General features: G+C 41.8%; 1 protein-coding gene across 3 annotated transcripts; it reads left to right on the top strand.

Annotated features, from left to right (window-relative positions):
- Window positions 1–74,758: 74,758 nt before the first annotated feature.
- On the top strand, window positions 74,759–204,520 carry LOC126273123 (muskelin). 3 transcript variants are annotated; one of them, XM_049976581.1, is made up of 16 exons: window positions 74,759–74,864; window positions 74,972–75,097; window positions 75,309–75,378; window positions 75,463–75,605; window positions 84,118–84,316; window positions 104,012–104,204; window positions 138,523–138,764; window positions 142,649–142,762; window positions 148,746–148,912; window positions 156,193–156,379; window positions 175,464–175,661; window positions 175,985–176,064; window positions 176,174–176,285; window positions 176,382–176,521; window positions 183,417–183,519; window positions 200,192–201,213. In XM_049976581.1, exons 2-16 carry the CDS (start codon window positions 75,012–75,014, stop codon window positions 200,384–200,386), a joined length of 2,229 nt encoding a protein of 742 aa, XP_049832538.1. In that variant the 5' UTR covers window positions 74,759–74,864; window positions 74,972–75,011; the 3' UTR covers window positions 200,387–201,213. The 3 variants fall into 3 exon arrangements, with proteins under 3 accessions (XP_049832538.1, XP_049832537.1, XP_049832535.1); XM_049976580.1 differs by having other exon boundaries at window positions 74,760–74,864; window positions 74,975–75,097; window positions 138,520–138,764; window positions 200,192–204,520; XM_049976578.1 differs by having other exon boundaries at window positions 74,760–74,864; window positions 138,520–138,764; window positions 200,192–204,520.
- Window positions 204,521–253,907: the final 49,387 nt, after the last annotated feature.

Raw genomic sequence — 253,907 nt, 5'->3', positions numbered from 1 at the left:
TTTTAAGTCCAAATGTCTTAACGAAAAATTCAATTCATAACCAAAATTCAAATGGGGCTAGTCATTGCCTTCTTTAATATGTCTAGCTTTGCCATAGGTATTTGATTGTAAGCTTTATAACAATCAAACACAATGAAAACTTTTGCCTCAGCCAGTGAATTTGTGAAATACTGGAAATGTGGCACAGAATACCTCTCTGGAATCGTTCTGATGTTCAGTGCCTGATAGCCACCACACAGATACCATGACCCATTTTTCTTATGCAAAAGTTGTAGAGGTGAGGACCATGGCCTGTTGAATGGCCGCGTGACTCCTTCTTGTACCATGTTGTGGAAGATGGTTTTGGTCTTGCATTGTTGATCAGTCGCTATTCATGATCACATGAGGAAACTGGTTGACCCGGCATTGTCTGGATGCGGTATACTGTTTAGTGTTTGACGATGTCCCTATCCATCACTGGTCATACTGACTCAGAGGGTGAAGAAGTGACTTACTGTTATTGTGTTGTGAGCCGCTCTGTAATTTTTCGAGCAGCTTAAGGTCGGACTGTGCTTCCAAAATAGCAGCCTCAAGAACTTCTTCTCTCTACATAATTCATTGGATTTGCATCCATTTGCTTCAATCTTCTCCTTCATGCTCTGGATGGCCGATTCTAGGTTGCAATGGTAGTGTTCCCACCGTCTCCTGCAGGGTGGCGCATGAAATTTGTTACCATTCTGTTTTTTAATATAAACTTTATTGTCAATACAATCTGAAAGGAACATACACTACAATGAAGAGCCGTCCATGGAGATTTGTTCTAACTCAGCACATGCTCAATATGTCCACCATTTCGTTTCCTAACTTCCTTCAAACGAACACTGAAGTTAGTAATTACCCTATGGCACATGTCTTCCATAATTTCACTGCAAGCTTGAAGAATAAGTCTTCTGAGCACCATTAAATCACGTTTCGGGAAAATTTTTTCCTTTAGGTACCTCCTAAGAAAAAAAGTCACATGGATTGACGTCTGGACTACTGGGGGGGGGGGTCAGTTTTGTCCGTCATTGAAGCGACCTGGAAACCTGAGTGAAATGATCCACACGTCGAAATGCTCAAAGTAAAAATTCCAACACAGTCTTTGCAGTATGCGGCCTTGCTCCATCTTGCATGAAGCACTGCTTGTTGAAGGGCAAGGCAGTAGCAAGAAGCTGTGGAATGAAGCTATTGCGAAGCATGCTCAAATAACACTCACTGTTCACAGTTTCTTCAAAGAAAAAGGGTCCAATAAGTCCTTGACTGGAAATTGCTGCCCATGCTGTAATCCTCGCAGCATAATGTTGTCGTTCATGAAGCACTTGTGGGTTTTCAGTGGCCCAAAAGTGTACATTTTGTTTGTTAACCACACCGTCTAAATGAAAATGCGCCTCGTCTGAAAACCAAATGTTGTTGAGAGTTTCTTCCCTATCCTCCGCCCACTGACCAAACAGTAGTCTCTGCTCCTTGTGTCCTTCAGTGAGCTTCTGTGCACAGGTCATCTTGTATGGGTACATATGAAGGTCACTTTTAAGAATGTGTTGAACGGAGCGTCTGCATATTCCCAGTTGCACTGCTGCATTTCTACGTGATTTCCCCGGACTTCTCTGTACAGCAACAATACCGTTTCAATATTCTCCGGCGAACAAACAGGCTTAGGCCGAGGTCACTTCGATTCCAATACTGTTCCTTCCTGTACAAATTTATCGCACAACCTGTGGATGGTTTTCTCGCAAGGGACCCATTGTGTGTTCAACTGTTGTTGAAAACGCCTCTTTGAGTCACAACAAGACTTTTTGTTTCATGAAAAAGTACCACGATTGCCGATCATTGCTGTATCGTCAGTCTTCCATTGTCAGCCATTGTTGCTCATTAGTCTGTGGCAGTATCATGAATTGCACATCATTTCGTAACTCATTTGTTTTTCCAAGCTCTGCTGGTACTGCTGTAAAGATCCCAGCACAATATGTAATGTGCGTCGTAAATTGTGAAAGAAACAATTGGTAACACATTTCGTGCACCACCCTGTAGGTTAGGCTTGCTGAGATTGTCCACCCTGGGGTAGACACAAGATGTCGTTTGCCCCTTGGCTTCAAGAGTAATACGGCTGTCAGCGGTACGAACAAGACATGCACCACACAAGTCTATGATCAGCACATTTTTTGTAAGGAAACAGGCATCTAGAATGGTTGGTCAATGTTGGTGAGCATAAATGTCCATGCACACTTGGTAGAATGTCCAGTGTCAAAAACAATTGTTTTTAGTCCATATGTTTGTAGTGCAGAGTCACTGGCCACTTTCAAAGGAGCTGCATTGGTGCATTTGGTATTAGGGGAGGCATTAACAGGCAGTGAGCTGACATCCAACTCAATGTTTACTAAAAAATCAGCCCTGTAGAGTGATCAGAAATGAATAATCTTAGTGATACTACTTGTCTGACCATGGTCCACTCATATTGTAGCAACATCCTTAGTCATGTACAGCTCATGTCGCCACCACCAGCCTGCAGAGGTAGGTGCTGCTTATGGTTGCCACGAACTGTCACAGCCAAAACAGAATGTATGAGATGTTTGCATAAGAGCACGGTCCTTTGCACTTTGTAGCTTGAAAACCTAAATGCATTGGAACCAGCGAAACCATGTCTGGTTAGGTTCTTGACATCCGAGTTGTGGTGGGTAGTTAGTTTGTGTTACCAGGCCATCTGCCACTGCACTCCACAGTTGAAACATCTGCAGTTGTTTTGTCAGCCCCTTGATGGCAGGACGGAAAGATTAGAGGTCCTCTGTGATGCCAGCAGTCTTGGTTGGTCACGCTTGTGCAGCTTGGCGATGCTGTGCCAACTGGGTAGGGCATGCTTGCTACTCCTTGCGAACAATGGTGGTTGTGTTGTATGCTCTGTCAGCCACTTGCAGCAACTCACATAATGGCAGACTTTAATGCATAATTGAGGTAACTTTCTGCCAAATGTGTAACAGCAGAGCATCCAAAAGAATGCTGGAATCAGCCACACCCTGTAAGTGTCTCCAAAAGTTGGAAGGTGAACTGTTGCCATGTCTCTTGTGGTAAAGAAGCTGTGTTAATAACTGATATATTGGTTTCTTGCAGCAAGACATTAGCACCATCTTGAGGATGCTGTAGGCTTGCTGTGGAGGAGGATGTAAAAATAATGGCCAGCACCACCGAAGCTCATGTTGATCAAGGTTGCTGACCATCATAAATTTTTCAAATTCATTGTGCATTTGCTGTTGCACAAAAATGTTCCTCATAATACCAAACCAAATATCTGGCGGTTCAAGTATGAATGACAGCACTTGAATTTGTAATTGCGACATAGGTGGGTAATTAAATCTGTCAAGCAGAAAGTTTGTAGCTCATGGGGACCAACACAGCACCTGCACAGGTGATTGAATCATGAGTGTGTTCACATTTGGTTTGATGTCACATTGTCCTGCTGTCTGGTTGTGTGAAACTATGTCCTGTGGCAGAGATATCTGGTAGTATGACCAACACGGGTGATCTTGTGACATCATGGTTGGTATATGTTTGAGGTGGTGAATCGTATGACAGCAGTAACATAGAAGGATTTTGAACAACCTCAATCCCGTTCTTGACATCATGGATTGTACCGTCAGTGGCACATGATAGGTTACGCACAGACAACATGCCAATACCCAAAAATATATTGAAGTGAGTTACAGACTAATAATAATGTGTCCATTACCACACCACTTTAGTTCCAAGGTCACCACTTATGTAGGAGCACGTATGTTACATAAACAACTTTACACAGATAGTGTACAGCAAAAATTCACTTTATTAGCATAACTGATACAAAAGCACATGTGCATCATCAGCAAATGTCAAAAGAAAAAATATAATCAAAGAATATAGTTTTATAAAGATTCACTGCATATGGTGCAATGTTGATTATCAATTGAGTCACTCCCACAATGCTTAGAAAAATTATGTCACAAAAGTCATTTAAACATTGAGAAAGCAATAGCACTAAGAATGATTATTATGCAAAAGTTACTCGACTAGTGGGAAAACAATGAAACAATGCACACTTAAGTCATTATCACACCTAGAATTTCAGTTGAAATGATTCTCAATCCACACTATTCAATGGTTGCATTTTTGTTTCAGTAGACATTTTACTTCACACACCTAAGTGTAAAACTCAACTGACAATTATGACAACATTCTTCCAAACCAAAGTAACAACAATTGATGTTTCCATAAACCTGACAGCAGAGTACAAGTCTCTCAGGGTATCTGTCCTAACCCTTCTGAAATATTAGATGGAAGGTCACTCAAAAAGGTGTCTAATACCTTATGATGGGCTCCCTGGTGTATGACATTATTTGTCTCATTATTCTCTCGCAACACTTATACACTCCTGGAAATTGAAATAAGAACACCGTGAATTTATTGTCCCAGGAAGGGGAAACTTTATTGACACATTCCTGGGGTCAGATACATCACATGATCACACTGACAGAACCACAGGCACATAGACACAGGCAACAGAGCATGCACAATGTCGGCACTAGTACAGTGTATATCCACCTTTCGCAGCAATGCAGGCTGCTATTCTCCCATGGAGACGATCGTAGAGTTGCTGGATGTAGTCCTGTGGAACGGCTTGCCATGCCATTTCCACCTGGCGCCTCAGTTGGACCAGCGTTCGTGCTGGACATGCAGACCGTGTGAGACGACGCTTCATCCAGTCCCAAACATGCTCAATGGGGGACAGATCCGGAGATCTTGCTGGCCAGGGTAGTTGACCTACACCTTCTAGAGCACGTTGGGTGGCACGGGATACATGCGGACGTGCATTGTCGTGTTGGAACAGTAAGTTCCCTTGCCGGTCTAGGAATGGTAGAACGATGGGTTCGATGACGGTTTGGATGTACCGTGCACTATTCAGTGTCCCCTCGACGATCAGCAGAGGTGTACGGCCAGTGTAGGAGATCGCTCCCCACACCATGATGCCGGGTGTTGGCCCTGTGTGCCTCAGTCGTATGCAGTCCTGATTGGGGCGCTCACCTGCACGGCGCCAAACACGCATACGACCATCATTGGCACCAAGGCAGAAGCGACTCTCATCGCTGAAGACGACACGTCTCCATTCGTCCCTCCATTCACGCCTGTCGCGACACCACTGGAGGCGGGCTGCACGATGTTGGGGCATGAGCGGAAGACAGCCTGACGGTGTGCGGGACCGTAGCCCAGCTTCATGGAGACGGTTGCGAATGGTCCTCGCTGATACCCCAGGAGCAACAGTGTCCCTAATTTGCTGGGAAGTGGCGGTGCGGTCCCCTACGGCACTGCGTAGGATCCTACGGTCTTGGCGTGCATCCATGCGTCGCTGCGGTCTGGTCCCAGGTCGACGGGCACGTGCACCTTCCGCCGACCACTGGCGACAACATCGATGTACTGTGGAGACCTCACGCCCCATGTCGGCGGTACGTCCACCCGGCCTCCCGCATGCCCACTATACGCCCTCGCTCAAAGTCCGTCAAGTGCACATACCGTTCACGTCCACGCTGTCGCGGCATGCTACCAGTGTTAAAGACTGCGATGGAGCTCTGTATGCCACGGCAAACTGGCTGACACTGACGGCGGTGGTGCTCAAATGCTGCGCAGCTAGCGCCATTCGACGGCCAACACCGCGGTTCCTGGTGTGTCCGCTGTGCTGTGCATGTGATCATTGCTTGTACAGCCCTCTCGCAGTGTCCGGAGCAAGTATGGTGGGTCTGGGTCTGACACACCGGTGTCAATGTGTTCTTTTTTCCATTTCCAGGAGTGTATTTACATATTAATGTTACATATTCAGTTTGTAAGATTCTCCAACTCATTGTGCTTCTTTGCTAAAGTACTCAACTGGTTGTGGAGAAACCTCGGGCTGTTCTGTGTATTATATGTTTTCAGGAGGCCCTTGTTAACTCATAAAAACACACACACACACACACACACACACACACACACACACACACACACACACACACACACACACACACGCGCGCTTTCTGCTAACTCCAGCATCTTGGGCTGGAATTCCTACCTGGAGTTTCCCTTGTTTGATTTCATGAAACGTCTGTGTGTTTCATAACCTCTCTGCACACTCAGCATAAATTTTTGCTTCATCTATCAAACATAACTTTGCTGTTTGCAGTAACTGATCCTGTGACCATCCTCCAGTCTTAGCTGCTAATTGCAGATCATCCAAGAAAGACATTCTGCCCTCAGTTTACTTTTCAAAAAAGAGAGTTATCAAATAGGCAGTGGGTGGATCTGCTAGACAAGTAAAATTCTATTTGTTCATCCATAGCAGCAAGCTGCCCAAGTAAGTCTGTTTTATCCTCCCTCAAATGTGGTAGATCATTAAGCAATAAGTGCATAGTCTCTTGTCTGATGACACTCAGTGTTTTAGACTCTGCCACTGGTTTAGACTCAAAACCTTAATCTTCGATACACACTAAGTAAAACAGAACAACAGTTACCAATAGCTCATAGAGTATGATACATCAGTTGTGACCAATGTCTCACTGAAGACAATTTGATACTGTGTACTGTCTAGCCACGTGACCACACCTGTAACAAAACAAAGTACTGCCACTGAATCGGTACCCAGTGCAGAACAACCTAGCAATTTACATCATCTCGTGGGTTGGTACTATTGGTCACTGGTATTACCAGAGAACGGAGAAACATCAGCCGATTCTAATGGCTGCACTAAAATTATCCTCAAATCCCAGTGAATCACCCAGTTAGACCCCATGTTATCTACACATGGAGAAAATAAAGTACTTTGTTCACTCTCCCAATGTGTGATGAAACTAAGTGTTGGGATTGTGCATTCGTGCTGCGTGGAGATTATGACTCTGCCAGCACCAGCTGCCAGACAAGGACTTCTATCAGTAAAATGTAGTTTCCCAAGGGTGAGTGGTTGATGCTTGGTTTATAGGGTAAAGGGACTAAACAATATGGTCATCAGTCCCGATGAGTGGGTGCTATGGTATACAGACTGATGTTTGACGAGGGAGGGGGGGCAAGGGAAACACAGCTGGAGGATAAAATACTTTTATTCAATAATGCTACAACATTCGTGGTGCTTTGATGCCGCACACATACCCCATCAGGTGTGTGGCATGGAGGACCCACTGCTGACAGCTGCGGAAGCCAGCTTCCAGTGGCATGGCTGGCTGACATCCATGCTGATAACTGTTTAGCCCACTCAGCAATGCGTGCCCCCGTTTGCACAGTATGACATCATGTGGCAAGTGCCATCAGTGCATATGACTCCAGAATTCTTGTGGAGGCCGTCCTGATCCAAAAGAAGAGCTCACCCCAGTGGGTGAAGATGGTGGGTGCTGGAAGTGCTCACCCCAGTCTTGGTATGTGGGTGGCCACCCCACCACCCCAGACCCAAACCACTGCTTTCCAAGGCAGTGGTGGACTTCGTACTGGGAGCTGGTCTGGTGGAGATGGCAGCCCAGTCCTATTGTAGGCTGCTTGTTGGCCTATAACCTGATGGTTCTGTTGTGGGCCTTGCATTGTGATGGGTGCTGCCAGACTGCTTCTATCTGTGTTAAAATCAACGTGTACACTTTAAAAAAAATGAATATATGAAAGTGATGCACCATCAAGGAATTGTCCAAATGGGATGAAATTCAGCAGATGTGATGTACAGGTACTAACAAATGACTACAATTTCAAAAAGAAAAGAAAGATTGGAAGATTTATTCAAGAGAAAGAGCTTCACAGATTGAGCAAGTAAATAACACTGTCACCCAACATATCATGTGATGTATTTATCTTTTTCTTTTAATTCGGTCAGCATAGTTACTTCTCTTGAAGTAGAGGTCCTGCTAATCAGAGCCTCTGAAATCCCGTGTGTAGCCGAAGAAAGGCTTGACTTCTTCATGTTCTGCAGCTGTTATTGGATTAAAAGAAGATAACTTTCAGCTCATATCACAAAAAGGCATGTTCACTACTTTCTTTTTACAAACATTTATTTCCCTGACTGCGTGTAAGGTCATTAGAGTGACTTGTGAAGTAGTGTAGAACACAACTTTTCAAATGACGTACACCTCAAAGACTCAATGTGACATCCAAGTCTTGTCTTTTGTTTTCAGTCTTGGAGAGAGTAGTTGATTTTTTATGGTCAAGCTGCCACCAGGCCACAGTGCTAAAACTTAAAAGGCCTCGCCCACTGCAGGTGAAGCTGTTCACTCGTCATCAAACCTTGCCATTTCCTCATATTCTGCGTCTCTTTTTTTAATGTCTGACCATACTAAAACAAACACCTACAAACAGTATATGTTATGTGACTTGTTCCCTATTTAATATTATTTTGTCATGATCATCTTTCATTGTACTAGACAAGGAGTGTGAAATGTCATTTGTCTAAATGGAATGTGGCACTTCAATGGTCTGTGGTGCCACTTCGTTTCATAGCAGGACACCTCAAAGCATGACAGTTCGTTGATGATATCCTGCGTCCTGTTTTGTTGCCTGTTATGGCAAGTCATCCCGGGCTTACATTTCGGCCTGATAATGCCTGACCATACACAGTGAGAGTTTCTACTGCTTGTCTTCATGTTTGCCAAACCTCTACCTTGGCTAGCAAGGTCACTGGATAGCCGCCTTTTGTGAACATATGGAGCATTATGGGCAGAGGCCTCCAACCATCTTGGGATTTTGACAATCTAACACTCTAGTTGTACAGAATTTGGCACAATATCCCTCAGGAGGACATCCATCAGCTCCAACAATCAATGCTGAAACAAGTAAATACTTACATAAGAGACCAACGTGTTACTATCTTGCTTAGTGTGTGAAGCTCTTTCTCTTGTGCAAGTCATCCAATTTTTCTGAAATAGTACTCATTTATCTGTCTGTTCATGTACATCACATCAACCAAATTCCATCCCATTCTTCAACCATGTACGAATCGGCACCTCTGTAGCTCAATGATGCAGTATCCCCCTTGGCATGTCCCACAGCTATGCTGCACTTCCGTTTCATTGCCAGGATTGCAAGGCATGGCCTATCCCACCTCAAGGTTGAGTAAACATGCCTGTTGATGAAATTGGCCTGCTAATGTCTCAGTGCCCTTTGGTTGCACATGGCTTTCCAAACAGTTATAGCAGACCTGCTATTTCCATAGTTGTACCTGAAAATTAGCAGCAGCACTAAGTTAATTAAAAAGAAACTGCTTTGCAAATTTCAAGCAAGACCAAGCTGCACACAAGTTCAAATATCAGACTCACAAATAAACAGCCAAGCGTAAACAAGTCTGTTGCAAAGACCCAAAAAACGGGCATGGTGGAAGGTAATGCTGTAGTAGGATTTGCTATATACATGGTGCTATCTTTAGGCTATAGATCCAGCACCTTATCTAGCTCCTTTATTTGTGAACCCATACTGGAGGGGATAAAGTCCAACAAGGAGATAATATAATGTATTTGGGTGTGTTCCCACAAGTAGTTTTACACTATAAAAATTATTGTAACACACTGAGAAAAGTAGTAAGGAAATCAAGAAATATATATGTTAGAGAAGAAATAAACAACTCCAGCAATAAAATGAAATCAATATGGAATGTTGTTAGAAGGTAGACAGGAAAAGTAACCATTGGGTAGGTAGTATTACTACTAAAGAGACTGAGACCATCCTAATCAACAGTACATAAGTAGCTAATGTATTTAACAACCATTTCTTAAGTGTAGGAGGAAAAATTGTTGAGAATAGTTCAAAAGAAAAAGCCAGGCAGTACATAGAAGAATCAGTTTTGAAAATTTTTTAGTAAGATTAAGTTTCACCTAACAACTTCTTGTGAAATAAGAAAATTATAAAATCTGTGAAAAATAAATGTTCTGTTGGAGTAGATGACATCTCTAATAAGATATTAAAACAATGTGGAGCAATTACAGCTGATGTTCTGAGTCACATATGTAATGCATCACTAACTCAAGGTATTTTCCCAGACAGGTTAAAATATACCACTGTCAGGCCTCTCTACAAAAAGAGGGACACCACAGATGTAATTAATTATCAGCCAGTATCCTTGCTTATAGCATTTTAAAAAATCTTTGAGAAAATAATATACTCAAGAGTGGTTAGCCATCTCAACAGTAGTACAATGCTGAGTAAATTACAGTTCAGACTTCAAAAATGCTGTTTCACTGAGACAGCAAAATACAATTTCACTGTCCACATAATAGAGTCTTTAAATAGTAAAATGTCACCAATAGGAATTTTCTGTGACGTGTCCAAAGCATTTGATTGTGTGAATCATGACGACATGTTACAGAAATTACAATTCTATGATATAAATGGAATAGAATACAAGTGGTTTAAGTCATACCTACAGAACAGGAAACGGTTTCTTTATATAGTCAAGTGATTTAAATAAGTTTTCGACTTCATCTAACTGGTGTGAAATTACATCAGGTGTTCCACAGGGTTCAGTCATGGCTCCCCTGCTATTCCTGACATATCTAGAACAAGAACCTGAGCTGACACTGTTTGCTGATGATACAAGCATCATTATTACTCCAGTAAAAGAAAGTCCAATTGAAAATGATACAAATAAGGTCTTTGGAAAAATAATTAATTGGTTTCCTGCAAATGGGCTTGCTCTAAACTTTGAAAAAACACAATACATCCAATTTTCTGCTGCAAAATGTACAGTTCCTTCAATAAATATAACACATCAACTGAAGTCAGTAGACAGGTAGAGCATACTAAGTCTTTAGGTGTACATATAGATGAGAATCTTAATTGGAAAATTCATATTTTGGATCTTCTAAAGTGACTAGGTTTAGCAACTTTTGCAGTCAATTTTTAGGATATAGAAATTATTAAGCTAACATACTTTGCATACTTTCACACTGATGTTACACAGAATAATTTATTTATTTATTTTTATTTATTTAAATGACAAGTTCCGTAGGATCAAATTGAGGAGCAAATCTCCAAGGTCATGGAACGTGTCAGTATATGAATTTACAACATAAAAAGTAATAACAGATAAAAATAAATCTTCATGAACCTGAACGAAAATCAGTCCATAAGTTTAAGCAAACGCTATCAGCAATACAATGAAAATCGGCTTAATTTTTCAAGGAACTCCTCGACAGAATAGAAGGAGTGACCCATGAGGAAACTCTTCAGTTTCACTTTGAAAACACGTGGATTACTGCTAAGATTTTTGAATTCGAGTGGCAGCTTATTGAAAATGGATGCAGCAGTATACTGCACACCTTTTTGCACAAGAGTTAAGGAAGTCTGACCGAAATGGAGGTTTGATTTCTGCCGAGTATTAACCAAGTGAAAGCTGCTTATTGTTGGAAATAAACTAATATTGGTAACAACAAACAACAATAAGGAATATACATATTGCGAGGCCAATGTCAAAATACCCAGACTCGTGAAAAGAGGTCGACAAGAGGTTCGTGAACTCACACCACTTATTGCCCGAACCGCCCGTTTCTGAGCCATAAATATCCTTCTAGAATGGGAAGAGTTACCCCAAAACATAACACCATACAACATAAGTGAATGAAAATAAGCAAAGTAGACTAATTTACTTGTCGAAATATCACTCACTTTCGATACCATTCGAATAGTGAAAATGGTAGTATTAAGTCTTAGAACAAGATCCTGAATGTGGGCTTTCCACGACAGCTTACTATCTATCTGAACACCTAGGAATTTGAACTGTTCAGTTTTACTAATCATATGCCCGTTCTGTGAGATTAAAACGTCAGGTTTTGTTGAATTGTGTATTAGGAACTGTAAAAACAGAGTCTTACTGTGATTTAACGTTAGTTTATTTTCTACAAGCCATGAACTGAGGTCATGTACTGCTCTACTTGAAACCGAGTCAATGTTGCACACAACATCCTTTACTACCAAGCTAGTGTCATCAGCAAACAGAAATATTTTAGAGTTACCCATAATACTAGAGAGCATATCATTTATATAAATAAGGAACAGGAGCGGCGCCAACACTGATCCCTGGGACACCCCCCACTTGACAGTACCCCACTCAGATCCCACATCACAGCCGTTATCAACATTGTGAATAATGACATTTTGCTGCCTGTTGCCAAAGTAAGAGGTGAACCAATTGTGAGCTATTCCCCTTGTTCCATAATGGTCCAACTTCTGGAGCAATATTGTGTGATCAACACAGTCAAATGCCTTTGTTAAATCAAAAAATACTCCAAGCATTCAAAACTTTTTGTTTAGCCCATCTAGTACCTGACAGAGAAAAGAGAACATAGCGTTTTCAGTTGTCAAACGACTTCTAAAGCCAAACTGTACATTTGATAGCAAATCGTGTGATATAAAATGATCAATTAACCTTACATACACAGCCTTTTCGATAACTTTTGCAAACACTGATGGCATAGAAATAGGTCTAAAATTATCTACATTATACCTTTCTCCCTTTTTATAAAGCAGTTTTACTACTGAGTACTTTAATCGCTCAGGAAACTGACCATTCCTAAAGGAAAAATTACAAATATGGCTAATTAATACAGGGCTAACATGTGCAGCACAGTACTTTAATATTCTACTAGACACTCCATCACAACCATGAGAGCCCTTAGTCTTCAGTGATTAGATTATTGTCTCAATCTCCCTCTTGTCTGTATCACAGAGGAGTATTTCAGACGTCAATCTCGGAAAGGCATTTGCTAAGAAATTTATATGATTTCCTGTAGATACTAAATTTTTATTTAATTCACCAGCAATGCTCAGAAAATGGTTGTTAAATACTGTACATATATCTTGCTCCGTACACTGCGAGAGGGCTGTACAAGCAATGATCACACGCACGGCACAGCAGACACACCAGGAACTGCGGTGTTGGCCGTCGAATGGCGCTAGCTGCGCAGCATTTGTGCACCGCCGCCGTCAGTGTCAGCCAGTTTGCCGTGGCATACAGAGCTTCATCGCAGTCTTTAACACTGGTAGCATGCCGCGACAGCGTGGACGTGAACGGTATGTGCACTTGACGGACTTTGAGCGAGGGCGTATAGTGGGCATGCGGGAGGCTGGGTGGACGTACCGCTGAATTGCTCAACATGTGGGGCGTGAGGTCTCCACAGTACATCGATGTTGTCGCCAGTGGTCAGCAGAAGGTGCACGTGCCCGTCGACCTGGGACCGGACCGCAGCGACGCACGCTTGCACGCCAAGACTGTAGGATCCTACGCAGTGCCGTAGGGGACCGCACCGCCACTTCCGAGCAAATTAGGGACACTGTTGCTCCTGGGGTATTGGCGAGGACCATTCGCAACTGTCTCCATGAAGCTGGGCTACGGTCCCGCACACCGTTAGGCCGTCTTCCGCTCACGCCCCAACATCGTGCAGCTCGCCTCCAGTGGTGTCGCGACAGGCGTGAATGGTGGGACGAATGGAGACGTGTCATCTTCAGCGATGAGAGTCGCTTCTGCCTTGGTGCCAATGATGGTCGTATGCGTGTTTGGCGCCGTGCAGGTGAGCGCCCCAATCAGGACTGCATACGACCGAGGCACACAGGGCCAACACCCGGCATCATGGTGTGGGGAGCGATCTCCTACACTGGCCGTACACCTCTGGTGATCGTCGAGGGGACACTGAATAGTGCACGGTACATCCAAACCGTCATCGAACCCATCGTTCTACCATTCCTAGACCGGCAAGGGAACTTACTGTTCCAACATGACAATGCACGTCCGCATGTATCCCGTGCCACCCAACGTGCTCTAGAAGGTGTAGGTCAACTACCCTGGCCAGCAAGATCTCCGGATCTGTCCCCCATTGAGCATGTTTGGGACTGGATGAAGCGTCGTCTCACGTGGTCTGCTCGTCCAGCACGAACGCTGGTCCAACTGAGGCGCCAGGTGGAAATGGCATGGCAAGCCGTTCCACAGCATCTCTACGATCGTCTCCATGGTAGAATAGCAGCCTGCATTGCTGCGAAAGGTGGATATACACTGTACTAGTGCCGACATTGTGCATGCTCTGTTGCCTGTGTCTATGTGCCTGTGGTTCTGTCAGTGTGATCATGTGATGTATCTGACCCCAGGAATGTGTCAATAAAGTTTCCCCTTCCTGGGACAATGAATTCACGGTGTTCTTATTTCAATTTCCAGGAGTGTATTATATCTGCAAACTGGCTTTATATCATCAACCTTGTGCTGCTGACCAGACACTTCCTTCACAACTGACCATATGGCTTTAACTTTATCCTGTGAATTAGCTATTCTATTTGCATACCACATACATTTTGCCTTGCTAATAACGTTTTTAAGCACCTTACAATACTGTTTGTAACGGGCTACTGTAGCTTGATTGTGACTCCTTTTAACATTTTGATATAATTCCCGCTTTGTTCTACATGATATCCTTATCCCACTAGTCGGCCAACCGGGCCATCCATTACTGCTAGTACCCTGTTTAGAATGTTCTAATGGAAAGCAACTCTCAAAGAGAATGAGAAATGTGTTATGGAAAGCATTGTATTTATCATCTATATTATCGGCACTATAAACATCTTGCCACTCTTGTTCCTCGACAAGTCATCCTTTTTCTTGCACAATCATGTACAAAATTGATATTGAAGTCACCACATAGAACTACTTTCTGGCACTTCCTACAAAGTGAATCAAGAACCCTCTCTAACTTAAGCAAAAATGCTCTGAAGTCAGAGTTAGGGGACCTATAAACAAAAGCAATTAGAAGTTTAGTTTCACTAAATTCAACTAATGCTGCACAACTTTCAAATATCTGTTCAGTGCAGTGTCGTGATACGTCTATGGACTCAAATGAAATACTGTTTTTTACGTACAGAGACACTCCCCCACCCCGCAAGGAACTCCTTGAGAAACAGCCAGCTAATCTATAGCCTGCTAAAGGAAGCCTCTGAATTATCAAATTATTTAAGTAGTGCTCTGATTTACCAATAATTTCAGAGTTAACATCTATTATCTCAACACTTACACAAAAAGTATTCACTGCTCAAAAGAAAGTGGTTAGAATAATGTGTGGGGTTCATAGTTGCACGTCTTGTAGACATATTTTTAAAAGATTGGTAATTCTTCCAACAGCCTCACTGTACATTTACACACTAATGAAATTTGTTCTTAACAACATGGGCTAGTTTAAAAACAACAGTGATATTCATGATTATAATAACAGAAAAAAGAAAGACTTACACTACCCTTTACTCAACCTGTCTTTGGCACAGAAAGGGGTAAAATATGCTGCTATAAAATTTTTCGACAAATTACCAGATGTTATAAAATGTCTAACAGACAGCAGTAATAGCTTCAAAAATATATTGAAATCATATCTGCTTGACAACTCCTTCTATACCATAAATGATTTCTTGAATAGGAATAAATAAATATATTAATATAGTATATGCATGTCCTCCCCCCTTCAACCATGGACATTGACGTTGGTGGGGAGGCTTGCGTGCATCAACGATACAGATCGCCGTACCATAGGTGCAACCACAATGGAGGGGTATCTGCCGAGAGGCCAGATAAACGTGTGGTTCCTGAAGAGGGGCAGCAGCCTTTTCAGTAGTTGCAGGGGCAACAGTCTGGATGATTGACTGATCTGGCCTTGCAACATTAACCAAAACGGCCTTGCTGTGCTGGTACTGCGAACGGCTGAAAGCAAGAGGAAACTACAGCCATAATTTTTCCCGAGGGCATGCAGCTATACTGTATGGTTAAATGATGATGATGTCCTCTTGGGTAAAATATTCCGGAGGTAAAATAGTCCCCCATTCGGATCTCCGGGCGGGGACTACTCAAGAGGACATCGTTATCAGGAGAAAGAGAACTGGCATTCTACGGATTGGAGCATGGAATGTCAGATCCCTTAATCGGGCAGGTAGGTTAGAAAATTTAAAAAGGAAAATGGATAGGTTACAGTTAGATATAGTGGGAATTAGTGAAGTTTGGTGACAGGAGGAACAAGACTTTTGGTCAGGAGAATACAGTGTTATAAATACAAAATCAAATAAGGGTAATGCAGGAGTAGGTTTAACAATGAATAAAAAAAATAGGAGTATGGGTAAGCTACTACAAACAGCATAGTGAACGCATTATTGTGACCAAGATAGACACGAAGCCCATGCCTACTACAGTAGTACAAGTTTATATGCCAACTAGCTCTGCAGATGACAAAGAAATCAATGAAATGTATGATGAGATAAAGGAAATTATTCAGGTAGTGAAGGGAGAAGAAAATTTAATAGTCATGGGTGACTGGAATTCGAGAGTAGGGAAAGGGAGAGAAGGAAACATATTAGGTGAATGTGGATTGGGGTTAAGAAATGAAAGAGGAAGCCGCCTGGTAGAATTTTGCGCAGAGCATAACTTAATCATAGCTAACACTTGGTTCAAGAATCATGAAAGAAGGTTGTATACTTGGAAGAACGCTGGAGATACGAGAAGGTATCAGATAGATTATATCATGGTCAGACAGAGATTTAGGAACCAGGTTTTAAATTGTAAGACATTTCCAGGGGCAGATGTGGACTCTGACCACAATCTATTGGTTATGACCTGTAGATTAAATCTGAAGAAACTGCAAAAATGTGGGAAATTAAGGAGATGGGACCTGGATAAACTGAAAGAACCAGAGGTTGTACAAAGTTTCAGGGAGAGCATAAGGGAACAATTGACAGGAATAGGGGAAAGAAATACAGTAGAAGAAGAATGGGTAGCTCTGAGGGATGTAGTAGTGAAGGCAGCAGAGGATCAAATAGGTAAAAAGACGAGGGCTAATAGAAACCCTTGGGTAACAGAAGAAATATTGAATTTAACTGATGAAAGGAGAAAATATAAAAATGCAGTAAATGAAGCAGGCAAAAAGGAAAACAAATATCTCAAAAATGATATCGACAGGAAGTGCAAAATGGCTAAGCAGGGATGGCTAGAGGACAAATGTAAGGATGTAGAGGCTTATCTCACTAGGGGTAAGATAGATACTGCCTACAGGAAAATTAAAGAGACCTTTGGAGAAAGGAGAACCACTTGTATGAATATCAAGAGCTTTGATGGAAACCCAGTTCTAAGCAAAGAAGGGAAAGCAGAAAGGTGGAAGGAGTATGTAGAGTATCTATACAAGGGCGATGTACTTGAGGACAATATTATGGAAATGGAACAGGATGTAGATGAAGATGAAATAGGAGAAGAGTTTGACAGAGCACTGAAGAACCTGAGTCGAAACAAGGTCCCTGGAGTAGAGAACAATCCATTAGAACTACTGACAGCCTTGGGAGAGCCAGTCCTGACAAAACTCTACCATCTGGTGAGCAATGTGTATGAGACAGGTGAAATACCCTCAGACTTCAAGAAGAATATAATAATTCCAATCCCAAAGAAAGCAGGCGTTGACAGATGTGAAAATTACTGAACTATCAGTTTAATAAGTCACAGCTGCAAAATACTAATGCGCATTCTTTACAGACGAATGGAAAAACCGATAGAAGCCGACCTCGGGGAAGATCAGTTTGGATTCCATAGAAATGTTGGAACACGTGAGGCAATACTGACCCTACAACTTATCTTAGAAGAAAGATTAAGGAAAGGCAAATCTACATTCCTAGCATTTGTAGACTTAGAGAACGCTTTTGACAATGTTGACTGGAATACTCTCTTTCAAATTCTGAATGTGGCAGGGGTAAAATACAGGGAGCGAAAAGCTATTTACAATTTGTACAGAAACCAGATGGCAGTTATAAGAGTCGAGGGACATCAAAGGGAAGCAGTGGTTGGGAAGGGGGTGAGACAGGGTTGTAGCTTATCCCTGATGTTATTCAATCTGTATATTGAGCCAGCAATAAAGGAAACAAAAGAAAAGTTCGGGGTAGGCATTAAAATCCATGGAGAAGTAATAAAAACTTTGAGGTTCGCTGATGACATTGTAATTCTGTCAGAGACAGCAAAGGACTTGGAAGAGCAGTTGAATGGAATGGACAGTGTCTTCAAAGGTGTGTATAAGATGAACATCAACAAAAGAAATACGAGGATAATGGAATATAGTCGAATTAAGTCGGGTGATGCTGAGGGAATTAGATTAGGGAATGAGACACTTAAAGTAGTAAAGGAGTTTTCCTATTTGGGGAGCAAAATAACTGATGATGGTCAAAGTAGAGAGGATATAAAAAGTAGACTGGCAATGGCAAGGAAAGCGTTTATGAAGAAGATAAATTTGTTAACGTCGAGTATAGATTTAAATGTCAGGAAGTCGTTTCTGAAAGTATTTGTATGGAGTGTAACGATATATGGAAGTGAAACGTGAACGATAAATAGTTTAGACAAGAAGAGAATAGAAGCTTTCAAAATGTGGTGCTACAGAAGAATGCTGTAGATTAGATGGGGAGATCACATAACTAATGATGAGGTATTGAATAGAATTGGGGAGAAGAGGAGTTTGTGGCACAACTTGAGTAGAAGAAGGGATCGGTTGGTAGGACATGTTCTGAGACATGGAGGGATCACCAATTTAGTATTGGAGGGCAGCGTGGAAGGTAAAAATCGTAGAGGGAGACCAAGAGATGAATACACTAAGCAGATTCAGAAGGATGTAGGCTGCAGTAGGTACTGGGAGATGAAGAAGCTTTCACAGGATAGAGTAGCATGGAGAGCTGCATCAAACCAGTCTCAGGACTGAGGACCACAACAACAACAACAACATATGCATGTTGTGTCATTTAAGGGAATGGGGTAAATAATAGTAATATTAATCTTGTGACACTATACTGTAATGCATATATAATAAAAAAACTTGTATCATATGTACATTTCTTGTGCACTTGACACATTCCATAACAGCTTCAGTACTACGCATTTGTTCAATGGAACATGCAACTAACTAACTTACCATGGATGATACAGGGTTGAATTTGGTGAGTTATGTGGCAACAGAAACAGCTTGGTTTGCACACAGGCTGAACATGCACAGACCATCTTTTGAAACTCTGGATTGATGTCCAGCAAAATATACTTAATACCTGTCTTAGTTAATTATTCATACCATGCCCAATGCAACCACAGAAGCAGCTACTGGGAGATGTGGGGGCAGTGGGATGATCAATTCTCAGTCTTTTGATTTAGTACCTAGCATGAAGGTGTTACACATCTTATCGAGACAATGGTAGAATGTTCATAGAGAAGATTGGGCATTTGTAGGAAGATCCTTTAGCCACTCTCAGTGTATGTAGGTGAGGATCTCGGTAGCTGTGGTCACCTCTTATTTTGATGTCAGAAGAAAATTGTCCAGTAGCAGCATTAAGTTTAAGTCTAGGTGAAATCAGTAAGGTTCTTTAGACTCTGAATCAATATCTGAGCTAATTGGTTGCCTGTTAAATCATCAGTGTTGGAATTTTGCCCTGTGGGGCAATAATTAACTAAATACTGGAAATTTCTTAGATTCATCTTCTTGAACACTTTGCCATTTTCTCTGTCAGACAGGTGCCTGGGCCGAACAGAGTGAAATCCATACCATATAAGGAAACCTTGAATTTTCTCATGCCACAACAGTGGCTAAAGCCTATTTTTCAAGTTTATAATAATTGATTTGGGCAGTTGTTAATGTTTCTCATACCTATGCTATTGTTTGGTATGAGCTAATCTCATTTTTGTGTGAAAAAGCTGCTGCCATGCCATGGTAGTATGGACCTTGTAACACGACAGCCTATGGTAAAGGGAAGTGACACTTTAAGCTGGGTTCACACATGCAACTAATGTGGTGCCACAGCTTGTGGCTTTTTGTAATAGCATTGTGAGTTACCGTTCACACAGGATGCCAAATATTCTCAATAGTTGTACAGTTTTCAGTATGCCACCAGTTAAAATCACATGGGCGAGAATGAATGTTATGGTGCAGGCTATAGCATTTGAGCTGTGACAAGTTACATACAGGGAAGACGAAACCCAAATGTTGGATCCATAAACAGATTTCACACAGAGATAAGTCAGGGACCACAAACACTTTTATAAAAGAAATAACACCCGGAGATGAAAATACTGCCTGCTGTGGCAAACCTACCAACAGCTGGCATCTAAATATTGTCTGCATACATGCCACTCTTCCAAGATTTTAGAATTTTATTGTAGTCATTGATATAGGCATTTTTAATAACTAATTTTTAGTTTACAGCTGGCACATTCCATTTGGGAGCTATTTCCTACGTATAATCCACAATTTATACAATGATTGGTCTCATGAATCATGAAGTTTATACAACTCACTTTTTTGGTTACATATAGTAAGTTGTTGTTGTTGTTGTTGTCTTCAGTCCTGAGACTGGTTTGATGCAGCTCTCCATGCTACTCTATCCTGTGCAAGCTGCTTCATCTCCCAGTACCTACTGCAACCTACATCCTTCTGAATCTGCTTAGTGTACTCATCTCTCGGTCTCCCTCTACGATTTTTACCCTCCACGCTGCCCTCCAATGCTAAATTTGTGATCCCTTGATGCCTCAAAACATGTCCTACCAACCGATCCCTTCTTCTAGTCAAGTTGTGCCACAAACTTCTCTTCTCCCCAATCCTATTCAATACCTCCTCATTAGTTACGTGATCTATCCACCTTATCTTCAGTATTCTTCTGTAGCACCACATTTCGAAAGCTTCTATTCTCTTCTTGTCCAAACTAGTTATCGTCCATGTTTCACTTCCATACATGGCTACACTCCAAACAAATACTTTCAGAAACGACTTCCTGATACATAAATCTATATTCGATGTTAACAAATTTCTCTTCTTCAGAAACGCTTTCCTTGCCATTGCCAGTCTACATTTTATATCCTCTCTACTTCGACCATCATCAGTTATTTTACTTCCTAAATAGCAAAACTCCTTTACTACTTTAAGTGTCTCATTTCCTAATCTAATTCCCTCAGCATCACCCGATTTAATTTGACTACATTCCATTATCCTCGTTTTGCTTTTGTTAATGTTCATCTTATATCCTCCTTTCAAGACACTGTCCATTCCGTTCAACTGCTCTTCCAAGTCCTTTGCCGTCTCTGACAGAATTACAATGTCATCGGCGAACCTCAAAGTTTTTACTTCGTCTCCATGAATTTTAATACCTACTCCAAATTTTTCTTTTGTTTCCTTTACTGCTTGCTCAATATGCAGATTGAATAACATCGGGGAGAGGCTACAACCCTGTCTCACTCCTTTCCCAACCACTGCTTCCCTTTCATGCCCCTCGACTCTTATTACTGCCATCTGGTTTCTGTACAAATTATAAATAGCCTTTCGCTCCCTGTATTTTACCCCTGCCACCTTTAGAATTTGAAAAAGAGTATTCCAGTCAACACTGTCAAAAGCTTTCTCTAAGTCTACAAATGCTAGAAACGTAGGTTTGCCTTTTCTTAATCTCTCTTCTAAGATAAGTCGTAAGGTCAGTATTGCCTCACGTGTTCCAACATTTCTACGGAATCCAAACTGATCCTCCCCGAGGTCTGCATCTACCAGTTTTTCCATTCGTCTGTAAAGAATTCGCGTTAGTATTTTGCAGCCGTGGCTCATTAAACTGATAGTTCGGTAATTTTCACATCTGTCAGCACCTGCTTTCTTTGGGATTGGAATTATTATATTCTTCTTGAAGTCTGAGGGTATTTGGCCTGTCTCATACATCTTGCTCACCAGCTGGTAGAGTTTTGTCATGATTGGCTCTCCCAAGGCCGTCAGTAGTTCTAATGGAATGTTGTCTACTCCGGGGGCCTTGTTTCGACTCAGGTCTTTCAGTGCTCTGTCAAACTCTTCACGCAGTATCGTATCTCCCATTTCGTCTTCATCTACATCCTCTTCTATTTCCATAATATTGTCCTCAAGTACATCGCCCTTGTATAAACCTTCTATATACTCCTTCCACCTTTCTGCCTTCCCTTCTTTGCTTAGAACTGGGCTGCCATCTGAGCTCTTGATATTCATACACGTGGTTCTCTTCTCTCCAAAGGTCTCTTTAATTTTCCTGTAGGCAGTATCTATCTTACCCCTAGTGAGATAAGCTTCTACATCCTTACATTTGTCCTCTAGCCATCCCTGTTTAGCCATTTTGCACTTCCTGTCGATCTCATTTTTGAGACGTTTGTATTCCTTTTTGCCTGCTTCATTTACTGCATTTTTATATTTTCTCCTTCCATCAATTAAATTCAATATTTCTTCTGTTACCCAAGGATTTCTAGCAGCCCTCGTCTTTGTACCTACTTTATCCTCTGCTGCCTTCACTACTACATCCCTCAGAGCTACCCATTCTTCTTCTACTGTATTTCTTTCCCCTATTCCTGTCAATTGTTCCCTTATGCTCTCTCTGAAACTCTGTACAACCTCTGGTTCTTTCAGTTTATCCAGGTCCCATCTCCTTAATTTCCCACATTTTTGCAGTTTCTTCAGTTTTAATCTACAGGTCATAACCAATAGATTGTGGTCAGAGTCCACATCTGCCCCTGGAAATGTCTTACAACTTAAAACCTGGTTCCTAAATCTCTGTTTTACCATTATATAATCTATCTGATACCTTTTAGTATCTCCAGGGTTCTTCCACGTATACAACCTTCTTTCATGATTCTTAAACCAAGTGTTAGCTATGATTAAGTTGTGCTCTGTGCAAAATTCTACTAGGCGGCTTCCTCTTTCATTTCTTAGCTCCAATCCATATTCACCTACTATGTTTCCTTCTCTCCCTTTTCCTACACTCGAATTCCAGTCACCCATTACTATTAAATTTTCGTCTCCCTCCACTATCTGAATAATTTCTTTTATTTCATCGTACATTTCTTCAATTTCTTCATCATCTGCAGAGCTAGTTGGCATATAAACTTGTACTACTGTAGTAGGTGTGGGCTTCGTATCTATCTTGGCCACAATAATGCGTTCACTATGCTGTTTGTAGTAGCTTACCCGCATTCCTATTTTCCTATTCATTATTAAACCTACTCCTGCATTACCCCTATTTGATTTTGTGTTTATAACCCTGTAGTCACCTGACCAGAAGTCTTGTTCCTCCTGCCACCGAACTTCACTAATTCCCACTATATCTAACTTTAACCTATCCATTTCCCTTTTTAAATTTTCTAACCTACCTGCCCGATTAAGGGATCTGACATTCCACGCTCCGATCCGAAGAACGCCAGTTTTCTTTCTCCTGATAACGACATCCTCCTGAGTAGTCCCCGCCCGGAGATCCGAATGGGGGACTATTTTACCTCCGGAATATTTTACCCAAGAGGATGCCATCATCATTTAATCATACAGTAAAGCTGCATGTCCTCGGGAAAAATTACGGCTGTAGTTTCCCCTTGCTTTCAGCCGTTCGCAGTACCAGCACAGCAAGGCCGTTTTGGTTAATGTTGCAAGGCCAGATCAGTCAATCATCCAGACTGTTGCCCCTGCAACTACTGAAAAGGCTGCTGCCCCTCTTCAGGAACCACACGTTTGTCTGGCCTCTCAACAGATACCCCTCCGTTGTGGTTGCACCTACGGTACGGCCATCTGTATCGCTGAGGCACGCAAGCCTCCCCACCAACGGCAAGGTCCATGGTTCATGGGGGGGGATATAGTAAGTATATTTATTTATTCATCCAAAATGTAATGGTTTGCAGATGTTGCCCATGCGCGCGTGCACACACACACACACACACACACACACACACACACACACACACACACACACACACACACACACCTGCAGCAGAAACTCAAATGTAGGTTGCTGTTCTTGTAGCTCCAGAAGCCATGAAAGAGTACCTGTGAACCAGTGTTTCGACGTTTTTCAGTAATAAAATGCAAACACACTGAAATTGAATGAAGTACAGCAGCAATTATGCCATGATAACTGCAACAGAATGCTCTTGTTTTTAAATACTTCCACTAGGTTGCAGTGCTGAAAGAAAAGTGGTGCAAAAAAGTACAACCAAGTTGAACTTTGTGGCATGACAAATGTTACTTCTCTTAAGCTGTGCAACTAAAAAATGGGAGCTCCCAGATGCAACTGCAGTATGCCACTAGCTGAGGTGACACTTTTATTGCAAATTTGAACCCAGCTTTATTGAATTACAGACATGCGACTGTGTACACACATGCGGCGGTTAAGATCGGGTCATATTTGTGTTGACAACTGAAATCAATCTGACAGGAGCAGATGGTGGAGGGCCAGTTTCACACTTTGCTCCATAGATGGGATTGTCTCTGGACTTCCACCAGCTGCTAAAGTAGCTGCTTGACTGGGAAAACCCTTCCGTTGGACAGCAGAATGGCTGCTTGTTTCTCATGGATGCTTTTCACGTCCAGTGCAAAATTAATAAATAATTATCCATATGTGTCACTGAAGAATCAGAAGACTTATCTGAAATGGAAAAGATGGATATTATGTGTGTGAAGACACGCTTTCGATATCAACTTTACTTTATAAATTATTGTAAGTTAAAAGTAGTAAATAATTCCTGAATTGGAAAAGTGAATATCTTGGCAGCACTTTATCAGATTGCTACAAATGAGGTGTCTATGGATGTATCTCATAGAACTGTACAGGACTGTGACAGTAGATTTTCTGAAATTATTCATGTATGTAAATGAGAGGCCAAAAAATGGATTTTGCACATTTAAAAACAACCTTTCTTAGCACATAAATAGAGATACTTTAAAGGAGTTGCAATACTGTAAACTTCAGATATATAGGAACTTATCTAATGTACAGGGTGTACGTAAAGTCCGGGAACACTTTCAATTAGTTGCTGCACAAGAACCAAACACTGTAGAGATATCATACATATGTCATTTTGAAGGGAAACCCTGAAAGATTTTTTTTTCATGTATACTGCTACAGCGTAGTTTTGTAATTCGCCAATAGTCAGTGCTAGTTGCAAACATGGCAAGCTCAGGTGTGGAGTGAGCTTACTGTGTGCTGGAGTTCAACAAAAACAAGTGTGCTACAGCTGTTCAACAGATTTTTAGAACCAAGTACAGTAAGGAGCCACTGGCACAACAAATTCGTTATGACGGGTTGCTTGTGCCTGGCAAAGAGAAGCTGATGTTCCAGTGTGAGTGAAGTGAATGCGGCGCACGTACGAGAGACATTCATAAGGATTCCAAAGAATTTGGTACGTTGTGCATCCCTGAACTTGAAATGGCTGTAATGACAGTGTAGAAGTACTGTGACAGAAGCGGTCTATGAAACCGTTCAAATTTGACCTGCCATATCGATGCATCAGCCATGCTACAGAAGGGGACAGCTTTGTCATGAAATGGCCTCCCCAATCATCAGATCTCACTCCGTGTAACTTTTTTTTTGTGGGGACACATTAAAGATCTGGTGTATGCACTGCCTCTACCATGTGATGTTGCAGAGCTTCGGGAGAGAATACAGAAAGCGACTGCCACAGTCGATAATGCCATGCTGGGATGGGTATGGCAAGAAATTGATTACCGTATTGACATCTGCCCGGTCGCTCATTGTTCGCAAATCGAACATTTGTAAAAAAACTTTCAGAGTTTTTCTTCAAAATGCAATATGTATGATATCTGCACAATGTTTAGTTCTTGTGCAAAAAATAATTGAAAGTGTTTCTGGACTTTATGTACACACTTTTACACCTATAAATCCAAAATTGGAGGAAAACCATAGAAGTTATTGCTTATAAACACACCATGAGAGATAAAAGAAAACTGATAACAGCATAATATTTCTTGGAAAATTTCCATGTGATTTTATGTATCATATGTTTATAAAAAGTTAAAATTAAGAATTTCAGCTATTTTCAATCTCAGCAGTTTAATTGACTTCACTGGTGCTTGACCACGTTTTTCTGGCAAATGTGGAGAGGAGTCTACGCATGGATGCTGTTTGAGGTGGTCAGACTTTGTTAGTCTGTGTTAGGAGAAAGTTTTATATGAGGAACAGTGAAATGGTTGCTAGTTTGCATGTATGAATTATTCTGAGTTCCTATTTTTGGACTTAGATAATTTTCAGCATCTAATGGACTTGTTACTTTTCGTGTTGTGTGTGATACAAGCTGCACTTAAGAGGTTTCAATGTGTATCCATTGTGGAATTTATAATTTTTTTGCATAGCAAACCCTGCCTGCATTTATATTAAATACTTTTGTGGAACGTTGGGTGCATTGCAAAAAAATGGGAGTTGGTGCCCCATAGATGAAACATAGCCAGACTTGTAAATCTAACCACATTTATGGGGGCCATTGATGTGTTTGTGTTGTGTAATGTGTGGGTAAAACTTTTTGTGCAGTAGCATGTGGGGGCTCAGAGTTGGTACAAAACTTGTGAGCCGTTTAGAACTTTCATTTTTGGCAAGTTGATGAGAGAGATTGTATTTTATTTCATCTTCCACACCACATGCACATTCCCACACAACCTGTATGGTCACAACCTGTTGCCTATACCAAATGTTTCTTTGAATTAAATGTGTAGACTGAGGACCGATTTCAGTCAGTCTTACAGCATCAGAAATGCTCCCTACCATTCTGGGAACCATTGAAATTGACATTTTTGTTTCTTCGGCATGTAAGAGTCATTTTGGTCAAAAACTTTCCTTAATAATTGACTTTGCCAAAAAATGACTGTAACACTCTCAGATTTTTAGGTGCAAGTAGTTTGTTGATTCCAGAATGAAATTTTCAGTCTGCAGAGGAGTGTGTGCTGATATGAAACTTCCTGGCAGATTGGCCACCTGCTTAGCTCAGTGGTAAGTACTTGCAGCCCATGCAATGGGCCCGGGTTCAATTCCCGGCCGGGTTGGAGATTTTCTCCGCTTGTGGACTGGGTGTTGAGTTGTCCTCATCATCATTTCATCCTCATCCTCATCACAGCACGCAAGTTGCCTAATATGGTGTCAACTGAAATAAGACTTGCACTTGGCGGATGAACTTCCTGGGTGGGGCCTCCCAGCCAACGATGCCATAAGCTAATTTCATTTCATTTCCTGGCAATTTAAAACTGTGTGCAAAGCCATGTCTCCACAATATCCTTTCTTCCAGGAGTGCTAGTTATGCAAGTTTCACAGGAGAGCTTCTGTAAAGTTTGGAAGGTAGGAGATGAGATACTGGCGGAAGTAAAGCTGTGAGAACAGGTCATGAGTCATGCTTGGGTAGCTCAGTTGGTAGAGCACTTGCCCGCGATAGGCAATGGTACCAAGTTCAAGTGTCAGTCTGGCACACAGTTTTAATCTGCCAGTAAGTTTCTGTTTGTTGATTGCTTCTATATACTGTAATGTCAGTCTCAAACTGCTTTTACTTTGTATATTGTCATGAGCAGTGTGGGGCAGCAGTTGGTGTTGCTGGGTAGTGTGCTACGTCTGTAATGTTTGCAAAATCTTAGTGGTCTGATATATATATATAGCAGCACTCTTATCCAGGAGGCAGTTCTGTGTTGTCTCTACATTGGGATCCATGCCAAGTGTTATACTTCATTGATGACCCAACTTTCAGATCTGGACTTGATTATGGTTATGATCTACTGTTGGTAGTTATGTCAAGTACTTCAAACCATCATCACCACGGTTCCAGTTAGGCAATGACCAGGAACCAGAATACAAGCAGTACATTTTTTCCAAAGTCCGTATATTTATGAGATCAATGGATTCCAAAACAGCAGTAAGTCAGGTGTACACCAGACATCAATCATGTTTTAATGTTTTTTTGGAGACAATGGTCAGGACCCAATGAAATGGCTGAATGAATTCGACTGAGTCACCAAATACAACAGGTGGGGTGAGAAGATGTGTTTGACAAATGTGTACTTTTAAATGGCCAGCACAGCCCAGTAGTGATTAGAGAACAATGAAGAGAAGCTTGATAACTGGGAGAAATTCCAGACTGAGCTGAAGAAAACATTTGGTGACAGTCAACAGCAAGGCTTTAGTGGAATAACAATTAAAGGACAAGGCCCATCATCATGGGGAAATGACACAGCCTTACCTACAGAATGTTTTGGCAATATACCACATTGTCAATGAGAGAAGCTGACAAAATCTCACTCTTGATGAAGGAGTCTCTTATAGCTCTTATCGTAAAGGATGTCACAACAGCAAAAGAATTCGTCAAGTGGTGCCAGCAGACTGAGGAAGTGAAACAGAAAAAGAGTTAGGATCAGCTCCCAAATGTAGTCCCTATGGCAACTGTAGAATACCACCATGACCTCATCTTTCTCATATCATCAGACACTGGTAAATCCAGGATGGAATAATGATAATATTATTTAAAGGATAGATAACAAAAATACTGTTGAACAAGAAACATTTCAGCCTAAAAGGCCTTCATCGGAAGGAGACAAAACACACACATGTGCACGTGTGTACGACCCCCCCCCCCCCCCCCCACACACACACTTATGCAAATGCAACTCATACACACATGACCACAGTGTCTGGTTTGAAGTTTGAACATGAGTGTGACTTGTGTTTCCATGTGAATGTGCGCACTTTTGTGTGTGTGTGTGTGTGTGTGTGTGTGTGTGTGTGTGTGTGTGTGTGTGTGTGTCTGATAATATTATTTAAAGGATAGTTAACTAAAATACTGTCAAACAAGTAACATTTCAGCCTAAAAGGCCTTCATCATAAGGAGACGAAACACACATATGTGCACGCATGTACGCCCCCCCTCCCCCCCCCCCCCCTCACTCACACACACACACTTATGCAAATGCAACTCACACACACAGGACCACACTGTCTGGTTTGATCATATGTGTGTGTGTGTGTGTGTGTGTGTGTGTGTGTGTGTGTGTGTGTGTGTGTGTGTGTGTGTGTGTGTGTGTGTGTGTGTTTGTGTGTTTTTGTCTAATTCTGATGGAGGCCTTTTTGGCCAAAAGCTTACTTGTTTACAGTCTTTTTTATTGTGCCAATCTGCGACTCAGCACTCTGCTTCATCGTGAGTAGCAATCTATCTTTTTCATAATATTATCATGTGTTATGTAGTAAAGGAAGAGATAAGCAGTCAGAAATGTCAGACTGTGCACACAGGAGGTAGCATCCATAAATGGTGACCCTGTACATCAGGAGGTAAAAAGAATGTTGAAGAAGAGGTGTATCAGTCTTTAGCTGAGTCTCCATCAACATCTGAGCATGTCTTGGAGAACAGTGTCTCGCTACTGTCAAACGACAACACAGCATCTGACAATGCAGGTACAACCATCTCCTCCACCAAGTATCAGAAGAACAGAGGCTTGGAAGATGGATGATAGCACTCCAATATGTTTTGTCTACCTCTACATACATACTCCGCTTACCATCATACAGTGCATAGTGGAGGGTACCTTTTACCACTGTCAATCATTTTCTTTCCTATTCCACTGTCAGATGGAGTGAGGGAAAAACGATTGTCCATAAGAGCCCTAATTTATCTTGTGTTTATTGTCCTTATGTGAAATGTACAACGGTGACATGAGAAATGTTCTGCAGTTGGCCTCAAGTGCCATTTCACTAAATTTTCTCAATAGTGTTTCATGAAAAGAATGTTGTCTTCCCTACAGAGAATTCCAACTGAGTTTGCAGAGCATCACTGTAACACTTGCTTGTCGTAGAAACTTTCTGGTAACAAATTTAGCAGTATGTCTCTAAACTGCTCTGATGTCTTTCTTTCATCTGACATGGTGGAGATCCCAAACACTCAAGCAGTACTTAAGAATGGGTCACACTATTGTTCAATATGTTGTCTCCTTTACAGATGAGTCACACTTTCCTAAAAAAAATCTCCCAAAAAACCCTAGTTGACTGTTTGCCTTCCCTACTACCATCCTTATGTGTTTGTTCTATTTCATATTGCTTTGCAACATTATGCCTAGATATTTAATCAACATGATGGTGAAAAGCAGGACACCACTAGCGATGTATCTGAACATTACAGGTGTTTTTCCCCCCTACTTGTACACATTAACTTACATTTTTGTGCATTTAGAACCAGTTACCATTAATCACAACAAATAGAAATTCTGTCTAAGTCATCTTGTTCATCCTACAGTCACTCAATGGCAACACTTTCCCATACACTACACGATCATTAATAAACAGTTGCAGATTGGTGTTCATTCTTATGTCTGATCATTTATGAATACATACGTCAGGGGTCCTATCACACTTTCCTGGGAACTCCTGATGATACAGTTGTCTCTGATGAACACTCACCATCCAGGGCAAGCTACTGGATTATATTATGTAAGAAGTCTTCAAGCTACACACATATCTGGGAACCTTCCATACATTCAGACCTTTATCAACAGTCTGGAGAGGACACTGTGTCAACAGATTTTTAGAAATCTAGGAATTTGGAAACTTCCTGTTGCCCTTCATCTGTAGTTTACAGAGTATCATGTGCGAAAAAGAGCTAGTTGAGTTTCACACAAGTGATGCTTTCTAAATCCCTGCTGATTTGTGAACAGAAGCTATTCTGTATCAAGGGAATTTATTACATTCAGACTCAGAAAATGTTAAAGAATTATGCAGCAAACTGACATTAAGGGTATTGGTCTGTAATTATGTGGTCCCATTCCTTTACCCTTCTTATACACAGCAGTCACCTGCACTTTTTTCTAGTTACTTTGGACTTCACACCGAGTGAGAGATTTATGTTAAATGCGAGCTAAGTAACACACTAGTGCCAAGGTATACTCTCTGTTAGTTAGTTTGTTAGTTACATGTTCCCAACAGCTTGACAAGCTGTCAAATTAATAAGGCATTGGTTATAAGCCAAAATGAGTAGAAAACACAAATTTAAAGATGTTGACATCTCAGTATTTAATGCATAGTTTTCTACTGCAGAACCATAAAAACACTTGAGAATCCCATAGAAGGCTGAAACTAATTGATGAAGAAATAAAATGAACACAGCAAAAGGGGCAAATGCCACCTTCTTTTAACTTCAGAAGTAATCGCCACAATTGTTAGTATGTTTATCCCATTGTGTTTCCCAGGGAACATCTGCAGCACAGTCAAAAGAACCTTGGAAATATGTGGGCCCACCCACATGTTTTGAGAAGTTTTGCTGGGAAGTCCTTTCACATTCTCCATACAGTTTCAATCTCTTCCTGTGTAATATCCAAATTTTGCTTCAGATGAAGATGTGCATGACGGAATACAATCATGGCCCTGTAAACAACTACAAAAAATTTCCATGAAGGCATTGAATATCTCATCTCACAGTAGTATAAATGTATTAACAGCTTTTTTTCTATCTGTCTCATTTTCTTTTGACAGCCCCTTACGATATAAACCTGGCTAAAGAATGTGGCCTTATAGAATTACAGCACTGACAAATGTTACCTATTGTCACAGGCACTGACTCAATGCGGCCTGGGGGGCGGCCTGAGGCCCCTCAAAAATTCGTTTGGGGGGTCTTTGTAAAATCACAAAATTTAATTGGAATTTTATAGTTTCCTTGTTTGAAGATAGTTGCCTTATAAAATACATTCAGTAATGAGTTAAAACAAATAATTATTGCAGTAGTAAGCAGGTTAACTGAAAACGAGTGGTGTGAATCATGATAGTGTTACGATGCTGTGGGCACACGTAGAATTTGTCCCGGTGCGTGAACCTTCAGATAAAGTCTGGCGCCAGCAGGCCAGCACTGCAGCCATGGCAACATCAAAAGGACTGGAGCAGAAACGCCTGGAACCCTCTGCCTCGAGTCACCTTAACACTTCGAGAATATTATGACGCCGCGGCTATATAAAGCCCACCCTGCTGTCGCAGACATTCAGTGCGGATATTTTCATTCAGCACATGGTGCAGATGTGTTTAGTGTTCCAAATTAAGTGTCTAGGGTACTATTTTATATGACTATATTTTATGTGTTTACTTTAGTCTCTTAGTGTACTGTGAATTAAGTTTGCAATGAATAAATTTGTTACCAAAAAGGCATGATCGGAAGTTGTTGATACTGTAAGTCAACCTCCAACAATTATTGTGTCTTTAATTGCTTCATCGTCTACAGGCAAGACCTCTTCACAGCTGAAACATTGACAATCTGGTAACGGAAGATCATTTCAGAAGTCTTGGTTGATCAAATGTAGGTTAGAATATGAAGCATCTACCAAAAACTTTTTTTGCAAAACCTGCGAAGAGGGAAATGCTACAAATCTATTACAATTTTCTTCAAAAAGGGATGCATTTACTTCCATAGGGTTTTCTAACTGGAAAAAGGCTTTGGAAAAATCCTGTCTTCATGAAAATATGTTTACACATAAAGAAGGTGTTCTGAAACTAAATTCTATCACGAACAACATGTGGCCTCCCAATTGAATGAACAGCTAGATAATGATATGAAGAAAGGCCATTTAGCTCTTGAGACAATTTTAACTACCATGCCATTTCTGTTCCAACAAGGACTAGCAATTAGAGGGCACGAAGATGTAATCTAAAAATTTTTGTCAATTGTTGGAACTCCAAAAGAATGACAAACCTGAGTTTAAAGATTAGTTAGGGCATTCATTGTATAAGTGGATGTCCCACAATATTCCAAATGAAATCATTGACCTACTAGGAAAGACTGTGTTGAGAAAGGTATTGGCTTCAGTCAAGAAGACTGAACATTTATCTATTATGGTTGACGAAACAAGTGATTCTTTGATTCATGAACAAGTGTCTTTTTGCATTCGTACTGCCGATGATTCCTTAAGCATTAGCAAAGACTTTATTGGCTTATACGAGATCCCCAACACTGAATCACAAACTCTGTTTAGTATTTTTAAAGACATATTTGTTCGTCTTGAATTGTCAAGGACAGCACTATGATGGTGCATTGAATGTGAGAGGTAAGTTCAAAGGACTAAAAAAAAGTTATTTTTGGATATACATTATGTGCACTACACTGCTCACAGTTTAGACTTGGTAGCTGTAGACAGTCTCCACCATCTTACATCTATGAGGGATATTATGGCTTTAGCCAAGGACTTAATAAACACCAAAGGGAATCCAACAAAAGGATGGGACTTTTCAGAAGCATATGCTGTGAGAGTGACACGGCCATGCTGGTCTACGACCCTTTTGCCTGACTGGATGGACTATGTGAGCTTCTAGCATCTTGAGAATATTGAAAAACTTTGAAGAAATTCTGGAGTTTTTGGAAACATTTTCTGCAGAGGACAAAACAGAGGCAGGTTACAAATGTGCAGGCTACCTTGAGTAAATGTTACAATTCAAGACTTATTTCTTTTTATGTCTTTATTGCCATGCAATGAACCCAGTAGAGGATGTCAATGAAAAAATTCAATGACCTCATTTAAGTGTTGCTGATATGGAAAAAAAATATATGAGGGCTTGATTTATATATTGAATGGAAGGGTTGATAGTTCTGAACGCTTTTGGGAGTTGTGTTTAAAAGAAAAACCTTCACAAGTTGACAATCCTTCACTTCCTCAGAATCAAAGTATACTAAAGAAGTATGAAAACAATGAAGCCAGCTCACCGCACACTTTCAAAACTCCAAATGAATACTACAAAGGTGTTTACATTAGATTTTTACAAAAATACCATACGTGTTTATGTTTTGTTTCTTTTTTTCAAAGCCAAAAAAAGGGTCAGGCTTGTCGAGTTTCCTGGATGTTGAGTTATCGAGAGGTTTTAATGTTGATCAGAGGACTCATAAATGCTTAAAAAACTTCAAAACTCACTATTTCCCATCTAAAATTTAGACCCCCAGTATGACCCCCCCCCCCCCCCCTCCAATATTTTTTATAAGTGAGCAAGCCTGGCTAGTGTTGCTGCAAAATGACATCATTGGACCTTCAGAGAGTCGTTAGTCATCTCCTATTGCCTTTGTAGAGAAGAGTATGGCAGATGGCATTTCTGGAACAGTTACTGATGAATAAAATCACAAAAAAAGAAAAATTAGTACTCAATGCCAAACATTGATGATATCCTAGATTGCCTGAAATGAACAGAGTATTTATCAACTGTGGACATTCAGTCTCCTACTGGCAAATTGAATTTCATGAGGCTGTTTGAGAAAAGACTGCCTTCATAACAACTGACGGCCTCTATGGGTTCAAATCTGAATAAGAGCCCCTTCATCATCAAAGAAATAAAAGTGTTGGGCCACCTAGTTAATTGTGATTCAGTCATCCTGATCATGAGAAAGTAAGAGCAGTCACAGATTTTCCAACTCCTTTGCACATTCATGATGTTAGAAGTTTTCCCAGAATCTGCATGTACTGCTGCAGATTCATAAAGGACTTGTGTAACATGGCATGTGGTCGTGGTCGTTCTCCTGGATGTCCTGGGTCCATATGTGAGCCAACTGTCTTGCTTCTTCAGTCATGGTTATGAGGTGTTTCAGCAGTAATCCTGAGTATCATCCAGTTGCAAAGGGAACAGCATATTCATTGTGGTTCAGTTTGCTATTTTAGAGCAGAGAGAATGTGTGAAGCCTTTGGTATATGTGAATGTCATGACAGACAGTACAGTATCCCAATCTTTCTGTCCAACATCAATATGTATTGAGAGTGTGTCTGCAAACATCTCTGCATCTACATTTACATGATTCTGCAATTCACAATTAAGTGCCTGGCAGAGGGTTCATTGAATCACCATCAAGTTATTTCTCTATTGTTCCACTCTTGAACAGCATGTGGAAAAAAATGAACATGCCAAGCAAGATCGTAAGAGATGGAAAAGAGCTACCGTGTTACAACAACCGAGATAGAAAACTCCTGTGGAAGAAAAGGGAACTTCACAGCAAACATAAACATAGCCAAGGCCTTGCAGGGAAACAAAAATTAAGCAAAGCGAAATGTAGTGTGAGAAGGGATATGTTAGAAGCGTTCAATGAATTTGAAAGTAAAGTTCTATGTACTGACTTGGCAGAAAATCATAAGAAGTTTTGGTCTTATGTCAAAGCGGTAGGTGGAGCAAAACAAAATGTCCAGACACACTGTGACCAAAATGGTACTGAAACAGAGGATGACAGACTAAAGGCTGAAACCTAAATGTCTTTTTCCAAAGCTGCAAAGCTGTTTCACAGAGGAAGACTGCAGTGTAGCTCCTTCTCTAGATTGCCACACAGATGACAAAATGGTAGATATCAAAATAGATGACAGAAGGATAGAAAAACAATTAAAATCACTCAAAAGAGGAAAGGCCACTGCACCTGATGGGATACCAGTTCAATTTTACACAGACTGTGAAAAGGAACTTGCCCCCCTTCTTGCAGCGGTGTACCATAGGTCTTTAGAAGAGCGTAGCATTCCAAAGGATTGGAAAACGGCACAGGTCATCCCCGTTTTCAAGAAGGGACATCAAACAGATGTGCAGAACTATAGACCTATATCTCTAATGAGGATCAGTTGTAGAATTTTGGAACACGTCTTATGTTCAAGTATAATGACTTTTCTGGAGACTAGAAATCTACTCTGTAGGAATCACAGGGGTTCCGAAAAATACGTTCATGTGAAACACAGTTCGTGCTATTCATCCACAAGACTCAGTGGGCCATAAACATGGGTTCCCAGGTAGATGCCGTGTTTCTTGACTTCTGCAAGGCGTTTGATGCAGATCCCCACAGTTGTTTAATGAACAAAGTAAGAGCATATGGTTTACCAGACCAATTGTGTGGTTGGATTGAAGGGTTCCTAGATAACAGAATGCAGCATGTCATTCTCAATGGAGAGAAGTCTTCTGAAGTAAGAGTGATTTCTGATGTGCCACAAAGTAGTGTCGTAGGACCATTGCTATTCACAATATACATAAATGACCTTGTGGATAACATGGGAAGTTCACTGAGGCTTTTTGCAGATGATGCTGTAGTATATCGAGAGGTTGTAACAATGGAAAATTGTACTGAAATGCAGGAGGATCTGCAACGAATTGATGCATGGTGCAGGGAATGGCAATTGGATCTCAATGTAGACAAGTGGAATGTGCTGCAAATACATAGAAAGAAAGATCCTTTATCATTTAGCTGCAATATATCAGGTCAGCAACTGGAAACAGTTAATTCTATAAATTATCTGGGAGTAGGCATTAGGAGTGATTTAAAGTGGAATGATCATATAAAGTTCATTGTCAGTAAAGTAGATAACAGGCTGAGATTCATTGGAAGAATCCTAAGGAAATGCAATCCAAAAGAAAGGAAGTAGGTTACAGTACACTTGTTTGCCCACTGCTTGAATACTGCTCATCGGTGTGGGATCTGTACCAGATAGGGTTGATAGAAGAGATAGAGAAGATCCAACAGAGAGCAGCGCACTCATTACGGGATCATTTAGTAAGCACGAAGGCATTACAGGGATGATAGATAAACTCCAGTGGAAGACTCTGCAAGAGAGACGCTCAGTAGCTTGGTATGGGCTTTTGTTGAAGTTTTGAGAACATACCTTCACCGAGTAGTCAAGCAGTATATTGCTCCCTCCTACATATATCTTGCGAAGAGACCATGAGGATAAAATTAAAGAAATTAGAGCCCACACAGCGGCATACCAACCATCTTTCTTTCCACAAACAATACGAGACTGGACTAGAAGGGACAACCATCATGGGGGCTTGCGGAGTATGGATGTAGATGCCATCTGGATCCTTCCCACCAACACCAGCTTTTCTGAATTACACAGGTGTGAACTCTCCTTGCAATCTATCCTACATTCCTGTAACCCCCCTGGCCTCAACCTTTGTTAGTCATTGTCTTTGCACACAGCCCCTTCCCTGAGACTGCCAGAGACTGTGGTCATGTGTGTGTGTGTGTGTGTGTGTGTGTGTGTGTGTGTGTGTGTGTGTGTGTGTGTGTGTTTGTGTGTTGTCATTTCTGATGAAGGCCTTTTTGGCTGAAAGCTTTTTTGCTGACAGTCTTTTTGTTTTGCCTACCTGGGACTCAGGATCTCCGCTATATGGTGAGTAGTAACTAACCTTTTAATAATATTGTTGTATATATAGATATCCTCCCCCCATGAACCATGGACCTTGCCGTTGGTGGGGAGGCTTGCGTGCCTCAGCGATACAGATGGCCGTACCGTAGGTGCAACCACAACGGAGGGGTATCTGTTGAGAGGCCAGACAAACGTGTGGTTCCTGAAGAGGGGCAGCAGCCTTTTCAGTAGTTGCAGGGGCAACAGTCTGGATGATTGACTGATCTGGCCTTGCAACATTAACCAAAACGGCCTTGCTGTGCTGGTACTGCGAACGGCTGAAAGCAAGGGGAAACTACAGCCGTAATTTTTCCCGAGGACATGCAGCTTTACTGTATGATTAAATGATGATGGCATCCTCTTGGGTAAAATATTCCGGAGGTAAAATAGTCCCCCATTCGGATCTTCAGGCGGGGACTACTCAGGAGGATGTCGTTATCAGGAGAAAGAAAACTGGCATTCTACGGATCGGAGCGTGGAATGTCAGATCCCTTAATCGGGCAGGTAGGTTAGAAAATTTAAAAAGGGAAATGGATAGGTTAAAGTTAGATATAGTGGGAATTAGTGAAGTTCGGTGGCAGGAGGAACAAGACTTCTGGTCAGGTGACTACAGGATTATAAACACAAAATCAAATAGGGGTAATGCAGGAGTAGGTTTAATAATGAATAGGAAAATAGGAATGCGGGTAAGCTACTACAAACAGCATAGTGAACGCATTATTGTGGCCAAGATAGATACGAAGCCCACACCTACTACAGTAGTACAAGTTTATATGCCAACTAGCTCTGCAGATGATGAAGAAATTGAAGAAATGTACGATGAAATAAAAGAAATTATTCAGATAGTGAAGGGAGACGAAAATTTAATAGTAATGGGTGACTGGAATTCGAGTGTAGGAAAAGGGAGAGAAGGAAACATAGTAGGTGAATATGGATTGGGGCTAAGAAATGAAAGAGGAAGCCGCCTAGTAGAATTTTGCACAGAGCACAACTTAATCATAGCTAACACTTGGTTTAAGAATCATGAAAGAAGGTTGTATACATGGAAGAACCCTGGAGATACTAAAAGGTATCAGATGATTATATAATGGTAAGACAGAGATTTAGGAACCGGGTTTTAAGTTGTAAGACATTTCCAGGGGCAGATGTGGACTCTGACCACAATCTATTGGTTATGACCTGTAGATTAAATCTGAAGAAACTGCAAAAATGTGGGAAATTAAGGAGATGGGACCTGGATAAACTGAAAGAACCAGAGGTTGTACAGAGTTTCAGGGAGAGCATAAGGGAACAATTGACAGGAATAGGGGAAAGAAATACAGTAGAAGAAGAATGGGTAGCTCTGAGGGATGTAGTAGTGAAGGCAGCAGAGGATAAAGTAGGTACAAAGACGAGGGCTGCTAGAAATCCTTGGGTAACAGAAGAAATATTGAATTTAATTGATGAAAGGAGAAAATATAAAAATGCAGTAAATGAAGCAGGCAAAAAGGAATACAAACGTCTCAAAAATGAGATCGACAGGAAGTGCAAAATAGCTAAACAGGGATGGCTAGAGGACAAATGTAAGGATGTAGAAGCTTACCTCACTAGGGGTAAGATAGATACTGCCTACAGGAAAATTAAAGATACCTTTGGAGAGAAGAGAACCACGTGTATGAATATCAAGATCTCAGATGGCAGCCCAGTTCTAAGCAAAGAAGGGAAGGCAGAAAGGTGGAAGTAGTATATAGAAGGTTTATACAAGGGCGATGTACTTGAGGACAATATTATGGAAATGAAAGAGGATCTAGATGAAGACGAAATGGGAGATACGATACTGCGTGAAGAGTTTGACAGAGCACTGAAAGACCTGAGTCGAAACAAGGCCTCCGGAGTAGACAACATTCCATTAGAACTACTGACGGCCTTGGGAGAGCCAGTCATGACAAAACTCTACCAGCTGGTGAGCAAGATGTATGAGACAGGCCAAATACCCTCAGACTTCAAGAAGAATATAATAATTCCAATCCCAAAGAAAGCAGGTGCTGACAGATGTGAAAATTACCGAACTATCAGTTTAATAAGCCACAGCTGCAAAATACTAACGCGAATTCTTTACAGACGAATGGAAAAACTGGTAGATGCAGACCTCGGGGAGGATCAGTTTGGATTCCGTCGAAATGTTGGAACATGTGAGGCAATACTGACCTTACGACTTATCTTAGAAGAAAGATTAAGAAAAGGCAAACCTACATTTCTAGCATTTGTAGACTTAGAGAAAGCTTTTGACAATGTTGACTGGAATACTCTTTTTCAAATTCTAAAGGTGGCAGGGGTAAAATACAGGGAGCGAAAGGCTATTTATAATTTGTACAGAAACCAGATGGCAGTCATAAGAGTCGAGGGGCATGAAAGGGAAGCAGTGGTTGGGAAAGGAGTGAGACAGGGTTGTAGCCTCTCCCTGATGTTATTCAATCTGTATATTGAGCAAGCAGTAAAGGAAACAAAAGAAAAATTTGGAGTAGGTATTAAAATTCATGGAGACGTAGTAAAAACTTTGAGGTTCGCCGATGACATTGTAATTCTGTCAGAGACGGCGAAGGACTTGGAAGAGCAGTTGAACGGAATGGACAGTGTCTTGAAAGGAGGATATAAGATGAACATTAACAAAAGCAAAACGAGGATAATGGAATGTAGTCAAATTATATCGGGTGATGCTGAGGGAATTAGATTAGGAAATGAGAAACTTAAAGTAGTAAAGGAGTTTTGCTATTTAGGAAGTAAAATAACTGATGATGGTCGAAGTAGAGAGGATATAAAATGTAGACTGGCAGTGGCAAGGAAAGCGTTTCTGAAGAAGAGAAATTTGTTAACATCGAATATAGATTTATGTATCAGGAAGTCATTTCTGAAAGTATTTGTTTGGAGTGTAGCCATGTATGGAAGTGAAACATGGACGATAACTAGTTTGGACAAGAAGAGAATAGAAGCTTTTGAAATGTGGTGCTACAGAAGAATACTGAAGATAAGGTGGATAGAGCACGTAACTAATGAGGAGGTATTGAATAGGATTGGGGAGAAGAGAAGTTTGTGGCACAACTTGACTAGAAGAAGGGATCGGTTGGTAGGACATGTTTTGAGGCATCAAGGGATCACAAATTTAGCATTGGAGGGCAGCGTGGAGGGTAAAAATCGTAGACGGAGACCGAGAAATGAGTACACTAAGCAGATTCAGAAGGATGTAGGTTGCAGTAGGTACTGGGAGATGAAGCAGCTTGCACAGGATAGAGTAGCATGGAGAGCTGCATCAAACCAGTCTCAGGACTGAAGACAACAACAACAACAACATATAGATATCATATTTAGTAAAACAAATAAAGCCTATGTCTGTCAGAAAATTCATTACAGTATTGTGTTAAAATTTGTAGTTATTTAGTTAAGAACTTTTAGAGATTTGTGGGAACTATGATTCTCATACAGCAAGAATGTGTAGCCTATATCTATCTGAATGTTCATTAGAGTACTATGTAAAAATCTGATGTAAATTAGTCAAGTACTTTTCATGATTTTTGGTAACAACAATAAACAATGACTCATCTTTATGTTGTAATATAATTACAAACATAACATATCTCAAGAATGTTCCAGAAATGTAGGTACTAAATAACAAATAATTTCTGGTGGTTGGGTGGTTGGGTCTGAACTTATGACCTGCAACATGCCAGCCAGTGAAGCTAACCACTATACCACACTGGTAGCACCATGAATTAAGGCAATATTGTGGAGAAATGGGTTAACCGCAAACTGGGGGATTGTTTACAGAATGAATTTTCACTCTGCAGTGTAGTGTGTGCTGATTTCAAGTTTCTTGGTAGATTAAAACTGTGTACCAGACTGGGTCGCATGCTTGGGACCTTTGCCTTTTGCAGGAAAGTGCTCTACCAACTGAGTTACCTAAGCATGACTCACAACCCAACCTCACAGCTCTGCTTCCAACAGTACCTCATCTCTTGCCTTTCAGACATCTTAGTTGTTCCTCCTCATAGCTTACAGGACTGGCACTCCTGGAAGAAATGATGTTATGGAGACATAGTTAAGTCACAGCCTAGGGTATGGTTTACAGATTGAATTTTCACTCTGCAGATAGGTGTGCACTGATTTTAAACAAGCCCTCAGGCTGTGGATAAGCCATGTCCCTATAATATCCTTTCTTTCAATGATGCTAGTTCTGCAAGTTGACTTCTGTGAAGTTTGGAAAAATAGAACACGAAGTATGGCCTAAAGTAGATATGTGATGGCAGGCTGTGAGTCCTGCTTGAATAGCTCAGTCAGTAGAGCCCTTGTCATTGAAAGACAAAGGTTCAGGTTCAAATTCTGGTCTGGCACACAGTTTTAATTTGCCAATGAGTTTAAAATGAGTGCACCCTCTGCTACAGAGTAAAAATTCATTCTGTCAACTATTCTCCAGGCTGTGGTAAGCCTTATCTTTGTGATATATTTTCTTCCAAGAATGCTACACATGCAAATTTTGCAGAACTTCTAAGTTAGGAAGGGAGTCAGAAGAGAACTTGCCAATGAAAGGCAAAGGTCCAAGTTTCGAGTCCCAGTTTTGCATACTGTTCTAATCTGGCAGAAAGTTTTAAATCAGTGCTCACTCCACTGCAGAGTGAAAATTTGTTCTGGAATACCAAGGCACCACATTTACTCAAATGTAAGCCAACTTTTCTTTTGATTTTCAGGGGCCAAAAATGTGTCTGTGGCTTAGATTAAGAGGTAAAGCCTATGGAAATACTGAAAAATGCCACTAGAAGCTGCCATAAGTAATGATTTTGCCACAGAAACAGTTGAGTTAGTGTTCTGAGTACACCTCTTAGCTTGTTCCAGCAATAGAAAAACATTTTCTGTGCCAAAAGTGGCCACTGTTATAAGGTATAAGTTGTGCTGAATTATTCTGTTAGGGGGCAGCAAGAAAAGTGCTAACCTGTGAGTGCAGAAATTATTCTCATTAAAAAACATGAAGTTAAAAATCTCATTCTGGAAACATGAAGCTGCTTGACAGCACATCGGTTTATAATCAGATTGCACACCAAAAATAGTTATCTGCTTTGTCAGATAGGTAATGTTGACCAAACTCCAGCATATTTTGATATTCCAACAGATAATGCGGAAGAAGCCAAAGGGAAACAAAGATGTCGAGATACTGTCTGCAGGTGGTAAAAAGCAGTGCATGTCTGTCTTGCTTGCTTATACAGCTGATGGCCATAAACCGACCATTCATTGTTTTTAAATGTAAGGTGTTCCCTAAGTCTGAGCTATTTCCCAAAAGTGTTATTGTACATGTTAAAAAAAAGTGGAAATTCACATGGGATGTCTTTTAAAGTGGATTAAACTTGTAATATAGCATATCAGTAAAGGGGAAATGGCATCATACACTTGGACATGTAAATTTTAATGATTTAAACACATTGTGTAAACATCAGTTAGCTGATGGTTTGCCAAAAGAATTTATGAAGTGTAAGATTTGTATTGAAAACAAAATGCATAGTTGTTTTTTTTATTTTTTATTTTTTTATTACCAATAAAGCAAAGCAAAAGAAACACTGGAAATTATTCATATTGATTTGAATGCACCTAACTCAACTCATGGCTTGCAGGGGGAAAGATATCTTCTCACTTTTATTGATGATTATAGTAAAGCAGCTGGAGTCTACAATATCAAATCTAAATGTCAAGTTTACTTGCTGATGAAAATAGCTGGTTCACAAGGGTCATGGTGTTAGAGTAGATTAAACGTGTAGGAGAATGTTCTGTTGCCTTGCTAGGTTTGCCAAACATGCTTGTTCTAAATTTGTTACCAGGTCATGCTACTCTAGCTGTAAAGAGAAAATTAGTATACAGTACAGTGGACTTGGCTGTAACTCCAGGAGGGGTGAAATCAATTCAACACCAATTAGATGTTTGTTTAAACAAATGATTGAAGGACAAACTTGAAAATGTGTTTGCACAATGGCTAATAAAATAAGATAGGCAATTAAATTAAGACCTATCGCATATGTTAATCATGCAAGCTTGTTTCAAGTGTGTGATTTGATTGCTCAGTCTTAGAAATACATCCTGAACAAAACTGTCCACCACACATTCTAAAACTAGTGTTTTTCTAATGTGCTTGATGGAACAGAGGATGATGTTCTCTACAAAGAGAATAGTGGCAAGTTAACGAGTGATGATAACTCAGAATCATCTGAATAATGATCAGAAACAGAATGTAGGCCTATACATGTATGACAGTTTGATAAAATTTCTATTTTGTTCTTCCACATTTCATTACTAAGTCATTTTCTTTGTATATATATGTATATAAAGAAACTTCCCACCACCACCTACTCCAGTCCTGTAACCTGGAAGGTGTACACGATCAAAGGCAGAGCCACGTGTGAAAGCACCTATGTGATTTACCAACTGACCTGCCTACACTGTGACGCTTTCTATGTGGGAATGACCAGCAACAAACTGTCCATTCGCATGAATGGACACAGGCAGACAGTGTTTGTTGGTAATGAGGATCACCCTGTGGCTAAACATGACTTGGTGCACGCCCAGCACATCTTGGCACAGTGTTACACCGTCCGGGTTATCGGGATACTTCCCACCAACAGCAACCTATCCGAACTCCGGAGATGGGAACTCGCCCTTCAGTATATCCTCTCTTCTCGTTATCCGCCAGGCCTCAACCTCCGCTAATTTCAAGTTGCCGCCGCACATACCTCACCTGTCTTTCAACAACTTCTTTGCCTCTGTAATTCCGCCTCGACTGACATCTCTGCCTGAACTCTTTGCCTTTACAAATGTCGGCTTGTGTCTGTGTATGTGCGGATGGATGTGTGTGTGTGTGTGTGTGTGTGCGTGCGCGAGTGTACATCTGTCCTTTTTTTCCCCTAAGGGAAGTCTTTCCGCTCCCGGGATTGGAATGACTCCTTACCCTCTCCCTTAAAACCCACTTCCTTTCGTCTTTCCCTCTCCTTCCTGAAGAAGCAACCATCGGTTGCGAAAGCTAGCAATTCTGCATGTGTGTTTGTGTGTTTTGTTCATGTGCCTGTCTGCCGGCGCTTTCCCGCTTGGTAAGTCTTGGAATCTTTGTTTTTAATATATTTTTCCCATGTGGAAGTTTCTTTATATATAATAGAGGGAAACATTCCACGTGGGAAAAATATATCTAAAAACAAAGTTGATGTGACTTGCCGAGCGGGAGCGCTGACGGGTCGGTGGATACACGGGCTGGCACGGGCATGCACGCGGAGTTCGGGCTTCCGCGGCCAACGGTTGCTTCTTCGAGAGGGGGGGGGGGGGGTGATAGGGAGGGACGAGGGGATGTGGGTTTTTTGGGGGGGGGGGGAGGGGGGGGAGTCGTTCCAGTCCCGGGAGCGGAAGGACTTGCCTTGGGGGGAGCGGAGGGACGGGTGTACGCTCGCTTGCGCGTGCATGTCTGTCCGCGCGTGCACGGACACAGGCAGACATTTTCTGCTTGTGTCTGTGTATGTGCAGATGGATGTGTGTGTGTGTGTGTGTGTGTGTGTGTGTGTGTGTGTGTGTGTGTGTGCGCGAGTGTATACCTGTCCTTTTTTCCCCTTAAGGTAAGTCTTTCTGCTCCTGGGATTGGAATGACTCCTTACCCTCTCCCTTAAAACCCACATCCTTTCGTCTTTTGGTTGCGAAAGCTTGAATTTTGCATGTATGTTTGTGTTTGTTTGTGTATCTATCGACGTGCCAGCACTTTTGCTTGGTAAGTCACATCATCTTTCAGTGAGCCTATTTTTCTATGATGAGAAGACATGCTGTGTATGTTTCTTATGTGTGCATTTTTGTGATAGTTATTTGCATCTTTTTGTTCTATTTAGTGTTGCAAATTTGTATTCTTGGTTGACACATTATTGGGGGTTTCTCCCTACCAAGACTCACCTGTGATGTCACCGGTCACAATACACCTGCATGTAGTTCCTAACTACGGCCACGTGTATTATAGGCAGCCATACCCTAACTCATTTGTTGATCGAGTTGGTGGTGCACTGGTTAATACAATGGACTCACATTTAGGAGGACAATGGTTCGAAACCATGTTCAGCCATCCAGATTTAGGATTTCCATTATTTCCCTAAATCGCTCCAGCAAACAGTGGATGGTTTCTTTGAAAGGGCACAGCCCTTTCCTTCCCCATCATTGTCTCTAATGATCTCAATGTCAATAGGACAATAAACCCATTCTTCCTTCCTCCCTTCCTTCATTCCTTATCTTACTTAATTTGTTGAACAACATTGACAGTTGTAGGAGATGTTGCAAGACAAAGAGACAATACTTACAATTCTTACTTTGTATGAATCACTTGTGTTGGAAATGATTTGTATAGACAAATTATACTGTTTAGAATGCTAAAAAAGTAATCTAATAAAGTATCCTGTTTAATCTCTACTAGGGATGATACAAACTAGTGACTTGATTATGCAGAATTGAATTGAATTGTGTTTTTTTCATCTCATGACGTACATTTGCAATCCATTGGTTTTGCATACAGGAGACATATCAAAAATTTATAATACAGTCACAATGATTTTCACATTAATAAATCATAGCACTGCAGTAAAAAATAACACTCTAAAGATATTTCTTGGAATATGCAACACATTGTATCCAGCTCAAATTTCCAGTTTGATCTGCATGATTTCATTTACTGAGTAATAACACTTCAGTGTCAGTACCTCATATAGCTTTCTTTTAAGTGAACCTAAATTCATCTGCTTCAACTTATTCCCTTTTTATTTATTACAAATTTTCATTCCCATGTATTGAGGTCACTGAGCATACAGTCTGAGGTGGTGGGTGGGGACCATAACATTTTCTTTGTTTCTAGTATCATGTGAATGGACAAAATGGTTTCCCTCGAATAATTCATATCTGGTGTACAAAAATATAATAATCTCATATATGTATAAGGATGGCAGAGTTGATATTGTAAGTTTTCTAAATAATGGTCAACATGGTACTTTGTGATTTGCAGTGCACATATTTTGAATGTTTTTTTCTGTTTTTTAGTATCCACACTATGTTTGTTGAGTTACCCCAAAAAACAATACCATACCTAATAATGGATTTGAAGTAACTTGTATATGCTACTTTTCATGTGTGCATGTCAATTGTAGTTGATAACATCTGCGCTGAAAAATTCTAAGCTGCTCAGTTTGTTTGCTAGATATTCAATGTGTGCGTGCCAGCTCAAATTTTTATCTACATTTAAACATAAGAATTTGACTGAGTTAACTTCTTCCATGTCTTGAGTGTTGTGTACAATCTTAATCTTCTCACATTTTGACTGCTCTTCACCCTTTAATAGTGTGATACACTATCAAGTTATAATGTAACATTCTTGGATGAAAACATTGAAAGACAACGTACTTCAAATGGGAAGACTGACATACAACTTGCACACGAGTTGTTATACAGTCTGTTGGGGTCTTATTGACACCAGCTGCCCCAGGTACACTCAGAATATTTTAACAGATATCATGAATTCCCACTGATGACAATGTTTGTGATGTAATAGTAATTTTAAATGTACAACAGGTGAAATTTAATTCAGTGGGGATTATTACAAATGAGTAGTGCTTCCCAAAAATCTCTGAGAGATGGGGTCACACTATACTTTATCCTCATATAATAAGCCACATTTTTAGTGTCTTTTAAAATTACCTATCATCTTTCATTAGTCATTGTGTGTAAATATTGTTAAGTTCACCCTTAAATGGTTTGTTAATTTTTTTTAAAATAAACATCTAATGTCTGTAGAATTGACATCGTCCCTCCTAGGATTACAGCCAAGTCCATTCAATCATATACAAATTTTCTGTTTACAGCTGGAGTAGTATGACTTGCTAACAAATTTAGAACAAACATGTTAGGCAAACCTAGCAAGGCAACAGCACGTTTCCCTACAACTTTAATCTACTCTAACACCATGACCTCTATGAAGCAGCCACTTTCATTAGCAAGTAACCTTGATTTTTAGATCTGATAGTGTAGACTCCAGCTGTTTTACTATAATCATCAATAAAAGTGAGAAGATCTCTATTTATTTATTCTTTGCCCATGGACTCCACCTGAAAATCCAGCTGAGGGTATTGGGTGTGTCATACAATAGGCTATTAACATCAAACTTGATTTCATTATATATAAATGAAACAAATAATTAAATAGAAATAGTCTAAAAGCATACAAAGGCATTACATGTTTCACATTATATATACACACAAATCCAAACAACATGCAGAAATGATAATTTTTAAAGGTACATTTCAGTAATGATATAACATATTTAAACACCATCTTAGTATTCACTCAAACTATATATACATTTCTCTGGGAGATATAGTTTCAAATGATTTTTAAAACATTTTAGGTCTGTTTCTTTTTTAATGATTTTGGGGAGTTTATTAAAAAACCTTTTGCCTGCTTCTTCAGGGGCAGTCATAGACAGTTTTAGATTTCTGTTTATCGTGTAGTAATTTTAATTTCCTCTTTACCGTGTTTGTGTACATCTTGATCTAGGAGGTGTTTATCGCTTGACCTTACCACTATTATGCTTCGGTATATGTACAGTGAATATACTATCATAATATTATAGTGTACAAAAGCTTGCCTACAGGTCTCTTGTGGTGGTATTTTTGCAATGCATCTCACTGCCCTTTCTGAATTGTGAGTATTCTTTTTAAGTTGCCCGCTTGTGCACTTCCCCATGTATGAACTGAATAAGACAAATGTGGGAAGACAACTCCATAATACATTGATCTGAAGACTTTATCATCCACTGTCTTAGCTGTTTTATGCATGATGAAGATCTGTTTCTTTATCTTTTTACACAGTGCATCTACGTGCTTCCCCCATGCCAAATGTTTGTCTATTATAGTTCCTAGAAAGTTTGTGCTGGTTACTTCTTTAATAGTCTTTCCATTTATATTATAATTTTCACTATGCTTGGTCTGAAATACTACATTCATTGTTTTAGACTGATTCATAAACAGGTTGTTTTGTGTTAAATATTTACTTGCATTTTCGATATTCAGGAGTGCTTCCTTTTATCAAGCTTCTCCTTTGTGTCAGCTGTGCAAATGATTGTTGTGTCATCAGCATACATTATAAGTTTCTGATTTATATAGCTACAGAATTCATTTACGTAGAGTATAAATAGTATTAGCCCAAGCACGAACCCTTGCGGCACACCGTGTTTAACTGTTTGCAATTCTGATCTGTAGTTTGTTGTATTTCTCCCACTAATATGTCTGATTTCTGTGCATTGTTTCCTATTTGTAATGTATGATTTAACAATGTCATAGCATTTTCCTCTAATTCCATACTGATATAATTTGATCATTAACTTTGAGTGGTTCACACAAACAAATGCCTTAGATAGGGCCATAAAAATCCCGCAAGTCTTTTGTTGCCTGTCAAGTAAATTAAGAATGTGCTCAATTATATCTGTTGATGCTGTTTTTGTTGACTTCCCTTCTCTGAAACCATGTTGTGATGAATTCAGTATACTGTACTTTGTTATAAAACTTACAATTCTATTCTTTATTATCATTTCATAGATTTTAGCAAATGTTGAGATAAATGATATTCGTCTGTAATTTCCTAATTCATTCCTGTTCCCTTTCTTAAATATTGGCTTCACTTTACTTGCTTTCAGTGAATCTGGAAATATACCTCCTTCTTTTACTTACTTTCAGTGAATCTGGAAATATACCTCCTTCTATCACAGCATTAAGCATGTGTGTCAATGGTTTTAATATACATTCTCTGCATTCCTTTATGAGATGTGATGTGACACCATCCAAGCCAGATGAATGTTTAATTTTAAGTTGTTTTATTAGGTTTGACACTTCTGTATCTGTTGTAGGCATGAAAACCATAGTATGATTTGCATTTGTTTTATTTTGTCTTATTAATTCATCTGCTGCAGTAATATAATATCTGTTAAAAGTATTGGCTATTTCTAGAGTGTTTGCGTTGCTTTTCCCACTCATCAGTGGGCAGATGTCCTCTGTCTCTTCTTTAATGAAAGACCATAAACCTTTTGAGTAGTTCTTTCCCTTATCTATAGGCATCCTGATGAATGATGCTTTAGTTTCTCTGATAAAACTACAGTTTTCTTTCTTTTTTATTTTATACAGTGTGTTGTAGGCCTCAGTATTTTTTTGTTTGGAGAGCTCATAATACACTCTCAGATTATTTCTGGCATGGATTACTTCTCCAGTTACCCAGCTGCTTGTGTCTGTGTATGTGCGGATGGATATGTGTGTGTGTTTGCGAGTGTACACCTGTCCTTTTTTTCCCCTAAGGGAAGTCTTTCCGCTCCCGGGATTGGAATGACTCCTTACCCTCTCCCTTAAAACCCACATCCTTTCATTTTTCCCTCTCCCTCCCTCTTTCCTGACGAAGCAACTGCCAGTTGCGAAAGCTCGTAATTCTGTGTGTGTGTTTGTGTGTTTTGTTCATGTGCCTGTCTGCCAGCGCTTTCCCGCTTGGTAAGTCTTGGAATCTTTGTTTTTAATATATTTTTCCCATGTGGAAGTTTCTTTCTGTTTTATATACTTCATTTTCTTGTTGAGATGTGTGAAATTGCATATACTGAGTTTTCTGAATTTTAGAGTTAGTCCGTTGCACTTAAACCAGTGTAGGATGTCAACGAGTACAGCATTACATTTATTTTCTAGGTCACTGTTAGTTCGACTTTCAAGCAGAATAGTGGTGTCATCGGCAAAAAGAGTAAATTTACACTCGGTGTCTGTGCAAAGTGGGAGATCATTGATGAAGATAAGGAAAAGCAAAGGTCCTAGGATGGACCCCTGAGGCACACCACACTTTAATGTGCCCCAATCAGAAGAAATGGGACTATCATTGGCACCATTAATTATCACCTTCTGTTTTCTGTTTTGCAGATATGATTCTATCCATCTACCAATGCTACCTCGCAAGCCATAAAAATTAGCCTTATGTAAGAGAATGTTGTGGTCCACACAGTCAAAGGTCTTAGACAAGTCACAAAAAATTCCAATAGGTGACATTTTATTATTTATTGACTCTAAAATTTCATTTGTGAGAGAAAAAATAGCCTGCTCAGTTGATCTACCTTTTTGGAATCCAAACTGGTTTCTGTTGAGTATGTTGTGGCTGTTAAGATGTTCTACAATTCTTGTATACATTAGTTTCTCTAATACTTTTGAGAAACTACTTAGTAGTGATATTGGACGGTAGTTAGATAAATTAGTTTTGTCACCCTTCTTGAAAAGTGGTTTCACAACGGCAAGCTTTAATCTCTCTGGGACAACACCTTGCTGGATAGACTCATTAAAAATGTGACACAGGACTTGACATATGTGGTCACTACAATGCTTCAGTATTTTTGGTGAAATGTTGTCAATACCAGTGGAATTTTTATTTTTTAAGGCCTTGATGGTATTTTTAACTTCAGTAATAGTAACTGGGGCAATACAAATTGGGTCATACGTGTTAGGGTTAGCTCTGTGTAATAAATGCGTAGCACCATTTAAGGAACCGTTACAACCTACTTGTTCTGCTGCAGTTATGAAGTGATTGTTGAATATGTTGGAAACTGTTACAGGATTATGAATAACCTCATCCTTTTAGCTTATCTCTGTGGTATTAACATTCTTGTTACTCTTGCCACACTCTCTCTTTATAACATTCCAAACTGCTTTTATTTTGTTCTCAGATTTATCAATTTCAGACTTAATATACAGGCTCTTGGATTTGTTTATCATCCTTTTTAAAATTTTACAATATAACTTATAATGAGACCTTTCAAGGGGATCATTTGATACTCTTAGTGAGGCATGTAACTCCCTCTTAGTCCTGCAAGAAATTTTTATACCTCCAGTAATCCATGGTTTACTGGAAGAAACCTCATTGTTCTTTCTGACAGTTTTTTTTGGGAAAGCCATTTCAAATACAGATATAAATTCATTTAAAAAAAAGGTTAAATTTATCATTAACATCTGATGTGCTGTACACTGGCTCCCAATCTATCTGTGACAAATAGTCGTTAAAGGCAGACACAGTTTCAGTGTTTATACATCTATAGGACCTATAGGTGTGGGTGATTTTATTGCACAAACTGATGTTATTTACTTTCAGAAGTTGTCCATCATGGTCAGACAGGCCATAAATTACTTTGCTCACACTAGCACTGTTGACTCTATTCTTGTCAATGAAAATATTATCTAGAAGGCTCTTGCAATTTTCTGTAACTCTAGTGGGCCAGGTAACCATCGCAGCCAAGTTGTAAGAATTCATTAAGTGGTCCAGGTCAGTTTTGAGGTTGTTATCAGTTAAGAAGTTGACATTAAAGTCACCTACAATTATTAAATTTCTAGTTTTAGAGAACAATTTGGTCAAAAGAGATTCTAACTTATTCATAAAGATGCAAAACTTCCCTGCTGGAGCTCTGTAAATTGCAAGCACAGTAAGTAACATGTCCTTTGCAGAAATTTCAGTCCCGCAAACTTCAAAATGTTGATCTACACAATACTTACTTAGATCTAAAGATTTATAAATGATTTTACTGTCTATATAAATTACAGCACCACCTTTCTCCTTACTTGTTCTGCAGTAATGAGTAGCTAGATCATACCCATCAAGCTGCAGCCCATCAATTCCAACTGTTACATGATGCTCAGTAAGGCATAAAACATGAGGACGGTCAACAGTGTCCATGTCCCCTAAATTTACAGATAAAAACTCTAATTTACTTTTGAGACTTCTGATATTTTGATGAAGAATAATAAGATTCTTATAGCTACCTCTACTGTCCTTCTGCTGGTCTGCTTGTCCATTAACACCGTTTGTCCCCGTTGCACTCAAAACTGTGTTGGATACATTAGGACCTATGTCGCAGCTGGAGATTTGTTCACTAGATGTCGTTGGCGAGGTCGGGTGGGTGCTGGCCATAAAAAATCACTGTTTCTTTTTGGAATTCTTCTTTCTCTCGTAGAAAATCTTTTATCCTTGGAGATACTGCATCGGAATTATTTTCCAGTCCTTGAGGTTCTTTGGGTGGAACTTCATCATATGGTATTAATATGTCATTGGCAGTGACAGGGTGAGACACAGCTATACATCTGTTTCTTGTATTCACATTGGTTCCCTGTCTATCTTGGCATGAATTGGTGTGGCCACTGTGCTGACTGCTTTGTGGATGTTGCCAACTGCTGTGACTGCCTCCTCAATAATGTCTGCCATGTGTCCATGAATCTCTGCCCTGACTGGCAGCCACCACTCTTGAAATGTCAAGGTTTACTACATCTATAACTCATCTGGTCCTGGTAGTAGCTCATGCACATTTTCTTTTTCAGTGGAAAATGCATTGGATTTTACACTTTTATTCCCACCCTTGTCTTTTAAATCCATCATCTGAAGTTTACTTTTAACATAGTTGACTGCCTGATCTTCTTCTTTCAAAACATCAATCATGTCCCCAATGTAACTCAGGCATTCCAGCAAGGTTTTCAACTTGTAGTTTAGCTTCTCCTTTTCCTTCACTTTCACACCTCCCAATTTTAATCCATTCACTATTTTTTAAAGTAAATACTAAAGAATATTGCTGTGTCACTATAGTCTTTTGACATTAGTTTGTCCAACTTGTTTCTGTACATAGTTGTAGTGTCATTGATTCTTTGGAATATGATTCATCAAACATTTTCATTATCTCAAATGCAGTTTTCTTATCACTCACAAATCCTAGTTGCTGATTTGAAGTTGCTCCATATATGCAGTTAGTTCATTGCAGACAGATTTTCTTCATCACAAGCACCTGCCTTGCCCATGCTTGTTTTCACTCTTGAAGCCACTGTACAGCATTTCATTTTCAGACACATTTCCATTCTCCATTTCTTGTTACCATAGACTTCTCCATCAAACACCAGTATCTTAATGTCAGTGATGTCCAATTTCACAAAGCACACTTTATGAATAACAATCTTCTTTTTAGTTCACAACTGATCACTACTTTTCTGAATAACTCTCTTCTTTTTCAGTTTACAACCATGCTCTGCTACCAGGTTAAAATTATTAATTTAGAAAAAGATAAATACAAATATATCTGTCTTTATACAGCAATCACAGTCATGGCATGGATCTAACTAACTATTGTGCAGTAAAAATATAATTCACATTGTTGAGAGATCTATTGATACACTCAATACTATCCATATAAATATACCACATTTCAACAGTCAGAATCCAGCAGAGTTTGGCCTGCATTACCTGTCTGACCCAGAAAATTATTTTTGGTGTGCAGTCTCATTATGAAACACAGAAGTGAGGGGAGAATTCAGCCACTAGCTGGACACCTTCAGTGATCATGGACATTGACCCTATCAGCTCACAACAGCTAGTACAGGTCAGTTGTAGGCAGCTCACTTACATGTTGTGTATGTAATGCAGTACTGTGCTAGGACAGTGTGTGAGGAGAGTGTGTTTATGGCATTTCACACCAATTAAGTGTGGGTGTGTATGCGGATCATGGGTGATAACTCAGTAGTATATCTCTCCACATTCATCTGTGCAGTGCAAGAAATGCTCATGAATGCATAAAATCACTTTCTTTCTTATTTTTGGTATTTTTCTCTTTCTCTTTGCAGTGAACTGAAGTTTTTAATGTGTGTATTGTTCAAGTTAACTGAATTTCAAAAGCTTTTCTATAACATGTGGAATGGCTAAAGTTTGCTGATATATAGATTTTTTGTTGTACAAAGAACCTTTCATCACTTAAATACTTACCTGATTTGGACTATTTTGTTAAAGTAAATAACAAAATGTGGGGTGAAGAATTTTGGGAAATAGGTTTCTGTGTAATTTCTTCCAATGTGGGCTTTCAAATATCATGAATTTTGAAATGGACTGAAATAATATGTAATTGTAATTTTCAATATGATCTTGCACCATAAAGAATTTTGAAAAATGTGTTTCTCTGAAATTTTCTTTCAGTATGGACTTTAATATTTCATAAATATTGAAACTGACTTGAACAAAATGTAATTGTAATCATCAGTTGGATATTGTGGTTTGAAAAATTTGGACAGATGATTTGCTATGTATTTCTCTTTCAGCACAAACTTTTATATTTCACAGATTAGGAAATGATCTGAAATGAAATGTAACTGTAATCTTCAGTTTCATCTTGTGGTGTGAATATTTTTGAAAAATGTCTTGCCACGTATTTATCTTTCAGCCAGGGCTTTCTTATCTTATGAAATTTGAATGGACTTAATTGTAATATGCAATATGATTTTATCAGGTTTGAATAAGTCTATGTCTTTTAAAATTGAATATATTTTTGCTTAAGTCAGAAAATAGTAGGGATGGATGGATGTGGTTTTTTTTAAATTTATTTATTTATTTATTTCTTACACCATGGATCCAACTGTGACAATTTCACATGGATGTAGTGTGTGTCAATTTTTACATTGTCAATGACAAGTACTTGTACACTATGTTTACAGGTAAAGAATATAAAGTTACTTAACCACTACAATGATCCATAACACAATATAATGGAATGAGAATCCTTAGACCTACAGATTACAGGTATAAAACAAAGTAAATTAAACCTGAAAAGGTCATATAACCCAGAATGTTAAATATAAGCAGTTAACACTAAAAGAGTTACATATGTGACAAGAATGTTCAGCGTAATGTTCAATTTATATGATAATACATCTTATTTTAAGGCCGTTTCTCACTGTGTTTCATAAACTCTTCCAAACTGTAAAATGACATGGCTAAAAGAAATTGCCTCAGAAGCTCTTTAAATGTAGATTTGTTGGCAATTTCACATTTGATTTCTGGAGGAAGAGCATTAAATATCTTTATACCAGAGGACTGTACACCCTTCTGCACAATCTTCAAATTTTTACCTTCAGTGTGGAAATCATGTTTCCTCCTTGTGTTATACTGATGGTATTCACTGTTACATTTGTATAAATCAGTGTTTTTACTTATGAAACACATAAGTGAGTAAATATATTGAGAAGTAGTTGTAATAATTCCCAGATTCCGGAATAGGCTTCTGCAGCTGCATCTAGGATCTACACCAGACATCACTCTTACAACACGCTTCTGAGCAATGAATATTTTCTTTGCAAGAGGTTGATTTCCCCAGAAAATAATTCCATATGCCATCAAAGAATGGAAGTAACCATAGTATGCAGCTTTTTTAATGCTTAAGTTTGCACTGTCAGAGATGATTCGCATTGCAAAAACTGAAGAGCTGAGTCTCTTGTAAAGATCTAAAATGTGATGGGACCAGTTTACTCTACAGTCAATCTTCACGCCTAGAAACTTTGTTACTTCCACTCTTTCTATGACCTGTGTGGCATATTTAACAGTCATTTCTTCCTCAGTTTTGGCAGTTGGGGTGAACTGAATATAATTAGTCTTACTAAGGTTAAGTGAAAGACCATTTGCAGTAAACCATTTCATTAATTCTATAAGAATAGTATTAACAGACTCTTGAACATTTTCACATTTAAGACCATTAACCATTATGTTAGTATCATCTGCAAAGATGGTAAAATTGCACTGAATCATTGAAGAATAAGGTAAATCATTTATAAATAACAGGAGCAGTAAAGGACCAAGAATAGAGCCCTGTGGAACTCCACAATTTATGTCTCTCCATTCCGATGAAATCATTCCACCACACAAATTGTCTGACTTATGTAAGACTACTTTCTGTTTCCTCTCTGTCAGGTATGACTGAAGCCAGTTATTTGCTACACCACTTATTCCTAAATGGTCTGCCTTCAGTAACAGTATTTGGTGGTTCACAGTGTCAAAGGCTTTACATAAATCACAAAATAACCCTGTTGTCATCATTTTCTCATTTAGAGATTCCAAAACCTTATCTATAAAAGCATATATTGCTTGTTCAGTTGACAGACCTTTCTGGAAACCAAACTGATGTTTGCTGAGAATATTGAATTTATGTAGGTGTTCTAAAATTCTAGAATACATGAGCTTTTCTAGTACCTTTGAAAACACAGTCAGGAGAGATATTGGTCTGAAATTTTTAACATCAGTTTTCTCCCCTTTCTTAAAGAGAGGCTTCATGATAGCATACTTTAGTCTATCAGGAACAATTCCTTGCTGCAAAGAGGCATTGAAAATATGACACAGTATATTGCTTACAGAAGTTCAACACTGCTTTAACAATTTGCTAGAAATATTGTCTACTCCACAGGAGTTCTTGGTTTTCATGGAGGCAATTGTTCTTTCAATTTCTGATACTGTAACAGGTCTAATATGCATTTGGATGATTTTGTTAGGGAAAGCATTTCGCAAAAAGGTCAGGGTATCATTCACAGAACCCTTGCAGCCTATTTGCTCAGACACTGACAGGAAGTGTTTATTAAATATTTCAGCTATGATCTCAGGATTTTGCACAAGATTCCCTTCATGTTTGATTATGAAGTTTTCTACAGCTCTTTTTTTATTGTTCCCTGTCTCCTTGTTAACTATTTGCCAGACAGTCTTCATTTTATTATTGGAGTTATCAATTTCTTTTACATAATACAGTGCTTTTGATGTCTGAATAACTTTCTTTAGGATTTTACAATACATGTTATAATGGCTGATTAATTCTCTGTCCCTTGACCCTCTGGTTGCAACATAAAGTTCTCTCTTATATTTACATGACACTCTAATACCCTTTGTGATCCATGGCTTCTTTAAGGACGAGGAAATATTGTTCCTAACAAACTTTTTAGGAAAAGCTTCTTCAAAGTGGGATAGGAATTCATTTATGAATATGTTGAACTTTGTATCAACATCATCTACTCTGCGAACTGAATTCCAATCTTCATGCTGCAGCTTATGGTTAAAAAATTCCAGGGTCTCTTTGTTCATAAGTCTGATTGCCTTCCAGGATGGGACTGCTTTCTTGACAGGTCTGTAGTCATGTAGAGTGAGGAGCTGTCCATCATGGTCTGATATGCCATTTACTATTGCAGTGACAGTGAAGTTCCGGTATAAATTTACATCTAAAAATATATTGTCTATCAGAGATTGACAGTCAGGTGTGATCCTAGTAGGAAAGTCAACCACTGATGTAAGATTGTAGGAACTCAACAAATTCTGGAATTCTACTTTGTTGTTGCATTCCATTGCGAAGTTGACATTAAAGTCCCCAAGTAAGATAATGTCATTATTTTTAGAAAATAAGGTTGATAGTAACAATTCTAACTGAACCATAAAGACTGTGAAATTGGTTCCTGGTGCCCTGTACACTGTAACTACTATTAATTTGGAACTGTTTAATGTCACTTCTATTGCACACACTTCAAACTGTTGGTCACTGCAATATTTCCTTACATCTACAGATCTAAAAGTTAAATTATTCTTAATGAAAATTACTACTCCACCTTTTCTCATGCTATCTCTACAGTAGTAGGTGGCAAGGCTATAACTGTCTATATGTAACATTTCAATTCCTTCTGTAATATGGTGTTCTGAGAAACATAAGATCTGAGCATTGTTCATAAAGTTTTTGTTATTTATGTTAACTTCTAATTGATCTAGTTTGCTTCTTATTCCCCTTATGTTTTGATGAAAAATGGAGAAGTTGTTTGGATTATTACCTATTTTGGTGGTTTCTTCTTTCTCGTGCCTGTGGTTAAAAAATCCTTCAGATGAGGAGGACACACAACTTTACGTTTACCTCCTGTTCTCTGTGATGATGTCGATTTTTCTTCAGTAGATGCTTCCTTCTTTACTGAAGATGATGAAACTGTTGACTTGCTTGTTGATTTACCTTGAGCTGATGCTGTCAATTCCCTTGAAGATGATGAAGCTATTGACTTGCTTGCAGGTGGGGATAAGATTGCTGTTGCTGTAGGCTCCAGGGGTTGTACTGCTGTTGCAGCTGGTGTTTCTGCTGGCAGTGATATTTTTGACGAACTGCATGTAGGCAGGTGCACAAGTGGTGTTGCTGTAGGTTCATAGAGTGGAAATGCTGCCTTTTCTTCTTCTGCAGTACATGTAACCATTGAGTTATCTCTGTTTGGTGAAGAAACAGAATCATCTGAGCATCTAGGTACTGAAACTTCTGATCCATTCATTTTCTTCGTTTTTGTTATTAAGCATACTGGCAGAGGGATTACAGCACGACCTTCCACTGTGTTGCAGTTAATAGTATTTAACAATTGTTTGCACATAGCTTCCTTTCCCTGTGTGTTCCTGTGCATACCATGCTTTGTAAAGTGAGCTCTCTCCATGCTGTTCGCGTCAATAAAGGTAGCCTGTGGGAAACTGCAGCAGAGTTTTCTTATTTTCCTGTTGACTTTGTTAATTTCTAGGTTAACACACGAGCTACTTATTAAGTCATGCCTATGTGGAACACTAAGCACGAAAACTTTTATATGTGAGAGTTTTTCCAAAGTTTCTTTGAGTGCTCTTGTTGCATGATGGCTTTCATTACGATAAACATCGTTTGCACCACCTATTATGACACAGACAGAGGAATTTTTTGTTAGCTTTTTACAGTTTTTCACAATCTCGCCAAGAGGTGCACCTGATTTCACAACACTAGTAATTTTGTAGCGAGATTGCATAGCTATCATTATACTGGCTACTCCTTTGGCATGGCTATCTCCTAATATACATATTTCACTTTTATTTGGTACTGGATTGACATTAAGTTTCTTCCCTGTAGATTTACAAGTTAAACTCATTTTTTTGAGGTTGCTGTTTTCATCATTGGCAGACTTAAACATCACACTCGCAGCATTTAATTGTTCAGTAGGCCTGTATAATAACAGCTTGCTGCACTTGTTAGTATTTGCCGAGAATAATGTTAACATAGGTTCGAAACCTACAGGATGCTTCCCATTGACCTACAATCATGAAATTTGGCAAGAAGCAAGGATTCAAATTAGAAGTAAAGGAAAAAATCCGAAAATTGTTAATTTGTAGCTACATAAGATGAAAAAATATTTTTTGTTGTCATTGTTAATCCATCTGTCTGTTTGTCTGTCTATCTGTTAAGACTCTTTTTCTCTGGAATGATTTGGCATTTCTAGTTCAGATTTATGTCACATACTAAAATCTATGGTTCCTTGGCAGTGTAAAAAAATTAAGCTTATAAGTCTGTGTGACGAAAAGATTCAGCCATTTATGTCACATATTTTGATACTCGCAAAATCACTCACCAAAACCTGTGGGATACTTCCTGTTGACCTAGAATCATGAAATTTGGTAAGAAGCATGATTTGATGGTACAAGTAAAAGGAAAGAACTGAAAATTATTTTTAACAATATTTTTTTGTCCTTTTTTATTCATCTGCCTGTCTTTCATGACCCCTTTTTCTTCTGGAACAGGTTGATGTATCGAATTCAAATTTATGTCTCATACTTAAGTCTAAGGTCACTTGCCATTGTAAAAAATTCAAGCTTCTAAGTCAATGCAATCAAAAGATTCATTCATTTATGTCACATATTCTGATACTCACAATTCACTCATCAAAAGATGGAAGTTGACCTGGAAACATGAAATTCAACAAGAATCAAGATTTCATAGTACAAATAAAGAAAAAAAACTTGTTAAATTGCAATTATATCACATAACTGAACATACATTGCATTCATCATGCACATAAAGCATAACAGACAAACATTACTGTGTGCAAACACAAAACGTAAATGGTAGTCTATTTTAGTAAGTAAAGAAAAAAATATTAAATCTTCTCTCTCTATGTATATAACCTGAAGTCTGAAGAACTACTGTAGAGATTTTGATATGGTATTGGAATTCCCAGGACCAATATCTTGCCAGTATTGATATCTGTAACAGGCAAAACTCATTGAAGTTCTTGATTCTCAGGCTGGCTGAGTGTGTGAGTCCTACTCATATTTGGCCACTTTTTTTTCTAATATCCTTGTTTCACATGGACTTTGAAAACAGTTTGTTGGGGGATGTAAGGATACAGATCTTGATCCTATACTGGAAGGGTCTAATCTACTCTTATGCTCTTTTGATACAGTGCAGTGGCATCACTGATGGGGATGCCCTATCATTCTAGAAGGGAAAAATTGGTGCCAGGAGATAATATGAAAGAATGAGTTATTTGAGCCTCCAGGACAGGTCCTGGGAGCTTGTGCTCTGTGCTTCACAGAAAAAAATTGTGAATTAGTTTTGTAACATTGTGGAATATTGTCAGTAGGGCTAGAGCATGCTTATAGTGCAGATCCTGAGTACCCGCACTTCTTGTGCATAAAAGTGAAGTAATATGTGGAAAGATTTTACTGAGAGTTGCACCAAAATTAAAACATGGGTAAAATACGTATGTGTGTGTGAGCAAAGTTAGAATTGTAAAGCTCAGAATTATATTTCACATCCAGGAGAATTTTTACATAATGAAAAGTTGATCATACAGTTGTGAACAAGCAATGGTAAATTCATACAAGTTCATGATAAATGAGTGACTGCAGTGGAAGTATTAATGCAATCTACACCAGTAGGTATGTGTTACTTGAACTTAAAGTGGACTACAAGAAATGTATCATACAAAATTGTTTGCATATGCAAACCTCTTCATTATTAATATAATATTTTGGAAGGAACAGAGTCATAGAACAGTGTTGGCGAATAGGTATGTATGTGTCATAGGCTCACAGTCAGAACTTTTGTTACTGGTGCATGTGTCTTGGGAGTAAGTTTCCCCTCTATAATTGACTGTTTATTAATGTCTGATGCCTAATTCTTCTAACGTGCCAGACTACATCGTTATTAATAAACTATATTCCTCTACAAAAAAATGATAAAATAGAGGAGAGGGCTTACAAGTTGCAATGGAAAAGCTCAGTTTACTTCTCATTATTATTAAAATGTTGTTTTAATGTTAAATTTTATGTGTGCAACTTCAGAATCATCCAAAATTACTCTAACACAATGTTTGGTTTAGCATGTGCACTAACAGGGACAGCAAAATATGGGGGGGGGGGGTGGGGGAGCAGCGTGTACCCTCACAGTGACTTTGTAACACTGCTGCACAGGGTTAACCACAATGCAGCTTGGTTGTTATACAGACTGTACAACACACTTTCACAGAACAGCCTGAAAGTGAAAAATATGTCAAGCTGTATTAACAATATGGATTTCTCTCGATCAGTTTATAATGTAGTTGATAATGACAGGCATTGAAAGATATATTTGTTCATAACCCCTTCCTTACATGACTTGCCCAGTTTTGTATGCTGGCCTGCACCCCACTCTCTGTCTGCTACTGCCATGCAGCAGCCCTACTCAGTCACTGCTGCAGTTCTGTTTATTCTTTGTGTTTTACTTTCTCTATTAATCTACATGTGGAGCAATTTTCTGGGGCTTTGCCATTGAGCCTTTGCTAACAACTCTGAATGAAAACACTCACATTTCAGGAATTCACATGCTCATGACATATTGGTTGTTGTGACAGAGGACTCAAGACTCGGGCTGGTAAGAGAAGCTAGTGTTGTGCTTGTACAGATGCAAAAAAAGGTGTTCAGACAATAAATTAGAAATAACAGCAAATAAGACTACCTACCTGCTGGTCAACCGCAGCCTCCTCCGCTCATGGAGGATTCCTGGTGCGTCACAGTGAGGCATATAAGTATTTGAGCATGCACTTGGATGAGAAGTATAACTTTCATGGAAAATCCAGGATGGAATGTAACAGTATTATGAGAAGGAAAGTTGCTACTCACCATGTAGCAGAGATGCTGAGTTGCAGATAGGCACAAAGCGCGAGCACGCATGCGCGTGCATGCATGCATATGTGTGTCTAGTGTTGACGAAGGTCTTAATGGCCGAAAGCTTTAATTGTGAGAGTCTTTTTGTTGTGCATATCTGTGACTAGGTATAACTTTCACACACATATCTCTCTGATAGATCACAAAGCTGCCAGACATTTGCACAAATTGCCAAAACGGGACACCACTGATTTTAAGATCCAACTGCAACTGCTTCAACTCTATCCTGATGCAGTCCTCACTGCTATTGTAAGATTTGCAGCCAGCATTTGGATACACAATCTGTGATGCAGTCAGTATAAGTCAGTTGTAAGGCATATTCAGACAACTGTGCTGCAGAGGTTCACAGGGGCCTTCAGAAAACACTGGTGGAGACACTGTTAGTCATATGTGGCATTTGTCCAATAGGTATTACTATCAAATACAGAGGTTATCTTGACTGATTTCATAAAGAGAATCTTCCCAAGGTGAGAAAATTTACTGAACAGGAAATAACAACCAAAATAGAGCTAAAATTATGGAAAGTGTGTAACAGGAAAGTAGAGTGGCACAATTCCACAGCTGGACCATACCCTGAATATTTATGTAGGACCAGAATGAAAGACGTTCCTCTAATTATAAAGAAAAGGCAGACATGACTTCGGTAGAGAAGGGAATTAGCTTTTTGAGTTATCTGGCAGCCCCAAAGACATTTAAATCAAAACATCTTGACATGCTTTTTTTTGTATAAATGTCATATAATATAATGCACCATCCCAAATAAAGCAACATAATACATGATGTCATGTCATATAACATGATACATGCCACCATGTCATCAAACATGGCATTTACCATGTTATGGAATATGACACAATGTGTCATTAAAGTTTAGACTGCTTGTAACTCCACTCTGCGATACTTTCTCCATTGTGGGAATGTACAATACTTCCTATTATAGATCATGCACATTCTCATACACTTCCAGTTGTAGATACATCTCATTCTCTAAAGGCACATAAATTTCTATGTCTACATCTACAGCTATACTCTAAAAACCATTGTGAGGTGCATAGCAGAGTTCCACACAATTGAGCAATATTCTAGAACGAGTTGCATGAGTGATGTGTATGCAATCTACTTTGTAGACTGATTGCGCTTCCCCAGTATTCTGCCAATAAACTGAAGTCTACTACCTGCTTTACCCATGACTGAGCCCATGTGATCGTTTCATTTCATTTCTCTACAAAGTGTTACAGCCAGGTATTTGTACTGTAAAATACTGAAGCAAATAATCCACATATTGAAGCCACTTTATTATGAGAAAAAGATAATTGCATTAGGTAAGAAAATAAAAACTGTATGGGATATTATGAAGACAGAGACAGGTGGGGCCAAAAGGAAGAGGAACAGTTAGCTCTAAAAATAAATGAGACTTTGGTAACAGGTACATGTAGTGTTGTAAATGCTTAAACAAGTATTTCATTTCTGTTACTGACAGCTTGGGGTTGCCAGGTTAGGTGAACAGTGCAATGGAGTATCTGAGACCAGTCTTTAAAAAGAACTTCAGCAAAATGGAAATGACACTCACATCTTCCAAAGAAGTAGCATCCATCATAAAATTCTTAAAATCTAAGTATTCCAGTGGGTATGATAATATATCAACAAAGTTAATAAAAGAGTGCTCATGTGAGTTGAGTTCTATCTTAAGTTATTTGTGTAATCAATCTCTTACCAGAGTAACATTTCTGGACTGGCTAAAATATGCTGAAGTAAGCCTCCTTACAAGGAGGAGGATAAAGAGATACCATCAAACTATGGACCAATTTCACAATTGCCGGATTTCTCAAAAATATCTGAAAAGGTTGTGTTCAAGCATCTCCTTAAGCATCTGACTGCAAACAATATATTGTCCAAGTCACAGTTTGGATTTCTGAAGGGTTCCGATATAGAGAAAGCTATTTCCATTTTCAGTGAAAATGTACTTAATTCATTAGATAATAAATTCGGGGCTACTGGCACTTTCTGTGACCTGTCAAAAGCCTTTGACTGTGTGAACCACAGCACTCTCTTAAGTAAATTAGAATATTATGGTGTAACTGGCAATGCTGCAAAATGGTCTGACTCTTTATCTATTTGACAGGAAACAAAGTGCGTCGATGCGAAATACCTGTGCAGTAAGCAGTCAGTCTTCATCTGACTGGGAACTAATTACATGTGGTGTTCCTCAAGGTTCCATCTTGGGTCCACTGCTTTTTCTTGTGTACATTAATGACCTCTTTTGTGTTACATTGCCAGATACCAAGTTTGTTTTGTTAGCAAATGATACAAACATTGCAATAAGTAGTAAGTCAAGCACAGATTTAAAAACAGGTGCTAATCAAATTTTCACTGACATTAATAAGTGTTTTAAAGCTAATTCACAGTCATTAAGCTTTGAGAAGACCCACTATATGCAGTTCAGAACCTGTTAGAGATTTCCTTCCAGCATGAGTACAACATATGAAGACATGCAGATTGAAGAGGTTGACAATGCTAAATTTCTGGGATTACAGCTCAGTAATAAATTCAATTGGGAAGGGCATACCACAGAATTGCTTAAGTGCCTAAACAAGTCTGTATTTGCCGTGAGAATGATGTCAGATGTAGGAGATATAAATATAGATATAAAAAAAGTGCATACTTTTCTTACTTTCAATGTATTATGTCATATGGGATCATTTTCTGGGGCAACTAATCAAACCGAGCAAAAGTTTTTAGGGTGCAAAAGCATGTGATAAGAATCATTTATGGTGTAAATTCAAGAACATCTTGTAGAACACTGTTCAAGGACCTGTGTATTCTAACCACTGCTTCTCAGTATATTTATTCCTTAATGAAATTTGTTGCAAGTAATACATCTCTATTTCCAACCAATAGTTCGATACATGGTATTAATACTAAGAATAAGAACAATCTGCATAAAAACCTAAAATCACTTACCTTGGTCCAAAAAGGGGTCCAATACTCAGGAACACAAATTTTTTATAAACTGACAGTAACCATTAAAAACTTGGTTTCAGATAAATCATGAATTAAACAGAGTTTGAAATACTTTTTGATAGGCAACTCCTTCTACTTCATAGATGAATATCTTAACAGAGACTGTTAAGCCAGCTTAAGTAAAAATATCTGTTAAATTTCAGTTTTGACAACACTTGGCCACAACAGTCAAGATTAAGTATTTTGTGTATGATAAATATATTAATAGTGCATAACAGCGTTTCACACTGACAGTGTGTTAGTTCTGTAAATATTAACTGTTCCAGTTTACTGCATTGTGTTAACCTATTTTGACTATCTCTTGACAAATGATCAGGGTAGTAAGTATTATATTAAAATGTTTTATATTGTACTTCCTGACATGTTCCACACTCATGAGAATCATCTCACTTTTTGGGTCTATGGAACGACAACTGAATCTAATCTAATATAATCTAATCTACAAGTTGGTCAATTCCAACAGTAACTCACCAATATTATAGGCATAGGAATACTATGGTTTTTTTTTTCATTTTGTGAAGTGACAGTTTTACATCTCTGACCATTTAAAACCAGTTTCCAGCCTATGCACCACTTTGAAACCTCCCCAAGATCTGACTGAATATTTATGCAGCTTCTTTCAGACAGTATTTCATTATACCATAGATAACTGCATTCTCTGCAAAAATCAGAGGTTCTAACAGTTTCTAATGACACGAGACAGCATGGTACTGGGGTGCAAGACTCACACTTCTCTCGCAGTTGACTTACATATTGTGTGCAGCCAATCTTCTTCTCGGGTCAAACGGCTCCATCAATCTTCACAAAGTCTTCTTTCTCAAAGACTATAGCTGGTTAAAGGAATTTCAAAATATACTTCTTTTCTACTCTTAAAATGATTCTGTACTCTCAGGATACTTCTTGTTCAACTCTGTTTTATTTTCATCTCCACAATAAAACAACTCCACAAGTTTCACATAATTGTTCAACTCTCACAAGTCAACCCTGTCTTGGACCATTAGATAGTAACAGATACAATTACAATATGTTTGGTTTAATAACCACTACAAAACCAGTTCTTACTTCTAGCAAGTCCTATGCAAGAAAATCAAATGTAAGTGTCTTTAGTTCAACACATAATTCATTTGTCCACAGCAAAAACAGTTATTACACTATCAAGGAGAAAAGCACACTTGCTCCTTATACTGGACATATAGCTTCTATGGCGCGAGGGGCAAACACTTGTCCATGCTGACTGTCCATCACTATTGCAGTATTCTTTCAATACACGTCCATCCTGCACACACAGGAACTGGTGCCGAGGTAGACACAACTCCACTCTCTCACCCTCTTACTTAAAATACGGGTGTTCAAGGTGGTGGAAAGCCAATTGTCTCTAGAACTTATACCGAAATTCTTGAGGCTCTACATATCCCTCCCCTTAGATGAAACACGTGATTACTTATTCCTCCTTTTTTATTTTATTTATTTTTTTTTATTTTATTATTATTAATTTTTTTTTCAGTTTAAGATGTGAATCTTTCAATCCCTGTTGGAGTTAATTCTTTTCAATTCTCTGACAATTCGTGCATACCAAATTTTTGTTTTCTGCCTTTTTCCAATCATAAATTCCAGGTGTATATAACTCATGAATACTCTACTGCTTTGTTCTTATTTCCCATACTACTTTTCCTAACTACATACTTATTCATTACTCATTGTAATCTGGGGGAACTCTGGGTAAAATAAAAGTGTTCCCTTCTTCTGACACTTGTAAATCTTAAACGTAAAAATGCTAGTGCTGCGTAGAATTCAAACCTACCGGACCCATCCCTTTAAATGTGTGACTTCTGTCATGATACTTCCCTTTTTCCCTTTAGCAATAGTACCTATATCTTATATGGGTTGATCCTAGGAGTACCCTTTCTCCTTCCGTTTTGGTAGGTACACCCCTTTCTTGTTTCTATCCTTCTATGGTACAGGTCAATCCCTTTGTTGGTGCCCCTATCCACACAGTGTAGGTCAGCCTTTCATAGGTCTGCCTATATGTTCTTTTTCTCATCCAATAAATGTTGAGTGTACCCTCCGTATCCTTTTTGAGTAGACCTTCTGGTTCATTGCCCTAGCATACATCTTTATGTATACTATTCTTAAATATTCTCTGGTAAAATTACAAATCTACTTTACACCTGAACTCCTCTTTCGAAAACTCCATCTAAGACCCTAGAATGCTCTTTCACTCCTCACTCCTACTATATAAACAGATATCATGTGTACACATAGTAGACTCTGTGTCTAACTGTATTTACGAACTCCCAGTAGATACTATGCCTTTTCCCAAAAGACTAGCATGACTAGCTCCAATTAACTTATCCTTGTTTTATACTTATTGCCCCAGTTCTTCTGCTCCTGTTTCTCTAGGTACATGCATTGATTGTTATTGTACTGTCTTTATATGCATGTAAATATATATGATAGCGATAAAAAAATAACCAGAACCATTACATATCAACAATGTAATATGTGCATCTACTCTGATGTTCATATGTCTGGTTTCTGACGACATGAGACAGTATGGTACTGGGGTGCAAGACTCATGTCTCTCGCAGTTGACTTACCTATTGTGTGCAGCCGATCTTCTTCTCAGGTCAGATGGCTGCATTGATCTTCACAAACTCTTCTTCCCCAAAGACTATGGCTGGTTAAAGGAATTTCAAAATAGACTTCTTTTCTAATCTTGAAATGATTCTTTACTCTCAGGATACTTTTTGTTCAACTCTGTTATATTTTCATCTCCACAAAAAAACAACTTCACAAGATTTACATAATCATTCAACTCTCACAAGTCAACCCCGTATTGGACCATTAGATACTAACAGATACAATTACAATTTGTTTGGTTTAATAACCACTATAAAACTAGTTCTTGCTTCTAGCAAGTCCAACACCAGAAAATCAAATGTAAGTGTCTTTAGTTCAATACATAATTCATTTGTTCACAACAAATACAATGATTACACCATCAAGGAATAAAGCGTGTTTGCTCCTTATACTGGACATACAGCTACTATGGTGTGAGTGGCAAACACTTGTCCATGCTGATCGAACATCACTATTGCTGTATTCTTCCAGTACACATCCATCCTGCACACACAGAAACCAGTGTTGAGGTAGACACATCTCCACTCTCTCACCCCTGTACTTAAAATATTGGGTGTTCGAGACAGTGGAAAGCCAAGTATCTCTAGAACTTACACTGAAATTCTCGAGGCACTTAAAGGTTACTATTAATATTGTCTGCAAGGTCATTAATATACAATATGAACAGCAAGGATCCCAACACACTTCCCTGGGGCACATCCAAAGTTATGTGATGATGACTCCATCCAAAATAACATGCTGTGTCCTCCCTACTAAAAAGTCCTGAACCCAGTTACAAATTTCACTTGGTACCCCATATGATCATACTTTTGACAATAAGTAGAGGTGTGGTACTAAGATAAATGCTTTTTGCAAGTCAAGAAATACTGCACCTACCTGACTGCCTTGAACCTTGTCACACGACAAAAGTGTGAGTTGGATTTTACATGATTGATGTTTTCAAAATCCATGCTGGTTGGCATGGAGGAGGTCTTTGTGTTCAAGAGACCTCATTACATTTGAGCTCGGAATATGTTCTAAGATTCTACAACAAATCAATGCCAAGGATATTAAATGGTAGTTTTGTAGATCGCTTCTACTACACTTCTTGTAGACAGGTGTGTCCTGTGTCTTTTTCTGAGAACTGGGCACAGTTTTTTGTTTCAGGGGACTACAGTAGATTATAGTTAGAAGAGGAGCTAATGCAGCTGCAGCTTCAGTATAGAATCTGAGAGGGATTCCTTTGGGCACTGGAATTTTCTTCAATTTTAACGATTTCAGCTGTTTCTCAACACTACTGACACTAATGCTTATTTCATTCATCTTTTCAGTGATACAAGTATTAAATTAGGGCACTTCTCCTGGGTTCTCCTTTGTTAAGGAACTTTTGAAAATTGAGTTAAGCATTTCACTTTTGCTTTGCTACCCTCAATTCAGGTCCTGTCTTATTCACTGGGGACTGGACATTAACTTTACATATGATCAAAATTTCTTTGGGTTCTGCTAAAAATCACTTGACAATATCCTGTTAGTGTAGTCATTGAAGGCATCATGCATTGCTCTCTTGACAGCCAAAACCATTTCTTTCAGCATCTCTCTGTCTATAGCCCTATGCTTCATTTTATCCCTATTATACAGTAATTTTTGTTTCTAGGCATTGACTGTATACCATGGAGGTTCCCTCACATTATGGACTGTTCTACTGGGTACACATCTATCCAGTACATGGTCAATTATGCTTTTAAACTTGAGCCAGAGTTCTTCTACATGCTCCTGCTCTGTGCTGAAAGTTTCAAGTTCCTCATTGAGAAAGGACACTATTGATTTTTTACTTAGTTTACTGAGCATATAAAGCTTTCTGCTTGTTTTAGTTGTCCATTGTTCTATGGCAGTCATTGATGTCACAACCACGCCATGGTCACTGATACCAGTTTTGATATGGATGTCCTCAAAGAGGTCAGATCTATTTGTTGCTGCTAGATCCCATATATTTCCACCATGAGTGTTCCTAACTATCACTTCTAGTTAGTTTTCAGAGGAGGTATTTAGTAAAGTTTCACATGATGTCTTATCAGGCCCACCACTAAGAAAATTGCAATTTTCTCAATTAATTGCTGCATAATTAGAGCCTCCACTGATGATTGGGGAACTTAGGTACAAGTGAACTGAGGTTTTCTCTAAAGTTTTTGGCTACATCAGGAGTCGAGTCTGGTGGGTGACAGAAGGATCCAATTGTCAATTTTATGCCCACCCCTGATGCTGAGTCTTGCCCAAACAGACTCACATGCAGCCTCAATTTCTATCCCAGTGGATTTGAGTTTTGCTCTATTGTGACAAATACACCACCTCCATTTCCCATTTGCCTATTTTTTCAATATACACTTAAATTTTCCCCCAAAAACTCACTGCTACCAACTTCAGGTTTCAACCAGCTTTCTGTATCTAATATTATGCGAGCTTCACGTCTTTTCATGAGTGCTTCAAACTCAGGCACTTGTTGTGAATGCTTTTGCAGTTTATCATTAGGATTTTAATACTCTCAACTGTGGGAGTCATTTCTTTCGATTTTACACTGAAACTTTTGGATTTTTGACAAATATCATTATCTGGATTGGATAGAGAGTTGCCTAATCCAAAAAGCCCTTGTGTGCATCCCACACACATTCACCTACCTGAGTGGCAGTCTCTGATGTATAGTGTACACCTGACCCATTTAGGAGGACCCTACAGCTCTGAACCTATGACTGTTGTGTCTATTTGTTCTTCCAGCCCTCATCATACATGTACACTACTGGCCATTAAAATGGCCACACCAAGAAGAAATGCAGATGATAAACAGGTATTCATTGGATAAATATATTATATTAGAACTGACATGTGATTACATTTTCACGCAATTTGGGTGCATAGATCCTGAGGAATCAGTACCCATAACAACCACCTCTGGCCATAATAACGGCCTTGATATGCCTGGGCATTGAGTCAAACAGAGCTTGGATGGCGTGTACAGGTACAGCTGCCCATGCAGCTTCAACACGATACCACAGTCAAGAGTAGTGACTGGCGAATTGTGAGGAGCCAGATGCTCAGCCACCATTGACCAGACGTTTTCAATTGGTGAGAGATCTGGAGAATGTGCTGGCCAGGGCAGCAGTCGTACATTTTCTGTATCCAAAAAGGCTCGTACAGGACCTGCAACATGCAGTCATGCATTATCCTGCTGAAATGTAGGGTTTTGCAGGGATCGAATGAAGGGTAGAACAATGGGTCGTAACACATCTGAAATGTAGCGTCCACTGTTCAAAGTGCCATCAATGCGAACAAGAGGTGACTAAGACGTGTAACCAATGGCACCCCGTACCACCACGCTGGGTGATATGCCAGTATGAGGATGATGAATACAAGCTTCCAATGTGCATTCACCGCGATGTCGCCAAACATGGATGCGACCATCATGATGCTGTAAACAGAACCTGACTTCATCTGAAAAACTGACGTTTTGCCATTCGTGCACACAGGTTCATCATTGAGTACACCATCGTAGGCACTCCTGTCTGTGATGCAGCATCAAGGGTAACCACAGCCATGGTCTCTGAGCTGATAGCCCATGCTGCTGCAAATGTCGTCGATCTGTTCGTGCAGATGGTTGTCGTCTTGCAAACGTCTCCATCTGTTGACTCAGGGATCGAGACGTCGCTGCACGATCCGTTACAGCCATGTGGATAAGATGCCTGTCATCTTGACTGCTAGTGATACAAGGCTGTTGGTATCTAGCACGGCATTCCGTATTACCCTCCTGAACCCACCGATTCCATATTCTGCTAACAGTCATTGGATCTCGACCAACGCGAGTAGCAATGTCGCGATACGATAGGCTACAATCCGACCTTTAGCAAAGTTAGAAACATGATGGTACACATTTCTCCTCCTTACACGAGGCATCATGACAACGTTTCACCAGGCAATGCTGGTCAACAGCTGTTTGTGTATGAGAAATTGATTGGAAACTTTCCTCATGTTAACACATTGTAGGTGTCACCACCAGTGCCCGCCTTGTGTGAATGCTGCAAAAAGCTAATCATTTACATAACACAGCATCTTCTTCCTGTCAGTTAAATTTCATGTCTGTAGCACGTCATCTTCATGGTGTAGCAATTTTAATGGCCAGTAGTGTAATAGGGGGTAGGTTTGGGGGAGAAATGGTCCCCTCAGGGGGAAAAAAATCAATCATTGTCCCCCCCCCCCCCCCCCCATCTGCCACCAAGAAATAAAAAAAAAATATGTACTACATTTAGCTCAGCTTTAAACTGTTGTATCTCAACAATGGATGAAGATTGTTGGATAAAAAGAAATAAATTTTACTTTATCAATTTATCAGCCTTTATCAAAGTTTGAACAGAGTCATACAAGTTTAAAGTATAGAAGCGGTGCATTTCAAAATTCTCCCAGAAAAATGTGTTTTTCATGTTTCTGCACATAAAATCTTAATGGTGCACATACAAATGGGCCATTAGCTAAGCAATAATTTCAGCCCAGTTAAAATCATTTACAAAAGGAATTAATTGATTTACACAATTTTCCTGGGTGCCAGCTCCAGTTCACCATTCGAACCTCACTTAATATACTGTAACGAAGCTATAATAAGGCAGATATTCAAATAGACATACAAATGGCCGCTGGTCCATGCTAAACCAAAAACTTTTTACCCCATATTTATTGCTCAAATACAAACCAATAACAATAGTCCCCCCAAAACTGCACTTCTGCTTGAGGCATTTTGAGACATGTTTGTTACAAATCTTCTGTGCTGTAATGATAAAGAAACGTTCAACAAATACAAGTCCATGTTGTGATACTGGTACACCATACTAAATTATACTAGAGTGCTATGTCAATGAAGATCTGTGGACTCAAATACTAAGTGACATTGTTAGCAACAATGAAAAATTACACATGGTGAATGAAGTAGCAAGTAAGATTACTGAGAGGGAACTTAGAAAATATTTAAAATATAAAGCCACAGTATGAGAAAACTCAACTGTGTTTGACAGTACTGAAGTAAATACTTTGAGTGCAGTGCAGTGCAGGATTCACCAACACCAGAATTAATCTCTACACAGAAGACAATCTGAAGCATTGGATATGTGGCTAACAAAGTGGCTGCTATGGCAGAACCAGCAGAATGAATGAGATCTTGCAGGTGACTTATTAGGGCCTCGTACCAAGAGCACGCTGTGGCAGGTAGTGTCCTATCGGTTGACTCCACTGAGACTGCAGGCAGCAGCACTAACTCATCTGTGGCCCCATCTCAGAGCTGATGGGAAGTGGGGTGGGGGTAGTATGGGTTTTCCAGAACTCATGTTCTAGAGATTTAGCATGTTGTCCACAGTAATCAGGGACTCATAGATGTAAGTAATGTTAGCACAGATCTTAGACATAAAATTCCACAACAGGAGTTTCCTGCAACTTCCTTAACCCAGAGGCATCCCAGTGGTTAAGATCAGGAATTGCCAGTAAGCCATCAGCTGTGATGATAGTGTAGATGATTAATAAATGTGGTATCATGGTTTATCAGTTTTAGGTCTTTTTCCTCCTCTTACATTTTACTATAAACCCACCTGACTTTGTATGTGTAGCACTAAGAATCTGCAGCCACATGACTTGTCTGGTCTAGCAGTAATTTTATTTATGGGACACTACATAGACTTGTGTTTAAAATTCACAAGACAATGTTAGGCAACTGAATATGATTACTTACATATAACTTAAATGATTTAAGCAGCAGGTGTCAGGACAGCTCTCAGGAGGCACGAATTTTGTGTGTTCCATATTTAATTTGTGTTTGTAGTGGCAGTAATGGAAGCTGCAAGCTATTGTGCTACCTAGGGCACCAGTAATCAGTATATGTATTAGTGAGAACTGTATCAAAATCGTTACAGTGACTACTGAGATTAGACAGAAAAACCCGGCAAGGCACTACTATTTATAAAATGTATAAAAGAGGAAGAAGTGTATAGAATCCAGTAATAACAGTTTCGTGTCACTCAATGGCATAGCACAAGTCTTTCAATTAAACGCTACTTTATGGCCATAGTGGGCAACATTGATTCAATCCCAGAAGATGTGAGGCAGCACAAAATGTACAAACCCCAGAATGGAAAATGATAATAGGTCACACAGGTGTGGCTATGATGGCTCAGAACAGATGGAGAGCTATTTGCTGTTCCAGGCAGCAGTGAAGACGAAACAGACACTCTGAATCATGAAACAAAAGCCTGTACTGCAAGTTGTACTACTACAGCTAGATGTCAGTGGCATTGTTGGCCTTAATTCATCATCACACAATCAAATAGCATACATAGATCACAGAAAATATCAGCCAGCACTATTTAATTACTTAATGCTTGTAAAACTTGGTGAGTGAACATGTAAATGGTTTACTCAGTAGAGCTACACTACTGAAATCCAAGCTGTGATTTTTTGAGGATATTATTATTGCTTGGGTGAGATGCTAGTCTAGAATACATCACTTGTTCAAAAACTTTGGAAAGTGATGTTAGCACTGAAATAGTTTGGCAATTATTGACATCTCTCCTACCATCTTTCATAATAAGGATTTGACAATGGCATATTTCAACTTCTTCTGAAAAAAATCCCTTAAGTTAGTGATACATTACATATTTGCATTAAGACTGAGCTTATTATATGGGAACAAATCTTTAGTATTCCATTGGAAATCATCAAAAGGGGACGAATTTTTATTTTTCAGAGAATATATAATTTTCTTAATTTTAGAAGAAGTTTGATACATTCATGTAACTGAATTTTATGAGAGTTGCTTTTTCAGCACACTGCTGTGATTTTTCTCATAAAATCTCTGTCCCTATACTTTCGACTTTAATTAACAAATGATTATTAAATATACAGTATTTGCTCACTGTAACTCATCATGTATGGCCTTTCCACTCAGTTCAATAGAGATGCCATCCTGTCTCTCATTTCACTATATTCCATACAGGCTTAAGTCTGTTGTTGGAATTATTGATTTCTTTCATTAAATAACCTTCATAGTAATTGTTGGGAGTTTTTGTACTGTGCTATCTTTGCAGGATCTCTACTTGTTCTTGCCAATAGATACATTTCCCTTTCTCTTTCACAGGATGCTTTGATTACCTTAGTGATCCATGTTTTTTTATATATATATGTTAAGGAACTGACTGAATTTTATGTTACACTTAGTTAATTTTAAATTTCATCCCAGGTTATCTCCTGTAAACTATTATTAAGTACATTTGTTCTGGAGTCATTAATTATTATAGCTGAATTCACTGAGGAGAAGCAAACTGTAGGGCACTATATGTTATGGTATTAGCGAAGTATCGTGACATATAAAGATCGCAATGTATGTTCGTGAGTTTCTGTGCGAGAGATTCGGCCACAGAGAGCTGTATTAACCGACTGTTAAACAAAATTTCAATTCTTTATTTTTAGGGTGCAAATTTGGTTTGTATAGCTTAACACGTCGGCGATGGTCCTCACTGATTCTCATTTACCTCTAGATTCATAGATGTTACGCCCCCTTTGTTTACCGACTGTCTCCTGTTTTACAGCAGAAACAATATTGGCCGCCGCCTTTGTCAACTCTAAAACATGGCGGCCTTTCAATTGGAAAAAGGGAATAGGTTAGCTTATAGTATACATAAGTGCTCCAGTTTTTCATCATCCTATGTACCTGAGTAAGTACAAACTATTCACCCGGCGTTTCTGTATCATGAATGTGAGTACATTAATTGATTCGAGGTGGGGAATTACGGGACCGATAAGGTAGTTAACCTGTAAAGGTATTGATGAATATATATTCCGGAAATTTGCTTTAGTGAAATTACGTACTAACAAATTTAACTTTGTTCTTTTATGGATATACGATTTGAGCAAATTTTGTTTTAGGAATATTCAAGAAGACAAGTCAAGCGATCAGTCATCCCGGTGGTCATCGGACACGAATAATCCGCCGCAGGTAGCAGTTGCATAGTGAAGAATGTGATACTTGTTTTGTTAATTAAGTAACAGCATTGTTGTACAGTTTCTTTCTCCCCTACAGTATCTGACGCTGAAACTCCAACATTTTGCTATCGTGCTATCCATAACATTCGGAAAATATGAGAAGACGCATGTTTGCAATCTCAAAAAATTCAAAGTGTTTGGTGGAGTGACAGACGAAAACATGATCGAACTCTTGGATAGGTATGTATTCGAAGAAATATGCTCGATTTGTAGGTATTTTATTAATCCAGCACATTGCAATTTTGTAATCAAAACCCTAAGTAATATAAAACCTAAAGTAATATAAACACGTACATTATATGGCGCAAGGTTTTTATTAGAGATCTAAAGCAGCTGATTCATAGTACGGGCCGCTTCATATGTATCTATCTCTCATACCTTTACAGCAAACCTGTTACAGTTTGTTTAAACGCTCTGGAGGAGGGCTGTGGGCTCTGCAGTATTTTTTCAGTACAGACCACAGTGGCTCAATATTATTGAAAATTAACTGACTTTTTTAGAGGCCAACCCAGAAGTCTTATTTAGCCTCTTCCTAATCTAACATATTTGTGAGTGGATGTGTTATGTCAGAATGGTGCCTGGGGTTGGACATGTGAACATGCTTGGTTAATGTCACATCTCCTGTATTTGAACAAGCTTACAACCTGAGTTAGACATTGGCTAGTCCTGGCTATTTCTGACTGTGGACACTCTCTCGCGCGCACTTTGGTGCCATGACCTGCATGTAGTTCCCTACGAGTGCTGCTCAATAGTATTATTATTGCTAGCTAGTTGCTAAAGGTTCTCTAGATGCTTATGAAATTAGGTATGGTCTTGTGAGTGCCCTGAGACTGTCAGAAGTTGAATAAATGCCCCAGCCTAACATAAAAACAATTTTATAGTGTCCTAGTTACTTTTTGTTTTAGAGGAGCCATAGAATGTGCAGAAAACCAAAACAGAACCATTTAAATGATTACAGAATATGCACTATGATTAACATTTGGAAGAGTGAATCCAAATTGTGTACTCCTTTAGTATCCTATACACACAAATGTACAGCTGTACACACTTTCCACACCAGTTCTGTCCATTGTTGGTTTTTAGGATCGACAAAAGCGTCCAATCCCAAATGTCGGCTTTGACCCGTGACGTAAAGGTGTTGATGTGTATGACGTCATGACCGTGTGGAGTTTGATTTGTGAGTGTGGCGTGTTTGTAGATGTCGTCGTGTTGGGGTTTGTTGTGCTCTCTGGTGGTATGTTCAGGGTTTTTGTTTGTGTGGTATAATGGGCTGTTTGCTTTTGCTCATTATCCAGAATTGTTAGAGTGTCGGTTGTGTTTGTAGTGGAATTCGTTTCAGTGAGTTAACGATTTTGTGGGAAGGTTAATTTACTGTTGTTCACTGTACATCATGTGATAATTTTAGTAAAATTAATCGGTTGTTGTTTTTGTTCAGGAATGGGTCTGACAGATAAAATTGACATTGCGCAGATCAAGGGAAGTGTTCGATCCTAATGTGTGGCTGTGTGTGTATCGGGAGATGTTTTTGAGCTATGTAGGCCCAAGGGAAGTGTTTGATCCTAATTTATGGGATCGGGAGCTGCTGTTGAGCTATATAGGTCAAGAGAAATGTCCGATTCCAGATTAAAAATTTGTTTAATGTTATTTGGGGAGTTTTGTGTTTTTTTTTTTTTTTTTCTCTTCGTCGTTTTGTATGGGGTTGGGTGTCTTACTTTGTTTATATTTAGTTTTCTCCCACCCAGAAACACCCAATTTCCTGCGCTTGTCCCGTTAGTGTAATTACGCTTTTTGTGAAAAGTATGTGTGTTTGTTTTTCGATGTATTTTCATCCTCGTAATGTGTACGTACCGACTTTATGTGCGCCATATTGGAATCTTGGTTTATGGGCATTTCTGCCATATTTGTGACGTCATGGGTCAAAGCAGATGGGCGGGATCGGACGTTTCCGTATTTCTGGTTTTTATTATATTATGAATGTACACACAGCAGTACACCAGTGTGCCAAGATTAGTAAAGTTGGTGTGGTAAAGTTGTCTGACTCCACTGTTGAGCTATGTTGATTATCATATGTAGTGAATATCTTTGCTGGGTGACGTTAAAATTTTTTAACATTTTCAAAAGTATGAAATCTTGCACTTGAGAATGACACTCATTGATGTTGCAATCATGATGATAGAAAAAAAGATGACAATGCTGAAATAGTACCCGTCATAAACATATGTTGTCGTATGGACTAATGTAAAAATAATCTCATATGGCCAGTTTTTGGTGCTTTTTTTAAATTGTGATTCTCACCATAAAGTTTGGGAAAAGTCAAAATTGGGGTGAGTTTTGGAGGTACTTGTGCAGCAATGTTGTCAGCACTCAAGTTGAGGTATGATGGGAACAAAAAGTGGTGTTTCAGCTGCTGGTTCTATGCAGCAGATGAGAAAACAGTGGACAGATGAAATGTTTCATAAAAAGGGATGTGGGAATATTGCCACACTCATTGACTGGCAACCAAGTTATCATCTTTCAGCCTTACTTAGACCTTGGGCTTTGCTAAGGATTATAATGTCCGTACATAATGAAAAATTCAAATGTTTATTATTACATTGTTTGCACTATCCCATAGTTTAGATAACGTTAAAACAAATGTGTAAGGAAAACTTGCTTCATATTTGTATATAAATAGTAATTACCTTGCAAAGTTGGGCTCAGTATCAGGGCTGCTTAGTTTGTTCCTGTGTAACCTATTGAAAAGAATTTGCCTTTGGCTTGTTACAACCTTGCCTTTGGTGATCAAGTTCTGTACCGACTGAGCTATCTGAACAGGACTCGTGGCCCACCCTCTCAGCCATACTTCTGCCATTACCTTGTCTCCTATGTTCCAAGGCAAAGGCATAGATCCCGGGTTCAGGCCTGGGGCTGGTGTGGTGTAATATGGTGATTCTGAGGAATAATGTGTTCCACTTCTAACCACATAGGCGAGTGAAAGATATTGATGTAAACCAAAAACATTTGTTTAGGTTCTTCTGAAGTGTGGAGCATCCCACTGTGCATGATCTGGTTTGCCATATGCGTAGAGTAATGTAAAGGACAGCAGCTCAGAACATTGACTAGGCGTGCTGCTGAATGCACATCTCCATCTGGTGTGGAGGCCTACTTGTACTTTGACATCATAGTTTGGTGGCACCTTGGAAGTCTCAGAACAAAGGGTACAGGTGACAATGTCAGTGCCTGAACAACTGAAGATCATAAATGAGAACTTCATTCTGTTTTGAAATGTAAAATTGGTAGGAGCTACTAGTTAAGAGACACCTGTTCAGCCACAATTCTGACAGAAGCTTCACGGGGAAACATTGCGTGTAAAATACAGAAAAGTTACCACAAAGCTGTTTGCATCATTTAGTAGCCTGAAAATAACAGAGCTGCTTTTCAGCACTTGCCCACTACAGAAGGTGAAGAAGTAAACACATCAGGGTCCATGGCAGGTCCACTACAGAAAGTAACTTTAAGACCAGTGACTGCAAGATAATTACGTGGTAAAAGTGACTTTAGTGTGCACCATCCCCTTTAGGGTTCTTATAGAACATGTCCGAGAGATGCCCTCGTGGCTGACTTTCTCAGTAAACTTAACCTTTTCTGCTTTAACACAGGGGCTCTCTTGTTCCTATTAGACTCCATGCACACCTATTCCCATTAGGATGTAACCTTCTGCACTGCCCAGTTTGCCATTGTTTTGGGTGGTCTGTTCTCCCTGACACATACTTGAGTGACCATTTCCCATGTGCTATCAGTTTGCTGACTCCTATCTCACCTCCAGGCACACCAAAATGACAGCTTACTAAGGATGACTGAAGGCTTTAGTCCTCCCTGGTGACCTACGACGAACAACATTTTCCCAGTTGTAATGACCAGGGGGAATAACTTACAAACATTATCCTTACCACCACAGTACATTCCATTCCTCACACTTTCTCTTTACTATGCCATGTCCCGGTCCCTTGGTGGACTGAGGCGTGCTTCGGTGCAGTTAGAGTGCGGAGACGTGCTCTCTGTCCTATATTCATTATAAACAGATGCATGCACAGTGTCATTGCATCCTTCGGGATAACAAGAAAGCTAGGTAGATTTCATTCACTAGCTCTTTTAACAGTTCCACTTGCTCTTCCATTATGTGGACCAACCTCCGACGGCTCTCTGGGACCAAGATACATTCCCCAATTTCTGGCCTGACAGTAGCAGATGATGTCATTGTGGACCCCTATTGCTTTCTCAAACACCTTGGGCCGCCATTTTGCTGAGATTTCGAGCTCCTTCCACTATCACCCTGGCATCCTCCCGTGGAAACAATTTTAGGTGACTCGGACAATAACCTTCTGACTCCGAATCATGAGTGCTACAATCCTGCCTTTACTATGAGGGAGCTACATTATGCTCTCACTTCATCCTGATACTCCACCCCAGGCCAGATGCTGTTCACATTTAAATGTTGCAGCACCTTTCTCTTGTGGGCAAGCACTTTCTGCTTAATATGTACAATTGCATCTTGGCATAGTGCATGTTTCCCAGACACTGATGTGAAGCCACTGTCATACCCATACGTAAGCCCAGTAAAGACAGACAGCTTCCTTCTGGGCACAGCTCCATTTCTCTCACCAGCTGTGTTCGCAAGGTGATGGAACATGTGGTTCATGCCCGGCTGGTATGGTGGCTAAAGTCTCGCAATTTACTAACCATTGCACAGTGTGGATTTTGAACATGGCGTACTGCAGTTGACCATCCCGTCACTTTGTCCACCCCTGTCATGAATGGTTTTCTGTGGAAATTGCAGAATGTGGGCATGGTTTTTCAATTTAGAGGAAGCGTAAGACACCTGCTGGAGGATTGGTATCCTCCGTACTCTCTGCACATGGGGCTTTTGTGGCTGCCTACCACATTCCCTTTAGAAATTTTTAAAAGATTGAGTTTTCAAGGTATGTGTGTGTTTCCCTTGGACACCTTTACCAGGAAAATGGTGTGCCTCAGGGTTGCGTCCTGAGCTTCGTCCTGTTTGTCGTCGCCATTAACCTTACAATGGTCTGTCTCCCACCAGGCATCTCCAGTTCCCTTTTTGTTGACAATTTTGCCATCTATTGCAGTTCTCCACAGACTTGCTTCATTGAGCAGCGTCTTCAGCGATGTCTCGATTGTTTTTACTCGTGGAACATTGACAATGGCTTTTGTTTTTCCACTGACGAAACTGTTTATGAATTTCTGGCGGCGCAATTGGTTAATGCTATGTCATCTGCATATGCTACCACTTGAACTTGCTGATTAAGTATTGTTCCTCCTGGGTTTATCAGCATTTGTTGCATCATATTTTCTAAAACTAAATTAAGTAGCGTTGTAGAGATCACAGCCCCCTGTCGTAGCCCCCTCTGTACTTGGATTTCACCAGACAGTTCTTGCTCTATTCTTACTTTACAAACTGTTGCTTTCATTGTCATTTCTGTTAAATTGACCAGTTTTAGTAGGATTCTAAATTCTTTCATGATCTGTATAATTTTCTTCTTGTGTAGGCTGTTGTACACTTGCTTAAAATCAATGTACAACTGATGTAGTTGCTTGTCATACTCATAAAACTTCTCCAGCATTTGTCTTAATAAATATATCTGATCCATCATGGATCTGTTTCTCCTAAATGAAGCCTGATAGTTGCTTCTATCATCCCTCCAAGTCTGGAGGCTAAAATTTTACTAAATATCTTAAATGTTACGTCCAAGAGAGTGATTCCACGATAATTGCTACATTGACTTGTCGCCTTTTTGTATGTAATGGGCAGATAATTTCCATGTTCCAGTCCTTAAGCATTACCTCCTTTATCCATATTTCCTTTATCGATTCATGAACTGCCTCCTCCGCTTTCTTTCGCACCCTTTCTTGGCCTCTGTGCAATCTTCTCCTGCTGCTTCTTTTATTATTATTATTATTATTATTATTATTATTATTATTATTATTATTATTTTTTTTTAAGGCTCTTCATAGTATTCTTCACTTCCTCTAGTTCTGCTACTGCTTCCTCTTCCCGATCCTCTACATCTAACTCTGATTCCAATTTTGAGTGCTGTTCCCTTTCATTCTCAATCACAGTTCCTTCTTCTTTATCCCCTTCTTTCCCATCGAGCAGTTCGGTAAAATATTTTTGCCACCTTTCTATGACTTTGCTTTTATCTTCAATTACATTTCCGCCCTTATCCTTACAGAAAACTGCTCCAGGTTGGAAGCCTTTCTTCAAATCCCTTGTTCTTTCATAGAGCCTTCTGATCTCTTTATTGTCTCCCATTTCGTCCAGTTGCTCTATCCTTCTCCTTTCATGCTGCCTTTTCTTTACCCCACACAGCTTATCTGCTCTTTTCCTCTTTTCTCTGTATTCTTCTACCGCTAACCTCGTATTCCTTTGCAACATTGTTTATCTTGCTTCATTTCTCTCTTGTATTACCATTAAGCATTCCTTGTCGAACCACTTAACCATCCTTTTGTGTTGTTCTCTCCCCAGTATCTCTTCTGCAGCTACACTAATGCCCGTTTTCAACAACTCCCATTTAGTTTCCACATTATCTTCATTTCCTATGTTTCTCCCTTCTTCCGATATCTCTTCTAGTTTCTTCCTATATTCTTCTTATGTTTCCTTCATTTGGAGTCTTTATATATTGTTTCATTCTTATCATATTGCTTTGGTGTCTTACCAAATCTATCTTCTGCCTATATCTAATTCATACTAAGTAGTGGTGTGTGTCTCCATCTGTCCCTCTGCAGCTGCTAATGTCCATAATATCTGATGCATGCCTTTTGTCTATGAGTACATGATCTATTTGGTTTCTTGTGGTTCCATCTGGTGATACACATGCACATTTCTTAATATCTTTCATTGGGTGATAGGTGCTTTGCATTATCATGTTCTTCCCACTGGCGAAGTCTATGTCTGAGCCCATCATCATTACTGTCATTGTGTAGGATTTCCTTTCCTGTTACACTTCTATATACTTCTTCTTTCCCTGTTTTTTTTTTTTTTTTTTTTTTTTTTTCATTTAGGTCTCTAAGTATTATTTTCACATCATGCCTTTGAATTTTACCAATTTCTTTTTCCAATTTGGCATAAAATACAGCCTTTGCATCTTCATCTGCGTCCTCTGTAGGGGCGTAGACATTTACTATTGTAACATTTAAAAAAATTGCCCTCGTCCTTAGAGAACACATTCTGCCACTTACTACCATAAAACCAATTACATTAGCCTTAATAGACTTATGTAGAAGGAAACCAGTGCTATAAAGGCCTGTATCTCCACCAATATAAATAATTGTGTGTTCCCCCTATGCTATCATTCCTTGCCCTTTCCATCTAGTTTCTTGTATTGCTGCTATTTTGACTTGATACTTATCTAGTTCATTCCCAATTTCTTGTATCTTACCAGGCCTCTTGAGTGTCTTCACATTCTAGGTGGCTCTCCGATTATGTAATGTCCACAGTAAGAAGTCTGTTGCAATGGTCTTTATTTGCAGAAGATTTTATGTTTTCTTTTTTTTAGTCGCCACACAATAAAGAGGATGTTCTTTGCAAACATTCACAATGAATATTAATCCTCCAGACTTTAGAATGAGGGATGCCATTTTGTATTTTAGAAATTTTCAAGGGTGCTAGGTCTTGTTCTTAACAATACACATCGCTTCCAGAATGAATTTTCACTCTGCAGCGGAATATGCGTTGATTTGAAACTTCCTGGTGGATTGAAACTGGGTTGTGATGAGATACTGGTGGAAATACAGCTGTGAGGGCAGGTAATAAATCATGCTCGGATAGCTCAGTTTGTAAGAGCACATGCAGCAATAGGTGAAGGTTCCAGGTTTGAGCACAGTGTAGCAAACAGTTTAAATCTGCCAGGAAGTTTCTGTAAGCTTAGCTGATTGCTACATCTGAGATATCTGAAAGCACAAATCCTGAAAGCATCCTATATTTTACAGTGTGTTAGTCACAAGACATGGGAAGCATACAAAATGAGTTTTTTAAGTTTCGGAGATTCATTTTTTTATTATGGTTGCACAGTATGTGTCTCCTCAATGTAGCCTATGAAGAGGGAATTCGGGTGACCACAGAGACATTCAAGTTCTGTCCGTCCCACTCTTATTTTTTTTTTTTCCTGAGGCTGGGAGAACATTATTTTCTATAAGGTTGCATTTCCTCCTTGTATGTCTAGCATATAAAATTTGTTGAATACCCAAGGCACCTTCACACTGTTGCTCTCCCATACAGGGCACAACATTCTAATAACCATTTGACAGCAGCTAAAAGCTTAGCATCAGCAGCATCTGGAGGTGTGGAAAAAAGTGATTGTGGTTACTTTACTTCATAATATTGTCTCACTTATCAAATGATAAACTGTAGTTTCTGCATCAATGAAAATCGTTGTCACACTATTCCTGTGACATTTTATGTTAGCTGGTATTGCAAAGTGACATATTGTAGTAAGTGGTTTTTGAAACTAATTATGCCTTGTGTATAATCTTATATTACTACTCAATTTTAAATGTTGGGTATTTTAGTTCTGCTAGAATATGTTTGATAATTATTTTACAGCGTTTTTAAATGGGTCATTGGACAAAGAATGAATACTGCATCAATATGTGACTATTTTTCTTAAATTTAGTGCAAGGTTTGCTATTTTTGTTTCAGTGGCTTGAAGAATGACAGTTCACCAGAAACATTTCAGTTGCGTCATACTGTGAGAGATCATCCTGTCCCATTTCGTTTCATCAAAATTATGCCACTACAGTCTTGGGGACCTAGCTTCAACTTTAGCATTTGGTTTGTGGAACTATGTGGAATAGATGACTGGGATGTTGTTAAACCTTGCTTGGATTGGTACAATGCAGTAAGTAATCTCTCATTACCTTCCTCTCATTGACCTTTGCAGGAAAAGCAATAATGTTGTGTCTATACAGTAAACCTGTTAACTGATGGTTCAGTTCCTTAGTGGATGTGACCTAAAAACCTGAGTGGTACTTAACAAAATAAATGTTGCAGGAGATAACTAAGTTTCGCATGTTGACAATAAACAGTATTTATGAAATCATTGTTAATCACAATATGAATGTTTCTATATGTCCCATGCACATTCTAGGTAAATTCTTCTACAAAGCATAATAATTGGATAGAGTATTATGCTGTTAGCTTCTAGCTACTCATAAAGAATATGTCCCCCCATCTCCGCTCCGCCCACCTCTGCCCTCCTCTGCCCTCTTACTCAACATAGAGTTAATATATTGTCTTCTGTCTTCTCTGACTGTGTCATGATCTGAAAACATTGAAGTGTAGTGGCTCTACTGAAATGTAGAGTATGTGATATGACTGTACTAGTGGGAGGAACTTGTATTTTCTTGTCATTTTGTCTCAGTAGGTCCTTGTTTAAGATACCACCATCAGTAGTGAATGGTTCAAAGTAACGTTTGAAGACCCATGGTAGTTTCCACAGTCCAGTTTTTGTGTTTTTATGGCTGATGTGTTTATTGCTGTCAAGATCAATTTAGAGGCTTTTTTTATGCCAGTGCATTTTCCTTTAGTTATAATTTTTGTAAATGCCAATTACAGAAGGAATTTTGATGTAATTCATTTCGCTGTGGCCGAGCGGTTCTAGGTGCTTCAGTCTGGATCCGCACTGCTGCTATGGTCGCAGGTTTGAATCCAGCCTCGGGCATAGATGTGTGTTATGTCCTTAGGTTAGTTAGGTTTAAGTAGTTCTAGGTCCAGGGGACTGATAACCTCAGATGTTAAGTCCCATAGTGCTTAGAGCCATTTGAACCATTTTGTAATTCATTCCATGATGCACAAGCAAGTAACACTTTGCAGAATAATGCCAGTGTAGCCATTTTTGCCACTTCCATTGTGTACTGTTTGATATCTCCAGTGCACACATGGAAACATTGTTATGTAATATACTCTTATGTTAGATTTTGCTGGTTTTGGTTTCTCTGTTTAACCTTATCAAACACTGAAAAAAATGGTTCCAAACACACAGTGAATTGGATATTGAAATGAAAATAACGGAGTTTTTGGAAAGGCGTTAATCCTGCTAATCATAGCTTAATGTGTATCATTCGTAATTCTGTAGAGAAAGAGTGGATTCATTGCTGGTAATTCAAAAAGTAACACCACATACATTCTCACATTTGGATACTGTGACCATTAGAGCACGGTATAGGCTAACTGTAAGTTCTTAGTTCTGTAATGGTGCTTAAAGAAACATGAGGCAGCATCTCATGTGTGCTATATATTACTTCCGTGTCTGTGACAATTTTGCTTTGTGTTCTTCACTTTTATCTTTCCCCCTCCTTAAATTTTTGCTTTTATTTATTTACTTCATTTCTTGAATTTTTCCCCTCACTGAAACTGTAAGATAATCACAAACATTATAGTTCAGACTTTGAGAACAGCAGTGAACTGTGCTCAGGTCTCGTTCCTATACTAGAATGGTTTATTCATTAGCCCCTATGATGCAGTAATTGTCTCAAATAATGAAAGCGATAGAGGCAACCCACCACATTGGTAAATGGGTGCACGCATGCGTGCATGTGTGTGCACACATGCACATGCATGTGCAGGTTGCATGCTTGTATGTGTGTGATTACTTACAGCCCCATGGAAGATCATTGTCTGACAGCAATAATTTGAGTCTTCTTTGTATGCCTTGTATACTTCTCGGTGCTTTAACTATTATGAGAGTCATCCTGAAATTAATGCTTCCCATTTATTTTCATTTAATGTCCAAAAGATACTGAGAGCACAATAGTGAAGGGTGCCTACATTTTGGGGCAAGGGGGACCATGCCCCTCCACCCTCCCTCATTCTCAAGTAAAGGAAATAAGATAATGGACTCAGTTGTTTTTCTTTCAAGAAAGTGGTTTAAAGGCCGGTATTATGCAGGTTTTTAACAATGTTGGAACTGGAACTTTTTTTTATTGATATTTAAGTCTCCATTCATCTTCCAAAGTATTAAAAATACTTCCTACGCCCAGGTCTAGCCTCCCCCCTCCCTTTGCAAACTACTGTATGGACATCCATGACAATAGCACAGTTTTATATAAAAGAGTTCAGCTTCATACTGTAATGTTTTCACATACTCAGTATTATTTTTGTTGTGCACTTTCGCCAACAATGAAAATGCACTCGTATAAACATGAACCAGCTGAGGCTAGTCCCCGCCTTACAGCTTTGACCGTAACATTGAATCTGGAAAATATTGAACTCGTAGTCTATCTTCAGAGGTCCAAAGAGATGGACATTTGACGATGCTAAATGAAGACTGTAGGCTGTATGCAGTAGGATAGTCCAGTCAAATTTGATCAGTTCTAACGGCACAGAATTGTTTTGGGATCTTGAGTCACTGTCGCAAGCAGAAGTTTTGTCTTCCTCTGTGGGTTGAGAGGACATTATGTCTTGCAACCTAATCATTGTTGTTGTGAAGTATTGTGAACTGATAGTTGCTTTAGCCTTCCTGTCGTCCAAAAGGATCACACCTTGCCTATCCCAAAATAATGTACGTATCATGATACAAGCAAATAACTCTGTTGTTTTACAAGAAAGGGCTATGTCATTTTACAAGTTACAGAATTCATATGTTGCCACATCATGGACTGTCTTTCGGTTTCTGGCTTGTAGTAGTATGTAGTTATCTCCGAAGATGACGACGATGACGACGACGAAATTGTTGTGTTTGTGTCTTTTATTCATCCAGCAGATCACTACAACTTTCCAGTCAATGATTTTTCTGCACGTCTGTAAGCATCTACATCTACATCCATACTCCGCAAGCCACCTGACGGTGTGTGGTGGAGGGTACCTTGAGTACCTCTATTGGTCCTCCCGTCTATTCCAGTTTCGTATTGTTCATGGAAAGGAGGATTGTTGGTATGCCACTGTGTGGGCTCTAATCTCTCTGATTTTATCCTCATGGTCTCTTCGCGAGATATACGTAGGAGAGAGCAATATACTGCTTGACTCCTCGGTGAAGGTATGTTCTCGAAACCAACAAGCTACTGAGAGTCTCTCCTGCAGAGTCTTCCACTGGAGTTTATCCATCATCTCCTTAACGCTTTCGCAATTACTAAATGATCCTGTAATGAAGCGCGCTGCTCTCCCTTGGATCTTATCTATCTCTTCTATCAACCCTATCTGGTATGGATACAATCAACTTTATATGATCATTCCATTTTAAATCACTCCTAATGCGTACTCCCAGATAATTTATGGAATTAACTGCTTCCAGTTGCTGACCTGCTATATTGTAGCTAAATGATATGGGATCTATCTTTCTATGTATTCGCAGCACATTACACTTGTCTACATTGAGATTCAATTGCCATTCCCTGCACCATGCATCAATTCGCTGCAGATCCTCCTGCATTTCAGTAAAATTTTCCAATGTTACAACCTTTTGATATTCCACATCATCATCCGCAAAAATCCTCAGTGAACTTCCGATGTCATCCACAAGGTCATTTATGTACATTGTGAATAGCAACGGTCCTATGACACTCCCCTGCGGCACACCTGAAATCACTCTTACTTCGGAAGACTTCTCTTCATTGAGAATGACATGCTGCGTTCTGTTATCTAGGAACTCTTCAATCCAATCACACAATTGGTCTGATAGTCCATATGCTCTTACTTTGTTCATTAAACGACTGTGGGGGAACTGTATCGAAGGCCTTGGAGAAGTAAAGAAACACGGCATCTACCCGGGAACCCGTGTCTATGGCCCTCTGAGTCTCGTGGCGAATAGCACGAGCTGGGTTTCACATGATCGTCTTTTTTGAAACCCATGCTGATTCCTACAGAGTAGATTTCTAATTTCCAGAAAAGTCATTATACTCTAACATAATACGTGTTCCAAAATTCTAAAACTGATTGACGTTAGAGATATAAGTCTATAGTTCTGCATATCTGTTCTACATCCCTTCTTGAAAACGAGGATGACCTGTGCCCTTTTCCAATCCTTCAGAACGCTACGCTCTTCTAGAGACCTACCGTACACCGCTGCAAGAAGGGGGGCAAGTTCCTGTGTAAAATAGAACTGTTATCCCATCAGGTCCAGCGGCCTTTGCTCTTTTGAGTGATTTTACTTGTTTCTCTATCCCTCTGTCGTCTATTTTGATATCTACCATTTTGTCATCTGTGCGACAATCTAGAGAAGGAACTACAGTGCAGTCTTCCTCTGTGAAACAGCTTTGGAAAAAGACATTTACTATTTCGGCCTTTAGTCTGTCATCCTCTTTTTCAGTACCATTTTGGTCACAGTGTGTCTGGACATTTTGTTTTGATCCACCTACCGCTTTGACATAAGACCAAAATTTCTTAGGATTTTCTGCCAAGTCAGTACAGAGAACTTTTCTTTCGAATTCATTGAATGTCTGTTGCGTGGCCCTCCTCACATTACGTTTCGCTTTGCATAATTTCTGTTTGTTTGCAAGGCGTTGGCTATGTTTATGATCGCTATGAAGTTCCCTTTGCTTTGGCAGCAGTTTTCTAACTCGGTTGTTGTACCACGGTGGCCCTTTTCCATCTCTTACAATCTTGCTTGGCACATACTCATCTAACGCATATTGTACGATGGTTTTGAACTTTGTCCACTGATTCTCAACACTATTCGTCCTTACCAGTTGTCATTGTTTCTCTATTTCACTCTGTAACTCCTTAGGTAATTTGGCTGACGTATTTTCTATACTAGAAATTTTTTCTGCTTTTGTTTGCATGTCCTCTAATGGTTGTCCATTTGATATTACTAGGTAACTCTTCTCAACTGGTTTTATTATTATTATTTAATCCTTCCCCTTGAGTTTGAAGTGTAGTAATACTACTTTTTAATTCCTCCTTTTAGGTTTTGCACTCTTTAACTCCTCTGTTTGGGTTTTCATAATATTTGGCAATTCTTCTAATTTAGCAAATAAGGCTGCTTAATTTCCCTTCATTTTGCAAGTGGTGATGGATATACGGTAAGAACAACAGTATTCCCGCTAAATAGCACCAAAATATTGTTTCACAATATTAAACACAAAGAAAAGTCATATCTTTAATTCCACACACCAAATGAGCAGGCAAAAAACCTCAGCTTGGGACTTTTTGCAGCTCACCTAATGGACACACAGGCAGCTGTACTGCACCACCAATGTGTCGCATTTAGACAAAGTGATGTCATGATCAACTGCCGTGCAGTTATTGCGTAGTTATCTGACCAGCTGCCACCCTGCAAAGTAAAGCCATACTGCTATAATGTTGGTTGGCTGCTGCAGAGTTGTTCTTGGAGATCACTGCTGCACTTATAGCCTCAGTATCAACATGCTGAAAACTTCCAAATTGTGTACTTAATGTTTCTTGACTAACTTGTTGACAGTTATTTCCACATGTAAATACTACTTCTTGTTCACGTTGTTCTTGTCAAGCTACCTTGTATACTTCTCCTGTTGTGATAATTCACACTTACTTGGTTTTTACCAAAACTCAGAATTACTCCTACTTAAAATTGTAATAATATTGGGTGACAATACAGCGTGTGCGTATCACCAAGCCATGACCCCTTCATTGCAGGTGAAGGTGCTCAGTTGGTGTTGTGAGACACTCGCTTGTGACGCTCCCATTTTGAATGTTAATAATTCCAGCACATGCACTATAAAAATTTTGTACATACTAGCTACCTGAACAACAATTTAACACAAATGCCTTTCACTTGATTGCAAGGAAGAGGTGGGACAACCTGTTACACCACAGCACCAACAGGTTGCTCACATTTTTACTCGCTTAGCTCTGACGTAATGTACTCACAACTGCACAGAACAATGTTCTGACTGCGACTGACGCTTGCAACAAATCGAGGATATTGCACAAGTGCCATTCATGCTCAAATACAGCAGTGTGACCTGCAGGCTTGGCTAGCATCTGCATTTATGTTTGGTGTTCCCTTATTTTTGTCCACCCCCTGTAGCTATAGCACGTTGAACCATTTGCAAGTCATGAATGAAATTAATGGAGCATTGAATATCAATTGCTATTCTGCCTGAGAATAATAAATTTTAAGAAAGCATTTGATCACTTCCAACAAAATCTATAATGGCAGAAACAAAGCATTGATTCAACTCGTACACCAGTGTTAACAGATTCCATTAGACTTCATCACGTTTGTGAGACATTCAAAACTGAAATATGAGTTGCAAGGAAGTTCCAGAAGCTAAAAACATTTTCAGAAACACCAGAGAAGGTTTTGAGATAGTAAAACTGGGAAAATGAAGGGAGTGGGACATACCTGAGCAACCTAAATTTTTGAGATGCTGTTGTACTGTTTAGCAGTGAGTGAGTTAAAGTTCAGCTACAAAATAACTTATTAGAACGAGTTTGAAAGTAGGCCTGAAAATCAACCATAAAAAAAGTAAAAACTCTCATCAATCTGAAGAGTGATTTGTATACCCCACTTGTGTACTAGGCATGGGCCTTCTGGAGATTGTTTACCATTGCATTTACATAGCTGGCTATTGGGGCCTACAGTTTAACGTGGGCTCCAGACTATTGTGCAACTCTGCATTTTTCATACTAGCAATTATTGCCAACGGCGAAAGAAGTGATAAGCAACAAATTGAAATCCTAAGACTGACTGGGGATAGGATCCTGATACCTTTGGATCCATAGTTTGGCCCATCAGCTCTTCTTTTCTTTGTGTTAACAAACACTTCATTGACACTAAATTTTGTTTTCAGAATAGTATTCCTGTAACAGTGTCACACTGAAGAACCAAAGAAACTGGTACACCTGCCTAATAGTGCATAGGGTCCCTGCGAGCATGCAGAAGTGCCAAAACACAACATGGCATGAGCTTTACTTACGTCTGAAGTAGTGCCAGAGAGAATTGACACCATGAATTTTGCTGGGTTGTCCATAAATCCTTAAGAGTACGAGAGGGTGGAGATGTCTTCTGAACAGCATATTGCAAGGCATCCCAGATATGACTCCAGGATGAAATCTTCACTCTGCAGTGGAGTGTACACTGATATTAAACTTCCTGGCAGATTAAAACTGTGTGCCAGACCGAGACTCGAACTCGGGACCTTTGCGGGCAAGTGCTCTACCATCTGAGCTACCCAAGCGCGACTCACGGCCCCTTCTCACAGCTTCAATTCTGCCAGCACCTCACCTCCTACCTTTCGAACTTCACTGAAGCTTTTCTGCGAACCTTGCTCAGATAATAGAGCATTAGTCTGCGAAAGGCAAAGGTCCTGAGTTCGAGTCTGTCAGGCACACAGTTTTAATCTGCCAGGAAGTTTCATCCCAGATATGCTCAATAATGTTCATGCCTGGGGAGTTTGGTGGCCAGCGCAGATATTTAAACTCAGAAGAGTGTTCCTGGAGCCACTCTGTAGCAATTTTGGATGTGTGGGGTGTGTCATTGTCCTCCTGGATTTGCCAGAGTCCATCCGAATGCACAATGGACATGAAAGGATGCATGTGATCAGCCAGGATGCTTACTTATGTGTCACCTGTCCGAGTCATATTTAAACATATCAGAGATCCCACGCCAGACGCCATTACAGAGCCTCCACCAGCTTGAACAGTTGCCTGTTGACATGGAGGATCCATGGATTCATGAGGTTGTCTCCATACCCGTACATGCCCATCCACTCAATACAATTTGAAACGAGATTTGTCCAACCAGGCAACATATTTCCAGTCATCAGCAGTCCAATGTCAGTGTTGATGGGCCCAGGTGAGGTGTAAAGCTGTGTGTTGTGCAGTCATAAAGGGTACACGAGTGGGCTCTCAGCCCCAAAATCCCATATCGATGGTGTTTCGTTGATTTTTTCACACGCTGGCACTTGTTGATGGCATTGAAATCTGCAGCAATATGTAGAAGGGTTACACTTCTGTCACCTTGAACAATTTTCTTCAGTTGTAATTGGTTATTTTCATGTAGAATCTTCTTCTTGCCACTGCGATGTCGGAGATTTGTTGTGTTACTGGATACCTGATATTCACGGTACATTCGTGAAATGGTTATACAAGAAACTTCTCACTTCATCACTGCCTTGGAAATGCTGTGTCTCATCGCTTATGCGCCGACTACAATACCACATTCAAACTCACTTAAATCTTGTAGGCGCAGCTTGTAGCTGCAGTAGCAGTAATCGATCTAACAACTGTGCCACACACTGCTTGTCTTATAAAGGCATTGCTGAGAGCAGTGCCATATGCTGCCTGTTTACATATCTCTGTATTTGAATATGCATCTCTATACCAGTTTCTTTGGCACTTCAGTGCATAAAAAAAACTGTTCATTGTATGACCAAATAAAGATAAATTTCAATGTCATAAATCAAAGAAAAGCCGTTCCAAATGGTACTCTCCTTTTCTAAGTACTTATACATACAATATTATTCCCTCTTGTAAATGCATCACCATATTCTTTTAAACTGACTGTTTAGTCTGTTGCAAAACCATGTTCATTACCTAATTCATTAACTAACCATCAAGGTACGCCTGTACTCAGTTGGTATATGCTGAATAAAATCAAATAAAGTTATGGAATGCACAGTGTTCTTCAGGGTATAATTGTTCCAGTTTCAGAATGTTGTTATGCCTCAATTGCATTAAAGTTTATCTCATTCCTTGCTTATGAAATATTATTTTTAACATTTTACCAGATTTCATAGTGTGATCTTGTCTAGTGTATTCTTTATCAAGTTCAGTGCCCTGTACCTTTTGTGCTTCATTCAGTTTTATATTTCTGCTCTTGTTAGCTGTTCCTCTAATTTGGCTAAACATTTGCTTCCAGTATGCTGCTACTGTTGCATTCTCATGTTTTCAGACATTCACATTAAGAAATGGAACTTTGTTTTGCTCACTTAGCACCTGTAGCATGAGAGTAAAGCTGGATTCTGTCCTTTAGACACCAGTCTGGTTTCTGGCGAAATGGCAACACAATGACTGCTCTTATAAAAGTGACTGATGATTTAAAACAAGCCATGGACAACCAACAGGCTACTATTATATGCTTTTTAGATTTCAGCAAAATGTTTGACTACTGTGGACTTTGACAATTTACTTGCTAAACTCGAAAGCCTAAACTTTTCTTAAAGTGCTGTAGAATGATTCTACTCATACCTCACATTGCACCAGCAATGTTAATGATTGGACCAAAAAGGTCACACTGGAGGAATGTAGTATCATGATTCCAGTATCAGGATTCCCTCAAGGATCAGCATTGGGCCTGCTACTATTCTCATTATATGTTAATGATGTCTCAACTGTTCTCTCCCACTGTAAATACCACTTGTGAGCTGACCATCACCAGCTATATCTAATCCAAACCCAACAAACTTGTGCCCAGCCATGCAGCATGTAAATGCTAATTTACTTGCCTTGTCAGACTGGGCACAGAAATTAGGTTTGAAGCTTAACACACCTAAAACTCAGACAGTCTAACTCACTCATAAGACTCATTACCCTCAATACAGAGAATCATTTTGACTCTTGATTCTAAATGGCACAGAAATAACCTTTTGTTCTTCTGCACTTGGGAATAATTATGGACCACCACCTACATTAGACTGAACACACAATTGCAGTCTGTAAGAAGGTGTCAGTGTCACTTCACTCACTACAGAAATATAAAGAAGTGATTCCTTTTGCTCCTAAAAAGAAGCTTGTAGAGTCACTTATACTCCCTATACTTCACTATGATGATGCTATTCTCCAAGGACTTCATACAAAAGCTCATACAGATTGGAACTGATGATGATTGCTTGTGCATGGTACATTTGTGCATTCATTTTTTATCCCATATCATTCCTGCCTACAATAAATTATCATGGCTACATGCCAATAAGTGTAGAGACTATCATATCCTATGTTTGCTCTATCATCTTCTGAATCATTGCACTCCCTCTTATTTATTGTCAACTTGTACACTACTTTCTGAAGAGCACTGCAGAAACACCCCCCCCCCCCCCCCTCAACACACTAAAATCCGCTCTGTATCAGCACATAACACTGCCATATTCTCTAAATCATTCTTCATATCAGGAACCCGACTTGGGAACGATCTTCCAAAAAATATCAGAGAAACCAAATCCCTTACAAACTTCAAAATACAGATAATGGCCCACATCTTATCACAATATCCATCTATCCCATACTCAAATCTGCAGTTTAGTCTCACAAATTCCTTCTACCACACAACTCCCCCCCCCCCCCCCTCCCCCTCCAGCTTCCTGCCCCATCACCCCTCGACTTGTCAGCAGAGAGCAGAGTTCTGTGTTTGTATGTTATTGTTTCTTATCTTCTACTGTCTTCTCCTTCATCTATGTTCTTTGACTCCTAATAACTCTAATCATAGACTCAAATATACTAAAATAATTTATGTAATTCCTTATGCCATTCACTATTATTATTATTATGAATGTCAATTATTGCTATAATCATTGCTAATATTATTAAGACTATTATAATTGTTAATACTGTTGTTGTTGTTGTTGTTGTTGTCGTCTTCAGTCCCGAGACTGGTCTGATGCAGCTCTCCATGCTACTCTATCCTGTGCAAGCTGCTTCATCTCCCAGTACCTACTGCAACCTACATCCTTCTGAATCTGCTTAGTGTACTCATCTCTCGGTCTCCCTCTACGATTTTTACCCTCCACGCTGCCCTCCAATGCTAAATTTGTGATCCCTTGATGCCTCAAAACATGTCCTACCAACCGATCCCTTCTTCTAGTCAAGTTGCGCCACAAACTTCTCTTCTCCCCAACCCTATTCAGTACCTCCTCATTAGTTACGTGATCTATCCACCTTACCTTCAGTATTCTTCTGTAGCACCAAATTTCGAAAGATTCTATTCTCTTCTTGTCCAAACTAGTTATCGTCCATGTTTCACTTCCATACATGGCTACACTCCAAACAAATACTTTCAGAAACGACTTCCTGATACATAAATATATATTCGATGTTAACAAATTTCTCTTCTTCAGAAACGCTTTCCTTGCCATTGCCAGTCTACATTTTATATCCTCTCTACTTCGACCATCATCAGTTATTTTACTTCCTAAATAGCAAAACTCCTTTACTACTTTAAGTGTCTCATTTCCTAATCTAATTCCCTCAGCATCACCCGATTTAATTTGACTACATTCCATTATCCTTGTTTTGCTTTTGTTGATGTTCATCTTATATCCTCCTCTCAAGACACTGTCCATTCCGTTCAACTGCTCTTCCAAGTCCTTTGCCGTCTCTGACAGAATTACAATGTCATCGGCGTACCTCAAAGTTTTTACTTCGACTCCATGAATTTTAATACCTACTCCAAATTTCTCTTTAGTTTCCTTTATTGCTTGCTCAATATACAGATTGAATAACATCAGGGATAGGCTATAACCCTGTCTCACTCCCTTCCCAACCAGTGCTTCCCTTTCATACTCTTTGACTCTAATAACTGCCATCTGGTTTCTGTACAAATTGTAAATAGCCTTTCGCTCCCTGTATTTTACCCCTGCCACTTTTAGAATTTGAAAAAGAGTATTCCAGTCAACATTGTCAAAAGCTTTCTCTAAATCTTCAAATGCTAGAAACGTAGGTTTGCCTTTTCTTAATCTTTCTTCTAAGATAAGTCGTAAGGTCAGTATTGCCTCACGTGTTCCAACATTTCGACGGAATCCAAACTGATCCTCCCCGAGGTCCGCATCTACCAGTTTTTCCATTCGTCTGTAAAGAATTCGTGTTAGTATTTTGCAGCTGTGACTTATTAAACTGATAGTTCAGTAATTTTCACATCTGTCAGCACCTGCTTTCTCTGGGATTGGAATTATTATATTCTTCTTGAAGTCTGAGGGTATTTCGCCTGTCTCATACATCTTGCTCACCAGCTGGTAGAGTTTTGTCAGGACTGGCTCTCCCAAGGCCGTCAGTAGTTCCAATGGAATGTTGTCTACTCCGGAGGCCTTGTTTCGACTCAGGTCTTTCAGTGCTCTGTCAAACTCTTCACGCAGTATCGTATCTCCCATTTCGTCTTCATCTAGATCCTCTTTCATTTCCATAATATTGTCCTCAAGTACATCGCCCTTGTATAAACCTTCTATATACTCCTTCCACCTTTCTGCCTTCCCTTCTTTGCTTAGAACTGGGTTGCCATCTGAGCTCTTGATGTTCATACACGTGGTTCTCTTCTCCCCAAAGGTATCTTTAATTTTCCTGTAGGCAGTATCTATCTTACCCCTAGTGAGATATGCTTCTACATCCTTACATTTGTCCTCGAGCCATCCCTGTTTAGCCATTTTGCACTTCCTGTCGATCTCATTTTTGAGACGTTTGTATTCCTTTTTGCTTGCTTCGTTTACTGCATTTTTATATTTTCTCCTTTCATCAATTAAATTCAGTATTTCTTCTGTTACCCAAGGATTTCTAGCAGCCCTCGTCTTTTTACCTACTTTGACCTCTGCTGCCGTCACTACTTCATCCCTCAGAGCTACCCATTCTTCTTCTACTGTATTTCTTTCCCCCATTCCTGTCAATTGTTCCCTTATGCTCTCCCTGAAACTCTGAACAACCTCTGGTTCTTTCAGTTTATCCAGGTCCCATCTCCTTAATTTCCCACATTTTTGCAGTTTCTTCAGTTTTAATCTACAGGTCATAGCCAATAGATTGTGGTCAGATTCCACATCTGTCCCTGGAAAATGTCTTACAACTTAAAACCTGGTTCCTAAATTTCTGTCTTACCATTATATAATCTATCTGATACCTTTTAGTATCTCCAGGGTTCTTCCACGTATGCAGCCTTCTTTCATGATTCTTAAACCAAGTGTTAGCTATGATTAAGTTGTGCTCTGTGCAAAATTCTACTAGGCGGCTTCCTCTTTCATTTCTTAGCCCCAATCCATATTCACCTACTATGTTTCCTTCTCTCCCTTTTCCTACACTCGAATTCCAGTCACCCATTACTATTAAATTTTCGTCTCCCTTCACTATCTGAATAATTTCTTTTATTTCATCGTACATTTCTTTAATTTCTTCGTCATCTGCAGAGCTAGTTGGCATATAAACTTGTACTACTGTAGTAGGTGTGGGCTTCGTATCTATCTTGGCCACAATAATGCGTTCACTATGCTGTTTGTAGTAGCTTACCCGTATTCCTATTTTCCTATTCATTATTAAACCTACTCCTGCATTACCTCTATTTGATTTTGTGTTTATAACCCTGTAGTCACCTGACCAGAAGTCTTGTTCCTCCTGCCACCGAAATTCACTAATTCCAACTATATCTAACTTTAACCTATGCATTTCCCTTTTTAAATTTTCTAACCTACCTGCCCGATTAAGGGATCTGACATTCCACGCTCCGATCCGTAGAACGCCAGTTTTCTTTCTCCTGATAACGACATCCTCCTGAGTAGTCCCCGCCCGGAGATCCGAATGGGGGACTATTTTACCTCCAGAATATTTTACCCAAGAGGATGCCATCATCATTTAATCATACAGTAAAGCTGCATGTCCTCGGGAAAAATTACGGCTGTAGTTTCCCCTTGCTTTCAGCCGTTCGCAGTACCAGCACAGCAAGGCTGTTTTGGTTAATGTTGCAAGGCCAGATCAGTCAATCATCCAGACTGTTGCCCCTGCAACTACTGAAAAGGCTGCTGCCCCTCTTCAGGAACCACACGTTTGTCTGGCCTCTCAACAGATACCCCTCCGTTGTGGTTGCACCTACGGTACGGCCATCTGTATCGCTGAGGCACGCAAGCCTCCCCACCAACAGCAAGGTCCATGGTTCATGACTATTATTACTGTGAACTATTTGTGAAATCTTTAATATGAGTTTCTCCTGGTCAGTTTTAAGATACGTCCTTAAGGCCCTAATGGGATCAGGCTAAATAACCAATAAATAAATAAATAAATAAATAAACGTATTAAAAAAAAGATGCTCTGACTTACCAAACAAGAAAGCGCTGGTAGATAGACACAATAAAAAACACACAAATATGAAGCTTTCGCAACCCATGGTTGCTTCATCAGGAAAGAGGGAAGGAGAGGGAAAGACAAAAGGATGTGGGTTTTAAGGTAGAGGGGTAAGGAGTCATTCCAATCCTGGGAGCGGAAAGACCTACCCCCCCCCCCCCCCCCCCCACACACACACACACACGCGCACGCACGCGCACGCACGCGCACACACACACACACACACACACACACACACACACACACACACACACGGATGTGTGTGTATATCTGTCCCTTTTTCTCCCTGAGGTAAATCTTTCCGCTCCCAGAATTGGAATGACTCCTTACCCTCTCCCTTAAAACCCACATCCTTTTATCTTTCCCTCTCCTTCCCTCTATCCTGATGAAGCAACCGTGGGTTGCGAAAGCTTTATATTTGTGTGTGTGTGTTTGTGTGTTTTTTTATTGTTTCTGTCTACCAGTGCTTTCTCGTTTGGTAAGTCACAGCATCTTTTTTTAATATATTTTTTCCCATATGGAATGTTTCTTACTATTACATAAATAAATATAAACAGATACACTCATTTGAGAAAAATTGCAGGTCATCTGGTGTATGTGTGTCTTCATTCTCCTTGTCTATTGAGTCAACCAACAGCTGCACTGAATCATGCAAAGAATGTTTTGTTCATTCTGGTTAGTCAGCTGGGACCTGTCAGCTCTGTCGGCACTGCCATCTGCTTCCATTGTGTACTACCCTATTAGATAACATGTGAATATTCTTCCTGCTGTTTTCAAGCTGACTTTACTGGCATATAGTGAAGGGGTAATTTGCTTGTTTTGTATGTGCACCTTAACACTGCAGTGTGAACAGTTCACGTCCGTTTCATCTCTCAGTGGCTTTTATGTTCTGCTTTCATACATTTTAACATATAACAGAAAAAATCTATTCCAATTTGAATTGTGTGTCTGCAGAAACCATTCTATTTAAAAATTTTTCCTTTTTCTTTCAAGTGGCTATTGTTTGCATTTGTCATTAAAAATACAACTGGGTTTTTATTTGCTCTTCTGTTTTATTTTTAATTGTCAGATGTGGTTCACAGGAATATTTCTGACCTTAGATGTGTAAATTAATTTTCAAATTTGAACTTCCCTGCCATTTTCGCCTCAAATGTTTTGGTGACTATAGACCTGTTATGAACCACGCTAGTTAATAACTGTCCTATATACATGCATGATACATTTTATGATTTGGAAGATATTAATGTTCTTTGGACGGTTCTTGGATGTCCAGCTGGATAAGATTGCCAAATGTCCACGATATTTTGGTGAATAACTATTTCGCCATCATCAGGTGGTGCTGATGCAATGGTTTGTCCACTCACTGCTGCTAGTATTCACCCCTCATTGGTCCAGGTGTTATTCCATGGGACAATGGCACACAGTGTTTCCAGTGGTGGGCGAAGAGGAAGCCATGCTAAGTGGTGGGGTGGGCTGCAATATCTCTTTGGTGGCTATGGCAGAATGACCTCATGTCCACTTGCACTGTTGCTCCTTGATAGAACTTAGTTTTGGTTTCCAAGAATTACTAATTTGACAACCAGTGTCTCTGTTGACAAGGTTGTCTGTTGCGTGATTTTCTATGGTCTGTTTGAAGATGCAGTCCCAGTATTTATTCGTGGAGGCGAACACTTTTGTCTTGTCATAATTCGCTGTGTATCCAGTAATTATGCAATGTTCTGCTAGGGCAGAGTGGTTTTGTTGGCCTAAGCGGGTGTAGCGTTGGTATTCTTTGCATCAATCTTCCACTGTATGAACCGTTTGACCAATATAGGCTATGCCACAGGCACACGGAATTTTCTGTTTGCTCATTTTCTTGATGCCGACATAATCTTTCACCATTCCTAGTAAGTTGTGCATCTTAGCCGGTGGTCGGAATACTGTGTCGAATCTGTGTTGCCTCAGTAGTCTCCCTATTTTGGATGACATATTGCCTGCAAAAGGTAGAAACGCCAGGTCTTTTTTCTCTTCCTCCATTTGTTCTTAATTTTGGTCCTTACTGCACTCGTGTGGTCAGAAGGCCATTTGGATTTGTTGGTTGTCGTATCCATTCTTGCGAAACGCAGTCTCAAGGTGTTTGAGTTCTGTTGATAAGCTCTGTTTGTCAGAGATTGTATATGCTCTGTGTACCAAGTGTTAAGCACTTCATTTAGCTGAGCCAGATGGTGGCAGCTGGAAGCATGTAGGTACAGGTCAGTGTGTAGCCTTGCAGTATGCACTGTGACCTAGCGAGCCATCTGACCTGCACTGCACCAGGACATCAAGAAAGAGTAGTGGTCCACCTTTCTCAATTTCCATATGGAACTGTATGTGTATGTTGTTATGTATGGAATTAAGTTATTGCAGAAATATTTGTAGTTGATCCTTACCATGTGACCATATTAGAAGTGTATCATCCACATATCAGAAGGAACATACAGTTTTCAGTTTGACGGTCTCCAGGACTGTTACTTTGAAACTCTCCATGAATAGGTAGGCTACCGCTGGAGAGAGAGAGAGAGAGAGAGAGAGAGAGAGAGAGAGAGAGAGAGAGAGAGAGGGGGGGGAGGGGGGGTGGGCACAGCCACTCCATCACTTGTTCGTAGTATAGCCCATTGAAGACAAATGCCTGAAAAGCTGTCAGCTCTGCTCCGATTTTCTCACCGATGAAGTTCATAGAATCTTGCAGAGGGACTCGCCATATGCTGGCCTGGGGATACGTCGGTGCCCCTATGTTATTATAAATCAGTTGCATCCCACCTTTGTGCATCTTTGGAAGGCCATATGTCCTCGGTGCTACTGCTCAGTATTGGTGAAGTCTGTTGATGTCCTTATACACAAGCATGCAATTTTTCAGCAAGTTGGAGGTGCTTAGTTGTTTCTTCTTAGTCAGGTCTGTTTTAATGTTCTAATATGCTGGGTCATCTAGTAATTGCAGTATCTTCTGTTCATAGCCACATCTCTCAAGAATGAAAGTAGCATTCTCCTTGTCATCTGGGGAGAATAAGTCTCTCTGCATTTTGTCTGCTCTGGAGATAGTGCATTTGGCCGGTGTTGCTCTCGAAAGAATCCAGCCCATTTCCCTCCTGATTTCTCCAGCCTTGTTGTTGGTAGCCCTCAGATTGTGTGTTTGGCTGAAGGTGTTGTTTCAGTGATTGGGAGAATTGGAGGTGTTGGTGCAAATATATGTAGACGACACATTTGTAATCTAGCCACATGGAAAGGATTAGTTACAAATATTTTTACATCATCTAAATTCCATCCGTAATAATATACAGTTGGCTATGAAAATTGAGAAAGATGGAAAACTACCTTCTCTTGATGTCCTGGTTCAGTGCAGGTCAGATGGTTTGCTAGGTCACAGCGTGTACTGCAAGGCTACACACACTCACCTGCACCTACAAGCTTCCTGCTGCCACCATCTAGCTCAACTAAACAGAGTGCTTAACACCTTAATACACAGAGCATATAAGATCTCAGACAAACAGAACCTATCAACAGAACTCAAACACTTGGAGACTGTGTTCCATAAGAAGGATACGGCAACTGCCAAATCCAAATGGCATCCTGACAATACAAGCACAGTAGGGACCAAGATGAAGAACAAATGGAAGAAAAGAAAAAAAGGCCTGGTGTTTCTACCTTTTGCAGGAAATGTGTCATCAAAATAGGGAGACCATTCAGGCAACACAAGATCGACACACTGTTCCAACCACCAGCCAAGACTCTGACCTTACTAGGAATGGTGAAAGACGATGTTGGCTTAAGAATGCGGCTGTGTACCAAATTCCATGCAGCTGTGGCAAATCCTATATCGGCCAAACAGTGTGTATGGTGGAAGATTGATGCAAAGAACATCAATGTTACACCTGCTTAGGCCAGCCGAGCTGATCTGCTCTTGCGAACATTGCATGAACACAATGTATTGCGACTAGACAAAAGTACTGGCCTCCACAAATAACTACTGAGACTGTATCTTCAAAGAGGCCACAGAAATTTGCGTAACAGACAACCTCATCAAAAGGGACACTGGTTACCAACTCAGCAAGGCCTGGAAACCAATACTAAGCTTTATAAAAGAGCAATGGTGCAAGTGGAAACTCAGCACGCCATTGGCGCATGGAATTGCAGCTTGACCCGCAAGGGATAAATACTAGCGGTAGAGGGTGGACAGACCATTGCCCCAACACTACGTGATGATGGCGAACGGGTATTCGCCAAAATATTGTAGGCATTAGACGGTCGTATCTGGCTGGACACCTGAGACACCTTCAAACAGCATATAGACTGGGAAAGCCTTACATCACATATATATTTATGTTATTGTGTAATTTGTTACTCTAGTTATAAGCTACCAATTTATGGGGTGACGCACATGACTATTTATTGTGTGACTACTACCAAAGGCAGTAATGATAATAGCCAACTGTAATTCCTGATTAATAATATTAGTTGCAGTGAACAGATCAGCTGTACAATTTTAATATGGTGAGGTAAAGCAATCTCTTGTGTTCCTTGTAATAGATGCTGTTGACAAGGCACATTAATGACTGAAAAATATAATTTTGTTTTACAGTACAGCAATACATTTGTCGGAAGCTTTATAATTGTGGTTCTTATTGTCGAGGTTGTAAACAAGTGCACCTCTGTATCTGGTTGTTTGTTAACCCTCGAGTGGGTGCACCTTTGTATAAAGAGCACCAGCTACAAACAACATTGTCTTGTACCATTCCATTGTTGCGTTACAACAGTGAGCCTGTTCCTATTCCTTCATTGTTGCTAAACCAGTGCTAAATTGTGCAGTAAAACATAAAATAAACAGCATGCTATGTGAGAAGAAAATGTACGACCTGGGCAAGAAAAATCGCCGAGATTCTGAGCTAGGAGCACAATCCCACAATGAGGCAGTTGTGTACAAGATAACTAGCAATCTGATAAGCGGTTGGTTGTGGTCTGATGCAACTGCGCTGTTTAATGCTTTGAGTGTGTCGTTACTACAGGGTAAGACCTGTATTCAGCAGCAGAGTGAACCAATATAAGTTTATTTTATTATTTTGTACTAAAACAGTGATTTAGCTCATATAATGAAAGTTTATTTTATTGTTGAAACTTCCTGGCAGATTAAAACTTATTGTTGTTTAATTAAACTAAAATTAAACTTGCTCATTCATGTTTGGTAACATGAAGACAGCTTTTCTTTAATTGTATACAAAGTGCTCCGCACGCCCACTCGTGGTACAAAAATTGGTGCTCCCCCTCGAGGTTTAGTGATTATTAAAACTTTGTCATATTTATCTGCAAGTGTAACAATGCTTGTATTGTCTAACAAAGTGCTATTGACTCATCTTTAGTTACTTTTGTAATCGGTTAAATGTTATGGTAATTAGTTGTACCAATTAGTATCATGTTGTAGATCACAGGAAGGCATTTTAGTGTTAACTTGGCTGCAGCTCTGTGTGGCCCTTTAAAATGTTGTCTGATGATGTGTGAAATGATGTGCACATAAGTTATTTTTGGTTTACATACTTTTATTTTGTTTGTTTACTGTAGTAGTAACACAGCCTAATTTTTACAGTATAAGGAGAGAGAAGTAGTGAGACTGTGTCTGAAACACTTCCGCCAACATAATTATAATGAAGCATTTGAAGCTCTTCAGAGGCACACTGAGATACAATTGGAAGACCCATTGCTTAGCAAGTTACATGAAATTCTAGTTAATAAGGGAGACTACGAGGGCACTGAAGACTTCATGGAACACTCAGTATCTCGTAAGTTTTAAGTTCAGCCTGCCACAATTTTATTTCCTTGAAGCAGTTAAGGAAATAATCAAAATGGAAGATCTTTGCAGTGCTACATTTGTGTAACCTTTTAATTGATTTGAAAGAATTATATAAATTTCTGTTACTTAAAACTACAGAACTATAGGCAGTGTTGAGCCAGAAATGTTCCAATTCTTTTTGGTTGTATCTGTCCTTCGCTACTGTGAATGTTCTATTTTCCCAACTCATCTCAAAATATTCTCCTTCATTTTACTCTCACCTTTTTTTCCCTGTAGGGTTTCATTTTGATGTCAGATGTCCTACCTATCAGTTTATCAATAAGTGTATCCTCTAGCTATTTTGTGTGTTGATGCGGTATATTTAATTCTGTCTCATTTTGTGTAATACCATTTTTTTTATAACTTTGAGTTTCTTTTGCTGCCGTCTGATAAAGCTCAGCTCTACAGTTACATAGGAGGGTAGGATTGATACATGAATTAGTTTCTTTTATAAAGATGTGAAACAATTACTAACAAAGAGATAGAGGGGCTGGCCAGTACTTACCTCAGCTCAGTACAGCCGATAGAAACACAAAAAACAACCGAAAATTTAAGTTCCTAGCTTTCGGAATAAATGTTCCTTCATCAGGGAGGAGAGAGGGGAAAGAAAGGGAGGAAGGGAAAGTGGATTTAATTAAATTAATTAAATTAATTAAATCCACTTTCCCTTCTTCCCTTTCTTTCCCCTCTCTCCTCCCTGATGAAGGAACATTTATTCCGAAAGCTAGGAACTTAAATTAATTAAATCCACTTTCCCTTCTTCCCTTTCTTTCCCCTCTCTCCTCCCTGATGAAGGAACATTTATTCCGAAAGCTAGGAACTTAAATTTTCGGTTGTTTTTTGTGTTTCTATCGGCTGTACTGAGCTGAGGTAAGTACTGGCCAGCCCCTCTATCTCTTTGTTAGTAATTGAATTAGTTTCTTTCACATTCTTTCCTTTTCTCTTCCTTTTTCTTAAGTACACATAGGTAATCTTTTATACAAAATCCCAAGCTTTTTTGCATATTTAGATGTAAATTTCAGTTTAAGACAATTGCTGAGTGGTTAGTTGTTTCATAAGTATGTAAGCGAAGTGTTGGTACTTTCATATGAAAGAGATATGGTCTATTTGATTGACTGCCACTTTTCTTTCATTTGACATTAAAGATTATGCTATAGTCAGCCACAATAATCACAAAGACCTTGTGTTAACAAAAAGTTGTATTGGTGGAATGAATGTTTACACAACTGTTCATTTCATTGCACACAAAATGTTTCCACATAGTTATCTTCAAGGTATTAATGAGAATCTTGATGTTGTCATGGCATAGTACTTGATTCATAAAATTCTGGAAATTTGGCTGTAACCAAATTTTGTGTGCTCCTAATATTTTGACTGTAAATCATTCAGCCATCTTTGAAGTGAAGGTAAAACACTCCCTTCCACCTTATATCTGCAGATAGGATGAACCAGTTGTGTATGAGTACACAGTGGATAACAGTGGAAGAAATACCACATGGCCAGTGGAGACACATGCTGCTAAGACCCCTCTGTAAAGGATGGTGATTCACAAATTATGATCAACTAGGGATAACTATTGTTGTTTATGAGAGTTAACTACTGTCTGTGCTGGATTACACATGTTGTCAAGGTTTAAAAACATCATCTTGATTAACTAAATCATTTATGAAATGTATTTCAATAGCTTCCCTGGAAACTGAATTCGAGAAGTATGAAACATGTTAAAATCAGGACATTCTCATAGTCTACAGCATACGTTGTCTGTCTACAGTGCTCAGCCATGGCAGATGCATCAGGCTGTAGCATGTGGGTAGCCTATAGTGTCAGTGTTCTGTGCAATGCTCAATGGTAGGTAAAATATTTAATACATGAGAAACCATACTGACAGGCAAATTAACACACCACTGTCTCCTATTGAGTCAACTCATCACACAACCAGTGAGTATGGCAGTCTTTGATGCTGACAGAAAAATAACCTTGACTTTATGTTTAGATATCATACATCTTATTTTAGAAGAGGCAGTCTTTATGAATGGTAGGAAGGCACTGAACTTGAATTGTTGTCAGCTTCCTTAGGCGGGACATGCATGTTTGCTTTAAAATGCAGAGCCTTGCAAAGATTCCGTGATGGATGGCTATTATCTTCAAAAACTTTGATATTTGTGTTATTCCTGTAATAGGTCCGTACCAACAGTCATATGTGCTCTGTGGACAAGTGTATTCAGGGCACCATTGGTCTGTGCAGGAAGGTGGCAGTTGTTTGCTTGCTGGTGCAGGTCTGTGTCTTGGGTTGTGAAAGACAAAATGTCCCAGGGTACCGTTGGTTTTACAATAAACTGAGGCATCTGTACTTTTCCATCTCCATGGTAATTTGAGTCTTCCCATGAATGGAATTCAGATGATCGAAAATTTTTTGCAATTTCTCTTCGCTACTGGGCCACACCACCAAAGTGTCATCTAGGTACCTCCAAAAGGTTAGAGAGTTGAAACTTGAAGAATACAATGTATTTTCCTCAAAATCTTTCATAAAAGATTGGCCACCAAGGGAGAAAGAGGCTTGTCGTGTCAACCTCTTCAATTTGTTTGTAAAATTTTGTTATTAAATAAAAAATAATTCAAGGAGAGCCTGTGTTAAGAACAAGGTTATTATCTGCTTGTTAATCTTTTGCAACAGAGAACAAGGTCTCTATATGTGGATATTTAGTGAATAAAAACAGTATGCTAATACTATAGTTACTTTCTACCTCTATAAAACTCAGTAAAACCATTAACCAGTTACCCTACTGCTACTGCTGCTGTTGGTACTACAGAATCTTCCATTTTTATTCATTTATTAGGGTGCATTTAGATTGTAGATGATTGTTTCCACTACTGAGTCCACCCTCGTACTACACCAGTCAGCAGGCTCTGTTGGCAGGATTCCTTAGGTATAATACAGCACTAACAAAAGCAATTCCATGATAAGCTGGAAAGTCTTAGATTTTACACTTACATCATCACTTGCATCAACACCACATAAGTTCTTGAAAAACCATTTAATTCAGTGATTTCTGGCCTCAGTTGTCTTCTCTCCATCTGTTGAGTACACTGTCTAGACTGGCTGGCAGCATGCTGATGTTTGGTTGAATGCCACATGAAGTTTCCTTGGACTTGCTAAATATTGTGGTTGCAGTATCGTCAAAAATGCGCCAGCCTGACTTCTTTCTCAGTGCTGCTTTGGGATCCAGCATCTTTAATGTCTGACGGCCAATACCTGCTGCATTTCATAGAGTGCACAGTCCCACAGGCACAACTATCAAACTGCTTGTCTTTTAACTTTGTACAGATACATACATATGAGCCGTAATCAGTCAGTTATGAGTCCACTCGCCGGATTAAGAAATCTCATTTTTAGTCTCTTCCTGATGTTAGGGAAAAATTAAAATGTTCTTCTGACTTTACCCGAAGTGTCTCATTTATTTTGCCACAGTTATAATATACGATCTCATATTAACTTTTTTGTACCGCCCACAGTTCCGATGTTCTTCATACTTCCATTTTACTCAGAGCTCCCCTTTTACCACTTTCCAAGTCCAACGAAAACAAACATATTCCTGGAATTACTAACAGTACATCAATCGGGGTGGTGCAGTAGGTGCCCTTTAGTAACACTCTTCATTGAGCTCTTCTGACTAAAAACTGACTTCACAAGCTGCAGTCTACAAGCTCAAATGCTCACACTGTATTCTATGACCAATGCTAGTATACATCGCTGGAAACAGAATACACAATCGAGGATTGAGTTCAGTGGTGTGTGCATATTGAGGTGGTGTAGTGTTAATGATTCATTTGTTGAGGTCGTCAGTGATGATGCTCAGAAGACCTGTATGTGTACCCTTTGTTTTGACTCTGCAAGCAGTAACTGTTCTGAGTTTAGAGATGAAGAATGTTTGCAACATTTACTCTAGGGTACAACCATGCGCAACAGATGAGTGCATGGGGTATATGTTACCGTTTCAACAGGGTCACAGTGTGGGCCTGCGGGAAGCTGGATGGACGTATCTATAGAGTGCTGCATATGTTGGGCACAATGTATATGTGGCGTATCATTGCTTTCAACAGTGGTCTGTGGAACATTCCCACACCTGTAGACCAGGCTCTGGATGTCCACGAAGTACACACATATGGCAAGATTGGGGCATTATGCAAGCAGCAGTGGCTGACTAATCATCATTCCAGGACGAAATGTGAGCAAATATTGCACTTGCAGTGTCATTCGGGATCATTGGGAACAGACTGCTTGCAGTAGAAGTAAGGTCTTGTGTACTTCTGGCTACGCTACCATTAACACCACAACACTGCCAAGTGTCGCTACTGGTGTCTCGAAAGAGTTGATTGGAGAGTGGAATGAGAGTAGGTTTTGTCTAGATGTGGATGATGGATGCAGACATGCATGTTATAGACCTGATGAGGTGACCAGTCCAGGAAACTTTTGCCCACAACACATCTGCTCCATCCTGAGCTTTGTGATGTGTGGATCATTAGTTACAACTTGTGGTCCATTTGCTGTTTTTGCAGGGTCAAGTGACCAATTTTCACTATATTGAACAGGATGTTAACACCGTGCTACTGCTATCTCTTCAATAGGAAGATGATGCGCTTTTTCAGCAGGACAGCTCACACTGACATTCGTGGAGTACAACTACTGCCCTGGCCAGCAAGAACATCACATCTCTCACCAGTTGAGCATGTATGGAATATGAAGACATGGCAATTAACTCGTTTTCCAGTGCTTGCAAGAACCACTGTTGAATTACAATAACAGGTGCAAGATGCTACAAACAGCCTGTTGCAAGATGCCATTTGGCTCCCTTATTGTTTCCAAGTAGGGTACACTCCTGCATTACTGCCAGAGTGGTGTACACTATGTATGCATTCAAATGTTTAGGCACCCTTTACTGTGACATATGTTTCTGTTTGTCTGAATTCGTCGTATTCACTTACAAAGATGAACTACCTGTCACCTTTCTTGCCGATACAACGACCTTGTACTTCAGGGTGTTGCAATTCTTTTTCGGGCAGCATAGATTGGTGGTATGTGCTGATTCTATTCAAGGGATGTTGAAATTGCCTACTTGCACTGGTTATAATTTTGTTCATCCCAATTGTATCATTCATGCCTACTTCCTCTATATGATGTGCAAAATTATGATCATCGTCCAAGAATACCCCTAGATATATTGTTACTGCACTAGTTTGAATAGTCACATTGTTCAATTTTCTCTTAGGACTTTTTGCTAGGTTCCTGTCAGCAGAAGTTACTTGGTTTTGAGAGGTTCTAGTGGCAATTTGAAACTGGAGCACTGCACTACATTTGTCTTCTGAAACTGTTATTCCTCTCCTGTGCCAACATCTTCATCTCAGAGTAGCATTTGCAGCCTATGTCATCAATTATTTGCTGGATGTATTCCAATCTCCGTCTTCCTCTACAGTTTTTCCCCTCTATAGCTCTCTCTGGTACAATGGAAGTCATTCTCTGTGTCTTAATAGATGTCCTATAATCCTGTCCCTTCTCCTTGTCAATGTTTTGCTCATATTCTTTTCCTCTTCGATTATGTGCAGAAACTCCTCATACCTTACTGCCTCTGTCCACCTAATTTTCAACATTCATTTGTAGCACCACATATCAGTTACTTCAATCCTATTCTGTTCTGATTTTCCCACAGTCCAAGTTTCAGTACCATACAATGCTATGCTCCAAACATACATTATCAGAAATTTCTTCTTTAAATTAAGGCCTATGTTTGATACTAGTAGACTTCTCTTGGCCAGGAATGCCTTTTTTGCTAGTGCTTGTCTGCTTTTGATGTCCTCCTTGCTCTCTCCGCCATTTCATTTTGCTGCCTAGCTAGTAGAATTCCTTAACTTCATCTACTTCATGCCTATTAATCCTGATGTAAAGTTTCTCGCTGTTCTCATTTCTGCTACTTCTCATTACTTCCATCTTCCTTCAATTTACTCTCAGTCCGTATTCTTTGCTAGTTAGACTGTTCAATCCATTCAGAAGATAATGTAATTATTCACTTTCACTCAGGATAGCAGTCTCATGAGTGAACCGTGTAATTGATTTCCTTTCACCTTGAATTTTGATTCCACTATTGAACCTTTCATTTATTTGCATCATTGCTTCTTCGATATACAGATTGAGCAATAGGGGCGAATCGCAACATCCCTATCTTTCATCCTTTTTAATCTGAGCATTTCGTTCTTGGATGTCCACCCTCATTAATCCCTCTTGGCTCTTTGTATAGTACCCATCTCTCCCTATAGCTTACCTCTATTTTTCTCATAATTCAAACTTCTTGCACAATTTTACATTATTGAATCCTTTTCCTGTTCAACACATCCTGTGAACATGTCTTGATCTTTATCATGTAACTTACTTTTTTGAAAAGACAGAAAAAAATGTTCTGTTAATTTGGAATGAAAACATTTGATTAAAGAAAATCTCTGTTACATTCATTAAAACCCCTGGCTAAATTTCCTCAGGGCTCTGTGGCCAGAAATATCATACGTATTCCAACGTGAAGACATCCATCTTATTGACAATGGATAAAAAAAATAAAAAAAAAAAATAAAAAAACTTTGTTTAATGTTACGTGATAAGCAAATTTAATATAATATTCAAACAATTACTTTTCTCTGCGAGGCTTGATACTCCGGTATAGCTGCCTAAGTACAATGGCAGTGTACACAATTAAAATAATTCCTTTCAATAAAACTGTACCTGTGGCCTAAAATGAAATAGAAATTATTATGAGATGCCATTTTAAATTTACTGGGATTAAATCCTTACAATACTTTTAGAATTAAATAGCTATAAAGAAATTTTTATTAATTTTAACAGCAATGGCGCCACTTCAACTATGCAATTACAAATGGCCAGGGCAACATTTAATTGTTATATAATTAATTAAATAACGGGAACAGGGAAGGTACTTTGTCTACTAACAAAAACACGTAATGCATTAAATACTGACATATATATTTAGCAGAAATTCTAGATACACTACATATAGTAGAAATGCTTCTTTACAGACCATAATCTAAATGCGACATCAGAACCAACCAGGCACAGAAGCGTAAGAAGAGGAGAAGACATACTACGATACAGAGATAATAGTAATTACAATTCTCTGAGCATGTATAGTGGCTCCATTGTAGTCACATATCAATAAAGTGATTTACATTACTTTTTTCAATAAGCAGTGCCTTATCTTCTTGAAGTCTTGCTTGTATTATTAACCCCAATGTCAGAATTGCCTCTCAAAAAGTATTGACTCACAGATAGGCACAACAAAAATACTGTCACAAATAAAGCTTCAGCCATTAAGGCCTTTGTCAACAATAGCACACACACACACACACACACACACACACACACACACACACACACACTAATGCAACTCATACACGACTGCTGCACAGTCAGGCAACTGAAACCACACTCCGAGCAGCAGCACCAGTGCATGATGGGAGTGGCGACTGGGTGGCGGTAAGGGGGTGGCTGGGTCGGGGAGGAGGAGGAATAGTTTGGTGGGGGTGGTGACAGTAAAGTGCTGCAGGTTACATGGAAGGTAGAGAGGTGGGGGCAGGGGAGGGGGGGGGGGGGTAGTGGAACACTACCTTTTCTGACACCCGAGGGATTCCAAACCAACAACCTCCTTCCTAATCATCCTGACCAACTATATCCTCACTCACTGTGTGTGTGTGTGTGTGTGTGTGTGTGTGTGTGTGTGTGTGTGTGTGGGTCGTCTATTGTTGGTCTATTGTTGACGAAGGCTTTAATGGGCAAAAGCTTTATTTGTGACAGTTGTTTTTGTTGTGCCTACCTGCAACTCAGCACGTCCGCTATATGGTGAGTAGCAACTTTGCCTTTCATAATATGTTTCATTCCATCCTGGATTTTCCATTGCTTGACGTCTTCAATTTTCTTTTCCATTCTTTTGTACATTATTCTTGTCAGAAACTTGGATGCATGAGCTGTTAAGCTGATTGTGCAATAATTCTTACACTTGTCAGCTCTTGCTATCTTCAGAATTGTGTGGATGAGATTTTTCTGAAAGGCAGATGGTATGTCGCCAAATTTATAAATTCTACACACAAACACGAATAGCTTTATGTTTGCCTCTTCCCTCAATGATTGTAGAAATTGTGATGGAATGTTATCTATCCCTTTTGTCTTATTTTATCTTAAATCTTCCAAAGTGCTCTTAAATTCTGATTCTAATACTAGATCCCCTATTTCTTCTAAATCAACTACTGTTTCTTCTTCTATCACATCAGAAAATCTTCCCCCTCATAGAGGCCTTCAAAGAACTCTTTCCACCTGTCCACTCTCACCTCTGCATTGAATAGTGAAATTCCCATTGCACTCTTAGTGTTACCACCCTTGCTATGTATTTCACTGAAGATTGTTTTGACTTTCCTATATACTGAGTCAGTCCTTCCGACAATCATTTCTTTTTTGGTTTCTTCACATTTTACCTGCAGCCATTTCGTCTTAGCTTCCCTGCACTTCCTGTTTATTTCATTCCTCAGTGACTTGTATTTCTGTATTCCTGAATTTCCCTGAACAATTTTTGTAATTCCTTGTTCCCTCAATCATCTGAAGTATTTAATCTGTTACCCATGATTTCTTTGCAGATACCTTCTTTGTACGTATGTTTTTCTTTCCAACTTCTGTGATTGCCCTTTTTAGAGATGTCCATTCCTCTTCAACTGTGCTGCCTACTGAGCTATTCCTTATAGGTGTACCTATAGCCTTAGAGAACTGCAAGTGTATCTTGTCATTCCTTAGTGCTTCTGTATCCTACATTCTTTGTGTACTGATTTTTCCTAATTTCTTAAACTTCAGTCTACTCTTCATCACTACTACATTCTGATCTGAGTGTATATCTTCTAGTGGGTACACCTTACAATCCAGTATCTGACTTCAGAATCTTTATCTGACCATGATGCAATCCATCTGAAATCTTCCTCTATCATCCAGCCTTTTCCAATTATACCACCTCCTCTTGTGATTCCTGAAAAAAGTATTCACTATTACTAGTTGAAATTTATTACAGATCTCAATTAGTCTTTCTCCACTCCCATTCCTTGTCCGAAACCCATATTCTCCTGGAACCTTCTCTTCTACTCTTTCCCCTACAACTGCATTCCAGTTCTTCATGACTTAGTTTTCTCCCCCTCTCATATACTGTATTACTCTTTATCCTCGTATAATTTCTGTCTCTTCATCCCCAGCTTGTGACGTCGGAATGTATATCTGAAGTGTTGGTTTGTTTTCGATTCTGATAATAACAACTTTATCAGTGAACTGTTTTCAGTAACAAATTCTCTGTCCTACCTCCCAATTCACAATGAATCCTATTCCCAGTATGCCATTTTCTGCTGCTATTGGTATTACCCTATACTTATATGATGAGAAATCCTTGTCTTTTTTCCATTTCACTTCATTGATCCCTACTATATCTAGACTGAGCCTTTGCCTTTCCCTTTTCAGATTTTCTAGCTTCCCTACCACATTCAAGCTTCTGACATTTCACACCCCGACTCATAGAATGTTATCGATCTTTCTCTGATGATCACCTCTCCCTTGCCAGTCCCCTCCCAGGGATCGAAATGGGGCACTATTCCACAATCTTTTGCCAATGGAGAGATCATCATGACACTTTTTCAGTTACAGGTCACATGTTTTGTGAATACACATTATATGTCTTCAATGTAGTGGTTTCCATTGCCTTCTGCATCATCATGCCGTTGATTATTGCAGATTCGCCTGCCTTTAGGGCCGGTTTCCTACCCCAAGGATAGGAGAGTGCCCTGAACCTCTGTCCACTCCCTTGCTCTCTTTGACAAGGCGATTGGCAGAATGAGGGGTGACCTCTTAAGCCCGGAAGTCTTTGGGTGTTAGTGCTGACTATTAATCAAAATTTAAGTAGTGGTGGGTTTCGAACATGGGACCAAGGATGTTACACCTAGGCCACGGGTGCAGACCAATTTTCCTATGCAAATATGACCATGGAAGCTGCACTTCCATCAAATCTGGCTGAGAAGTTGGCGATGGTGACAATTTACTACAGTATAACCCTGCTTTTATGTTCCCGGAATTAACATTTTTCCACTGTTTACGACATTTTTTATCACTCACATCTAATTTCCTATATCCACTATGTTAATTCACACCCAATTTTGCATCAACATATTTATAATTTTCTCACAATTTACACTGTATGAAAAAATATTTGTGGGATAAAAACTGACATAAAATGGCGCTGGCATGATGTTGGCCATCAAATAGTATTTACAAACATTATCTCGTTAAGTTCTTGAAACCAAGGTGCTCTATTTAGCGGATTTAAACTAAAGCTCTGTATAGAGAAAGTACGGCCAACTTGCCAGAGGCCACCATTTTGGGTCCACTGTGCAGCTGGTGATGCATTGACTTCTGCAGCATACTTAGCCGTGTATATTAAAGAAGTGCACCCAACCATTTAATGCTCTGCTAAAACTGATCAGTGGCTTCAAACAGAACATGTTGGATATTTAGCAACAAAAAATCTTGCCAAATTTAAGATAAATGAGTCGAAAAGCATTTGTTGCGGCAAGCATGAAACAGTTTTCTCCCTGCTATCCTTTATTAATGGTGAAAGCAGAGTCCATGGTTTTTGTTGCAGTATTGCATTTGAACACCTGTTTTCATAATTAGCATTAAATCGGTCGTATCCAATAATCAGCAGGACAAAAGGGAACCAATTTTAGTTCGCAATTACAAGGAAAAAATCCATCGCTAATTTAAAGCTCTATATTAACATACTTCTTGTTCCTGCCGCTCGGTACTACAGAAATTCACCCAATGTCTCTCTTTTTAAGTGAAATAAAGCATTGGGTTCAAATATACTCATCTAATATGGCCAGTGCACTATTGTTTTAATATCCCATAAGCCTCATTAATAGTTTGCAGGTAAACCTCCACAAACTGGTACAATAGTTTACGATTGGACATCTACGAGCAGTAGAAACCTCCCTTCGGAAGGAATTCTGTACAGTTTTCCTCCCATTTCGCCTCCAAACAAGCAGCCAAAAGCACAGCAATGAGTCATTATTCTGCTTAAAATTTCGAAGGTACACAACACTTTAAATGCTTCACACACAACACTGGGGCCCACAATGGCTGCTAATGTAACATGGTGCAGTTTCAGTAAATCCAGGGGTAAAGGATCACCATACTTTCCTTTATAAAGAGCTTTAGATTTAAACAGGTAAACATGAAAACATGTAAAAGTTGGAACAATTCGTACTGTATCTCCTGCTGCTGCCAAACTCTATTCCACATGGTGGCTGATAGGAGTAAATAGGTTCGTACAAATAAAAGTATCACGGCGTCACAACCATTTTTGTGATGTTACACAGAAAAACAACGTGAGTGATAGATTGTAGTGTGTGTGTGTGTGTGTGTGTGTGTGTGTGTGTGTGTGTGTGCGAGAGAGAGAGAGAGAGAGAGAGAGAGAGAGAGAGAGAGAGAGAACACCTCGAAAAGGACGATTACAGTTCAAGGGACACAGAACATTACATATGCAAACACCACACAAAATACTTATGTAAATATTTGCACTTGATATCGAGAAAAATTCTCTAAATCCACTGTGCTAAGCATGTTAAAATGTGTAACTGATGCAGTGTTTCATTATTTAAATAATGAATGACAGCTTCAGGCGTTCTAGAAAGATCAATAATTACGTATGAAATTGAGTCAAACATTTCTGCTTCCCTATTATCAGTTCCCATTATATCACCAGCTTTTATTAGATAATAAATGATTACTAAATAATAAACAAGTTCATGACATTATGTATATGAACATAATAGGCATCAAAATACTAAAGTGTGAAAATGCAATGGCATATCCTATACATAACTTTTACAGCTTAAAATGGTATTTCCCACATTTTACATTTTCCTGTATTTTAGACCATTTTTTTTGAAGTTCTTAGAAAAATGTAACAGTGGGGTTTCACTTCATTAATAATGTGGACTATGGTGGATTTGGACTCTCCACAATTTAATTGTATTTATCTATTGACTGCCTACTGTTCATGACTATCATGTCTCTGCATAATGTGATTGGATAGATAAAAAAATCTACTCGACAAATGGTGGCAGGAGAATATACACACAAAAAGAGTTAACTTATGCAAGAGTGGCTCCTTCTTCTGGCAGAAGAGTTGAAGGGGAAGAAAGAGGGGTGAAAGTAATGCTGGAGAGGTTTAGGGAAAGGGGTACAGTTTGGAAAAGTCACCCAAAACCTAGGTCAAGGGAGACTTACCGGACAGGATGAGAAAGTCTTTCCTTTTCATCCAGCCCAGTAAGTCTCCCCTGACCTGGGGTTCTGGGTGACTTTTAGAAACTGTACCCTTTTCCTAAACATCTCCAGTGCTTTTCCTTTACCCTTCTTTCTTCCCGTTCAACTCTTATGGCAGAAGAAGGAGCCACTTGAAACAGTTCGCCTTCCTTTATTTTTCATTTGTTGTCCTCGGTGTTGATGTACTGTGTTGTGATACTGACTGCTTTAAATGATGTAGCCGACAGGTGGACATTTGCAATTCACAGTTGTTTACTTTCACTTTTCACAATCCTCCATATAGTCATCTAATATGGCCAGTGCACTATTGTTTTAATATCTCATAAGCCTCATTAATAGTTTGCAGGTAAACCTCCACAAACTGGCACAGTAGTTTACGATTGGACATCTACGAGCAGTAGAAACCTAACCACAAAGTTCACAGTTCTTGGGAAGAATAGAAATGTACATATGGAGCACACATTGTTATTGATTTAACACACGGCCTAATTGTGTAACACTTATTTCACAGTTAAGTTGAAGTACTGTTGTTGTTCTCATCAGCACAGGTTTCTCATCTAAAACTCTGCCTTGGACTGACTGTCTCGTGACCAAAAAATCAGGCCCTTATATACCCTCACAATAATAGGTGCTGAAACTTGACATTGTTTGATGTTTAATTTAAAGAAATTACATTTAAAACTTAACTCATTAAATTAACTGAATACATCAAAAAATTCCGTCTTTTTAACAATTTCTTCTACTACGAGTTAGGCCAGATTATTTGTTTAAATCATAAAATTAACAAATAAATATGCAAACAATCCTTTGGACAGAACTGTTAATTACTTTGGAATTAAGGGCTGGCTTTGCTAACATGTTTTCAAATAGAGCCAAACAGTGCTGTAAGAATACTATTAATTCTTACTCCTGATATTTATACTTAGCACAGAATTTATATTTGTTTATACGTCAACTGTAGAATTTAAGTTACGAAACAATTACTGATTTCACCCTACAACAAAAGATACTAACTAGGAATAGTCAAAATAAATTTGAAAATCAGTTGCATACATAAAACTAAGCACAAAATTAGATCTGGTGTTATATGGTATTCTTTGAAACTGAGGGTCAATGTTTCTCTCTTATGAAAATGCTTATTATACTCATGTATGTTAATGGTAATTAATTCAAAAATGAAAAACAAAATCTAATGAGGCAGATGGCAAAACAGCAGTGGAAGTAAAAATATTCCAGCTTGCTTCGTCACACACTGGCTTCAAAAGCTTGCATAAGTTGAACCTTATTGTGTGTGTATTGTCCTTCCATTGCTTGGTGAGTAGGTGGTATTTATCTATCCGATCACATTAGATTTTTAAAAATTGATTATTTTTGTCGTTACAAATCGTGCCTCAGTTACTTAAATTATGACTGATATCAGTTAGTCATGTACTACACTCAGTTGATGTCTGGTGATGTGATTGTTCTAGTGTTGCAGTAACATAACACTGACTTTACTATTCACAACAGTTCTCATTTGGCAAACAAATATAATTAACACAGTCACTGGATAAAGTCCTTAGATCACTGTCCTTGAAGTTTGACAGTCAAATCAATACAAAAATGCCGTCCATAGTAACTAATTGGTGGAGATAACACTATTCATATTCTGATCCTATTACCACAGTGACCTTTATTGAAGTTTCCAAATGTAGATAAACACTGGTACATTTTCTGACTTGTAATTTGTATTGCATCATTTGCCGTACATTTCCCCGACCCACCAGACATAGATCTAATACATTTCACAATTCTTGGCAGACTGACTAAAATAGTTTCCAACCTGCCTCTTATATATACAGAGTGTATACGACCCAGGAGATCCGGGAAAAACCCGGGAATTTTTTCATCCTGGAGAAAACTGGGAAAAATCCGGAAATTTTTTAGAATTCCGGAAATTTTTCATTGTTTTAGTTTTCAGTTAGCTTTTTGTAATTTTGACTGTCAAGAACCAGTATTCTAATGATGGATATTACAGTATCCCTTTTCTGCAGAATAATACTTCAAGTATGCTCACTATTTTTATATACTTGAATTTAGCATATTTCGTGACAGTACTCACTTTTCCGTGGATGTTTATAAGATGATTTTTGACTTTATTGTGTTGGCTTCAGTTGTCTAATGAAAGTACGATTCCATAATGTTTCCTTGGCTGCGGAAATGTCCTGGTTCAATGCGTTTGCCTCATGTTTGGTGCTTCAAACACCATTTTTCTGAATGTGCTTCGTTCTTGATGTTTTTATATAAAAAAGTAGTAGAATAACTCATTTTTGCTGGTCACTTGCAAATTATTATAACGGGGACCTGTACATTGTTCCACTGTCACACAGTGTGTGTTCACTGCCGACTGACTACAGTCAGAGACGACTCCAGTGTCAAAGACGTTTCACACAACACATAAGCTTCCACTTGTAACCAGTCTCTTTAATATTATTCGTCACATCTACTAATATTAATCAATGCGCTGTCACTATCAAACATGTAAGCAAATTAGCATAAAATAAGGCAAATTACAATTCACAAAAATATTCTGACAAAAATATAAGAAAACATTTATAACCTCCCTCATTAGATTTGGTATCGACAGATCCGGTAGAAAATAACACATATCCCAGACCCATTACATACTGCAGCAATAAAACATGAACAAGACAAGAAAAACGAAAATAAAACTTAAGTTTTAAACGAAATGCGTCACATACAACAACAAAACACAGTCTTCATCCGAGCATCTGTCAAAGGCTGTAGGAAGACTGTGCAGTGCTTCAGAACAACAAACTGCCTGTGACGAGATTGACGTCACAACTGTTTGCATTAGATTTGTTTGAGCATTTGCGACTGGGCTTACGTGCATGCGCAGTTAAGTCACATACGAGTAGTAAGTACCTTCTCCCGCTTCTGGCTACGGAAGTCTCTCTTTTAGCTGTATAAGCAGTAGCCGCGAGCAACCGTATGCTGCCCAGAAAAATTTTACTGGTGCGCCCAAGCTGCCAGATTCACGCGAGTGCAACAGGCCCGGATCTAGGGGGCTGGGGCAAACTGGGGTATCTGCCCCTGCAAGCAATTTCAGGAGGAGGTGGGTCGCCAAATTCAAATTCTTGAGGAAAAAAGCTTGTTTCAAAAATCATCTAGCATCTAGTGCTCGTTGGTCTACCAGTTATTCAACGCGTCCCTGTTGGTTTTTGAACACATTCTAAGTTGATTTCTGAATTAATCATCGGGCGGGCATCACCACTATCTAGTGTTGCCTCGGTTCGGAAATATCGTAGATCTGGGACTGATACATAGAACAGTCTGAGTTGTACTGGGGAGGTGGGTGTTTGTTCGTGACCCATGTTTATGTTTAGTGATTTTGCTGTTTCCTCTTTGTTTATTGCTCTCTCGTCAAATGAAAACAAAATGGGTTCCTGTTGCTGGGAGCTATAAAGTTCGTTAAAATACATTCACATAATTACAGTAGTCTAAAGTAAGTTATTAGTTTCAGGTTTTATTTTATTTCCAGCTTTCTGACAGTGAAGCATTAATCGCTTTGCAAAACAATGAAGTAATTTTTGTCGGTTTGCTGAAGAAATTTGGCTTTTATTTATCTTTTGCACTGATGCAGTCTATTTATTTGAAACAAAGTGTTTAATTCAACACTATCGGTTAGTTTCATCTGTTTGGTGCATTTCAAACACACATTTTCATCTTCTAGCCCTTAGGGCATTATGCCATTATAAGAACCAAACATGGGATAACACAGTTCTGGTATTCCAAGAAAATTTACATTCAAGTCTGGGCATGTGAATGTGCACTGTAAGCAAAATTATGCATTTTAGTATGTTTCACGAAATTCGGATGCTCTTGGAATATTCTCTGATGACTTGTTTCTTTCATGACATAATGTAAGATCTTTTAATGTTTTACACTTACGAACATACGGGCTTCCTAAGTCATCGTAGCTGCGCAAGTGCGGTGACACCTGTTATCCAGCACTCTGACAACTGCTGAAACGAACCTATTTCTAACACGTTGCGGGAAAATATTGTGAATATTGTGAATGGTGGTTTTAAAAGGGTTACTTTTGAAGTAAATTTCCTTTTACCCAAGATGAACTATGTGTGAGAATGTATGATGAATTTCTTAAATCGCAGAGTCACTTAAAAATCAACTCTTTGAGGATGACAATGAGAAGAATTTCAAACCCAGATGATCAGACATTTATGTCGTTGTTAAAAATTTTACTGGCATATTTATGTGATGCATCTTAACGTGTAACACGCGCAAAAAAGATCAACATTATACGTGAAAGCTTAGATTCTCTTGCGGCATATTTATCTTAGAGACCAATATTTTATGTGAAAACTTTGCTTTTTATGTAGAAGCCCTATGTATATTAATTTAAAACATTAACTTTTCCTATTTGTGTGGTTGTGCTACTGAACAGTGATGTTGGTACTGGCTGACTACATCACGTGTCCTATGCTCAAATATCCGACGCCATCAGCTGGCGAGGTCACGTGACATGAACTATGACCGCCTTACAAAAGCGGATCACAATCTCGATTTCAGTGCTTTGGAAAGTAACATGTGGTGTTTTGTGGAACTCAAATTTATATTTTTGTATATAGGAAAATATGGAGCATCCATGTTGCTGTATATCACAGATTTTTCCAAAACGTGTGTTTTTCCTCCTAAGTTATGTTTTGTGAAGTCGTGGAAAATCTATGCCTTTGCATAAAGCCATAATGATTCAATTGATTGACAAGTTTCACAGTTTTGAAAGCAAGTACACTGTCACTTAACACGCTCGAGCTCCCTCCCCTCCCCGCCACACTCTCGCGCCCGCTCCCCCACCACCCACCCCCACCCTCTCGCGCCCGCTCCCCCACCACCCACCCCCACCCTCTCGCGCCCGCTCCCCCACCACCCACCCCAACCCTCTCGCGCCCGCTCCCCCACCACCCACCCCCACCCTCTCGCGACCGCTCCCCCACCACCCACCCCCACCCTCTCGCGCCCGCTCCCCCACCACCCACCCCCACCCTCTCGCGCCTGCTCCCCCACCACCCGCAACCACCCTCTCGCGCCTGCTCACCCACCACCCACCCCCACCCTCTCGCGCCCGCTCCCCCACCACCCACCCCCACCCTCTCGCGCCCGCTCCCCCACCACCCACCCCCACCCTCTCGCGCCCGCTCCCCCACCACCCACCACCACCCTCTCGCGCCCGCTCCCCCACCACCCGCAACCACCCTCTCGCGCCCGCTCCCCCACCGCCCGCAACCACCCTCGCGCGCCCTCTCCCCCACCGCCCGCAACCACCCTCTCGCGCCCTCTCCCCCACCGCCCACCACCACCCTCTCGCGCCCTCTCCCCCACCGCCCACCACCACCCTCTCGCGCCCTCTCCCCCACCGCCCACCACCACCCTCTCGCGCCCTCTCCCCCAGCGCCCACCACCACCCTCTCGCGCCCTCTCCCCCACCGCCCACCACCACCCTCTCGCGCCCTCTCCCCCACCGCCCACCACCACCCTCTCGCGCCCTCTCCCCCACCGCCCACCACCACCCTCTCGCGCCCTCTCCCCCACCGCCCACCACCACCCTCTCGCGCCCTCTCCCCCACCGCCCACCACCACCCTCTCGCGACCTCTCCCCCACCGCCCACCACCACCCTCTCGCGACCTCTCCCCCATCGCCCACCACCACCCTCTCGCGCCCTCTCCCCCACCGCCCACCACCACCCTCTGGCGCCCTCTCCCCCACCGCCCACCACCACCCTCTCGCGCCCTCTCCCCCACCGCCCACCACCACCCTCTCGCGCCCTCTCCCCCAGCGCCCACCACCACCCTCTCGCGCCCTCTCCCCCACCGCCCACCACCACCCTCTCGCGCCCTCTCCCCCACTGCCCACCACCACCCTCTCGCGCCCTCTCCCCCACCGCCCACCACCACCCTCTCGCGCCCTCTCCCCCACCGCCCACCACCACCCTCTCGCGCCCTCTCCCCCACCGCCCACCACCACCCTCTCGCGCCCTCTCCCCCACCGCCCACCACCACCCTCTCGCGCCCTCTCCCCCACCGCCCACCACCACCCTCTCGCGCCCTCTCCCCCACCGCCCACCACCACCCTCTCGCGCCACTCCCCCACCGCCCACCACCACCCTCTCGCGCCCTCTCCCCCACCGCCCACCACCACCCTCTGGCGCCCTCTCCCCCACCGCCCACCACCACCCTCTGGCGCCCTCTCCCCCACCGCCCACCACCACCCTCTGGCGCCCTCTCCCCCACCGCCCACCACCACCCTCTGGCGCCCTCTCCCCCACCGCCCACCACCACCCTCTGGCGCCCTCTCCCCCACCGCCCACCACCACCCTCTGGCGCCCTCTCCCCCACCGCCCACCACCACCCTCTGGCGCCCTCTCCCCCACCGCCCACCACCACCCTCTCGCGCCCTCTCCCCCACCGCCCACCACCACCCTCTCGCGCCCTCTCCCCCACCGCCCACCACCACCCTCTCGCGCCCTCTCCCCCACCGCCCACCACCAACCTCTCGCGCCCTCTCCCCCACCGCCCACCACCACCCTCTCGCGCCCTCTCCCCCACCGCCCACCACCACCCTCTCGCGCCCTCTCCCCCACCGCCCACCACCACCCTCTCGCGCCCTCTCCCCCACCGCCCACCACCACCCTCTCGCGCCCTCTCCCCCACCGCCCACCACCACCCTCTGGCGCCCTCTCCCCCACCGCCCACCACCACCCTCAGGCGCCCTCTCCCCCACCGCCCACCACCACCCTCTCGCGCCCTCTCCCCCACCGCCCACCACCACCCTCTCGCGCCCTCTCCCCCAGCGCCCACCACCACCCTCTCGCGCCCTCTCCCCCAGCGCCCACCACCACCCTCTCGCGCCCTCTCCCCCAGCGCCCACCACCACCCTCTCGCGCCCTCTCCCCCAGCGCCCACCACCACCCTCTCGCGCCCTCTCCCCCAGCGCCCACCACCACCCTCTCGCGCCCTCTCCCCCAGCGCCCACCACCACCCTCTCGCGCCCTCTCCCCCAGCGCCCACCACCACCCTCTCGCGCCCTCTCCCCCAGCGCCCACCACCACCCTCTCGCGCCCTCTCCCCCAGCGCCCACCACCACCCTCTCGCGCCCTCTCCCCCAGCGCCCACCACCACCCTCTCGCGCCCTCTCCCCCAGCGCCCACCACCACCCTCTCGCGCCCTCTCCCCCAGCGCCCACCACCACCCTCTCGCGCCCTCTCCCCCAGCGCCCACCACCACCCTCTCGCGCCCTCTCCCCCAGCGCCCACCACCACCCTCTCGCGCCCTCTCCCCCAGCGCCCACCACCACCCTCTCGCGCCCTCTCCCCCAGCGCCCACCACCACCCTCTCGCGCCCTCTCCCCCAGCGCCCACCACCACCCTCTCGCGCCCTCTCCCCCACCGCCCACCACCACCCTCTCGCGGCCTCTCCCCCACCGCCCACCACCACCCTCTCGCGGCCTCTCCCCCACCGCCCACCACCACCCTCTCGCGGCCTCTCCCCCACCGCCCACCACCACCCTCTCGCGGCCTCTCCCCCACCGCCCACCACCACCCTCTCGCGGCCTCTCCCCCACCGCCCACCACCACCCTCTCGCGGCCTCTCCCCCACCGCCCACCACCACCCTCTCGCGGCCTCTCCCACACCGCCCACCACCACCCTCTCGCGCCCTCTCCCCCACCGCCCACCACCACCCTCTCGCGCCCTCTCCCCCACCGCCCACCACCACCCTCTCGCGCCCTCTCCCCCACCGCCCACCACCACCCTCTCGCGCCCTCTCCCCCACCGCCCACCACCACCCTCTCGCGCCCTCTCCCCCACCGCCCACCACCACCCTCTCGCGCCCTCTCCCCCACCGCCCACCACCACCCTCTCGCGCCCTCTCCCCCACCGCCCACCACCACCCTCTCGCGCCCTCTCCCCCACCGCCCACCACCACCCTCTCGCGCCCTCTCCCCCACCGCCCACCACCACCCTCTCGCGCCCTCTCCCCCACCGCCCACCACCACCCTCTCGCGCCCTCTCCCCCACCGCCCACCACCACCCTCTCGCGCCCTCTCCCCCACCGCCCACCACCACCCTCTCGCGCCCTCTCCCCCACCGCCCACCACCACCCTCTCGCGCCCTCTCCCCCACCGCCCACCACCACCCTCTCGCGCCCTCTCCCCCACCGCCCACCACCAACCTCTCGCGCCCGCTCCCCCACCGCCCACCACGAACCTCTGGCGCCCGCTCCCCCACCGCCCACCACCACCCTCTGGCGCCCGCTCCCCCACCGCCCACCACCACCCTCTGGCGCCCGCTCCCCCACCGCCCACCACCACCCTCTGGCGCCCGCTCCCCCACCGCCCACCACCACCCTCTGGCGCCCGCTCCCCCACCGCCCACCACCACCCTCTGGCGCCCGCTCCCCCACCGCCCACCACCACCCTCTGGCGCCCGCTCCCCCACCGCCCACCACCACCCTCTGGCGCCCGTTCCCCCACCGCCCACCACCACCCTCTGGCGCCCGCTCCCCCACCGCCCACCACCACCCTCTCGCGCCCGCTCCCCCACCTCCCACCACCACCCTCTCGCGCCCGCTCCCCCACCGCCCACCACCACCCTCTCGCGCCCGCTCCCCCACTGCCCACCACCACCCTCTCGCGCCCGCTCCCCCACTGCCCACCACCACCCTCTCGCGCCCGCTCCCCCACTGCCCACCACCACCCTCTCGCGCCCGCTCCCCCACTGCCCACCACCACCCTCTCGCGCCCGCTCCCCCACTGCCCACCACCACCCTCTCGCGCCCGCTCCCCCACTGCCCACCACCACCCTCTCGCGCCCGCTCCCCCACTGCCCACCACCACCCTCTCGCGCCCGCTCCCCCACTGCCCACCACCACCCTCTCGCGCCCGCTCCCCCACTGCCCACCACCACCCTCTCGCGCCCGCTCCCCCACTGCCCACCACCACCCTCTGGCGCCCGCTCCCCCACTGCCCACCACCACCCTCTCGCGCCCGCTCCCCCACTGCCCACCACCACCCTCTCGCGCCCGCTCCCCCACTGCCCACCACCACCCTCTCGCGCCCGCTCCCCCACTGCCCACCACCACCCTCTCGCGCCCGCTCCCCCACTGCCCACCACCACCCTCTGGCGCCCGCTCCCCCACTGCCCACCACCACCCTCTGGCGCCCGCTCCCCCACTGCCCACCACCACCCTCTGGCGCCCGCTCCCCCACTGCCCACCACCACCCTCTCGCGCCCGCTCCCCCACTGCCCACCACCACCCTCTCGCGCCCGCTCCCCCACTGCCCACCACCACCCTCTCGCGCCCGCTCCCCCACTGCCCACCACCACCCTCTCGCGCCCGCTCCCCCACTGCCCACCACCACCCTCTGGCGCCCGCTCCCCCACTGCCCACCACCACCCTCTGGCGCCCGCTCCCCCACTGCCCACCACCACCCTCTGGCGCCCGCTCCCCCACTGCCCACCACCACCCTCTGGCGCCCGCTCCCCCACTGCCCACCACCACCCTCTCGCGCCCGCTCCCCCACTGCCCACCACCACCCTCTCGCGCCCGCTCCCCCACTGCCCACCACCACCCTCTCGCGCCCGCTCCCCCACTGCCCACCACCACCCTCTCGCGCCCGCTCCCCCACTGCCCACCACCACCCTCTGGCGCCCGCTCCCCCACTGCCCACCACCACCCTCTGGCGCCCGCTCCCCCACTGCCCACCACCACCCTCTGGCGCCCGCTCCCCCACTGCCCACCACCACCCTCTGGCGCCCGCTCCCCCACTGCCCACCACCACCCTCTGGCGCCCGCTCCCCCACTGCCCACCACCACCCTCTCGCGCCCGCTCCCCCACTGCCCACCACCACCCTCTCGCGCCCGCTCCCCCACTGCCCACCACCACCCTCTGGCGCCCGCTCCCCCACTGCCCACCACCACCCTCTGGCGCCCTCTCCCCCACTGCCCACCACCACCCTCTGGCGCCCTCTCCCCCACTGCCCACCACCACCCTCTGGCGCCCTCTCCCCCACTGCCCACCACCACCCTCTGGCGCCCTCTCCCCCAGCGCCCACCACCACCCTCTCGCGCCCTCTCCCCCAGCGCCCACCACCACCCTCTCGCGCCCTCTCCCCCAGCGCCCACCACCACCCTCTCGCGCCCTCTCCCCCAGCGCCCACCACCACCCTCTCGCGCCCTCTCCCCCAGCGCCCACCACCACCCTCTCGCGCCCTCTCCCCCAGCGCCCACCACCACCCTCTCGCGCCCTCTCCCCCAGCGCCCACCACCACCCTCTCGCGCCCTCTCCCCCAGCGCCCACCACCACCCTCTCGCGCCCTCTCCCCCAGCGCCCACCACCACCCTCTCGCGCCCTCTCCCCCAGCGCCCACCACCACCCTCTCGCGCCCTCTCCCCCACCGCCCACCACCACCCTCTCGCGGCCTCTCCCCCACCGCCCACCACCACCCTCTCGCGGCCTCTCCCCCACCGCCCACCACCACCCTCTCGCGGCCTCTCCCCCACCGCCCACCACCACCCTCTCGCGGCCTCTCCCCCACCGCCCACCACCACCCTCTCGCGGCCTCTCCCCCACCGCCCACCACCACCCTCTCGCGGCCTCTCCCCCACCGCCCACCACCACCCTCTCGCGGCCTCTCCCCCACCGCCCACCACCACCCTCTCGCGGCCTCTCCCCCACCGCCCACCACCACCCTCTCGCGCCCTCTCCCCCACCGCCCACCACCACCCTCTCGCGCCCTCTCCCCCACCGCCCACCACCACCCTCTCGCGCCCTCTCCCCCACCGCCCACCACCACCCTCTCGCGCCCTCTCCCCCACCGCCCACCACCACCCTCTCGCGCCCTCTCCCCCACCGCCCACCACCACCCTCTCGCGCCCTCTCCCCCACCGCCCACCACCACCCTCTCGCGCCCTCTCCCCCACCGCCCACCACCACCCTCTCGCGCCCTCTCCCCCACCGCCCACCACCACCCTCTCGCGCCCTCTCCCCCACCGCCCACCACCACCCTCTCGCGCCCTCTCCCCCACCGCCCACCACCACCCTCTCGCGCCCTCTCCCCCACCGCCCACCACCACCCTCTCGCGCCCTCTCCCCCACCGCCCACCACCACCCTCTCGCGCCCTCTCCCCCACCGCCCACCACCACCCTCTCGCGCCCTCTCCCCCACCGCCCACCACCACCCTCTCGCGCCCTCTCCCCCACCGCCCACCACCAACCTCTCGCGCCCGCTCCCCCACCGCCCACCACGAAACTCTGGCGCCCGCTCCCCCACCGCCCACCACCACCCTCTGGCGCCCGCTCCCCCACCGCCCACCACCACCCTCTGGCGCCCGCTCCCCCACCGCCCACCACCACCCTCTGGCGCCCGCTCCCCCACCGCCCACCACCACCCTCTGGCGCCCGCTCCCCCACCGCCCACCACCACCCTCTGGCGCCCGCTCCCCCACCGCCCACCACCACCCTCTGGCGCCCGCTCCCCCACCGCCCACCACCACCCTCTGGCGCCCGCTCCCCCACCGCCCACCACCACCCTCTGGCGCCCGCTCCCCCACCGCCCACCACCACCCTCTGGCGCCCGCTCCCCCACCGCCCACCACCACCCTCTGGCGCCCGCTCCCCCACCGCCCACCACCACCCTCTGGCGCCCGCTCCCCCACCGCCCACCACCACCCTCTGGCGCCCGCTCCCCCACCGCCCACCACCACCCTCTGGCGCCCGCTCCCCCACCGCCCACCACCACCCTCTGGCGCCCGCTCCCCCACCGCCCACCACCACCCTCTGGCGCCCGCTCCCCCACCGCCCACCACCACCCTCTGGCGCCCGCTCCCCCACCGCCCACCACCACCCTCTCGCGCCCGCTCCCCCACCGCCCACCACCACCCTCTCGCGCCCGCTCCCCCACTGCCCACCACCACCCTCTCGCGCCCGCTCCCCCACTGCCCACCACCACCCTCTCGCGCCCGCTCCCCCACTGCCCACCACCACCCTCTCGCGCCCGCTCCCCCACTGCCCACCACCACCCTCTCGCGCCCGCTCCCCCACTGCCCACCACCACCCTCTCGCGCCCGCTCCCCCACTGCCCACCACCACCCTCTCGCGCCCGCTCCCCCACTGCCCACCACCACCCTCTCGCGCCCGCTCCCCCACTGCCCACCACCACCCTCTCGCGCCCGCTCCCCCACTGCCCACCACCACCCTCTCGCGCCCGCTCCCCCACTGCCCACCACCACCCTCTGGCGCCCGCTCCCCCACTGCCCACCACCACCCTCTGGCGCCCGCTCCCCCACTGCCCACCACCACCCTCTGGCGCCCGCTCCCCCACTGCCCACCACCACCCTCTGGCGCCCGCTCCCCCACTGCCCACCACCACCCTCTCGCGCCCGCTCCCCCACTGCCCACCACCACCCTCTCGCGCCCGCTCCCCCACTGCCCACCACCACCCTCTGGCGCCCGCTCCCCCACTGCCCACCACCACCCTCTGGCGCCCGCTCCCCCACTGCCCACCACCACCCTCTGGCGCCCGCTCCCCCACTGCCCACCACCACCCTCTGGCGCCCGCTCCCCCACTGCCCACCACCACCCTCTGGCGCCCGCTCCCCCACTGCCCACCACCACCCTCTGGCGCCCGCTCCCCCACTGCCCACCACCACCCTCTGGCGCCCGCTCCCCCACTGCCCACCACCACCCTCTGGCGCCCGCTCCCCCACTGCCCACCACCACCCTCTGGCGCCCGCTCCCCCACTGCCCACCACCACCCTCTGGCGCCCGCTCCCCCACTGCCCACCACCACCCTCTGGCGCCCGCTCCCCCACTGCCCACCACCACCCTCTGGCGCCCGCTCCCCCACTGCCCACCACCACCCTCTGGCGCCCGCTCCCCCACTGCCCACCACCACCCTCTGGCGCCCGCTCCCCCACTGCCCACCACCACCCTCTGGCGCCCGCTCCCCCACTGCCCACCACCACCCTCTCGCGCCCGCTCCCCCACTGCCCACCACCACCCTCTGGCGCCCGCTCCCCCACTGCCCACCACCACCCTCTGGCGCCCGCTCCCCCACTGCCCACCACCACCCTCTGGCGCCCGCTCCCCCACTGCCCACCACCACCCTCTGGCGCCCGCTCCCCCACTGCCCACCACCACCCTCTGGCGCCCTCTCCCCCACTGCCCACCACCACCCTCTGGCGCCCTCTCCCCCACTGCCCACCACCACCCTCTGGCGCCCTCTCCCCCAGCGCCCACCACCACCCTCTCGCGCCCTCTCCCCCAGCGCCCACCACCACCCTCTCGCGCCCTCTCCCCCAGCGCCCACCACCACCCTCTCGCGCCCTCTCCCCCAGCGCCCACCACCACCCTCTCGCGCCCTCTCCCCCAGCGCCCACCACCACCCTCTCGCGCCCTCTCCCCCAGCGCCCACCACCACCCTCTCGCGCCCTCTCCCCCAGCGCCCACCACCACCCTCTCGCGCCCTCTCCCCCAGCGCCCACCACCACCCTCTCGCGCCCTCTCCCCCAGCGCCCACCACCACCCTCTGGCGCCCGCTCCCCCACTGCCCACCACCACCCTCTGGCGCCCGCTCCCCCACTGCCCACCACCACCCTCTGGCGCCCGCTCCCCCACTGCCCACCACCACCCTCTGGCGCCCGCTCCCCCACTGCCCACCACCACCCTCTGGCGCCCGCTCCCCCACTGCCCACCACCACCCTCTGGCGCCCGCTCCCCCACTGCCCACCACCACCCTCTGGCGCCCGCTCCCCCACTGCCCACCACCACCCTCTCGCGCCCGCTCCCCCACTGCCCACCACCACCCTCTGGCGCCCGCTCCCCCACTGCCCACCACCGCCCTCTGGCGCCCGCTCCCCCACTGCCCACCACCGCCCTCTGGCGCCCGCTCCCCCACTGCCCACCACCGCCCTCTGGCGCCCGCTCCCCCACTGCCCACCACCGCCCTCTGGCGCCCGCTCCCACACTGCCCACCACCGCCCTCTGGCGCCCGCTCCCCCACTGCCCACCACCGCCCTCTGGCGCCCGCTCCCCCACTGCCCACCACCGCCCTCTGGCGCCCGCTCCCCCACTGCCCACCACCGCCCTCTGGCGCCCGCTCCCCCACTGCCCACCACCGCCCTCTGGCGCCCGCTCCCCCACTGCCCACCACCGCCCTCTGGCGCCCGCTCCCCCACTGCCCACCACCGCCCTCTGGCGCCCGCTCCCCCACTGCCCACCACCGCCCTCTCGCGCCCGCTCCCCCACTGCCCACCACCGCCCTCTCGCGCCCGCTCCCCCACTGCCCACCACCGCCCTCTGGCGCCCGCTCCCCCACTGCCCACCACCGCCCTCTCGCGCCCGCTCCCCCACTGCCCACCACCGCCCTCTCGCGCCCGCTCCCCCACTGCCCACCACCGCCCTCTCGCGCCCGCTCCCCCACTGCCCACCACCGCCCTCTCGCGCCCGCTCCCCCACTGCCCACCACCGCCCTCTCGCGCCCGCTCCCCCACTGCCCACCACCGCCCTCTCGCGCCCGCTCCCCCACTGCCCACCACCGCCCTCTCGCGCCCGCTCCCCCACTGCCCACCACCGCCCTCTCGCGCCCGCTCCCCCACTGCCCACCACCGCCCTCTCGCGCCCGCTCCCCCACTGCCCACCACCGCCCTCTCGCGCCCGCTCCCCCACTGCCCACCACCGCCCTCTCGCGCCCGCTCCCCCACTGCCCACCACCGCCCTCTCGCGCCCGCTCCCCCACTGCCCACCACCGCCCTCTCGCGCCCGCTCCCCCACTGCCCACCACCGCCCTCTCGCGCCCGCTCCCCCACTGCCCACCACCGCCCTCTCGCGCCCGCTCCCCCACTGCCCACCACCGCCCTCTCGCGCCCGCTCCCCCACTGCCCACCACCGCCCTCTCGCGCCCGCTCCCCCACCGCCCACCACCGCCCTCTCGCGCCCGCTCCCCCACCGCCCACCACCGCCCTCTCGCGCCCGCTCCCCCACCGCCCACCACCGCCCTCTCGCGCCCGCTCCCCCACCGCCCACCACCGCCCTCTCGCGCCCGCTCCCCCACCGCCCACCACCGCCCTCTCGCGCCCGCTCCCCCACCGCCCACCACCGCCCTCTCGCGCCCGCTCCCCCACCGCCCACCACCGCCCTCTCGCGCCCGCTCCCCCACCGCCCACCACCGCCCTCTCGCGCCCGCTCCCCCACCGCCCACCACCGCCCTCTCGCGCCCGCTCCCCCACCGCCCACCACCGCCCTCTCGCGCCCGCTCCCCCACCGCCCACCACCGCCCTCTCGCGCCCGCTCCCCCACCGCCCACCACCGCCCTCTCGCGCCCGCTCCCCCACCGCCCACCACCGCCCTCTCGCGCCCGCTCCCCCACCGCCCACCACCGCCCTCTCGCGCCCGCTCCCCCTCTGCCCACCACCGCCCTCTCGCGCCCGCTCCCCCACTGCCCACCACCGCCCTCTCGCGCCCGCTCCCCCACTGCCCACCACCGCCCTCTCGCGCCGGCTCCCCCACTGCCCACCACCGCCCTCTCGCGCCGGCTCCCCCACTGCCCACCACCGCCCTCTCGCGCCGGCTCCCCCACTGCCCACCACCACCCTCTCGCGCCGGCTCCCCCACTGCCCACCACCACCCTCTCGCGCCGGCTCCCCCACTGCCCACCACCACCCTCTCGCGCCGGCTCCCCCACTGCCCACCACCACCCTCTCGCGCCGGCTCCCCCACCGCCCACCAGCACCCTCTCGCGCCCGCTCCCCCACCGCCCACCATCACCTTTGTGCGCCCACTCTCCCCACCAACGCCCCCGCCCTCTCGTGCCCACTCTCCCCTCCCCCGCCCCCGCCCTCTCGTGCCCACTCTCCTCACCCCCACCCCCGCCCTCTCGTGCCCACTCTCCCCTGCCACCACCGTCCCCCTTATTCTCTTGGGGGTCTGTTAGCACTGAGACTGTGATGCTGTGCTTTATATGCTAGTGTGATCATGGACTGTGGTTGCTGGTGGATGTGGCATGCTATAAATGGCTGAAGGGAAATTATTTTGTAGTGAGCTATGGTCAATAGTATCTTGGTTACTATTGAAGGCTATTCTGTGTATAATAATGTATTTTGTTATGCTACTGTGTTTTTTATTTGCACTACAGTGCTATTCCAGCTATACAGCAATCATCAGGTTACCTGTAACAGCATATTTTAAAAATGTTGGTATGTTTGTTGTATGACATGTGAGTTACTTACAGATATGATTTTACATTCGTTTTCTAGTCCTGACTTTATCGTTTATTATACAGCAGGCACGAAAATTGCAAATCATTGACACTATTCAGTGTGTTTGTTACTGCTGTGGGTGCATACTAGTTGATTGGGATGTTATAGTGTGCCTGATGTTCTGTCAGGCTGTACAGTTTAGTGTCCTTGTTTTTAGTGTAAGTTAAAGGGTTTTCTGGTTTTACATAAAATGTAGTGTTTTCCTCATCCCCCTTGGGTGTGTTCTAGTATTAAGCTTACAGGAAAACATCACCTACTTGATCTAGTATTTTAATTTCATGCTACCATCCAACTGTGAGTCTCTCCCTCTTCCATCTAACCAATTCCTGGTCACCTTCTAGGATTTCTTTGTCTCCAACTTGACTTCACCATCCTTCCCAGATCACTTCTTAAGAACCTTTTGGCAGACAAAACGGCAGCCATACATAGCCTTAAAACAGATCATGACTTAATCGTCATACCTGTAGACAAAGGCCACATCATTGTCATTGTAAATTGCAATGACTACCTGGCAGATGGCCTCTGTCAATTGCCTGACTCCTCCACCTGTAAACGTTACCTGAGTGATCCCATCCCAGAAGTTCAAAATTATCTCCAGTCCCTGCTTAAAGCTTTAGGCCCTTCACAGAAACCCTCCCCTCAATCTATTTCCATCGTCACCTTTACAACACTTTGCACATCCACCTTCTACGTGCTCCCCAAAATCCACAAATCCGCAAATTCCAAAAATCCACACAGCCCAATTGTAGCAGGTTATTGTGCTCGCTCCCATTAAAAAAATTTGGCCCTCATTGTCCAACACCTCCAGCCAATCACAGGAATCTAGTGTTCAATGTCAAAGATCTGAAGATCTCTCCCAACATCCTGCAGACTCCAAATCCACTATCTCATTTCTCCTACACCTTACTAACTTTATCCTAACTCACCAGTACTTCTTCTTTGAAGGGAAGTTACACAAACAAATCTGTGACACAGCTACGGACACTCACACAGCATCCTTCTGGCCAACCTTTTCATGAGTCATCTATTGGAGACCTCGTAGCATCCCAAACCCCAAGTCTGATTCAGGTTCAGTGATGATATCTTCGTGATCTGGACTCAGTGCCATGACACCCTGTTGTCATTCCCTCACAACCTCAATACCTTCTCTGCTATTTGCTTCACCTTGTCCTCCTCAAACCAGTGTGTCAGCTTTCCGAACATCGACCTCCACTTCTCTGGTGGTTCCATCCACAACTGTGTCCATGTAAAGGCCACCAGCCATCAAGAGAACCTACATTTCAACGATTACCGTCCCTTACACACAAAAAACCCTCCCGTTCAGCCTAGTCACCATGGGGGGATGGCATATCTGCAGTGATTTACTTGCCCAGTACGCTGAGGTACCAACAAAACCCTTCACAGACAGGCACTGTCCCACACACAGACCTATTCTGCTAGGCAGTTTCCCACATACCCACAATCCTCCATTACCCTAAGAACCATTTACAGAGAAGCGGCCCTTTTGTTATCCAATTCCATCCTGGACTGGAACAACTGAACTGTATCCTTCACCAGGGCTTGATTATCTATGCCTTGCCCTGAAATGAGGGATATCATATCCAAGAGCCTTCCCACCCTTCCAAGAACGATTTTCTATTATCCAACCAACCTCAACAAGGTCCTAATTTATCACTAGGACACTCACAATACCAATCCCTTACAATACCAATCCCTTGCTACAGGGATCACATCCCTTTTGAAGGCACAGGTGCAAGACCTTCCCAATCTGCTCACCCAGCACTTCTTTTCCAGTCCTATCCAATCAGAGACCAGTGCACCTGTGAAAGCAGCCATGTCATATGCCAGCTCTGTTGCAATCATTGCACAGCTGTGTGGTATTACTACCAACCAGTTGTCCACTAGGAAGAATGGCCACAGCAAATCTGTGGCCAAGAGCAGAGTGGGCCACTCTGTGATAAAATGTGCACCTGAACATAACATGCTTGATTTCAGTGGTTGCTTCACAAACCAGACCATCTCCCCTCCCCTCTACCACCATCTTTTCTGAACTCTGCAGTTGGTAGTCATCCTTACAACACATAGCCCACTCCTGAAATCATCCCTACATCAACATACAGTAACCTACTGTACCCACACCCTCCACTCAACAGTTTCCACCCCCCCCCCCCCCCCACCTCTCCCAGTCCTATCAGCTTCCATTCACATACCCTCATCCTCATTGGACACCTTTCTGCTAATGCATCCACCAGTCTTTTTCCCCTGCCATGGCCGTCTCCTTTCGCGCTCCCTGTTTTTACACCCTCCTCCCCTCCCCTGCCCCATCCCCCTCAGCCTATCTGACACTACATCTAGCAGCCTTGTCCTGCCACTTGGTTCTTGCGTGCTCCACCAGTCCACCAGGAAGCACTGATTCCTCTTCCCATGCCCTTACCCTGATATACATCCCACACCTCACTCCAGATTGCTGTTTCTGCTTAATGCAGTACAGTTGCGTTGTGGACAGACAGGCTGGAAATAGTGGTCATGTGTGCATGAGATGTGCTTGCTTGTGTGAATGTCTGGATTTTTTGTTCTTTCTTTTCTGTGGAAGGCTTTGTCTAAAAGGTCAGATTGTAACAGTTTTTTTATTGTACCTGTTGCCAACTCATTGTCTTACCTTTATAATGGGTAGCAATCTGTCCTTTTCATAGTATTGTTGATATTCCAACTTTGAGGTTTTATAGACTTACTTTCAAAATTTTGTGCAATTGTTGAGAAAATTTAAAAAGCCGCTATTATATACTAATTAAGAAGTGTAATCTTATGTCAAAAGTTTAATACAATAAGTCAAGTATTATAGTTAGAAACAGTGTGTTTGTCATGATTCAGTTAACTGACAGCATGCTATCACCCAGTCTTTATTTATCCAGTATTTGAAAATTGGAGCACTTGAGCAACTTCTGCATACTTTATACATAATTTCAAACTGTTTCTGCTTTCATCCTTAATGTCAAATATTTACTGCATTAACTCATTTGTCAAGTAACCATATATTTGGAGATGTTTTTTACGTAGGAGTTTGATTCTTTAAAGAATCACCTGTGTATTGGTTGTCTTCTGGTTGCTGGGACGAGAAAGTACTTTGTAAAGTAGTTTTGGCCTTCTGTTTGTATGACATTAGTTTCTGATACATACAATTATACTCTGATGGGAAGACACACGTCCTTGTAGTCTTGTGGTAAGCATGTTTTACTAATAGTCTTTTTAATATTGGGTGTAACAATACTTCGGCCATAGTGCAGCTTTTAATGTACATGGAGATTTTACATTTATTTTATTGTGGAATAGAAAAGTGTGGCGCCTATTTTAAAGTTTTCAATATTTTTAGACTCCAGCTTAAATGACTTGTTTTTCTGTATTGTATATTTGATGGTTCATCCACGTGTGTGTGTGTGTGTGTGTGTGTGTGTGTGTGTGTGTGTGTGTGTGTGTGTGTAGGGGGGGGGGAGGAGGGAGGAGAGGTGGTGAGTTTGGGGGGGGGGGGGGGTGGAGAGCTGTTTGTGTACAGAGCTCCACCTACAAACTTTCAGGTTGTTCAGTGACACCTTCTGAGTATTTTGGTACAAAAGATGAATGGTCTCCAGTGGATTGTTACAGAGCAGTAATGTAATAATCATTTGTATGATGTTTTATGCATATTACTTTTGTTTCTGTGGGAATACATACACAACAGTGAAAAATCCTGTCGTACACAATTATTCCAACAGAGAAGTATGTTGTTTCTTGTATAAATGCCAATATACAAATGCAAAAGTATTGAGATGTGGTTGCTGTTGTGGGAACAGCTCAAAGTGGCATTCAGTGAATACTTACATGAAGTGCACATCGGCCAACTCTTGGTCAGTAAACTTACCCACCATACAGCTGTGTATCACTGTTAGTGCATAACACACACTGCCAAGAAACAAAACACTAGACAGAACTGAGCAATACTGGATTTAGACCTCTTGATAACAAGTTAAAGGGGCGTTGCTTTGTCAACAACTTATACTGTGACCGAATGGGATCAAGAACCACAGTGCATACCATCAAAATTTGTAACATTGTGCCCTATTTTCATCGCAATACAGTTACAAAGCTTATTTGGAGCAAGAAACCAAATGTATTGCAATAACGCTGTAAAGAGCCCCTGGAGACTGTGGGTCCCTTACACTAAAATACTTGGAAGGTACCCCTGTGCAACCTGTGCCATTTTGTCATAGTAGTACTGATTCACCCTGTACGTTAAAATACATTTTAATCAGTCTTCTTTAATATTTTGAAACAGGTGCTAAAGACTCAGACAGGTACAGACACATGCAGTTCCACACCACCCTGTATAGTTTTCGCAGCTGTCCTTTATTTATGACTACAAACTATTGGCCCTATAGTATTCTGTTTCCTACCAATATTTAATTTGTTAGTTCACTTTGTTATGTAGGATTCTGTTTTCCATCAACATTAAATGTGTTAGTTTGGCCTCCAGTTCCAATGGCACTAACAGAGAATAAAATCCCAAGGTAAAACAGAATTTTTTTGGTGTGTGTGTGTGTGTGTGTGTGTGTGTGTGTGTGTGTGTGTGTGTGTGTGTGTGTCAATTTTGTCAAAGTACGACTATCAATTTTACATCTCAAATAAAGTTTCTTATGTTCTTGTGCATCACAAAGGTTTATTTTATACATTTGTGAAATGCTTAAGTATGTGGTTTTATACCAAGATTATTGGTAATATGTCGAAAGGAAAATTTTGTGTTGGCTACAGGAAATTAAATTCAGATTTTTCAAAGTGAACTTTGTACCTATGAAGTTGAAACTTTCAAAATCATTTCAGTATGTAGTAACTCACATATGTTTTAATAGCATGTGAAAGGCTACATTTTGATTTTCTCTTTTTACTTTGTCTTTAGTGCGTATTGTATTACTGTATAAATAATGGTAGATGTAAAGGTGATACCTCATTGTTAAGTTGAGGCATTGATGGTACATTGTAGTCAGCTGGGACAATGTAGCAGTGGTATATGTGCACGTGTGCATTCTGAAGAAGGCTTTGTCCCAAAGTTCAGCAATGTTTCCAGCCATGGGTATGTGCCCACAATGTATTGTCAACTTTGGCAGATTGTTACCCTCACTCCTTCCATCATTTATATTCCACCAAGGATTTTCTGTTAACATCACTTTGCTAGCCATCCCATGCATTATTTTTACCATTGTATCAGAACAAGGAAAACCATCAGTCCAACATGAATTTGTTATATTAGGTGTAATGTTTGGAACAGTAATGCCAGGGGAAAACCTGTTCATTCGGAAACATAGAAGTTAAGCAACAGACAACTTGTGTGTTGAAAATATGAATTACACAGGGGTCTTCACCTGAAAACTGGAGCTTTTGTTACATTAAAATGTCCCTGCTTGTACGACATCTTGCTGTTTAATCTCCCCAGACATCTTATATACACATAATAATATGTTTTGTGTGTTCTTTGGCAGTTAAATTTACATGTTAATTTAGCAGGTAATCTATTCAGCCACTACATCAAGCAGCAGGAGTACAAACCTGTATGGCAGCCTATACAGCCAGCTGATAGTGAATCTCAACCAGGTATGAGAGGTGGGCATCAAATGTGTATGGATCCTTTCACAGAGACAATATACCTGTTTGGGGGCTGGGATGGAAATCAAGATCTCAGTGACCTTTGGACATATCATGTTCCTTCACGCAAGTGGACATTAATTTCCAAAGACACTGAGGCAGAGGTATGTCTCCACCATTTTTGTGTTTCTGACGTTATTTAAATAAAATCTTATGAGTGTCCTAAAATTTCTATGAAATGCAGCAAATGGGAAATTTAGTAAAACATTTGAGGCATGGGAAGTAAAGTAAAGTTGTCTCGTCTAATATAAAATATAGGACTAACTGGAGTATACACACCATATTTGGACAGAAAGCGCACCTCTCAATGCATTATGCATTTCAGTGTCAATTGCTTAATGATGTCATAACTCTTAATCCACATATCTGACGCAGATTCAGGGACTTCATAATTGCCACTTCTGCCAGTTGTTTCATACTAACCATAAACATGAGTGTCATACAAATAGGACTAAAATTGCATTTAGAAGGAGCAACAGTCAAATGAACCAAATGATGCCTAACCCAGATGCAAAGCTCTGCCACTCCAAAAAGGGAAATATCATTCTCTCTGCACAAACAGTTGGCAGTAAACAAGAATAGAAAATAGACCATTTCTGGAAGATCCACAGTTCACTTTCAAAACTCAGGCTAATACAATTGTTGGTGCTACACAGATACACTTAAAAGTTCTAAGTTCTCACAGTGAGGATTATCAATGTAAAATAGCAAATTTTGAAAATTACTTGAGACTGGAGAATAAGTGAGAGAAATACCTGACAGTATTATGGTAAGGATAGTTGCTACTTTTCATATAGTGGAGATGAGGGGTTGCAGACAGGCACAACAAAAAGGCTATTAAAGACTTGAGCTTTTGGCCAGAAGGCTTTCTTCTGAAACAGACATTGTGCACACACACACATTCACAGAAATGCAGCTCTCACACATGACCACTATCTGTCTTACTGACGGTTGGTTGAAATAGGAGCAATCAGTATCTAATTGTTAATGTTCCCACATTCATAAAATTGGTGTCATTTCATAAACTTCACAACTAGTTATCAGAAAATTTTAAATTAAAATGAGACAGTTTTCATTTGTTATTACCTCACTATATTGGAAGCCAAGAAAAAGTGAACACTGAGTAACTTGATACAGTCAACATTATTTATACATTTACACACATTGTAGTAACAAAATTCTTTCAGTTAACTGACATTTTTGTTGCTCATCATTTGAGGAAAACAAATCCAGAACACCATAAGTTAATAGCCCAACAAAGTATCGCAATCAAAAAAATAAATTAAAAAAATATTCAAACTGTTTCAATTTGCTTCCTTGTTTATTACTTTTCCTGGCCATCTTTCATGACATTCCACCACCAGTCAAGTGACTTTCATACTCTTTTTTGTTCATCAATGGTCTGTTCCCGTATCGATTAGTCGATTTCTTTGGCTCAGTTGAGCTCGGGCATCACACAGTGTTGTACTTTAGTGAGGAAAGTGGGACTCATCTGGGTGCATCTTCCAAATATGTCATCCCGTTTCAAGTTTTTTTCAGTAATGTGTATTTATAGTGGGAGCTTATTTTGATTCTGCTAAGGGTCATCGTGACCATGCTTCCATAATATTACATCTGTCAGTGAGAGAATTGAAGCTAAATTTTCACTACTCTTATTTCAATAATAGTAATTTTCTATTAGAAATAGTTGTATTTGCCATTTCTAAAGGGTATCTGGAAAAACTGTATCCACCCACTCTGAACATAAATTCCAATCCATACCCGTTGGTTAAAACTTGAGCATTGCCCCTTTAGACATGAAACAGGGTCATGAATTGTATAGATTTTTTTTGAAAAGCATCTTACAGCAAAATTAGTGTCACAAAACTTAACACTGTTTCCATTCAACAAGAAAAGCTGATTTGTGTGATGACCTTTTATACTTTTATATTGAAAGGAAAAGCAGCTAAATGTTTGAAGGTCTCTTTTTTTTGTTCTTTTTTTCTTTCTGCCCTCTGCACCCCTGTCCATGCCCTGTTGTATCACATCCAACAATTGTGTTTTGAATCAGTTTTATATGAGTAGAAGTAAACGAATTATCTGTAATGACTGATGCTCTGAGCACTGTGGTAAATAGCAAACATTTTGTTTTGGAATGCCTTACAAAACTGATGTGAATAGCTCAGTCACCATATGATTTTTTTTATACATAATGGCTACACTCAGTGGGCTCCAGAAATTAGCAAACAAGTTTTTGAAAAGTTGTGTAGCCACAACAGTCAGTTCTAATTGCCAGTAATTCGAAATTTGGTTGGACTTTTATGATAGATGTAAGACATAGTATGGCAGAACAGTATTAAAACTTCTGAAACACTATCTTTTCCATATTTTTAATTTTTTGTGATCAAATTACTACACGTTTTTTGCTTAAGCCTTGACCTTTACGAGGACATGTTGAAAAGCAATGCTTCTGAATTTTTAATGTGGAAACTCTTAAAGCTTTTTAAATAAAACATTTTTTATTAACATTCTACATCTTCATTCTTTATGTCTGTACATATGCATCCCTCTTCTGCTAGAGGGCTCCAAATCGTAACTTGTAACATGATAGTGTGTAACATAATTATGTCAGTGCATGGGAAACAGCATGCTGTAATAGAATTTCGAATTTGAAGAGATTGTCCACACATGGAGCACTCTCTCCTTCCGCACAACACTGCAAGACCACACACATGAACTGTGACATCTGCAACGATTTTGATGCCTCGAGTCCACTGTCGTCAATCATCCTCCATACAATCCCAACTTCATCCCATCCAGTTTTCATCTGTTTCCTAAACTTGAACACTTTGAAGCACTTTGCTTTGATAGTGTTGAAGCAGTGCAAGCAGAGACAAGGTTGTGGCTCTGTCAACAAAGTTAAACAATGGAAAATCCAGGATGGAATGTGACAATATTAAAAGGATGGTTGCTACTCACCATATAGCAGAGATAGCCACAACAAAAAGACTGTCAGAATGTGCTGTGAATCAGCATTTCCGCTATATGGCAAGTAGCAACTAATATTCTCAATAATGTTAAATGTTCTACAGTGATGGTATCAACAAATTGGTCTCTCATTGGGAGCAATGTGAGAGACGCCAGGGTGGCATTCTCATTTTTTTGAGTCTATCAGTCCTCTGACTGGTTTGTTGTGGACTGCCACAAATTCCACTCATGTGCATACCTCTTCCCTCTCGACTCCTGTTTCTTCTTCTCCACCTCTCCCCTTTCTCCTCTTCATTTAACAGAGAAATTCACTTTGCACTCTTAAATTACCACCCATGCTTTTAATTTCTCTGAAGGTTATTTTGACTTTTTTATATGCTTAGTCAATACTTCTGACAATCATTTCTTTTCTTATTTCTTCACATTGTTCCTGCAGCCACTTTACCATAGCTTCTCTGCATTACCTATTTATTTCAATCCTAAGTTGCTTGTATTTCTTTATTCGTAAATTTTCTTGAAGATTTTTGTACTTCACTTTTTCGACAATCGATTGAAATATTTCTTCTGTTACTCCTAGTTCCTTCGCAGTTTCTTCCTTGTACCTATGTTTTTCTTTCCATCTTCTGTGATTGTCCTTTTTAGATATTTACATTCTTCTATAAAAAATGTCTCCTCAGTTACTCATTATTTCAGTGCCTAAAGCCGCAGAGAACTTCATTCCTTAGTACTTCCATATCCCACTTCTTTGTGCTGTGGTTCTTCCTAACTAGTATCTTAATTTTCAACCTACTCTTCAAAATTGTGTTGCAAAATAAATATGGAAACATGAATGATAAAGTTGTAGAATACTGGTAATGTTTGATTTATTTAAAAACTTCAGGAGTTTTCATAAAAATGTATGGGTATTATTATTCTGTATGCCCCATATTTTCTTCTAGTGAATGCAGAATTGATTAGAAACTGCAAGTGACTTATAGAATCCTGTGATCTTATCTTTACATCTTCTGTGCCTTATGTGTAGGGAGGACCCAGTGCAAGATCGTGTCATAAGGTGTGCCTGGATCCAGAACAACGCCAAATATTTACACTGGGAAGGTACTTAGATACACACTATAGGACTCCAGAAAATCTGAAGGTACGGTTCAGCTTATATTGAAATAATGATGAATGAACAGTGTTCATATTATCTGTTTTGTTTTCATTAAATATTGCCAAAATAGTTCACTGTAATAAAATGAAGTGCGTAGTTGTATTCAGTAGTAGTAAAAGAGTATACTTCTACACTGAAGAGCCAAAAAACATATATACCTGCCTGACATCGTGAAGGCCACCCCCCTCCTGGGTGAGCTCACAGAAGTGTCACAAAATGATGTGGCATGGACTCAACTAATGTCGGATGTAGTGCTGGAGGAAACTGACAACATGAATTGTGCAGGACTGTACATAAATCGAGAAGAGTATGAGGGGGTGGAGATCTCTTCAGAACAGTATGTTGCAAGGCATCCCAGATACGCTCAAAAATTTCATGTCTGCGGAGTGTGGTCGCCAGTGGAAGTTTTTAAGCTCAGAAGAGTGTTCTCAGAGCCACTCTGTAGCAATTTTGGATGTGTGGAGTGTCTCATTGTCCTGCTGGAATTGCCCGAGTTGTCCGAATGTACAGTGGACATGAAAGGACGCAGGTGATCAGAGAGGATGCTTATGTACATGTTACTTGTCAGTCATATATAGACATATCAGAGGTCCCATACACTCCAACTGCACATGCCCGACACCAGTACGGACCTTCCACCAGCTTGAACAGTCCCCTTCATGTCCATCCATTCGATACAATTTGAAACAAGACTTGTCCGACCAGGCAACGTATTTCCAGTCATCAACAGTCCAATGTTGGTGTAAAGCTTTGTGTCGTGCAGGCATCAATCAGTTCAAAAGCCCATATCGACAATATTTGTTGACCGGTTCGCACGCTGACACATATTGATGGCCTAGTATTGAAATCTGCAGAAGGGTTGCACTTCAGTCACGTTGAATAATTCTCTTCAGTCGTCATTGTCCCATCCTTACAGCATCTTTTTCTGGCCACAGCGATGTCAGAGTTTTTATGTTTTACTGGATTACTGATGTTCATGGTACACTTGTGAACTTGTCATATGAGAAAATCATTGATGCCTCAGGTATGCTGTGTCTCATCTCTCGTGTGCTGACTATAACGCCAGGTTCAAACCCACTTAAATCTTGATAACCTGCCAATGTAGCAGCAGCAATCAATCTAACAGCTGCACCAGACACCTGATGTCTTATATAGGCATTGCTGACTGTAGCACCATATTCTGCCTGTTTCCATAGCTCTATATTTGAATACACACACCTATAACAATTTCTTTGGTGCTTCAGTGTGGGTAACCTGTTGTTGTTGTTGTTGTTGTGGTTGTTGTTGTTGTTGTCGTCGTCTTCAGGCCTGAGACAAGTTTTGATGCAGCTCTCAATGCTACTCTATCCTGTGCAAGCCTCTTCATCTCTCAGTACATACTGCAGCCTACATCCTTATGAATCTGCTTAGTGTATTCATCTCTTGGTCTCCAGCTACGATTTTTACCCTCCACGCTGGCCTCCAATACTAAATTGGTGATCCCTCGATGTCTCAGAACATGTCCTACCAACCGATCCCTTCTTCTAGTCAAGTTGTGCCACATGCTCCTCTTCTCCCCAATTCTATTCAATACCTCCTCATTAGTTAAGTGATCTACCCACCTAATCTTCAGCATTCTTCAGTAGCACCACATTTTGAAAGCTTCTATTCTCTTCTTGTCCATACTATTTATTGTCCATGTTTCACTTCCATACATGGCTACACTCCATACAAATACTTTCAGAAATGACTTCCTGACATTTAAATCTATACACAATGTTAACAAATTTTTCTTCTTCAGAAACGCTTTCCTTGTCATTGCTAGTCTACATTTTATATCATCTTTACTACGACCATCATCAGTTATTTTGCTCCCCAAATAGGAAAACTCGTTTACTACTTTAAGTGTCTCATTTCCTGATCTAATTCCCTCAGCATCACCCAACTTAATTCAACTACATTCCATTATCCTCATTTTGCTTTTGTTGATATTCATTTTGTACCCTCCTTTCAAGACCCTGTTCATTCCGTTCAACTGCTCTTCCAAGTCCTTTACTGTCTCTGACAGAATTACAATGCATTGGCGAACATCAAAGTTTTTATTTCTTCTCCATGGATTTTAATACCTACTCCGAACTTTTCTTTAGTTTCCTTTATTGCTTGCTCAATATACAGATTGAATAACATCAGGGATAGGCTATAACCCTGTCTCACTCCCTTCCCAACCAATGCTTCCCTTTCATACTCTTTGACTCTAATAACTGCCATCTGCTTTCTGTACAAATTGTAAATAGCCTTTCGCTCCCTCTATTTTACCCCTGCCACCTTCAGAATTTGAAAGAGAGTATTACAGTCAGCATTGTCAAAAGCTTTCCCAAATCTACAAATGCTGGAAACGTAGGTTTGCCTTTCCTTAATCTCTCTTCCAAGATAAGTCATGGAGTCAGTATTGCCTCACTTGTGCCAACATTTCTACGGAATCCAAACTGATCTTCCCCGAGGTCGACTTCTATCAGTTTTTCCATTCCTTTGTAAAGAATTCACATTAGTATTTTGCAGCTGTGACTTATTAAACTGATAGTTTAGTAATTTTCACATCTGTCAACACCTGCTTTCTTTGGGATTGGAATTATTATATTCTTCTTGAAGTCTGATGGTATTTCGCCTGTCTCATAAATCTTGCTCACCAGATGGTAGAGTATTGTCAGGACTGGCTCTCCCAAGGGCGTCAGTAGTTTTAATGGAATGTTGTCTACTCTGGGGGCCTTGTTTCGACTCGGGTCCTTCAGTGCTCTGTCAAACTCTTCACACAGTATTGTATCTCTCATTTCATCTTCATCTACATCCTCTTCCATTTTTGTGATATTGTCCTCAAGTACATCGTCCTTGAATAGACCCTCTATATACTCCTTCCACCTTTCTGCTTTCCCTTCTTTGCTTAGAACTTTGTTTCCATCTGAGCTCTTGATGTTAATGCAAGTGGTTCTCTTTCCTTCAAAGGTCTCTAATTTTCCTGTAGGCAGTATCTATCTTACCCCTAGTGAGATAAGCCTCTACATCCTTACATTTGTCCTCTAGCCATCCCTGTTTAGCCATTTTGCACTTACTGTCGATATCATTTTTGAGACGTTTGTCTTCCTTTTTGCCTGCTTGATTTACTGCATTTTTATATTTTCTCCTTTCATCAATCAAATTCAATATTTCTTCTGTTACCCAAGGGTTCCTACTAGCCCTCGTCGTTTTACCTATTTGATCCTCTGCTGCCTTCACTATTTCATCCCACAAAGCTACCCATTCTTTTTCTACTGTGTTTCTTTCCCCCATTCCTGTCAGTTGTTCCCTTATGCTCTCCCTGAAACTCTGTACAACCTCTGGTTCTTTCAGTTTATCCAGGTCCCATCTTCTTAAATTCCCACCTTTTCGCAGTTTCAGGCTAGTAAAATTGAATTTTTATTTATTTATTTATTTATTTTTTGTGGGAGAGCTCATTGTATTTAAATTATACATCTGCACCTACATCTACATTGACATACATACACTGCAAGTCCTGTAAGGTGCACAGTGGAGGGTGCTTTGTACCACCACTAGTGGTTTCTTTTCGTGTTTCACTCTCAGAAAAATGGCTGCCTGTATGCCTCCATGTGAGCCCTAATTTCTCTTACCTTGTCTTTGTTAACTTTGTGCAAAATGTGTGTTGGTGGCAGTGGAATTGTTCTGCAGTCTGCTACTAATGGTGATTTTACAAAGTTTTTGAATGGTGTTTTGCATTGTATTCTCTCAAGGGATTCCCATGAGATTTCACAATGCATCTCCTTAACACTGGCATATTGATTGAACCTGCCGGTAACAAATCTAGTAACATGCCTCTAAATTTCATTTTGATGTTGTGTGTAATACAACTTGGTGGGGTTCCAAACAGCAGTACTTAAGAACAGTGTACACCAGTGTTTCATGTGTGGTCTTCATAGACGAGCTATACTTCCCTAAAATTGTATCAATGAACCCGTCAACCAGTCACTTTCCCTACTACTGACCATAAGTGCTTCTTTCATTTCATATTATTGTTCAAGGTTTTGCGTAGGTATTTAATGGACATGTCACTGTCAAACAGCACACAGCCTATGCTGTATTTGAACATCACAGGTCAGCTTTTCCTATTCATCCCCATTAATTTAACTTTTTCTTCATTTAGATCAATCTCCCAGTCGTCGCACTAAGTAGAAAGTAGTAGAAGATCAGTACAGGAAAACAGGGCCTTCATCAACAAATAAATTTACTAGTATCAAACTTATACCTTAATTTGAGGAAAAAATTTCTACGAATATATGATTGGAGCACAACATTGTATAGTAGTAAATGGTGGAGTGTGGAGAAACAGGAAAAGAGGAGAACTAAAGCATTTCAGATGTGGTATTTCAGAAGGATGCTGAAACGCAAGTAGTGTGAAAAGGTAAGGAGAGAGAACATTCTCTGCAGAATTGCAGAGGAAAGAAATATGTGGAAAGCACAATAGAAGGGACAGGATGATAGGACGTGTGTTAAGATGTCAGGGAATAGGTCGTGTGGTTCTAGAGGACGCCACACTGGGAGAAAACTGCAGGGGAAGACAGAGACTGGAATATATATAACAAATAATGAGGATGTAGGTTTCTAGTTGTACCTAGAAACGAAGAAAAGTTTGACACAGGAAAATAATTTATGGTCTGCATCAGATCTATCAGTAGGCTGGTAGAGAAAAAAAATTGGAAAAGCTGACAAACCCATTCCCAATTTATGTGCAATACATCAAAATATTACAGATATAATAATGCTTACATTAATTATAACCTAATAATTATTTTTTGCATATATGTTATGTTATAGGATTTGCTCAACAGAAAATTCTTTAATTTGGTCTCCACCACATTACCCATAAAATATTTAATGTCTTTTGGACTGGTTGTGGAGTAAATGTGTCCCCATGTATTTGACCTCTGTTTGAACTAATGTTAAGCCATTGAAATTATTTCTGATAGTAGTGTTCTATGTATGCTTTTCATTGTTGTTTGAGAAAAGAATAATACTGGTAAAACTAAGTACAGTAATGACTATATACATTTTGGAGCAATTGTATTTTGTTGACTGTAGTCACTGGATTTTTTTATTATGATTTTGATGTTACTGTATTCCAAAAGCATAACACTATCTACATGTTGCATTTCAGTGGTTGTGTAGATAGCATTTTTATAACTTGGGGAGCTCTGTATGAAATACTGAATTATATGTAATGAGTCTTGCCAAAATTTAATGTTACATCATTTGCCTTAAACCATCTGTGTATTTTTCAAATATTTCATTGGCTTCATTTTCAATAAAAGCAGTGGTACTAATTTTTATTTCCATACTTGTATAATGTGTGAAAAAAGAATAAAATATGTAACTACTGCCAGTACAAGTACAAGAAAATTGATGTACTATATAGCAAAAATAACAGTGCTCATAAATTCACTGGTGTGTAAAACTTAAGGATAAAAGTAACTTTCGCATAGTATGTTGCTGCCGAGTAACGTAACTCAATCAAACTGGGACCATACATATAAAGAAATGCTATTATATAGCACAAAAGGAACTGAAAGAAATGTGCAATGAGACAAAAGATTAGCACTGTACTTTAAAATATTGTTTACCTTATTTTGAAATTACAGAGAAAGCACCACAAAATATACTTGAAATTAAATGTGGACTGCTGTCAGTAATTCACAAAGAAGCATCAAGACTAAATAAAGCCTAAGTGCTGTAGGAGTTTGTAATGGCAGAGAAGAATGTGGCATAAAATTTCTGCTATCTCACAGTATTTTATAGGATTAGTGCAGTTGTATTCAGCAGCACCTCAGGTTGTTAAACAAGTTGCATTTTATTTTATCATATTTGTATTATTACCAGTGTACTTTTTTATGAATCTATGAAAATTTAAGAACATACTGTTTAAAGAAAAAATGGTTTGTTGCAGAGTGATTTCTATATGTATGACATTGAGAACAATAGATGGACTCTAATAACAGAAGACACAGGTAGCATGGGAGGCCCTCAACTGATATTTGATCATCAGATGTGCATGGATGTAGAGCGAAGAACTATTTATGTCTTTGGTGGCCGTGTTCTCACACCTCAGTGCAGGTATGGTTCCCCTATCCTTTAATATATTATGTAAACAAAACTGTTTGGGGAAAACAGAACAGGCAGCAGCATTCTCGTAACAAGGTTTTAGAGTAGATAGTAAACCACAGTGTCAAACAGGATGCTGCTAAGAAACTAAGGTGTATAGATGTTAATTTTGCTGACTGATAAACACTGTTGAGGGAGAACGTAGATTTTACAACCACCACCACCAATGCTCCCACCCCCACCATCACTGCTAGTTGTAATTGCTTTACAAACCATTTCAATTGGCTGTTTAACAGTTTTAACATTAGAATTAAAGGAAAACAACAAGGTAGATGTCCAGCGGCAGAAAACTATTGTGTACTTGAGAAATTTGTACATCTATTAAAAGGATACTGTTGCATTCTCCACAAACCATACCGGTAACACTGCTCTCCCCCTTCCAACTCTAAATAGACCTACAACTTTAATCTAAGACTGCTTATTCTCATTTAACATGTAAAACACTGGTTCCTGATAAGTTTCTCTCTAAACTTTACTCTTTCCTCTACTCCATACTTTATTCCTTTGTCTAAAAATTTTCTTCCTCTACACTTTCTTTAGTACTTAGTTTGTCTTTTAGTCCTTAGTTTGCCCCCCCCGGCCCTTAGTTTGCCCCCCCCGGCCCTTAGTTTGCCCCTCCCGGCCCTTAGTTTGCCCCTCCCGGCCCTTAGTTTGCCCCTCCCGGCCCTTAGTTTGCCCCTCCCGGCCCTTAGTTTGCCCCTCCCGGCCCTTAGTTTGCCCCTCCCGGCCCTTAGTTTGCCCCTCCCGGCCCTTAGTTTGCCCGCCCCGGCCCTTAGTTTGCCCCTCCCGGCCCTTAGTTTGCCCCTCCCGGCCCTTAGTTTGCCCCTCCCGGCCCTTAGTTTGCCCCTCCCGGCCCTTAGTTTGCCCGCCCCGGCCCTTAGTTTGCCCGCCCCGGCCCTTAGTTTGCCCGCCCCGGCCCTTAGTTTGCCCGCCCCGGCCCTTAGTTTGCCCGCCCCGGCCCTTAGTTTGCCCGCCCCGGCCCTTAGTTTGCCCGCCCCGGCCCTTAGTTTGCCTCCCCCCCGGCCCTTAGTTTGCCTCCCCCCCGGCCCTTAGTTTGCCTCCCCCCCCGGCCCTTAGTTTGCCTCCCCCCCCGGCCCTTAGTTTGCCTCCCCCCCCCGGCCCTTACTTTGCCTCCCCCCCCGGCCCTTAGTTTGCCTCCCCCCCCGGCCCTTAGTTTGCCTCCCCCCCCGGCCCTTAGTTTGCCTCCCCCCCCGGCCCTTAGTTTGCCTCCCCCCCCGGCCCTTAGTTTGCCTCCCCCCCCGGCCCTTAGTTTGCCTCCCCCCCCGGCCCTTAGTTTGCCTCCCCCCCCGGCCCTTAGTTTACTCCCCCCCGGCCCTTAGTTTACTCCCCCCCGGCCCTTAGTTTACTTCCCCCCCGGCCCTTAGTTTACTCCCCCCCCGGCCCTTAGTTTACTCCCCCCCCCGGCCCTTAGTTTACTCCCCCCCAGCCCTTAGTTTACTCCCCCCCAGCCCTTAGTTTACTCCCCCCCAGCCCTTAGTTTACTCCCCCCCAGCCCTTAGTTTACTCCCCCCCAGCCCTTAGTTTACTCCCCCCCCAGCCCTTAGTTTACTCCCCCCCCAGCCCTTAGTTTACTCCCCCCCCAGCCCTTAGTTTACTCCCCCCCCCAGCCCTTAGTTTACTCCCCCCCCAGCCCTTCGTTTACTCCCCCCCCAGCCCTTAGTTTACTCCCCCCCCAGCCCTTAGTTTACTCCCCCCCCCAGCCCTTAGTTTACTCCCCCCCCAGCCCTTAGTTTACTGACCCCCCCCCAGCCCTTAGTTTACTGACCCCCCCCCCAGCCCTTAGTTTACTGACCCCCCCCCCCAGCCCTTAGTTTACTCCCCCCCCCAGCCCTTAGTTTACTCCCCCCCCCCCAGCCCTTAGTTTACTCCCCCCCCAGCCCTTAGGTTTTCCTCTAGCTCTTACCTTCTTCTCTACCCTTTACTTTTTCCTGTACTCCTTACCTCGTTTTATGGCTTATCTTTGTGTAATTCTTACTGTATCCTCTAGTCCTACTTTTCCTCCTAGTCCTTACCTTCAACCCCCAGTCCCTACTTTCGCCCCAGTCCCTACTTTCGCCCCAGTCCCTACTTTCGCCCCAGTCCCTACTTTCGCCCCAGTCCCTACTTTCGCCCCAGTCCCTACTTTCGCCCCAGTCCCTACTTTCGCCCCAGTCCCTACTTTCGCCCCAGTCCCTACTTTCCCCCCAGTCCCTACTTTCCCCCCCAGTCCCTACTTTCCCCCCCAGTCCCTACTTTCCCCCCCAGTCCCTACTTTCCCCCCCAGTCCCTACTTTCCCCCCCAGTCCCTACTTTCCCCCCCAGTCCCTACTTTCCCCCCCAGTCCCTACTTTCCCCCCCAGTCCCTACTTTCCCCCCCAGTCCCTACTTTCCCCCCCAGTCCCTACTTTCCCCCCCAGTCCCTACTTTCCCCCACCCCCTGTCCCTACTTTCCCCCACCCCCTGTCCCTACTTTCCCCCACCCCCTGTCCCTACTTTCCCCCACCCCCTGTCCCTACTTTCCCCCACCCCCTGTCCCTACTTTCCCCCACCCCCTGTCCCTACTTTCCCCCACCCCCTGTCCCTACTTTCCCCCACCCCCTGTCCCTACATTCCCCCACCCCCTGTCCCTACATTCCCCCACCCCCTGTCCCTACATTCCCCCACCCCCTGTCCCTACATTCCCCCACCCCCTGTCCCTACATTCCCCCACCCCCTGTCCCTACATTCCCCCACCCCCTGTCCCTACATTCCCCCACCCCCTGTCCCTACATTCCCCCACCCCCTGTCCCTACATTCCCCCACCCCCTGTCCCTACATTCCCCCACCCCCTGTCCCTACATTCCCCCACCCCCTGTCCCTACATTCCCCCACCCCCTGTCCCTACATTCCCCCACCCCCTGTCCCTACATTCCCCCACCCCCTGTCCCTACATTCCCCCACCCCCTGTCCCTACTTTCCCCCACCCCCTGTCCCTACTTTCCCCCACCCCCTGTCCCTACTTTCCCCCACCCCCTGTCCCTACTTTCCCCCACCCCCTGTCCCTACTTTCCCCCACCCCCTGTCCCTACTTTCCCCCACCCCCTGTCCCTACTTTCCCCCACCCCCTGTCCCTACTTTCCCCCACCCCCTGTCCCTACTTTCCCCCACCCCCTGTCCCTACTTTCCCCCACCCCCTGTCCCTACTTTCCCCCACCCCCTGTCCCTACTTTCCCCCACCCCCTGTCCCTACTTTCCCCCACCCCCTGTCCCTACTTTCCCCCACCCCCTGTCCCTACTTTCCCCCACCCCCTGTCCCTACTTTCCCCCACCCCCCTGTCCCTACTTTCCCCCACCCCCTGTCCCTACTTTCCCCCACCCCCCTGTCCCTACTTTCCCCCCACCCCCTGTCCCTACTTTCCCCCACCCCCTGTCCCTACTTTCCCCCACCCCCCTGTCCCTACTTTCCCCCACCCCCTGTCCCTACTTTCCCCCACCCCCTGTCCCTACTTTCCCCCACCCCCTGTCCCTACTTTCCCCCACCCCCTGTCCCTACTTTCCCCCACCCCCTGTCCCTACTTTCCCCCACCCCCTGTCCCTACTTTCCCCCACCCCCTGTCCCTACTTTCCCCCACCCCCTGTCCCTACTTTCCCCCACCCCCCTGTCCCTACTTTCCCCCACCCCCTGTCCCTACATTCCCCCACCCCCTGTCCCTACATTCCCCCACCCCCTGTCCCTACTTTCCCCCACCCCCTGTCCCTACATTCCCCCCCCCCCCTGTCCCTACATTCCCCCCCCCCCTGTCCCTACATTCCCCCCCTGTCCCTACATTCCCCCCCCTGTCCCTACATTCCCCCCCCTGTCCCTACTTTCCCCCCCCCTGTCCCTACTTTCCCCCCCCCTGTCCCTACTTTCCCCCCCCCCTGTCCCTACTTTCCCCCCCCTGTCCCTACTTTCCCCCCCCCCCCTGTCCCTACTTTCCCCCCACCCCCTGTCCCTACTTTTGCCCCCCCCTGTCCCTACTTTTGCCCCCCCCCCCCGTCCCTACCTTTCGCCCCCCGTTGTCCTGTTGTCCTTACCATCCCCCCCCTGTCGCCCTTATCTTTGCCCCCGTCCCCGTAGTCCTTACCGTCGCCCCCCACCCCCCGTAGTCCTTACCTTCGCGCCCCCCCCAGGCCTTACGTTCGCCCCCCCACACGTAGTCCTTCCCGTCGCTCCCGCTAGACCTTACCTTCGGCCCCCAATTCCCGTCTCCCCACCAAGTCCGATTCTCCCCCCCCCCCAAGTCGGGACTCTATTCCCCCCCCCCCATGTCGCGACTCTCTTCCTCCCCCCATGTCGCGATTCTCTTCCCCCCCCCCCCCCCAAGTCGCGATTCCCTTCCCCCCCCCCCCAAGGTGCGATTCTCTTCCCCCCCCCAAGTCGCGACTCTCTTCCCTCCCAAGTCCCGACTCTATTCCCCCCCCCAAGTCCCGACTCTTTCCCCCCCCCAAGTCCCGACTCTTTCCCCCCCCCAAGTCCCGACTCTTTCCCCCCCCCAAGTCCCGACTCTTTCCCCCCCCAAGTCCCGACTCTTTCCCCTCCCCCCAAGTCCCGACTCTTTCCCCTCCCCCCAAGTCCCGACTCTCTTCCCCCCCCCCCCTCCCCCAAGTCGCGACTCTCTTCCCCCCCCCCCCCCCCCCCCCAAGTCCTTAACTTTTTCCGTAGTTTTTACCATTTCTCCTAGTAATTTGCCTTTCCCTGTACCCTTCCACCTCTTCCTCTTAGCTTTTTTCTTCTTCTGCCTCTTAGCTTTTTTCCACCTCTACCTCTTAGCTGCATTTCTTCACTACCTTTTGTTTTTGTAATCTTCTCTTCCGCTTACTTTTGTTATCTTCTTTATGTCTTACTTTCCTTATCTTCTCTACTTTTGTTGTCTTCGCTAGCTGTTACTTTTGTTGTCCTCTACCAGTACTTTCTTTCCCATCTATCCCTTGTTTCTACCCCACAAGACATCCCCCCCCTTTCCATCCTGGATTCTTCTATCCCCCACAAACCCCACCCATAGCTTCACCCTGTTAGGCTCTTTCCACTCCTGCCCCATAGGAATTGTGCCCACCCTACCCCACTGGATTCGTAAACCCCTATCCCACTGGAATCCTGTCGCTGCCCTGCCCCGCTCGAGTCCTTTTGCCGTCCTGCCCCCACTGGCCAGCCGGCTCTTGTCCCCCCTCCCCCCACCGCCTGACCCATGCCCCCTGCCCTCTGCATAACTGCTCTGCTCCCTGGGCTGTACTTCGTTCACTGTCCGTGTTCCTCCTGTGATTTGTTGTCCCAAGCCCAAGTCTCCCGTCTTTCTTTTGAATTTTCCCTCTTGTTCTGAGCCAGAGTGCTACCACTGCTTTTCTTGTTTCTTTTACATCTTCTTTTCCTGAAATTGTGAACGCAACATTTATTTCATGCTATCACTTCCCTTGCCATATTCTTCTTGTGGAGTGTTTTGTATCCTTTATTGAAAATCATTGAAAGGTGTGTGTTTGTCTGCATTTAATAACATGGTAGACCCTCTGTCCGTAAACAAGGTAATCATATTTTGAAGACATTGTTCACCAATGAAATTGGCTGTTACACATAGTTGTACACAGCAGTTGCTGATGAGGAAACGGGTCAGAGTAAAAACAGTTTGATTCTACTGTCTGCTATGTTGTTGAATTGGTTTGATTAGCTGTAATAATATCGTTAAAGTGCAGTTATGTGAGCTTGAAGCTTCTTAAAAATGAACTGTTTGCTTCCTTTTCATCTAAACTTGACATGAGAATTCTCCTTAAAATTGTATGACACAGGTTGCATATAAAACATTTTGTTTTAAATAACCACACAAAGCTGCTAAAAGTTTTATAATATGTACAATTAACTTCGGCCTAGACATCACCATCTGGCAGAAACTGAATACACTATATAAACAAGGGCATACAATACTTACTGGGAGAAACAAGAAAAGAAATAATGCAATATGACATTCATTAAAACTATTAAGCACTTAATTTTTAGAATTATTCATGGTGAATACCATATGTCAATAATTTTGAAAAATGTTTGATGACTTATCTCTGTCTGAATATGTGGCTCTATAAGTTCCAGTATGATAAACAAATGAATATTTATTACATACCACAGCTACTACATTTACATTCAGTCATAATATACCTGACATATTGTGGGATATTCTCAAGTTTGGAACTGAGTTTGAGCTCTGTACACATTCAATTTATAGGTCAGACTGGAAATGTCAAATTGTGAATGTATGTTGTAAGTAGCATTAAAATCTATGTGCTCAGTACATTCCCTCTTCACTGTCTACATGTTGACCTTTATTTTTGAATCTGTTTTATTTTGATTTTATTTTATTGAGTTTGTTTTTATTTGAAACCTTTAATTTGTTCAGCACTAATTAGATTTACTTGTAGCCTGTTTCGTTAGAAGCTAGACATTCAGTTGTCATATTTTGACAAAAGTTGTTTGCAGAACTGGTTTTAGTGAAATAAGAAGCAACTACAAGCTGCTGTGCAAGGCATTCTGTATACAACATTCATGGGGAAATCTCTTTCTTCATAAATTTGTAAAAAGTTTCTGGTGATTTGTTAACTTTTGTTTACGGGTTAATTCATTACAGTGACAATTCATATGCTTTCCTTTAGTTCATCTACAGCAGTTAGTGTGTTATTGCTAAGGTTGATTGTGCTTCTAATCATCCACAAAATTGTTTTTTTCATATTTTCCTTTGATTTCTTCATTCTCTTTTAAGTTGCGTATTTTCACTGTCATACCCTCCTGAGTTGTACCATCCACAGCGAATTACACTTTTCGCATGTTCTTATGCTACTGTGATACTCAAACTCTAAAAATAAACTTTTTATGATAATGGCAAACAGTCCCCTCACTGTGACAGACTGCCTGTGGATGGAGGAAAATATGCTTTGTTTCTTCATTATGACTTTTTAATGTTAAGTAGTAACAACAAAAATAATATCATCATCAACAATAATGATAATAATAACAAAAATAAAGATTGTAACTAAACAACTTGACTGCTTTTGGTTATGCTACTGTTAGTGAAATAACAGATGCAAGATATTGAATGCACATGTACTGGTTTTCATATTGTAATGCTCTACTATTAGGTATGTATTTAGATTTTTTGTTGCTACATACTTGTATATGTTGCATTACTGACAGAAATTGTAACACCATTACTATAATCATGTAATGTTACCAGCATGGTGGATGAGCGACCAGGATTTTTAGGCCTTGTGGGACCAGTGGAACCAATATTTTCTGGTCTTTTCTCATATCATGTTCCTACTAACACTTGGAAGAAACTATGTGACGATTCCTGCTGGCCAGAGGGGGCTCCGTATACAGCTATTCGTTCCAGAGTCGGTCATTCCATGTTGTTTCATCCCGTAAGTAGTTTTATCTGTTTATTTTTGATAATTACTAATGATTTCTGTAACAGTTTGCACAAGGCATTCATTTTACATTTATTTTTATAATTTAATTTGAGGAATAGTATTCTTTCACTTTTCTTGCTGCAAGCATGTAATCGATAGAATTACACTCGCTGCGTCACTTGGCAAACAAAAATGAGATAATTCACTTGATAAACAATAATGAGATAGGTGGAAATCGTCAAGAACTGACATATATTTCTTCAGGCAGAGGAGTATTGGAAATTTTGTTCCATGAAACTCTTCCTGTGCTAAGTAATTTTTGGTGTCAAGTGGAATGTCATTCACATATACAAGGAATAGGTATGGCTCAAATTAAACCCTTTTCGACTCCAGTCATTCCCTCTCAAGTCAAAATTTCCTTTTCGCTTTCCATCATTGTCTGAATTACTCAGCACTATTTTTGCATTACTTAAGATTCACACCAGTTGTTTGGAACATTTTACTTACATTAAATTTGAACTCTTTTTCAGAGATTATGTTTGGCTACTCAGTTAGATGTTTGTACAGACAAAAAAAATGATGGTATTTTGTTGTTTACAGCTTGTAATACTCGTTGGCTAAATGTATAAAGTGAAGTTTCAGAAGAGCAACCATTTGTAACAGGCACTATAATATACCAAGTTAATTGTGTCTGCTTGAATGTGACACTACTCGAGTACTTACTATTTCAATACTTTAGCAAAGTTTGCCAGTAAGAAAACTGCCTTTTTGCCTTTCGTAAAACGTTTAGCTATACAATATTGTAATTTGCATTGAAAATTCCTTAGCCAGTTATGGATTTCTTGTATTACTAAGAACATAACTTACAGCTGGAACATCTCTTCAGAATTCTGGTTGAGATTCCAAAATCACATGAGTTTTTATTTTTGAAGAAAATTACAATAATATTAATTTAAGTGAAGTATGCTATGATTATGATGATGATTATGAAGTCCCATACTCCTTGACAGAGTGTAGGGGAATGATGCGGGAGACCCGCACCACTGTGCTAGGCAAGGTGCTAGTGGAGTTGGTTTGCCATTGCCTTCCTCCGATGCTACAATTACTATTGTTTAATTAAATTTTTGTGGAAAGATGTGTGAATATATCTCCCTACTTCTTCAACTGACCTGTTTGACCTAACTTCAGCCACTGCATTCAGAATTCGTGGAATTATTTGTAAGTTGTGAAATATCATCTGCGACAAAGCCATTCAGTTTGATACTGGTGCTATTTTCTGCACTGTCTGATTGACCTGTCTCTTGCACCATAATATTTGTTATAGTCAACATTGCTGATATCTATCATGATGTGCATTTTCTACAATTTTAATAATGTTTTGTAATATTTTGTTAAAAGTTTTGTAAGCTGTAAGTATTACAGGATCCTTACTTGATCTGGAATGTAAATAAATTTTACTTTTCTGTTTATAAGATATTTCAAACCATTTAGTTATCCATGATTTGGTGTTTCTTTTTGGAGCTCATGTTTACCAGACTTTTCCTTGTTTTTGCCCATATTGCTGCCTTTGAAAGCTTGAGAGTGCAGTTTGGGTTCACCATGTATATATTATGTGAAGAACATATCTAAAAACAGAGATGATGTGACTTACCAAACAAAAGCACTGGCAGGTTGACCTGCCAGCGGTTTTGTTTGGTAAGTCACATCATCTCTGTTTTTAAATAAAATAGAAAGAAACTTACACATGGGAAAAATATGTTAAAAACAAAGATTCCAAGGCTTACCAAGCGGGAAAGCGCCGGATCTCTGCCCTTACTCTTTGCCTTTAAATATGTCTGCTTGTGTCTGTGTATGTGCGGATGGATATGTGTGTGTGTGTGTGTGTGTGTGTGTGTGTGTGTGTGTGCGCGTGTGTGTGTGTGTGTGTGTGTGTGTGCGCGCGTGCGTGTGTGTGTGTGTGTGTGTGTGTGTGCGCGAGTGTACATCTGTCCTTTTTTTCCCCTAAGGGAAGTCTTTCCGCTCCCGGGATTGGAATGACTCCTTACCCTCTCCCTTAAAACCTACATCCTTTCGTCTTTCCCTATCCTTCCTGAAGAAGCAACCATCGGTTGCGAAAGATAGCAATTCTGTGTGTGTGTTTGTGTGTTTTGTTCATGTGCCTGTCTGCCGGCGCTTTCCCGCTTGGTAAGTCTTGGAATCTTTGTTTTTAACATCTCTGTTTTTAGATATATTTTTCCACGTGGAATGTTTCCCTCTATTATATTCATATCATTTATGTGAAGAACAGATATAGATTCACTACCATTGACAAAGTGGAGATGGGCTGTGCTATATTATTATAATTGATATTATTATTTCCATTCTAGAAGAGCAGTATAGTAGTTTGTCATGAAAATTTTGATATAGATTGTGAACTGCAGATACATAACTGCAAACAAAGAAATCAAGTACTTAAATTTAGTTTTTCAGTTTGTACTTGCAGCTTTGACTACCCCCTCATATTTTAACCTGTTTGCACAGATCACACTATATAGCGTTAATTTATATATGCATGATGGATCATCCTCACTTTAATGCTGTATTTCAGGAATATGCAGAATAAGTGTGTGATTGCTCCAGGAAACATGAAAAATAAGACAGGCAGCTGGGATGAGCATTATTGCCACTTCATGAATCCAGCAACGAACACTGAACCACATACTTGCTATTTGCACAAGAAATTAGTCCCAAATATTACATTAATGCTGAGATTTTGAATCACCAAGACATTGCACTCCAACAGCTGTCCTGCCAATTCCACAGTTAATAGTACCTCTCGTTTCACACTCGCTGATAGCTTACCATTAGCGTCAATCATTTTTATTCCAGAAACATCCATCACTACTATACCCTCTGTTTTTAATAAATTCAAAAAATGCCTGTGAAATGCCATTCAAATCAGTACCACTGTCCAGAAAACAATTAACATGTATACCTTGTATACTTGCTGTTAATACAAGGTGCCACACTTCCTTTTTTCTTACCATGTGATCTTCATACAACAAAGCCTCATTAATCCTTTCCCTGCTTACCATAATGATCACCAGACACAAATGACAGATATCATGGTCTTCTTCCTCATTACTACTCTCTAAATCTTAACTCTTCATTAGGCCTAATATCATCCTCCTCTATTCTTTCTTTACTTAACACATTGCCATCATTATCAATTATAAATTCAAATACCTCATCCTCATCACTACTGGATTCGTCACTGTTATCATCATTACAACTACTGTCAGAATCAGACCCACTTTCACTTTCATTGTCCTCAAACACTTCTCTAATTAGTTAATCCTTGTTTCCAGTATTAGCCCACAAAGCAAAATACCTGAATTCCTTATGTTCCCTTACAAATTTACCATCGATTTTGAAACTTTGGACAACCTGATCAACAGCAACTGTTTCATCTCTTAATTCTGTTATAGTAACTTCCTCCTCTCTTTTTACAGGATTAACATTGCTACTCACACCGTCATTGAACATCTCACTAGAATTAGAATTTACGCTCATCTTACTATCATCATTTACATTACCCTTACCTGTAATTACAGCACATTTATATACATGTGGCTCTTCATCACTACCTGCTCTAGTGCAAGCCAAAACTGGAGCATTATCTAGTTTAAATGGTTTGATCCAGAATTAAAGTCATCTCCTCCATTTCTTTGACTTGAATTTCTCCTAGCATTCCCGTTAGTTCTGTTCATCTTATTTAACCTGAAACTCTCACCCTGATTGGTTATTGTTGTCAAAATTCCTCATACAATCTTCCACTGAGGGCTTCACCCGCACCACTGTATGAACATAATTTAAAAAATCACTATTACCCCTAGGTGCAAGTACAAACAATTCTCTAACTTTCTGAGGCAACTTAGTTTCGAAACCCAAAGTTATTGATTCACTACCTAGCTCTTGTTCCAAATATTTCAGTTTGTTTATCCAGAGTTGACAGAAACATTTCACAGTACCCTTCCTAGTGTCAAATCTCTCTCCTCCCCAAAATTCACTCAAAATTCTCTGTTACTTCTCTTTGGACCAATATTCATCTAAAAATGCTTCCTTAAAGCTATACCATGAAGTAAAACTATCAGCTACCTGAGCTGCCCATCCATAAGCATCCCCTTTCAGAAAAACTCTCACAAATGACATTTTCTCTTTGTCATTCCATGTTCCAGGCAAATCATTAAATTCCCTAATGAAATCCAGTGGATGCACTTCCCCATGTGGTTCAAAATTGTTAAATTTCTAACAGCTAACAAATGAAGGACTGTTTGGAACATTACATACTCTATGCTATAGATTTTGTACCTCCTCCACCTTTTTGTCCATTTCAGCCAATTTTGAATCTACATTTTTATTTTTTTCACCAGATTTTCCTCCACCACTACTGCACACTTGGTTTGTACCTCCATTTCTAAATCATTTTTAATCTGATTGATTTGGTTCTCAAGTTTAACCCTACTTCCAGCACAAAATTTCCCGGTTGCTTTGACTTCATTTTTACATTTTTTCTTGGAAGCCTCCACCTTCCTACTATAGTCATCACAAAGCTTCTTTCTCTATTCTACACATTTACTATTCAATAATGTTAATTTCTCATTGACTAGCTTAATTTCCTTTTTAATTTCCTTCTTTAGTTCACCCTTCAAGCTAGTCATGTCTTTCTTCATGTTACTCTCTACCCTACTACTGTCTTCTTTCATACTCATACTGCTCATAATTTGCCTTAACATCACTTCCAATTTTCTGTCCGCCATAAACTTTTACCCTTGCTGACTTTCACTGCTAGATTCCTCCCCCTTAGCGTTAATGATTTCATCCACTTCAGTACTGTTTTTGCCCATTTCACTCACATCACCACGCAATGTAGACGATGCTTTTATCATTTCATCTACAATAGGACTTACATGCCCATCATTCAAAGTTACAATTATAATATTATGAGACGGAAAGTTGCTAGTCACCATATAGCGGAGATGCTGAGTCGCAGATAGGCGCAACAAACAGATTTTCATACTTAAAGCTTTCAGCCAATGGCCTTTGTCTGCACACACACACGACTGCAGTCTCAGACAACTGAAATCACACCAGTTGCCCCTCACACAACTATTAAGGAAAGGGATAAAGTTTCATTGGTCACCAGATTTGAAGTAGCATTTTCAAACTAAAAGATTTGTTATGTTACCATTTAGTCCAGTTATTGCCTTTCCAGGTTTTCAGAAACAGTTCATACTGCCCAACAGCTCCAGCAATTTTCCCTTAAGTTTAGTCTTGAATCAATAAATAGATGGGCAGTGAACACCCCATAGCTTATGCATCCAGATAGCTTAATCGAGCAGAAAGAAATTATTTAACAACTAAGAAAGAAATGGTGTACATATGCAGGCTGAAGAAACAAATGAAAATTTTGTACCAAGGTCAGAATTCAAACACAGGTCTCCTTCTCACTAGGCAGATGTGCTAACCACTATGCCACCCTGGCACAGAGGCTTTGTACAGTGGACTACCCTAGCATGCCTCCCTCTGCAATTCATCACAACTCATCCCATTTGGTGTTCCCCCTGGACTTGAACAGTATTGCAGAGGCTCTCCAACTGTATTGGAATAGCACCTCAGCATAAAACAACATGGATGATCCTGCCTGAAACCTAGGCATAGTTTGTTTTAATCAAATCAATATGATTCCAGAGTCCTTTTCAAGTCTCATACGTCTACTACATATAAATACAGACTGAAGTGATGAAAGAAAATTTGTACCGAGGCCTGTATTCAGACCCAGGTCTCTTCCTGCTCACTAGACAGATGCACTAACCACTAATGTTTTAGACTTGAAGAGGTCTCTGGAACAATATACATTGAAGCGCCAAAGGAACTGGTATAGGCATGCATATTCAAATACAGAGAGATGTAAACAGGCAGAATATGGTGCTGGAGTCAGCAATGCCTATATAAGACAACAAGTGTCTGGCACAGTTGGTTGGATCGGTTACTGCTGTTACAATGGCAGTTTATCTAGATTTTTAAGTGAGTTTAAACATTGTGTTATAGGCAGCACACGAACGATGGGACACAGCGTTTCTGAGGTAGTGATGAAGTGGGGCTTCTTCCATATGACCCTTTCACAAGTGTACCGTGAATATCAGGAATCCGGTAAAACATCAAATCTTCGATATCGTTGCGACCAGAAAAAGGTCCTGCAAGAAGTGAACCAATGATGACTGAAGAGAATTGTTCAACGTGACAAAAGTGCAATCATTCTGCACATTGCCGCAGATTTCAGTGCTGGGCCATCAACAAGTGTCAGTGTGAAAACTATTCAACAAAACACCATTGATATGGCCTTTCAGAGCTGAAGGCCCAATTGTGTACCCCTGATGACTGCACGACACAAAACTTCACATCTCGCCTGCACCCATCAGCACCGACATTGGACTGTTGATGACTGGGAACATGTTGACTGGTTGGACGAGTCTTGTTGCAAATTGTATTGAACAGATAGAAGTGTATGGGTATGGAGACAACCTCATGAATCCATGGACCATGCCTGTCAGCAGGGTACTGTTCAAGCTGGTGGAGGATCTGTAATGGTGTGGGACTGTGCAGTTGGAGTGATACATCTAGATACGATTCTGACAGGTGACATGTATGTAAGCATATTGTCTAATCACCTGCGTCCATTCATGTCCACTGTGCATTCCTATGGGCTTGGGCAATTCCAGCAGGAAAATGTGACACCCCACAGGTCCAGAATTTGCTACAGAGTGGCTCCAGGAACACTCTTCCAAGTTTAAACACTTGTGCTGGCCACCAATCTCGCCAAACATGAACATTATTGAGCATATCTGGGATGCCTTGAAACATGCTGCTCAGAAGATATCTCCACCTAGTCATACTCTTACAGATTTATGGACAGCCCTGCACGATTCATGGTGTCAGTTCCCTCCAGGGCTACATTAGACATTAGTCGAGTTCGTGCCCGTCATGCACTTCTGCATGCTCGCGGTGGCCCTTCATGATATTAGGTAGGGATAAGTTTCTTTGGCTCTTAAGTGTACTTCCATGAGAGAGAAATGCTGGCATCAATATTTGGAATAACGTATTTCAGATATTATTTATATGAACATCATTTTAAAGTAAAAACTGATTATGTATCACTCAAATGGTTATCAGGACTTAAAAATGTCCTAGTAGAAGGTTAATTACAAGGGCACAGTTTCAGTGAGTTTGATTTCAAAGTAGTACATCACTCAGGAAGGTCACATGCAAATGCAGATGGTCTGAGCCACAAAATATGTGCTATGGAAGATGCTGGCATAGACAAGGGTGAATGAATCAAAGTGCAATGACTCAGATTGTCAGCAGTTCACCAGGCAGACACAATTAAATGCAAAGGATGGTGTATTGTATAGGAAAATGAGATGTAGGCTATGCATTATAATGACAGAGGAATTACAAAATGAAGTATTGAGGCAGGCCCATGATTCTATTTTAGCAAAACATGCTGGTCACAGAGCAATGAATGCTGAATAGTACAAAATTACTGGCAGATAACACACAACGCAACATGAATCATTACGTAACAAATAATATGCCACACAGCGATGGACAGAAATCTGTCACCAAAGGATTATGTTTACAAAAGCTACCTGAGGCAGAAAAATAATTTAAAATGCTTGGTTTGGATGCCATTGGACTTTTGCAAAAACACTGCCAGAAAACCAGTGCATTTTTACAATATTGGGCCATTTTTCAGATTTCATTTCTATAATAGCCATACCAAATTAGCAAGCTGAAACAGTATCACTTGCAATGGTAAACAAGTAGGTACTCAAGTTCGGAATTCTGGGATATATTTGCATTAAAAATTGGCAAGACCTCAGTACAATTGCAATTCCTTTACTGTAGTGGATATCAACCAATTCGTACAGTGTCAAGAAGTTGTGGATTGGTGCTAATCCTGTTTCGGCCAATAATATGGCCCATGTGACTAACATCTTGTAAAATGAAGAAGCACTTTTCCAGGCCAAGGGTTAACCATGCTGCATTTAATTTCACATAAATGCACTGTATGCTGCTTTGAATATCTTCAGAATATATGTTTGTATAATCTAAATACACCATGCAGTGATTCAGTTTTAATCCTCGCAGTACACTTTGTAATAATCACTGGAAAGTAGCTGGTGCATTTTTCGGCCCAAAATATGAATACTGACTAGAAGGGGTTGAGAAGGCTGCCTTTGGACAATCTGCAGGCACTACCTCTAATTGATGGTATCCATTTTGTAAGTCCATAGTTGTAGAATATCAACACTGGCCCAGATTGTCTAATTGTTTCAGCTACCTTTGGCATTGAATAGGCATCTGGCACTGTTTTGTTGATATAAGTAGTGGTAGTCACAACAGAACTGATTTGCTTTGTTGCCATGTGGTGTGTCTTTTTTGGTTGCGTGACCACTGGTGTTGACCAGTGGTTACTACTTGTATCTATTAATGTCTTCCATGATATTCTGTGAGCTTCGAGGAACATGATATGGTTTCTTTGAAGAGCATGGTATGAATTCTTATAAACAGGTGCTTCGTTTCCAGTTGGAAATTGATGTTGGGCTAATGGCATGGCAGGTAATGGACCAGGAGGGACAGACAACCTAATGTATTCTTCTTTGATGTCCTCCTTGTCCTCTATTGCTAGATGTGCTGCTTTATTTCTCACTGTGATCAAGCTGAGAGACTGTTCTGTTGTTGTGTAATTGGACATGAAATCCCTATCCAGCTTGTCTCTATCTAGTACGTGTAAATTAGCTATAAGGGTACAATTTGATACCTATACCACCTCAGGGCTGAAGTTGTCCATACTGACAGGCACTAATTTGCTTCCTTTAGTTTCCCATATGTAGGATAAAATATGCCGTGCAAAACACTTCCCTAGTCCAATTCTTCATTTTCAGGTAAATGTTCAACAATGCACAATGGTTTCACCAGCAGATCACCTCTTACATCAACCTAGATTTACTTCCCAGTACCTTTCAATATTATATACTGTGAGATGACTTCAAGGGATCTTGTACACAGTTTGTGGTCACACCTGGTGTAGGGGTAAATCTTGTGGCAGTAATTTTATTCCGGTCTTAGAGCCAAATGAAATGATGCTTCATCCAGTTCTACTATACGCCATTCTAAGTCAACTTTGGTGCAATGTGCAACCACAAATCTAAGCCAAGACTGACTTCGCAGCCACTGACAGCCGTGGGAAGAATTTCTACAGCAGACTGGAAGTTACCTTCCCCACTCAGAAAACTATTGCTGTTGAACTGACTGTGTCTACATAGCCCCTACCTCCACTGCTTAACCCCGTTATGACCAGATTATTTGCAGAAGTTGTGGACTTTATACCAGCACTTTATTGACTCAAGAAACCGCACACAAAATCATAGCTTAAATCTTGAAAGTCAGAGATTAGCCTCTAAATTGAGAGAGAGAGAGAGAGAGAGAGAGAGAGAGAGAGAGAGAGAGAGAGAGAGAGAGAGAGAGAGAGAGAGAGAGAGAGAAAACTATTATTCCCACTGAAATCTGGAGTGATCCCACCTAAAGAATCTGAAAAAAATGTTTGTAAGTACAAAAATATCTTAAATATTACATGTTTTCATATATTACTTTCTGACAAACATTGCTTTCACTAAGGTGACATGCCATGGCATTTAGACGAGCATGGTGCTATACAGAAAGGCACACAATAGCTGCTACACATTACTTTTGTTCTCTTTTCTTTGTTCTTCGTGCTACATTCATGGCATCTTGTGTTTGTTGCATCTTTTGTGGGCAAATGAGACCCAACTTTCAGCAGACAAACTTCATCTGGAATTCCAGACATGCCTCTTTTCAGTGTTTGGAAATGCACAGTCTTTCCTCTTCACTAAAGACTTGAGAAGCCACAGATGAACTGTCTTGCCAGGTGTAACAAAAAAGTTAGTTGGTCAGGTTCTGTCTTTTGAACCTTTTGCACAATGTGACAACTGCCAAATCTACTGGAAAGAAAAACAATCTCTGCCACCACTTCAATGAACGAGCGTTGTCACAGCTGATCAAATCTATCAACCCCTTCCATTATTTCATTGTTGTCTGGCACAGCCAAAGGGTAGAATACTTCATGTCTCCTACCATTTGTATTTGTTCACAAAACAGTTGTTTTTTTGGGATTGTAATAATTTGATAGTATACACACGTTTACTATCCTGCCACACAACTGTTGCAGCACATAACCTGACAGCAAATTCAGATTCTCCTCTGCTAAGTTTCGGATTTTTTCAGCATGTCTGGCAGACCCTTCCTGTTTGAGCAAACAGTACTAATACCTTAAAGTCCACAAGACTTTAGCAATTCAGTTATTCAAAATATTGTAAGATATGTATCAAACGTCACCAATCTTTCACTTCCAGCCATTGAATTTGTTAGGGTAAGCACAATGTCTTCGCCCAATTAAAAATCAGGCCTTGTATCAGCTAAGCAGACACTTTATACCCGTGCTTGAGTGGTTTCATTGGCACATATTGTTTTAGTGTTGAATGTCCTTTGAATTCCACCATACATTTGTCAACTGCCAAAACGGGTTAGTATGCTTCATACAGCTTCTTTGTTACAGCACTGATGACAGGTCGGATTTGTGCAGCTTGTCATATCCTGGTTGTCCCTTTTTTTAGACATGTGCTGTGGTCATTGCAATGCAGACTCTCAACAATATTTTTGTATTGATGTTTTGTCATCACTGATGTGAGAGCAGGCACACCGAGGAAAGGATCACTACTCCAGTAATTTCCGGGTTGTAGAGGTTGATGTGTACCCATCAAAATAAGCATTCCTCATAAAATATTTTAACCCTGGATTGAAAAAAAAGACTGGAAATACATTTCATTATCAGACTTTGAGAAATTAGACTGAATCTCTGTGCTTTCTTCTAATTTCAGTAGAAGATTTTCTAAATAGGGAACATCCTCACTCCATGTATTACCATTGGGCGAAAATGTTGAAGCAGCTCTTACTGCAGCCGAGTTAGATTCACTGGCATGACAAGAAGACATTTTTCCAATCTCACCCGCTTCCATTGTCAAATTGAAATCATCATCATGACTTTGTACAATAATGTTATCACTAATTTTGTTCAAAATCTGAAGTATTTGGTGAATGGTTGTATTCATCAGAATTGGAATAAACAACGAAATCTGAATCCTCTACATCCTCTGGTAAGGAGTGGAGAATTCTTAGAATCTCTTCTGGCATCAGTCTAGGTATTCTAAACAATGAAAAACATACAGTAAACAAGATGCCAATTTGACAGCCACAGAACTTGCACATCGCACACAATTCAGTGGTACAAATAGTTCTCACTAACTTACCTCACAATATTTCTATGATCTTCAGTTAAAGCTCCTTGGTAAACACCAAAGTAGAAAAATATAACACAAGTCACTTCACAAACAAAAGAAAAGCACAGAATACAAAAAAAGCTGTTGCGGTCAAAATAATGGCTCTGTTTCACAGAGAAATGGCGCGTCAGTATTGATTGACTTAAGATGTAGGCATACAACAGCTTCTGTGCGCCAGTTGAGAAACTACACTGTTAGTACACTGTAACAGAGATGGCAGCACAAGCTAGAAGTGGGAACGCTGGTTACCACTCAACTTGCAGCAAAAACAAGGCAGATTTAATTTTGGTTTACCAAGTATACAATTACTTGACACAGATACCTGTGATCCGGTACCTAATAAAAATTTACACATCTTTTCTTTTATGTAACCAGTCAGAAAAAAGTGTGCCACTATTTCACGCTTGTATTAACTCCTGGGAACATTGTAAAGAGGACACAAGGCCACCTCTGTGAATTTCTGTCCCTAGAATTCTGCTCAGTCTGTTAAAACCATCTGCAAATTTGGCACTGCCATTATCTGCGATCATGTCTATTATTCCTCATATGTCAACGTCTAAAACATTTAACCTCTGTATTTAATACCACCTTCTTCTCCTACAGTTTGGTGACCACATCAGTTTCAGCTGCACCAATGCTATTTCTACTGTTTAGTTTAGACTGGAAATTCCATCTGAACCTTCAGAGAGATCCCTGGCTGTAACTCCTGTAACAATGTGACAAGTGTGCTCTGCTCAGCCTCCTGCAGGATGGATTCATTAGCTTTATAATCTTCTGGGAGCTCATATGTTTTGACATTAATTTTGTAAATATAGCCCACAAAATTCTGTGCCGATTCCCCATGGTTTTGAAATACACTGTTAAATTGCTCTCAGTAGTATCTATTGTGTTCTTACTCCAATATCTGTCTACCAACCCTTTCCAGAAGATCTCAAACAACCGTCTTTCCATTAACTTTTCGTGGCACATCACGTGTGTCCTATCATTCCTTCCTAGTTTTAGTCTGGCTACAATTTACAGTTACTCCTTACTCCAGTTTTCCAGCCTAGTGGCTGTGTCCAAATTATTGAAAAAGGCAAAGATATCCTCTCCTGATTTACCTGAAAGTGGTGTAAGCAAAGCTGCAGTGTTGATATCCATGATAGGTGTACTAGGAAGCATCCATCCCTCTTTCATCCTTTAGTTGCGTCTAACTCAACCTGTAACTGAGCCTCTTGATTTATTAACTGCTGAATAGTGTCCTGACCTGAAACTTGATTCTCCATATTCTTTACTGTCTACTAACCAAAGTATTCGTACACCCAAACAATGACAAGGTGAAGGAAGGATAGCAAAACAACTGCACTGGCTCAAACAAAACTTTGAATTTAGCACTTACTCGTATTGTTGTGTAGGACATCCATGCTGTAGAAGATCAAATACGTGCTAGAATTCTCCGCTGAAGGAGGATTTTGGGCAGCTGCAGCAGGCTCCAAGATGGTTACAATGACTTCATTATTGAGGCTTGATTACAAACACTAGTGAGCGGCATGGAGGATATGACGGCGTCTCCCCAGAGGTGAAGGCCTCTAGTTGCTGAGTGTGCATTCCACTGCTGGGCAGCTGATGCTGCATTGCCAAGTTCATGTTTCATGGCTGTAGTGAGTATTGTTGGCAGCAGTGACCACAGGGACATCAGGCTGTGCCACGGTCCAGGGCTCAGAGAGTAGAGATCTTCTGGTGGTCTGGTGGTGTCACAGTGAGGGCAGAGGTGACTGGACCCTGGTTCTCTCAGGATGGTGACATAGCATGGAGCTGCCAGTGGCACTCAGAGGCTTAGGCAGCAGGCTGGGGTTCTGGCCCCGGTTGTGGCAGAAGCATGCATGTTACTGGCACAGAGGAGCACAGGTTTGACGTCACGTCACTATCCAGCTGCTTGATGACAACGGGCTATTTTGAGCATCCTTAAATATTGCCTCTCTATGCCAATTTCTGATATTTACCATGGCTAGTGTGCAATACTGAACTGTTCAGAATGTGGCAGTGACCTCCAAACTGTCGTAACTGGGTTGCAATACTTCTGCAGGCTGTGTCACTCATTGGCACAAGTGTCGTGTTGTCACCATAGTGTTGCAAAGTCGCTGAATGTGCACCCTTTTTGTTGGCTGTGACCAACTTAGCAGTGCCCTTCATTCATCATGGTACTGTCCTGCTGGTTCCATATTTCTCTAATAACGTTATCCCTTTACATCCGAAACTATTAAGTAACCGGTTCGGCAACTTTGATGTGAAGAACTCGAGCTATTTGCTTCTTGACATGTACAAGCTGGTTGTAGTTGTTCACTTAGACCCTTGTGCAGAAAACCCTTCCCGGTAATCTTCAGGACTTCTATGAATTGGTTTGTACCTTTCCAAAAGCTACCTTACTTGCAGATTTAGCCAATAATTTTAAGTGGATAATTGGACCCTTGTGTTCTCAAATTCGTCAAGAATTTCTTTAGTTTTACTGACTCAGATTGTTGGTGTTGGTGTTGGGGGGGGGGGGGGGGGGAGGTGAGGGACCATGTTGGCACATGTACACAAGTAAATGATTGAAAATGTTTTAAAAAGCGTTTGTAGGTAAAATTGTTGTGCTTCATATAAGTGTGTTCTTGCATTACTACCCTGTTCAAACTAATATACACATGTTTGACTCTGAAACTTTGCACACTTTTCTGCCACAATTTATTTTTATAGCAATGCATTTGAAGTGTGGTATGCATTCATGTGCAGTGATGGAAATTGACCTTTGGGAATATATATTTCTTTATGGTATATAATATTATTATTTCTTTAAGTGAGCAAAGACTTTAAAAATTATAATAATTGACAAAATGAATAATTGACAAAATGTGTTTGTGACTGATACATACAACATATTTGCTGTAGTGGTGATGTCTACTTACCTGCATAATACATTTCTTGGATTTTTTGTTCTTGAGCTCAGCAAGCACAGACAACAGTTTTTCTTTAAACATTACTTATTTTATGCTCAGAAATAGATACATACTTAAAGAGCAGGTCCATAGGCACTCAAACCGGACAAAAGTTATGAATTGAGAAGCAAAAAGCTGGTGCAGAAGTCCCAGAAGTTTTTTTTTTTTTTTTTTTTTTTTTTTTTTTTTTTTTTTTTGGGGGGGGGGGGGTGTATCGGGGGTTCATATTGATAAGTAAAAGGTCTTAAACTTAATGCACTGAGGATGAGTACTAAGTGATGTCTTTAGAAAGCTAATTACAGTGGTATAATGAGAAAGAATGCCAGGCTTGGCAAACAGGCTTTAACCTCCTGGGCTCTCTCAATTAACCAAATGGATCTAACATATAGGTTCTATATAAATGGTGACACTCCAGCATGGCATGCACGCAACAACAACATAACTTGAACCTCCATGACGCGACTAGTAAGGGCACACACCTTTGTTCTGGGCCCAGGAAACAGGAATGCATCATTTGCAGCCAAACCTGACTTGCCAACATACATGAAAAGGGAACAGCAATCTGTGCAAATAAAGTCCACCAGGCCTCAATCTCTGCTAATTTCAAGTTGCCGCCACTCATACTTCACCTGTCATTCAACATCATCTTTGCCTCCACACTTCCGCCTTGACTTACATCTCTGCCCATACTCTTTGCCTTTAAATATGTCTGCTTGTGTCTGTGTATGTGTGGATGGATATGTGTGTGTGTGTGTGTGTGTGTGTGTGTGTGTGTGTGTGTGTGTACACCTGTCCTTTTTTCCCCCAAGGGAAGTCTTTCCGCTCCCGGGATTGGAATGACTCCTTACCCTCTCCCTTAAAACCCACATCCTTTCGTCTTTCCCTCTCCTTCCCTCTTTCCTGAAGAAGCAACCATCGGTTGCGAAAGCTAGTAATTCTGTGTGTGTGTTTGTGTGTTTTGTTCATTGTGCCTGTCTGACGGTGGGGACGTGGTTGGGGATAAACCTTTATATATATATATATATATATATATATATATATATATATATATATATATATATATATATATATATAACAGAAAGAAACTTCCACATGGGAATATGTCTGCTTGTGTCTGTGTATGTGCAGATGGATATGTGTGTGTGTGTGTGTGTGTGTGTGTGTGTGTGTGTGTGTGTGTGTGTGTGTGTGTGCGAGTGTACACCTGTCCTTTTCTTCCCCTAAGGGAAGTCTTTCCGCTCCCGGGATTGGAATGACTCCTTACCCTCTCCCTTAAAACCCACATCCTTTCATTTTTCCCTCTCCTTCCTTCCTTCCTGACGAAGCAACTGCCAGTTGCGAAAGCTCGTAATTCTGTGTGTGTGTTTGTGTGTTTTGTTCATGTGCCTGTCTGCCGCTTGGTAAGTCCTATATATATATATATATATATATATATGATGTAAATAAAATAGAAAGAAACTTCCACATGGGAAAAATATATTAAAAACAAAGATTCCAAGACTCACCAAGCGGGAAAGCGCCGGCAGACAGGCACATGAACAAAACACACAAACACACACACATAATTGCTAGCTTTCGCAACCGATGGTTGCTTCTTCAGGAAGGAGAGGGAAAGACGAAAGGATGTAGGTTTTAAGGGAGAGGGTAAGGAGTCATTCCAATCCCGGGAGCGGAAAGACTTCCCTTAGGGGAAAAAAAGGACAGATGTACACCCGCGCACACACACACACACATATCCATCCGCACATACACAGACACAAGCAGACATATTTAAAGGCAAAGAGTAAGGGCAGAGATGTCAGTCGAGGCGGAAGTACAGAGGCAAAGAAGTTGTTGAAAGACAGGCGAGGTATGAGCGGCGGCAACTTGAAATTAGCGGAGGTTGAGGCCTGGCGGATATCGAGAAGAGAGGATATACTAAAGGGCGAGTTCCCATCTCCGGAGTTCGGATAGGTTGGTGTTGGTGGGAAGTATCCAGATAACTCGGACGGTGTAACACTGTGCCAAGATGTGCTGGTCGTGCATCAAGGCATGTTTAGCCACAGGGTGATCCTCATTACCAACAAACACTGTCTGCCTGTGACCATTCATGCGAATGGACAGTTTGTTGCTGGTCATTCCCACATAGAAAGCGTCACAGTGCAGGCAGGTCAGTTGGTAAATCACGTGGGTGCTTTCACACGTGGCTCTCCCTTTGATCGTGTACACCTTCCGGGTTACAGGACTGGAGTAGGTGGTGGTGGGAGGGTGCATAGGACAGGTTTTACACCGGGGGCGGTTGCAAGGGTAGGAGCCAGAGGGTAGGGAAGGTGGTTTGGGGATTTCATAGGGATGAACCAAGAGGTTACGAAGGTTAGGTGGACGGCGGAAAGACACTCTTGGTGGAGTGGGGAGGATTGATGCCACTTCCCTATACACGAATATCCCGCACGTCCAGGGCCTCTGTACTTCCGCCTCGACTAACATCTCTGCCCTTACTCTTTGCCTTTAAATATGTCTGCTTGTGTCTGTGTATGTGCGGATGGATATGTGTGTGTGTGTGTGTGTGCGCGAGTGTACATCTGTCCTTTTTTTCCCCTAAGGGAAGTCTTTCCGCTCCCGGGATTGGAATGACTCCTTACCCTCTCCCTTAAAACCTACATCCTTTCGTCTTTCCCTCTCCTTCCTGAAGAAGCAACCATCGGTTGCGAAAGCTCGCAATTATGTGTGTGTGTTTGTGTGTTTTGTTCATGTGCCTGTCTGCCGGCGCTTTCCCGCTTGGTAAGACTTACCAAGCGGGAAAGTGCCGGTAGATAGGCACAACAACAAAAAAATCGAGCTTTCGCAACCGGCGGTTGCTTAGTCAGGAAAGAGGGAAGGAGAGGGAAAGATGAAAGGATGTGGGTTTTAAGGGAGAGGGTAAGGAGTCATTCCAATCCCGGGAGTGGAAAGACTTACCTTTATTGTGCCTATCTACCGGCACTTTCCCACTTGGTAAGTCATGGAATCTTTGTTTTTAATATATTTTTCCCATGTGGAATGTTTCTTTCTATTTTATTTACGTCATATATATATATATATAAGCAGGTACCTACAAGGGGTGTTTGAAAAGTCTGTGCATAAATAAATACTACTAACGTGTTTGGGGTAAACCTTTTTTATTTTTCGACATAGTCTCCTTTTACACTTCTACACTTCGTCCAATGCTGTTCTAATTTGTTGATGCCTTCCGAATAATAGGAATTGTCCAAGTCTGCAAAATAGTTATTAGTTGCTGCAGTCACCTACTCGTTTGAATAAAATCTTTATCCCGTCAGCCATTTCTTCAAATTGGGTAACAGTTGTCTGAGGGAGCCTAGTCTGGAGAATAGGGGGATGTGAAACGAGTTGGAATCCTATTTCCATTAATTTTGTGACCACAACCGCTCAGGTGTGTGCTGGTGCATTGTCATGATGGAAGAGGTCCAATCGCCGGCATTTTTCTTGCAGCTTGGTTTTCAAATGGTCCAATAATGATGAATAATATGCACCTGTAATAGTTTTACCCTTTTCCAGATAGTCGATGAAGATTATCCCTTGCGAATCCCAAAAGACAGTTGCCATAACCATTTCAGCCAAAGGAATGGTCTTCGCTTTTCGGTGCAGATTCTCCCTTGGTAACCTATTGTTTAGATTGTTGTTTGGTCTCAGGAGTATAGTAATGTATCCATGTTTCATACACAGTAACAAAACGATGCTTTAAGTCCTGCATATTCTTCCTGAACATCTGCAAACCATCGTTGCAACACTTCACATTATTCTGTTTTTGGTCAAGTGTGGGCAATCACAGAACCCGTCTTGCAGACAGCTTTCTCATGTCCAAATGTTTATGCAAAATATTATGTACCCATTCATTCGAGATGCCCACAGCACTAGCAATCTCTCACACCTTAACTCTTCTGTCATCCGTCACCATATCATGGGTTTTATCAATGATTTCTGAAGTTGTAACCTCCACAGGGTGTCCAGTACGTTCCGCATCACTTGTGCCCATATGGCCACTCCGAAAATTTTGAAACCACTTATAAACTGTTCTACTCGAAGGTGCAGAGTCACCGTAATGTTTATCAAACTTCTCTTTAGTCTCCTGAGGCATTTTGCCTTTCATAAAGTAATGTTTAATGATCATACAAAATTATTTTTCATCCATTTTTTACTGTCAGTCAACTTCCTTCATTCACATGAATGCCAAACACAAAGAAATAGACCAACGTGGCTAAAACTTGGTGTGCTTTCTTTCCAAAAATGCTACTAACTAAACATGACCTCGATAAGTGCCGGTGGTGCCATCTCTCAGTCTTTTTGCACGGACTTTTCAAACGCCCCTTGTAAATATAGCATATTGTCATACCAGTTGCAGGATCAAAGGCTGTGTTCATGGAATATTTGCACCTAAGTAGTTCAGAGAAGTTGTGGATTGTGGGGGAATAAGGTGGTGACAGTGAGATGATTGGGAGAAGGAACCAGAATGAGATGGTTAGTGAAGTAGTCAATGAAGTTAAGTATGTTGGACAAAGTTGCAGGAGTACAAGAAGTCAGACTTGCCCTGTATTTGCTGTTTGTAAAAATAAAAACTCTTTGTGTACTTTTAGTTGTAATTAGTGTTGCTATATTTTGTGTTGATGGAAGTATTACTTACTTTGCTCTGGGATAATTTCTCTACAGAGTTATCGTCAGCTATTTATATTTGCTGGCCAGAGAAGCAAAGAGTATTTGAACGATTTCTTTACATACAATGTTGACACTCATGAAGTAAACATTATAAGTGAAGGCACAAAAAAGGAAGCATCCAACATACCAGCTGCTGGTTTCACACAACGTGCAACGATAGATCCTGAATTAAATGAAATTTATGTGTTATCGGTGAGTGAGATTGGGAATACTACTAAAATTGAATATGTTCACTGTACCATTGTTTTCATAATAATGCAAGAAGTATGATTTTTTTGAGATGCCAGAAGTAATGTGTTTTCAATTAAAGAGATGTGTTTAATTTAATAGGTAGTCACAGTGTTGACTACAGCTTCAATGTTCAGATGCTTGTGCTAATGTACTGTTGTTGATCTTGATATTTCACATGAAACCACAATATGTTGTAAAGACAATGTTAAAACAATGAAGGCTATGGAGAAAACAGTGTGCAGCATTTGGAATAGTTCATTAGTACTCACACAGTCTCTTTCCAGGGGCTCAGCAAAGATAAAGAGAAGAGGGATGATAATGTGCAAAATTCTTTTTGGGTTTATTATATTCATCAGAATAAATGGTGAGTGTATCATAGTAAAGTTTAAGAAAATCAATATTTTGATATTTATAAAGACTGTTTGTAGGTGTTGTTTATTGTGTTTACAGAAAAGCTGTTGAATTAATTCTAGGTCCTGCATATATCGAAATGAGAATACAGGGGAAAGCTATTGGAATAAAATGCAGCATTTAGAGCCCTGTCCTAGGTTTGCTCACCAGTTAGTTTATGATCATGTCAATAAGGTAATTTAAAATTGTGTGTCACTGAAATTAATCTCTTGGTACTGAAAACATAAGCTGCTTATTAGCCAGTGCTGTCACATTTCATATTTGTTGTAGATTCATTATCTTTTTGGGGGCAATCCAGGAAGAGCATGCTTACCTAAACTGAGACTTGATGACTTCTGGAAGCTCCAGTTGTGCCGTCCTACTCATTCTCAGTTATTGCAGAAGTGCAAACTTCTCATCAGGAAGCACAGGTACAAAGAAATTACACAATCTTTGGGGGAGTGTAAAACAACAGAAAGTTTATAATTCAAACAATTGCTTTCAGATGAAATGAAAGGAAAAAGAAAAATAGGTGTGATGTATATAGTAAGTCAAGTGACTGTTGCTATTTGCTGGGTAATTTGAAAGTAGATCACATCATAATAATTAAGTTTTTGCTATCTAAACTTTTGCACCCAAAACTGAAATGTATATTTATACCAAATGTTTTATGCATTTTCCATCTCTGCTCTGAAATTAAATTATATTTATAAACATCTTTCAACTTTAGTGATTTTTCTAATAAGAACACCCATAAAGTGGAAGGAGACATGAAAATAGCCAAATAGGATTTCCATAAAAGCAGCACAGTATGTTTATAAATGAATATCGGGTTTTTAACGCTTTATATAATTTATTATATTGAACTTACAGTTATAAATGATACGTCAAATGAAAGAGCAACTCAAACAGTATTACCAAGAACCTTATAAATGTTCAATGTGAGCACCATTTGTCACACAGCACACATCAAGTCTATAACCGAGTTCTTCCCAAACATTGATAAGTGTGTCTTCAGTGATTGTAGCAACAACTGCTTCAGTCCAGTTTCTTAATTCAGGGAGGTCTGCTGGTAGCGGAGGCATGTACACACAATCCAGGGTGAAGCCCCAAAGGTTGGGTCAGGTGAATGTGGAGGCCATGCAAAGCAAACCCTGTCATTGGGCCCCTTGCGGCCTATCCAGTGCTTGGGTACAGTGAAGTTCAACCAATCGTGTACTGTGCTATGCCAATGAGGTGGCGCACTATCTTGCTGGAAAATGAAGTTTTCTGACGCATCCTCTTGCAACTGAGGGAAAAGCCGTAGCTCTAGTGTATCAAGGTAAGAAGTGGCAGTTACAGTAGGTTCACCAAAAAAGAAAGACCCATAAACCTTCCGCTGGGATATGGCACAAAAAACAGTCACTTTGTATTTGTACAACCTCTTGAGGCTTTTCTGAGCCCCAGATGTGTACATTGTGAGTGTTAACGTGTCCACTAAGGTGAAAGATCGATTCATCACTGGAGACAACATGATCCAGAAAATCTTCATTGTCATGAAACAACATTTCATTTGTGAAGTTGGCACATAATCCATGGTCTGCTGGCTTTAGAGCCTGTAATAACTGTAATGAGTAACAACATGTTTCTACACGTTTTCTTAAAACTTTCCAAACAGTTGACACGGGAAATTGTAATTCAGAGCCTGTAATAACTGTAAACAGTAACGACATATTTGTACTTGTTTTCTTAAAACTTTACAAACAGTCGACACGGGAACTTGTATTTCATGGCTACCCTTCCGGACTGATTTCTTTGGGCTACAAGTGAACAACTCTCTCACTCGCTCAGCAGGCTCTTATCTAACTCATAGTCGTCCTATGCTCTACCCTTTATGAAGGCAGCCGGTATCTTCAAATTGATGATACCATCTATGAATGTTGTTATCACTTGGAGGATCACAACGGAACTTCAGCCAGAATGCACGTTGCACAGTAACTACAGATTCGATCTTTGCAAACTGCAAAACACAAAATGCTTTCTGTTCACTAGTCGCCATCTTCGCTACTACCGCTGTGTAGCGGATTGTGGTGGAAACATTGCATGCTGCGCATTCGTATTGGTTCCAAACGCAACTGTTTGAGTTGCTCTTTTATTTGACATATCATTTATGAGTGTAAGTTTAATGTAATAAATACCGTAAAGCGTTAAATCCCGATATTCATTTATAAACACCCTGTATATCAATACTACAGAAAATCCATTGTAACTAAATTGCAGAAATGAAATTGAAACACAACAAACACAATATTTGGTAATGACAACAACAATAAGTGCTGATAACCTTGTTGTTGTGCGACCTAAAACATTAATCACTAACAACAACAACAAAATTATCAATGCTACCACGCAAACTATCAAATTCTAGTCGATAAACTTGAGCATGTTCATAATTATGCATGCCACAAGTGATCAGTTCTTATAATAGACAGAAAGAAAATTGTGGACATGTTAGCATTAGAGAAAAATCCTTTATGCAATTCGAAATGTTTTCACAAATAAGTAAGCCACAGAAGCTGTTTCCTAACTACATCTACATGTACATGAATACTCTGCAATTTACATTTAAGTGCTTGGCAGAGGGTTCATCGAACCACAATCGTACTATCTCTCTACCATTCCACTCACGAACAGCGCACGGGAAAACAAACACCTAAGCCTTTTTGTTCGAGCTCTGATTTCTCTTCTTTTATTTTGATGTTCATTCCTACCTATGTAGGTTGGGCTCAACAAAATATTTTCGCATTCTGAACAGTAAGTGGGTGACTTAAATTTCGTAAATAGATCTTGCTGCGACGAAAAACGTCTATGCTTTAATGACTTCCATCCCAACTCGCATATCCTACCTGCCACACACTCTCCCCTATTACATGATAATACAAAACGAGCTGCCCTTTTTTGCACCCTTTTGATGTCCTCCGTCAATCCCACCTGGTAAGGATCCCACACCGCGCAGCAATATTCTAACAGAGGACGAACGAGTGTTGTATAAGCTGTCTCTTTAGTGGACTTGTTGCATCTTCTAAGGATCCCACACCGCGCAGCAATATTCTAACAGAGGACAACCGAGTGTTGTATAAGCTGTCTCTTTAGTGGACTTGTTGCATCTTCTAAGTGTCCTGCCAATGAAACGCAACCTTTGGCTCACCTTCCCCACAATATTATCTATATGGTCTTTCCAACTGAAGTTGTTCGTAATTTTAACACCCAGGTACTTAGTTGAATTGACAGCCTTGAGAATTGTACTATTTATCAAGTAATCGAATTCCAATGGATTTCTTTTGGAACTCATGTGGATCACCTCACACTTCTCGTTATTTAGCGTCAACTGCCACCTGTCACACCATACAGCAATCTTTTCTAAATCGCTTTGCAACTGATACTGGTCTTCGGATGTCCTTACTAGACGGTAAATTACAGCATCATCTGCGAACAACCTAAGAGAACTGCTCAGATTGTCACCCAGATCATTTATATAGATCAGGAACAGCAGAGGTTCCAGGACGCTTCTCTGGGGAATACCTGATATCACTTAAGTTTTACTCAATGATTTGCCATCTATTACTACGAACTTGCGACCTTCCTGACAGGAAATCACGAAACCAGTCGCACAACTGAGACGATACCCCATAGGCCCGCAGCAAGAAATCTAGAAATACGGAATCAACTTGAGATCCCCTGTCGATAGCGGCCATTACTTTGTGCGAATAAAGAGCTTGCTGCGTTGCACAAAAACAACGTTTTTTGAAACCAAACTAAGATGCATAAGAGTATATGCAGAAGATCATGTAAAAATATAATTGTTGACTGTGTCTTGCTGATACACTTTATGTATCACCAGAATCTGTTTGGATTTTCTGCCAGATTTCAAGACAGGGTGGTTTTTTTTTTTGGGGGGGGGGGGGGGGGAGACTAGCCCAGGCTGAGTTTCAAACATCTTTAAATCATTGCCAATTTTGGAAATTTTGTCTTCTTTTAAATCTGGTAATATCGCTCCCCCCCCCCCCCCCCCCCCCCCACTCCCATAGGGTATTTGGGATAATTGACTTGGTTTATGTGGTACAGATCTCCCAATGGAATCAGAGTTGAAATTTGTAGCACTTACTAGGATCTATGGTCCTTTAGCAGTGTGAAAAATTTAAGGTTCTAAGTCAATGGTACAAAAGGTACAGCCATGTATGTCACATATTATGATACTCACAAACTCACTCATCAAAACCGATTGGCTAGAAGGAAATTTGGCAAGGTACAAGGTTTTACAGTAAAAGTAAAGGAAAAAAGTCTGAAATTGTTAATTTGTAATTTCATCACATAAAAATGTCTTTCTGCCCTTACAATTAAATTACATTCATCATTTTCAGAAGCATAATAGAAAACTATTACTGTGTGCAGGTGTAAAATGTTATCTATGGGCATCTTACAGTAAGTAAATAAAAAATATTTTATTAAAGCTTCTAGCTCTAAATACATGAACTGAAGTTGCCTGCTTGCTTCTTTTTGTATGCCTGGGTAAGTGTTAGGAACTACTCTAGAGATGTTGAGGTCTTGGAAGTCCTGCCAGTTGTTGTTAAGTAGGTATAATTTCCATATAGTTTTGGTGAATTTGGATGTTATGGTATTCAGTCATATTATTAGGGCTTTGTGGTCACTAATTCCTATGTCTGTCATGATGATCTCGATTTGGCCAGGATTTTTTTGTCACTAATAAGTATGTTATGTTATTGCAATCATTTACACTTTGTGTTGGCTCCCAAACTAATTACTCAGAACAATTTTTGAACAATGTTTTATGACTATCATTGACTTTAAGAATGTACTTTCACCAACATATTGAGGGTAGATTGAAGTCACCACCAAACTGTACTTATAAGTGTCTGGTATCCATTTGAGACTAGACCCAAATTTTCCATGAACCTTTCAGCAAATAGATAATCTGAGTTGGAGGTTGGTAAAAAGGAACCAACTATTAATTTATTCCTTCTGTTGAATATAACCTATACCTGTACTAACTCCCAGCAACTATTTACTTCAGTTTCATTACAAGCTAAACTACTTTTAACAGCCATAAAAATGCCACCACCAAGTTCTGTCTATCCTCCAGAACACTATTAGGTCCTTTGTAAAAACTTCAGCTAAACTTCTCTTAGGCTTTAGCCACCTTAATACTTCCACTCATTGATGCCATCTTTCAGTGCTTGTAAGAATTTATGCTTCAGTACTTCCTTTAAGTCTTGGTGCTCTAGCTATTTCCTAAACGGCTACAACATTTACAACCATAATATCTATATTTCCTAGGTGTAACCTTGTCCTGTGTTTGATCTGCTTGCTTTGAGACTGTACCCCCATTTGTAATTTTTTGAGTCCTTCTAACCTAAAACAACTGCCCTGTCCACTTCACAAAGCTCCTACAATCTGTGTAACTGATTCTTGCATGTAATGGACCCCTGATCTTTTAAGCAGTTCCTAACACCTGTACAGCTTATGGTGCATTTCAAGAATATGTAGCCTGCACTGTTGCAGAACTGTCAAAGCCTTTGATTCAAACTCTTCACTCACATCTGTACCAAAGGTCTCCAGTCAATCCTACAACAGATGATGAGTTCTGCCTTCATCTTGCAAACAAGTTTGACTGTCTTTTTAATTCATAGCTTCACCCCTGCTTTTGCTAAAATTTGCTTCACCAGAGGGAAGCAAAAATCATTTATCCTTTTGGAATTCTATTTGGGAATATATTTATTACTCTTAATCTCATATGGATTGTTGGCAACACACATCATTATTAAATAAAAGTACTGTAAGACTGTACCTAATAATCCTAACCTCTTAAACAGGTTACTATGAGATATACACGTATGAACCTTTCATGACATTTGTAATTACTGTCTAATTAGTGATTACTTGCCTTTGCACAGTGAACACTATTTGCCTAATATATCTCAAAATATTAAGAAATGACATCATTGAATTAAAATATACAAAATACATTGTCCTTCAGACATTAGAAAATTTTTATAGCGATAGTAACTGAACCTACTGGTGTTAGCAGAAATATTTTTTTTTTCCCCATCATTCATCATCTCGAACACCTAAGAAATTAGAACTTCCTGCCTTGTTTAATATTTCATGTTGATACAGTATATTAATTGGAAGTGGGCTACTTTCAGTCATACAAAACTGTGAGAACTGTCAAGAGTACCCCGTGTGTGCCAAACCAGGTACTGATTGTTCAATAACTTACAGGTTTGCTGACGAGTGACGTTGTTGACCACCGCCTGCAATGACGTCACCCGGCAGCAAACCCATAAGTTATTTGAACAATCAATTCCTCGGGAAAAGTTAAGGTCTCACAGATACTGATTTCTTAAAAAGTAATTTTCTTACATTTTCCCCCTTCTGTTGACGGTTCTTTACTTGGTTGAACAAGAACACTTTTATTGCCTGCAAAATAGGCTAATTATGTATTGTTGTTCACATGAAATGGTGTATCATTGTGAGCAAAACAAAGTTGGTTAGTCCACCTTTTGAAAGCACCATTGTTGTGTGTCTCCACATGTAAATTAACTGGTGGCCCTTCACTGATTTCTGGAATAGTTTAGTGAAACTTTCTGTAGCCTGTGCTTTTTATCTTTTTTAAAAATGAACTAATCAGATAGACAATGACAATTTTCCATTAAAATGTAACTTCTGTAATAGAATGTTATGCTTTTGGTAACTTTTTGATTACAGTCAGTATTATTTTTTATAATTTAAAAATTTGTTCATTTCATAAATGTATGATATCTGACTCACTAGAGTGGCACTCTTGAATGGCATACTTTTTGATTGGCTATTTATTCTATTATTGAACTGGTGCATGGTAATCTGTAAGTACATTTCAGCCCAGATATTTTGCAAATGATGTGAGATGAGAAATTGGTTGGTGGTTCAAGAATTTGTTCAGTTACCTTTACTTGTCTGGAAAAAGTACTCTGACGTATAATCAAGAATATTATGCATTTTAGCACAATGCATTTTTAGTGTCCTGTTGGGAATATTAACAGTGGCATGAAAACTGTTACGTTGGGCCTTGATTATTTTACTTATTTCAGGTGACATCAGCTGCTAAAAATAGTTTAATTACACCTATGAAATTTAGCAGGGAAAGTATCAAGATAAACACGAAGTGTTTGGAGAATTGTTTTGGAGAAATTTATTATGTAATGATGTTGCAAGTTGTCATCTTTTTGCATTGAAAATGTCTGCTTTGTGTTTTCACTAGTCACTTAACTCTTACACTCAATTTTCCAGGTTCAAGGAGCTTGCTTTGAAAAATAGCATGGCAGCTCTTCATTATCTCCAAACAACATTATCTGAGATAATAGATCACAGCGATGAGGAACAGACAAAGGAGGTAAGATGAATTGCTGAAAGATGTTGGTTATCAGAGCTTTATCAGTCTTATTATGAAGTTCTCATTACATCCCTTACATTTTCAATGGGTTATGATTGAGTAGGCTCAGGTATTAATATTGAAATTGATTACATTTCCCCAAATTTATTATTGTATGATGTGGATGGGAAGTTTGAAATTTTCTCTTACCACTGAGACTACTGTTCATAAGCCGGAAACGCCGAATATTGGAGAGAAGTTTTGTCCATTCTTGGAGACTATTAATGGAAAAAATTCTTGCTACAAAGGCTTTGAGCTCCACATCTCTCTTCTTAACATGGGCTTGTGAGTCCTTCAGGTTTGGTGTCAGTTGTTGTTTCTCTGTCTCTGCCTAGAAACAAGGCATATCTTATGATTAGTGAACAAGTATAGTAGGAACAAAAATTCTTACATTCAAAGCAAAATTGATTAATATCCCGCCCCCTCTCCTCCCCCTATCGCCCCCTCTCCTCCCCCTCTCGCCCCCTCTCCTCCCCCTCTCGCCCCCTCTCCTCCCCCTCTCGCCCCCTCTCCTCCCCCTCTCGCCCCCTCTCCTCCCCCTCTCGCCCCCTCTCCTCCCCCTCTCGCCCCCTGTCCTCCCCCTCTCGCCCCCTGTCCTCCACCTCTCGCCCCCTCTCCTCCCCCCTAGCCCCCTCTCCTCCCCCCTAGCTCCCTCTCCTCCCCCTAGCCCCCTCTCCTCCCTCTCTCGCCCCTCTCCTCCCCCTCTCGCCCCTCTCCTCCCCCTCTCGCCCCTCTCCTCCCCCTCTCGCCCCTCTCCTCCCCCTCTCGCCCCTCTCCTCCCCCTCTCCTGCCCCTCTCCTCCCCCTCTCCTCCCCCTCTCCTGCCCCTCTCCTCCCCCTCTCCTGCCCCTCTCCTCCCCCTCTCCTGCCCCTCTCCTCCCCCTCTCCTGCCCCTCTCCTCCCCCTCTCCTGCCCCTCTCCTCCCCCTCACCTGCCCCTCTCCTCCCCCTCTCCTGCCCCCCTCCTCCCCCTCTCGTGCCCCCCAATCTCGTGCCCCCCCACTCTCGTGCCCCCCTCTCCTCCCTCTCTCGCCCCTCTCCTCCCCCTCTCCTCCACCTCTCCTCCCCCTCTCCTCCACCTCTCCTCCACCTCTCCCGCCCCTCTCCTCCCCCTCTCCTGCCCCTCTCCACCCCCTCTCCACCCCCTCTCCACCCCCTCTCGTGCCCCCCTCTCGTGCCCCCCTCTCGTGCCCCCCTCTCGTGCCCCCCCTCTCGTGCCCACCCTCTCGTGCCCCCCTCTCGTGCCCCCCCCTCGTGCCCCCCCCTCGTGCCCCCCCTCTCGTGCTCCCCCTCTCGTGCCCCCCCTCTCGTGCCCCCCCTCTCGTGCCCCCCCTCTCGTGCCCCCCCTCTCGTGCCCCCCCCCTCTCGTGCCCCCCCTCTCGTGCCCCCCCTCTCGTGCCCCGCCCCCTCTCGTGCCCCGCCCCCTCTCGTGCCCCGCCCCCTCTCGTGCCCCGCCCCCTCTCGTGCCCCGCCCCCTCTCGTGCCCCGCCCCCTCTCGTGCCCCCCCCTCTCGTGCCCCCCCCTCTCGTGCCCCCCCCCTCTCGTGCCCCCCCCTCTCGTGCCCCCCCTCTCGTGCCCCCCCTCTCGTGCCCCCCCTCTCGTGCCCCCCCTCTCGTGCCCCCCCTCTCGTGCCCCCCCTCTCGTGCCCCCCCTCTCGTGCCCACCCTCTCGTGCCCCCCTCTCGTGCCCCCCTCTCGTGCCCCCCTCTCGTGCCCCCCTCTCGTGCCCCCCCTCTCGTGCCCCCCTCTCGTGCCCCCCCTCTCGTGCCCCCCCTCTCGTGCCCCCCCTCTCGTGCCCCACCCCCTCGCGTGCCCCCCTCTCGTGCCCCCCCTCTCGTGCCCCCCCTCTCGTGCCCCCCCCTCTCGTGCGCCCCCCTCTCGTGCGCCCCCCTCTCGTGCGCCCCCCTCTCGTGCGCCCCCCTCTCGTGCGCCCCCCTCTCGTGCGCCCCACCCTCTCGTGCGCCCCACCCTCTCGTGCGCCCCACCCTCTCGTGCGCCCCACCCTCTCGTGCGCCCCACCCTCTCGTGCGCCCCACCCTCTCGTGCGCCCCACCCTCTCGTGCGCCCCACCCTCTCGTGCGCCCCACCCTCTCGTGCGCCCCACCCTCTCGTGCGCCCCACCCTCTCGTGCGCCCCACCCTCTCGTGCGCCCCACCCTCTCGTGCGCCCCACCCTCTCGTGCGCCCCACCCTCTCGTGCGCCCCACCCTCTCGTGCGCCCCACCCTCTCGTGCGCCCCACCCTCTCGTGCGCCCCACCCTCTCGTGCGCCCCACCCTCTCGTGCGCCCCACCCTCTCGTGCGCCCCACCCTCTCGTGCGCCCCACCCTCTCGTGGCCCCACCCTCTCGTGGCCCGACCCTCTCGTGGCCCACCCGACCCTCTCGTGGCCCACCCGACCCTCTCGTGGCCCACCCGACCCTCTCGTGGCCCACCCGACCCTCTCGTGGCCCACCCCCCCCATCTCGTGCCCCCCCTCTCGTGCCCCCCCCCCTCTCGTGCCCCCCACCCTCTCGTGGGCCCCACCCTCTCGTGGCCCCACCCTCTCGTGGCCCCACCCTCTCGTGGCCCCACCCTCTCGTGGCCCGACCCTCTCGTGGCCCACCCGACCCTCTCGTGGCCCACCCGACCCTCTCGTGGCCCACCCGACCCTCTCGTGCCCCCCCCCCTCTCGTGCCCCCCCCCCTCTCGTGGCCCCCCCCCTCTCGTGCCCCCCCCCTCTCGTGGCCCCCCCCCCTCTCGTGGCCCCCCCATCTCGTGGCCCCCCATCTCGTGCCCCCCCTCGTGCCCCCCCCCTCGTGCCCCCCCCCTCGTGCCCCCCCCCTCGTGGCCCCCCCCTCGTGGCCCCCCCCTCTCGTGGCGCCCCCCTCTCGTGGCCCCCCCCCTCTCGTGGCCCCCCCCCCTCTCGTGGCCCCCCCCTCTCGCCACGGATGCAACCACCGTGATGCTCCAGACAGAACCTGGATTCATCCCAAAAAATGTTTTGCCATATGTGCACCCAGGTTCATCGTTAAGTACGCCATCACAGGCACTCCTGCCTGTGATGCAGCGTCAAGGGTAACCGCAGCCATGGTCTCTGAGCCGATAGTCTGTGCTGCTGCAAACGTCATCGAACTGTTCGTGCAGATGGTTGTCGTCTTGCAAATGTCCCCATCTGTTGACTCAGGGATCGAGATTTGGCTGCACGATCCGTTACAGCCATGCAAATAAGATGCCTGTCATCTTGACTGCTAGTGATAAGAGGCTGTTTGGATGCAACACAGCATTCCATAATACCCTCTTGAACCCACCGATTCCATGTTTTGCTAACAGTCATTGGATCTCAACCAACGTGAACAGCAATATTGCTTTACAATAAACCGCAATCGCGATAGGCTACAATCCAACCTTTATCAAAGTCGGAAAACCTGATGGTATGCATTTCTCCTCCTTACATGAGGCATCACAACAGTGTTTCACCAGGCAACACCGGTCAACTGCTGTTTATGTATGAGAAATCAGTTGGAAACTTTCCTCATGTCAGCACTTTGTAGGTTTCGCCACTGGCACCAACCTTGTGTGAATGCTCTGAAAAGCTAATCATTTGCATATCACAGCATCTTCTTCCTGTCGGTTAAATTTCGCGTCTTTAGCACGTCATCTTTGTGGTGTTGCAATTTTAATGGACAGTAGTGTACTTGTATTTGCTAAAAATTCACCTGGTGTTTTAACTAAGCTTTTTATTCATGAAGAGAAGGGTGGTACATTGTGGGCAACACTGAAGAAAGCTTTACAAGAAGAATTAGATGTGAAAAGGAGTGCTGTCTTGACACAAATAAGAGTCACTTCAAGAACATTTTCTTGTAATGAAAGAAATTGCCAGCCATGCCAATATACTGAGTCACTATTTTAGTTTGTGATGGATGGAATAGAAGATGATTTAGATGCAAAACTTTTACTTTACAGTGATGGAAGTGTGAAAGAGTTTAAGGAAAAAATGAGGCATTACAAGAGAGCTGTGAAATCATTGCTCGGAAGGAATAACAAAAGCTACAGCAACGAAAATTTTGGAAACCACAGTAAGAAATACGCCACAGACTCAGGTAACAAGATAATAAGTGTACAGCTTGGGATCCAAATAAAAAGTTTTTCAGTTGTTATGCTATTGGCCACAGATCAAGTAATTGCAACCACAAGAGCAAGGGAATGACATGCTTCAGTTGCAACAAGTCTGTCGCCAGAACATCTGAATGCGTGAAGGAGATGAGTAAGCAAAAGGCAACCATGAATGCAAACCTAACCATGAATGCAAACCTGTTAAGAAAAGTATTTGCAAGAGTAATTTAAAAAAAATGAGTAAGTGACAGAGAGGTGAAGCTGCTAATTGACTGCGGCAGTCAACTTAATTTCTTGCGACAGTCGTGCTAAGAAATAAAATGGTTTTGTTCTTAGGCAGTACTGGTTTCACAGCACTTACAGCTGCATCTTCTGGTGCAAATTTGAGTCCAGTCATGGTACATGAAACATATTATGGGAAGACCCAGAATTCAAAATTAGTCCAATGCAACAGATTATCTGAAAAAAGATGTATGTTGGCTTGTTTGTGGGAAGAGACCAAACAGCAAGGTCTTCAGTCTCATCGGATTAGGAAGGACAGGGAAGGAAGGCAGCCGTGCGCTTTCAAAGGAACAATCTTGGCATTTGCCTAGAGTGATTTAGGGAAATCACGGAAAACCTAAATCAGTATGGCCGGACGCGGGATTGAAATGTCATCCTTACGAATGCGAGTCCAGTGTGCTAACCACTGCACCACCTCACTCAATAAAGATGTATGTCCTAAAAGTAATAACATATGCTGGAGAATGCTCCCATAAAATCAAGTGTCAGCAGGCAGATGTGAACAACCCCTACCTAATGGTGACTAGGTAACATTGTACCAGCTAAAAGCTTTTTTGTGGTAAAACAGCAGTATGTCAAGGAAAATGGATGACAGTATGAGAATTTCCATCAAAACCAAACACAGAGGTGTGCAGGAAGGACACGTAAGAATGGCAAAAGTACTGCTGGTGGACCGGCTACAAGATATCATATGACAGTTGATGTTCATCTATACAACTTCACATTCAGTTTTGTGGGATCGATCTCCTACATATCATTTTTTGCAGATAATCTACTGTATGGGATTATGAATGCTGAGTGTTTGTAATATTTTATGTACAGCGTGACTTGGCTGCAATTTGCACCTAAAGAAGCATCTGCAAGTGCTGTGAAACTGGTAGTGCCTACAAATATAAGGATTTTACAGCTGAAGCAGTTTTATTTCTCAACATGATCAGGGTCTATATGACCCGGGACAACCGGGAGATCCAGGAAAAACCTGGGAATTTATTCATCCGGGAATTTTTTAGAATTCTGGGAATTTTTCATTGTTTTAGTTTTTGTAACTTTGACTAGTAAGAACCAATACTCTAACAAAGAATATTAATGTATTTCGCTACTGCAGAATAATACTGCAGCAGTAAAACACGAACGAGAGAGAGAGAAAAAAAAAAAGAAAATAAAACTTAAGTTGCAAAGTTAATGCACCATATACAAGAACAAAACACAGTGCTCATACAAGTGTCTGCCAAGAACAAAATGTGTCAAAGCCTTTAGGAAGACTATGCAGTATTTCATAACAACAAATTGCCTCTGATGAACGTGACTTCACAACTGTTTACAATAGATTCGTTTGAGCGGTTGCGAGCGAGCGTATTTGCATGTGCAGTTGTCGCGCGTATGACTAGTACCTTCTCCCACTTCTGACTACAGAAGTGTGGCAGCTGTACGAGCAATTGCAGCAAGCAGCCGGATGCTACCCAGTAAAATATTGCTGGTGGAAATAAATGACTAACAGGAAACTAAGATTACGTATTGTCTTCTCCTTGTATCGAAGAAAATGAAGTTTTGACAAAACAATTTTGGCCAGACCACTACACTACTAAGGGCCAATTATACAGTCACCGGCTAGTAGCTGCTCAAGTTCTATTCTGGGAGTAGTGTGGAAAACGCGTTGTACAAACACGTAATAACGCCTAACCAGAGAACAAATGCGGGATAACTAATCCAGTGATTGTTGCAGGGTTAGTGAAGTTAACCAGAGAATAAATTTTGACACTAGCAGGAATAGTTACAGAATTAGTGATGACAAGATTGTTTCTTAGAACGAGGAAGGAGAAGAAACGGAGTCTCTCACAAATTAACAGAAGAATGATTTCAAATTTATATAAAAATTTCGTACTGCTACTTTTCGATCTCATGCTTCAGAAGCTAGAGAGTATGAAATGTGAAACTATTTCCTAACATGAAACTTTTTGCTTTTAGTAGGCATTTGATATTGGTTCTTCATGAATTATATTCTGTCGTGTTATAAAAATGACCATTTTTGCCAAAACAGTCTCGTTTATTTGGTGTGTGTAACAATTGCTGCAATATTAGGCCGGCCTATTTCGTTTTATCTAGCACACAGTGACAAAATACACATAATCAGATTGAGAAACCACACCAGTCTTGGGTACATTTGTATTAACAGCATTTGTGGGAGTAGACAATGACATTTCGTTTTTGCATGTAGCAAAATGTTGACGAACTTTGATGAGGTAATATATTCTTTCCCAGAAAGGAAAGTGCGCTATAAAAAGCCATGGCAAGATTGGAGAGAAAAAAAATGCTAGGATTTCAGGATTGAGGAAATGTGTACTGTCTTGCTTGTCTCTTGTTTTTACTCATTTTATGTATCCAATATTTAATTTTATGTCACTCAAAACTGCAAATTATTAGCTAATAGACAATAAAGACTGCAAATTTTCTGAAGAATGCTTGTTCTCCCATCCACTATTAATTTTTTTAAAGAGGGGCAGGATGTCAAACCGACCGACTGGGAGCAGGAGAGGCACCACAGGACATTTTAATTTCCACTGGCCTGAATATAGTTTGATGGCACCTATTACAAAATATTACTTGTTTGAATTTCACAGAGCGAAATTCAGAGACATGCTATAGAAGAGTGCTGTGTGAAGAGGTGTGGCACTGCACTTCGGCACACGTAACACGAAATAAAATGTCTTACCTTCTCTCGATCATATATGTTTTATGTATCCAACTCGTCAGAAAGATGTGCGCTACAAAATGAAGATATTTTTGAAAAGTCGATTTTTTAAATTTTTGATGTGCTACCTCTAACGCTCGAGGGAGGGGTAATGCCCCAGTTCAGAAATATCATAGATCCAGACCTGATGCACAGAGCAGTCTGAGTTGTTGTTTGGAGGTGGTAGTCTGCACGTGACACGTGTTTACGTTAAGTGATTTTGCTGTTTCCTCTTCGTTTATTGCTCTCACTTCAAATTAAAGCAAAACAGATTTCTGTGGCTGGGATCTATCAAGTGAATTAAAATACATTCACATAATTATGGAAGGCTAAAATATGTTAATTGTTTCAGATTTTATTTTGTTTCCACCTTTCTGACAGTCAGGCTTAAAATTGCCTTGCAGAACAATGAAGTTATTTTTGTTGGTTTGTTAAAGAAATTTGGCTTTCATTAATCTTTCCTGCTGAGACAGTCAATTTATTTGAAACGAATTGTTTAATTCCAAACTATTGACTAGTTTCAACTGTTTGCTACATTTCAAGTTCATGTTTTCATCTTCTAGCGCACGTGGTATGCCATAATAAAGAACCAGACATGAGATATTGCGGTACTGGTACTCCAAGAAAATGTACATCTGAATCTGGACATACGAATGTGCACGTTAAGCCGAATTCTGCATTTTAGTCTGGTTCACAAAAATCCCATGCTGTTGGAGTATCCTGTAATGTCTTGTTTCTTTTATGACGTAATGTAAGATCTTTTAATGTTTTACACATATGAACGTACGGGCTTCCTGAGTCGTCATAGCTGCACAAGCATGGGAACGCCTGCCATCTGGCGCAACTGCTGAAACGAATCTATTTTTAACAGGTGATGGAAAAATATTTCAAATTGTTGTTTGAAAAGCGTTACTTTCAAGTAAATTAAATTTCCTTTTACACAAGATGTACTCTGTGTGCGAATGTCCGATGAATTTCTTAAATCGGAGCATTTGAGTCTCATTCAAAATTCAAATCTTTGAGAATGACTATTTAGAATATTTTCGAGCCCAGAAGATCAGACATTTATGTCGTTGTTAAAAATTTTGCCAGCACATTTGTGTGCGCAAAACAGGTCAACATTATAAGTGAAAGCTTTTCTTTTCTTGTAACAACACTATGTACATTAATTTAAACCATTACCTTTTCCTATTTGTGTGCTTGCACTACTAAGCAGTGATGTTGCTATTGGCTGACTAAATCACGTGTCCTATGCTCTGAATATCTGCTGACATCGGCTGGCGAGATCGCTTGACATAAGCTACGACTGGCTTACAAAATTGCATTGCAATCTCGATTTCAATCCTTCAGAAAGTAACATGCAGTGTTTGGTGGAATTCGAATTTATACTTTTGTAATAAGAAAATATGCAGTGTACATGTTGCTGCACATCAGAACTCTTTTCAAAATGTGTCTTTTCCCCTGCATTTCGTTTTCTAAGGTGCCAGGAAATTCTATGCAGGTGTATAAAACTACAAGCATTGAAAGGATTGATAAATTTTACAGTTCCGAGGAAAAGTATACTGTTACTTAACATGGAAAAAGGTGTATTTTCATCCGGGAGAAAGTGTATTTTTAACCAGGAAATCCGGGAATTTCTTTTTCCTCATCCACATATACACCCTGATGATGTATTGTGGTTGTGGTTGCCCAGACAATACGCTGAGGTGACAATTGTCATGGGGTAGTGATATGCACATATATAGACTGCAGTAGTATCACGTACATGAGGCGTAAAAGGACTGCATTGGCGGGATTTGTCATTTGTACTCAGATGATTCAGATGGAAAGGTGTCCGACTTTATTATGGCAATACAATGGGAATTAACAGACTTTGAATGTGGAATGGTAGTTGTAGCTAGGCACGTGGGACATTCCATTTCAGAAATCATTAGTGAATTCAATATTCTGAGATCCACGGTGTCAAGAGTGTGCCAAGAATACCAGATTTCTGCATTACCTCTCACCACGGACAACACAGTGACTGACAGCCTTCTCTTAATGACCGAGAAAAGAGTCATTTACATAGATATGTGAGCAGACTAGCATTAGGACAGTGTGGTGAAATTTGGTGTTGATGGGCTACGGCATCAGATAACCGATGCGAGTGCCTTTGCTAACAGCATGACCTCTCCTGCAGGGCCTCTCCTGGGATCGTCACCATCTCGGTTGGACACAAGACGACTGGAAATTATGGCCTGGTCAGATGAGTCCCAGTTTCAGTTGATAAGAGCTGATGGTAGCTTTCAAGTGTGGTGCATATACTCATGAAGCCATGGACTCTAGTTTTCAGCAAAGCACTGTACAAACTGGTTGGGGTGCCATAATGGTGTGTGCTGTGTTTACACAGAATAAACTGGGTCCTCTCCACTGAACCAATCAATTACTGGAAATAGTTATTTCGACTACTTGGAGATCATTTGCAGCCTGTCACGGACTTCATGTTTCCACACAACGGTGGAAATTTTGTGGATGACAGTGAGCCATGTCATTGGACCACAATTGTTCACAATGGGTTTGAAGAATATTCTGGACAACTCGAGCGAATAATTTGGCCATCAGATCACCTCATGTGAAGTCGTCGAGCATTTATTGGACACGAGTGAGAGGTCAGTTCATGCACAAAACCTTGCACCAGCAACACATTCACAATTATGGATAACGAGCATGATTCTCAATCTGGCACACAGTTTTAACCTGCCAGAAAGTTTCACATCAGCACATACTGCGCTGTGAAAATTTCGTTCTGGAACCATGGCCCAGTTTATGGTTAAGGCATGTCTCCACAGTATTGTTTCTTCCAGGAACGCTGGTTTGCAGGTTCACAGTACAGCTGCTGTGAATTTTGGAGGGCAGGACAGAGGTACTGGTGGAAGTTAAAGCTACGAGGACGGGTCTTGAAATACGCTGGGATAATTCTGTTGCTAGAGCATGTAGTGATTCTTTCGCTCGCTCGCGCGCGCCCACCCACAGAATTAGTTGTAGTATTGGTGGATTCTACTTTTTCTTGTACTTTCTGCTCCACTAATTGGTGTAGCCTTTCCTTCAAACTGGTCAGTACAGATGCTGATAACCTCACTCTTGAGTGACCTACTACATACTACCACTTATCAGTGTTATCTTCCTTTGTATGATATATTCCCAATCTCTATATTCCTCTACAGTTTTTACAAACCCTTAAGTAACATGAAAGTTGTTCCTTGATGTCGCATCACCTTGTCCCTTCTTCTTGTAAGTATTTTTCACATCCCCTCAGTGATTCTGTAGAGAACTTCCTCATTTCTTATGAGCCCTCCAAATTTTCAGTTTGCTTCTATAGTACCAGATGTCAAATGCTTTTATTCTTTTCTCTTTCGTGTTTTCTCACAGTCAATGATACACTTGCATAAAAAATTAAAAAATAAAATAAATTAAAACTGTGCTCCAAATGTACATTCTCATAAATTTCTTCCTCAGATTAAGACTGATGTTTGGTACTAGTGGGCTTCTTTTGGCCAGGAATGTCATCTTTGCCTGTGCCAGTCTGCTTTTATACCCTCCTCGCTTCATTCATCATGTGTTATTTTCATTGCGAGGTGGTAGAATTCTTTCACTTCATGGTCTCCAATTTTGTGTGTGTGTGTGTGTGTGTGTGTGTGTGTGTGTGTGTGTGTGTGTGTGTGTGTCCCAGCAGATGCCACATTGTTATTAGGTACAGCTGTCTTCTTTGATTACTGAAACTTGATTTAGATTAAATTTACGTGAAAAGTTTTTTAATAATACTATAGGACATTACTGACAAAAGTAGGTGTCTCAGAAGATGGTTCTCACCAAACACCTAAATCTGACACTGTTACTTTATCAGCCTTTGTTAAGTAGTTGTTATTTTCCAAGATTTGTCCATTACTCTATTTTTCAGACTAATGAAATACAATGAATTTACATGGTACCAATAAATATGTGACCTTGAAATATTAAGGGGATCACACTCTTTAAAAGGGTATTCAGTGTTCTCTGTACCCTTGATAATTGCTGCAGTACAGTCAGTTGAATAACACTCATCAAATACTGGCATGCCACTTACTTAGATAACCAGTATGCCAGAAAAACTGGCTGCACTAAAGTTCAACATTACTGCATAACAACTGGCCTATCTGGGAAATTTTGCCTCTGCTCTGACAGCTCCATGTGGCCATGCCATGGCCTCTCTACTGCTGTGCACTTGAAAGTGTTTGCCCCATCGCAAAACACGCGATCTAGTGTTGTGCAATGTATACTCTAAACCCAAGTACGGAATTGCTTCCAGCATGTTGGGTCATGTGATATTTATGTATCTTTATTCTCCTGTCCACAGATAGCCTCTTCAGATATGAGGCATGGTCAGAACTTAAAAACTAGTCAGTAATAAAATAAAAACAACTAAAAAATATATTTGTTAATGGTTTAAAGTTTATTTTATTTTCAGAATTTTGTTCTTGTAGGGGTCTACAGTTTCATTATGTTTTAAGAATGAAAACCTGGTCCAATCAGGTTCTAATCTATTTATTGTCTTTGCTATTCACTAATTTTGACTACTGGTCATTTTCAAGGACCCCTCGCAAGTCTCAAGTCTCAAATATGACGTGAAGCTTGAGGCTTGTGATAAGTGTTTGAAAATGATTGATTGTCGAAATTAGCTAATAGCACAGGCAATAAATGGAATACAGAAAGATTCAGCTAAGCTATTCAGCTCATATATTTCGGGAAGCATTTAAGGTATTGTAATTCTGTTTTCACCCAAATGAATTGTAAGTCCTCAATGAATGACATAGTCTTTCTTCATAGCTAAATACAGAGATAACTGTATCAACGAAACAGATTGCTTCTTATGCAGAAGTTTCATACACAAATATCTAAATACATCATGTCAAATAAGGAAGAGTGTTGCCTGCTGCAATCCCAGTCTAAAAGGGGCACAGTGGATATATAACAGTCATTCTGTCTGTGACATTCACTTATATCAAGAGCTGGTTCGATTGGGGGGGGGGGGGGGGGGGGGGGGGGAGGAGGAGGAGAGTATTTCACAAACCAAGACAATCTTCTTTATGAAGACTGCAGAGGAATGCAAAGCAAACAGTTGAGTTGTATGCACAAAGGTATCCCACAAGATGGTGTCCAACAAGAATGACATTTCAACGATTGTGCATGTAATTTCTGAAATGGGGCTGGAATATGCGCAAGAGGGTAAGTAGCAAGCTTGCAACAAGTGGAGCTTCGTAAATAAATGTGCATGCAGCTATTGCTCATAATCTACATATTACATCTACATCTACATCCATACTGCGCAAGCCACCTGACGGTGTGTGGCGGAGGGTACCCTGAGTACCTCTATCGGTTCTCCCTTCTATTCCAGTCCTTAAACAAGAAAGAAAACTTGCTAGCATTTGGAGTTACCCTTTTATTATAAACAGAGAGTGCGTGCCCCACCCTCACCCTCACCCTCACCCTCACCCTCACCCTCACCCTCACCCTCACCCTCACCCTCACCCTCACCCTCACCCTCACCCTCACCCTCACCCTCACCCTCACCCTCACCCTCACCCTCACCCTCACCCTCACCCTCACCCTCACCCTCACCCTCACCCTACGCCGCCGCCGCCCCCTCAGCCTCACCCTCACCCTATGCCGCCACCGCCCCCCTCACCCTCACCCTCACCCTCACCCTATGCCGCCGCCGCCCCCCTCACCCTTACCCTCACCCTACGCCGCCGCCGCCGCCCCCTCACCCTCACCCTCACCCTACGCCGCCGCCGCCCCCTCACCCTCACCCTCACCCTACGCCGCCGCCGGCGCCGCCCCCTCACCCTCACACTACGCCGCCGCCGCCGCCCCCTCACCCTCACCCTACGCCGCCGCCGCCGCCCCCTCACCCTCACCCAACGCCGCCGCCCCCTCACCCTACGCCGTCGCTACCGCCCCCCTCACCCTCACCCTACGCCGTCGCTACCGCCCCCTCACCCTACGCCGTCGCTACCCGCCCCCTCACCCTACGCCGTCGCTACCGCCCCCCTCACCCTCACCCTACGCCGCCGCCCCGTCACCCTCACCCTACGCCGCCGCCGCCGCCCCCTCACCCTCACCCTACGCCTACGCCGCCCCCTCACCCTCACCCTACGCCTACGCCGCCCCCTCACCCTCACCCTACGCCGCCGGCGCCGCCCCCTCACCCTCACCCTACGCCGCCGGCGCCGCCCCCCTCACCCTCACCCTACGCCGCCGCCGCCGCCCCCTCACCCTCACCCAACGCCGCCGCCCCCTCACCCTACGCCGTCGCTACCGCCCCCTCACCCTCACCCTACGCCGCCGCCCCCCTCACCCTACGCCGTCGCTACCGCCCCCCTCACCCTACGCCGTCGCTACCCGCCCCCCTCACCCTCACCCTACGCCGCCGCCCCCGTCACCCTCACCCTACGCCGCCGCCGCCGCCCCCCTCACCCTCACCCTACGCCTACGCCGCCCCCTCACCCTCACCCTACGCCGCCGCCGCCGCCCCCCTCACCCTCACCCTCACCCTACGCCGCCGCCCCCCTCACCCTCACCCTCACCCTACGCCGCCGCCGCCGCCGCCCCCTCACCCTCACCCTCACCCTACCCCGCTCCGCCGCCGCCCCCTCACCCTCACCCTCACCCTCACCCTACGCCGCCGCCGCCGCCCCCTCACCCTCACCCTCACCCTACGCCGCCGCCGCCCCCCTCACCCTCACCCTCACCCTCACCCTCACCCTCACCCTCACCCTCACCCTCACCCTCACCCTACGCCGCCGCCGCCGCCCCCTCACCCTACGCCGCCGCCGCCGCCCCCTCACCCTACGCCGCCGCCGCCGCCCCCCCCCTCACCCTCACCCTCACCCTACGCCGCCGCCGCCGCCCCCTCACCCTCACCCTCACCCTACGCCGCCGCCGCCGCCGCCGCCCCCCTCACCCTCACCCTACGCCGCCGCCGCCGCCGCCCCCTCACCCTACGCCGTCGCTGCCGCCCCCCTCACCCTCACCCTACGCCGCCGCCGCCGCCCCCTCACCCTCACCCTCACCCTACGCCGCCGCCGCCGCCCCCCTCACCCTCACCCTCACCCTACGCCGCCGCCGCCGCCCCCTCACCCTCACCCTACGCCGCCGCCCCCGCCCCCTCACCCTCACCCTACGCCGCCGTCGTCGCCGCCCCCCTCCTACGTCGTCGCCGCCCCCTCCTACGCCGCCGCCGCCCCGTCAGCCTCTCCCTCCGCCTCTCCACACACATCCCTGCCTATGCCCCTACGTGGTGCTATCTAGTGTAGTCTAGTCAACACAAAGGATAACTCCGGAAGCTAGTAAGTTTTCTTTCTTTTGTGGGTGCCTGTTGACAACTCTGCACTTCTGCTTTTCAGTGATTGGTCTCCTTTAAACCTAAAGCATTTACAATTTTCAATGGGTAAAAGACATCCACAATTTCTTACTGAAGTGATACTGGCTTTCCTAGTGATAGTATCACTTGACATATGTAAATGTGTGTGGTACCAGGAAGATGAGTGCTTGGCTCGTTACTCTCTTGTGTCCAGGAAAGCACCCATCCAGCTCTTACCTGGTCATTGGATAGAACATTGAAGAAGTTATCAGATGACCTGCATGTGTGCTTGACTTGACACAATTGGCAGTTTTTCTCTGGAGTAAACTCAAAGATAAAGCTCATGCACAACCCAAGAGGCTTAAAACACTGCATTATGGCAGCATATGCAGTGATATCCAATGTATTTCTCCAGCCTGTCCAAAGTCCTTGTACTTGACTGCAAATGTGTATTTTAGTAGACTGAGGGCATTTTGAACATCTGATGATGTGAATAGAATTTTAAGGAAGTGTTTATGTCCACATTCCTGTGTGATGTCATTATAAACTCATGACACTATGTCATTATTTAACAGACCTTAAACTTCAGTTACTCGTTTTACAAGTCCATCCAGTTTTTGATGTGCACCTTTCTTTCAAGGCTCTGGCAGAATGAAGAGAACTACTACCACAGTTAACTACTGAATCATACTTAGATGTGTGTGCCTTGCCTTCCAATTGGTGTGTCAGTCCAAGTGCATGTAGCTGTGTGTCATTAGTATCACTTTTAATTAATCTTATTTCCATCATTCTTTTTCTTCAACTTGACTGTCTTAGGTGTGCCAAGCTGGAGTGCTGCATCAGCTTCACAGAACAGTTCCGTAAAAAATCATGAACTTTCAAAGAAAAACAGCATTTGGTTCCATGTTCGAAACCAGTAAATACTATGTTCTAAATATTGTAATTTCTCTGAAACTACTGATCAGGTTTTGAAGAATGAAATTCTTTTCAATTTCTCTCACTATACATCATTTAGTTTCCCACATTTCATTTGGGTAAAAACAAGAGTATATGTTTATTGGTTCGCCCTCTCTAATCACCATGCAATTCTAAACATTGTAATATTGTGGAACAAACTTCTTCGTACCTGATGCATTACAGTTCTGCTGCATGGCATTTTAGTCTGTCTAATATTAAATATATTCCTCACTCCACTCAAATTAATAGATGCAAACCAGTTTGAGATTTCAGTAGAGATTATGGTCACTGGGCACCAGGTTATAACTGTAATCATTCTTTATATGTTTATTTTTTTATTCTCTGCATATCCTGAGGCACACATTCCCTTCCACCCATTTTTTCTCTTACTAAACAAAAATGTCCCAGAATTTATTAGTAAATGAACTGGTTAGCTTCTATGTGTAATCTGATATTTTTGATGATTAGTTCGATTTCAAAATAAGTATAGTGTTCTTAGTAATATAATGACAACAGAGCAGTAGTAGCAGTGGTGGTGGCATTGACGATGACAGTGACAATAAACAATAGCTTCAACAACTCTAGTTCTTTGAATAAGTGTAATTTTTCTCTTTGGATTCAATTACTTTAGTATTACACATAGACTCTGTTGTCAGTGGCTAATATTTACTCAATTCATAACAAATGTGCAGCAAATTTGTTGTTCTTTTTTATACCCTACTTGAGTTTGGATTTAAATACTTGGTATAATGGCACTGACAGATGTTTATTATTCGTTTTGCTTTTCTTTTTTAATTCTGAGTAATTCACTGTGGAATTTCTAATGCCAAGGTGGAATTGAATTCAATAAAATCTTGTTTTAGATTTGTTTGGTAGGCTGTTTCTCTTTCAGACTTTACATTAAGAAATAATATTTTAAACATAGGTCACTGTGATAAAGTATTGTATTCAGCTGTAGTCTTATTTAATGCAATCTCTTACTTACAGTGCAAAGAAAATCCTATTTTTTAAACAGAGCTAATATATCAATAGTATATGTGCCAGGGACTTCTTGTTTCTACAACTTAGTTCTTGGAAAGGATAACTAAAATCTGATATTAAATATTAGGATGCAGAATTTTTTGTAATTTTCTTTTTAGTTGTATTTGTTTACTTCAAGTACTAATTCAGTTTAAAGGAATGAATTTTATCTATTTAAGTTCCAGTTGTTAACGTCAGTCCTTTTCCGAGAACAAGATGACAGTACCTTTGGTTACAAGAAAAGTGTTACTGAAGAAGAAGATCAGCTGGAATGCCATCGTAGGAGATCCCAGTTATTTGATCAACTTGTAGCTTTCTTCCCAGAAAATATGACTCAGCCAAGAGGTAACTTAATTGATCTAATTCAACTGTGATCCCAGCAAATATTTCGACAAATTTCTTTCTCATATGTACTATGTTGTGAACTGTCTTATGTTTCTGAAAATGCTCATCTTTCGGAGCCTCTTCAGCTCAGAAAAAAAGTTTTTGAGGCATGTTGTGGATATATTGTAACATAATGTAAATAGGTGTATAGTGGAGGCGTAGATCATTGATCACAAAACCCAAGACTGTAAAAAGTATATCTCAGGTATGCATCATTGTAAAATACTGTAATTATGTAAAATTGTCAAAATATTTTTAACATCCTTCATCTGGTACTTGTTGTATAAAATGTCTAGGTTATAAATGAAACCAGTCAGACCGACCTCAAGCATACTGTTTTCTATAAATAAGTTTATTGTATTGTATACATAAAACTTTTAAAAAAATCCTATAGCTTCCTGTTTAATGGTTTAATCATAAATGTATCATTTGTTATATGACTGTAGTGACTGTAATACAATACAGTCACAGGCATTTATGTCTCTAAATGAGTATCTTATTTTGCGTATTAAGTATTATGTTTGGTTACTGAACTAAAACCAGCATCTGGTGTAAAGTAAGTGGAAAGTTTCTGGAAAGCTTATGACTTAAGGTTTTTGTTCTCACATCTAATATCCAATATCTATTACTGTTTCAGTCAACTTAAAAAAAAAAAATAACGCCCTTCCTCGTGGTTTATTTGGTATTTCATGATCATCTGCTGAAATAAGAATCATTATTATTTTGCAATGTTTGTGACAACATTCAGTTGTGTGTACTTAACTCGGTGGTCGGTAACAGCTTTGAAATTAAAAAGGTGAGGATTTAGATAAGTAAATGGAGGGATGTATTACGTGTGTGTGTGTGTGTGTGTGTGTGTGTGTGTGTGTGTGTGTGTGTGTGTGTGCGTGAGAGAGAGAGAGGCCTTACCAAATGGCGAATAATGGTTATATATTTGGACACATTTGTTTTGACCAAATTTATAAAAGTGTTACTGAGACTGTCATGGATGCAAACATTTCCTTTGTGCCTTTTCACAGTAATTTATTACTGACAAGGCAGCAAAGTAATGCGAAAATTGTCAGATTAGACTACTGTATTTAGTTCGGACTGCACCATGCTATAGTGTGTGTGACAGAAGTTATATTCCATAATTTTACTTAGTACTACAGAAAATATGTGTTGGGAGATATTTGTGAAAAAAATCTTAGTTTCTTGCAATTTAAGTCAAATATATCAGAGGTCAAAAGTATCTGTTATTGATCAGCATACAAACATGTAAGACATCTGTCACAAGTATTGATAAAACATAAAGTAGGCATAGTTACTAAAGAGAAAGAAATTAGATTATTGTCAATTAAATGTAAACTTGTCAGAGTCTGATTTTATTATCTTTGTTTTTGCACTGAAGATGCTGTGTGTAAAAATGCAAATTGAAAGCAAGTAGTGGGAGAGGCTGAGTGAATCAGAAACCAGTGAAGAAAACCATGTTTTAAACATATGACTAATGAGATGGGGGGGGGAGAGAGAGAGAGAGAGAGAGAGAGAGAGAGAGAGAGAGAGAGAGAGAGAGAGACAGAGAAAATAAGAAATAAATTTGGAGATTCTTACCATTTTACTTTTAGTACTGATGCTGCCTGAGCCTGATATATTTGCCCCTCTATTCAAACTGTATCTAATGAGGCAAATGTGAAAATCTTTATTAAGCATAAAAAATTATAGATTGGTAGCTATGCATGTTGATTTTGGAAATGAGCTCCTTATGTTTATTTGATTGTTTGCTTGTATTACTAATTTTCGAATACTACACAAGAAAAAATCATCAATAATGTTAAGTATGAGAGTGAGCTGGGTGTCACAGGGATGGAGCCCCTGAACTATTATTTGAAGTAAAAGACCGAATACTCTTCTGGGCATAGAAGCTTCTATTTTATGTTTCACTAAATTAAGCAAGGCAAGGGCCAAGACGGTTAATTTGAAAAGGATACAGATGATATTGTTCACCATTCTTGTACAATCAGAGTTTCTGCTCCATCTCCGATGACTGTCAGTGGTACATTGAACCATTATTATCCTCTCTCTCTCTCTCTCTCTCTCTCTCTCTCTCTCTCTCTCTCTCTCTCACACACTCTCACACACACACACACACACACACACACACACACACACACACACACACACACACACACACACACACACACATTATTTGTGAGACAGTGTATGGTGAAGTATCTAATTATAAGTTCTCATATGTGTTGTATTGTCTATGCAAACAATTACTGTGATAAATTTGAGTCTTATATTACTATTTTAATGGGAGTGTGAGTATGTTTGCTGAACATTTGCTCTGAAAATTCTTTGAAAATCTGTTGCCAAGTATATAGTCGCATTGAGTATTTAGTCATTAATGTAAAATATGTTTGTAAATCACAGCACCAATCAGTAAACCTTAGGCTGACCTAGTTATTTCCATCAGATCCTGTGAGTTATGGTTTAAAATGTGCACATCTCAAACCATTACTCGCAGCACCTGATAGAGGCAACTCATTCAGTTGTCAAAATAGTGTGCATGAAAACAGAATGTTGGTCACCTGAAATTGTTCCTTTCGTCAGTCATAGTGGGTTAACTGCAGAAATTATATTCAATGCTTGGTCTTTATTGTCTCATGAAGGCAGTGATACTAGATTAAATACAAGGAAATGATAACTCACAGATACAGTGTTTCTAACAACATTTGTGTAGAGTTACCCACACTCCTGTCCATATGTTGCTGGATAATGTCTATCCCAATTTACTCCAAATGTTATTGTCTTCCAACTTTGTGGATGAAGTTTCTCCCATCTGCTGCATGGGATTTATCTGCTTACTGAGGTATTATAAGCCTTCCATTGAGTTAGTCTTCAAAATGTGCTTTATAAGAAACAGTACTGCTAAAAACTTCCTTTGTATGTGTTCTATCAATTTGTCCAGTTGTGTATCTAGCTCACACACAAATTTGAATTTTAAAAGCTATTATGAAATCATTGTTTTGTCCTTTTGCTTATCAATTTGTTTCACATTGTCAGTCATTATTTACAATATGGCAACCTCTTGCTATTTCTTTGGATGTTTTGGACATCTTGCTGATGTAATCTTGAAGTTACATTAGACATTAACCTTAGACTCCAAGTTACAGATACATGGGAATTGAGTTTTGAACATGGCACTGATTTCATTTAATTGTTTTCACATGCCACTTGCTAAAGACAATTTCTTCTGTAACTGGCATTCCTCTTCCTCATTTTATTGCCACATTTGTATTCTTCTATATGCTGTGACTTCTCATATTGACTATCTGTAGTAGTACTACTAGTACTACTACTGCTAATAATAATAATAATAATAATATGGCAGCAGATTTTCAACCAATTCGCAAATATTTGTTGGAGACTCCATCTGACACCTCACATTCCCAAGAAGATAAAGTTTTATAAAGCTCAAAAGGTTATGCCTGGTACTGATAAACTGATAGTTACGTAATTTTACAGTCTGATATGTGATATTAAAGAGTATAGTCTGGCCAAACAAAGTATATACTTGACAATGAAGAAAATTCTGAGTCATTTTATGTACAAAAGAGAAACAGATGTACTTTATTTACCGACAGCAAACAGAAATGTAGTACTAAGTGTAATGTCTTAAATCTTTGTTTTCCTTTCTGAGTAAGGTATACTAAAGAGTAAAAGCATACATCTGTATGCTCCCTGGAAATAATTTCAAAATGCAAAAACTTGAATGTGGATTGCAGAGTAATCATGTAGATATAGATGCTCCATTGTTCTTCCAGGTACACACTTTGCATGGCCAGGTTCTGTGTGTGGGGCTGCATTTAAATGTAAATATTTTGATTGTTTTACAAAACTTTGTAATACATTATAAGTATTGTTTAAACTGATTTTTAAATGTGTAAAGTAAGTTTATTTTAAAATCTTGCCGTTGTTGTGAAAAACATGCCCACATCAGCTGCCCAAAACTATTTATGCTATTAATTAATACAGTATTGATTTCACAAACCTACCAAGAAAACTGTAAGAACAATACTGTAGTGAAAGGTAAACTAGCAAACAGTATGTCTACTGGAAAATAAAAAGTTTTTTAAAAGTGATTACACTCTGCCTGTAGATGCTAGTAGACACTGTTTGACTCTTGTGACAGATGATAATATTTCAGGTAAGGAACCAGATCTATTTCTAGTTATAACTATTCTTATGATAATGGAAAGTCTGTGGTGGAATATGAATAATGAAATGAGTAAAGGTGGCAACTCACCAAGCATATGAAGTGCCATCGTGTATACCTAACCAGCTGATCAAGTTAGCTACTATTCAGCTTGCGTTGTCGTCATGACAGGAATCAGATTGAATCTACCATGATTGCCTATTTCTTTTTGCAGGACATAATTTGCAAGATAATAGACAATACCTTGGCACATACAGAGCCATATTTTTAATTCAGCTTTTAGATTAAGCACATTGTTCATTCACTAGACCCATAATGAAGGGTCCTTAAGGAATGAAACGTACAAGAAAAATAAAGATGCATAGTTAATGTTTACCTAAAAAGCTGATATGTTAATGTTCCTTCAGTACATCCTTAGTGAAATGATCCTCAAGGATATGAAATAATTCAAAAATTTTAAACATATTTTCATTTGAACGTTACTACAAAACTTATCAGAGACATGTAAATGTGTACACCTTCTTGCAAGAAAGATAATCATAGGTTATTGTAGCTAAGCACCATAAAGGTTGATAATGTTTACATTAGTTCTCTTTCCTCTACACAAACTTCAGAACTACACAGATGGAAACTTCCTCACTAGCACTAACACAACTATGACTCAGTTGCATTCCATTCAGCTTAAAGTAGTTAGTCTCTCTCTTGTTCTTTATTAATTTTTCGTTCTTCTGTCTTCTCATTTTTATCATTTTCTTTTAAGCTGTCACTCCCAATTTATGTCTTGCTTCTCCCCTCCCCTTAACATCTTAATAAAAAAGGAATAGTAACAAAATTTACACCAAAAGAATAGCATCCTCTCATTGCCCACCAAAACAGAATCAAATTAAGCATGGACGTGAAATTCCATATACAGCCATTGCATGGTGCCTTGATTTATGGGAGTCTGGTGAGATTATTTAATGTGAATGTGAAGATGATTAAGATGAAATGTGTAAAGGTGTTTAGGTGTGTAAGAAAAAACTAGCAGTCAAGATGAAAAATTACATTAACTCTTGTCGGAATTATCATTCTGTGTAGCTTACGTATGTTGTTGGGGTGATTACATATAGCGAAAGCCAAGACCATTTGATTTTAAGACCTTCACTCCAGACACTAGTTTCGACAGAATCGTGCCGCCATCTTCGGATTGGCATTAAACTTTGCGTATATGTTCACATACATGTGTTGTCGACAATTTTTGAACAAAGCGTCTGATCCAGTCTTGGAAAGTATCTTGTCACAAGAGGGCCACTTTTGGGGTTCTTCTGTGGGAGGTTCTGGGTTTGAGGGGATGAGGAAGTGGTTCTGGTTATTTGCTTCTGTATCAGGTCTGGAGGGTAGTTGTGGGATGCGAAAGCTGTCTTCAGGTTGTTGGTGTAATGGTTCAGGGATTCAGGACTGGAGCAGATTCGTTTGCCACGAAGACCTAGGCTGTAGGGAAGGGACCGTTTGATATGTAATGGGTTGCAGCTGTCATAATGGAGGTACTGTTGCTTGTTGGTGGGTTTGATGTGGACAGATATGTGAAGCTGGCCATTGGACAGATGGAGGTCAATGTCAAGGAAAGTGGCATGGGATTTGGATTAGGACCAGGTGAATCTGATGGAACCAAAGGAGTTGAGGTTGGAGAGGAAATTCTCAAGCTGTTCTTCACTGAGAGTCCTCCATGATAAGATTTACAGAAAATGATATATGAAGGAATGAGTGGCAACTACAGAGGTATATCTTTAATCAGTGTTGTGAGTAAAATCTTCTCAGGTATTGTTGAAAGGAAAGTGCGAGTATTAGTTAAGGATGAATTGGATGAAAATCAGTGTGGGTTTAGGCCTCTTAGAGGTTGTCAGGACCAGATCTTTAGCTTACGGCAAATAATGGAGAAGTGTTACGAGTGGAACAGGGAATTGTATCTATGCTTTACAGATCTAGAAAAGGCATATGACGAGGTTTCTAGGAGGAAGTTATTGTCTGTTCTACGAGATTATGGAATAGGAGGCAAACTTTTGCAAGCAATTTAAGGTCTTTTCATGGATAGTCAGGCAGCAGTTAGAGTTGACGCTAAATTGAGTTCATGGTTCAGAGTAGTTTCAGGGGTAAGACAAGGCTGCATCCTGTCTCCACTGTTGTTCATATTATTTATGGATCATATGTTGAAAACAATAGACTAGCTGGGTGAGATTAAGATATGTGAACACACAATAAGCAGTCTTGCATATGCGGATGACTTAGATGTGATGGCAGATTCGATTGAAAGTTTGCAAAGTAATATTTCAGAGCTAGATCAGAAATGTAAGGAGTATGGTATGAAGATTAGCATCACCAAAGCGAAAGTAATGTCAGTGGGAAAGTAATATAAACGGATCGAGTGCCAAATAGGAGGAACAAAGTTGGAATAGGTGGACAGTTTCGAGTACTTAGGATGCATATTCTCACAGGATGGCCACATAGTGGAAGAACTGGAAGCGAGGTGTAGTAAAGCTAATGCAGTGAGTGCTCTGCTAAGATCTATTCTCTTCTGTAAGAAGGAAGTCAGTACCAAGACTACGTTATCTGTGCTCCGTTCAATCTTTTGAACAACTTTGTTGTATGGGAGTGAAAGCTGGGTGGATTCAGGTTACCTTATCAACAAGGTTGAGGTTACGGATATGAAAGTAGCTAGGATGATTGCAGGTATTAGTAGATGGGAACAATGGCAGGAGGGTGTCCACAATGAGGAAATCAAAGAAAAACTGGGTTGGTGGGGTCATGTTACACACATGGGAGAAGCAAGGTTACCCAAGAGACCCATGGGTTCAGCAGTAGAGGGTAGGAGAAGTCGGGGCAAACCAAGGAGAAGGTACCTGGATTTTGTTAAGAATGATTTTTAAGTGATAGGTTTAATATCAGAAGAGGCACCAATGTTAGCACTGAATAGGGTATCGTGGAGGAATTTTATAAGGGGTGCTATGCTCCAGACTGAACACTGAGAGGCATAATCAGTCTTAAATGATGATGATGATGATGATGAGGAGGAGGAGGAGGAGGAGGAGGAGGAGGAATGAGTGGCAGTTGCAATGTAGTAGTCGAAATGGATGTTTAAAAGTGTTCTGCTCACTCTGGATCCTGAACAAGACCAGCCATATGTAATGTTGCTGAGTAAATGGTGGGAAATGTCTGTTTAAAAAATGTTGATGAAATGTCCACGCTGCTCTTCTTGCTGCTTCCTATCAAAAAGTTAAATGACTAATGGGAAAGTTAACCAGTATTGTTTCCACCAAAGATAGACTCATGGGCCCCCAAATGCATCTGCATGAATGGAAACTTGAATAATGCAAGAAGAACACTATTCACCAGATCCTTTAATGTGTGGTTGGATTTTAACTCTTGAAGTGCCAAAACTGTAAGATTTAAATCACCATGCCCATAAATTTTACGGGTTGTTACGTTTAATTTAGTGAAAACCATTGCAACGGTACTTTAATGTGTGTGGCCAGTAAACATATTACAGATGTTTAGTAACAGAATGTGTCCATAGATGGCTTGGCAGTACTGTTTACAGCATCGTAATTCATCTCAAAAATTCTCTTTGTATTCTCAGAATTCCTTATATTGCTGTTTCTTTGTAATCATGTTCCGTCAAGGTTTAGGAGATGAAGAAATTGTGGATTGATTAAAAATAGCAACACACTGGGTAATGTAGAGAGCTATCCAGATGATTCTGAATAAAGTGGTATGTTTCAAAGTATGTTTTCCCCTAATTAGCGACAGTGTATCACTGCTTGTAATTGTGCAGTGCACACATTTCTGCTGAACATGTTCCAGAAGGAAGAGAGTGAGAGTGGTAAGTCTTCTAGTAAAGAGAGTTGCTACCAGGGTGAATGGTGTGGTGTTGCATTATGGCTGGAACCTTGTTTCTAAAATTTACGTGCATTGACTGTAGACAGAGAGTAAGATATAATGTAGTACCCTAAAATTAAGTTTGAGTTTTCTTTGTATGACTTTTCTAGATTTTTAAACACAGATAAGTGATTTCTGTAACTGTAAACCAAACATGTGTATTTCAGTGAAATTCCTTTCACATGGTATTAAAGCAGAAAAGTGCAGCTTTAAAATGGTAGTAAATTTGTTACAATCCAGTCTGCAGCTTTGATACAGAGATTTCTTAAATGCCCTATTTTCTATGGATAGGTATATAAAATAGATCTGGTACTGAGAGCATTAAAATCTTGCCTACATCACTGTCCAGGAATCAACTAAACTCCAAATGAAACCAGTGACAAGTTAAATAAATATGAAGGCAAGAATTTGCAGTAAAATAATGAACACTTTACGCAGACTAAATTTACCGAAAAAAGTAAATTAAATTTCTTTCCACACTATTCACTAAAGTTTATTATTAAAATAACGTTTGTCACTTTGAGAATCTGAGTACGTAGATCTGCACCATTTGTTCACTTAATCATTCAAAAATCCATGAAAATTGTTTAAAGTACAACAACACCCTTCTAAGTTGAAGTTCTGTGATTGCAAACTAACAATATTGTGAACTGCAGATTACCATCAAAGTTAATTGCAGAACAACTCGTAGAAGTCTGGACTAAGTCACATAACCTAAAATTATACGGAGTCCTCACACTGCAAATTTTGCAGACACTTTGCGATTGACACACTCAGAACCAATCAGTTCATGCAAATTTTACTGAGTTGTCACAGGCTAAAAATGTGTCACCTCATGACCATCACATGTAAAACTTTTACATGTCCATGACCAAATTCTTAAAAAATAATTCTGCTACACACAAGGCACATTCCAGGCGCACACATTCCCTATCTGTACACAAGCTCTGCCAAAATCCCAATGTCTCATGCGAGAATGGCCACCGATACTTATACCGTCACACTGAGGTGAGTCAAGCACATGCATTTCAGTCTATCAAAAAGAAATATAAACTATAAATTTAATGCTATTTATATATGTCACACATAAATTTGGAAACAAATTTCACTAGTTTTTCAATGCTGCTCGTAGTTTTTGTGTAGATTTAATTATTTTCTCACAAATAGCATTTGTTTTTGTTCATGTGGAACCAATTTTGTCATTATCTACATCTACACTTAAGGGCCTGGTAGAAGATTCATCAAACCACCTTCACAATAATTCTGTTTTTCCACTCTCGAACAGAGCACAGTAAAAACAAGCACTTACATCTTTCCGTGAGAGCTCTGATTTCCCTTATTTTATTATGATGATTGTTTCTCTGTATGTAGTTCTGCCTCAAAAAAAAAATATTTTCGCATTTGGAGGAGAAATTTGGTGAATGAAATTTAGTGAGAAGAACTGCCACAATGAAAAAGCCTTTGTTTTAGTGAGATCCATTCCAAATCCTGTATCATGTCCATGACATTCTTTCCTCTATTTCTCGGTAATACAGAACATGCCACCCTTCTTTGAACTTTCTCAATGTACCCCATTAATCCTATGTGATAAAGATCCCACACTGCACAGCAGTACTCCAAGAGAGGTTGACAAGCATAGTGTAGGCAGTTCCTTTAGTAGGTATGTTGCATCTTGTAAGTGTTCAATCAATAAAATGCAGCCCTTGGTTTGCCTTCCCAACAACATTTTCTGTGTGTTCTTTCCAATTGAAGTTATTTAAAATTGTAATTCCTAGGTATTTAGTTAAATAACTGATTAACAGATTCTTTTTAGCACTCGTGTGGATGACCCAACACTTTGCATTACTTAGGGTCAATTGCTAGTTTTCACTCATTACAGATATCTCTTCTAAATCATTTTGCAATTGATTTTGATCTTCTGATGACTTTACTAGACAATACATGACACCATCATCTGCAAACAACCTAAGACGGCTGCTCAGGTTCTCTCTAAAATTGTTTTATAGATAAGGGACAACAGAGGGTCTACAACATTATCTTGGGGAATGCCAGAAAACACTTCTGTTTCACTCAATGACTTTTCATCAGTTACTACAGGCTGTGACCCCTCTGACAGGAAATCATGAATCCACTCTCATATCTGAGACAATATTCCATAAGCACACAATTTAATTACAAGCTGCTTATGAGGTAAGTGTCACAAGCCTTCTGGAAAGCTAAACATATGGAACCAATTTTAAACCTTTTGTTGTTAGCACTCAACACTTCGTGTGAGTAAAGAGCTAGTTGTGTTTCATAAGAACATCATTTTCTAAATCCATGTTGACTGTGTGTCAAAAAACTGTTCCCTTCGAGTTAATTAATAATGGTTGAACATGTTGTATGTTTCATAATCCTGCTGTGTAATGATGTTAATGATGTGGACCTGTAATTTAGTGGATTAATCCTACTGCTTTCCTTGTATATTGATGTGACCTGTGTTACTTTCAGTGTTTGGGTATGGATCTTTCGTCAAGCAAGCAGTTGTATATGATTGTTACTTGGGGATCTGTTGCATCAGAATACACTAAAGGGGCACGTAATTGTTTTACAATCTGAACTGGAAGACTTGCTTTTATTAAGTGATTTAAGTTGCTTCAGTACTCTGAGGATATCTACTTCTTAAGTTACTCATGTTGCCAGCTGTTCTTGATTTGTATTCTATGGAATTTTACTTCATCTTATTTGGTGAAAGAATTTCGGAAGCCTGTGTTCAATAACCCTGCTTGATAGTATATCCATTTCATTCATGCAGATATACATCTCTTAATAATTATTAAAAAATTAAACTAATTTGTCAGACATCTCTAATTACCTGTAGTTACTAATATTGCTGGTAGATGCTGACCTCGGGGAAGATCAGTTTGGATTCCGTAGAAATGCTGGAACATGTGAGGCAATACTGACCCTACGACTTATCTTAGAAGAAAGATTAAGAAAAGGCAAACCTACGTTTCTAGCATTTGTAGACTTATAGAAAACTTTTGACAGTGTTGCCTGGAATACTCTCTTTAAAATTCTGAAAGTGGCAGGGGTAAAATACAGGGAGCGAAAGGCTATTTACAATTTGTACACAAACCAGATGGCAGTTATGAGTCGAGGGACGTCAAAGGGAAGCAGTGGTTGGGAAGGGAGTGAGACAGGGTTGTAGCCTATCCCTGATGTTATTCAATCTGTATATTGAGCAAGCAGTGAAGGAAACAAAAGAAAAATTTGGAGTAGGTATTAAAATCCAGGGAGAAGAAGTAAAAATTTTGATGTTCGCCAATGATATTGTAATTCTGTCAGAGACAGCAAAGGACTTGGAAGAGCAGTTGAACGGAATGGACAGTGTCTTGAAACGAGGATATAAGATGAACATCAACAAAAGCAAAATGAGGATAATGGAATGTAGTCGAATGAAGTCGGGTGATGCTGAGGGAATTAGATTAGGAAATGAGACGCTTAAAGTAGTAAAGGAGTTTTGCTATTTGGAGAGCAAAATAACTGATGATGGTCAAAGTAGAGAGGATATAAAATGTAGACTGGCGTTTCTGAAGAAGAGAAATTTGTTAGCATCGAGTATAGAATTAAGTGTCAGGAAGTCATTTCTGAAAGTATTTGTATGGAGTGTAGCCATGTATGGAAGTGAAACATGGACGATAAATAGTTTAGACAAGAAGAGAATAGAAGCTTTCGACATGTGGTGCTACAGAAGAATGCTGAAGATTAGATGGGTAGATCACATAACTAATGAGGAGGTATTGAATAGAATTGGGGGAAAAAGGAGTTTGTGGCACAATTTGACTAGAAGAAGGGATCGGTTGGTAGGACATGTTCTGAGGCACCAATTTGGTACTGGAGGGCAGCGTGGAGGGTAAAAATCGTAGAGAGAGACCAAGAGATGAATACAGTAAGCAGATTCAGAAGGATGTAGGCTGCAGTAGGTACTAGGAGATGAAGAAGCTTGCACAGGATAGAGTAGCATGGAGAGCTGCATCAAACCAGTCTCTGGACCGAAGACCACAACAACAACTAATATTGCTGCTACTTTCACTGTTTCATGTTTTATTTCTAGAAAATTTTTTTTTTCATTTATGGAATATGCATTCTGGTCCGTAATTTGAAGAGTCATAGAAAGTCTATTAGAACAGTTCCATTGACACTACGTTGGTCTGAGTTTGCTAAAGGTGTTAGTGGGTTATCAGTTTTTATATTGGTTCTATATCGAGAACATTTAATAACTTATAAACTATATCTTGTAACAAAGGCATGTCATTAAGCGTGCGCACGCGCGCGCGCGCACACACACACACACACACTCACACACACACACACACACACACACACTCACTCACTTTATGTTTTTGAAACCATATGGCTGGTTTCTCTGTCACTGGTTTTGTTTAGTTTTTGTTTGGAGTTTCCCTTATTTCATACTTTCCTCACTCAGTTAGTTTGGCTGTGATGGCTACCCTCCCTGCTCAGCTCAAACATTCAGGTTTTTGGCACCACAATGCCTGTGTCCCCAGCTATCTGACCTGCAGCCAGCATTTCTCATAATTTGAGCTCTGTCAAGCACCATGTATCAAAGGCGCTGCCAGCTACTGACCATGCTCCAAAGCTTGTCTGTTCTAGCATGGGCACTCCACAGGTGTGAAAACAGGCTCTTTTTTCCGTCATAACACTCACTGACTCGGCTCCTAGGGGTATGACAGGATGCACATGCAGCCATGTCTCTTGTTTAAGTTTTTCGTAGTCATTTTCTCGATACCTCCTTTTGCTACGCTATACATGTAGTGAGTGGTGTTGCGAGCAGCACCAAACATGCGATGTACTCTCAAAAGTATCATACTTATCTCTTGAAACACAAAAAAATTAAGAAAAAGCATATTAACATTTGCAGCAGCATCTTTTATTTTAAACATTATTCTAAACATATTTAAATATTTGTATTCCTGTGCAAACCAACAATTAAATACAAATCTGTGAATTAAACAAAGAGTAAAATATGTTTTAGTAAGCTAATGACTCTAATATTCCATGTTTTTCTGTGTCTACTTTCAAACCTGTGTGGCAAACGTAATGAAAAAGTTAAAAAATCAGATTGCGATTCAATATCTATGTTCATAGACCCATGATGATTGCTTAATATCCTCTACAAATGTATCTGTTATCGCTTTTGTAAAGGCTTATTAATTCGCCAGTTTATACCGTCACACTTTGTTTTAGCCTAACAAACACTTGTCAAAACACATTTGATGTCTTGATACGTGCCTCTCAGCTTGCTGTAACAGTGGTGCTGACAGCATTGACGTTGTTACCATTTCTCCTGCCAAGCGGTTGGCATCCCAACGAGTCACCTGTTGTTTACACAAGTTGGAATACCAGTGATCAGTCAGATCAAAACCCCCATCCACTCTGCTGTCCAGACTTGACACAATCAAAAACTAAATTTTAGAGAAACGTAACACAAACAAACAGATTGAAGTGTTCTCATGGAATGCACATAAAGCACAGGTGCTGCTTACAAAAAAAATTCAAGATGTCTCTTTATCAATAATACCCAGCATCTTAAACAGGTGACTCGTGTCATGAACATGCATCACCAAACCAATTACTGTATCCTTTAACTGACTGAGAAAAGATAACTGTTTTTTTTGAATCACTTACCATAGAATCAGGTCAGAAACTAAAACCATATTAAACTGCACACAATACAGTATTTGCACCAAATCAAACCCCAATAGATGACTCCACACACCAAAATAGCATCTTATGCAAATATTGAATTAATGCAGACATATTTTCTCCAGTTTTGTACATAAAGCTTCAATATAATTTTTGTAATCATCAACTGACCCCTCTCAATTATCGGATGAATCCCAGCACACCAAAAAAGAGTTAAGGTGTCTGACAAAATCAAAATCATTCATGCACAACAGTATACAATAATTCTCATTTCTACTCATCCCCTTTGTATATTCAGACTAAAATATTTAAATGCAGTATAGCTGTTGCAGATTATCGAACCAACTCTTACTACCTCCTTGGTTTGTGTCTCATATTTTCAACTCCCACATTTCAACAGAAAATACACACAGATAGCCTATCCACAACTCTTACCTCTATCAAACCCATAAAGAACATACACCCCCAAATAAACATACTTTCACAGCAAAGTACCCCTAAAAATATGATATATACACAACAGATTGACCCCTAAGACATTAACCTAACCTGTATATACTCCTAAGCCCTCCCGAATTCTTAATATAAAAACACACACACACACCATTGCTGACAGTACGTTTACATTGGCTGTCTGTACATACAGTCATAGTTCAGTCACATTTACGAGTCCTAGATGCAGCTTCTACTTAGTGTATTCCAATTGGTACATATTCGTATGAGGGAAACTTACTTTAATGAACAGACTGTGGTACAGTTCAAACAGCTTTTTCATGTCACCATCAATGTCCCTTGATAACTCCTTGGTTTTTACAAGCACCAGATCACCCACCTTGGATCTAATTGGTTTGTACCTGGCATCATGCCTGTGCTTTTGTTGTGCAGCTCCCTTGCTGTCTTTTCAGCCGCTGACTTTAGTTGTTCCTGTTCTGAAATTGAGGTTCCAGGTAAAAACTCTATTGCCTCAGCTATCAGGTTTGCTGCTCTTTTATTCCACATCACCACATACAGTGTGAAACCCGTTGCACTGCTTTTAACATTGTTCATGAATTTGTGGCTGCAGTATGTTCAGCAGAAATGCCCTAGTTCACATCTCTAGCAACCCACAGGATTTTCTGCCAGGTGGTACACTGATTTTCTTATGTGCATCATGCCTGTCTGCTGCAATTACTTTTCCCATTCCTGAAAAGTAAATGTGATTTATTATACAAAAACAGTACCCGTGGCTTCCCAATCTTTTTAAAATAGTCAATCTCCAGTTTTGCAGTCATTATTTTAGGAATGGCCTTTTTCAACACATTCAATTTTACATGTTTAGAAAACACATTGTAGGAACTGCCTGGTGACACAACGAAATAGCACTATGGACTTTGGTGTTTATTCTGTGAAGAATATTATTTACAATATATTTATACCGCAGTTTTTACCGGATAAACTGCAGTTATGGTTTGCAGTGATTGAGCTCACGTTTGCCCAAAGTAAGATCCGTGATGAGCAGACGAAGTTCACGATAACGGTGAATGCGCTGGATGCTAGAGCACCAACTGCAGCAAAAGATGTAATACTCTGACCTCCAGCAGAAGGACCATACATGGTGTTGAAAAATGTATTACTCACCAGACTGCATAAACCGTTAAATCAATGCATACGGCAGATGCGTAAAGAAGAAGGTATAGGTGACAGGACACTGTCTGAATTTTGGGAACATTTGCGCGGTATCCTCAACGCAGAAGAATTGTCAGATGTGATGCTGAAACACATCTGGCTAGATCAATTATCAAGCATAGTAAAAGACATACTAGCAACTTGTGAAAAAGACAACTTGCAGAACCTCTTGGAGATAGCAGACAAAGTCCATGCGGCAATCCACAGATGACTGGCATGGCAATCTTTAATGGGAAAGAAGCATCAGAAGTGATAGCAGCCATACAGAAGACTCAGCATACGGACGTCAACAAACTAATGCAAAAACTAACACAACAGATGACATTATTGCAGCAACAGGTCTCACAATTGTTACAGAATGAAAACAGCAACGCCAATGGCGAAATTCAACAAGGATGAGTATGTTGGTACCATCAGTGCTTCGCGGATAGAGCAGGGGGGCGGGGGCTGTGTAGGAACCGCCTAGTGACACAACGAAATCGCTCAGTGGACTTTGGTGTTTGTTAATTATGATGTGTTTATTCTTTGGTTTTGTTCTAGCACTAGGCCATCTCTTTTTATAATTCTTGACTTTGTTATTGTTCCTTTGTTCAACGACGTGCAAAAATAGTTATATTCTTGAACGCATTACTCTCTCTCAAAAATAATTATTAATTAGCCTCAGTGGCTTTAACATCTACTACAAGTGAAATGTATTTCTGTCCATCCCTGCTAGTTGGTAATGGACTGAAAACATCAATGACCAGTAGAGCACCTACATCTTGGGGTAGGATGTTCTGCAGCTCCCCTTGAGTGCAATAGTGCTGTGTTTCATACGTTGGCACTAGTCACATGTTCCAACCTGTTTCCCCACTCCATGGTCCTTATTATTCAATAGGACATAGTCTTGCAGTACCCCTATATATTTCTGTGCCCCATAATGCCCAAACTTGGATGTATACATGGCTCTTCACGTCAGGCCAACTCAACCACCACTCCTCTTTCTTTTTGTTTTTCCTACGGATCAATACTGCTTTGTAAATTTCGTAAGCTTTCCTTTACCCTGAGCCCTTAAACTAGTTTTCACTAATTTCAGATTAGAATCGGTATTCTTTATCCATTTCATATCTTTACATATGTTCCTAACATGTTTTTCCTTATCTACCCCCTACATACACATTTTAATTTGGTGCTTTTTTGCTCCTCCTCAACATTATCACCCCCTCACTGGATGGTGTGGAATTGTTTTGTCAGCTACAGTATCAGTACCATTGATGTACTTAATCCAGTATTGGAACTGCTATAAAAACAGTGCCCACTGAGTAATTTTTGAATTTAGTAATGTAAAGCCTTTTGGTCTGTCATTAATATGGTTTCATGATGTTCCAGCTATAATCAGAATTTTGTGAAACCTTGTACTCCAGCCAAAAGTTCCTTTTCTGAAATGCCATAGCTCCATGCAGTATATCAAATCAGAATTTCAAAGCAGTACGTTCAATTAACAATATAAATAATGCAAACTTCAGGGAAAGACTAAAGGAGCTAGACTGGGATGAAGTGTATATGGAACCCGATGCAAACTTGAAATAGAACTTATTTCACGATACATTTTTAAGGGTGTTTGAAAATTGTTTTCCCGAGAAAACAGTGAAACATAATTTCAAGAAAACATATAAAAAACATTTGCTAACTAAAGGAATAAGAATATCTTGCAACCGTAAAAGAGAACTGTATCTAACAGCAAGTAGGAGTACTGATCCCGAAATTGTTCAATATTATAAAAACTATTGTGCGGTACTAAGAAAAGTTATTAAAAAGTCCAGAAGCATGTGTATCATGTCTGAGATCAGTAACTCTGATAATAAAATTAAAGCAATTTGGAATATTATTGAAAGGGAAACGGGGCAACCAAGAGCTCAAGAAGACTTTAGTGCCATAAAACTGAATGACAAGTGTACTAACAAACAATCTGAAATTGGAAATATTTTCAATAATCATTTTTTAAATGTTGTGGAGAAAGTAGGATCTAGATCATCACTAGAAGAGGCAAGGCTTCTAATAGAAGAGGCCATACCTGTGCAGTTTGAAACAACTGTATTTCCACGAACCTCTCCCTCTGAAATCAGTAAAATAATAAACTCACTGAAAAGTAAAAGCTCTTATGGAATTGATGACATTTCCAGCAAGATACTTAAAGCTTGTTCCCCACAGATAAGTAGGATTCTCAGCCACGTATGTAATACCTCTTTGGAGCAGGGTGTTTTCCCCGATAGACTGAAATATGCCATTGTAAAACCATTGCATAAAAAGGGGGATACGTCAGATGTCAACAACTATCGCCCAATCTCTCTTCTGACAGCTCTATCAAAAATTTTTGAGAAAGTAATGTATTCAAGAGTAGCCTCCCATATATGTAAAAATAAAGTACTAACAAAATGTCAGTTTGGTTTTCAGAAAGGCTTTTCAACAGAAAATGCTATATACGCTTTCACTGATCAAATATTAAATGCTCTGAATAACCGGACATCACCCATTGGTATTTTTCGTGATCTCTCAAAGGCCTTTGGCTGTGTAAATCATGGAATTCTTTTAGATAAGCTAAATCATTATGGTTTGAGGGGGGCAGTGCACAAATGGTTTAATTCATACTTAATTGGAAGAATGCAGAAAGTTGAAATAAGTGGTTCATGTAATGTTAATACAACAGCTGATTCCTCAAACTGGGGGCCTATCAAGCACGGGGTCCCACAGGGTTCGGTCTTAGGTCCTTTACTGTTCTTGATATACACTCCTGGAAATTGAAATAAGAACACCGTGAATTCATTGTCCCAGGAAGGGGAAACTTTATTGACACATTCCTGGGGTCAGATACATCACATGATCACACTGACAGAACCACAGGCACATAGACACAGGCAACAGGGCATGCACAATGTCGACACTAGTACAGTGTATATCCACCTTTCGCAGCAATGCAGGCTGCTATTCTCCCATGGAGACGATCGTAGAGATGCTGGATGTTGTCCTGTGGAACGGCTTGCCATGCCATTTCCATCTGGCACCTCAGTTGGACCAGCGTTCGTGCTGGACGTGCAGACCATGTGAGACGACGCTTCATCCAGTCCCAAACATGCTCAATGGGGGACAGATCCGGAGATCTTGCTGGCCAGGGTAGTTGACTTACACCTTCTAGAGCACGTTGGGTGGCACGGGATACATGCGGACGTGCATTGTCCTGTTGGAACAGCAAGTTCCTTCGCCGGTCTAGGAATGGTAGAACGATGGGTTGGATGACGGTTTGGATGTACCGTGCGCTATTCAGTGTCCCCTCGACGATCACCAGAGGTGTACGGCCAGTGTAGGAGATCGCTCCCCACACCATGATGCCGGGTGTTGGCCCTGTGTGCCTTGATCGTATGCAGTCCTGATAGTGGCGCTCACCTGCACGGCGCCAAACACGCAAACGACCATCATTGGCACCAAGGCAGAAGCGACTCTCATCGCTGAAGATGACAAGTCTCCATTCGTCCCTCCATTCACACCTGTCGCGACACCACTGGAGGCGGGCTGCACGATGTTGGAGCATGAGCGGAAGACGGCCTAACGGTGTGCGGGACCGTAGCGCAGCTTCATGGACACGGTTGCGAATGGTCCTCGCCGATACCCCAGGAGCAACAGTGTCCCTAATTTGCTGGGAAGTGGTGGTGCGGTCCCCTACGGCACTGCGTAGGATCCTACGGTCTTGGCGTGCATTCGTGTGTCGCTGCGGTCCGGTCCCAGGTCGACGGGCACGTGCACCTTCCGCCGACCACTGGCGACAACATCGATGTACTGTGGAGACCTCACACCCCACGTGTTGAGCAATTCGGTGGTACGTCCACCTGGCCTCCTGCATGGCCACTATACGCCCTCGCTCAAAGTCCGTCAACTGCACATACCGTTCATGTCCACGCTGTCGCGGCATGCTACCAGTGTTAACGACTGCGATGGAGCTCCATATGCCACGGCAAACTGGCTGACACTGACGGCGGCGGTGCACAAATGCTGCGCAGCTAGCGCCATTCGACGGCCAACACCGCGGTTCCTGGTGTGTCCGCTGTGCCGTGCGTGTGATCATTGCTTGTACAGGCCTCTCGCAGTGTCCGGAGCAAGTATGGTGGGTCTGACAGACAGGTGTCAATGTGTTCTTTTTTCCATTTCCAGGAGTGTACATTAATGACTTACCATTCCATATTGATGAGGATGCAAAGTTAGTTCTTTTTGCTGATGATACAAGTATAGTAATAAGAAGAACTAAGTGATGTAATTGTAAATGATGTTTTTCACAAAATTATTAAGTGGTTCCCAGCAAACGGACTCTCTTTAAATTTTGATAAAACACAGTATATACAGTTCTGTACAGTAAATGGCACAACTCCAGTAATAAATATAGGCTTTGAACAGAAGTCTGTAGCTAAGGTAGAATTTTCAAAATTTTTAGGTGTGTCCATTGATGAGAGGTTAAACTGGAAGCAACACATTGATGGTCTGCTGAAACGTGTGAGTTCGGCTACGTATGTTATTAGGGTTATTGCAAATTTTGGTGATAAGAATCTCAGTAAATTAGCTTACTATGCCTACTTTCATTCACTGCTTTCGTATGGTATCATATTCTGGGGTAATTCATCGTTGAGTAGAAAAGTATTCATTGCTCAAAAACGTGTAATCAGAATAATTGCTGGAGCCCACCCACGGTCATCCTGCAGACATCTATTTAAGGATCTAGGGATCCTCACAGTATATATATTCATTTTTGAAATTTGTTGGTAATAATCCAACCCAGTTCAAAAGTAGTAGCAGTGTGCATAGCTATAACACCAGGAGAAAGGATGATCTTCATCAGGGTTAAATCTGACTTTAGCACAGAAATCGGTAAATTATGCTGCCACAAGTCTTTGGTCACCTACCAAACAGCATCAAAAGCCTGCCAGATAGCCAACTAACATTTAAAAATAAATTAAAAGAATTTCTAGATGACAACTCCTTCTACTCATTGGCTGAATTTTTAGATATAAATTAAGGGAGGGAAAAAAAAACTAACTTCAGCATTAGTGTCATGCAATATTTTGTGTAATGTAATATCTTGTACAGACATCTTTCATTAACCTGACACGTTCCACATCATTACGAAGTGTCGTATTCATGATCTATGGAACAAGTATTAATCTAATCTAATCTAATCTCACTCGTGTTTTAACAGCACCCTGCTGGCAGTAGATACACTTTGGTGTTCTACCTTTCCATCTATTTTCTTTTGAAACAGAGCAGCACCCTATATATTTCTGTGCCCCATAATGCCCATGACTTGGATGTATACATGGCTCTTCACGTCAGGCCAACTCAACCACCACTCCTCTTTCTTTTTGTTTTTCCTACGGATCAATATTGCTTTGTAAATTTTGTAAGTTTTCCTTTACCCTTAGCCCTTAAACTAGTTTTCCTTAATCGGAGCTGTCAGTTGCGAAATAAAATGAGGGTGACATAATCGGAGCTGTCAGTTGCGAAATAAAATGAGGGTGATATATCAGGATAATAGAGCAATTTATCATTAAATAAACTACTTTTTATCTTTTCGAAGTCGGCTATCCATACCCATGACACATCTTTCTATAATACCAAAGACGGGTGTGGTGAATTCAGACTTAAATCACTTATGAATTTTCGATAAAATCTAGCCATGCCAAGATGTGATTTTAACTACTTCAGATTTTTGGTTAAGTGCAATCTGCTACTGCACTTGTTTTGTATTCATTAGATATCAACATAGCTGATTACAGAATGTGCCACAAGAAATTTATCACCACTGCACTAAACTCCCACTTCTTTAATTTGAGTTCCATTGCACCTTTATGCAAAGCTGTAAACACATTCTGGAGTAGATAATAGTGCCCTCCTAAGTTGTTGTACCCATCAGTATATCGTCCACATAAATAGTAAGCCTCCTCATCAGCTCATTCCCAAGTACATAACTTACTACCCTTACAAATACAGTGACAGATATACATAGACCAAATGAGATTACTTGGTATTGGTATACCCCAAAAAGGAGGTATATATCCTGCTCTCTTCTGTCAGGGACACCTGCCAGAACCTATCTGTCAGGTCCATGCTTCTCATTAATTTACGTTTTTAAGTCCTTGAATTACTTTGTCTGTGTTTTCTGAGTGACCTGTCTTTGCTGCTGCTGCTGCTGCTGCTGCTGCTGCTGCGGTTTTCAGTGCAGCGACCGATTCGATGCAGCTCTCCATGCTACTCTATCCTGTGCAAGCTTCTTCATCTCCCAGTACCTACTGCAACCCACATCCGTCTGAATCGGTTTAGTGTATTCATCTCTTGGTCTCCCTCTACAGTTTTTACCCTCCACGCTGCCTTCCAATACTAAATTGGTGATCCCTTGATGTCCACAGAATATGTCCTATCAAGTGATCCCTTCTCCTAGACAAGTTGTGCTATAAATTTTTCTTGTCCTCAATTCTATTCAAGACCACCTCATTAGTTATGTGATCTACCCATCTAATCTTCAGCATTCTTCTGTAGCACCACATTTCGAAAGCTTCTATTCTCTTCTTGTCTAAATTATTTATTGCCCACACTTCACTTCCATACATGGCTACACTCCATACAAATACTTTCAGGAACGACTTCCTGACACTTAAATCTATAGTCTATGTTTACAAGATTCTCTTCTTCAGAAATGCTTTTCTTGCCATTGCCAGTCTACATTTTATATCCTCTCTACTTCGACCATCATTAGTTACTTTGCTCCCCAAATAGCAAAACTTGCTTACTACTTTAAGTGTCTCATTTCCTAATCTAATTCCTGCAGCATCACCCAATTTAATTCAACTACATTTCATTATCCTCGTTTTGCTTCTGTTGATGTTCATCTTATATCCTCCTTTCAAGGCACTGTCCATTCCGTTCAGCTTCTCTTCCAGGTCCTTTGCTGTCTCTGACAGAATTACAATGTCATTGGCGAACATAAAAGTTTTTATTTCTTCTCCATGGATTTTAATTCTCACTCTGAATTTTTCATTTGTTTCCTTTACTGCTTGCTCAGTACACAGATTGAATAACATCGGGGATAGGCTACAACCCTGTCTTACTCCCTTTCCAACCACTATTTCTCTTTCATGTCCCCCGACTTTTATAGCTGCCATCTGGTTTCTGTACAAATTGTAAATAGCCTTTCGCTCCCTGTATTTCACCCCTGCCACCTTCAGAGTATGAAAGAGAGTATTCCAGTCAACGCTGTGAAAAGCTTTCTCTAAGTCTACAAATGCTAGAAATGTACGTTTGTCTTTCCTTAATCTATTTTCGAAGATAAGTCATAGGGTTAGTATTGCCTCACATGTTCCCACATTTCTACGGAATCCAAACTGATCTTCCCCGAGGTCTTCTTCTACCAGTCATTACACTCATCTGTAAAGAATTCGTGTTAGTATTTTGCAGCCGTGGTTATTAAACTGATAGTTCAGTAATTTTTACATCTGTTAACACCTGCTTTCTTTGGGATTGGAATTATTATATTCTTTCTTGAAGTCTGAGGGTATTTCGCCTGTCTCGTACATCTTGCTCACCAGATGGTGGAGTTTTGTCAGGGCTGGCTCTCCCAAGGCTGTTAGTAGCTGAAATGGAATGTTGTCTACTCCCAGGGCCTTGTTTCGACTCAGGTCTTTCAGTGCTCTGTCAAACTCGTCACGCAGTATCATATCTTTCATTTCCTCTACATCCTCTTCCATTTCCATAATATTGTCCTCAAGAACAACGCCCTTGTATAGACCCTCTATATACTCCTTCCACCTTTCTGCTTTCCCTTTTTTGCGTAGAACTGGGTTTCCAACTGAGCTCTTGATGTCCATGCAAGTGGTTCTCTTTCCTTCAAAGGTCTCCCTAATTTTCCTGTAGCCATTATCTATCTTACCCATAGTTGTATACACCCCTACATCCTTACATTTGTCCTCTAGCCATCCCTGCTTAGCCATTTTGCACTTCCTGTTGATCTCGTTTTTGAGATGTTTGTATTCCTTTTTGCCTGCTTCATTTAGTGCATTTTTATATTTTTCTTTTCATCAATTGCATCCAATATCTCTTCTGTTACCCAAGGATTTCTACTAGCCCTCGTCTTTTTGTCCACTTGATCCTCTGCTTCCTTCACTACTTCATCCCTCAAAGCTACCCATTATTCTTCTACTGTATTTCTTTCCCCCATTCCTGCCATTTGTTCCCTTACGCTCTCCCTGAAACGCTGTACAGCCTTTGGTTTAGTCAGTTTATCCAGGTCCAATTTCCTTAAATTCCCACCTTTTTGCAGTTTCTTCAGTTTTAACCTATAGTTCATAACCAATAGATTGTGGTCAGAGTCCACATCTGCCCCTGGAAATGTCTTACAATTTAAAACCTGGTTCCTCAATCTCTGTCTTACCATTATATAATCTAACACCTTCCAGCATCTCCAGGCTTCTTTCATGTGTACAACCTTTCTTAATGATTCTTGAACCAAGTGTTAGCTATGATTAAGTTATGCTCTGTGCAAAATTGTACCAGTCAGCTTCCTTTTTCATACCTTACCCCCATTCCATATTCACATACTACGTTTCCTTCTTTGTCTTCTCCTACTATCGAATTCCAGTCACCCATGACTGTTAAATTTTGATCTACTTTCACTATCTGAATAATTTCTTCTATCTCGTCATACGTTTCATCAATCTCTCCGTCATCTACAGAGCTAGTTGGCATATAAACTTGTACTACTGTGGTAGGCGTGGTCTTCATATCTATCTTGGCCACAATAATGCATTCACTATGATGTTTGTAGTAGCTTATTCATATTCCTATTTTTTTTTATTCATTATTAAGCCTACCCTTGTGCCACGCCTATTTGATTTTGTATTTATAATCCTGTATTCTCCTGACCAAAAGTCTTGTTCCTCCTGCCACTGAACTTCACTAATTCCCACTATATCTAACTTTAACTTACCCATTTCCATTTTTAAATTTTCTAACCTACCTGCCCGATTAAGGGATCTGACATTCCACACTCCGACCCGTAGAACGCCAGTTTTCTGTCTCCTGATAACAACATCCTTCTGAGTAGTCTCCGCCCTCGAGATCTGAATGGGGGACTATTTTACTTCCGGAATATTTTACCCAAGAGGACACCATCATCATATAGCCATACAGTAAAGCTGCATGCCCTCGGGAAAAATTACAGCTGTAGTTCCCCTTGCTTTCAGTCGTTCGCAGTACCAGCACAGCAAGGCCGTTTTGGTTAGTGTTACGAGGCCAGATCAGTCAATCATCCAGACTGTTGCCCCTGCAACTACCAAAAAGGCTGTTGCCCCTCTTCAGGAACCATATGTTTGTCTGGCCTCTCAACAGATACCCCTTCGTTGAGGTTGCACCTATGGTACGGCTGGCTATCTGTATTGCTGAGGCATGCAATCTTCCCCACCAACGGCAAGTTCCATGGCTCATGCTCATGGGAGGGGGGCTATTATTATTATTATTATTATTGTTGTTATTATTATTATTGTTATTATTGTTGTTATTATTGTTATTATTTCATTCAGCTTTCAAGACTCAAAAATTAAATGTACATCCTTGTCCTTGTATGTGGTAGTGTGATGGCATATGGCCTAACCTTAATCATTTCAGATGGGATCACCCTGTGTAAATGCTAAAAATCTGTCACTTTCCCTGGTTGTCCTGAAAATACATCTCTCCCCCTCCTCAACAGCTGACATAATTCTGCCTTTTCACTCTCATTAATGCCTTTTGTGTTATTCACTTTATTGCTTATCTCTTCCTCAACCCCCATCTCATCCATTAAACATTGAGCAGCATGCAATCTTCCCACCAAATCATCATCATTAAATGTACTTTTGAATTTTACTCTCGTCCTCCGCACTGCAGCATTTAATTACAGAACCAGGTCTTTACAATCAATATGTGCCCCATGTTTACCCAGCATCACATTTATACTCAAATATGGCACCCCAAGAAATGCATGATCAAATATTTCTCCACCAGTGTCTACATCTAACATTACTTTCCTCCTCACTGGATTACTGTAGTACCCAGTAGCATTTTTTAAGCTTAATCTGTGACTGAAAATTCAACTGTTTTCTAATGCCTCATGTGCTCATAAAAATCCTCTCTCTGGCAGCACTATACCTTTCTTTCTCCCATGTTTTTGACATTAACTGCTAGTGAAATATTGCAAAGCCTACCCAATTCTTGGCTCCAAAATTACATTCATCTTTCCCCATCCATTCAGTTTCTAATTCACTCTCTTCCATAACCATGCACTGATCATCATTATTATCACCATCATCCTTTCCACTAATTGGACTGTTATCCACAGTGTTGCCATTCCATATGCTGTCTTTCCCCATTGTAAATACATATTACTCCCCCCCCCCCCCCCCCCAATAATTTAATATCTTTATCCCCATTAAATAATTCTTTAAAAACCTCTTTGTATTCTTGAATCACTTAGCTCCCTGAGCTGCCTAGCATAATCATGTTTACTGAGCCTCCAATCCTTAGGTGCCCTCTTCTTTACATTACATTTACCGTTTTCCATGGATCCCTTGCAGAGGAGCCTCTGGCATATGGAAAGAGTCAAAGTTTTTTTTTTTTTTTTTTTTTTTTTTCCCCTCAGGTACATGGACATTGTACAATTATGATGCAGACAGAGTTATGAACTATAATCATTGTGAAGATATTTGTCAATGGGGTAGAAGGAGGAGTTGGCCCACAGGAAGTTCTTTAATTAACTCTGAAACTGATCTTTATCACTTACAAGACCTCTGACCTCTGATATGCTCTGGTAAGTTGTTGAATAGATGAGTACCAATGTATTTGACTCATTTTCGTAATAATGTTAAGCTTTTATAGTTCTTATACAGATTGTATTTGGTTCTGGTATTATAATCATGTTTAGCAATATTTTGTGTAAAAAGAGACATGTTGGAAATGACAAAGGACATCAGTGAGTATATATATTGAGAAGTAGTAGTTAGGATACCAAGTTTCTTAAAGAGGTCTGACTTGTTTCTAAATTTTGCAAATTTTTACTTTGTGAGAGGAGTTTCCCCAAAAGATGATTCCATAACTCATTAGTGGTTGGAAGTAGGCCGAATAAACTAACTTCTTCATTTTTAAATCACCTATTTCTGTTATCATGTGTACTGCAAATGTAGCAGAACTAAGGGGTTTCATTAAATCTAGTGTGTGTGTTTTCCAATTTAGGCTGTGGTCAATTTGTAGCCCTAAAATTTTGACACTATCTACAGCTTTGATTTCATTGTTTGCATACATTATACTTACAGGGTCAGGTATTCTTTGTGAGGTATTAAACTGTATGTACTGGGTCTTGTCAAAATTCAGTGACAATCCATTTGCTGTGTACCACCCTTTGATACTTAAAAATATTTAATTAGCTGATTGCTCAGTGAGATCACAGGTACTGTTTTTTGTACCAATACTTGTATCATCTGCAAATAAGACAAAATTTGCATTTTGTGACACTGCATATGGAAGGCAATTAGTATATAATTGGAACAAGGGACCTAAAATAGGGCCCTGGGGGCACCCTTTGTGTGATGGTTTCATATTTTGAATGACTATTGTTGTGTGGTAAGCCTGATACACGCATACTGTTTTCTATTAAAAAGACGGGATGAGAACTATGAGCCTGCTACTCTTGTTATCCCATAATATTTCAACTTTTGTATAAGGATATCATGCTTAACACTATCAAAAGCTGTAGCCAAATCACAGAATGTTCCAAATGCTAATAACTTTTGATTTATTGATTCTAATATATTATCAGTAAAAGTGAATATAGCTTATCAGTTGACAATCTTTTCCGAAATCCAAACTGATTATGAATGAGACTATTTTTCTGTACTAAGTGTTTATAAAGCCTGTTGTACATAAACCTTTCCAATAATGAAATGGGACAAAAGTTTTCCACTGATTATTTGCCTTTTTTGTGTAATGGTTTGACAATAGCATATTTAAGCCTATCTGGAAAAGTTCCACTGTGGAGGAATTCATTACATAAGTAACTCTGTATGTCACAAGTTCTGAGGAGCAACTTTTAACTATGGTAGTGCTGATTTCATCATAACCACTGGAACATTTGTTTTTAAGAGTGCTAATAATATTTGAAATCTCTTTCGGTGAGGTAGGATATAGTTGAATTTTGTCAAACTTCTGCCGAAATGATTTTTTAAAAAATATTTTAAGCTGTCCTCTGACGAACTGTGCAAACCTAAGTTGTCTGCTACTGAAAGGCAAAAGTTGTTGAAAGTGCCTGCAAGTTTGGAGGTATCTCTAATCAACTCATTATTTACATTTTACATAATTTCCACATTTGCTTGATTAGTTTTTCCTGTTTCACTTTTTACAATGTTCCATATAGTTTTTATCTTGTTGTTAGAGGCATTTATTTTTTTCTTTAAAATAAATACATTTTGAGGTCCAGATTACTTTGTTTAGAATTTTACAATATAATTTGTAATGTGATTTAGCTCTATAGTCATCGTTTTCCTTTGACATTACGTCACATTTCAAAGTATCTGATATAATGAGGTGTTGGTAATCAACAGATGAAAGAATAGGTCTCAGTTGATGCAATCTGAAATGAAAGAGAAAGGTAGGAAGCAGCACATAGATTGAAGAGAGCAAAATAAGAAAAATTACTCATTCCGCATCATTATTAAATAAGAAAAAATGTGATTTATAGTGTATTAATAAAACATCCCAATGTTCCAAAGAATAATTCCTATATATGTAGTATGTAGAAGTTCGTGGGTAGGAAAACAAAAACTTATAAATTAAATGATGAGCATTGTAGCCGTATATACATTTGAATGCAAAATGACTTGTTCTACATCATTACAATTAACTGTATAAGTGAGTCGTGAAACTGACTAGTTACACAGTATGATGAAAAGAAACTTGTGTTAGCTTTGTCAAGCCAATGTTACATTGTTTCTGCATACTTTGATTATAGTGGGTCTAGTTCTTTTTCTGGCATTGTGCACAAGGAAGGTTTCACAATTAAGGTGCTCATAGGAGTAAGAGCCTGATTGGGAGTGTTACACAGCTGAAGACAGATGTTACCAAGGTTGACTGAACAGCAGATTTTTAGTTTTGGGTGTATGTAAATGAGTTTTTGTAATACGGATTTTTTTCCGTATCTGACATACAACTACAATACCACATTTTGTTAATTGTATTTCATTCCTGTTATTAGATTGTTTTTACACCTAAAATATTTTGTGATCTGTCAACTGGAGCAGATTTCCCATCCTTTTTGATAACTACATATTTTTTTGTTTGTGCAACAGATATATTTAAATACGCAAAGTAAAGATTCAGTTGAATTTGTTAATTTGTATTTCTCTCAGCCCATAATTTGCTGTGTCCCTTTTTACCCAGTGTCGGTCATTTTGTAGCCTGCTTCTACCATATTGAATTGGTTGTTAGAGGATAATGCTTGTTACACATGTGGTGTTTGATAAGCCACACATGCTCATTAATTGTCAAATGGCAAGAACCTGAAGAACTTGGTCAGTCACCAATGGATAAACAATTTGATGAAATGGGGGAATCCCAGTCTGGTATTGGTCAGCACATTTAATCTTCTACAGTGGTAAGTTCTGTCTGAACTTCAAGCTCAGCGGTGTAATGTTGTAATGTGATAGGGACTGAGTATCTTGACTTGACTTCCTGAATTACGAGGATAACACAAACCAGTATGAAAAACTTCATAACATGTGCCAATGATATGAAATGGTGTTAAAGTAAAACAGTTATTAGCAACCACTTGGGCACCTGCTGCGCTTCATTTTGTATAAAGTTTGTTGAGATGAGGTAGGACTCTAGTGAGATCAGCATTTATTTAATTATCTAATTATGGGAACAAAATGGTAACTATTGATTACTGTAGTAGTACTCTGTTGTTCAGAATGACCACAGAGCAGCACCAGCACAAAAACCAAAACAAACAAAGATAGACAGTTACCTCGATGCTAAATCATCAAAGGAACCAGAAAACAAGTGTAATGGAATATGTGTCATGATCAGGAAGTATGGTTCATTGTGAAATAAAATTGGACACTACTTCTTAAAACAAATGTTCCCTCAAACCCACCATTCTTAAAATTGCTAAAAATCTTGTTGCTTATCTGATAGTGATGAATCTGATGAACAAACAGAAGGTATGACAACATGCAACAAAATTTTACACCTTGATATGGACTTAGAGAGATCATACAATAACAGGGAAAACTGAAAAGCAAGGCTTGTCAGTCCCTTAATGCATTCCTTGCCAAATTTCTTTGAATCACATCTGCAGTCTCAGTTAAAATGAAAGTTGCAAACAATGTTCTCATCTTTTCTGTGTGCTGATTCGTATGTTTTGCTGTAATTGTAGCAATATATCAGGATGAAAAGGAAACACTGATTTTGGTCTTGCAGCTGATATTAAAAGTGAATGTTCAGTAGTCACTTAAATCAATACAGTCTGGTTAAATGATTGATACACCATCCAAAATAAATTATGTATGGATGAAGACACCTTTATGCATTTTGCCGGCCGGAGAGGCCGAGCGGTTTTAGGCGCTGCAGTCTGGAACCATGCGACCGCTATGGTCTCAGGTTCGAATCGTGCCTCGGGCATGGATGTGTGTGATGTCCTTAGGTTAGTTAGGTTTAACTAGTTCTACGTTCTAGGGGACTGATGACCTCCACTGTTAAGTCCCATAGTGCTCAGAGCCATTTGAACCATTTTTTATGCATTTTATGGAAAAATTTCAGCCATTTTCAGAGGAACAAATTCCAAAGTTCAGAAAATTTAAAAACATTTATGAGAAACTAAGTGCTATACTAAAATTTTAAGCTATAAGAAGGATGAAGACCTCAAATATTTTGTGCCATTTCACAGGCTGTTGGCTGGATAATACTCTGGCCATGTTGAGCAACTTGCCAAGTCCTTAAAGCTGGATACTTAAAGGTAAAGACGTGAAACACATTGTTATAAAGTAGTAATTCTAAATGTAAGTATAATTTCAATAATGAAAAAATTTCTTTTACCTTTAAGTATTCACATTGAAAGTTGTGTGTGTGTGTGTGTGTGTGTGTGTGTGTTAATTCTCATTTGTTTCTTCGCAACATAAATTTGTATTTTGTTCAGAAAATTTAATTAAAGAGTCACATAAAGAAACTAATACTGTCTATAAAATGTTATACTCAATATCACTTTCTCTACAGCATTGTGCTGTAAGTTATTTGTCCTTGATATTTCACACAGTTTTGTAGCAGTAGTCATTTTTTGTTAGTAGCAGCTGTCTGTAGTTATTTGGAGGAGAAAAAATCTAATAACTTAAACACATCAAAACATTTCCATTATTCTCAAGCATAAAAGATCAACAAGCATTACAACCATCATCCTTGCATCTTACTTTACTGTGATGGTCACAAAACTTTCTATGAAAATTAAATGATGCGAACAATATCTTCTGCACCTTTAAGTATAGGTGAAACAACTGTAAAAATTTTATCTAGTCAAATCAGTCAATAGTGATCAAAGAAGAAAAAAAGAGTTGTTAAAGTCAGTAATCCAACCATAAGCAGAGAAAGAAATATAGTAGACTAGGCTGTTTCAACCTGATAAGTGTTTTGGCTCCAAATAAAATGAAACATTCCAAGGAAAGCAGTGCCAAATTAAAATCATTAGGATTTAAGTCATTACACAGTGTAACACTTAATCGGTTTGGGACTAATGTCAAAAAACTGAGATTCTTAACAGAGGGAGAGCTCTTTGATAAGGGCTTACAGTTTACACAAATGGGAGATAAATGAAAGAATAAATGACTCACTTCTCTCCCTGAAAACTACTTGCAAGCAGTAGATACTATAGTGCATGTGCCAGATAATGTGATTGTGTCTTCCCTTTAGCTGCTTACATAATGATACTTTAAATGACCTCAACTTTTCTGCCAGTTCGTCTTTTGGAGATTTCAGTCCACTATCAAGTCCTATTGTAGTGTGTTACAGTGTGCCCCTAGGGTCTAGCTGTTGAGACTTTCTTGTTGCCAGTGATGTGGGATTTTGAATAGTGGGCACAGCATGTGCATCAGCACTGCTATGAAGATTGTTCTCTGTGATAAAACTATCTACAATCTCAGCCATCGTAAACACTGCTTCCAAAAATTAATACAGATTGAACAGTTTCTGAAAGTAAGTCACCCGTACTGACTCTCTACAAGGCAAACAGGATGCTGTACTGCCAATTGGCTGCATCTGATCATAGAGACAATGTCTGGGAACAGTGTTACAATATCCTCTGCGTGGTTCACCTTTAGGGTATTAGAATAACTATTAGTTCAGCCAAAACATCTGCGGCAGCAGAAAACTTGTTTCTACTATAGGTCATTAAAATGGGTTTCAGTTTGCACCCTAGTATTACTAATTAAACAATTGTGTGACTGGGTAACACTAGGATGGAAATAGGAAACCCAATAAGAAAGAAGTCTTGACAAACCATAATTGTCCTCTCAAACTTATACAAAAACAAATCTCCTGTGTCTTATGTTTCCGGGCTCCCACCACTTCCCAAAGTCTCACCATCCGGCCACAGAGCAGCAGTCCCCTTTAACTCCATACCACCTAGGACTTGAGCAACTGAATTATGTTCTCTGCCAGTGTTTCGACTACCTCTCATTGTGCCCTGAAATGAGAAATGTCCTGCCGACTATCCTTCTCACCCCTCCCCCAGTGGTTTTTCACCATCCACCGTCCATCCTCCTACCACCACTTACTCCAATCTGGTCACGAACATCACCTATCCGATCAAAGGCAGGGCTACCTATGAAACCAGTCATGTGATCTGCAAGCTAAGCTACAACCACTGTGATGCATTCTGTGTGGGCATGACAACCAAAAAACTGCCTGTCCACATGAATGGCCACCAACAAACTGTGGCCAAGAAACATGTGGACCACCCTGTCACTGAACACACTGCCAGACATGATATCCTTCATTTCAATGACTGTTTCACAGCCTGTGCCATATGAATCCTTCCCACCAACCACAGCTTTTCTGGATTGCACAGGTGGGAGCTTTCCCTGAAACATATAGCACGTTCCCATAACCCTCTTGGCCTCAACCTTCGTTAGTCATTGCGCTCTTCCATACAGCCTGTTCTCTGTTCCCATTTCAGCACTACACAGCTCTCATTTTTCCATTGCACCCAGTCATTTTACTTCTCTCCTTTTTCGCAATCCCACTTCCCTTCCCACCTCCCAACCTCTCCGGTGTCCTCCGTCTAATGTCCCGACTGCACATTGCTGCCCTACCCTCTTGCCACCTCGTCCGTACATGATCCCCAACAGCATGTCACCGTCCACCATCCATACCCTACTATCCCTCCCCTACTATCGCTCCCCCTCCCCACCCCGGCCTCCTCGATACCCTCACCCAGTCACTACTCCCATCATGCGCTGGTGCTGCTGCTCGCAGTGTGGCCTCAGTTGCCTGAGACTGCAGTCATGTATGTGGGAGTTGTGTTTGTGAATATGTGTATGTGTATGTTTGTCGTCTAATTTTGATGAAGGCCTTACTGGCCAAAACCTATGTTTGTGACAGTCTTTTTGTTGTGCCTATTGCGACTCAGCATCTCCACTATGTGGTGCATGGCAACTTTCCTTTCCACAATATTGTTACTTTCCATCCTGGATTTTCCATTGTGTGATTTAATAAGAAATAAGCAATAACATTTATTAAGTTATTACAAAGATTTACTTACCTTTAGTTACAGTTTGTTGCGTAGCACTTGATGTGCTATACATAAAACAATGAAATCTAAATAGCTTGGCAATCTCTTGACAGTCTGTGATAATGTCACAGTGACTGAAAGTAATTAGGCAGAAACTCTTTTGACTATTCTAGTTCTCTGTAAATAGTCAGTGCTAAGTCAGAATGTAGAAACTTTACTGAGCTGGATGCAGGTACTGAAATGTCAGTGTGTTTGTGGCACTTTGTCTTTCCTGCCTGTTGCTGGAAGGATATCCATCACTGCCAGTACTGGGTGGAAGCGATGTAGTCCACTGTTGGCAGTGTTCTCTCTGGTGGCTAGCAATACTATTGGGGGACAAATATCATGTGCTGATGGTCGTAACACAGAAGAAGAAAATGGTCCTGATATGTGAGCTCTATCTAGAGGCTGCTGCTCACGCCTAAAGTAGGCAAGTGGTTTGTGTGTGTGTGTGTGTGTGTGTGTGTGTGTGTGTGTGTGTGTGTGTGAAACAGCTTGTACTATAGTGGAATGAGAAGTACCACTATGTCACTCATAGGCATTTGCAAGGTTAGACACATTCTGTCTGTCGAGAACTGTGCAGCCTTTCAGATGGCAGTGCCAAAAGTTCAGTGAATGATTAGAGAGTGCATATAAAGATAATGACAACAATTCTCATACAAAATTAACCATTCCAGTAAATCAATGCATTATCAGTGCATTATGAGAGGCCATTGGAAGAATTTTAGAGATAGATGAAATGTTCCCTATTAATGTTGAGAAAACTGGATGTCTTCTGAACAGCCAAGGAAATGTCATTCAGATCATGATGGGTTGTTTTTGCTCAAATCACTACAATTTCCAGCTATTGTCTAGCTTTCCTCTGTTGTGGGATGATTGCTGAGGAGGTGGTTAGGACTAACATGAGTGAAGAATCACAGCTGCCTCTGCTCGACATGGAAGCTGGAGTCAGTATGGTGCATAACAAGTTGCAAGGTACTAACCATGACAAAATTATTTATAACACATTGCAGCACCCCATCAGTAACGCTAAGGAAGCCCTCCTTGACCTTTTTAACTTTTTATGGATAGAAAAACTCTTTCCCAATCCATGAAAGAAAGGAATAATGCCCATCATCTGATCATCTGCAAAAATAATAAATCTGCTGGGCAGCCAATTCAATTTCAATTTGACATTGAAACAAGCGTTCAGTTCATAGTGCTGTGGAATGTGGGGAAAAAAACGAAAATTGGCATTTATAAGAAGAAGAACAACACCAAAAATCCAACAGGAGCGTAATAAGTAAGAAATTGTCGACACAGCCTGCCACTGATGATGCCTTGCAGAAAATAAAGGCGAAACGTGAATGGCACTAAAATTGTGTTTTATTCCATTGCTGTCAGGTGGTCCGTAAGTATAAATTATCAATATACCATAATATTACATGCAACTGAGGAAGACAGGACCACAGAAGTTGAAGATGACAACTATTATGTTGAGAAGCGAACACGAGAATTTTTTGATCATGTAAATTTTTCTGTGGAGCCCGAAACAGAAAAAGTGGCCCAATATGTGTGATGCTCACTCAACATTGCCAGTTACCAGGAGAGGCTGGAGCATAAGGTGTGTCATGCCTCAGAGTATCCTACATCCCTGTGACACAGCTGTCTTCTACTTGCATGCTGTTGGTGTAACAGTTGAGTGCAGGATGTGCAATATGGGAAATATCAGTGAATACATCATGGCCAGATTGTTTGAGCAGGCATACCATTTCCAGGGTAGTGCAGACACTGGATTTTTCACATGCCATCATTTCAAAGATGTTATGTTAGTAATTTGATTTGGGTGTAACTTGTGTGGCCAGAGTCAAAGGCCTTGCGCAGTTTCATACTGACTCTGTGACGTCCTGGCTGGAGTATGTACACAAGGTGTATAGACCTGAAACATTGTTGTATCTGAAGGTAATGGACGTTTACTTGGAGTCTTTTGCAGTAGCACAGATCAATAAAACCCTCTTGATTTTCAAGATTTGTCATTTTGAATACAATATGTTCGCATTTAAAGACTTGGCATTTCATATAAAATCCTCATGCTTTCAACAACTGACTCTGCCACCATAATTAGGAATAAAACTCCTGACTACTGGGCTGACACTATATTCTTCTTGTACAGGACAATCATGTTACAGTGACGTTACCATTTGTACCACCAAAAGCACATCTTATGGCGGGGGAGACATGTTACCCACAAGAAGTGCAGATATGCCTGGCTTGTGACGCGTTCTGGAAGATGGAATGGTCACACGAAGCGGTCGCCAATAATCCCTGCTCACACATTGTGGCTGAATGGTGCTGATGGTGGTGGATGTTGTCTAGGCTAACAGCTCGACCCCTCATGGTAATGTCCCCATATAGCAAAATAGCCCTGTATAGTAGAGGCAGCAGTGTCTAGAATCTTCATCATGTTGGTATTTGATACTAAAAGAGGTGTAGTTGAAAGAATCATCTGTTTCTTTGTGTGTGTGTAACATGACAATTTCAAACTATGGAAAATCTAGAATGGAATGTAACAATACCAGAGAAGGAAAGTTGCTACTCACCATATAGCAGAGATGCTGAGTCACCACAGGCACAAAAAAAAGTGTGGCAGTGTGGTTTCAGGTGTGTGTGTGTGTGTGTGTGCGCGTGCGTCTGACAAAGGCCTTAATGGCCGTAAGCTATAATTGTGCCTATCGTGACTCAGCATCTCCCCTATATGGTGAGTAGCAACTTTCCTTCTCTGGTATTGTAACATGACAATTTTTTAGTTCAGAGTTGAAGGTAGTAATAAATTTAACTAGGATCTGCTATCCATTTTAAATGACAGCAAGTAGAGTATGGTGCACATTCACAATTTTGTGTTTTGGCTGGACTCTAAGATTTACATTTTAAGCTCTATTTTATTGCAAAGTGACTGACACACACATTCTTTTAATTAGTGATCTGACAGCCTCTTGTAGTTTTTAGCCTTTACCTAGTTATGATTCTCTTTCTATTTTATCATAAGGTTTGACGCCTAATGTGGGTTATGTTTTATCACTAGTGTAAGCATGTGTACATACATTTGTTTTAAGAACATATTTAAGTTTCACCATTTTTAACATACACATCTATTTAAGTAGGGGCACTAAAGTGGTCTAAGTGAAACTCTAGAAATATCATCTCTATCAAGTGTATGTCTGCACCCTTTGCTACTTCTTGTGTCGTAAGTGTTTCAATTATTGACAGGTAAGTAGATCATCTTCTCTTACTCCCCACCCAATATTTATTTCATTCAAGTTTCATTTTAGACTATTTAGATGTAAAAATGCCATTCGAACTACTATTCTGAAATTTCTGTGCAATACAAAAGAATTGAGGAGGGGTTGCATTGGCCTTAATCGATTTAGGGAAACCATGAGAAATCTAAATCTAAATGACTACATGGAAACTTCACACTCTATCCTCCCGAAACCAAGTCCTGTTTGCTAAATACTGCACTATCTCATTCTTAAATTTCGCATTATAGATGGCAAATCCAGTGTATAGCCAAGGAATAGTCAATGATTGTCACGTATTTCTGTTAGCTGTATTACCAAAATTTAAGGCACATAAGAACTGATGCAAGAAATACATCTGTATGCATTGGCACTTCACAGTGAACACTAAATGTGATACAAAAATAAAGTTCCATGCATACATGATATCTGTTGCTGTGACATTTTAAGAAGCAAGTTTTACATTATAGTGCAATCTATGAACGATGGCTGTTTGTGCAGTTCGAGTCATGGACAGGGACTGCATTGTTGCCAGTTCCAAGTGATTTTTTCAGTAAATGCATACACGTGCTCTGTGCTTGAAGAAAATATGCTGCAATTTATGTTTCTCACTTGCTTGTCCAGAATTTGTCACTTAACACTACCATCTGCTGTGACAACTCTCAACAAACGAAATAAATAAAAATTAACTAAATAACTCCTTACAATAATGTTTAATACTCGCGTCAGCTATGACATTCACAGCAGAGTGCTGAGAACCCTACTGAATGCTCATTGGTTGTGGGAGACTGCATGACGTAGGTGCCCAGAACAAGCCTAAACTCTACCCCCTATCATTTGTGACTCAAACTATAGTCAAATTATTCTATTGTTCACAGATAAAATATTGCACTCAGAATTAAAATTAAATAGCAAATTGAATGTTGTTTATTAAAATATCACTGTTGATCTGCAAAGGAAACAGGCTGTATTCAAATCTTAATGGAGGCATCATAATGGAGGCACTTCATATAACTTTCTATTTCGAGTTTACAGAGAAGGAAACGTCTTTGTACTGGTTTTTGTTATTTATGTGTAAGCGTTACAGGAACAGTGAACAGCAGAAAGAAGTTATTGGAAATAGTTCACCACTATGCCATTCAGATCATAGTGCAAGTTTTCAGGACATCTTATTGAGTAGACAGCCTCTGAACCATTCAGGTTGAGCCATGAGGTTCAGCTAATTGAAACATATACAATAATGAAAAACAACAAATAATACTATGTACACCATGGTCTAGGGGTAACACCTTTCATTATTAATCAAAATGTCTAGGCTTTGATGTGAGCAACTGCTGAAGTTCTGAATGAAAATCATTAGCAGTGGCAGCTGAAGATTTACTGCATATGAAGTTACCTTGATTCTGCCAATGAACTTGTATAAAAAATTTAAAAAAAGCCTCAGGACCCCCTCCTGTTATTGGGGCAGGAAATATCATCTGCAGCAGAAAATAACTGGAGTAGGATAAGTTATAAATAGGAAGGTAAGTCTGAGAGAGAGTTACTTTCGACAGTTCAATGATAGGGTTATTCTCATCAGCATTGGTAACAAACCAGTGCTGTGAGGTGGCAGCCTGTTTCAGGATTTTTTCATCACATTTTATCCTATTTGCATAGTGAATCTGCACACCAGATGCTCTTTCTTCATTTACTTTCCAATTCAGTTTTATTTGTTGACTTTACACCTGTATTGTGTGGTGTTTATATTTTTATGAGAGGGAAAGCAGGTACTCACCATATGGCAGAGATGCTGAGTCACAGATAGGCACGAGAAATGGACTTTCACAATTAAAGCTTTCAGCCATTGACCTTGGTCAACAATACAAATACATACGCGCGCGCACACACACACACACACACACATACTCACACAACAGCAACTCACACACAAGACTACAGTCTCGGACGACTGAAACCACACTCGCTACTCCCATCATGCACTGGTGCTGCTGCTCACAGTGTGGTTTAAAAACATAGTTGCCTGAGACTGCAGTCGTGTGTGTGAGCTGCGTTTGCGTGAGTATGTGTGTGTGCGCGTGTGTGTGTCTATTGTTGACGAAGTCCAATGGTCGAAAGCTTTGATTGTGAGAGTCTTTTTGTTGTGCCTATCTGCGACTCAGCATCTCCACTATATGGTGTGTAGCTACTTTCCTTCTCATAATACTGTTATTACATTCCATCCTGGATTTTCCATCTAACATTTAATTTTTGCAGTAGTCTTTATTCCATTAAATGCATTTGGTCATGGCCAGGGGGGAGGAAATTTCGTATTTTTTTGGAAGAGCTGTCTGGGTTACAGAAGTGTCAGATTCCATCCATCAGCTTTGAGCCATGAAATCATCTATATGGTGTAAATGGCTGTTCTAAGCGTCTCCAATATGGCAAAAATACACGAAAATACATATAAATAAGACAATAACATCTCCTTCTGAAAATAAAATCAAACTAACGAGACAACCACAGAAAATTGGGGGTTTTAGCAAGCATACAAGCTAAATATAACAATAAAAAACAACACACCATGATCCCAAAACACACAAAATGACGAACAAAAAAAAAAATCTACAGGAATCTGACACTTCCTTGACGTATATAGGTCAACCGCAACTGACGATACAGAAACACCAACGCCTACAGCAAAAATTACGGAAATTGAATCAGACATTTCCCTTGACCACAGCTGATGATACCAAAACACCAATACCTATATATAAAACTACGAAAATTGTAATCGGTCATTTCCCTTGACCTATGTAGGTCAACCATAACTATTGATACGAAAATACCAACACCTACAACTACGAAAAACAGAACCAAAACCACAATACCTCAAAAATTCAAAAGTCAGACATCCTTACATAAATTAAAACACATTCAATACACAATAAATCCACAAAACATTACAAATCTAGAAAAATAGACACAAAAACTCTCTCCACACACACACACACACACACACACACACACACACACACACAGAGCGACATCTACACAAACACAATCAACTCATAAACTCCAAGCCGTAATGACGTCACACACTACACAACACACTTATGTCATGGGTCAAAGCAGATGGGTGGATTCAGACACTTCCATTGAGATGAGCTGCCAGGCCGAATGAGAAACAACCAGCAGAAGGAGTGATAACACTGAAATATTTGTAAACTGCAGGTGGAGTGAATACTTACCATTATGCTGCGGTGTGTGGTCTCTAGACATGTATAACCAAGTGAAATATATATTCACTCACATGTCTGCAAGTTCCAAACTTTGCAATTTCTGTAGGACTGGTATGCATATCTCAGCAAAATTTCCAGAAATTCCAACAAACAATTCTAGATGTGGGAACTGGATGACACTTGTCTATCATTTCCATATACATGTATCTCATTGACAGGTACATTTTAACTTCATGGTAGGAGCTAGGGCACAGACTTTCAGATCCCTAATTGGAAGATCACTTTGGCCCTTTTCTGGCATTGGCTAGTAAAGATTATATTGGTTGCCTTTCCAGAGTCTGAAGGAAGGCTAACAAAAATTGAGATATGGATTTGTAATCGTATTTGGATTTGTAAGGGTATTCTGATTTTCCGCTCAAAGGCAATCACGGTAAGATTGTATCTGCAATGCACTCTCTGGACTTTGGGAATTGTGATACACTGAGGGAAGAGTAGACGATTCCTTGTTTTTTTCTGTTCTTTAGTCTTCCCAAGTTGATATACATGCTTCATGCACTGGTATGCGTGTTTTTCTGCAATCTAGTTCCTTGCTTCAAAGGACACCTTTTTTCTTCCTTTCATAACCACTTGTGTTTCATTTCTTTACCAAGCTAACTCATTGGAGTCCATCCACCTACTGACATTTCTTCCTGATCTCTTCCCTTAGTCATTGATTTGTTTTATGTTCTGTTTGAATTCACACCTTTTTCTGTAATTGGATAGTTTTGAAATCATGAGTGAAAGCATAACTAATCTCCTTTATGTGTGTGGGCACCAGCGAACTGTAATTGTACAGCATCGTTCTGGTGGTGACCCTAACAACCATTCATTTTCTCGTCATTGTTCTATTTTAATTATGTAAATTTATTCTCAAAACGTTTTCTGACCTTGACTCTTATGTGCCCAGAGTAATTTTTACACATTGTTTGAATAAATATTATTTTACCAAATCAAACTCTTATCATTCAGCAACCGTGGACCTACTCACACTATCCAAGTGCGCAGCTGACCCTAGAAAATTAATCATTGGCACAGATAATGGTGTGCAACATACCTACCCAGTTTGCAGCAGATTGGTCTTTTCTACCTGGGTGCAGCTCGTTTCATGACAATGAATGTGTGTGGACCATTTTATGTGAAATGGTCTGTACTATCTCCTTCTAAAATATGTTTTGTTCCTCCTGAAATAACCTGTATACAATGCTAGGATGATATTAAGTGCTTTGTCCAAATAACATTATTTTTAGTTAATCCACCACTGGAATGCAACACAGGTTAGCTTACAAGTACTACAAAAGCTGTCCAGAAATATCGTGAAGACAAGGATGCCATTGAGCTTGGATGCATCATTGGGGGAAGGCATTCAGTAAGCAGTCTCCAAATACTAACTCCCTCAACCCGCTACCTCTCTCTGCCAGTTCATTTCATGTGATTCTCATTCACATGGATAGGCAATTACCATGCGTTGTTTCAGATGTGATGTGAATACAGATTCATTATTATTCCATCTTTCATCTGTCTTATTGTTTTACTCACTTATTAGTACGTGAGAGTCTTACTTATTTTCTAGGTTCCTATATCTTCTTCTGGGCATTTTAATGATAAAACAAGGTGTGAGAAGTTAAGGTCTGGGTACATCATTAACCAGTTCGTAATTATCTTCTAGTCCTCGTCAAGTTACTTCCTCCTGCGAAATAGTGGAACTTTATTAATTTCAACACAGGATGTAACAATCCAATTAAGACTTTATGTGCACAGATTAATTACATTTGTTGTTTACACTTTTTTGCGCGGATACAACTCAATATAGACAGGTCATTAAACACAGTAGCTGTGACTAGATGGGGCATCCAATTTAGAGTGGACAGTAAAAACATAATAGAAAAGAAAGACGCTACGGATACGTGCTGCACCAGCGCTATTTTTATGTGCAAAGTTGTGTAGGAGAGGAATACTCTTAGACTTCTGAGTGAATGTATTGCTTGCCAGTAAATAAAACAGTTCATGTATGTATTTGGTAGTTGCTATTTGTAAACATAAAGATACTACCACTTTGTCGTGTTAGGCGAGATCAGTTGGTTTCAGTTCCTGCATCATGTTGAATATTGAGAGGAATAAATATTATTTTACCAGATCAAACTCGATCATTCAGCAACTTTTAGAATAAATTATTCAAGTGAAATGCCCCAAGTCCTCCAACCAAAAGCAATATGTGAGGCCCCTGATGATTCAGAAACTTATCAACTAACATTTTCTGTTCTGCGAGGCAGTTGATTTTTCAAGTAGCCTGTTAGCTTCATGGGGGTAATCTATAATTTTATATGAGTGGCGGTGATAAATTCAACACCAGGCTAATTGATATACCCACAGAGCAACTGATGGGCAAGGGGTCGTGGTCACAGCATACGCAGCTTCTGTCAATGCCAACATCAATAATTCACGTCTAAATGCTGATGCTGATGTTGATGTTGCAAGCAAAAGATAAGGTGGAGAGTGTGTATGAGGGGGTAACTCAGTACGTTAAAAGAGATTATAAATATAATGAAATAAAATGATTGTATGGCATTAATAGCTGGGAGACCTCACCTGAAGTAGTGCAGCCACTGACTTGCAAGGCTTTGCAGGTTAGCCACATTGGGCAACTTGCATGTCGATGAGGATGAAATGACGATGAGGACAGCACAACACCCAGTCCCCAAGTGGAGAAAATCCATGATCTGGCCAGTAATCGAACCTGGGCATGCTGGATGGCAGTGAGAGGCACTCACCACTCAGCTTAAGTCATAGGCACATGGAACAAGTTATGTAATGTTGAAGTGGCGCTCTGCGAGTTTTCTGATGTCAATTCCTGCTATTTCTCATTGAGGAGCCATTTTGTCGCATTAAACACAAAATAAGTTCTGTGATATTTCAACACCTATCACGTAAAGTAGAACCAATAGGAAGCAAGAATGCTCCCTATGTCTCAAGGAGAAAGCAAGACGCCATACTGTATTTATTGTGTTCAATAGAGGACCAAATTTGGTAGGTTTTATATTGTACATTAAACCCAATGAACATGTGCTGTTGCTTAACACCAGCCTACAGAATTGAGAATGAATTGTTATTTGTATGAATTGTTATTTGTATGAATTGTTATTTGTATGATTTGTTATTTGTATGATTTGTTGTAATAAAATGGTGGGAAACACCATATGGTATTTGAACAATTTTCGTATTTAGTTATTTTCACGTTATAACTTGCGTCTTATGATCGAAAACCATTTTAAGACAACAACCTGTTGAATAAAGTTTCACGAAAAAGTGTCATTTTTACTAGGATTTGTTATAATTAAATATAAATAAAATTTTGGTAATTGAAGCTTTTAGAACACTGTAATATGAAATCTGAGAACAATTGAGGAAGAATTTTGGCATAGTGTAGTTGGTTGAAGTACCACAATAGAGAACTGAAGTGTACATTGGTAGCGAGTTTGTATCCCACTGTATCCTAAATTTTTTCCACTTTCATAGTTTCTCAAAGCTTCTTGGAGTTTCATACAAAAATTAATGGAATTAATTACTCTAGTAGTTGACGTTATGTGAATGTAAGTGCTCTCTCTTTCAGGGGTGAGTTCGTTTGAACTTTTTTAAGGTGATGTCCTTACTGAGTGATCATGTTTCTTTCATTTTTGTCTTATCAAACATTCCAGGGTGGCGACGTTGTTATTTATGTGTACCACAGACAGAACAACATGGCTAGCATACAGTCAAGAAAGGTAATGTGCATTTTAATAGAACTACTTTAGAAATTCTATGCAGTCCATTTTCATAAACAAACTGCATGGTTTTCAAGCCAAATAAAGCCATAGTGCTGAAAACACAAAATCATGTTAAGCAGCTCATGGTGTGTGCTGACCGTGCTGTGTGTTGCAATGTGGGATATCTCGTCTGTGTGCACATCATAGTTGACTGTTTCATCCCATGTGCCCGATGGCTTAAGGAGGCAGACCATAATGTAATAATCATGAGGATTGGAGTGCTGTTGCAGAGAAGGAACTGAAGATAGTTTTATGACTGACTGTGGGCTCAGTAGTGGGATGAGAGTGGAGAAACTTGGTTCAGTTCTGCAGAAAAACATCAGCTGGTAATAGTGAACATGCTTTCAAAAATCACAAGAGGAACAAAGAGGGTACTTGAGGAATGGTAATGTAAATTGGAAGTTACCTCAGGCTGTAGATACTGTGATAAAAAATACGACAGTAGGCAGTTCAATTGCAGAGGACTAAATATTTCTAAAAAGGGTAATCTTAGAACTTGGACAAATAAATATAGGTACAAGGAAGGTAACTGTAAAGAAAAGAAGGAAGTACAAAATTTCACAGGGAAGAACAGGAATCTAGCACTGGCAGTATGTCACTTAGGAATGAAATAAATAGGTTGTTTAGGGAAGCTAAGGTGAAATTCCTGAAGAAAAAATTTGAAGAAATCCAAAATGGTATGCTGTGAGAAGGGCAGATACAGAAAAATAACAACCTTCACTGAAATTAAAAGCAAAGGTTTCAACAGGAAGAGTGCAGGAGAAATTCTGCTTTTAAATATAAAGGAGAGAGTGAAGAAAAGAACACATTGGATACTTCAGACAGGGGGAGGAGTCACATTCATTCTGCCAGTGACCTTGCCTCAAAGATGGGTGGAAATGTGGAAAAACAAAGGAGAAATTGAAGTTAGTTTGGAAGATATAGGGGATCTGGTATTACAGTTACAGTTTGACAGATCTTTGATTGACTTGCATTCAAATAAGGCAGATATCATAGGTAACACTGTGTCAGAATTTCTAAAACCATTGGGGGAAATGGCAACCAAACAACTATTCAAGTTGGTGTGCTGAATCAATGAGTCTGTAGACACACCAACTGACTTCTGGAAAAATATCATCCATGCAATTCCGAAGATAGCAATGCCAGATAAGTGTATCAACCATGGCCCAATCATTTTAACAGCTCACACATCCAAGTTGCTGGCAAGTATAATACAGAAATGAATGGAAAAGAAAGTTAAATATCCCTTTGGCAATTAGCAGTTTGGTTGTATGAAAGGTAAAGGCACCAGAGAGGCTGTTCTGGCATGGCACTTTATAATAGAAGCAGGGCTTTAGAAAAATCAAGACACTTTCATGGAATTTGTCCACCTAGAAATAACATTTGTCAATGTAAAATGGTGCAAGATGTTCAAAAAGCTGAAAAAGATAGAAATGATTAATGGAAAATCTCATATAAAGATGCGAAACACATACTAACAAAAAGATAGAGGGGCTGGCCGGTACTTACATCAGCTCACTACAGCTGATAGATACTCAAAAAACAGAACCGAAAATTTGCGTTCCTAGATTTTGGAACAAATGTTCTTTCATCAGGGAGGAGAGACGGGAAAGAAAGGGAGGAAGGGAAAGTGGATTCAGTTATTCACAACCCAGGCTATTAAGCAACAGGGAAAGAAAAACAGGGAGGGTAGCAAGGATGGAGGCATGGTTGTCAGAGGGAAGCCAAAGATACTCTACTGTAAGTACTGTGCCAGCTTCAAACCAAAGAGGATGCATACAGAAGTAAAGAGGTATATAGTATAAAGACAAACACAACTATGTAGGATGAAAAGATGCGTGAATGTCTAAAGAGGAAAGGGAAAGAGGAGAAGACTGAAGAGTAAATGGGAGTGAGGTTGTTTAATGTAGGTTCAGTCCAGGGGGGTGGCAGGATGAAAGGATGTGTTGGAGTGGAAGTTCCCATCTCCGCAGTTCAGAGGGAATGGTGTTGGGTGAGATATAAAGATTTGAAACAAATACTAACAAAGAGATAGAGGGGGCATATACTCTTTATGTGTTGTTTTTGAAATACTGTTTGTCAGTGTGTTTAATTATGCCCATTGTTCTTTGTCTCTTATTGCTGTGTATATATCTATGTCAGTATCTGTATAATCTAAGTGTAGTGTATGTCTATTGTTCGTGTATTGCCCGCAGAAAAAGACAGCGTGTTCTGGGGAACCTTCTTCCCCACATGTGCATGTAGGTGTCTGCCTCAGACTCACTCAGTTTAATTGTGTGGGATAAGGTACATGTCTCGTTAAGAAATGTACCATACCGCAGCTGGGATCGATATGTCTCATTCTCAACCGCTCCCTTATGTCAGGGAGGAAGTCGTGCAGTCTACGTCTCTTATCACTTACATTCCACTCACCTTTCCATGTATCCAAACGCCAACTTTTAAGGTGATGTATCGTCTCTATGGGCACACTGGTTATTGTGTGTACCTTATCTAGTCTCCCCACCTTTAACCAGTACCTTGCAGCTCTGTATTTGATCGTGATATCTATGGGGCATATTCCGAGCACCACACACAGTGCATCCGCTAAGGTGGTACCGAAGGCTCCAGATAGCCTAAGTAGGACACTTCTCTGCCCTCATCTGACTAATGCTTTGTTGATGACCACGTTCAGTCTAGGTGCCCACGTGCTAGCTGCAAAGCTAAGTACTAATTCAAAGAGCGCACTGTGGTATGTACGTATGACTGGTAGAGGTAGTCTGTACTGTTTTGAATTTAGCGTCACCAGTTTGTGGAGTATTTTTTCTGCTTTGTCTGTTGTTAGCCTTATGTGTTCATTGAAATTCAATTTTTCATCTATGTGTACCCCAAGATAGCGCGTAATACGTGCTCGTTTGATGTTTGTGTCCCCAATTTTAACCGAATGATTCCTTTGGAGTGATCCTTTCAGTAAAGTGTATGTTGTTTTGTTTTCAGCTTTCCTGAGTTTGTTGTTGTGACACCACTGAGTAATTGTTTGTAGTAATCCACTGGCTTTCTCTTCTAACTGGGCTCTGTTGTTTGCAGTGACTACAACTAATAGGTCATCTGTGTAGGCAACAATTCCGTCTGACCTGTCATCCCCATCCAGAAGCTGTAGGAGGGGTTCGATTGTTATGTCCCACAAGATGGGGCCGCAGATAGACCCTTGAGGACAGCCTTTGGTAATTCTTTTAATTACTTTTCGGCTGTCCATCTGCCTTTTGACTACTTGGTCTTTACAGTAGTCTAGAAAACTGTTGTACAGTGATTGCGGTACCTCCAGGTGTCTTAGTCTCTGAAACAGTGCGGGCCACCAAAGATTATCAAATGCTCCGGTAATGTCAATCATTATTGCCATGGTGTATTTCTGTTTTTGCAGTGCCTGGTTGATGGCATCATCTATTGATCTGAAGCCGAACTGGTGTTGGCTCATACCCCTGAGAGCTCTGTGTGTTTGTAGGCGCTTACACAGTAGCTTCTCCTGAATCTTCGCTAGGGTATTTATTAGGCATATTGGCCTGTAAGTCTTTGGATCTGAAGGATCCCTTTCCGCTGATTTCTTAATAATGACTGCTTTGGAGGTTTTCCATACTGTAGGTACCCTGCCCAGCTGTAAGGCATCGTTCAGCAACATTGTTAGGAATTGGGTGATCTGCGGTGCTAGTTTTTTTCCTTGTTTCCGAGTGGATACGATCTGGTCCAGGTGCTGTTTTCTTTTTGAGCTATGAGATTGCTAGCACAACCTCTTCTTGTGCAAAAAGACAGGTGACAGTTGCAGTGTTGTATGGTGTGTGTAGGTTTTCTCTTAGTGTTGCATGATATTGTGTGTCTGTATCAGTAACGTCATCAGGGAGCAGTTTATACAGCAGAAAAACTGCTGTATTCCTCCATCCCCTTGTCATCATGCCGTCATCCTGCCTTAGTGTTCCCAGAACTAGTTGGGTTTTTATCTTCTCTGTCAGTATTTTGTATGGTTCCCCCCATATATTCTGCTCTGTTTGTGTTGTTACAAATAGCTCGCATTGTTGTCTACGGATGTTGTATAGGGTCTGTCTATATAAATCTTGTGCATGCCTAGATGCAACAAGTCTTATTCGTCTGTCCCTATTTGCTATCGCCTTTTGATATAATTTTTGTTTGCGTCTTGTTTGAGTCTCGTAAGTTCATTTGTCCATGGTACTGGTGAGCAATTTGTGTTCTTTGCTGTCGGTATTGAAGTGTTTTGTGCATGTTGTATCACCTGTGTTAACTTATGTGCTCTATAATCAATACTTCCATTGATGTTTCCTAGATCATGTCGTTGGATAATTTCCGCTAATTTGTTTCAGTCTGCTTTGTGCAACAGAAAGTGTATGGTGCATGATTTGGTCATTGTGTTCTGAGTGTGAGTTAGTGTGTATGTTATGACATTATGATCACTACTGGTTAAGTTGTGATGTACAGTCCAGTTTGTTACGTATGCCATTGCTGCATTATTTGCTAGTGTGAAGTCGATATTACTGCTCGTACCATCGAACCCTGCATATGTTGGTATAGTTCCTTCCGTATTCATTACATGTAATTGTGTTTCTTGTATTAGATCGGTGAGTATGTGTCCTCTGTCAGCTGTTCTGTCAGAGTTCCAGAGGGTCGATCTGGAATTAATGTTAGCACTTATCACTAATTTTTTGCCTCTGGCATACATTACTAGGTCTCTGATGTAGTCTGCATACGGCTGTATTTGATGGGTTTATTGGGCGTACGTGGATGCAATAACCCATCTCTATGGTAACCAAGTGTTTATTGCATAACTGTGTTACCTTAATTATGTTATAAGTTCTATTTAAAATTACTATTGCAGCCTTACAGTCATTGCTGCCTGTTATTGTGGTAGCATGTTTTGGTAAGACATATCAGTTGCCCGTTTCTATTATAAGGTTCTTGTTAGCACATGATGTCTGCCCGCAGGTCTTCTGCTATTTTAGGGATTTCCGCACTGACTGTCATACTGTTTTTTGTATTATATTGTAAGATATTCGTTTTTTGTCTATGTGTTCTGGGTGTTTTACGTGTACAAAACATTTACTGCCAGTCTGAGAGTAATCAAAATATGTTCGTCCGTGTGCTCTTACATGATCTACATATATTTTGCCCAAGTCAAAAGATTCTGACATGTGCAGGCAGACCTGGAGCATGAGATCGAGCAGCGGCTTTGCTGATGTAGGAATATTTTCTGTCTTTAGGATGATTCTGTCTGTCTGCTCAGTTACTGGAAAACAAAGAGAATCTCCCTTTGGATGACACAATCCACGAGGTGCATTCAAGTTCTAAGGCCTCAGATTTTTTTTTCTCCGGACTGGAAAGAGATAGAAACATGCGCATTGTTTTAAAATGAGGCCACTTTCATTGTCAATACATCTCAGAGATGGCAGCACCGTAAGGCAGATGGAATTTTACCGCCAGCGGCGAGAATGAGAACTGTTTTAAATACTTAAAATGGCGACGTTTTCCTTACTTGAACAGCGTGCAATCACTCGTTTTCTGAATTTGCGTGGTGAGAAACCAATTGAAATTCAGTGACAGTTGAAGGAGACATGTGGTGATGGAGTTATGGATGTGTCGAAAGTGCGTTCGTGGGTGCGACAGTTTAATGAAGGCAGAACATCGTGTGACAACAAACCGAAACAACCTCGGGCTCGCACAAGCCGGTCTGACGACATGATCGAGAAAGTGGAGAGAATTGTTTTGGGGGATGGCCGAATGACTGTTGAACAGATCGCCTCCAGAGTTGGCATTTCTGTGGGTTCTGTGCCCAACCCCAAGTGGTGCCTGCCAGTCTGTTGAGCAGGTTATTTCTCGTCCTTAGCTTTTGGGCAGTATCAGTTAGGTGTTGTGTGAGAGTCATGCTGCGATCTTGCTTAATACCGAGATATTTTGGGAAATTCCTGTGGCTGACAGCTTTACCATTTATAACCAGGCGCAGTTCCCTTCTTGCTTGCTTGTTGTTTAGATGCATGACTGTGCTTACTGTTTTTGTCACACTGATTTTTAGATGCCCTGTGTCATAGTATTTTTTGAGTGTAGTTAGATCTTCATTTAGTGTTGATTCCAGGTTTTCAAACGAGTTACTTTGTGCTGTAATAGCTAAATCATCTGTGTAGGCAAATTTACGTGAGTGCAAATCAGGCAAATCTGCTATATAGATGTTGAAGAGCCAGGGAGCTAAGACTGATCCTCGTGGAAGACCATTTTTTTGGATATGGCACTTGCTGGTTTCACCACTTAATTTGACCCTGAACTTGCTTTCGCTCAGCATGTTGTTCATGAGCTTCAACATTGTTTAGCATTTGACTATCTTTGCCAGTTTTAACATGAGACCATTTAGCCATACAGTGTCGTACGCTGATGTCAGGTCAATGAGGACTATCCCTGTTTTCTTCTTTTCCTGAAAGCCTCGTTCAATGTGTGTGGTAAGTGTCAGCAGCAGCTTCTCTTTTGTCTAAAACCTGCTTGCTCCACTGGTAGTTGTTCCTCCATTACTGGTTTAAGTCTTTCCAACAGTATTCTTTCAAACAGTTTGTAGGTTATGTAGAGTAATGAGAGTGGCCTGAAGTTCCCTGCGTCAGTTCCACTCTTCCCTGGTTTAAATATGGCAATGATTTTGGCTGTTTTCCATTCTCTGGGGATTTCACAGGTTCCCATTATTCTCATGAATAATTTGCATAGCGATTTCAGCACTTTTGGTCCAAGATTTTTCAAAAATTCAGGGAGGATGTTGTCTGGTCCAGCTGCCTTCCCTGCCCGTGTGTGTTGGAGTGCCATCTTCACCTCTTCTTCTTGGACTACTGCCTTGAACATGTTGGCTTTTTCTTCACATTCCTGCAGTGCCACAGCCACCTGAGCTTTTATGTTTTTTCTTTGCTCAGGAGTCACTGTTACCTTGGCATTATCCCTGAGTATCTTGCTGATTTTGTTTGGGTGGATACTGGCCTCTGCTGACTTCCTGTGGTTGGCTCCTCCCAGCTTTCTCATGAGACTCCAGCTTTTACGGCTTTAATGTGTGAAGTCCATTTGTTCCATCAGCTTGTGCCATCTTAGTTTTCGTTCCTCGTCCAGTAGGTCGGTAAGAGCCTGGGCAGTGCCCTTATCTTCAGTCCTGTTAAATTCTTCCAGTAGGTTGCTGCATTCTTCAGGCCAGCATGGGGTGTGGTGTTTTCTGACTCCTCGGGGGATATTTTTATGAGCTGTGTGGATGAGTAACTTACAGAAGTATGCATAGTTTGCAGCAGTTGGTGGTATTCTCATTATCGTTTTCTCCACACTTTCTTGGTATGCTTCGCAATTGGATTTTATTGATTCCAACGTGGGATGGGAGGGCTCGTTACAATTTGTAGCTGTAGGCCTATTATTATTAAGACAGGGCAGTTTTGGCTTCTAGGCAGGCAGTTTAATACTGCCAGAGATGCTGGCATTGCTGCTCCTGTATTTGTGCTGGACACGAAACATAAGTCTGGAGTAGTTTTGGTCTTCCATGCACTCAAGTGAAATACCAAAACTACTCCTGACTTATGTTTCGTGTCCAGCACAAATACAGTGTAGGTCAGTGAGGGCTGAAATTCTATCAGTGGGGCATAATAAACCAGCCATAGTGGGGGATTGAGGATTGTTGGGTTTGTGGATTTTAGGGAGCATGTAGAAGGTGGGTATGCAGAGTGTCATAGGGGAGAGGAGGAAAACGAATTCAAGGGAGAGGTTCTGGGAAGGTCCTAAGCCTTTAAGCAGGAATTGGTGGTTATGTGGGACTTATGGAATGGGATCACTCTGGTGGGGGTTATAAGTGGAGTAATCAAACAATTCATAGAGACCTTCTGTCAGGTAGTCACTGCAGTTCATAATGACAGTGATGAAACCTTTGTCTGCAAGTAGGATGATCAAGTGAGGATCTGTAAACGGCTGCCTTTTCGTGTGCTGAAAGGTTGGTCTCTTAGGAAGGGATTCCAAGTTGGAATCAAGGATTCCCCAAAGATGACCAAGGGCTGGTTAGGTGGGAAAGGAGGGGGATCACAGTTGATTGTTGCTTTGAACGTGGAGAGGCAGGGTCCAGTGTTGTGATTAGGGTGACTGTGGTTGGGTGGACTGGTGGTAAAAAGTTTTCCATTTGGGGCATTGGGAGAAGGAAAGCAGGTCTTTGACAAATCCAACATGGTTAAATTTGGGTGTAGGGCTCAAAGTGAGTCTTTCTGATAGGACTGAAACTTCTGTGGGGCTGAGGATTTTGTTGAAAAGCTTAACAACAGTGTTTGGGGATTGTTTTGGCTCTCAATTTAGTGACGAGCAAAGTGGAGCCTCCTGTGGCACAACATGCAGTGGAACATAACATGCCTGAATTGAGTGACTGTTTCACAATCAGGCCCTTCTGGATCTTCCCCTCCACCATAAGATTTTCTGAACTGCACTGATGGGAGCTGTCCTTACAACACTTTCTATTCCACTGAGTTTATCCCAGCCTCAACCAACAATAATCCAGTATCCCCACACCCTCCACCCAACAGTTTCCACTCCCTCTGTCATATCACTTCCTACCAAATCGCATCCCCTCACCCTCATTCTGCACCTCTCTCTGCCAACATACCCAATAGTCTTTTCCCCTCTCAGCACTTCTCGTCATCTGCTACCCCGTCAGCGACACCCTTCTGACACTGTGCCAGGCAGCCTTGTTCTGCCATCTGCTAGTGCCTGCTTGCTCCACTAGACGGTGGTCTTCTCTCACACACCCACACTCTGCTGTCATTTCTCCTCCTGTGCCTCACATCTGATTCTACTTTCATTCAACACAACAATTACAGTCTTGCTTCAGCAGCTAGAGATAGTGGTCATGTGAGAGTCATATATCCCTGCTTGTGTGAGTCTGTGTGTGTTTTCATTCTGAAGAAGGCTTTGACTGTCATCTTTACAGTGAGTAGCATTCTACCTTCTCATAATTCTTGGTTTTTTGAAATAATTTGCTATTGTTTTATTTCTAATTTCTTTTAGAGGATAGATTTGAAGCGTCTTTCATATTGTTTCATTTCTCATTCCGTATCATCTTGTCTTACCCAAGATCTCTAGTACGAACATCATCTCTTTTTCTTATATTCTACTTAGGTCTTTCTTTGTCTAGTTCATCAACTTTTTCATTTGCCATCCACTCTCTTTATGTCCTCTGCATAGTATCCTCCCAGCCTGGTACATTTTTGAACAGTGGATCATCATTTGTAATTTTTACTTTGGTTTCATGCATGGATTCAGAGTTAAAATAGTCTAAAAGAATGTACCAAGGCCTTGCAAGTAATATGTTCGGAGTCTCTTTCCTTACTTTGCTCAACCACTTTATATTTAGCATGTACATTCTCTTCAGAATGGTTACACAGTCTTAGTTATTATTAATAATCACTGATATCAACAAACTGAGAAGACAGCAGCAGTACTTCTTCTTTAGCATTTCAAGGATACCCTGGTCCATTGGCTGACAAAGAGCAGTCACATTTGGTGGTAAACATAATGCTCCGATATCTGAGTTTGCCACTTGAGTTTGCCACTGTCAGGATGCGAAAGCCTGTTATTATCAAGAAGTAGCAAGGCTTTCCTTAGTAAACTGTTGTCTTTCAAATATTTCTCTACAGCTGGAAAAAATTCAGTTTGGAACTGGGTTTTAAAGATTTGAATTTATCTGTGCTTTCTTTTAATGAGTGTAATATAGGGGTAGTGATTCCTGATTTTTCAAGTTTTTTAAAGCTGTAGGTTTCTGTGTTCTCCCTATTAATCTACACCTGAACTTGTCGTTGCCAGTTGTATTACTGCAAGCCAA

The sequence above is a fragment of the Schistocerca gregaria genome, chromosome 5 (genome assembly GCF_023897955.1).
Source record: "Schistocerca gregaria isolate iqSchGreg1 chromosome 5, iqSchGreg1.2, whole genome shotgun sequence".
Taxonomy (NCBI): domain Eukaryota; kingdom Metazoa; phylum Arthropoda; class Insecta; order Orthoptera; family Acrididae; genus Schistocerca; species Schistocerca gregaria.
Note: the sequence above shows the minus strand (reverse complement) of the source record. Positions and strands in the feature narration are given on the sequence as shown.

Bases quoted from the DNA above. Each gene is read 5' to 3' on its own strand.
- LOC126273123 (XM_049976580.1), top strand. From the start codon at position 75,012: ATGGCGGCCTTTCAATTGGAAAAAGGGAATAGGTTAGCTTATAGTATA. The intron at 148,913-156,192 runs GTATGGTTCCCC...TAATGTTACCAG, and splicing joins GTTCTCACACCTCAGTGCAG to CATGGTGGATGAGCGACCAG. The intron at 156,380-175,463 runs GTAAGTAGTTTT...ATTTCTCTACAG, and splicing joins ATTCCATGTTGTTTCATCCC to AGTTATCGTCAGCTATTTAT.